The sequence below is a fragment of the Amphiprion ocellaris genome, chromosome 24, assembly GCF_022539595.1.
Source record: "Amphiprion ocellaris isolate individual 3 ecotype Okinawa chromosome 24, ASM2253959v1, whole genome shotgun sequence".
NCBI lineage: Eukaryota > Metazoa > Chordata > Actinopteri > Pomacentridae > Amphiprion > Amphiprion ocellaris.
The window spans coordinates 505,210-761,162 of NC_072789.1; the positions used below are offsets into that span (position 1 = coordinate 505,210).

The 255,953-nt window shown below is 39.0% G+C and overlaps 13 protein-coding genes, 1 long non-coding RNA gene and 10 other non-coding genes across 34 annotated transcripts; 14 read left to right on the forward strand and 10 right to left on the reverse strand.

Moving 5' to 3' along the window:
• The first annotated feature begins 14,813 nt into the window (after window positions 1-14,813).
• Window positions 14,814-20,029, forward strand: LOC111568148 (DDRGK domain-containing protein 1). Its single transcript, XM_035947871.2, has 8 exons — window positions 14,814-15,033; window positions 16,938-17,087; window positions 17,895-18,013; window positions 18,105-18,206; window positions 18,282-18,404; window positions 18,493-18,531; window positions 18,607-18,712; window positions 19,669-20,029. The coding sequence occupies exons 1-8, from the start codon at window positions 14,946-14,948 to the stop codon at window positions 19,827-19,829; spliced, it is 888 nt and encodes a 295-aa protein (XP_035803764.1). The 5' UTR covers window positions 14,814-14,945; the 3' UTR covers window positions 19,830-20,029.
• Window positions 20,030-22,184: 2,155 nt separating this feature from the next.
• slc19a2 (solute carrier family 19 member 2) lies at window positions 22,185-31,054 on the reverse strand. The gene is made up of 6 exons (XM_023269659.3): window positions 30,881-31,054; window positions 28,501-29,061; window positions 28,176-28,422; window positions 27,675-27,867; window positions 26,914-27,055; window positions 22,185-26,027 (listed from the first exon to the last, which is right to left on the reverse strand). The coding sequence occupies exons 1-6, from the start codon at window positions 31,001-31,003 to the stop codon at window positions 25,860-25,862; spliced, it is 1,434 nt and encodes a 477-aa protein (XP_023125427.2). The 5' UTR covers window positions 31,004-31,054; the 3' UTR covers window positions 22,185-25,859.
• A 1,277-nt stretch (window positions 31,055-32,331) lies between these two features.
• Window positions 32,332-40,056, reverse strand: atg3 (autophagy related 3). The gene is made up of 12 exons (XM_023269663.3): window positions 39,922-40,056; window positions 39,444-39,485; window positions 38,723-38,772; window positions 36,877-36,947; window positions 36,668-36,775; window positions 35,607-35,659; window positions 35,414-35,498; window positions 35,301-35,335; window positions 35,063-35,215; window positions 34,745-34,872; window positions 33,754-33,822; window positions 32,332-33,614 (listed from the first exon to the last, which is right to left on the reverse strand). Exons 1-12 carry the CDS (start codon window positions 39,991-39,993, stop codon window positions 33,533-33,535), a joined length of 948 nt encoding a protein of 315 aa, XP_023125431.1. The 5' UTR covers window positions 39,994-40,056; the 3' UTR covers window positions 32,332-33,532.
• A 58-nt stretch (window positions 40,057-40,114) lies between these two features.
• On the forward strand, window positions 40,115-49,968 carry cars2 (cysteinyl-tRNA synthetase 2, mitochondrial). Of its 3 annotated transcripts, none has more exons than XM_023269651.3 (15): window positions 40,115-42,308; window positions 42,637-42,687; window positions 42,761-42,878; window positions 42,975-43,046; window positions 43,584-43,689; window positions 43,778-43,858; window positions 44,562-44,691; window positions 46,032-46,165; window positions 46,735-46,802; window positions 46,910-46,976; window positions 47,469-47,607; window positions 48,564-48,687; window positions 48,937-49,035; window positions 49,491-49,706; window positions 49,799-49,968. In XM_023269651.3, exons 1-15 carry the CDS (start codon window positions 42,115-42,117, stop codon window positions 49,874-49,876), a joined length of 1,677 nt encoding a protein of 558 aa, XP_023125419.1. In that variant the 5' UTR covers window positions 40,115-42,114; the 3' UTR covers window positions 49,877-49,968. The 3 variants fall into 3 exon arrangements, with proteins under 3 accessions (XP_023125419.1, XP_023125423.1, XP_054864484.1); XM_023269655.3 differs by having other exon boundaries at window positions 40,115-41,954; XM_055008509.1 differs by lacking the exon at window positions 42,637-42,687.
• A 246-nt stretch (window positions 49,969-50,214) lies between these two features.
• Window positions 50,215-53,106, reverse strand: arl6ip6 (ADP-ribosylation factor-like 6 interacting protein 6). The gene is made up of 5 exons (XM_023269662.3): window positions 52,975-53,106; window positions 52,662-52,889; window positions 51,931-51,984; window positions 51,400-51,532; window positions 50,215-51,323 (listed from the first exon to the last, which is right to left on the reverse strand). The coding sequence occupies exons 2-5, from the start codon at window positions 52,807-52,809 to the stop codon at window positions 51,230-51,232; spliced, it is 429 nt and encodes a 142-aa protein (XP_023125430.1). The 5' UTR covers window positions 52,810-52,889; window positions 52,975-53,106; the 3' UTR covers window positions 50,215-51,229.
• Window positions 53,107-53,390: 284 nt separating this feature from the next.
• Window positions 53,391-78,230, forward strand: arhgap1 (Rho GTPase activating protein 1). The gene is made up of 13 exons (XM_023269646.3): window positions 53,391-53,545; window positions 62,674-62,856; window positions 63,955-64,053; window positions 64,809-64,896; window positions 65,322-65,453; window positions 66,168-66,254; window positions 68,723-68,821; window positions 69,046-69,153; window positions 69,926-70,002; window positions 70,178-70,255; window positions 70,823-70,951; window positions 72,621-72,724; window positions 73,159-78,230. The coding sequence occupies exons 2-13, from the start codon at window positions 62,733-62,735 to the stop codon at window positions 73,324-73,326; spliced, it is 1,293 nt and encodes a 430-aa protein (XP_023125414.1). The 5' UTR covers window positions 53,391-53,545; window positions 62,674-62,732; the 3' UTR covers window positions 73,327-78,230.
• Window positions 78,231-80,402: 2,172 nt separating this feature from the next.
• pjvk (pejvakin) lies at window positions 80,403-86,679 on the forward strand. Its single transcript, XM_023269664.3, has 6 exons — window positions 80,403-80,731; window positions 81,764-81,959; window positions 82,349-82,490; window positions 82,558-82,675; window positions 84,676-84,819; window positions 86,032-86,679. The coding sequence occupies exons 1-6, from the start codon at window positions 80,521-80,523 to the stop codon at window positions 86,331-86,333; spliced, it is 1,113 nt and encodes a 370-aa protein (XP_023125432.1). The 5' UTR covers window positions 80,403-80,520; the 3' UTR covers window positions 86,334-86,679.
• Window positions 82,946-83,018, forward strand: trnar-ucg (transfer RNA arginine (anticodon UCG)). Its single transcript has one exon. It is a non-coding gene; the product is annotated as a tRNA-Arg (tRNA).
• trnai-aau (transfer RNA isoleucine (anticodon AAU)) lies at window positions 83,254-83,327 on the forward strand. The gene has a single exon. It is a non-coding gene; the product is annotated as a tRNA-Ile (tRNA).
• On the forward strand, window positions 84,321-84,394 carry trnai-aau (transfer RNA isoleucine (anticodon AAU)). Its single transcript has one exon. It is a non-coding gene; the product is annotated as a tRNA-Ile (tRNA).
• Window positions 86,680-87,870: 1,191 nt separating the features above from the next.
• pwp2h (PWP2 small subunit processome component) lies at window positions 87,871-101,418 on the forward strand. Its single transcript, XM_023269648.2, has 21 exons — window positions 87,871-88,029; window positions 88,348-88,460; window positions 89,071-89,165; window positions 89,255-89,354; window positions 90,120-90,263; window positions 90,342-90,477; window positions 90,821-91,041; window positions 92,133-92,276; window positions 92,360-92,430; window positions 92,578-92,714; window positions 93,784-93,932; window positions 94,465-94,612; window positions 96,331-96,481; window positions 97,411-97,591; window positions 97,670-97,817; window positions 98,374-98,482; window positions 98,625-98,690; window positions 99,450-99,668; window positions 99,742-99,892; window positions 100,598-100,672; window positions 101,172-101,418. Exons 1-21 carry the CDS (start codon window positions 88,012-88,014, stop codon window positions 101,323-101,325), a joined length of 2,730 nt encoding a protein of 909 aa, XP_023125416.2. The 5' UTR covers window positions 87,871-88,011; the 3' UTR covers window positions 101,326-101,418.
• A 1,366-nt stretch (window positions 101,419-102,784) lies between these two features.
• On the forward strand, window positions 102,785-113,040 carry eed (embryonic ectoderm development). Of its 2 annotated transcripts, XM_023269649.3 has the most exons (12): window positions 102,785-102,926; window positions 104,525-104,677; window positions 105,440-105,532; window positions 106,378-106,443; window positions 107,602-107,727; window positions 109,272-109,353; window positions 109,750-109,841; window positions 110,234-110,367; window positions 110,449-110,554; window positions 110,948-111,106; window positions 111,207-111,280; window positions 112,201-113,040. In XM_023269649.3, exons 1-12 carry the CDS (start codon window positions 102,807-102,809, stop codon window positions 112,325-112,327), a joined length of 1,332 nt encoding a protein of 443 aa, XP_023125417.1. In that variant the 5' UTR covers window positions 102,785-102,806; the 3' UTR covers window positions 112,328-113,040. The 2 variants fall into 2 exon arrangements, with proteins under 2 accessions (XP_023125417.1, XP_035803760.1); XM_035947867.2 differs by lacking the exon at window positions 105,440-105,532.
• A 934-nt stretch (window positions 113,041-113,974) lies between these two features.
• atp7b (ATPase copper transporting beta) lies at window positions 113,975-144,977 on the forward strand. Of its 3 annotated transcripts, none has more exons than XM_023269640.3 (21): window positions 113,975-114,255; window positions 123,601-124,348; window positions 126,946-127,182; window positions 128,393-128,556; window positions 128,630-128,791; window positions 128,860-128,933; window positions 130,457-130,640; window positions 131,318-131,551; window positions 132,697-132,788; window positions 132,863-132,990; window positions 133,655-133,809; window positions 134,055-134,189; window positions 135,464-135,658; window positions 136,889-137,071; window positions 137,147-137,330; window positions 139,618-139,758; window positions 140,227-140,369; window positions 140,447-140,650; window positions 142,060-142,177; window positions 143,096-143,198; window positions 144,451-144,977. In XM_023269640.3, exons 1-21 carry the CDS (start codon window positions 114,100-114,102, stop codon window positions 144,692-144,694), a joined length of 3,984 nt encoding a protein of 1,327 aa, XP_023125408.2. In that variant the 5' UTR covers window positions 113,975-114,099; the 3' UTR covers window positions 144,695-144,977. The 3 variants fall into 3 exon arrangements, with proteins under 3 accessions (XP_023125408.2, XP_023125409.2, XP_054864621.1); XM_023269641.3 differs by lacking the exon at window positions 113,975-114,255 and adding an exon at window positions 116,893-116,970; XM_055008646.1 differs by lacking the exon at window positions 113,975-114,255 and adding an exon at window positions 120,498-120,517.
• Window positions 130,201-130,273, reverse strand: trnar-ccu (transfer RNA arginine (anticodon CCU)). The gene has a single exon. It is a non-coding gene; the product is annotated as a tRNA-Arg (tRNA).
• On the reverse strand, window positions 137,951-138,024 carry trnai-aau (transfer RNA isoleucine (anticodon AAU)). The gene has a single exon. It is a non-coding gene; the product is annotated as a tRNA-Ile (tRNA).
• trnai-aau (transfer RNA isoleucine (anticodon AAU)) lies at window positions 138,205-138,278 on the forward strand. Its single transcript has one exon. It is a non-coding gene; the product is annotated as a tRNA-Ile (tRNA).
• On the reverse strand, window positions 138,935-139,008 carry trnai-aau (transfer RNA isoleucine (anticodon AAU)). The gene has a single exon. It is a non-coding gene; the product is annotated as a tRNA-Ile (tRNA).
• Window positions 139,967-140,040, reverse strand: trnai-aau (transfer RNA isoleucine (anticodon AAU)). Its single transcript has one exon. It is a non-coding gene; the product is annotated as a tRNA-Ile (tRNA).
• Window positions 142,884-142,957, reverse strand: trnai-aau (transfer RNA isoleucine (anticodon AAU)). Its single transcript has one exon. It is a non-coding gene; the product is annotated as a tRNA-Ile (tRNA).
• Window positions 144,978-154,138: 9,161 nt separating the features above from the next.
• On the forward strand, window positions 154,139-162,351 carry LOC118470787 (uncharacterized). The gene is made up of 3 exons (XR_004847935.2): window positions 154,139-154,364; window positions 156,689-156,765; window positions 160,170-162,351. It is a non-coding gene; the product is annotated as an uncharacterized LOC118470787 (long non-coding RNA).
• trnai-aau (transfer RNA isoleucine (anticodon AAU)) lies at window positions 157,175-157,248 on the forward strand. The gene has a single exon. It is a non-coding gene; the product is annotated as a tRNA-Ile (tRNA).
• Window positions 162,352-167,137: 4,786 nt separating the features above from the next.
• LOC111573194 (leucine-rich repeat-containing protein 3-like) lies at window positions 167,138-172,260 on the reverse strand. Its single transcript, XM_055008168.1, has 2 exons — window positions 171,994-172,260; window positions 167,138-170,461 (listed from the first exon to the last, which is right to left on the reverse strand). The coding sequence occupies exon 2, from the start codon at window positions 169,201-169,203 to the stop codon at window positions 168,421-168,423; it is 783 nt and encodes a 260-aa protein (XP_054864143.1). The 5' UTR covers window positions 169,204-170,461; window positions 171,994-172,260; the 3' UTR covers window positions 167,138-168,420.
• A 7,170-nt stretch (window positions 172,261-179,430) lies between these two features.
• Window positions 179,431-196,789, reverse strand: LOC111573244 (poly(rC)-binding protein 3-like). Of its 6 annotated transcripts, none has more exons than XM_035951422.2 (12): window positions 196,655-196,789; window positions 196,546-196,569; window positions 196,400-196,432; window positions 196,164-196,280; window positions 195,620-195,751; window positions 193,248-193,376; window positions 190,399-190,542; window positions 188,603-188,644; window positions 187,293-187,368; window positions 185,968-186,023; window positions 183,609-183,778; window positions 179,431-183,227 (listed from the first exon to the last, which is right to left on the reverse strand). In XM_035951422.2, exons 1-12 carry the CDS (start codon window positions 196,727-196,729, stop codon window positions 183,173-183,175), a joined length of 1,053 nt encoding a protein of 350 aa, XP_035807315.1. In that variant the 5' UTR covers window positions 196,730-196,789; the 3' UTR covers window positions 179,431-183,172. The 6 variants fall into 6 exon arrangements, with proteins under 6 accessions (XP_035807315.1, XP_035807307.1, XP_035807311.1 ...); XM_035951414.2 differs by having other exon boundaries at window positions 185,968-186,026; XM_035951418.2 differs by having other exon boundaries at window positions 187,293-187,371.
• Window positions 196,790-223,640: 26,851 nt separating this feature from the next.
• LOC111573292 (fibronectin type III domain-containing protein 4-like) lies at window positions 223,641-255,128 on the forward strand. Its single transcript, XM_023277389.3, has 7 exons — window positions 223,641-223,780; window positions 239,803-239,918; window positions 247,777-247,878; window positions 250,044-250,146; window positions 252,223-252,312; window positions 253,243-253,409; window positions 254,567-255,128. Exons 1-7 carry the CDS (start codon window positions 223,702-223,704, stop codon window positions 254,606-254,608), a joined length of 699 nt encoding a protein of 232 aa, XP_023133157.1. The 5' UTR covers window positions 223,641-223,701; the 3' UTR covers window positions 254,609-255,128.
• The last annotated feature ends 825 nt before the right edge of the window (window positions 255,129-255,953 follow it).

The following is a 255,953-nucleotide window of genomic DNA, read 5'->3' on the forward strand; positions in this document are numbered from 1 at the left end:
TTTCTAGCAATTCCCAAAATATTACTTCTTTATTTGTTTATTTGTTTTAAACTCTTCTTTCTGCATTTCGCCCCGAGTTCTCATCCTCATCTGACATGACGTCCTCTCTTGTAAAACAATCCTTTCTGTCTGGAGCAGATCTTCCAGAATCTGCTGGTCATGAACCCCAACAGGACAAGACCGCCACTGTGGAGCTGAGGGAGAAAACCGACTCCATCTTGTAAACAACTCTGAGACTGGCGAGATGATGAAATATCACATTGTCCTTTATGACTACAAGACATTCTTTCTCAGCTGCCGTCTTTCCTTCACCAGACGGTCGCAGCAGGAAGTCAGATTCGTCAGTCTAATTTGGAGTCTCGTGTGAAATATGTAGATTGAATGAGAAGAGCTGAAGTTTCAACAAAAGCAGAGTTATTCTGGTGTTAGAAAAGTGTTCATGGAGTATAATCAAGGCTTTCTAGAGATGATGTACACTCACTGGCCACTTTATTAGGTACACCTCGCTACTAAAAGGTTGGACTCATTGTGGTGTCATACTTTCAACAAGGTATTAGAAATGTTCCTCAGAGGTTTTGGTCCATATTGACGTGATAGCATCCAGCAACTGCTGCAGATTTGTCGGCTGAACATCTATGATCCAATCTCCCGTTCCACCACATCTAAAGGTTCTACTGGATGGAGATCTGGTGACTGTGGAGGCCGTTGGAGGACAGAGAACTCATTGTCATGTTCTAGGAACCAGTTTGAGATGATCTGAGCTTTGAGACATGGAGCATTATGGGATGGAGATGGTTGGTAACAATACTCAGGTAGGCTGTGGAGTTTAAACCATGATCAGTTGGTACTAAGAAGATATCTCCCACATCATCACACCATTACACCATTAAACCACCAGCAGCCCGATCCATTGATCCAAGGCAGGATGGATCCATGCTTTATGTTTATGTCTAATTTGTTTGGTCATTTTCAATCTTCCTGTTGTCTTTCGATCATCTCCAACCAGTCTGTTCATTCTCCTCTGACCTTCACATCAACAAGCTGCTCTCTGGATGTTTCCTCTTTTTCTCTGTAAACCCTGGAGACGGTTGTTGGTGGAAATCCCAGTAGATCAGCAACTTCTGAAATACTCAGACCAACAACTGTGCCACGTTCAAAGTCACTTAAATCCTCTTTCTTCCTCATTCTGATGGTCAGTTTGAACTTCAGCAGGTTGTCTGGACCACATCTACGTCTGATTAGCTATTTGTGTGAACAAGTAAGTGAAAAGGTGTACCTAATAAAGTAGCCGGTGAGTGTAGATCAGCATGTGTGAGTGTTCATTGAAGGATATTGTCTTAGAACCAAAAAGTCTAATTCTGCCACATTGGTTCGTGTGTGGGTTCACTGAGGGTAAAGGAGCTAACAGTAAAACAGTAGGAAAACGTCCTGCAGCTGGTTGAAGATAAACACACTAACCTGTCGATAGTAAAGCTGCTTTTCTTTAACTTCACTGTATAGAATGTCTGAAATCCTTCTGTGAGTCACGAGCCAAGGCCACACCATAACACTGCAGAGGTCAATAATTGACAGAGGATCATAATGGAAAGTTTAAATGTCCTCTGTGGAGGCTGGTGGTTAATGTGTAGAGCTGTGAAAAGAACACGTGGCTACGTTGGACTGACTGTTGGAGCCTCAAGAAAAGAACAAATGTGAATTATAAAATACAATAGAGAATCACCTTGCAAACATCCACACAATAGAGTTCATTGCTGTTGTGGATTCACTGCTTTGTTTTCTCTGTAGCTGAAGCTGAGCAGTGTTTAATGTGTGGAGGAGCAGCTGGAGGAGGTTTAGAATAACAGGAGATAAAGATGAGGATAACACTGAGAGGTGCTGAAATGAGACTTCAGGTGTCTGAACTTAGAAAGAAGAAAGTGATGAACTGATCCAGCACCAGTCAATGGTGACAGATGTTATTGACCTGTTATTTTACAGCCTGGATCTGTTAGCGGTTATGACTCACTAGAATGACGAAGTTTTAACATCTGACATTAGCCGCCTCATCAACCAAACCTGACAAACACAATCAGCACTAAAGACGACAACATGAAGTCTACTGTCGATTATCTTGGACAGATTTGAGTGTCCTGTCAGAATGGTTGGATGAAGGAAAACACTGATTGATCTGATAACGATGAAAGGTCACCAAAATCATTAGAAATCCTGATACAGAGGAAGTCCATCTGAAAGGTTTGTTAGATGTGAGCAACATGACAAAAAATATCAACACATCTCAGGAAAGTGCAATGATCTGATAATTATGTATCCTGAACTGTATTATTCGTATTCCACATTCATCAGGATCCAATGGAGCCCTCCATGGATGTCCAGATGCACTCCAAAAGGAATGTTTGTGGACAGTTGGTGCACGAACTACACTACAAGGACAGTAGTTTGAGAAATGATAGAATCACCACTGTGTGTCTAATACTTCCACATCTGCTGATATCCAAGAGTCAAGAACAATCCAGTCTGGACTGTACAAGGAGCCAACAGTCATTACTCACTGGCCATTTTATTAGGTACACCTGTTCAAATATCTAATCAGCCAATCACACGGCAGCAAGTCAGTGCATTTATTCATGTAGATGTGGTCCAGACAACCTGCTGAAGTTCAAACTGAGCATCAGAATGAGGAAGAAAGAGGATTTAAGTGACTTTGAACGTGGCACAGTTGTTGGTCTGAGTATTTCAGAAGCTGCTGATCTACTGAGATTTCCACCAACAACCGTCTCCAGGGTTACAGAGAAAAAGAGGAAACATCCAGAGAGCAGCTTGTTGATGTGAAGGTCAGAGGAGAATGAACAGACTGGTTGGAGATGATCGAAAGACAACAGGAAGTCAAATAACCACTGGTTCCAACCAAGGAATGCAGAATACCATCTCTGAAGGACAACAACCTTGAAGAAGATGTTCTCCAGCAGCAGAAGACCACAGCGGGTTCCTGTCAGCAAAGAACAGGACTTTTAAATCACTTCTTAACACCCACTTTTATAGACTCGCCTTCCTGTAAAGTTCTCTTTTATTTCTCTTTTATCACTGTGTTCTACCTGTCAGAACACTTTGTGAATGTTCTTCTTAAAGGTGCTACACAACTAAAGTTATTGCTATTATTATATGAGCTGATAGGCACCAACAGAGCAGGGCTATCGAGTTGAGCCCAAACGTACTGGTTTTGGTCTCTTGAATATGTAATGTAATATAAATAATATGGAATGAATCACCAGCTTTGTTTTTCATTAATATCATGAATGAATTCCACTCTAATAGTATAATAAAACAGACAGAAGTGGATCTGCTGTGAGCTTCCATTAAAACTCTGCGTTCTAATGACTGTCCTGCATTTGTGTCACTCTGTTGCTGATACATTCGGTGACGTTAATGTTTGACTCCGTGGGACTCTGACATCCAATCTGCTGCCTCCAGGACATGATGTCATGACAGGGGGACGGTGGGAACCAGATATGGCTGCTTGTGTTTCATCACTTCACTGTAATTACATGGAAACAGAACAGCTGCACAGTAGGAATGGAGTCTGTATGATTACTCCTACATTAATCCAGGATTCAGAGAGCCTGACTGTAGTTTTAGACTCTTGCTGTATGAGTCCCTGTAGAGCTGACCGATGGAGGATGTGACGGCTGGAGTCCACTGTGTAATAAACACCCTCCCTATTAAACTTTCAGTGTTTTGTCACCAAACTCCGGCCTGCTGTGGTGAAACGGACGCTCTTGCGAAACTTTTGGTTACAAATTAATCCACACCTCTCTCACATTTAGCCGTCGCTCAGCCCAGTACAAAGTTTAGAGCTCCTTCCTTCCAATAATTCATGTGATGGTTAATATTTGAACCGCACAGATAACCCCATCTCCACAATTAGAGTCCGGCTCTTTGAACCGGCGACAGCTTAGCGTTAGCGGTCAAACACGGAGGTTATGAAACCGTTCAATCTCAGCTCAGGACGATTCAAAGGGAACTCTGAGTTATTTATCAGGTGATTGTGGTTCCAGCAGATACCTTCTCTGTGGGTTCAGCAGCATCTACCTGCTCGTTCTTCTGCAGTTTTTTTTATCAGGTTTTAGCTCTGGTTCTGACCCTTTCTGTGCTGTTCTGCCTCTTTGAGCTGACATATCTCGTTAAAAACTAACTGTGTTTAACTGGAGTTGCTTGAACCAATAGAGAGGACCAAACTTCTCAGGAAACACTGCAGGAACACTGGAATGTGGAATATTCAAGCTTTTCTTTCATTCATTTTCCCCATTGCTTTAAATAAATACATTTAATTTTATAAAGTTCACTTCATTTTATTTATTTTTTGCCCCAAATTTCTTGCATATTTTATTAAGTGTTTTTAGTGAATTTTATTCAACTTGTCTGTTCTGTGTTTGTTTAATTAAATAAATTAATTTATGTTTTTTATTTTTTTCTATTACCTTTGCTAATAAATAACTGTGAATAACTCTGATAAACATGCTACATAAATATTTTTTTAAAAAGTGTTGATTTTAGACAACTAAATGAACAGAGTGCATCCTATAAAAGCAATTTTCGAAAATCGTATAAAAGATGGTATTAAATACTTTAATTTTGATTAAATATCACTGTGGACTATCAAGTGACATGACAAATCTGTAGTTATTTCATTGTATTATTGATGTTTATATTTTTTTTACTGAACGTTTTTTTCTGTTGCTTTAAATAAATCAATTTTATTTTATAAATTCTAAATTGATTCTAAACACGGTAAAGAAGGTATTAAATACCTTTATTTTGATAAAATATCACTGTGAATGACTTGGATGAACGTGCTCTATAAATAAAACTTTTTAAAAATGTATTATTTCTAGACAATTAAATGAACGGAATGCATCCTGTAAAAGGGATTTTCTAAAAACACGGTAAAGAAGGTATTAAATACCTTTATTTTGATAAAATATCACTGTGGAATATCATGCGACACGACAAATCTTTTGTTATTTCATGGTATTATTGTGTTTTAATTATTATTTCATTGCATTATTGTGTTTTAATTATTATTTCATTGCATTATTGTGTTTTTGTATTCATCGATCATCAGCTACCAGGTAAACAGTGATAATGATGAGACTCTCTGGAGTGTGATAAGACTCGTGGACGTTGACCAGCTCACTGAGGGTGTGAGCAAACTGAAGGGTAAAGGAAGAATTCATGAGCAAAAACTGTCTCACTGTGACTCAGATGAGAGAATCAGTTTTAGAAAACCTGCCCGCTACATTTTCAGACTTCTTCATGTCATTTTATTTCAGTTTTACTGAGAAAGTGTTTCATGACCTTTCTCTGTGCCGTGTGGACGGGAACACGTGTGTCCTAACCTTGACTCTGTGACTTTGCTGGGACTTTTCTGATCAGGTGAAGCTGAGCAGATCTGGGACCTTCAGGCCTGCAGAGGAGCAGTGTGACTTCAAATGAACACCTGTTGAAAGGTAGAACGGACTCTTTGGCCCAACTTACGACACAAAGGAAACACTGTGAAGCCATGATGCCCTTGAAGATCAGGCAGAAAGCAACACAACACGCCCTGAAACTGCTCGGCCTGCAGCCATAAAAACACAACCATTAACAGACTCTCTGCAGAACGATAAGAGATATTAGGCTGTAAATCCAGAGCAGACAACCTGATTCCTGCCTGTCCATTCATCTCCACAGCGCTGTTATTTATTACTATGATTGAAGTGGTCATGTTGACACTCTCAAGCAGCTTCTGTGTCAAATTTCACTTCATGAAATAAAGTGCAGCATGTGAGGGTTTAACCAGTGGCTGTAGGAGAACCTGAGGGTTAAACTGGTCGTCATCAGCTTCTATTGTGACGACAACAAACTTGGCGTCACGGATCAGCGGTCAGTCGCACACACCGTCAACAAAGTCTGTCTTTAAAGGACAATCTGCCTCCAACATGCCCTTCACCTGTCTGCTCTCACCTGTTCAAGATGGCAGCTCTTAAAGGAGCAGTCCACCAGTTTGGTGTTTTACTTCCACAGAGTCACTCACAGGAAGAAGAGTGGATCCTACGTTTCCCAGAATGCAACTGTTTATTTTTGTCTCCAGAAATCCCTCATCACATGCAGAGAATCCCTTCCTGTCGTTTCCTCTAGAATAAACAGATCTGTGATCCGCTCCTTGCTCCACCCAGACCTCCACCACTCAGTGCAACTCCAGCACACCAGCTCACCGTCGACTGCACTCAAACACTGTAAAAGTCATCTGAATTGAGTCTAATGTGTTCATCAGCAAATGAGGCTGGTTCAGTCCAGCCACATACTAACAACATGTGATGATACACAGGTTATTTTACTACCTTACTGGTCGTTGATACCGTTGTCATGTTGTGTAGCTTCACCCTACTGAGCATGTGTGTTATTACAGTTGTAGTGTAGCTGGACGACACATGGACTGATGACCAAATTTACATCATGCAGACATCTGCAGGAAGAATAACTCTGGTCTGAACAGAGATCCAAGCACTCAATGAACAGACCTTTAAGTCTTGAATCTGAATATGATATAATGCTACACAGATGTAAGGAAAGAGAACACTGGCACCAGATCAACACTAAGAGTCTGTGAACATGATTAGCAGGTGCACGGTGGAGTTTCTTTCATGCTGAATTCAGTACATGAATGTGGTGATACTTGTTCACAGAAAAGCCCTCAGAGAGCGCAGTACTCAGGAAGTACAGGAAGTGTTGTGGGTTTTGTTTGAAGACTGTTCAGTGCTACAGATGTGGTCCTCTGCTGGCCTGCTCGCTGTGGTGGACTTTGGCCACCTGTAGCTACTTCCAGATCGTCAACTACGCTCAGACTCTGTGGGAGAACATCCGACCTTCCAAGGAATATAAGATCTACAACGGCTTTGTAGAGACGCATTGGCTGCTGTTGGTTCCTGCCGTTGCATTTAAACGAGAAAAGCACTCAGAGAATGCAGTCCTCCTCCAAGGCAGCTCAGTCCTCTTCCAAGGCTGCTCGGTCGTTGCATTATTTCCAACGGATGAAATCTTGAAAAAATCTGTGTGAGAGATCACGTCACCATGGACTGTGTCCATCTAATATATATGTACTCACAAACAGAATGACCTGCTCTGAGCACAGGCGTGTGTTATTCATGTGTACGTTATGTACAGATACTGGATCACATGACCTAAATATGTAGTGGGTGGCGGGAATTGATGGGACTCAGAAACACCCCCACAATTTAATCAGTTGTTCCTTGGATCATTTCTGACGGATAAGTCCTGATAAGTCCTTAGCGGTGGATTTGTAGCAGGATCACAATCAGCTGACGTAGTGTTCACTTGTTGTCATGGTTACAGTGACGCTGTGCCGCTATCTGGCAATGATACAGAAATCTTTAACCAATCTGTGGATCCAGACTAGAAGCTGCATCACTGCCAGAATCTAATCACTTGGTCCTTGTGTAATTTCTGACCTTCCCTGGAAATTTCATCCAAATCCATTAATCTGTTTTTGGGTAATGTTGCTAACAGACAGACATATACCGATCGTCAAATAACTCCACCGTGTTCCTTGGAGGAGTAATAACCTGAGCTGAGGTATCATAACAGACAGAGTTTGAGCCTATGCTGCAGTGGTTGACCAATGGCTTTTGCAGAAAACTGAACATGGGAATGTAAAGTAAGTTCACTGATGATGATCTGGACATAAACCACGGAGCTGATTTAGCAGGATATCTGGCTGATTCTGATTCAGCAGGATATCTGACTGCTTCCTACTACTCTAGCTTGTAACATGTGACCCAACCCTAACACATACCTGACTAATGCCTTCACTAACCTCCCTCCTCAGGATCACTCGGTGAGAGGACAGAAATGTTCCCAGCCTGCTCTGACTAATCTGCTGTGACCGAATGTTTGTGGTGAGTCTTTTGAAACCATACTCATAATATTTCTCCATCGGACTGCAGTAAGCCCTCAGCTTTCATCTGCATGTCAGCCAGAGGAACACACAGTGGTACAGTTTGTGTTTATCTCATAATGTAATCTCTGAAAACATGGAATCTTGGCATGAAAAGTGGAGATGGATGTTTGACAGCTGCTGGACATCTTTGGGTTTCTGCATGGAGAGTATTTAGATCAATGCTGTGCTTTTAATGGTAAAGTGGATTTGAGGTATTTTCTTGTCGGATGGAATGTCCAAAGAAAATAGCACAAACGATGAGAAGAGTTTAAATTTTTCACACTGTTCTGATATCTTTACCATTTTTTATCTCCATTTTTGTCTTTAAATTCTTGCAAATTTCTGTTTTTTTGATTTAAACTTCAGTTTTGTATTTACACAGTGTTTAGTGTTTTTAATGCATCGAGTTAAGTTTGTTAAACTGCATAGATAAATACACTCAGCTAGACTCTGCATTGAAACACTCCCCATCTATAATCTCTCAGTCAAATAAACACAAAATGCTCAAAACAATCTTCAGAATAACTCCTTTTGAAAAAAACTCCCTAAATTCCCTGAAGTGATAGAATTATTTGTTTCTGTTGGCTTCGTCATGATCTCCCTCCCTGAAACCACAAAGATTGTTGTCACGTGTTTATTGTTATTAAAAATGTCATGTCTCCTAATCATTTTTAAACAACTAAACTACATCCTCAGTGACGTTTTCAGGGACTGAACGCATTTTCTGCTGGTTTCGTTCCACTGGGTCACAAATGCTTTTGGAGTCAACATATCTTTAAGTGGATGCTGAAAGTTTGGCCTGAGACCGCGAGTATGAAGAGTCTGCTAGGGTCCACAAAACCTACATTTGGTCACAGATGAAGGAAGTTAGAAAGGAGGACTTGGTGGCGTCATGCTAACCTGAGGCCAGGGTTGGACTTCCCATGACTTTAAGGGGCGACTTAAATTTCGTCCATGACTTAAATCTCATCTAGACCCTACATGGACTTCCACGTGCAGGCTAACTTTGTGTCCATGTGTTGGCTTCACTACAGGGGTTGGATACGCAGAAAATGCAGATCCGACTTACACCGCATCTATAAAAGGAAGGAGGCTCCGTGAGCATGTCTGCAAAGGCGTAAAATCCAGATTTTATACCTCCACCCTCCCCTCCTACCTGCTTACATGCACTTTCTGGACACATTATATCAAAGTTTTACCTTTCAGAGAGACTTTTAGAAGGTAATGAGAATGCCTTTTGGTTGTGACAAACGTCAAATCTGTTTCTCCCTGCGTCTTAAGTTAGGCTAACTATACCCTCACATCGAAGCATAAGACAGATAATATTCCAACACTTTCTGTCTCTCCTGCCCTGTTTTTGCCTCTCAGCTCTGAATCCACTGGTTCTAACAGTACAGATGTAGTTTTTATACTCAGTCTGAACACGTTGGAGACTATTTTCAGTCGTCCAGGTTTGGTGTTGGAGTGTGTATTTCCAGCAGCAGGATGGTGGATGTGGGACTTTAACTAATTAAACTACAATCAGAGTGTTTATGGTAATGAAGGAACATGTCACCAGTACAACAGTGTGGATGTTTGATGTGTTTCTGGACAATAATGGAGCTCTAGAGGAATGAGATTTATCAGGTTTTGACACATATACAATACTGGGATCGGATACAGTCAGGGCTGCAACGTGAAAGTGGGATTTACTGATAATATAACGCAGACAGAAGATCAGGAGACTTATCTTTGAAGGTTAGAGGTTTGGAATGATGTCTTATGGTATAGTTATGGCTATACTATTCTGTATTATAATGATTATATCGTAGTTTAGTTGGAATATTTGAACATCTTGTGCTGGTAGGAGATGGTTAAATAATGCGGTAACGTGTGACACTAACTCTGCATGTGAGCGTGTGGTTTCGTTCTGAGGAGTCACCTTGTCCCTGCAGAACATTGCAGCTCTTCCTCTTCCTGACTTGGCGTCCGGCCCCCTTCTTACTACGTTTCCTTCATATCTGCATGGCCTCATCCCTCCACTACACCTGCTGACTGGCTCAACTCTCCGAGGCCACACTGACCTCTGGAGGTTTGACACACTGGAAACAGGAGACATCAGTCATTCTCCTGCTTCTGCTTCCTTCGTTGCATATTGCAGTTTGTCTCTGCCAGGCTTTACGGGGAGTGGAGCTGCAGTAGCCCCGCCCCCTATAGATCACCTGAGCAGTGAACCAGGAAATAAGGACTGCGGCAAGTGAAGTGTCCTTCGAGTGCTCACCTTCAACTTTCGACCGTCTCAGCTGTGCATACGTTCCTGGCATACCATGAGATAGCATCAGACTGCTGGATTAGAATGAGAATCAACTATCATCCACCAGACACCAGTGGAGATCTGATGCTCGCTTAGTAAAATAAAACTACACTGAAATTCTCATCTGTTCATGCATGAAGTCTGAGAACACACTGAGGTGAAGATCCTGCAGCCACACACACACACACACACACACACACACACACACACACACACACGCACACAGGCTGCCAGCATGAGTATTGTTATTAGTAGCAACAACAGATTTCCACATACAGACAGAGCAAACACAGCTAAGGGAAGAGGAGGCAGTGTCAGATTGCAGTGGGAGCTCCAGGAGGAGGATGTGTCCTCCAGATGTCACCGGTGACGGAAAACTACCGTCACACCCAGCGGAGCCTCACATCCTTCTGTGGGAGCAGGGATTAAGCGATTAGCCCCACTTTCATTTGCTCTCCTCTCTCCTGTTCTTACTGCTGCTGTTCTCCGAGTGAAAAACTGCTGACTGGGACATTCTTTCAGCTGCTGAGAGGAGAACGAGTTCACTGCACTATGTTTAGATCTGATGTTTCATGATGCACTCGTTCACGCCAGCAGATCTTCTCTCATCACAAACACCAGCAGCGTTTAGTAGAGCTCTGTCCTGAAGCGTTTTGGTGATTCAGTTCTCTCATAATGCACGGATGAAAGAGGAAACATAAAACTGCTGCAGTGATCACGATATCGTGACTCTCCACTCAGCACCAGTGATGTAATCCAACACTTCCCATCATGCAACTCTATAGCACCGTCTTATTAGATTGTTTGAGTCTTTCCAAAGCTCCAGAGTTTAACACAGACTTCAGGTTAGTGAGTGTAGATATGGAGGATATGTTCTATATTATACTGTAATACTACATACTAGTTTATATACAATTACTATATAATATTACATGAACAAAAATGTTGATAAAATATATATACTATTTTATGTATACTATATTGATGTCATATGCCATGTGTTTTATATAGTATACTACTATATACTGTATCATAGTATGTATTACAGTATATTTAGTATCATTAGTATTGTTAACATATTATATGTACTATATATATATATATATATATATATATATATATATATATATATATATATATATATATATATATATATATATATATATATATATATATATATATATAGAATAGACTATCCTTTATTAGTCCCGAAGGGGAAATTTGCAATGTCACAACAGTAAAATGACGGAAGAAAAAATCAAGAGAACACATCTATAAATTAAAGACATAAGAAAAAAATGAGAAAAAATATATAGATATACACTTATCAACTCTGCCTCTCTATATATGTGTGTATATATATATATATATATATATATATATATATATATATATATATATATATATATATATACATATGAAATTATGCTTTAGTCCATACTATATGTAAATATAAATACTAAAAAATGCAAATTATGTAAATGCAATATAATATATCCATATATAAAAATATATTGCACTTTATTGTATACTAATAAAGTATAGCAGGCTCTGTATTAAATCTATCATACATGTAATAATATTTGGTGATTACTTGGAGATATTCTTAAACTGGTTAAACACGTTGAGGACTCCTTAATAATTTCATCTGTAAAATTTAACTCCAGTACAGTGATTGAAGTGTAGTTTCAGTCACTGACGTCCACACTGCCAGAGAAGAGGAACCGTGTGATTATTGTTCATCTGCTGAAGGCTGCTACAGGAGAACTTCTTGCTGAGTCATGAAGTCTCCCTGCACCACAGACTACTGAGGAGGAGCTCCGGTGGCTCCTTATATAAAACCTGAGAGTAGTTGGGGCTACTTGTCATGTTTAAATACCTGCGAGTCACATGCAGTATTTCACTTAAAAGAAAGAGAAAAAGAAAACAGGCTGGTGGAATTCATAGGGGCCCAGCGGGAGGTTAATCTGGTTAATCTGAGCCTTCACTGAGCATTTATGCTGCCGGTCTGAAGCCAGGATCTGGATTCAGGATCGACCAGGCTTAGAGGCTGGATTCAGGGGGCCCCAGGCTCGCTTTCACTGGAGCCCAAAATCTCTACGTCAGCTCCTCGACATGACTGGAGGACGGGGTGGTGTTTTAGAACTGCAGTGGTTTAATGGAGTATAATTACTGCAAAACAGAGCCCAGTACTGTGAACATGACTGTCCTGGTCTGATAGACTGAACAAGGCCTCTGTGTGTGTGTGTGTGTGTGTGTGTGTGTGTGTGTGTGTGTGTGTGTGTGTGTGTGTGTGTGTGTGTGTGTGTGTGTGTGTGTGTGTGTGTTTGCGTTTGCATGCATGTGCGTCCGTGTGTGTGTTTGTGTGTGTTTATGGAAGAAAAGGACAAGCTGTTCCTTACAGACCATTCACACATACATATTATGAACCAGTGTGTGTGTGTGTGCCTGTGTGTGCGTGTGTGTGTGTGTGTGTGTGTGTGTGTGTGTGTGTGTGTGTGTGTGTGCGTGTGTGTGTGTGTGTGTGTGTGTGTGTGTATGTGTCGTGAGTGCAGCATGTCTCCGCTGCCACCTAGTGAGTAACAAACTGCACTGCATATTCTCTGGAACCTGGACAATCTGCATCACCTGCCAAGAAGTTAGAATCCACAGCAGGAGAGACTACAGCTCTGTTAAATGTCACTTTCATGCCAAATTATTCTGAATTATACCACCTTATAATATTTGTGTTACTTCTAAGTTTGACAGTTGGTATTTGCTCTTACTAAAAACTGACATTTAGATCACTGTATTAAACATAGAAGCCCCACAGAGGAGCTCGATGCAGCAAAAGGCAGTACACTTTCATTACTTGGATAATATTTGTTCTTACATTCATGGAGAGGTGTTCTGTCATTATTCAGAGACAATTATACACAGCTGCTCCTGGCTGGAGGGGTTGTGTTGCTCTGTCTTTCTCTTTAAATGACCATTAAGGTGTTTTATTGAAGTCAGGTCAGCCGGTATTTTAACATGTTCATGGTTCCATCGACAGCATCTCCTTCACCTTCATCCACCTCCGTACCTCACTGCCAGGACTATGCATTCACTGTGGTTGTCACCAGTAGTTCTGGACCCTGTCTGAGACAAAAACACATGATCTTGGTCTCATGTGACCAAATAATGTCCTCCCAACATTCATCAGGCTACTTCTTATCTACTTTAATAAAGTATCATCTTGCAGTTCTGCGCTGAAGAACAAGCATGAATGTCGTCCGAAGAGGTTGATGTTTTGCAGTATCTTTTACACTTTATGTCACTCTGATCTCCCTTTATAACCTTTATGTCCAGGCTGGAACAGTTATACATTTGTGCTTCAGAGCTAGATTGTGCCAGTAATACCCAATCTGTGGTGTTATTTTAGGTAGACGACCCTCCAGCTCTGATTAGTGGTCCTACGGTTCATTCTTACCTCCTGATTACTGCTGCAGCTGTCTCTCCACTGATTTCTTTCTTCCTTCTTCCATTTTTGTGAAGACCTGCAATCAGATGTTTTTAATTTCTCTGGTGATTCTTTTCCATGTGGAGCCATGATGCAGACATGCAGATAGACACAGCTTTTAGGTCTAAAAGTATTAAAGTTGTGGCATTCACAGCTCATTTTATAATCAGGTTCGTGCATTTAGGTTAATAGGATTTTTATTCAGTGATCACAGGTTTTCTAACTGTATTATATAATGTAGATAAACAAAAACAACACAGTTTTGGGTCAAGTAAGCTGTATTTATTCAAAATGTAAATGTATAAGTAATAATATTTACATTTATTTTATATTAACGCTTGCATGGTTGTTGAGCTGAATCTCAGGACATGGGACCTAAAAAACTACACTTCCCAGAATGCACTGGTAGCAGCAAGGAGGTACCTGACACCTGGTGCTTGACACCTGATCAGTGAGCACTGATTTAGAGCACCTGGGAAGGAGTAGGGGAAGCTCAGTCAGTTAGGCAAACAATCTTCAGAAGAGAAACACGAGGAAAGAACAAAGAAGATCCAAGTCCACTCATGGATTCAGTCCAAAGATGCCAATGGTTGGTGAAATGTTTATTTGCTTTCTTGGTGATTTGAAATGTTTCTTGATATGGCCAAGTTTATGTTAACTGCACTGTATGATTGGTTGATTTAAATGGTTAAGTGACTAATATGCCAACTTTTTGGTTCTGTGTTTGATGGTATGAACGTTGTTTCTCTGTCTTTAAAGGTTTACAACCTATTGAAATACTATGACCAACTAACTAGAAGGAAAATAAAATTTTGAGTTGGAAATTTAAATTGAGTTGTCCTCGCAGCCTTTGGAGGGAAAGAGAGGTGGAGTTGACAGGAAATACAGACAAATAAATAAAACAAATGGAGGAGAGGTTTTATGAATGAATCCAGGAATGAAACTAATTAGGTTCAGGATTTGCTGCATTTAATTATTAAAAGAATCCTCCTTTAATTATTTATTGTCATGAATCTATAACTTCCGGTCCAGCAGGTGGCGGTGTGCAGCTCTAATTCCGCTCCGGCACTAAACACAGGGAAGAAGAAGCAGCAGCAAGTGTGGAGGCTAGCGGCCTTCGCTATGAACTCTGGAGGAAAATAGTGATTTAATTCAGTGGAATACATCACAGTACAGCCATGGATATCGCTCTGTATATGATAGCGGCTGCTATCCTCATCCTTCTCATCGTGTTCGCGGTGAAGCTGCGGAGAAAAACTGAGGAAGGTAAGAAGCTAACACGGCTAAGCTAATGCTAGCTGCTAGCACAACAGCTGGAGCTGAAACATTGGGTTTGTACGGTTAGTTTGTGAGGTTTATTAGACATTCTGTGGTGTGAGAGCGAATATTTAGGAGATTTAATGTTACACTGGTGATAAAAGCCGTAGAGTTTTTAGCTGAACTTTACTCAGAACGATTTAAGGCAACGTCAGCTCAGAACTACGGAAGCTGCAGTGGGACATCTCAGCTGGAATTATAGCTTAGTGTGTCCCTTTAAAGTAATAAACCCAAGTCCTGATTATAGATTATGTTACATGGTGTAAAGATGTTCCGTTTATATGACAGCTAAACTAGTTTCTGTAGTTTGTCCAGTCGTGGTAATAATTAAGTGCGTCAATAGAAAACAGCTGGACTTCTTATTTTGAGGATGTGGAACAACCATGTTATCCTGTATTTAGCTTATCTGCTAAGAAAACTATTTTCTCCAAATACAACAATTTCACTGGAAAGCACTTTGGTCACCCTTTGGACTGTTGTAAAGGACTATTCAAATAAACTTTGATTGATTAACAACATCCTGGTGTACCAAAGACCCAGCTACATTCAGAGACTAATCTGTTTTAGGATGAGGATAAAACACACCAGCTGAGCTCTAACTTTCACTACGTCCTTCTGCTGCCTAAAAAACTTTATCCTCTTTCATTTAATATACATGCAAGTAGGACCTACTACACTTTAACCTTTAAACATGTGCATAAATGAGTAAGACTTCATGTGTTTGTGCTATTGTTGCTTGTAAATATGAGCTGAACTTGCAAACATGCGCATGTTAGTGGAATTACAGTATATAGGAGCAGGTGAGGACAAATCAGAACCTCGTAATGAATCAAATAAATCCATAGATATAATCCTCAGCTGCCTTTCAAGCTCATGTATTTAGTTTTAAGAAAGTTGATGTCGTCAGCCTCTAAAACCTGGTTACCGTCCTGCAGCCAGCTCATAGGACAAAATAAATCATCATATGTTGTTTTGCTCTCGGCAGCAGAAGCTCATTTATCCTATTTGAGATGCTGTGATGTTTTACTGAACAGAGGATCATCATGGGTCAGAATGACACTGAAACATGCTGGTCTGCATCATGCGAAATCCAGCCAGATGTAGTAGAACATCCTGGTGTTTTGGCTTCCTGCATTTTACTCAGTCTTCTTCTGGAATTTGTATGGAAGTGTGGATGTTGTACCACTTATGGTTTGAGAGGTATTGAGGAAGCCACCTGTGTTAAACTACAACTCCCATCTCCAAACGGAGGAGAATGCTACTTCATACCCAGAAAATTTCACCACTGTTTCACAAACTGAGTCATCCTGTTTAGGGTGGTTTCATGACCATTTAAAACTTCAACTGTGTGAATCTTAAGCTCTTAATGGGCTGTTAGCTGTTTGGTTTGGAAGTATAAATAAATATCTGGGACTCCCCACAGGTCAGCTGGAACTAAAGAAGCCTCTTGGATGAGAGGTGAAATATCTTCAAGAACCCAAAAGACAAATCTAGGTTCCTTTTACAGAAGCACTTAAGATAACTGAATTTTACTTATTCTGTGACTGCACAGCTGATCAGGAGTCAGAATGAAGAGACTTCAGATGAGGACTGAAGGCACAGATCTTAACTAGAAGCTATTTTAGAAACAGTAAAGTGTTTCTCTCTAAATATTTCTGAAGTTTTTGCAAGTGTTTTGAATAGTATAATATGAAAAGGTAGAAGAAAATGTTGTTTTGAAGACGTAGATGACTGATAATATGAATGTTTTAGGTGATATCACTGCCTTTCTCTCCTTTCAGTGTGAAGTCTTTGCATCCTTGTCGTATATAATGTGTGCTGTGTGGTTATTAGCGTGATTGTTTTCTGCTCAGCTGATGTGGAGCAGCGGAGAGATGTTGTCCGGGCGGCAGGGCCTCCTCAGAGGGCTGCAGAGGACCGAGGAGCCAGGATGCCTCGCAGGAGGAGGAACCTGGCCTCTGCCATGGCCAACAGACAACCACAGAGAGAAGTGGTGGAACACGGTAAACACCAGCGTTTATTAGTCCTCCACTGAGGGGAAGTTATGTTTCCACTGCAGGTTGTTTGTCAGTAAGAATACACAAAAACTACCAGGATGCACTTCAAGAAACTTTGAGTGGTGGATGAAAGGCAGAAGAAGAATCTTTCAAATGTTGGTGCAAATTTGGATTGTTTTAAAACTGAAAATAGGGACTCCCAAGGTGTCCTTCCATTTGGGCTTTTATGCATCAACCTCGTATTAAATGTTTTGTAATTAGCTTCAGCTCATCTTGTGTTTGAGACTGTAGCCACAAGTCAGACTGCTTTCATAAATACATAAAATAAAACATCATCATCATCAGAAATAACTGGCAGTCTGAGGAGTCCAGTCTGCTGGAGTTCAGCAGGAAAACTCAGAGTCAAACCAGAAGCACAACAGAATCACAGGGTTCCTACACGTCCTGCAAACTGGGAAAAACTACAAAAATCTGAGCTGGAAATCAAAACTTAACAATTAATCTAAATGTTAACAAAATCTAAATATGGGCCAGTACAGCATCCACATCGCAGGAGCTGCAGTTCTTTGTTTAAGATCAAATTTGTGGCCAAATACGTTTCCCCTGAAGCCTTGAGGTGTACAGAGATGTCCTACAAATCATTCTCCAGACAGAGAGGAACATCCTGGTTTGTCAGAAAAAAGTCACGTCATTACTATAGTATTTTTCAGAAGAAAACCTGAAACTTGACAGTTGAAATCTCAGTAGATGTATCTTCTGAGTATGTAAAGTCTGGTGTCTAAGAAGGTTTAACTAATGTGCTTCTGGTTTCAGAGGAGGAACCTGTAGAAGAAGAAGAGGTGGAGCAACAGAACTTCCAGCCGACTGCAAAGGTCGGAGCCAAGAAGCAGAAGAAGTTGGAGGAGAAACAGGCAAAGAAAGCTCAAAGAGAGGTGAGACAGACGATAACCCTGAGCTGCTGTTTAACGCTGTGAGTCAGGAAGAAACTGTGTGTTAAGCTGACGTTTCCTGTTTTATTTTCAGGCGGAGATGGAGGAGAGGGAGGAGAGGAAGAGGATGCAGGAGCTCAGAGAACAGGAGCGACGGCAGGAGGAGGAGAAGGAGCGACTGATGGAGCAGAAACAGGTTTGAGCCTCTCAGCAGCTGTTTGTTCTCCGAGTCCGTATGAAGAGAGATGAGACTCTGCTACTGTTTGTTCAGGAGGAGGATGAGCGTCGAGCTAAAGAGGAGCAGGAGAGACGAGAGGAGGAGGAGTACTTAAGACTGAAAGCGTCCTTCGTGGTAGAAGACCAGGGAGAGGAGGAGCAGCTGTCTGAGGACCAGGTCAGACCACTGTCCTGGTATCTTCTCCACCTGCATCTTCTGTCTTCATAGATTCTAGATAATAATCATTTCTGTGTTTTACCTTCAGTCACGTAATCTGCTGCAGGAATTCATCCATTACATCGAGGTGAGACAGACTGAACACACTTCAACATCTACTGAAGTATCTGAACAGAGTATGAACAGTCCCTTTGTCCTGCAGAGCTCCAAGGTGGTTCTTCTGGAGGATCTGGCTTCTCACTTCGGGATGAGGACACAGGATGCTATCGCCCGACTGCAGGACCTGTTAGCTGAAGGTTCCCTCACAGGTTAGTGGATGAAACTGTTCAGATCAGAGACAGAAACATTAGAAACGATCCTCCTGATGAATAAATAGGAGTCCTGTCCCGTCTCTGTGGAGGAAGCAACTTGAATCTCTAAAAGCAAACCGTCTTTTACTCCTGAAGTTTGTGAAGCAGCAGAGAGAATGCCATGGTTCAAACTGGAAATACAGAAACAAGCAGACAGTGTGGTGTGTCCAGTCAGTAGAACTAGCATGTTAGACTTCAGATGGGTTTTTGCTGTGCTTGAAAAACACCAGAAATGTAATCAAGTGCTAAATTCAAATTCTAGCTTCGTATTTGCTGCTTTTCTTTGTTGTATACAACCTCTGAATCACCTGGTGATTCCACACTATTTTTAAGTTGAACACTCGAGTATTTGCTCTTATGAAAAGTCAAAAACAAGTCCAGCAGGTCCTCGGTTTACGACGTCCTCCACCTACGGCATTTCCTGGTTATGTCACCATCTCCCATAAATTCGTCACGCTGTGCTATACAAGGAAGACGATGATTTTACCACCATGTTAACAGAGGTGACTGACATAGGTACTTATGGGAGTTCCGACTTATGTGAAAATTGCCATAGGAATGAGCTGTAAACACTGGAATTTTCTCTGTTTTTGGACCAATGTTTCTGTCTTCATCATGACTCCATGTGGACAATAACTGCCAGAGGAATTCAGGACTCAGATAGTGAGACTGGAAAAGGGCACAGGAAGAGCTGTGACAAACTAAAAACAGCTGCAGCACTAATTGGGAGCCATAGAATGAATCATAGTTTCATTAATCAGAGCTGCAGTGGACGTCCTTCTAGTGCAAAAGCTGCCACAGTGAATAAATAGTCCTGACAGTGAAGCATGGAGGTGGGAGTGTGGTGATATGGGGCTGTATGAGTGTAAATTGAGTGTATTTTCTGTGGTTTAGCGTTCTGTGCTCTGCTGCAGGTGTGATTGATGACCGAGGGAAGTTCATCTCCATCACCCCCGAGGAGCTGGACTCTGTGGCTCGGTTCATCCGACAGAGAGGAAGAGTCTCCATCACAGAGCTGGCTCAGGCCAGTAACTCCCTCATCAACCTGACGCCCGACAGTTGCAGCGCCGCCTGACGGAAGATGGACTGAACTGAAGGTTCCCCTCAGCAGCAGGTGGACCGTTTACTTCATAGGAACATCACGGCTTTAATTCACCTGCAGGGCTTCATATGGATCACCTAGAATATAATTAACCCACTGACTGTCACATTTTAATCCATCAACATGAAAACAGTCGTTCAGCACTTTTGTGAAAATAAAAGTTTGACGTTTAACCATGTCTCACACCTTTCAGTCTTTACTGTGACTTGACTCATGGTAACTGGCTCATATAGGATAGAATATCCAGAATCTAGGCACCTGAATCTTGTTGTTTTTCTGCGTTTTCTGTTAGCGCTGAGCTGTAGGATCACAAACAGAACAAACCAGAAGACAATGATCACTGTAATGAAGCCTGTGGGTGCTGATGTCAGTGTTTGTGAAAACAGGGAGAAGATGCAGACGTTAGTTTCAGCCTCACCCAGACTGGACTCTTCTGACCAGTAGATGGCAGCATCCTCAAGGTAACCACACAGAATACGAGCTTCTCTCAGGATCGTTTGTCTTTGTTAGAGCGACACTCTCACTAAATCTAGTGAAGCTAGCATCATTTTGTCTTACATATCTGACCCATAAAGCTCTACAGATTCTCTCCCCAGAATATATTTAGCTGCCACTATAGGCCTCTTGACTTCTTGTTTTCAGTTTTTGTAGGAACTTGAGTCACATTTTTTTATTTTTTTTAACCAGAGAAGAAGGAAGTGTAAATCTCTAAATCAACACAAACGTTCACAGATGCAGGTGATTTCTGTCAGATTACATCAGTCTCCAGGCCTGTGGGTGTGAACTTATTGCACTGCTGTTGGAGGTGTTGCAACATTCAGTGTTAATCAGGTTTGTTAAAGACTAACGGCAGTAAACAGGGCTGAAGCTTCTTAAATGTCACTAAGTTCTTTGCTCCAGTTACCAGGGGTGTGTTTGGGGAAAAGGAGCAGCATTTAACTAAAAAAGAGAAAGAAAGAACTCCTTGACAACTGTTTAGAGCGAGGAAAGATTCTGCTTTGGGACAGTGATGGCTGGAAACCAGATCAACAAGAAGAGCATCTGGATGATCAGTAGGAGGAAGAGGAGGCCCAGGAGGACATAGAAGAGGAAGGAGAGGACCCAGATAACGAAGAGAACATGGAACACAAAGTAAAACGACAGGAAGGAGAGCACAGAAATGACAGGAGGAATAATGAGGAAGAGAATTACGAGTGTAGGACAGGTGTGAACATTGACCAGTTGAAGTGTCTTTATCTGGATGTCTGTAGATCCAGTCAGGTCTTTCTTTCTCTTGATTCCCAAAGGAATAAAACCAGCATCCATTCAGAATTCCAGTTAGGAGAATCAGGATATCATACCTGGAGGATGGGATGTTATTCTAAACACTGTGGGGTTGGAACGGATCAGATTACACGACTTACAGGGAGCAAAGGGGATATATTCTGTATATTTCCCACTAAATAAGTGTAGATTGTGTACAGCAGGACAAAGATCCCACACTGACCTCTAAATCCACTGAGGGCTTCAAGAACCAAAGCTGGAGCTTCTATAAACTTATAAAAATTCCCAGACTATTAGTGGCTTGGGTTCTATTTAATCCTTTCACCTAAAAATGAACAGAACATGTTTATTTTAACCTGGTCATGTTTCATGAAGAACTTCAGTATCAGAACTCAGAGAAGCTGTTGGAGGCTGAATAATGAGTGAACCAAACCAAACAGAGGCCCATTTATCAATGCTGTTTTTCATCACTTACTCCTTGTAAACCTGCCTGATGTTTCCAGAACAATGGAGGATTCAACAGTCATTTTCTGTGGAGCTACTTGTTTATCCAGTCGAGCCAGATCAGTGTGTTCAGGCAGCACAATGTACTGATAGGTGACGATTTCTGTCAGTAGAATTACTGCAGTCCAGGATGGGTTTAAATGGAGACACTGAAAGATCTCAACATGTACCAGATGGGCTGGAGCGTCTGAAGTTTAAATTTACTGCACAGTAATAATAGACTGATGTGTCAAGAGAAGGGAATGAGTGCTGGTTCCAGACATTTATTAATCATTATTTAGCATCATCACTGCAGTGAAGGATTGTTGGCAGAAAACAGAGTACATGCTGGATGCTATATTTTTAGTTTACACCAGGAAAAGCACAGATTCAGACACAACACAGTTTGGGTCCCACATTCATATTATCACTAGAACTGTAAACTTTAAGGTAATCACTAGATGCTTGATAAGAAGTCAGTATTGTGTCCAACACCTTTAAAACAAGCAACAGTCCAGTCTGAGGTAGAACTGTTAGAATATTAACAGAATGTTTTGTCAAGAAAACAACTGATGAGTAGTGTTACTTTTTAAAAAAGGTTTATTTCAGGATAAACAGAATGATTATAAAACACAAAAACAACAGCTGACTTGACACCAGAAGCAGCATTATTGGGCAAAACAGTTGATTTCTTTATGACACTTATTGCAAAGACATCAACTCAGAAACTTCAAGTGCTTCATGTGTTTTTGTGCGTATGTATGGTGGGGGATTAACACAGATATTTAGGTCAACACACACCTTTCAGTAGGTAAACTCCACACTCAGGAGTTCATGTATGAACACATCTGATAACAGCACAAACAACTTTCACCAAAACCTGGAATGGACACATCCACACTGATCTGAGAGCCACATTTCACTGCATCAGTCTAATGAGATGTCAGAGGGTCTGAAAAGAAGGAAATATAATCTGAGGAACCTTGGAGAGGAGAAAGTAGAGGCACCATTTAGGCCAAATGTCTGGAATACATTCACTTATCCCCTCAGATACTCACAATTAGTGACAAATATGTTTTTCTTTCAGCTTAAATAAAAGTTAATTCATTTTAGAAAAGCATTTTCACTTGTAGGAGTCTGAATTTCATTTGAATTCATTATTCCATGTGCAGTATAAACTATTTCAGACTTGAACAGTTTTTTTCTGTCACATTTTTCCTCACTGTAGGCTCATTTTTATATAAAATCCTGCACCTCTGTAGAAACAGAACAACCATGATTATTCATTTTATAACCTCAAATCAGCTTGTGCAACATGAACCCTAACAAAATAAAATGGTAGCGCTACATTCTGTAATTATATTTTACTGCTTAGATTTGTTTCTTTACTCGTCTTCTCTCTGCTCTGTGGAAATGCTGCCTGCAGTTCAGGCAAATAATCGAAGAATTTCTGTAATGAGACGATCAGTTGCACCTCAATCAGTCCCAGCGTCTTTGTTGCGCAGAAGAGTTCTAAATTTTTTGTTTTTTACAGAAACGGTTTCTAGCAAACTCTTTATTTTATGTTAATATTCAAACGAGACATGCAGAATAAAGTGATTTTAAGTTTATTTTAGTTAATTTTCCAGATGTCCAGTACCGTTCAGAAGTTTCGAGTCTCTTAGAAATGTCCTTATTTTAGAAAGAAAAGCATTTTTTTTTCAATGAAGATCACATGAAATGAATGATAAATCCAGTGTAGACATTGTTAATGTGGTAAATGACTATTGTAGCTGGAAATGTTTCATGGAATATCTCCATAGGGGTACAGAGGAACATTTCCAGCAACCATCACTCCTGTGTTCTAATGCTACATTGTGTTAGCTAATGGTGTTGAAAGGCTCATTGATGATTAGAAAACCCTTGAATTGTCTGGATGACCCCAAACTGTTGAACAGTGGTGTAGATCTGCACATCACACATGGTTAGTTAAACAAAAATGAAGAAATTCCAATTTTTCTGTTTTTACTAGTTTCCTTCTATGATGGATAGAAGAATTTTGGTGATTTTTTTTCCTTTTTTTTAAAGATAAAATCCGTCGGCAGGTGTCGGGGTTCAGAGAGTGAATCTAACATTAGTTTTGAAATGCTCTCATTAGATCTAAACATCTCAGACCAGATGTGAAATGTGTTGCATCTACGTTTGGACATTTGGTCCATTTATTCTTCAGACTTTATCACACAGGACTCAACAGTCACTGCTTATCTCCCAGTAGAAACCTTGACACCGACACAGAAACCAGCTCTTCCTTCTCTGAAAAGGCAAACTCTGTCGTTTTGTGATTGTGCTGCTGAGCAAAAGTACAACTTCTGAAACACTTCAAGGCTGATATCTGTACTTTCTGTAGACATGGAGCGACACTTACTAAAAACTAGACATTGGAATATAACGCCTGGCTGCCTTCACAAGCTGCAGACGGGTGACAAATTCAAGGAAAAGGAATCTGTTGTGCTCTGGGGGCATTTAGCTGGTATCGTTTGAGTCCACTTGCCCACCACCACAATGAAAACACAAAAATGCCTAAATTATTAAATAAATTTCTATCCCATCCCTCTAGTTGAGTTCTATAGACCTGAACAATCAAAGCTGAAGAGCATTGAAGCTGTTCCGGCTTTAAGACGCTAAAGGTTGGTTTTTCCTTTAATTTGTCACCTGTCTATAGCAGGGCTCTAGGTTGGTACAATCACAGCAACATCTAGTTTATATTTGGCCCCTTTTGGCTTTTTATGTCTTCTAAATTGATTGGACTGATGCAAGACAATAGTTTGGTCATCACTTTTACTCTTAAAGTAACGTGGTGATATTCCACATTTTTTTCCGTCAACAAATCCCAAAGTCAAACCAAGGCTAAACTGATCCTAACAACAGGAAATGTTACAGAAAGCTCCACACACATATTAGATATCTACTGCTGAAAGAAGCGTTTGCTTTAAGTCACATTGGACGCAAACTACAGCGTTAATCTGTTTGAAAAACTCAGCAGTTTAGTTTTATTTTTAAAGGTTTTTGTCTTCAGAAGGAACCAGTGAGAACCAGAACAACACTTTTGGTTATTTCACTGGATTTGTTGACAAAAAATAGATTTTCATTGAAAAAACAAAACAAAAACCCCAAAGCAGCCCCACATTTTTTAAAAAAACGTTTCAGGCACTTTCTCCAAATACAGCAACAGTAATCCAGCAGTCATAAACATCTATATAGAAATAAACCGTGAACATTTGTAGCTTCAAGACAGACACAAAAAGGCCTGATAATCAGTAGATATACAACCAGATTTAAGTTTGTGTCAACGATAGAACAACAGACAGTCTTTGTGTGGTTACAGGAGGAACTAATAAATAAAGACACAAACATGTTTTTTGGCTGGTGATAAAAGTAAAGGTGCTCATTTAACTTTGATTATATCGAGTCTAAGGCGTCAGCTTCACTAAGCTGGAAATGACAGAGAAGGATTTCCATACATTTATAAAGTGCAGGATGAAGCCTTTTATCTGTGATGCTTTTAAAGCTGCATTGACCTTTTTTTTTGCAGTTGAAGTCTTTGTTTTGTAGCAGGCAGAGCATCGTCGCTAGTAGCTAGCTAGTAAAAGGGCACGATGATAAAGTCTTCTGAGACGTTTAATGACCTCCACTTTAAATCAAACCAGGATCGATTAGCTCAGTGTTGTTATATCTCAGTGGCAGATGGAACAGCTCAGGATCATCCCCATTAGTTTAGTAATATTCATACCAGGAATGCAGTTTTTAACTATTTTCTGAACCAACAGTCAGCAGCTGATTAACCGTTAGCGTGCGGATGGAGGTATTTCTACCCACAGACATGCAACAGCACTAGAAACATCCATCAATGTGTTGAATATAATTTTTTTGGATGTATTTTTGGTATATTTCAGTCTCAGTGCTCTCGTTTTCTGTTAAAGAAGAGGTCCCAGCAGCCGTTTTATTAAACATACACACTGACGTGTCGAGGCCATTTAGCTCGTTTTGGAGGTCTTTCACCTGCTGGCTAACATGGAGTGATGCAGCTTGTGTTTTAAGCAGAAAGTGTTGGTAAATACATAGTGAGCATCCTACAGTAGTTCTAGAGACATCTACTTTCTACTGGGTCACATTCTCATTGGACAGTAAGTGGCTGACGAGATGATTGGAGCTCACCTGATGACCTGTGCTCACTCACCTTTGGTGCGTTTGTACGTGAGAACTAATCATTATTCAGTGCTATCTGCAGGAGGCTGCCTCGCTGCTGGAAGGAGAGTCTGATTCTGTTTCTGCTCGGCCGTTGGTCAGGACCTCCTGCTCAGAGCGCCTCCTGGAGGCCAGTTTGCAAAGCCCAGCGAGGAGGAAGATCACAGAAATGACGGCAAAGTAGGCGCCATAGATGAGGAACTGAGGAGAGGAAACAAAACAACCAATCAGATCCACACTGATGAGGCAGACAGGACTGTACAGTTACCTCAATGGTGTCCAAGGAGACAGAGTGTGGAGGGATGAGGACATTTATACTGCCTGTCCAAAAAGAAAGTCTCACTCTGATATTTCATTGGACCACCTTTAGCTCTGAGTACGGCTCTCATTCTCTGTGCATCGTTTCAATAAGCTTCTGCAACGTCACAGCATTTATTTCTGTCCAGAGTTGGACTAATTTTCTACCAAGATCTAACACTGATGATGGGAGAGTCAGACCGCTGCACAAAGTCAAGGGAAGAAAAGCTCCACTGATGGAAAGACCTGGTCCTTCAATATCTTCAGGTATCAGCTGACCTCATTCTTTGGGAACATAATGTTGGTGAACCTGACCAAACCCAGATCATAACCCTAAACCCCCACTAGCCATGATGAGGGCATCACTTCATCTTCCTCTCTTCTTACCCTGATGCCCCCATCACTCTGGAACAGGGTAAATCTGGACTCATCAGACCACATTAGTTCCTGAAGATGATGGTTCTCCACTATCCTTCAGGTTTTAATGATGCATTGGACGGTTCTTAACCTGATTTTAGTCATTTCATCTCCTTAGTTGTTGTCTTTGCTTGATGCAGGCCAATAATTTGACCCTTGTGAGACAGATTAACATCCTTTCCATGACCACAGGATGTGTCTTCTGACATGGTTGGTTAGAAATGAGAAGCTCCTCCCTGCATCAGCTAGTGTTAAAGAAGTTTTTGTCATCACTGCAGTAATTATCCAATGGAAGGATCTGACCTGTTTGTTCAGTTAAATCCAGGTGGAGACTTTTTTTTGGACAGGTAGTGTAGATGTTGTAGCTCCTCACCTGAGTGTAAACGTTGAGGCCGAGGCCTGCTGTGTCCACCACCACCACAGTGAGCAGCGTCTGCAGCAGCAGAGCTACGAAGGTGTTGACTCCAAACACCAGGGCGTAGCGCTGCATGCTGAGGCTGGCTGCAATCTGGAACCTGAGCAGTCAGGAAGCAAGAAGAAAGTCCAGAGAATACTTTATTAAAAGCTGATAAAGAAGTCAACCCACCAAACACTGAACTAAAAGAAACAAGAGAAAGCAAACAGTGAGTGATCCACCACTGCTGTTTATCTAAGCTCACATTTATTTATTGGAAGGGTTCAGCAGCGTTCCCACACTTTAAGATCCTGGAGATGAATGTGGAACTCACTTCAAACAGTTTGAACAAACAGCTCTAAAGGTTACAATCACTGGTTTCTGCAATCTGGAGTACAATTACACAAGTTTCCTGTTACTGTCTTTCTTCTTCTCTGTTGACTTATCAGTGAAATGCACTACTAATAACACACGGGAGATTAAGAGATGAAGAAAGTCTGACAGAGTAATAGAATACCTCATCTCTAATATACTGTCCCTCTAACACTGTAAACCATTCTTTCATTTTGGGAATGACAAACATACACACTAGTTTATTACGTATTTATTATAAAAAACACTGCAGGTATTCAATAAATAATGTAAATACAATAAGTTAGTGGCACCATGAACCCACTGCAGTGTTTGAAACAGTCAAGATAAAGTCTTTCATTGGTGTCATTTAGTGTTTCTGTACTCACGTGGCCACCGTGATGAGCAGCATGTACGTGGCTCTGAAGAGGACGTAGGAGCTGTAGCATAGCCAGATGTCCTTCACCGTGTCCATGACAAACACACAGGCAGCCATCAGCAGTGAGAGAAGAAACAAAGCCATCTCCCCCCACACAGCCCAGGACACTGGCAGGCAGCCGACCAGCAGAGCAGCCAGAGCTCCTGTAGGGCAGCAGAACGATGGTCACTAGATAACCTCACAGCAGAACGATGGTCACTAATACTGCTCACTAAATAACCTCACAGAAGAGCCAGCAGAGCAGCCAGACCTCCCGTAGGGCAGCAGAAGTACCATCAAGAAGACTACTCACTAAATAACAAACACTGCTCACTAAATAACCTCAACTCCACTGATTAACAGCATAGAGGAGGCAGACTAGTAGAGCTTCATTTTAAAACTTCTTCCATCCAACAACATGCTGAATCTGGAGCCCAGGATAATTTCTAAATGGAACCAACAGCAGCCTCACCGAGCAGCGTGGACAGCGTCTCCACGTAGCCGTTGTAGATTTCATAATTCTTGGAAGGTCGGACGTTCTCCCACAGAGCCTGAGCGTAGTTGACGACCTGGAAGTAGCCACAGGTGGCCAAAGCCCACCACAGCGACCAGGCCAGCAGAGGACCACATCTGTAGCACTGAACAAAGTCTTCAAACAAAACCCGCAACACTTCCTTCAGACCACTGTGGCGCCTCTCAGCCTCAGAGGACCTGGACATCTGCAAAGAGACATGGCCACATGTTTCAATCCTGTTCCTAGCCTTGGCTGGACCTGGATAAAGCAGCTCTTCACTCACCGTGGTGGACTCCTGGATGTTCAGAGGCATTTTGTTCTCCAGATCCTCGGTCTTCTCCATCTGTGAGCTGCTCCTGCTGCCAGGCCTCTCCTCCGCTGCTCCTGGACTCTTGTGGAAGAACAAACTCCTCTTGGGCATCGGGAGGAACCAGGGGGCGAGGAAGGCCACGCCGGCCGACGCCAGCGTGAAGATGACGAGATGAAGCAGCTGGACTTTGGCCACAGAGAACAGAAGCTGTCCGGCCAGAGACCCGGCGGCCGATCCGAACAGGGTGATGCTGCGACAGTAACCCGTCACTCTCTGGTAGTGCTCCGGCTCCACCACGCTGTAGATGTACGAGTAGTAGGCCACATCCGAAGCTGTGGCCAACCCAAAGAAGAACTCCAGGAGCTGCATGGCCAGCAGACCCTCGGCCTTCCACAGCATCACGTAGGTGACCACCAGGCTGGAGGCCTGCAGCAGCAGAACAGGCTTGTAGCGGAGGTAGTCGGTGACCAGGAAGATGGGGAACAGCAGCACCAAGTAGGAATACGTCCATATGGGATAGATCTCATTCACAACCTGCACAAGACAGAAGATTGGCAGAAATAACATTAAAATGTACTTTATGTCAATCCTCTCAGTAACAACGGAGCTTTCTATGGAGTCCTGGTTTGTTTGCATTGGAAAGCTGTAGATGAGTTTGTCCTGGAGAATCCTCCTGTTACTGACTCCTGGACTCGACACGTTCTCCGTTTGTTTTAAAGGGTTAAAATTAATTGGTGACGTTTTCTTGCAGTATTTTCATTTGGCTTTACTTCAGAGTGTTGCAACACAACTGACAGCTTTGTACCAATTATCTTGTTGTTCCTCATCTCTGATTTACATCAGTTAAACGGCTGGCTGCTTGTTAGGAGGGAGGATGACAAGTCCTTCAGCCAAACCTTAGTGGATGTGAACAAACAAGTAAAAGCAGCATGAAGGGCAGACTGACAGCCCATATGGATGAATTAATTTGATAATTATTTGATTACTTGCCCAGCCTGACCCAGTTGTACTCTATATTTTCTGAAATTGAAAATCAGGTGTTGTTGTTGTTGGAATCTGCTCATTAATCTCCTTTATTTCCAGACTGTGGTCGGACAAATGACGGATAGAGGACAGTTACTGTAACGTCAGTAGAGTCCAGCAGCACTGACGCATTCAGTGGAAAAACATCACAGTTTTCAGCTCAGGACTTGATGGAGGTAATTATTTAAGGATTAACAAGAAATCCAAAAGCATTCAGTCGTTTTTCACAAGGGATTATTCTGTCCAAGGCAGATTGGGCTGAAAACAGGCCTCATATTATGAAGTTGTCCTTCTGCTGGGACACAGCTCTGAAAACATTCACAGTGTTATCATGTCTGGCTGCAGGAACGTGGAGTTTAATATGGGTTTAGGTATGTTGTTTTTGTCCGTAACAACTCTCTGTATAATGCAGTAAAACTCAGCAGTGCCACAAACTCAAACGGCAAGAAACTCAATATGGCAAACTGCTTTATTTTACCTGCTCTCTGTCCCATATTTCAACCAATCCAGCTGTTTCTACCTTCTGAAATAGATTTAAAAGGACCAATTCAACTCATTTGTAGTTTTCCACCTGCTAAAAAAAGATTGCATCATCTACATTTTTGCTGAACTGTGATTAATCCCTTCAAAAATAATTAGATTTCATTCATGAGGGTTATAATTTAGTAATTAGAGCTAATAGGATAATTGTTCATTATTTTATAATGTTAATTGCCGTTTAGTTTCTAATCATTAACATACCACACATATACAGGCTAAACATCAGAAATAACACTATAACCTTGCCTAAAACCATAAATGTCAGGTCTGATAACACTATAAACTACAAGAAATATTAAAATTCATCATCAAGTCGAGTTTATTTGCCTAAAATGCTGATACTATGTGACTGTTTGACCCTATAGATGGATAGAAACTGGACGATAATCAGTTTTTGTCACAATTATCTGAATTTGACTAGCCAACATTAAAGTTCCAGATGTTTTGACCAGTCATACTGACACAGCAGCTAGCCAGGTGTCACAGTTAATACACAGGTAATATAGAGTTAATATACAGGTAAAATACAGGTAATATACAGGTAATATAAAGTTAATATACAGGTAATATCCAGCAGCTTTCTAGAGGAAAGTTTGCTTTACTTCAACATGTTATTATCGTGGAGTTAAAAAAATAAAACAAGCCAAAACTATTCGGCTGCTGAGAAAAAAAAACATACATTTGCACAAAGAAACCAAAACAGTCTTTAAATTAAACGTGTCTGAGGTCCAGGTGACGTAATCTGCCGTCAGATGTTAGTATGTTAGCTTTAGCACCGCAGCTAACTGACCTGAGTTTCCGTTAAGTTCTTGTCCGGTCCCATCAGGTAGGCGGTGAGGAAGGGCTCCGACGGCCGCAGGTTGGAGAAGAAGCCGTAAACGCAGAGCAGCAGAGTGGGTAAAAACACGGACATGATGGACACGGCATGACCTCCGCGCAGCTTCTTCTTCTCTGGCGCTGCCGCTTTTATAGCACGGACACGGTTAGGGACACTTCCGCCCCCCGCTGGTCAGAATATGGAACTGCAGCACCTTCGGCAAACACCATAGAATGTGTAGTCCATCAACACTGCAGCTTCTCTCACATTTTTACTCTGTTTTCTCCTCAATATGAAGTCCTGCACCTCTATGGAAACAGCACAACCGTAGCTAGAAGGAAAGAGAACTAAAAACCGTGCCGTCTGCAGTATTATGATTACAATGCCATAAATACAAAAAAGAAAAAAAAAATTAAAATAAAAAGAAGACTCAACATGTACACCACTTTTACAGGCTTCTCCAGGTGTTACCAAAACTGGAAAAATTATGTCTCCACATAGTACATATATTTAAATATTTGCATTTTAAATTACAGTTGGCAAAAACTGCCATCCACTTTTTTTCCCCAAGTGTTTTCTGTATAGTGTTGGTAATACTGGAAAAAATGGAGGCTTCTTATCATATTTAACTGCTTCCTTTTTACAATCTCTACAAACTTTTCACATGGCTGCTGAATTCTTTATAGAGGATTCTCCATGCTGCATGTATAAAAACTGGCTCGTCTGTATTTTTGACTCATTTCTATTTTTGATCCAGTCGGTTTATTTTCTCTGCTCTGTGTAAACACTGCCTGCAGTTCAGCCGAAAACTGACTTTTTGTTTGATCTGAGTCACTTGTGGCTTCTCAGAATCTGGTGAAAAGGGTTTCATTTTAAAACAATTTTTAAACGAGATGTAGAACAAAGTGATGTAATGAAATATCCCTGTTTAGCATGTTTAATGGAACCACATCAGTGGAACACGGTGCATTCAAGGACTGTTGTAAAGCTGAAAATCTCAAGAATCTTTTATTCCATTTTGCACCTCTGATAGCTGATGTCGTTTTTAAAAATAAAACACGCCTCTCAAACCTTTCTGCAGGATTTGGGGTTGAGAAGGTTAAAAAATAAATCTTTTTTAGTTAATAATGGTTATTTCCCATTAAATGTAAACTAACAAATTCTCAACTATTTTTTAAATCCACACTTTCGTCAGATGTGTCTTCAGTGGACAAAGATGAGATCATAGAACCACCTTAAAATACAAGAGAAAGACAAAAACATGTTGGACCACTTACTCCCCTGTTTAAAATAATGAGAATAATAAATTATTACACATCAGATTCAGATTTTAGTTGAGATATTGTATGTTTTGAAGGTATTTAGAAAGATTTGACTTCACAGAGTTCCCCCTCCATAAATAAATACACAAACAGCATTGGGTCTTTAATATTTTGGAAACTCTTTATTGATAAATGTACTTTACTTTGAAATGGTCGAGTGTTTCCACCGAACAGTTTACACCAGGAGACGGACCAACAGGTACAGAGTGAATATTTAATCCAACCAGCAGACACCAAGGAGAGCAGAGCGCAGATTACTGAAGCTTTATTTGACCGTTTACTGCCAGAAATATGATGTTTGTCTAGAGTTTATAACTCAAACAAGCTGACGACAGAATTCTGTTTGTTTTGGTCACAGCAAACTTTCACATGACAGTAAACGAAGAAAAAGCAAGACTGAAAGAAATTCTCAAAAGGAAAAGTGTCCAAACAAAGAAAAGCTGGCGAGCCGACCAGGAGAACGCCTCGACACATTCAGATTCTGCAGCATTAAGACCAACTGGCATCAAAAGCTGATTAAAGAGGTTCAAAAATGACTGAAAGTGCATCAGAAGGGAAGCAATAAAACCACAGCAGAGAAGCACGTGAACAATATTAATAGCAGGAAGCTTCTATCGATGCTGCGCTCCAGATTCTGAATATTATTTATACAGGAAATAGTTCACTCTCTGTTAGCGCCGTTTAGCTGCAGCAGGCAGTAAAAAAGCTCTTACAGCGCCACCTGCTGACAGACAGGCTGGTGAACACAGATTTAGTTTAAACCAAAGCTAGAAGGGTCGTTTACATTCATGAGGTGACACAAACAAAGTGAAAGCTGCTGCTGTGTGACTTTATAAGAGGGAAACTATCAGTGTTGTGCTTTCAGCTTCTTCTGCTGCTAAATCATTGGAGGCAGTTTGAATTTCTGAACTCAAAGCAGAACATTTTACTGAGCTGACACTGACGAGCCAGATTTCATTCTTTTCTGAAACAAATTTTAGAACACATCAGTAAACATGTAAAGAAACATCAGAGGTTTTTAGGGCCGTAACCTCGTCTGCAGATTTACCCACAGTCAGATGAGAGGATGAATTTCAGCTTCATTTCTGTGAGCAAAGTACAGAGATGTCCAGATGTGTTAGCCTAGCTTAGCATACAGACTGGAACTAGAGGGAAACTGCTAACCTGCTTTATTACAAGTGAAAAAGAACAAAACAAAAGTGAGTCAAACTGCTGCTGAAAGTAAGATTGGTCGGAGTTTGTAGAAGGTCGTGTTGTTAATGAGATGAAGCTGATCCTCTGATCTGATCCGCAGGTGGAGGAGCTACATGGTGAAGTGTCTCGTGTAATCGTATTCTATTGTGGGAATGACGGCCTGCACAAACTTGAGGAAAATCAGAAGATACCTGGAAGTCTGAGTTCAGGAGAACACAGGGGAGCATGGAGGGAAGGTACAGCACCAGAACACATCAATATCTCCTTCCAGATAGAAACGGAACAAACATATTTCAGTACTAACACTTTTTAAGACTTCAGTAAGGATACATGTGCACTCCCAGCTCTCCTCCTCCTTCTGCCACCGTCTCAATGATCTTTTTCATCACTTCAGCATGTCTGAAAGCAGAAATCACATCAGCAACGGGTTGGAAAGAATGAATCGTTTGTTTTCCGAGAAGCAGGATGGCATTCAGGTCTGGCTTTACACTCGTTTTTGTTGCTGCTGATGGAATAACTGTTCTAACTCGGACGGTGTGTGACTGAAAATGACTGAAAACAGTGAACTAAGGTGTTGAAACAAGTGGTTTTATCCACACAGGCTGTTTTTATGTGAACAGGTAAATGTTAATATCATTTTATCTGTTATTTAATTGCAGGAAGTGAAAATCATGATTCATGGCTCAGTAGGTAGAGTGGCTGTCTTGTATCTGGAAGGTTGCTGGTTCGATCCTCACCTGGAGAGCTCATGTCCAGGTGTCCTTGAGCAAGACACCGAACCCCTAACTGCTCCTGATGGGTCGTGGTTAGCGCCTAGCATGGCAGCTTCCGCCATCAGTGTGTGAATGGGTGAATGTGATGTATAATGTAAAGCGCTTTGGGTATCGTTTCCGGTATAGTAAAGCACTATATAAATACAGACCATTTTACCATTTTCCATTAGCTGTGTGGCCTCACAGCTGGAGTTGTGCAGTTTTTTTGCAAACAAATCTTCCTTTTCAGTGTTTTGTTCCTTTTCCTTTTTCATCTTGCTGTGCTCATGTGGAGCCTGAATTCTAACGAAGTCTGTTGTCCTGTGAATAAGAGTCAGTTTGTCTTAATTCACTCTGCAGTTAACGTCACAGTGTTATTGCTGAAACTATTTACACCGATCAGGCATAACATTAAGACCACTTGACTAGTACTGTGTTGGTCCCCCTTATGTCGCTAAAAATACTCTAAACCACTGTGTCTGGACCAGAGGACCTCTCAGGGTGTCCTATAACCTCTGTTTGTGTGTCTAAAGAGAGAATGTTCCGGGTTTTCCAGTTGGTTTTCTCACCTGCAGGGGTGGACAGAGCACATGGCGGGTGGAGGGAGGTGGGGGTGGTTCTCGATGGTGACCGTCTTCTTCACGTGGTCCTGGCTGATGTCCTCGTACATCTGCTCTACAGTCAGCTGATGTTTGTCCTGGGAGACACAGCGACATCTCGGTCAACCCATTTTATTTCTACTTTGGAAACTTTCCCAACCAGAGCTGTCAAAATTTGCGTACTGCAGCTTTAAGTACATAAATATGAAACTCTCAGATGAGCTTTAAAATGTTCCCACCTCAGGATAAAGGGTTCACAGAACAAACAGCAGCATCTTAGGGACTTACTTCATCGTATCCAAACAGCCAGAGTCGAGGGGTCTGGTAGTATTTGTCGTATGTGATGTACAGGTCGTATGTTCTGGTCTGGAGGATGGCGTCTTCACTCCCAGGTTCTGCTTTGGCTTTGGTTTCTACCATTTTACTGGTGTCCAGAGTGGCCTAGAAACAGGAGAAGAGTCAGTAGCTGGTTGGATGAAGATAACTAACATTAGGTCAGACCATCAGTGAAACGCTCTCAGCTCACCTCATCTGTTTCCAACAGTCCACTTTCCTCGTATTCTGAAAAAACATCATAACATCAGAACATGAGCGACACCTCAGGCTGCTAGGAGGAAATAAAATGTCTGCTTCATCTACCTTCCATATCTGCTGCCTCTCCGTCTTCATCCTCATCGTCATCATCATCACAGCACGCTGCAGACGTGGCGTTCATGTTCTTGTCCTGAGAGAGTTCACATCCAGGTATATTAAACTAGAATTAACATCTGGAACATTTGGACTTCAGGTTCATTAAGAATCACCACAAAATGTTTAAAAATCAGAAACATACCTTATTATTGTCCAGTGAAATTTCCCTGACAGCATCTGTGACTCCTAACACACCTGCAGGAACACATTCAGACCATCTATACAAACTGAAACACATTCAGACCGTCTTTCCAAGCTGCATTTTTTGCTCATTTCACATTTTTACTCACTGTGGGTTCATTTTCACTGCAGTATTAAGTCCTGCACCTCCATGGAAGCAGAACAACCATTGAAAGAAAGAACTCAAAAAGAAAAATCTAAAGTTTTGCCATTTACCCACAGGTACCTGGCCCAATAGTGGACAACAAATGGTAATATGTTACTCCTTATATTTATAATTTCCACACTTGTCTTCTATCTGCTCAGCCTGCAGCTTGTTGATTCTTTTTTATCTGAGTCACTGATGGCTTAATGGTTGCAGGAAGGAGCATAAAATTGTAGTTTTTCATTTATCCAGAAATTGGTGACCTCAAATGCTTTATTTATTTCAATGAAACATCACAATCTTAAGCTTATTTTTGGATAATATTGCTGATAGAACTGCGTGTTACAGATGATTAGTTCTGTTGAAAAAGTGAAAAATTCATCCACTCTTTCTTTTTTTAGGATTCTGTTGCTGATAATTGGTGTAATTTTGATAAACTTTTAGAAAACATGCCTTTCAACCCCCTGGTGGGTTTTGGTGTTGAATGATTAATGATATCACCATTATATCTTCCATAAACTATAATATATCTCCTCTTAGTGTTAGAAAATGTTTATGATTTGATTGACTTTTCATCTGAAGCATGATTTAATAAAACATTGTTTTGATTTAAAAAAAAAAAAAAAAAAAAAAAAAAACGTCAGATCCTACTGAAATCAAACCTCTAAACCAAATCAGCTCCTGGAATATTTTCTATTGTATCTTTTGGAAAAACTAGTTTTACTGGATATGTGCCCTAGCTATTTTTTTTTTTTTTTTTTTTTACTGCTGACCTGATTTTTAAGACTTCAGTCAGTCCCAGTATTCCACCAGCCCTCGTGGGTTTGTGACTGAATAAACAGCTCCAGATGCAGTAGATTATTTGTTGTGATTCCAACCTGAGTTGTGGTACGTGTCCACCCAGCCTCCGTCTCCATCGTCCTCCTCTATGATGGCCTCCAGCTCGTCTGAATACTCCATCTGTTTACAGCGCTTGTAACATGGAACTGCACGGCAGAAAGGGGAAGTTAAACACATCAGAAACCACCAACGGGGTAACGATGGATGAGTTAAAGTGATGTCAGATCACTTTAAATCGACCTCTTACCGTTGCGTGTCAGGAGAAACTGTTTATCTTGAGGCAGATACGGCTTCACCTTCACTTCTTCTCCAGTGGCCCTGAAGAGGAGATGGAGTCACAGAGTTTTATTTTCAGATCAGGTCATGCAGTGTGTGTCCTTCAGATGGTCACAGTGCTAAAAGAACCGGCTCACAATGCTGAACCTATTCAGTTTTTGGCTCCATAAAGCACCGTTTTAGGTTTGCTTTAGTGATTTAAGCTGTATTTAAAGGCAACCATCACATACAAAGAAGGATGTAGAACTTCAGAATTTTCCAACAAATATTTCATAAATGTGTGAGTAACATACAGACACCTTTAACGTCTGTCTCATTTTTTTAGTGATGTGCAAACGGATGCAGCCAAACTGTGTGAAGCAACTCTGGATTCTCTCAGTGGGAAGCTGCACTAAACTGTGAAACTCAACAAGAAGAAAAGAGAACTGAGCAGAACAGGTCAGTAATTACTGAGGAATGTATATGTTCAGTAGTGAGAGTAATGATCCAAGACTAACAGCACTGACTACAGGATTAATATCTTTACTAGTGAAGGCCACATTCAATGTTTAGACTCTCAGATTTTATTTACATAGCACTTCTCTTACAACCTTCATCCTGATTTAAGGGTTTCTGGATCCACTGAGTATTTTTAAACTGTATTTAAAACACAGAGTTAGCATGAGTCTTAAATGACTTCTTTGTCCAAGCTGACTAAACAAACCCCAGTCAGAGATGATGTGGATCATTATTGTTCTAACGGAGAACTTTGAAGAATATAAAATATGCATTAAAAGCCTGTTACTAAATGATGCAAGAGAGGACTGCTGGTGGAAAACCCTTAATGGTGGAAGGTAATATATATATATTTTCCCACTCAGTGCACACTCTCTGCAGTCACTAATAACTTACAGGACAGTTGAACATTAGAGATTTAGGTCTGACGCCGTCTCACAATGAAGAAAACCCAGACATCACTTCACTGCACATCAGACAAATTTTGAGTTATTGTGGACCATTTTTAGCTCATTTGGAACGATTTTTAGCTCATATCAGACAAATTTTTGAGTCATTTGAACATGAATCTGGCAAATCACTTTGATTTTCAACCAAATCAACATGAAATTAATGGAACTGATTGAATATTCAAAAGTCTGTGAAGCATAAAACATTCCCTACATCGCTAACTGAATGCATGCTGGTTCCCATGACGACGTGATCCATACAGTTTACCTGCAGTAACTAAACAGTTAGATCAGAGACATAACTAACATCCAGATCAACAGGTACAGATCTGCTGTTTGCTCTCATCTGTTACTCAAAGAGAAAATGATAAAAGGTGACGCTTCTTACAACCGATTTAAACTAAACTCTGACCAGTTACCACGGTGATCAAACAGGTTCTTTAGGCTCAACATAGTCTCTCACTCACTAATCTCACTTTGAAAGGACAACATTACTTTTAAGAGGTAATAATCACATCTTCCATCTGAGCAGGTCCTCAGATATCCAGGTCATGGTTGTCCTGAGAGCTTCTGTTTCATGTATTTATTTATTTGGTTCTTGAAGATGTTTCACCTCTAATCCAGGAGGCTTCTTCAGCTCTAACTGACTGATGAGGAGTCTCAGATGTATTTTATAAGCCTACAGATCACCTGGCTAATAGCAGCTTAAGACTCACAGGCCTTGATGTGAGAACGGCTGTGAAACTGTGACTCACTAATGGTGGTGAAACTTTGTGGGGAGAGATCTCAGAGCTGCATTAGACCTGGTGTTGTGGACTCCCTCCTCTGTTAAAACACAACCTACTGGTGTCCTGAAGACCTACAAACTCTCACCATTTCCATGTGGGGCAGTGATGGACCAGATGATCTCCTGCTGCAACAAACTGAAACAGAAACCACAGCAGTAAGTACGAACCACAGACTAAGAAATCACAGAGGATATAGGAGAAGTCAGTTCTCCAACAATGTAAGGTTTTTTATCATCAGCAAAATCAAACAATTCCAAAGTGTCAAGCCTGAATACGGTAGAAATACATCTGCCAGTCATTTTCACATGTTCTGGGAATCCCTGAGCATTTCTCAGTACTGGACAGATGTAATGACAGAGACTAGATCAATAATACACCTGGAATTAGATTTTAACTTTGATGTATTTTACTTAGTAATAACAAAAAAATGTCCCAGAATGGACAGAAATAATTCAGAAAATACACATTATGGATCGACTGACTTTTGCTCTGAGACATGCGACCCTAAAAGGTAAAAAGTATCTGGGAAAATGGAAATCTTATCTGAATGTCAGGTGATCACAGTTATTATTGAGCTGTTTATTGATCATTTTGAACTGTATGAGAATGCAGGACTACATATCCTGGAATGAACTTTAACCCATAAATCCATGGAAGAAAGATCTGGAGGATCAGCGTTTTGTACTGACGGTCTTGGACTCTTGGCGTTTACTGTGTTAGACTGTGAAGGCTGTTATTCTGTTTAATATGTTGTTCTGTTTGTTTGTCATGAAAAATAATAATAATTTAAAAAAGCCAGTTCTCACCTCTTCTGGTGTGATGACTCCAGTCTCTTTGAATTTGGATTCCTGTGATCAACAACAAAACAGCATCTTAGAGCACTTTCAGTTCCAGCTTTAAACAGAAGAACTAACCCTGAACGTTTAAACAGAAGAACTCAAACCATTTAAACAGAAGAACTAACCCCAACCATTTCACACTAAACACTCAGGAGAATCGATATTCCTTTAAACTCATGTCTTCACTGTTCTATAGCGTTTAGGTGGACACCAGTGAGCACCGTGTTACATGTTCCTGACATGTTCTGTGTTCCTGACATGTTCTCATGTGTTCTCCTACTAACCTCCTAGCATCCAGCTAGCTCTGTCATGATGTTTACCTTCAGGAACATGCTACTAACATGTTCTCCTGTGCTACTAACATGTTCTCCTGTGCTACTAACATGTTCTCCTGGGTTCTCCTACTAGCCTCCTAGCATCCAGCTAGCTGTGTCATGATGTTTACCTTCAGAACCGGCGTCAGGAACTCCGCCACCCCCAGAGCCGTTCCCTTCACCGTGTTTATCACGTTCTGCATCTTCGGTAGGTCCTCCTGGATCCAGCTGGAGCGTCTTCTTCTTCTCAAACCGTCCTGTCCAGATTATTCTAACATTTCTGCTCAGGCTGCCAGCAAGAGCTAATCACATGACACGAAACAACACTTCCGGTATTCGGCTCTCGCGAGAACATGTAAGACGCTGAAGTTAGCTTCCGATTGGGCGAGATTGTCATGTTTGACATCTTAAATAAACCCTTAATGTTTCTGATATAAACCCTTAATGTTTCTGATATAAACCCTTAATGTTTCTGAACTAAACCCTTAATGTTTCTGAAACACTTTTTTAAATGTATGAAGCCTTTATTCCGTTTGTAAAAATACAACAAAGGAAGATTTATCTGCACAATAGGACAAGTCCAGATCTGAAATATAGACTGGTCAAACCAAAATTACTTAAATTCAGAAATATAAACAATACAAAATACATAGAAAAATATGACCTTAAAATACAAATACAAGCAGAAAAATGCATCCTAAAAATGAAAACATAAGCAGAAACAGTATAAATCTAGAATGTGCTTTTCCTAAGAAATAAGGTGACAGAATCAGAAAAATCTTTAATGCCCAGCGAGTTTGCACATACAGGGAATTTGGCGTGGTGTAGAGAGCAGTACTCAGCAACAACAACATACAGTAAAAGAATAAATACACAAATTTAAATTAAGAAATTTGAAATAAAAATGCTATAAATATAAGAAGTACTATGTAAAAGTAAGTGTAAACAAAGTACTGTAAAAAAAACAACATAAATTTGCTTAACCAGGGTAATAAGTTAGAATACTAATTAAATTACAATATTGCACTGAATGTAGTAACTAATGTGTTATTGTAAGAGAGTTAATGATAGATAATAGCATAGTTCATGCTAAAGAGACCAATGAGTCTATAAAACGCAGTGTCTGATTTATAAAGATTATGATAATGATTATGATATGAAAATGATTTGAAAAGAGAAGACTTCACAGATTTTTTTTTGTTTATTTGCTTTTTGCAACTGGGCCACATTAGACCACATCCAGATCTAAAACCACTATATACAGACGGATCAAACTGGACTGGATTATTCCAGAGAAGCAAAAGAATCTGTACAGCACAATGTCTTATTAGTTAAGGTTAATTCTACATGTGAAAATGCAGGAAAATGGAACATTTCTGTGGATTTTTTCTATGTAAATCTGATTAGATCTAAAAACACTGTGTATAGACTGGTCTTTTATAGACAGTAAGGGGGTCTAAAGTGGTCTACATGTGAAAAAAGCAGTGAAACCCTTCTTTTTTGCAGAACAAAGGTCATAAAAATGCAAGATTTTGCAGATTGTACGGGTAAGTATATTGTGTTTCTAGATCTGGACCAGGTTTAATGTGACCCACATACAGAAAAGGCTTTTTAAAAATTTTTTTTTTGCTTTTCTACAAATCATATAGTATATTTTCCAAACTCCTTGCTCTTCCTGGCATCATTTATTCCAGATTTAACCAATTTGTATATGGTGGTTTTAAATTTAATGTAGTTCAGATGCAAATAACAAGCAACAACAAGAAAAAGACACAATAAGCTTAACAAATAAACAACAGATGTCACTTTTTTGCATTTGCAATAGATTTAAGGTTTCACAAATCATTTTATGGATGAGAGATGTTTTATAGACATAATGTCTTTCAAATTTGGCTTAAATATGTGTTGGTCTGTAGCTAATGGTTCACATGTATAAAAAGTAGTCAAATCAGCATATTTAAAAAGATTTTCACTGATTTATTCAGTCATTTAATTTTTACATCTTCACAAATAAAGGATATACACATTGAATAAACAGGAAACAGAATCAGTCGCTGAACGCTGCATGTTGAGTTCCCCTTAACTGTCCCCTTAACCGCCGAGGCGGAAGCAGTGACTCAGAAACCAACTTCAGCGTCGTTGGCAGTGTGGAGGTGACACAAACGTGAGTGGGATCCCAACATTAGGCTAAACAACATGTATTTTAATGATTATCTAATTTGACTGTAGCCTGTCAGCGTGCTAAAGGCGCAGCTAGGCTAGGCTAAGCTAAGCTAGGCTAGGCGAGGCGAGGCTAGGCTAGCTGAGACGCAGCGGGTTGAACTATGTGGAGGTTCCGGGTGGAAACGAAGCTCCTCCGTGGGCTTCTGAACACCTTCAGGACAAATGGGACCTGCTGTCATGTTTCAGGGAAGAAATGGGTGAAACCGAGCGGGTTTGACACGGGTTTGAAGACTTACAACAGCCTGACCAAGCAGAAAGAGCCTCTGGTCCTGGCTAGAGAGGGAGTCGCTACCTGGTAGGGTTAGCTTCATGTTAATTATTGTTATTATTGTTTATTATTATTATTATTATTATTATTATTATTATTATTATTATTATTATTATTATTATTTATTATCCTCTGTTTACATCCATTACAGCTACCTAGTAGGGTTAGCTTCATATTTATTGTTATTATTATTATTATTATTTATTATCCTCTGTTTACATCCTTTACAGCTACCTGGTAGGGTTAGCTTCATGTTTATTATTACCCTCTGTTTACATCCACAGCAGCTCATTAACCTGCTCTGTCCCATAGACTGTCTAATAAAGATGCTCTGTCCTGTCCATGTGGCGTTCAGGTACAGCTGTGGACCCACCGTGTACGACCACGCTCACCTGGGTCATGCATGGTAACTATGGACACTGAATATAAACCCTGTATATCTGAGCTAGGTAAACCTGTGTTTCTGTGTTCTGTCTCAGCTCCTATGTCAGGTTTGACATCCTGCAGAGGATCCTGTCCAGCTTCTTTGGAGTCACCATCGTCCACGCCATGGTGATCACAGACATAGATGATAAGATCATCAGGAGAAGCTGGGAGGTAAACATCTCAACAGACCAGGAAGTCTAATGGCTGCTGTTTTATTATTTTTATTATTATGTAAATCCTTCTGAACTTGTGTTTCCTGTGTGACAGGAGAACGTTTCTCCAGCTGTCATAGCCAGAATGTATGAAGATGAGTTCAAGAAGGACATGCTGTCATTAAAGGTGTGTGGGATTCAGTTTACTTAATATCAAAGCTGATTTAAATATCTCAGATTAAGTGATGTGAGCTGCTCTTAGAACAATGTGCAGTATTAAATGTCAAATGATCAAACACTGCATCACCTCTAGTCATTAAATACTGTAAGTTAAGCAGCAGAGTATTTGGTCTTGTGAACCGTCAAATGTGAATACTTCAGAAGGATTATATTGAAAAACATACATTTAGTATGGAAGACATTCAGAGTATTGAAAATAAGAGATGTTTTATGGAGCTCCTAGTGTGAGGTCTGTATCTGTAATGTAGTAAATATAAGCTGTTTGTTTTTAATTTTGAATAAGAGCAAATATCTTCCTGTTTAAATAGAACTAATGCTGTTAATGTAGTGTGACTGGATCCTGAATCATTTACCACTGATGTGATCCTGCACAGGGGTTAACTCACCTCTCTGATGTACCGTCTGTCCTAACCCATAACTTTAATGTGAATTAAAGCTCACTCCATCTGCTAACATGTCTTTTTCTTCTGTCGTTGTTCTTGAGGTGATTCCTCCTGCAGTTTATTTAAGAGTCACTGAGAATGTGCATCATATTGTTTTGTTTATTGACCGGATCATCAGAAATGGACACGCTTATGCCACTAAAGAAGGTGAATTACTGAGACCTCCTCATTTCTGTTTCTTTTATGACATTCAGGGAGTGTATGAGCTGATGTTAGTGAACCTGTCTGGTTACAGGTGACGTGTATTTTGACATCCAGTCCATTGGTGATCGCTATGGGAGGTTTGCTGGAGCTGTGGAGTCTCAGGGAGAAGCTGGTGAGTTTTCCTGCTATACTACATTTTAAATATTCTCTTTATTTGTCAGTTTCCATCCACATGGCTCATTTGTTAACACACTATATAAATGATTGTAAACGGGAGTAAAGGTGCAGATACACTACTGTCACTTAGAAATGTTGTTATTGTTGAAATAAATTCATTTTTTTCAATGAAGATACCATTTAATGAATGATAAATCCAGTGCAGACATTGTTAATGTGGTAAATGACTATTGTAGCTGGAAATGTTTAATGGAATATCTCCATAGGGGTACAGAGGAACATTTCCAGCAACCATCACTCCTGTGTTTTAATGCTACATTGTGTTAGCTAATGGTGTTGAAAGGCTCATTGATGATTAGAAAACCCTTGTGCAGTTATGTTAGCACATGGATAAAAGTGGGAGTTTTCATGGAAGACATGAAATTATCTGGATGACCCCAAACTTTTGAACCGTCGTCGACATGTTTTGTTCTTTTTAATGAGGATAATGTGGGATTAAGAGTTAGTGAAAGGTTTTTGATATAAATTTTGACACAGAGATTTTACTTTTCGCTCTAACTGTATATCACTTTAAAATATCGGTTCTCATTGATCAGTTTCATCCCTGGCTAAAACATGATTGACTGGTTCCTAATTCTTGGTGCTGTTGTTCTGGATCAGACGGACACTGAAGAATAACAAACTGCTTGTTCCTCCAGGCAGCTCCAGTAAACGAGACCAGAGGGATTTTGCTCTGTGGAAGCAATCTAAACCTCAGGAACCGTTCTGGGAATCTCCGTGGGGCCGAGGACGCCCTGGCTGGCACATCGAATGTTCCACGGTCGCAAGGTTTGGACTCAGAACCACCTGTCTGCTTTATTCAGTCTGTCGCTGTGATTTAGTCTATGACTGGACCTTTCTGAAAACACTAGTTCCACATATTCAGGCTCTGAATATCAGATAGCTTCATTTAGGCTTCATGAGCAGAATTCTTGAGGTTTCAGGGCGTTATTTACTGCTGTCACATTTCTACTCACTGTGGGTTCATTTTTCTCTTCAAAATAAAGTTCTGTACCTCCATGGAAACAGAACAACCATGAAGGAGAGAGAACTCAGAAATGTCTCCTGTGTAATATATTAAAGTTATAATGTTATAAAACATGAAAAAATGTATTTATTTTTGCAAAAATTTAAAAAATGTGTAATTAATATGTACATCATGCCCATATGTTAACAAACTGTAGATATCTTATTACTTACATCTTTAACATGCTTCCTATCTGCTGTTAAACACAGTCTGCAGTTCAACACAAAGTCTCAGAATTTTGTCACAGAGTCATTCGTGGTTTCAAGGTTTAGCTGAAGAGCTTGAATTTTTTTTAGTTTTTTAACCCTTTGATGCATAGCCTGGGTCAACAGTGACCCAAATCCAATGGAAAATGGGTATCTCCTCATGTGGTCTACGCATCAAAGGGTTACAGAATCTGGTTAATGCCAAAGTTGTATTTTGACTAATTTTTGTAGAATAAAGTGGTTTTGATGAAGATTTCTGACGGAACAGTGCATCACACATGATTAGTCCTATTTGGACAGTTTGTGGCTCAGATTTTCAGATTAAGAAGCCTTTATTTGTCACATACATTTTTACAGCACTGTGAAATGTTGGTTTCCCATATCCCAGTTGGGGTCAGAGTGCAGGGTCAGCCATGGCACAGTTAAGGGCTTGACTCAAGGGCCTGACAGCGGCCATATCGGGGTTTGAACCTCTGACCTTCTGATCAGTAGTCCAGAAACTTAACCGCTGCCCCAAGTCTGAGTGATAAGTGCCTTTAAACCCGTCGATAGATTTTGAGGTTCAGAGAGTCAAGACTGAACAAATATAATGATATGAAATGATTTCAGCACATATATAAGCTTTGCATATTTTGTTTATTGCAGAGAGTACCAAGTTTTTTATAATATATAAGTGGAGACAAACTGGCAAACTTCCAGTTTATCATTCGGTCCAGTCAGCTGAAGCTAAAGCAGCAGATGAAGTGATGGAACCCCTTCATCTGAACTGTAGTCTGTGTTCCTTTAGTCACCAGTTAAATGGGATTACAGTTTTCTTCTTCATAGGATTAAAGTGTGCGTCATCAGACTGGATGAATGAATGACAGGTGTAACAGTTCCTCCTGTTGTTGTCTCAGCTGTGTGTTCGGCAGTCAGCTGGACATCCACTCTGGAGGGATTGACCTGGCGTTTCCTCATCATGAGAACGAGGTGGCTCAGAGTGAAGCCTACCATCAGTGTGACCAGTGGGCCAACTACTTCCTCCACTCAGGTGACCCCTGGAGCTCTGCACTGGGCTGTTAGCAGAGCATGTTTCCTGCACGTAAAACTGCTGTTAAATCCTTTATTCTATTCTGTAATTTACGAGTTTCCACTATATATGCCCAGATTTGTTCAATTTTAGGCTTCACTATAACACTGTTCTTTAATCTAGTCTTTTAGTTCCCAGGAATCCAAACAGCTTCTGGACAGTTTTTGCTTTTGTCACATTTTTACTCTGTGTACATTCATTTTTCACTGCAGTATAAAATCCTGTACTTGAACTACTCCTGTACTACTGAAACAGCACAGCTATGGTTAGAACTCGGGAGATATCCTCTAAGGAGTATTATGCAGTTAGAATGCCACAAATCATTAAAAATAGGTACATTTTTTGCTTATTTATTTGACAAAAACAGAGAAGCGTCAAATTTGAGACTTTCTGACAGTTCTTAAACAAATCATGTTTTTGGTGTTGGAGAGAAACAATGACAGTAAATCCCTGTTTTCTACTAACCTCTGTGAGAACTCTGAATGCTGCTGTATAACTCTGTAAATACGGACTAGTTTTATTGTTTTTAGGGCACTTACACCTAAAAGGCAGCGCAGAGAAAATGTCTAAATCTTTAAAGAACTATATCACCATCAAGGTAAAGTCCTCAGAATTATTCATCATTTATTGAGCTTTATTTGAATAAATATCTGTATCTTCTGTGTGGAAGTTTGCTGAAATGTTTGTGTTTCTGTCCTCCATCAGGACTTCCTGGAGTCTTACTCTGCCGATGAATTCAGGATGTTTTGTCTTTTGACCAAATACAGATCAGGTGGGAATCAAAAAAGGAGTTCTTGTGAGTTTGGTTCACATGTAGCTGCAGATTGTTGTGTAATGTGGAATCGGGATATCAGAAAATGGTGCATTGGTGTAAATGGTTTCATCATTCTGGTGATGATGTAGACGAAAAAAACAAGACAAAATGACAAAAACAAGACACAAATCGACAAAAACACAACAAGAAACCACAAAAACAAGACACAAAATGACTAAAACACGACAAGAAATGACAAAAACAAGACACAAAATGACAAAAAACGAGACAAAAAATTACAAAAATGAGACAAAAAGTGACAAAAACGAGACAAAACAACAAAAAACAACAAAAACAAAACACAAAATGACAAAAACAAGACAGAACGACAAAAAGACACAAAACAACAAAAACGAGACCGAAAACGACAAAAACAAGACACAAAACGACCCAAATGACATAAAATGGCACAGTGGTGTAAATTCTTTCATCATTCTGGCATCTCCACAGCGATAGACTACAGCGACAGCAGCATGTCGGAGGCTCGCAGCTCTTTAGGAACCATCTCCACCTTCATCCACGACGCTCAGGCCTACATGAAGGGTCAGCTGCAGTGTTCTGCAGTGCAGGAGGACCTTCTCTGGGAGAGGTACTGGTTTGGAAATCTGCAGTTTACGGGTCATTCCAGAACTGGAGGACATTTGAGGTTCTAAATGTTAAAAATCAACCTTCTGTTTTCCAGTTTTCTGCTCCATATTGATCAATAATAGGAATTGATTGGCTCAGCTTCTTCTTCTGTGTTTTCTGTGTTGTTTGCTAACTCTACTCTAATCCATGCTAATGTGATCTTTTTCTCAGCAGTAGAAGCTAGATATTTAGCTGCTGTTACTGCTGACCAAGAGGACAAACTGACTGATGGAAAACAGTCCAAAGAATTAGTCTGATCCTGATAATATGAGCTGGAAGGAGACATTCAATCAACGCTAACGATGGGATGAAAAGATGGAAAATAGAAGAGAGGACATAGCTTTGCTCTACACATTCTTTAGGAACACTGTTGGATGATGGAAACGACAAAAACAAGACATAAAACGACAAACAAGACAGGAAATGACAAAAACGTCATCTACAGGTTCTGCTAACATGTTGTGGGAAACATTCCATGAATAATAATTATTTAAAATATTATGTTGATTAAAAAATGTTCCCACAATTACAGAGACACGAATGAAAAAAATAAAACCAAAAAAAGGAGATTGAATTAGATTCCAACTGTTTTATTAGAGGTTCAGTTTGGTCATCAGGGGGGTGGACAAGAGAAAAATGTCATTTTAGGGGAACTCCAAACTTATCTGGTATTTTTAAATATCTTCAAACATTCTTTTCTCCTAGTTTCTTCAGATTTGGTCTCAGGACAAGAACATTTACACACTACTGCATGTTTTAGGGTTTAATAGGTGGATTATTGGATGGTAAACATCCTCCAGTTCTGGAATGAGCCAGGAAGTCTTGCATCTCTATGGAAACAGCAGCACCATGACTAGAAGTAGAGAGAACTCCAACATGTCTTGAGTTTACTGGATTAAAAGTCTTCCCTCTCTCCAGGTTTGCTGAGACTAAATCTGCTGTGCTGAAAGCTCTATCAGATGACTTTGACACCCCAAGAGCCGTCAGCGCTCTGATGAACCTGGTTTATCATGGAAACTGCCAGCTGCACCCTGTTTCTATGGTAACTGTGTCAGCTGACTGACGTTCTTTAAAGGTCACAATGATTCTGACCTGTAAATCAGTGTTTGTCACCAGAAGTGGAGCTAAAATGCTAGAGTTGTCCGATGTGTTTAGTTAAATATGAGATTTAGATACAGACTGAAACCTGTCAGTGAAACACCAGATGTTAGAATCTAAAGTTAACCTGGTTTGTTTTGGATGAAAATGGTTAGAATCTAAAGTTAACCTGGTTTGTTGTGTTCCTGTTCAGCCTGATGGAGGGGTCCGGAGCCCTGCAGTGTTTGGAGCCATCATCACCTACATCAGAGAGGTTCTGGAGGTGTTTGGGATCGATCCGCTGTACAGGAAGGTCAGGACGGATGGAGATGTTCAGATGTGTGTCATTTAAACAGGCAGCAGGACGGTGTATGGCAGACCGTGTGGAAACAGCCTCACTGATGTGTTTTAATGGTGTTTGGACAACAGAGGAGCTGTGTAGCTGCAGGGAAGGAAGATCAGTCCAGCTTTGATAAACAGCCGAGAGTTCTGGATTCATTTTAGAAGTGGGAGATCCACAATGTGTGCATGTGTGTTCTTCTAACGTACAACTTAAAGAGAAAGTCGGACAGGGACATGAAATGGTATGCTGGGTACCTGAACATTCAGTAGCTGTTGGTAGAACATTTAGTGTTCTGACCCAAGACAGAAAACAACAAAAACAAGACAGAAAACAGCAAAAAGAAGACCGGAAATGACAAAACGAGACAGAAAGGACAAAAAGTGTGAACATTCAGAGTTGTGACTCCTTCCATGTTTCCTCTGCAGGAGGCTGATGTTCTGAGCGGCTCTGGATCTCTGCAGGCCGTGGTGGAACAGCTGACACATTTCAGAAGTGAAGTTCGAGCGTTCGCTCTGACTCGTCAGGATGATTCAACCACAGGATCCTCCAAGAAACCTGGACTCTACCCAGACAGGATCCCCCTCCTCAAAGCCTGCGACAGCCTCAGAAACGACCTGGCACCCCTAGGAGTGCTGATAAAGGTATGCTGGGCTGGTTCACAGTGAAATCAAAGTGTGGATGCAGCTTTTAGTCTCTGGGGAAGCTGACTGATGCATTTCTAATGTGTTTGCAGGACAGAGGAGCCACGTCCACCTGGGAGATAAAAGCTGGTCAGAGAGGACAGGATAAAGGCCAGGAGACGTCCAGCTGAGATCCCTCCTACCTCTGGACCGATGCTTTATTTTAGGCTTCTGGACTGAAAGACTTGAAAATAAAAGCAGTCCTGATGTCAGAACAACAGGAGCTAACTCTCAGGTTCTTTCATTCAAAGGTTCAAACTAGTCGTGTAGTTTTTGGTATATTTTGCAGATTTTTGTAAACTTAATCACTGAGCCTTTTGCTTTGGATTCTTTAAACTCAACTGCAGGTCAACAGAATATTTTAATTCTGCATTAATTACATTATTTTATTTTTGGCCACTCTGAGGGCAACAAAAACAAGCTGAAATATTTCATTGATATATTATTACCATAGAAATGACAGAAGTGGTCAGAAAAAGTTGTTTATTCACACATCAAAGTTCAGTGTTTATTTTTGCTCCATTTTGGTCTCCTGCAGCCTCTGGCTTTCTACCTTCTAGATGCTCCTCATGTTTGCAGATAGTTCATATCTTCGTCTGTCTGCTGTTTTGTGCAGAAAGAAGCTTCCTGCTGAGACTAGAATCAGGTTTGATGAGAGCAGAGTTGGTGGGCTAGAAGACCAAAACTGCAAAAATTCTAAAAAAGAGACGGTGGATGATGGTTCCTGAAGCTTCACAGCTTCTTCAGACCGACTCATTCATCCATCGCTAGCTTAAAGATGCAGCTTTGCTCAGGAAGATGTCTTTAATTTCTAGAAATGGGTTCGTAGTGCACTAGTTCTCAGAGTCTTGCTCTGTAGCTTTAAACCTGCGATAATTATTTTTATCTCTGAATTTTCCTCAACCAACGGTGAATTGCTTATCTTTTTATATAGATTTTAATAGTAAGCGAATTGGAAGTTCAGCTTGGTATGAGCTGCACAAACAACCCAGATGCATTAGATGCACCTCCTGGTCTGTATTTCAGAGCTAGACTGTGGAAGCGGTGCACCTTTCCTGATGACGCTGTAGGATTACTGCAGCTCTGGTTAGTGGTACTAAGACTTACCTGTAGGTGGTATGGCTCCTTCTGTACCTCCTGATTAATGCGGTGACTTTGCTTTGACTGTTAGCGTGTGTGTCAGAGATCACAGGTGGGTTAAGTTTCTACTTTGGGGTCTCTACTTTCACTGCGGTCTTTCTAAAGTATTTATTGTTAATGGTTGATCAGAGGAGATACTGTACTTATTAACTAGCACAGGGGTGTACTCCTTTACTGTAAACACAGTCTGGTATTTGAATTGTTAGCTAGACTGTTGGTAAAACATAGATCCAAAGTACATAATGACGATTCTTCCATTCCAAACTTTCTGTTTAATCTATCACTGGAGGAAGTCTTGGATGTCTGAGCGTTGTCGTCATCCACCTGGTGAGGTTGTTCTTGTTTCAGGAGAGGCTCCAGATGACGGTGAGCATCGCCATGACGCCGTTCAGAACAGCAACCCCATAACTCATGAGAAAGCCACGGCCGGATCCATCTCTAGGAGAAAATCCTCATTGATTCCTGTTTTTAATCATCAAATGTTGCAGTTCCACCTGAAGTTCTGGTGAGTTACCTGAAGTGTGCCAGAGTCTGCGGCATTGAAAACACCATGCCAGGCTGGTACGAGTCCAGGTAGGAGAACGTCCAGGAGAAGACACAGCAGATGCATCCTACTAAGACTGACAGCACCAGGATGCTCCAGAAACCTGCACAAACACACCTTTTATTCAAACTCATCCTAGTTCAGGAGCACATACAGAACAGATCTCCAGTGGGCCGGACCAGTAAACTAACAGAATAATAACCTAGAAATAACCACAAATCCAAATGTTTCTCCTTATTTCAGTGCTAAAAGGTCCATTCTGAACTTTTTCCACAATTAATGAACTAACAACCTAAAACTTTTTAACAAAAATAAGTGCAATTTCTATTAACTATTCATTTTCACTCAGTCAGTTTAACACTAAGTCATCCGTATGTTTGACCCCCTGATCTAAGCACATCTCAGATATCATTATAGACTGATAAAACCAGTACGTGTAGCTCAATATGAAGCCAGAAGAAGATTAAAACTATCCTGATGGAACGGTGGATGGATACTCACCCAGCATCCTCTGCTCTGTCCCGTCCTCTCCTCTCACTCTCTCTGCTCTCAGCTCTGAAACAGTCACCAATCAATAGCACAAATCCACTGCAAGTATATTAACCAGCAATGATGGCTTCAGTAAATCAGCTAAGTCTCACAATGTGTAGTGCAAAAGAAACATAATCCTATTTATAAAGGGGAGAGGGGCAATGTCACTGGTGGGATTTTAAAAATTTATTTATGGCATCAACTTTATATATGTGTGTGTGTGTGTGTGTGTGTGTGTGTGTGTGTGTGTGTGTGTGTGTGTGTGTGTGTGTGTGTGTGTGTGTGTGTGTGTGTGTGTGTGTGTAAATGTAAATGTCATTGTGTTCTGACTGTAATATTAATGTGGGTTAATCACAGAAATAAAGTGGGATGACATTAGTTAGTTTAGAGGACAGCGTCTCACACTTTATATTCATTTAGTTACTTTAAAGTTGTGCAGCTTTAAGGGTCAAATAATAGGAATTAGAGAAGAAATATTACCTAGCCTCCAGGCATTTATTAGAAAACATAATGGAGACCTAGTACAGCCCAGAGACCGTATAATAAAGATTATTATACAGATTATTATACAGTCTATGTACAGTCCAGTGGGAGTACTGTCTGTCTCCACTGGTTTTTACTAAACTTTAACTTCCTTTCATTCAGACCTGATGTTTCAGTAACACACCTCTTTATGGAGTGAGTCACGTGCACGCGCTCACCTTTGATAATGGGGTACACGAGCGCACAGAAACAACCGACGGCGGCCACGGTGGCGGCGGAGGCAAGCACCGACAACAGGACGGCGGCCCGGGGTCTGGGTCCGCTCCGGTGGGAAACCGGCCTCCCAGCGGCTCCGTCTCCGGTCATTCCTCCCTCTGGGTCCGGACGATTAGGATCCAAAGACGAGCCTCCGACTGTCTGTCTGTCTGTCTGTCCCGCTGCTCACACTGTTATTTACACCACATGGAAGAACTTATACATTAACCGACTTTCTTTTTATTGTTCTTCTAACTGTGCAGAGTTTAAACTGACTTGTCTAGAACCAGGAACTGTCAGACTTCCATTTCTGCCTCCGCCTTCCCACTTCCGCACACAAACTTGTCCCTCGGGCGGTTCCGTCTGTGTAGTTTTTAAACGTTTCCTCTTTGAAGTTGCCTCAAGTCTTGACTGATTCCAGTTTAACCAGTAGGAGGTCTATAATTTAAATATTTTAGGTGTCAACCTGTGTTTTTTTATGTAGTTATTTTCAAGTGACTTAAACAAAGTAAGTAACTAAGAAAAGTGAAATTATTATTTATTGATTAATTAAAAATCTGTGTTCACATGTAAACTGTCTATCTGGATAAATATTCACACAATAATACTGAGGGGAAACAGTGTACATTCTTCAGTTATAAAGACCCTAAATAACCACCAGGAGGCGACACGTTATCGAGCTGACATCAGCGCTTTTATTTTGACAGGTTCGCGTCGACGTAGACGGAAGTGCGTCCGTTTAATTTGAAAACCGTGTAGAGGAAGAGGTGTAGCAGATTGGTTGCTGTCAACAGATCTTCAGACGCCACAAAGCTCCTCGGCTGGTCGCTGCATCTCCACACTGACGGTAAATAATTGCCTGACCGTGCTGCGACTTTAATCATGTTTATATGAAAGTCAACGTTTCCGGTGTTAATGGTCCGTTAGCTCGTCCTGGTCGGGTTTTGTCAGCCGTTTATCTGGAGGCTAATGTGTTGTTTTTGTTTCACTGCGGTGAAATTCTGGAGCTAAGCTAACTCCAACCGTCACTTCGGAGATAAATTCGTTTTAAACAGAGCAACCACTGGTAAAAATAAAATGCGTGTTGCTAAATGATCCGTCCCAGCTCGCTAGCAAACTGATGCTAATGAAACGTCCGTCAGCTAGGTGGCTAACCTAGCATGTTAGCTTGTGTACAAAAACAGCAAAGATGGTGTGAAATATTTTCTTCAGCTGACTAGTGAAGTCAAAGTGAAGGAAGTCTTTTACCTGAATGCTCACCTGTTGCTTTTATCAGTGGACTATCTACGCTGCTAGCTTCAGTACTGCCTCCTGTCTGGATGTGGAGAAATACTCAGATTTCTGACCGTTTAACGTCTCATTCCCAGACTGTCCTTGGCATCTTCCTGTAATGCATTGTTTACAACATTTTACTAATCATACAGCTCCCTCTGATAATTCTGCAGACATTAAAACCCCTCTAATTTCCTCCTGATATAAATGTACAGTGTTCATTATGAAGGTCAGACCAGCTGCCAGTGATGCTCAGTTTTACTTGGTCAGCTGGTATCATGTTGGTGTGTGTGTGTGTGTGGTCGTTTTGTGTCTCTGATGTTTTGTGTCGTTTTGTGTCTCTTTGTTGTCGTTTTGTGTCTCTTTATTGTCGTTTTGTGTCTCTTTGTTGTCGTTTTGTGTCTCATTGTGGTTGTTTTGTGTCTCTGTGGTCACCTTGCATGTCTTTATGGTCATTTTGTTTCTCTTTGTTTTGCGTCACTTTGTGGTCATTTTGTGTCTCTGTTGTCATTTTGTGTCTCATTGTGGTGTATTTGTGTCTTTGTGGTGTTTTTACATCTTTCTGTGGTCGTTTTGTGTCCCATTTGTGTTGATGTAAATGTAAAGTGTCCATTCTGGAGGTCAGATCAGTGATGTGCAGTTTTACTTTGTCAGCTGGTATCATGTTGGCATTGTGTTTAGCGGCTCAGTCCACAATGAATAATCAATTATATATCAGCTGTTAAATTAATCATCAACTATTTTGGTAATCGAATAATCTGTTTTGATATTTTTTAAAGGAATACAGTCTTGAGTCTTCTCATTCCAGCTATTAAATGTGTTTATTTTGCTTTCTTTCTTCCTCCATGAAATTAAACTGGATATCTTTGTGTTGTGGACAGAAGACATTTCTTGCCATTTTTTTCACTGCTTTTGTACATTATTTTAAACCACTCAACTAACTGATTAATCAATAAACTAATTGATAGATTAATCAGCAGTAAAAATACTCGTTAGTTGCAGTTCTGTTTCCCCTAGTGCCATTAAAGCCAAAACACAAAAAAAACATCCACAATCTAAAGTGGTGACATCAGGGTTAGCTCAGCAGGTTTGTTCCTGGATGGTGGCCTCCAGCAAGGTCCTCATCCTGGAACAACTAACTGCCCCGATGGAGACAAACAGACCAGACTGCTGATGTAGGGGGCAGCATGGAAGGAGAACAATGCTTTTCAAACTACCCTGGTTTAAAAAAAGATTCCATATTTGTACTTTTCTTTATGACTCATTGAGTTAATTATCAGATGTAATAACAACCTGATGGAGTGATCCTGAAGCCTATACTACCAGCAGGTACTACCAGCAGGTACTACACACCCAGGATGTAGTACTACCAGCAGGTACTACACACCCAGGATGTAGTACTACCAGCAGGTACTACATACCTAGGATGTAGTACTTCCAGCAGGTACTACATACCTAGGATGTAGTACTTCCAGCAGGTACTACACACCCAGGATGTAGTACTACCAGCAGGTACTACATACCTAGGATGTAGTACTTCCAGCAGGTACTACATACCTAGGATGTAGTACTTCCAGCAGGTACTACATACCTAGGATGTAGTACTTCCAGCAGGTACTACATACCTAGGATGTAGTACTTCCAGCAGGTACTACCAGCAGGTACTACACACCCAGGATGTAGTACTACCAGCAGGTACTACATACCTAGGATGTAGTACTACCAGCAGGTACTACACACCCAGGATGTCTGGCTGAGCCAGTTATCAGCCTGTTACATCAACTCAGGGTTTCTAAATCTATGATCACATAAAGGGGTGGTACTGGATGACTAATCATAAACATGGACAGTATGTCTCACAATCCAAATACCATGTAAACTGGTATGAGGAACTAAAAATATATTACAGGCTAAAAGCAAACCAGTTACTGCAGCCAAAGCACAAAGAAAAGCTGAGGAAACAGCCTCAGTTAATAGGGTTATTGATAATCACTGCTTCATCACTACAGTATGAGTAGATCTGATTATGATTGCAGTTTATTAAATGAATGTATTACCTAGATGGATTGAGTGTCAGACAGTTTTATTGCAATTCTTTTAGCTGCAGCCCTCTCGTGGCTGCAGAAAGGAGATTAGAAATATTAAAGTGGCCTCTTTCCTGAACAAAAACAACCAAATTATCACATTAAATTAATAAAATTGAAAGACCGTAAGTGTAAATAATAGTAAAATCATCCACTAAACATCTACCAGATGTTAATGTGTGAACATAGAACGTGACTGATGAGAAATGATGCAACTGATGAATCATTTTCTGCTGAAATGGGAACTTTGGTTTCTAAGAGCAGTAACTGATTGTTTTTCATGAAGACTGAGGACATGTGATCATTTTAGAGCTCTTCTGAAGGTCTGCTTAGACCGACCTGGACGTCTATCTTACAAACACCGATTGGTTCCAGTTTACTGAGGAATTAGCAGGAGAGAGATGGAGAGGAACATGCATGAAGCCTGGGCTGAAGGAGAATGTTGTGGTTTCAGTGTCAGCCAGCATGTAGTTAGCAGCTATGCATGGCTGTGATTCTAGGAACAAAACAAGCTAAAACCCCACATTAACAGAATAATTACGTAACGTCTCTGTCCTTAATGGCAGCAGCTCCTCGTCCCTCTCTGTGAAGGATTGTATGTTACACTCTGGAGTGTATTCTCCTAAAACACAATGATGCTGCTGCAGTTATATCTGTGTGTGTCTGTGAGCTAAAGCAGCTGCATGTGTGCATCTGCATAGTATTATGGTATGTCCGCAGCGATCTGTTAATGCACTCTGCAGTTCAGGCCGAACCCTTTAACATGGGATGGCATCCGGCCTGTTAGACATTCTGTGGTTGATATTGTAGTAGAAATGGTCGGTGATAAGAGCAGTGTGTTTCTCTGTTTGTCTGCAGTGGAGTTTTCCTGGGAACTGATTCAAACCCCCTGGAGCACATTTGGACTAAGCTGCTTTTCTCAGCACTGAGAGAAATGAGGAATGAAGGGGGCTTGGCGCTGTTGGATGCTTCTATAAACTGCTCATATGGACATAAAGTGCGTGTGCGTGTGCGTGTGCGTGGTGCGTGCGTGCGTGCGTGCGTGCGTGCGTGCGTGCGTGCGTGCGTGCGTGCGTGCGTGCGTGCGTGTGCGTGCGTGCGTGCCCACAGAGGGCTGCATTATACAGGATCCTCCACCTGACACCTGCAGACAGGTGAAATAGCTGGGTGGGGCTGAGCAGAGCACCGGATGCTGCTGTAAACCCCAGATGAACCAAACCAAGAGTACAGCTAGTGGTTATTTTTTTATTGTCAATTAGCCTTTGAATGATTTTCTTGGTAAACAGGCTGATAAATCGATTATTAAAGAAATGAGCAGAAATGCCATCACAGTGTCCTGCACCTGACCACACAGTGACACCTGACAATTTCAGGAGTCCAAATTATTCATGGTGTAATTATATAAAACAATACTCCTACTTTGGAGGATTTTAGGAATGATTTATTGATTATGAAAATAGCTGTGGTTGTAACTTATCAGACTGGTTTACCTGTCAGGTGAGCTGGTTCTCTACGTTATCGTCTAGAGAGATGTGACCGCAGGAAATACGAGAATAGAAAGATAACAGCTGATAGTTATGCTGACAGCTGACTGTAGTCTTTTTCATCTTCATGCCAAATAACCAGAACAGATGACTTGGTTAGATGGTTTTAAATTTGCATTTAAAAGGTTGATTTTGAAACGGGACGGATCTCAGATATGTTTTGGTGGAGCTGTCTAGTAAAACAGTAACAGATCTAGCTCCAGCACACAGTCGTCTCTTTTATTTCCCCCACAGGTGATGCACAGTAAACAGAATCTATTAGTCCTTTACCCGAGGAAGGTCAAGAAAAGCTAGTCGACAATAAGCATCAAAATAATGCTTGACTTTGACAGTAGTAGTTTTCTAAAACATTCCCACTAAAGATCAGCTTATTATTAGCTCTTTGTGGGTCTTTGATATTCATCATCAGCTGAAATTTACTCAGATGTCACTTTATCTGTTGACATGTGACTGCTGAGCATCCCAAAGAGAAAGAGAGATTTATCTGCTAAATAATTTGATGAATTATTCACATTTTTGCAGATAAATCTTTTGCTTCAACATTAAGGTTTCCAGGTGACCTTGGAACTAAAATGAGGCATAAAAAAGAACTTTGGGTCTATTAATGAGCTTTGTGACCAGAGCTTTGAGCCGTATCTCAGCCTTCATCAGCTGTTTTCTTGGTTGTTATGGAGATCTCGTCACATTTGGCTGGAAATTTAAAAGTGCATCATCTTCATCTCTTACTCAGTCCTGAGTTCACGCTGATATGGTGCTTTTCTGATGGCAGAATATCACGTTTATTTGTTAACCGAGCCAGTGATGGAGAAAAACTCCAACATTTAATCACAAAGCCGAACATAATCTAATGGCTATAGAATTAAACAGATGCTGATCACAGTAGAGGTTTCCTGCAGTTAAATGAACACGATCAACTGCAGAACTGATGCTTAGAAGTTCTTCGCTCACAGGAAACGGCTCATGTAGCTAAAACCACATAGTTCACACTTTAGAAAATCATCTTGGGTCACACTTCCGTTAGTGACTTGAGTGGAAGACCAGAAGCTTCTCTGATCATCTTGCTGCAGCCACTGAGCTGGCAGATGTTCAGCAGGTGAGGGTTTTATTCTGAGTCCAGTTTATAGTAGTGATATCAGACAATCTCAAGGAAAAACTAGTGGCAAAGTGAGGTTTTATTGCTTCATATCGTTGTTGTTGTTGTTGTATTGCCCAGTTGAGTTTCTTTTTTAAAGGTGTCCAGTAGGCTGATCTTCTTTATTTTGGAGTAAAAAAAAACAACAAACCCTGATCTAAACATCTGGAGAGTAATATAATTCTAAAACAGAGCCCAATAAAGTACTATAGTGTTGCACTTTTTGACCTTATCAGATTAGCAGTCAGCTGACTTACTGGTGGAAGTGGCATTTTTATATTTGTTCCTCCAGATTCCGTTTTAAACAGACAGGACTGAAGCTGAAAGAATTCTGATTAACAAACTATAAGAAGGTGAGATTACTGAATCCATCCTCCACATCAGCGTGGAAATAGTTTTAGTTTTATTGGACTGCTTAATGATTTATTCTTTAAAGAATTAATCTTTTTTGTGAGCAGCCAAAAGGGACTACACGTGTAGTTTTATTATACCATCTCGTGTTGCATGATGATAATAAAACAGAATCTTGAATGTGTTTTTTTCATCGTTTAGCATCTCTTTGTGGTTGTTTTGCGTCTCTTTGTGGTGTATGTGTCTTTCTTTGGTCATTTTGTGTCTCCTTGTGGTGTTTTTGTATCTTTCTGTGGTCATTTTGTGTCTCCTTGTGGTGTTTTTGTATCTTTCTGTGGTCATTTTGTGTCTCATTGTTGTGTTTTTGTATCTTTGGTCATTTTGTGTGTCTTTATAGTCATCATCTCAGGTCACTGTTCAGTCTGTCATCGTGTAAACAGAAACTTGAATCAAAGCAGTTTATATATAATTAGAACATTAATCAGATCCTGCTTTATATGATGCAATGATATTGATAAGCTTAATAACTGGGTTGATTCTTAGAAATGCTGTTTAGCATGTTAGTGGTTTCAGTTTTGCTCATTTACTGTAGATTGATGTCTATAAATGAGCTCAGGGTCAGGTGGTTTGTTTTTGGATCTCTGCTGTGACCACAATGTTCAGGAAAATACAGAGAAAGAAAAGAAAAGAGGAACCTGTTACTGTCTAAACCCTCCCTGATGTGCTCCCTGACTAGCAGCCGGCTGTGATAGCGGTGGTTTTTCTGTGTTTGGTCAGCTGCAGTAGGCTGACTGTGTGCTGGTTATTTAAAGCTACATGCTGTCAGCCGGCATAACATCACAGAGAGAACAGAGGCTCAGTGTGAGAAAGAGAGAGCGGGGGAATACGTGGGGGCAGGGAGATAAAAGAGGAAGTATGGAGGAAATGGAGAGAGTTAATATGTGAGAAGAGGAAGAGACGAGCAGTCATTAGTCGTTCCATTTTTCTGCTGCCGGCTCGATGAGTTTTACAGTTTGCTGCTGGAGCTGCTGGAGGCTCGATGTGGATGCAAACTGTAGCTGTGGTTTGCATTCAGTAGTCATCAGAGGAAGTTCATCCTTCACTCATTCGTAGTTTTCTCTCTGCCGTGCTCAGAAAGCATCTGTGCACCGTTCTAACATCAACTGTTAATTCAGTATTAGCAGCACTTGAAAAGAACAAATGGTCTCACAGTTATTTTGTTCCTCTGCATGTCTCAGGTCACCTTTCAGTCTCTTTGTGGTGTATTTGTGTCTTTCTGTGGTTGTTTTGTGTCTCTGCTGCTGTTCTGTGTCTCTTTGTGATGTTTTTGTATCTTTCTTTGGTCATTCTGTGTGTCTTTATAGCCATGATCTCAGGTCACTGTTCAGTCTGTCATTGTGTTTTCTTGTCGGTGGACTCTGTAAATCACTAACTTATCTTTGTCTACCCAGTAGTTTAGTGCGTATAGTAAATTGTGATCTAATGAAGTTCAAATCATCAGCATAGTTTATGATGGTGTCACTGATTCTATACGTTTTCCTTGTTCCAGCTGTTTAATAAATGAAATCTGGCTTCTAGCTGAACGGTTTGAGGGAAATAGACAGTTGCTATCCTTCTAACAGATCTTACGGTTGTGATTTGATTTGCAGTGTCAGTGTGAGCTGAGCTGAAGTATTCAGTGTGTAATAGATTCAAAATGTGTGATGAAGCATTAGCATGAGACGCGGTCCAAGGCGTGACGGCTACACGAGGAGTACGACATGTATCTGTAAAACTGTGGACGTAACCGTTTAAAGCCAACGCTGCAGCCTGACTTGGAGCAGACCACCGTGAACCTTTCATTAAATTTATCAGACGCTTTTATCCAAAGCGACGTCCATCTGAGAGCAGGTCCAGCACATCAAGGATCTGGACAACCTGGAGAAGAACCATAGAATAAGTTCTAGTGAGAAAATAGGACCGTGGCGTCTACAGGCAGAGCAGACGGAATAGGATTTTTCAGTTTTTTTGTAGTCTGTTAAGTGCAAAGGTGTTCAATAAAGAGCTGTTTTTTAGTCTTTTCTTAAAGACTGAGAGAGACTCTGCAGAGTTTAGTAACTCTTTCTACCACTGGAGAACCACAGAGGAGAAGAGTCCAGCTATGGACTGGTCCTGTTCATATGATGTCTGCAAATAGAACTCCGTGAACCGGCGATTGCAACACAGCAACGTTTGAGGAACATCAAGTTAGCCGACTTTTTTTATATTTGCCCTGTTGGCTTTTTAGGTGTAATCCACAGACTGCTGTTTGCAAAATTAACTCTTGACTTTCTAGCTGTTCTTTGGAACCAAATCCAGCGGCACTGATAACTGTTAATCTGGAATCATCTCCAAGTAAACACTCAGCAATCGGTAGATAGATTAGACTGAGCTGGGTGGATTCAAAGCCCAAAAATAATGGATGGAAGGCTGCTGATGACTGCTTTTCTTCCTGTGAAAGTAACACCAGGTATTGTGAATTTGTCCAGATGAAAGTAGATCAACCAATTGACTTGGAGACTGCAGCCCTGCTGTAACCGTCACCAATTATAGTCCTGTTCTACGTCTTGTTTATCATTTTATAGATATTTCCCAGCCGTACCTCTGCAGTTTATTCTGACATTATTCTGTTGAGCTACACTTGTCCACTGGCATCACTTTGAGTTGATGCACAAACTGCGCTGGCTGTCGCTAGGAGAGTTTTTCACGTCAGTCAAAATGCCAGTTATTTATATAAATCCATCTGCGTCTTCAGCCATGCCTGGCAGCGTTTCTATCAGTGTTGGTGAACAGTTTGGATCCAGGTTCATCCACAGCATTATACCTAAAATGGAGACGTATTTCGTGGTGTATCACCTCCCAGACAGGACTGCTTGGAATGAACTCACCCTCTAAATGCATTAAATTAGTTTATCATGAGAGTCCAGGCCTCAGAGATCAGCTTGGTGTTCTGAGCTGATCTTTATAACCACCGCTGCTGTTCATCCTCTCTATGCCGCGTAGTTTCACCTGCTTACATTTTATGCATGTCATATTCTTATTTTAGCATTACATTTGGGTATTATTTGCTCCTGTAGCATTTTTACTGACTTTGGGCTAATTTTTCTCTTTAAATCATAAAAAAGTCAATTTTTTTTCCCTTTATTTATTGCACAAATAATGAAAAAAACTGGAATCAACATGTGCAGACAGGTATTAGAAATGCTGGTTAGAAAAAATAAAAAACAACATACTGTAGATATTATACTGTTGATGTTTTTAATTGTTTTCCAAGGTTGTCTCCTCTCTGATCATACAAATTGACTTACAGTTTCTGGTTCTGCCGTTTTTGTCTTCTTGTCTTTCTTATTAAAGATATGATGCTTTCAAACCAACTGACTGCTTCTGGAGTTCAGATGAAGCCAAAAGATGCAGTCAGGATGTTTGTCCACCTAAATTTAATGCTAGTGCTGAAGCTGCCACCAGCTGTTTTTATTTTTGACTAATCTCTTGGTTCTTCTGAAACCTCAGGATGTTTAGTTTGTGGTTAAACGTGTTCAAACCCAGCTGACCTGACGTGTCTTATCGTTTACAGGCTCCTGCTCTGTGTGCAGTGTGTGTGCAGTGTGTGTGAGTGTTTCTGAGGTGTGTGTGATGTCTTCAGAGCTGCTGGTAGATCTGGGTGATGAACCTGCCACTGCACAGTTAGGACAGCTGAAGCTGGCCACCATCGAGGACCAGCAGTGGCCTCCTGATGAGTCCACGCTCAGCAAGTCAGGTGAGGAGGATTTAAATAAACGCACATCTGCATCGTGTTTGGACATGTGGAGTGGTCGACACTGGGTCTCAAATATAAGAGAAGAAAACTAAATAGTTATTTTTTTTTTTTTTTTGTTTAAATGTCCTCACTGCAAACTCTGGACGTACAGAAAACCAACACAACTTACTGACTGGATTCTGAATATTTTGGACAAAAAGAAAAGAAAACATACACCGTTGCTCAGACTAGCAGCTTCTTAAACCAACATTCAGATGTTCCTCTCTGAAACATTTCTGTGTCCAATTTAACCACAAAACTAAAACCTCGTGGTCAGTGCCATTTTAGTTACATACACCACTGTTGAACAGTCTGGGGTCTCTTAGAAATGTCCTTATTGTTGAAAGAAAAGCAGTTTATTTTCCAATGAAGACAGTATTAAATGAATGATAAATCCAGTGTAGGCATAGTTAATGTGGTAAATGACTATTGTAGCTGGAAATGTTTAATGGAATATCTCCATAGTGGTACAGAGGAACATTTCCAGCAACCATCACTCCTGTGTTCTAATGCTACATTGTGTTAGCTAATGGTGTTGAAAGGCTCATTGATGATTAGAAAACCCTTGTACAGTTATGTTAGCACATGGATAAAAGTGGGAGTTTTACTGGAAAACATGGAATTATCTGGATGAGCCCAAACTTTTGAACAGTAGTGTATATTTACATGAAGGTCACTTTTGCTATCTGGGAATAAATGGCAGAATCTTATGTAAATCAAAATATTCAGATGATAAATATGCAACTTTCAGGCTGTGTTTTCATCCAGATTCATCATCATATTCGCATTTTTCATTTCCGATCAAGAATAAATTGTTTCAAACTCTACCTCTGATTCTAGTCCATTCTAGTATCTACATTTCTGCATTTTTTCCACTAATCTGTCATTCTGTCCTGATGTCAGGCACTAAGAACACTGAACACTAACCGTGTTGGACATTTTTAATTACAATATCAAGCATAAACGTGATCAGTGAGCTCAGGACTCCCCAGTACCTGTGTTTCTAGGATGCTGTGTTTTTCTGTTTTCTGAGTTCCTCTCTTGGTGTGTGTGTTTCAGAAACAGACATTTCCCAGCGGTTCGATGCAGGTTCCCCCCACCTGCCCTGGGACCATCCTTTCTATGACATCGCTCGGCATCAGATCATTGAAGTGGCAGGTCAGTTGTCCAATCACAATCCTCTGACTGTTTCTTCTACCTCCGCCTTGAAGTTCACCCTCTGAGCAGCTTCTGAGCATTTGGTTCCACGCGTTGAATGTTTCAGCCCGTTTTTCAGTCTGGAAACAGCACAACCATTGCTAGATGTAGATCAGAAATGTCTTCTGTGCAATATAACAAAGTAAGAATGATGTAAATAAAAGTTACGTTTCTTTAATTACTATTATTTTTCTTCCAAAAGTGAAAAAAAATCCTAGAATCAAGTGCCCTCAAGTGTGACAAATACTAGGAAAAAATGCTCCTCATGTAGTAGATATGTAAATATTTACCAGCCTCTGTAACTCAGCTCTGAGGGAGAGGAAGAGCTCTGAACATCTGCCCTACAGAGATGTTTGACCAGCTGAATGTATCTCCAACAACCTGCGCTTCTGTATGACTTTTCTGAACCAAACTGTATTTGTTTTATTGACCCAGTATGTTTTCTTTCCCTCTGCTTGTGTTTCACGCATGATTACTCCCAGGACTGTTGAAAATCTGACATTTCTTTCTGTTTTTATAATTTCTGTCTCTGATAAACTGTGTAATTTTTATGATTTTCTAAAGATGTCATGTGTTTCAAGCCTGCTAGAGGGTTTTAGAGTCCAAGAAGTTAAAAACTGAATTAATCTTTTGCATTTACCCTTTATTTTCTGATTATTCTGTGAGAGTCCTGTATGTTAACATAGATAACGGTGATTCCTTGTCTGTGTCTGCAGGAGATGATAACTATGGCAGGAAGGTGATCGTGTTTAATGCCTGCAGGATGCCTCCACAGCACCAGCTGGACCATCACAAGCTGCTGATGTGAGAAACCTCATCACATGACAGTGTTTTCATTTAAGGAGAAGCAGGATCTACTGAGACGGCAGCTTTTAGTTTTCAGCGGTTTTGTTGTGCATCCGTTGCATCTCTGTAGAATCTGCTAACAGCTTCAGACCAATTGTTGATGTGTGGATAACTCACTCTGTGGATCCACTGTGGGCTGATCCAACTCTGTAGGTGGTAGCCAGTGATCTGGTGGGAAATTAAGCAGGATTGTGGCTACCTAGTCAACATTTTAACTGCTGGCTGATGACTCTGGACAAAGAAGTTCTGGAAGGAAGCAGTTTTTATTTTTGCACATTTTTTTTCTTCATCACATCCGTGTGAAACTGTTTTCCCTTCGCTAACCTGGACAAGATGAAGTACAGTGGATATACATACTTTAATGATCTGTTTGTTTCCTTCAGGTACCTGAAAGGAACACTGGATCAGTATGTGGAAAGCGACTACACTCTCATCTATTTCCATCACGGGCTGACCAGTGAAAACAAACCTTCTCTGGGATGGCTACGAGACGCCTACAGAGAGTTTGACAGAAAGTAGGTTTAATAACATCACAGCACACGTGCACAAGCATTTACTGACTTAGAATCAGATCTTATAGTACTTTAGTCTGGCCTCAGTTCTTCTCTAACATCTCCTTAACAAACACTGTGGGCTCTGTTTTATAGAGGAACATCTGTCAGCAGGTCTTCTTCTGACCAGTGAACGGAACACATGGAGTAAATGTGCTCTACATTTTTTAACCCCTTGAGCTCCAAGCAGTTGTTGTATGATTTCCTGTCACATTTTTTCCCTCATTGTGAGCTCAATTTCACTAAAATATAAAGTCGTACACCTCTATAGAAGCGGCACAACCACAAGGAAGCAGAGAGAATTCAGAAATGTCTTCTATCTCAAAATTGTAATTATAAAAACAAAAAACCCTTTCATTTCCTGGATTATTCATTCTGTTAAAATTTGAAAAGATCTGGAATCAGCAGTTGCCGATGTGTAACTACTTACATTTAAATTTCTGTCTGTTCTCGTCTCATCTCCTCCATAAACGGCCTCCAGTTGAACCAAACATCTCCTAACTGGTAGAGATCAGTCTAGTGGCTCCGTGGTTGTTTTAGGTTTTACAGAGTGTAGGTAATGTCAATGGTTTGTTTTTGGTTTAGTAGAAGTGAAAACACTGTATGAGATCAGTGAAATCTAAGATGAGAGCACACTGTGCTGTTCTTCATGTCAGAATATCTGCTCTGTGCTTTCAGGTACAAAAAGAACATCAAGGCTCTGTATATCGTCCATCCCACCATGTTCATCAAGACTCTGCTGATCCTCTTCAAACCCATTATCAGGTGTGTTTTTTAGAGAAATATCCACATGGGTTGGCTTATAAATTATAAAAGACTGTTGCTCCTAGAGTGTGCAGGATTTAAATACAGCTCAATAGGTTGTACCTCGGTTCGTCAAGACGGGGCCAAAGTGCAGAATATTTTCTTCATTTGTGGGTGTGTCTTTCAGGTTTTTATTCACCTAATCTGGTGTGTTAGCAGCTAGAGTTGTGAAAATTCCTAAGATTGATGTTTAGAACGTCACCACACACAAGCTGCTCATAACATATGATCAATATTTGGTCAAAGGATATTTATATTCAAACATAAAATATCCTATTATGTGATCTACTCTTAAAAATAAAAAATAAATCCAGATATTTGTTATTCTGGACCTGGTATGACTTGGATAGCAGCCATGTTCCTGTTGTCTCCCAGCTTTTCTTTATATCCTTTAGCTCTCAGTATAAAATGTTTATTGCCAGATGTGGACAGATGTTGTCATGTTAACTATTTGGAGGCTACCAGACGTTTATTTTGTCTACGTCACTTTGTCAGAGGCTCTGACCTACAGCGTAGTACTACTACAGTACAGTATACAGCTGAGTAGAGATACTTCATGTGCTCCCACTGTGGGATAATCCTGCTGTTCAACAATCTGTGGCACGCTTCCACAGTCAGCTCCGTTATCGCTCCACTGATAAGAAAACTCAGCCAACGAAGTATGAAAGTAGCACAGTAGAGCTGAGTTCAGTCGGTCAGGTTTTCCTGCAGGGGTTTTATTTGCTCCTGTCATATTTTTATTCACTGTGGCCTCATTTTCCACTGAGATATAAAGTCCTACACCTCTATAGAAACAACACAATAACAACTAGAAGCAGAAATATGTCTTTTGTTTTTTTCAAATCATATGAAAATGAAAAATGAAAGTTCAATTTCTTTGATTATTTATTTGATGTGCAACATTTTTCTGAGTGCCCATGGGTGATACCAATACTGGAAAACATTTAGTTTTTAAATCCTGCAGATATTTTACCAGATACATTTTTAAAACCTCTACTAATGACCTCTTTATCACAATATTCTGCACATTATCTTTTCTTCTTCTGCATACTGAATGTATCTCCAACAATGTGCTCCTCTCTGTGACCTGTTTGAGCCATACTGGATTTATTTTATTTATAGAGTAGGTTTTATTTTGTTCTAAGTAAACATAACCTGCAGTTCCGCTAAAAACCTCTGAATTTTAGTCACATGACTGCCGCTTGCAGCCACAAATTGTTTATTTTTGGCAAATTTTTATGTAGAATAAAATGATTTTGTTTACATGTCAAGATTTTAAGCATAGATTTTGTTATTTTTGATGATGAATGAGTGGTAAAGGACTGTCAGAAAGTTGAGAATCCAATGATCCTTTCTGTTTTTACCATTTCTGACCAATAAAAGATGTAATAAATAACGTGTCCTACACACCCTCTACAGACATGGCTCTAGTAACACCTAGTGGCAGCTGGAGAAAAATAAAACACTGAAAGTAGCATATTCTCACTAATCTCCTGCAGCTCTTGTGGGATCTGTAACCTCATGAGTCAACCCAGCAGCATTAGATTTACCAGTAAAAGTGAGCTGCTCTCCCTCTGCTCCAGATAGAAATTCCTCACATTTCATCTGCTGCAAGGCTTTCATTCCAGTAAAACCTGACAGACAGCTAGTAGATGGAGCTTACTGACAGCACTGAGGTGTTGTTCTCTAATGTGTACATGCTTCCCCACCCAACATACATGACCTCCTGTCTGTCATTAATCATATATTATAGAGCTGTCAGCTTTCTGCTCTCATTTATTTATTAGGGTCCAGGTCTTACATGGGAGGCCTGTGATGTTTTCACAGAGGTGCAGGACTTTCTACAGTCACCGAAGCAAAAAAAAAAAAATGCACAGATGAGTTTACTATCATGAAAGAAGGAAAAGGAACAAATTATCGAATTTATTAAGAAGGTACTTTTTGTATTTGTTTGTTGATCTATGAGGGATTGTGGATAATTCCCACCGAATGCACAGAATATAAACTAAAGCTCCACAGATGGTGGATGTTTTTAAAACAGACCGAAAGACCTTCATGTTTCACAAAACTTTTATTAAACGTGTCCCTGAAATTTTTATTTTTATTGTACCTGTTTGTTTTGGTTTATCCTTTTATATCTTTAATGTAGCACTTTGAGATTTTACTGAAATGAAAAGTACAAATAAAATGTATTATTATTATTATTATTGTTATTATTATTATAGTTCTGATGTGAGAAATACTGTCACATATGTCATGTCATTCTACTTTCCATTTCTTTTATCTCTTTTTTTCTTTAATTGTAATGATATCAGAAAAAAAGGGAGATTTCAAGCCAGTCTTTGGATCAGTTGTTCACAGACTTTGAATGGAGATAATTCTGAGATAATCCAGGTGGACTCATTAGAAACTGCTTTTGTGTCTTTCAGCTTTAAGTTTGGCAGGAAGATCAACTATGTGAGCTACCTGAGTGAGCTGGAGGACGTGGTGAAGTGCGAGCAGCTGGTGATTCCTGCCCTTGTTAAAGAGTAAGTCCAGATTAGATCTTCATTTAATGTCACCCTGCATGCATTTTAATAAGTTCTGGTGGTTGATTAGTTTCTGGGTTCACTGCTGCTAGATCCGTTTCTACTGGAAATCCTCCAAAACTAAATATATTTACTTTCCTACAGGCAAACTTAGTGTCTCTGCCAGCTTCGTTCTGTAAGCTCCCTTTTAAATTCACAGCAGCTGATGATGTTATCTCTGTCAGGTATGACAACAAACTGAGGGCATCTCTGAAACCCACGGCCCAGCCTCCCATGTCTCCTCCTCGCAGCCCTCCTCTCCCCGACCAGGTGTTCGGGGTGCCGCTCGACCTGTAAGTCACCTAACCCTAACCCTGGATCTCTGCTTTTCTGTTCAATTCTGCTTTTACACAACAGTGTTGATCTAAAACCAGCTGCTGGGAGCCTCTGGTCTCATGATGCCCGAACCCAGGAGAGTCAAACTCATCTTCAGGTTCCACATTCATCCAGTCTGATCTCCAGTGGACCGGACCAGTAAAACCACAACATAATAACCTAGAAGTAACCACAACTCCTAATGGTTCCTTTGTTTTAGTGCAAAAATGTTCACTTTTAAGGAATTATCTTTTTACTAAATGTGATCAACAACCTGAAATTCTTAAGAAAAATAAATAAAATTCAAAAACGTTATCCCTCAGTTTATCTTTTACACATTACAACTTCCAGATCAGAGTCTTGACAAAGGAACACAACATTTAGTCACTTGGAACTGAACCATAGAGGATTTACTTTATGATCAAAATGACAAAAGTCAGACAAACAGAGATTAAAAAAAAAAAAACAACAAAAACAGACAAAATATTACAAAAATGAGACACAAAAGAACAACAAACAATCTAGTATTTAACTTTATGATCCGAACAACTTGTCATGGTCTAGAAATTATTTTAAATTTATAGTTTAACTAATTTACAATCTGCAGTTAATGTCTTCTCTGGAACTTTTACACTTTGAGGACTGAAATGGACCCTCTGGGGGGCCGCTTTTGGACCTTCTGGGGGGCAGGTGTTGGCCCGTGGGCCGCATGTTGGACACCCTGCTCTAACCTCTGTGTTTGTGTGTCAGGCTCAGACAGAGGAGTCCAGATGGTGATCCAGTTCCCGTGGTGATGAGAGACACCATCAGCTTCCTGTCAGAGCAAGGTAACTCAAACACAACGCTCACCTGGACTCTGACTGGAGCTCATCTTGGTTCTGTCTCCAGAGGAACGTCCTTCAGCTGCTGCTTCCATCATCCAGCCCAACACATTCTGTTTACTTCTACTCCTTCTTTGTGGACGTGCTGTCAGTCAGAGCTGTGTTGTTCTGCTTCCTACAGGTTTGGAGATCGAGGGGATCTTCAGACGGTCTGCTAATGTGACTCTGGTGAAGGAAGTCCAGCTCAGGTACAACTCAGGTAAGATCAGCACCTCTCTGACCAGACTGTGAGTCCAGTAAAGATAAGGTTCTGTTTAGAAGAAGGTGTGGAGCCCCGTGTTTCAGAGCAGAAATATATTCTAGTGCTTTTTTTCTGGACCTCCATAAGTTGTTTAGATCATGAAGTAAAGTAGTAGATTGTTCTTTGTTCTTTTGTCGTTTTGTGTCTCATTTTTGTAATATTTTGTCTTGTTTTTGTGTTTTTTTTTGTCTGACTTTTGTGGTTCTGATCCTCCAGTAAATCCTCTCTGGTTCAGTTCCAGGTGACTAAATGTTGTGTTCCTTTGTCAACACTCTCTGATCTGGAAGTTGTAATGTGGAAATGATAAACTGAGGCTGAATGTTGCTGAAATAGAATTTATTTTTCTTCAGAAATTTCAGGTTGTTCATGATTTTTTGTAAAAAGATAATTCCTTAAATGTGAACTTTTTCAGAACATAGTTACTTGCACTAAAACAAAGGAAAAAGTTGTGGTTATTTATTTGACTCTCCTGGATTAAGGGGTAATAAATCTGCTTTTGAATGACATTTCTCTCCTTCCTTCCAGGTGGAACGGTGGATTTCAGAGAGATAGAAGACGTCCACCTGGCTGCTGTGATTCTGAAGACGTTCCTCAGGGAGCTGCCTGAACCACTGCTGACCTACCAGCTCTACAACGACATCGTCAACTTTGCCTGTACGTTCAACAGTTCATACCATTTTTATTTAGGATTAGTGTCCTATGGGTCGCAGTCACACTGATATGTTCTGGTCAAGTCTTGAGGAAGTTGGTCTGGGATCAGTTCTAGTTAAGAAATGTCACTTTGGATTTTTATTTCTGCTGCTAGAAAGTTTTTCACCTTTCCAAAAAGTTAGATAAAAGTTAAGCTTGTAATGTATTTATCCCACCAGGACCAGATATAACATACATCTGTATCCGTGTTCGTGTGTAAAGAGGACGTCTGTCTTCTCTACTTAGTGTTTTTAAATGTTAGAACAGGCTTCTGGCTTTTAAAAAAGACATTTAAGAAACCAGAAACCCAGTTTTTGCTGTTGGGGTAGAACGACCAGACTGCTGTCAGAACTTCCTGTCTGAATAAAGGATTCCTCCAAACCTTTCCAACACCAGATCTTAGGAGTTCAAACATGACAAACAAACCTGTAATGCTGTCTGATTAGACTTTAAAGGACTCATCTGATGGTGCAGCCAGGTACTACAGCTAGTCTACAGTACATCTTCTGACTGTTAACCATCTCCGTCAGCTTCTGCATTATTGGTTCACATGTTTTCAGTCGATTACACTGTTAACAGCAATGAATGGATTAATAATGAGAAGGAAGACGTACAGACGGCTCAGCATGTTAGACAACTCCTCACATCCTCTGCTTGTCCTGCTGAGCAGACAGTAAAGTGTTCTCAGTTGGAGGCTTCTTCAGCTCCTCTGTAGCAGGAACCACATTAATGCTGTGCACTGACTTCTTTCTCTGCACGGTGAGGAGACGGCTTCATTTTCCAATAATCTTATTCTAAAGCCTGCTTAATTTTACCTGATTGTTTTCATCTAGTCTATATTTTTGAATAATGTTTTTATGTGTTTCTGCTGCTTCAACACTGCAGCTTCCATCAGTGGATCGATAAAGTACTCTGTCTGTCCTAAGAATTCATCTTTAACGTCCCTCTGCAGACAGGAATGACAGCTGTCTCTGAAATGAATGTTTGGGAGGAGTGGAAGTCTGAATACACCAGCAGAGAACAGCTGTAAAATTCAGATACATTAGTTCAGACCAGGGCTGCACAGTGGATCAGTGGTTAACACTGTCGCCTCACAGCTAGAAGATCCCCGGTTCAAATCCTGGTATGGAGTCTCCATGTTCTCCTGTACATGTGTGGGTTTTTTCCAGCTTCCTCCCACAGTCCAGAAACATGCTGAGGTTAATCAGTGATTCTAAACTGTCTGTATGTGTAGCTCTGTGATAGACTGTTACCTGTCCAGGTGAACCTTCAGCCTCAGTCAGCTGGGATAGACTCCAGCCCCTAATGAGGATTAATTAGTGTATAAATGATGGATGGATGGATAGTTCACACCATCTAAAGACAACCTGTGGTCTGTTTCTCTTCTATTGCAACACCTGGCCTATCCACATGGATGTTTCCATCTATACTATGACTACTGCTTATTACTACTACCACTATTAACAAGAATAATGTTAACTGCTCTGGAATCTGAATAATTTCCTGGACAGATATGTAGATCTGCTTTAGCCAGGTCACCACGCTGCAGCTGAATGACTGATTGACTGCTCCACCTCCAGCATGTGGATCTTAAATGATCCTAAATGATCTGATTGTCTCTGGTGGTTTTCAGCTGTATCCAGTGACAGCCAGGTGATGATCATGAAGACACTGGTGGAGTCACTGCCAGAAGAAAACTACACATCACTACGATATCTCATTACCTTCCTGGCACAGGTACTACTGACAGAACACACTGTCCTCTCTTTATCATGTCACATACACTACTGGGCTCATCCAGATAATTCCATGTTCTCCATGAAAACTCCCACTTTTATCCATGTGCTAACATAACTGCACAAGGGTTTTCTAATCATCAATGAGCCTTTCAACAGCATTAGCTAACACAATGTAGCATTAGAACACAGGAGTGATGGTTGCTGGAAATGTTCCTCTGTACCTCTATGGAGATATTCCATTAAACATTTCCAGCTACAATAGTCATTTACCACATTAACAATGTCTACACTGGATTTATCATTCATGTAATGTTATCTTCATTGATAAAAAAAAATGATTTTCTTTCAACAATAAGGACATTTCTAGAGACCCCAGACTGTTGAATGATAGTGAACGCTGTCTGCTTCCAACTGGACCCTTTCTGTGTTCAGGTATCAGCCAACAGTGAGGTGAACAAGATGACCAACAGTAACCTGGCTGTGGTCTTTGGTCCAAACCTGCTCTGGGGGCGGGACAACGCCATGTCACTCAGTGCCATTGGGCCAATCAACAACTTCACCAGAACCCTGCTGGACCAGCAGCACCTTGTCTTTACCTAGTCAGCACCCCGCCGCGCTGCCCTGAAACACCCTGAGGTCCTCCTTCCCTGCAGCATTTAGTCTCCAGCTCCTCCTCAGCTCTTCTAGCTCTTCCTCTAGCTCCTTCTCAGGATCTCCATCAGGTCCTTCTGTCCCAGCAGCACTCAGACCGTCCAGGTTTGTCTGCTTCCCTTCAGACTCATTAAAAGATCCTGTGGACCGACTGCATGTGGTTTTGTCTCCGTTAGCAGCGTCTTGTTCAGCGGTCTCAGCTGCTGCCAGCTCCTGGTCCTCGTTTCCATTTCCTCGTGATTTCAGGCGGTAATGGATGGAGAAGACACGCTTTAGTCTGCAAGCAAAACCCTCCAAACACCTGATAGCACAAAATGAACAGCTCATCTTGTGGTCCTTTTCTTTGTTTATCTGGAAGTTTATCTCCAGTTCAGCCTCTGCTGTGGAAAAGTCTGACTGGAAGCTTCTGTTTGTTTCTTTTTTCCATTTAATTCAGCAGCATTCCTGCAGCTTCCACCTTTTAGCTCCACCCCTCCTTGAGGTCCATCACTAGCTGCATGTTGATGAATCCAGATATGTCTCAGACCTCAGATCAGTGGCGGCTATCATTGATCCTCTGCTGGAGACTTTGACGTCCCTTTCTGTCTCTGTTTAAGTGTGATGTGCTGTTTTTCTGTCGTGCCAAAAAAATGTGGCCTCCAGCTTTCACATGTAGGATTCTGAGCTCCAGAGATGAAGAGAGGAGGTTTGTCTCCATGAAAGACTCAGGTTAACTTGTGAATGGTGAACTTGGTACCAAACGTTGAGGACAATCTGTAGTTAAAGTCAGCAGTAGAGTACGAGAGCTGGACCTGCTGTAGGTTCAGACTGAGGCTCATCAGGCTGGAATATACTGTCTTATGTCCTCATACTTCTAGATGACTCTGGCTTTAATATATTATTAATAATAATACCCCCATCTGTGTATCATAATAGATTAAATTCTATGTCCATTAGGCGTCTGTCTGTAGCTCCTGGTGGTTCCAGATAAACAGCTGATAGAACATGGATATTCTGTCATAGAAAAGCAGGAATATTATCACCCTCAGCTCCTACATTGTGCCCAGGACTTTATTTACCTCAGTGGCAGAAAGAACCAAGTCTTTGTTTTGAATTTTTCTTATAACTAAACTCCTCCTCCTCGTGTTTTCATCTTGATGAGTTTAAATGTTTTTCCAAAGCACTACTTCCATCAGTCCACCACTCAGATATTCAGTTTTTAATCACTACCTACTTCCAGGTCTTGTTCTTTGTTCTCTACCGGTTAATTATTCTTTGGTTCTGGAAAGTTCCTCCAACCCGACCCCCTCAGAACCAGATGGTAGTTTTACAGTAACTTTAGTGTATTTAATAAAGCAAACTTTTCCCTCCCTTTGATGAATAATTCCCTCATCTCAGAACCTTAAAGTACAGAGCTGTGGCTTTTTAAATGTGTTTTTGAATCCTTGTATCTTCATAAGTAAAAGAAATAACCAGATGTGTGTCAGAATATTCCACTATTAGAAACTTCATGGACAGAAGAAGAGCCTGGTGTTAAAATGGAGGTGAAAGTTAAACTTAACAACCGCCTCTCTCAGCTGATGATACAACCCATAAAAGTTTACCCACAATGCACTTTTTTTTAGTTTTCTTCAGTGAATTATCAGAAAACAGATCCAGTGCAGGGTTGCTATAGAAAGTGTTCTATCCCATAGTTTTGATGATCACAGCTGGTAACAGAAACTCTGCTAAACAAAATCCAGACTGAGGCTTTAGACTCGTGGAGTTGAAGTGAAGTTCCAGTTCATGTTCTGTCTTCTGACGGCTCAAAGATGCTGGAAAAGTTAAAGCAAGTTAAAAAAAAACCTACCAAATTCCCACCCAAAACTCCGTACTTAAAGAACCTGTAGCTGAAAATAATCATTCTGTGTTGTTAGGATTCCACATGGCTTTAATAAATATACTGAAGTTACAAGAATCAGCTGATTCTGAGGAGGTCAGGAACCTTTTCACTTTGATTTGGTTTTATATGAGAACTTTATCCTCCATTCTTTTATTGGTGGACCTCCAACTCTGCAGACTGGAAGCCTTCCTTCTGTTGTGTAGTTCTGAGTTGTTGTCGTTGACTCCACCTCTGTGTGAACATTCAGCCTCTTATTTATTCTGATTCCCTCCTGATATAACACAGAACATCCATTTAATAAGTATCTGAAAGTGTTGTATTTCTGTCTTGGGTTGCCTTATATTTCCGTTGATGCTGTGTCTCTGATGGAGTTTGTCCAAGTTGTGTGATGGTTTGTGCGTCCGTCGTGGTGCTGGATCGTCCGTTCTGTTAGCAGAAGATATAATATAGTTCTAAAGAATCACACAGGAGCTCATACTGCTGTTTTATAACCAGACATGCCTGAGTGGGTTATCCATGAGAGCATCCTTTAAATGCTCCTCATTCATCTAGTCATTGAGTTCACTGCTTCAGAGCGCCCCCTCTTGGCCGGTCAGGATCACACTGTATAATAAGTAATAATAATAGTAATAGTTATGATCTGAATCCAGTCTTCTCTGGCTACATGTTAGTGAGATATTTGTCTGAATCTCTGCAGGCGTGGAGCAGCAGGACTGAGGAGAACGTAGCAGGAGATGAATAATCCGTACGGTCGTAACAATCTGCTGCTTTTTCCCTAATTCAGGTCCAGGAATCGCTGGTAGAGAAAACTCAGCCTCTGAACCTCTCCAGACTCGACCCGACAACAGAAAACATGACTTTAACCTGTGACATGAACTCTGCGATCTGAAGTTATTTAAAGGGGCTTTACTACATTAAATTAAATCTTTCATTGTTTTTGAGTGTCATCACGCGTCCCCAGTGTGGTTAGACCTCCTAAATCTACCATTCTGACATTCTAATCTTTTTCTGTGGTTTAGAAAATGTTTGGTGAGGAATTCAGCTTTACAGCGACACATACTGAGTGAAAGTTGCTCTGAGCAGAGGTTGCAGCTTCCTCTGGCTCAAGTAAAGTGGACCAAACATGATCACTATCCAGTTTAGGCGCCTCATCTCGACCCAGACGGCTGGAACAGCTGGATTCAGGTCCAGAGGTTAAACTTTGTGGCAGCTAGGAGGCCGGTGATGGTGGAAGGGTTCTCTGTTGTTGTTGTTGTTGTTGTTGTTGTTGAAGTCTTGTTTAGACCTGAAGGAGCTCCACAGTTTCCTAATACTAACGTTCTGGATGAAGGTCTGAATGTCAATAGAAGATCTGTCCAAACTGAACAGATGCTAAAAGCTTCCTGCTACATTTTTCCAACATGTCGCTCTGTTCCTCTCCTTTATCGTCCATTGGTTCGTTCTAAGTCCCGGGACAGACTGTGTTTCAGTGGAGTTTTATTTCTGCTACTTCTTCTGATTTCCTGCTGTCTGTGTCTAACTTCAGCTCATCCAAAGCGTTGCATTCTACGTCAGATGAAAACAGTCCTCCTGGGTCGAGCAGCTTGGAGTATTTTGGCTTTTCTTTGTGACCAGATGTGAGGTGTAACGTCAGACTCTGGCTGGAGGTTTGGAACCGTCGTGTCTCCTTCCTGTAGTCATTTTATCTCCCGGCCAAACTGTGCTGTTAAACTAGTCGTCCTTTCATTCGTCAATTGGTGAAACACAAGCCGTGGGTAAATATTAGTGTCGTACTGTTGCTAGAATTCTGAATATGATGTGACTGAAAAAAAAACACCAAAAGAAGAGAAATTTAGTTTGACTGAACCTGAAAGCAAAAACAAAAAAAGACCTTCTCAAGTGTTTACATGTTGTATCTCCGGTCATGTTAACACTGCTGTGGTTAACATGCTAATAGTGTGAATATTAACATGTTGACATGCTAATAGTGTGAATATTAACATGTTGACATGCTAATAGTGTAAATTTGGGTGTTTGTGTGTAACTAACTCAGCTCCACTCAACGTATTTTAACAAACAAATATGTTGAACTGTTGTGTTTTAAATACATATAAAATAAAGAAGCAAAAATAAACAACTAGGGCCCTGTTAGTTGAGGTGTGTGTGAGTGCCTGAGTGTGTGTGTGTGTGTGTGTGTGTGAGTGCCTGTGTGTGTGTGTGCGTGCGTGTGTGTGCGTGCGTGCGTGCGTGCGTGCGTGCGTGCGTGCGTGCGTGCGTGCGTGCGTGCGTGCTCGTGCCTTATCTGTTCCCCCAGTGATCATGTGATTCTCCATCTCAGTGCCCGTTCTGCCATAGATTAACTCCTAGAGTTGCGTTCTGCAGCGTCCAGGTGTTCTCCTCCATCTGCTGAGCTCATCTCTCCTGTAATTAATGATCGCAGGCTTGAAAATTTAATAAAATAAACAATAATAAAGTTAATAAATACTGAGGAGGACTAAAGCTTCATTCATGTAATTAAATGTAATAATGTGAGATGAAACCCTGAAACTAAGCTGTTGAAGTCTGATTTTCTTCTCAGAAAACTCGTCTTTGTGTTTTTAGTATAATTCACTACAACCAGAATCAACAGAGATAAAAATATAAAAATGTTGCACATCTGAATCTTCATTTTATTATTTCCTGTCTGTAATTTTTACAGTAATTTCAACCATTTCAGTGTATTTAACTCCTCTAAGGGTGTTTCTCCTCAACTCTGCTGATCGATTACAGCCCTCTAATCTATGGATCTTTGTACTGTAACTGTTGTCATGGTGACAGTGAACTATATTTCTCCGTGGGAGAAATGATTTGGTTTTCAGGCTGGTGTATTGATACCTGGTGATCTTATTTTCTTAACTCTTTTTTCATCCTTTACTTTTGATATGTTGTGGATCTTAGTCTTATCATGTATGATATAAAAGTAATAAACTGTAATATCAATGTGTGCAAACAATAAACAAATGGTGAATGAAAACTGGGGTTGTGGTGCTGTACGAACAACTTTAATGTGAATACTGCCTTCATATGTGAGACATACCAAGAGGAAAGGAAGATTCTTAAATTGATCCCATCGCTGCCCTAAATTAACAGTACTGATTATTAACAGAATATGTTTTTATGTTTCTGTAATGATTATTCCACCAGTATGCGCAGCTCTTTAATCAAAATTGTATCTTTGATGCTAAAATATAATTATTATTGTTATCCAGGAATTTTCAAATTTACTGTTTTACAAAAAAGCAGAAAAAAATCATGAAGCATGTGATTGTTTTTTGATTGAGATGCTAAACAACGGTCATTTGCTTCCATTCCTGAACAGAAAAAATAATTGTTTTAGTGGTTTTATGTTATTCTTGATTCATGTCTGACTTCTCAAAGAATTCCAGTGTTTTAGATCAAATTTGGGTCTAAAATGAGTTTGAAATTCCTCATTCCTGTTCAGCTTGGTGAAGCGGCAGGAACAAACTGAGAAAGACACACCGATTAAAAAAGGAAATTCTCAGCCAGTAAGTTTCCTGAATAGTTCTTAAATAATTTCTAATTTAAAAATAGCTGCAATTCCTTCATATATTAATGATTTCTCAGTTCAAAGTTCTTTCACTGTAAGTATATTTTAATATGTGTCATTTTAAATACAGAGAATTCAAATGAAAGAAAATGGGCTCTGGAATTAAATGAAACATCATCTAGTGTTTTATCTTGGTCAGAATGCACAATAATATAAAATATAACTCAATATAGTGGAAAAAAGTTCACAGCTGTATTTAAAAAATCCAGAGCTTTAAAATGGAAATAAACACGAAAAAGACTGTAAAACTTTAATTAATTAAACCTTTGTTTAATGTATTCAACTAAGAAAATCATCTACTAATCTCTTCCCTTAAAATTTCCTAAATTTAAAAAATAAAAAATGAGGTGCAGAAATAAAGTTTTCACACTAAAGATTAATTACTGGTAGATTTTTTAAAATATTTAATCCCATAAATTACTATAAGGAAACAGAATTCATAGCTAATATTTTGTCAGCTGTGTTTATGTATAGAAAATATATTTGACATTAAAAAACTGCTGCATAGTGAAATATATAAAGAGCATTTGTATATAATCATCATATTTATGTTTAAATGTGTTTAAGGACCTTCTTCTGTAGAGTCTAAAACTAACTATATCTATCAGTTAGAACAGAGTCAGTGCCCTCTTGTGGCCACAGCGGGTAACTGCAGCGTAAAGTTAGCGAAACTACGGCTAAGCAACGTTTCCAGTTAGTTCCGGCAAAATAAAAGCCTTAATTTTTTTGACGAAACAATTCCGTGATTTTGAAAGAACAGCTGATGTACCGAACTGTAGCAAATGTAGCTCGTCTTTCCACTTACTCTGAATAGTTTTGCTCTCGTCTTTGTAAAGACTAAAATAAAAATGTAATTCTAGCTAATTATTATGAACCTCCAACCGGATCCCTGCAGTGACAGCAGAGTTAGCTGAGCTAGCAGTAGAGCTAACCAGCATCTCCTCTGGCACACATCGTTTTATTACCGTAACTTTAGTGGCTTTTAAAATAAATCCTCTCCAGGAGACAGAGCTGTAGTTTCATTGTAGTCTGAGGTTTAATGTTTCACTGTGATTGTCTAACTTCCTCTAATAAAATCCTCCTGTTCATGTGGAGCTGCAGCTACAAGCTCATATAGCCTCATATAGTGATGATCAGTCAGAACATGAGGCGGTGCTGCCCTCTGGTGGACACAGACCGGAACTACATGGACGTAAAATTAGATTACAGAACAGCTGCACTACCTGGTACAATCCTCTAAATATAAAAACATTATAAATGTTGTTCAGAACATAAATTAAAAATTCATTTAGTTTCAATGCGACCTTCTGCAAAACGATGCTGATCAATCTAATGCTAGAAGCCGCTTAATGTGATATTTTGCTGAAAACAGTAGATTAATCTAGGTTTGGTAAATAATTATAAGACAAAGAAGGACTGCTGGAGTGAACTGAGCTGTAAGAGAACAGTTAATGTGATCTCATAATTAGTTCTTCCACCTCATTAGTCAGGTGACAGGAAGCAGCAGGGCTCCAGCGACCTATCAGGTGAACACACACACCTTGTCCCCTATTCTCTTACGCGTCACCTGCATTATTTAACATTTCACTAGTCTGAAAGAACTCTCCTGAATTAGCCTCCCCACTGAGAGGAGCACAGCAGGAGCAGCACATGTAGTGTTCTGTTTTTTAGCCTTCACATCCATGTACGGATCACAATGTTTGCAGCAGCCACTAAGAACTTTGTGAAGCAGGTGGGAGACACGGGGAGGCTGGTCCCGGTGCCGAGCCTGAGCGAGGCCGACCGCTACCAGCCGCTCAGCCTGGTCACCAGGAAAAGAAGGAGGCATTTCTGGAAGAAGTACAAGTACGCATCCACCCCGTTTTCTCTCAAAGACATCCTGGTGGGGGAAAAAGAGATCACAGCAGGTACAATAATGTCAGGAATACATCAATTTACTTCATAATTTAGTTCAAATATGAATATTTGTTCAGAGATGTATTATGTATGGTTGAATTTTCCCTTTTAAATAACCTTTAAACATTTAATTCCACCATTTAAACAGTTTCAGTGCTGAAAATAAGCTTCTTATTCCACTTTCTGATAGTATTTTACAGTATAATATATGATATTCTACAGTATATTAATATGTGGTTGCTCATTTCATCAAATAGAAACACATAATCCTTACACATTTCCCCAAAGGCAGCTCATCATGGTATCTTTGGAAACTTTATGGGATCGACACTAAAAATTTAAATACAGTGTTTAGCTTCACAGTAAGTTTGAGGAGCAACAAACTGTGTTAAATGTTCTGTAGTTATCTTTAAAATCTAAACAAACATGGAGTTAAAATAGATTACGTAAAAAAACAACTCTAATTTTGATTTACCATTTATACTTTTTTTAAAAAAAGTGGCCAATATTCACTCATTGTGTACAAACAACATGTTTATAGTACATGTTTATGTGCATGATTTAGTTCAGTGTTTGACACTCACTGAAATTAATTAGCTTATCTTTCTGAATATAAAGATGAATATTGCTCTTATTTCTGTAAAGCAGCAGCCAGTTAGCCTAGCGTGCAGCTAGCTAGCAGAGAAACAGCTAACCTGTTTAGACTTTACAGGACAACTGTTTCCCTCTGCTTCCAGTCTAAATGCTAATCTTAGCTAACGACTGTTCATGGTTTATAATTGCCAACAAAAACATCAGAACCGTATATGTGAAGCTTATTAAGTAAGGACACAAAATATTTAGAAGCTTGTAAATATATATGTATACATTCATATTTTGTAAATAAAAAGAGGAAATACTACAGCTGTCAAATAGGATGGTCTGTAATATAGTTAAAAAGTTCATGATTTTCCTCTATATTGTTGTGGAGTATTAATAATTTCCATATTTACAGTTATAAGTGCAGAATAATACAGCTCATCAAGCTAATGTTTCTCCTCCAGGAGTGTCTTCTTATCAGCTGCTCAACTATGAGGACAAATCCGACGTGGCGCTCAGTGGTCGCCTAGGGAACCACATTATCAACGACGTCGGCTTCAACATCAGCGGGTCGGACTCGGTGGCCGTCAAAGCCTCGTTCGGCATCGTGACCAAACACGAGCTGGAGGTTCCCACTTTACTGCGAGAACTCAACTCCAGGTATCCCATCATGCATCTGCTCTTATCTCCACCTGCTGGGTGTCAAAGCATCGCCACAACAGCACAGGGCTGATTAGATGAAGGGCCATTTAGGTGATGCTTTATTCATAACCAAGTTATCTTTGGATGAATTATTGATCCACAGGTTGAAGTTTGTTGTGGCGTCTCTAGATTCAGGTAATAAGTCGACGGCTGACTTCTGACCAGAGGAAATGTGAGAGGAGGGTTTCCCTGCAGGGATGAATAAATTATCCTGTTATTCTACACTGGAACACAAACAGGGGCGACATGTACGAGGACAATGTAGGACAGAAAATAGGCCGGAGATGTTTATCTTGTTCAGCAGGTGTTAAAGGTAGAGCCGGTGTTTAAATGTTCTGGTTCTGCAGAAAGGTGGACCTGGATCACTGCCTGATCCGTCAGTCCAAGTACAGCCGTCGCAGCGTCCTCTGCGTCGTGGTGGAGAGTATTCGTACCACCCGTCAGTGCTCCCTGACTGTCCACGCCGGCATGAGGGGGACAACCATGAGGGTAAATGTCTTCTCCACGCGTCTTTCTAACTGAGTGGTGAGTCTCTCATCTTTCTGCTCTGCTGCAGTTTCAGATCGACGACGGCAGAAACCCCAAAGGTCGAGACAAGGCCATCGTCATCCCGGCTCACACCACCATTGCCTTCAGCATCTGTGAGCTGTTTGTTCGGCTGGATGGACGTCTCGGTAGGAACAACAATTATGTGTGTCATCTGTTGTGACACATGAAGTTGAAATGCACCTTTAAATGTCGCAGACTCCAACTTTAATACATGACTTTACATAAATTCAGTAGTTATGGCGTGGTGCTAGGAATTCTGCAATGTTGAGAGACTAGTTCAATGAATTCAAATCTGAATGAGCTCATGGCCAGATGAATAGGTCTCTGGACTTTAGATCAGATTGAATAAACAGAAGATAAGATAGCTAGTGCCACTAATCAGAGCACGCTGCTAGGACCATGTAGCCTAATGGATAAGGCGTCTGACTTCGGATCAGAAGATTGAGGGTTCGAGTCCCTTCATGGTTAATTTATTTGATAGTAGGCAATGAGGACCACATAAAGAGGACTTCCTGCTGTACTGTCAAACCTTCAAGGTAAAAGAGTTAGCTCAGCCAAGGCCATGACTTCCTCATTAGCCAAGTTTAGTTAAAAGGATGCAGTTCCACTTCTGTTGGTTCTATACCTCACAAATGTGGCTGTTTTCACTACCAGATTATGACTGCTTTTTGAGTAAATTTGGTCAAAAAATACTTTAGCATCAGGCTGGTTAGCTCAGCTGGTCGGAGCATGGTGCTAATAACGCCAAGATCATGGGTTCAATCCCCATACTGGCCAGGATTCAGCAAGAGCTTCGAACAGAACCAGACATCAATGCTATTTTTATTCAAATAAACCGTCATTGAAAGCAATAAATATTCCTCCATTACAGAAACTACAGTCCAGCTCGAAATATGTGAACCTCAAAGACACGTGAACCCTCAGAAGAGAAGATAATTCAAAGGAGTGTAAGTGTATGTGAGGAACACTGTGGAATTCTCAAGCCTACACAAATTACTAACTGCTTAAGTGTTTCAGTCAAGTCTCAATTAAACCTCCAGTTGAGGAAGTAAACTACCCTGTTACCTTAAACAGCGCAGAAGCAGCAAGTATTCTGTACATCATGATTGCTGCTAACCACTGAATACATCAACCACAGAAGGACCTAAACCCTTGATCAGTTTCTTTCATGAAGAGTTTGGTTGGTTTGGTGATGTGTCTCTGTAAAGTTTGCCATCTGACACTCTTGTTGAGGTCTGGTCAGTATGGGGATTGAACCCATGACCTTGGTATTATTAGCAACACATGCTAACCAGCCAGTTTTTACAGAATTTTTGACCAAATTTATGCAGAAATTGAACATGATTTGCTGGTGAGATTTTTTTAGCTTTGTGAGGTATTGAACAAACCAACTTAGACATCTATTCTTTTTACAGCAGCTGCCCAGTCTGGTGTTTTCACACCACACTCCAGCTATCTGACTTTTTTTGACCAATTTTGCTCCAGATTTAACTTTCTGTGACTCAACATAGACTTACATACTTTTAATGTTTCATGATGTAGTAGGAAATGTTCTTTCCATGGTCCTGATTACAGAGAAACAACCAAAGAAATAAACAATGAAGGGATTCAAACCCTCAACCTTCTGATCCAAAGTCAGACGCCTTATCCATTAGACCACACGGTCTCATGTTTTAGTCATGTTGGTATGATTAGCACCACTAACTAATCATTAAACCTCTTCTGGACAAATATCTGGCACAAATGTGGTCTGAAAACTCTAAGAGATCAAGCCGGTTAGCTCAGCTGGTCAGAGTGTGGTGCTAATCATGCCAAAGTCATGGGTTCAATCCCCATACTGGCCGCTGACCAACACATGGTGAACTTCCTTGGGATGCTTAAAAGAATGTAGTGAATGCTGGGGTCATTTAACAGTCTTTTACACTTTACCTACTCTGAATATTTTAAAATAAAAGTCAACAATTCAATGCCTGTACAGCTTCTGCACTTAAAGATCTTTGACTTTATCTACACTTTTAGACTGAAGTCAGTCCTGTCTATGAATCTTTTTCCTGAAATCTGTCCAGATTCTGACTTGATCTGGATCCTCAGAATCGGTTTTCTGCTCTGATATTTTCTTCCTCAGATATCTGCGTAGCTCCGGAGTCTCAGGGTGGATTTGAGCGTGAGCAGATCAGTGAGCAGCTCGGAGGTTTCATCGGTCGCTTCTCGATGGGTCGACTGCGCCGCTTCCTGTCTGGGATCATCTACGGAAACCCATTCAGAGCTGGTATGAAAACAAAACTTTAAATTAAAGGCTTCAAACTACTCTGAACATCAACTCTACAAATGACAGTATTAATGAATCTTCCATCAACTCGCTCCTCTGTTGAACTGTGTTGCTTCTATCTCACTGATCCAGTAGGTTCCTTTTTTTGAAAATCCAGTCACTTTTACTGCATTGTTTTTTAGTAAAGAGGAGGTTGAACTCTTCATGTACTTTATTAAAAAGTTTTATTTTTGATGTGAAGTGAAAATAAACTAAAAGCTGCCTGATCACAATAGTCACAACTAAGGCACACTTTGGTATGAAACCGTTGAAAAGGCAAAAGTTGAAATTCTTTGACTGTTTCACACAAAAAATTTAATAAAAATGGAATCAACACATGCAGCATTACTCTAAGTTCCAACAGGTGAAGCTTCACATACTGTAGATATTTAACTGTTTATATTTTTAACTTGTTTCCTCTCTGCTCTGTGGAAACACTGCCTGCAGTTAAACTGAAAACTCTCTGAATTTCTGTACATCCCTGAAAGGCGTCATGGTTCGGCCAAAATGCACATATTTTTTATTTTTTTTTGTTTTTTACAGGATCTAATTTGTGTAACCAGTTTATTTTTGTTGAAATTTTGAATGAGAATGATGTAATTCTGATGGAATTTCATGAGTTTGAACTCAGCAGAACGACATGTCACAGATGAGTAGTTCAAGGACCGTCTGAAAGTTAAAAATCTGAGAGTATTGTCTGTTTTTACGGTTTTTGACTCTGGTTAATGCTGTCATTGTGTGGATATGTTTAAAAATCACTAATCAGAATCAGAATCAGAATCAGAATCAGAATGAGTTTTATTGCCATTGTTCATGAGGTTCACAAACGAGGAATTTGACTCGGTGCAATGCTGCTACATTAAACATTTAACAAACAGTAGAGATAAAAATAAAGATAAAAATAAAGATAAAGATAAAGTAAATACTATAATAAAAGCTAACATCTACTATAATAAAAACTAACATCTAAGTACACTGTACAACAAAAAAGTGACTAAGTGAATAAAGTGACCAGTAGCAGCAGGTGGTGGGGGCCACCACGTAGTGCAAATATTGTAGTGCAAAAACAGTGGTAATTGTTGACGAGTCGGTGCTGAGCTGCTGAACATAGGCACATGTGTGTGTGAGGTTAGGGTCCTTTTGCCTCCTTGCTGTAATCGGTCTCCGGTGCAGACGACCGGACCTTCGAGGAGCTCACCCACTCTGACACCTACATGGACGACATGGTGACTGACTACTACGAGAAGGCGGCCAGCATGACGGACGTGTCCACCGCCTACCTGAGGGAAAGCTCCCACACCCGGGTCAACCTCCTCAAACACAACATCCCCAAAGGGCCCTGCGCCCTCTGCGGGATGGGAAACCAGCGGCGGGAAACCGTCTACGGCTGCCTCGAGTGCTCCACCGGCGGCCACAAGTACGTCCGGCTGCACGTGGTGCCCTGCTTCGACCTCTGGCACAAAACCCTGAGGTAAAAAAAAACAACGAGGCGTCAACAGTAACGGCCAGAAAACAAACAGAGACTGGATGTTTTCTCTCTGGGACGTTTCCACACGTGTGCTGTTTGTTCTGCAGCTGATGAATTATTCAGTCGGGGGATTAAAGGTGGACATGAGGGGATCGTGTGAAGGCCGGAAAACAGTCGGCCTGCTTTAGTTCAGCTCCAAATGTGTCATTGATTTAGAGTTTCACTGTTTACCTCTGACATGATCAATGTAAATACAGACCAGCCAAGAAATAAAAAGATTGACTTTAATATCAGCAGCTGATGACCAGAACACACAAACCTGCAGTTCTTCTCTGACACAACAATAAAACATGTTCTTGGAAGAACAGCTGTCTTGGGTTGTTTTTTTTTGTTATTTTGTAAATTATTTCTGGGTGAGCTATTTACATTTGGAGAAACACAAACTGAGACAAAAGAACACAGAGACACAAAACAACCACAAAGAATCACAAAACACTGACAACGAAGCACAAAGCAGTTGTAAATCACCAGAAAGCGGCCATAGTATCAAAAAATCCCAACTAGAGAGACAAAAATGGCCACAAATAAACAGAAAACTGCTGCAAAAACAAACAAAAAGCAGCTATGGAGACAGAAAATTACCCTTTATTTAATACTGGCTTGTTGAATATCTCTCTAATATATGAGAAACACAAATACAGTATTTATTTATTTATTTGTTTATTTATTTATTTATTTGGTTGACTGCAGTCATTGTAAATGTTATTTGCTGCTGAAAAAAGAGGCACAAAACATCATAAACTGACACAACACAACCAGTAACAGACACAAAACAACCACAAAGAGTCACAAGATACCTAAAAAGAAGCACAAAACAATTGTCAATAGACAGAAGACCAGCACAATATCAAAAAATTACAACTAGAGAGACAAAAAGCAACCTCAAATAAATAGAAAGCTTTCATAAAAAGAATAGAACAGAACAACAATGGAGACACAAAATACTCACAAAGAAGCACAAAATGCGTACAGAGACACAAAGAGGCAAAAAATAGTCACAAGTAACAGAAAATGATCACAAAGAGACACAAAACAATTGTAAATAGAAGACCAATGCAAAATCACAAAATCTCAACTAGAGACAGAAAATGCCCACAAATAAACAGACAATTATTTAAAAAAAAAAAAAATAGAACAAGACAATCATAGAGGCACAAAAGGACAATAACAAACAGACACTAAAGACTCATAAAGAGACACAAAACTGTCACATAAAACAACTACAGAGACACAAAAACTATAAAAAAAACTAAATAATTTGTTCATTTTTCTGCCGCTGATGAAAAATAAAATGAGCAGACACATTAAAACCCACATTATAACAGTAAAATTACAGGAAATTTGCAGACAGACTGATTTTTTTAGTGCACAATAACAACAGAAACAGTGATTAAAGCTCATTCAATGGCTTCAGACTGACAAATGTTTAACCAGCAGCTGCGTGTTTCCTCCAGACCGAAAGGGGGCGCTCTGCTGCTCTGAACCCGCTACTGACCGGCTGGAGAGTGTCAACAAACACGTGTGGAGGAAGAAGCAGCATGTGGAGTCATTTTCACTCTTCTACGGAGGTTTTTAATGAACTAAAAGGAAGATAAATGCTCTGAAGCTGAGGAATATTGAGTAAAATGAAGTTCGCTTACAGGGTGAGTTAGCTGCTGCTAGCTAGCGAGCTAATGTAGCTCTGTTTAGTAACAAGGAGCGAATCAGACCGAGCTCCGTTCAAATAACATTCAATTTAAGACATTATTGCGCATTATCAAGTTTGTAAACTTCACATCACATTTATTACTCTATTATTGAAAAGTGTAACTATTCACAATTACTTCGGCTCACTTGTGTTAAACTAGACTGGATTTAAATGTGTGTTTTTAAACAACTTAATTGATTTACATACGTTTTTAAGCTCTTGTTTTAATTTGACTCTGGTCCTGTCCTGTGATTAACATGGTCTGTTTTTCTAGTTTTCCAACTTGCTGGGAGCTGTGTATCGTCAGGGAAATCTAAACTTCTCCAAAGATGGGAACGCTGTGATCAGCCCAGTAGGAAACAGAATCTCTGTGTTCGACCTGAAAAAGTAAGTTAAGGTGGAATAAATGATCAGGTTTGGAAATGCAGTCAAGAGCATCATTCATGGAGTTTTTATGCTGATTTTAAAGTTTTAACTGTCATGCACTAAAATAGACTGAGAAACTAACAGCTGATTCTGATGTGAAACAGTTTTAAAACCACATTAGTTCCCAGAAAACAGCCACAATAAATTACGCCTCTCTTTTCTTTAATGTACAATATTTTCAAAGACTAAAAAACAGACTGGAATATTTTCTTTTCCGCCCTGCAGTGACTCATGCATGGGGTTATTTCTTGCCTTTTTGGGGTCACTTTGAGTTCATTTTATGCCTGTGTGGGTTAATTTTGTGTCCTTTTGATACCCTAAAAGTGTTGGTTGGTTGTCTCTGTTAAGTCTATCTGAAGCTCTTGTTGAAGTTTGTTTTAATCGACCGTCAGTCTTCTATCCATTCGGTCACATGGTCACACATTTCTGTTCACGTTGGTGTGATTACCACCCCTAACTAATCATTAAACCTCTTCCAACCATCTCTGGGCAAATATCTGGCACAAATGTGATCCAGAAACAGCTCTAAAATCTACAACCAGAGTGAGATATTTCCTTTTCTGTCCTGCAGTAACTCCTCTGAGACGTTACCCGTCTCCACCACCAAGAACATCTCCTGTGTGGGCGTTTCTCCTGATGGGAACCTGGCGGTGGTGGTGGATGAAGGTAGGAGGTTGGACAGGAGGCCTGTAACGCCTGTTTCAGGAGGCTCAAACAGGCGTTACACCACAGAAACTTGTGTTTTTGTTCCCCAGATGGAGCGGCGCTGCTCATCAGCCTCATCACTAGAGCCGTCCTGCATCATTTCCACTTCCACAAGCCGGTGAGCAGCATCCGCTTCTCACCTGACGGCAGGTAAAACATTTCTCTACATGAAACAACAGCTTCATAATGTGATATGTAATGAATAAAATAACACCACTACGATGTGAACTATCACTAACAGCATTAATATGACGTTAGTTTGGATTATTATTGATGTTTCTGTTGCTTTAATTTTAGATAAAAACATGATGATGTGGCAAAAGTCAACCGTTTATTCACACTATTTATATTAAATATGTGTATTTTTATGTCAGTAAACATGACAACAATATCCAAAAATCCCTAGAGAAACAAGAAATGATCACAAATAAATAGAAAACTGCTGCAAATTTAAAACAAACAAAAAGCAGCTAAAGAGACACGAAACAACCACAAAGAGACACAAAACAACCACAAAGAGACACAAAACAACCACAAAGAGACACAAAACAACTGCAATTGGACAGAAGACCGACACAATATCAAAAAAGCTGGATGCATTGAATGCATATTAACATCACAATGAAACTTTTAAATATATCAATGAATAGAAATGTATGTTTTGAGTCATGATAGAAGCAAAAACATTCAAGAATTTATCACTTTGGTGTCAGAAAGCTGAAGAAAGAACAACAATTCTTTCTGTTTTGGGGTAATTTGGTAAAGAAATTTTCAGATAATTTTCCTTTCAAACCTGCTGGCTGGTTTTGGTCTTCAGAGATTTCATTGAAAGTTGGAACAGCTAATTCTTCCAGTATTTATTTATCTAACATGCCGTTGAAGTCTCCTGCTGCTGCTGTGTTTTCGCCTGTCCAGGAGGTTTGTGGTGACGAAGGAGAACGTGGCTCTGATGTACCACGCTCCTGGGAAGCGCCGTGAGTTCAACGCCTTTGTCTTGGACAAGAGCTACTACGGTCCCTACGATGAGACCACCTGCATCGACTGGACAGACGACTCCAAGTGAGTTAATGAGACACGAGAGCCAATCAGAAGCCAGCAATCTGCGTTAATAAACCGAGACTGTGGCATTCCCTGCAGGTGTTTCGTGGTGGGAAGCAAAGACATGTCAACGTGGGTGTTTGGAGCCGAGCGCTGGGCCAACCTGATCTACTACTCTCTGGGGGGACACAAGGACGTCATTGTGGGCTGTTTCTTTGAGAAGGACAGCCTGGACGTATGTAGCTAGACTGAAAGTGTACAGGATTATAGAGACACAAAACAACAAAAAAAGAGAGACAAAATAGACCAAAAAACCGCAAAGAGATACATAACGATCACAAACCGACACAAAACAACCACAAATAGACACAACACAAGTTAAAAAAGACATAAACTGATCACAAATTGACTTTTTTTAGACGTCAGTGTGTCCTCAGCAGTTCAGATCCATGTAAACACCAGACTACATAAAATTCGGTTCATGTTGTGTCTTCAGCACCTTAGATCCATGAATAAACCAGACTACATAAAATAAGATTGAGTTTTTGTGCATTGACGGCTGCTGTTGTGTTTTCCAGCTGTACACGGTGAGTCAGGACGGGACGTTGTGTGTCTGGGAGAGCGACACCGAGCTGGACGGACTGGTGCTGAGGAAGACCCGGGACAGACCGGAGGACGAAGAGGACGAAGAGGAGGGAACCAGGACAGAGGGAGATCAGGGAGAGGTGATCAGAGGGAAAGTAGAAACTCCCAGAGAGAGAGAGAGAACCAAGAACGTCCGCTACAAGCAGATCAGCAAGTAAGACCACTTTATTAATCAATCTGACCTCATTAAACGGTTTAATTAGCTGGACTGATTGGAGCTGATCATTGTTAATCCATTACGGAGTCTGTTTGTTGATTTGTTGTTAAAAAACAATTGCAAAGAGACACAAATCAACCTGAAATGAGCGCAAATCGACCAAAAAATGATGCAAAACAATCACACAGAGACACAACATTTACAAAGAGACACAAACTGACCACAAAGAGATGCAAAACAGTTACAGAGACACAAAACCATCAGATATAGACACAAAACCATCAGATATAGACACAAAACGACCACAAATGGACACAAAACCACCAGAAATAGACACAAAACGACCAAAAAGTCACGAAATGACCCAAAAGAACCTGGGGTGCAGCATTAAAGCTCGCAAAATGTGTTCTGTTCAATCAAAAGCAATTATTTAAAAATAAAGTACTTCCACAAATCAGCTGATATTATATTAAACTTACCAGCATGTAATTAGTTCTATTTATGTAAATGTTCCACTGATCATTAAAGCGTCTCGTTGTTAGAATTAAAAGTCACAAAAAGTTTCAGAAGTTTATTTTTAAATTACATTAGACACTTCAGAAATCATATTAAATTGATTTTTAGTGGAATAAATAACTCAGGAGCCAGTCTATGACTGAACTGCTGTGCTGCAATGCATCATGGGAGTTCAGGGTGTTGGGGGTTTAACTGTCATTGTTGTGGTTTGTGTTAGTGTTCCAGTGTTAGTAGTGTTTGTGTTTTATTGTGTTTTTTGTGTTTAATCAGCCTGGTTAGTTTGGTTCAGAGTTCTGTTGAGTGTTTGATCACTTCCTGTCATATTTTTATTATTGTCAATGTGTCTGTGTCAAAATAAAAGCATCTACCGGTTGCATAGTGCATGAACGGCAAATGTTCCTTTTTCAATGCAGCTCACCACAATAATAAATAAAAAAAAATATCTATACCGTAGAAATCTGCGATACTAAATGCAGTTTAAACATCCGTGATACAGTGAGACCGCGATATGGCGAGGGACCACTGTATATGTTGAATTACATCTGAAAATCTGTTTTTTTTTTCTCCTGTAGGCATTTCTTCAACAAGGAGGGCGACTTCAACAACCTGACGGCTGCTGCCTTCCACAAGCCGACCCACATCCTGGTGACCGGCTTCTCCTCGGGGATCTTCCACCTCCATGAACTTCCAGAGTTTAACCTCATCCACTCTCTGAGGTGAGAGGAACGTCTGGCTCATAGATGAGTGGTTTTAGAAAACAACGAGAATATTTTCAGTTTTTTTACGTTTCCTCCTGCAGCATTTCAGACCAGAGAATCACTTCTGTGGCTATAAACTGCTCTGGAGACTGGATCGGCTTTGGATGCTCCAGTAAGACTTTCTGACTTCTTTATGGTGTAGCTGAGTTAGAATGTGTGCTGATTGGTGGGTTTGTTTCAGGGACGGTTAGGGTGGTTCTGATTGGTGGGTTTGTTCCAGGGACGGTTAGGGTGGTTCTGATTGGTGGGTTTGTTCCAGGGATGGGTCAGCTGCTGGTGTGGGAGTGGCAGAGCGAGTCGTACGTCTTCAAACAGCAGGGACACTTCAACAACATGGCGTCTCTGACTTATTCCCCAGATGGACAGTACATCGTAACAGGAGGGGACGACGGGAAGGTCAGTGTTTGTTTCTACCTTTTATGTTCAGGTTTTATGGTTTATCAAGTTTTGAAACCTATAAATTTTAATAAAATTGCACCAGGTGTAAATTTGGCCTCCATTCCCGTCTAACTCGTCTCCTTGTGCAGTGATGCTCTGCTCCCAGTGCTCCTGCAGCATTCACTGGAACAAACATTTCAGAAACCACCTCCTGAATTCTGTCAAAACAGAGACCCCTCAACTTGAGTTTCATTTTGGGGTCAATTTGTGTCTCTTTGTGGTTATTTTGTGTCTCTGCACTCAAGTCGTGTCTCGTTGTGATCAATTTACGTCTCTTTGGAATCAATTTGTGTCTCTTTGTGGTTGTTTTGTGTCTCTCTGTGGTTGTTTTTTGTCTTTTTGTTGTTGTTTTGTGTGTTTTTGTGGTTGTTTTATGTCTCTTTGTGGTTGTTTTGTGTCTGTAGTATTTTTGTGTATTTTTGTGGTTGTTTTGTGTCTCTGCAATCAAGTCGTGTCTCCTTGTGATCAATTTACGTCTCTTTGGAATCAATTTGTGTCTCCTTGTGCGGTCATTTTGTGTCCCTTTGTAGTTGTTTTTTGTCTCCTTGTGGCTGGTTTGTGTCTCTTTGTGGTCGTTTTGTATCTGTTCATGGTCGATTTCTGTCTTTTTACAGTCAGTTGTGTGCGTTTGTGTTCATTTTGTGTGTTTTTGCAGCCAATTTCTGTCCAGTTGTGTTCATTTTGCATCTCCAGGCAGTCAGTTTGGGATTCTTTATAGTCAGTTTCTGTCTCTTTGTGGCTGTTTTGAGTCTCTTTGTAGTCTTGTCGCATGTCTCTGTGATTGTTCTGTGTTTGCAGGAGACTGCAACTCTTCCACTGTTAACTGTAGTTATTCATCATCAGAAACATGGTGAAAGTTGACGTTTCTTGAAGTTGTGTGCAGATTTAACTGGTTTGAGATGTTAGTTTGTGTGTTTTCTGTTGTATTTGCCGTGTAGAAACACCAAAACCCACCAGAGTCTCATGTCTTCATGGTGTTTTTACATTCTTGGATTGACCAGTAATGGAGGATAAATGACTCCTGCAGGTTAAAGTGTGGAACACCAACAGCGGTCTTTGTTTCGTCACCTTCACCGAGCACACCAGCAGCGTCACCAGCGTCACCTTCACCTCCAGCGGCTTCGTCATCGTCAGCGCCTCTCTGGACGGGACGGTCCGAGCGTTCGACCTGCACAGGTGAGCTCACGGTCCAGAATAACGACTGTACTAACCTGTAGAGTACGATCAATCAGTGAACTATTCTCCCAATGATGATAACTCTATAAGTCTGTCTAGAAGTCATTAACAACCACATGAGTCTTTGTCATGGTGCCCATTGCTAGCTTAAACTTCCACAATGCTCTCTGCTTTAACATGGACTTCTGTAGTCTGAGTGACGCCTCCTCTGGTCTCTACAGGATTAAACAGTGAGGCTCCACCTGGTGGAACAACCAGACATGACTTGTGTGTTTTTGTGGTTATTTTGTGTCTGCACTCAAGTCGTGTATTCTTGTGATCAATTTGTGTCTCTTTGTGGTTGTTTTGTGTCTCCTTGTGGTTGTTTTGTGTGTTTTTGTGGTTCCTCCTGGTGGAACAACCAGGTGCTGCAGCTGATCTTTGATGCATCTACCATCACGCGTGTCCTTCTTCTTCTGCCTTATTGGTTCTTATCTTTAATCAGAATCAGATCCTCACTGAGCTCACATGAATCTGATGTTTGAACCTGCAGGTATCGGAACTTCAGGACGTTCACGTCTCCTCGGCCTGCTCAGTTCTCCTCCCTGGCAGTAGATGTCAGTGGAGAGCTGGTGAGCGCTGGAGCTCAGGACTCCTTCGAGATCTTCCTGTGGTCCATGCAGACCGGCAGACTGCTGGAGGTGGGCAAATATTCACAGTTATACAAGCTTTCATTCTGCTTTCAGGAGATAATTACTCAAACTGACACCTGACTTGATGCCATCAGATGAACTTTTACCTTCCATGAGGGCCAGTCGGTGTCATTTCAGAAGTTTCTCTGGGGTCTAAGAGTTTACCTGTTTCTTATTTTATACCCAAAACTAAGTTCTAGTAAAATATTTTGGCTAAATTTAGACATTTCCATGTTTTCCAACCTGTGAATTTTTGTAATTTCTCCTTCAAAAAAACCTGGGAAGTCATTTCAGAGGTTCAGTCTCTCCAGAACATTCAGTCAGTCAGAATTAGCCTCATATGTTGGTAAATTTTAGCATAAGGAGGACATGGAAGCAGCTGGTAACTTTGCACATATAATAACAACATATAGACCCCAATACCCACCAGCGTTTTTCCCCACATCAGATTTTACCTCTTCCCCTCTACCTCTAACCCTCTATCTCTACCTCTTCTGTCCCTCTCAGCCCTCCTTCCAGCAGCAGATGGTTCCCCCCACATTAGAGCCGGGTTCTGCTCAAGGTTTTTTTCCTGTTAAAAGGGTGTTTTCCTGCCACTGTCTCCTTAGGGCTGCTCTGGGTGTTCAGGCATATGGGTTCTGTAAAGCGTCTCGAGACAATTTGACTGTAATTGGCACTATATAAATAAAATTGAATTGAATTGAATTCTACTGATGTTAGAGACTCAGAAGTTGGTGAAATATCGACCAAAGTCTGTATTTTTGTGGGAAATATGAACACAACAATAAGTTTGGGGCTTTTTTCTATTTTCGAAGTACAGTAACTAAAATTTGGCCTCTGCTGGAGCCAAAAAAAAAATGAAACTTCTTAGCTGGGAAGCCGTTTAAATGGTTTAATATCTCCAGAAATGAAACTTCCACAGCTGTGAAATCTGGTGAGGCCTCAGACGGAACTGTTTCCACCAGATCCAGTCGATTAAATGGCTCCAGTTGAGGCTAAACTATTTATTATTGGTCCTTGAAAATGGGAAAAAGGGGTATTATGGCTCCAGAAAGTTCCTCTAAGTGTATGGTGTCGTGGATATGACTACACTTGCTACAACATTTCACCAACTTTTAAAGTTCTAACATCAGTAGAATCTGATGTGTGGCAAGTCTGACTAGGAGAATTCCATTTCTTTGACTATTTTGAGTTGAAACCTGTTGAAAACGATTTAAAAGGTTGTCAAAAAAGACATGAAACTTGGATAAAATGACCCTAAATGTAACCAAAATGACTTTAGTTGTCCACAATGACTTGAAACTTGTCTAAAATGAACTGATGTTTGCCAGGCACTGCTCCAGTTTTTTGTTATTTTGACACAATGGTAACGTAGTAGGAGCATAAAAACTGGTGTTCATACTAGTCTAGATGCTGTAAGATTGTGCAGTCTTCACTAATTAGACAAACTGGTTTATCGCTGTGGCCAAACATAAACTGATTAGAGGGACTAACAGTGCACAAACCCTAAAATTGGGAGCAAAGCAGGGTTCGTTGAAGGTGAAAATACTAAAATTTGTAGGTGTGAGAACATCTAAAATTCTCATAATATCGTCAAAGTATGACACAGAACTTATTTTTTGGTCCCAAATAACAAATATAGTCTGAACAGATTGTGAGACGTTGTAGGAACATGGTTTCTGTCTCTGTGGAGCCGGTTTGATCCCGGTTCCTCCTCTGATCTGCAGGTTCTCGGGGGTCATGAAGGTCCCGTCAGCAGCTTGTGTTTCAGTCCGGTCCAGTCCATCCTAGCCAGCGCCTCGTGGGACAGAACTGTCCGGCTGTGGGACATGTTGGACAGCTGGCAGGTCAAAGAGACTCTTCCCCTCACGTCTGATGGTAAAAACTGACTTCATCTGTCACTGGGAGTGTTTAGATGCTGCCAGCAGGGGGCAGCAGAGTCGTACATTCAGTTTATTTAACATCTAAAGTTTCTGCACATTTTTACTCCCTGGGGGTTCATTTTTTACTGTAATATGAAGTCCTGCATCTCTATGGAACCAGAACAACCAGGACTAGAAGGAGAGAGAACTAAAGCATGTCTTCAGTGCAGTTTGATATAGTGAAAATGACAAAAATCATTTAAAATAAGATGAAAATTCTTTGATTATTTATTTTACAAAAAAATTTTTAAAAAACAACTGGAATGGAATAGTGGAAAACCCCAGTGGCTCCACAGATATTTTCCAATTTAGATTATATTTTTGGTTTGTTTTTACCTGTCTTCTCTGCTCTGCGTATATACATCCTGCAGTTCAACCAAAACCCACTGAATTTTCATCACATGACTGTTGGTCACAGTTAAATGAACTCTCGCTTCATGTTTGTGAAGAGAAACACAGAATTTTTTATTTTTTACAGAATCTGATTAGAACAAACTGTTTATTTTTGGCAAATTTTTAAATGAGACGTTTAGAATAAAGAGATTTTGATGAAATTTCACAATTTCAAGCTTAGATTTGGTTCATTTTTTCCAACAGAACGACACAACATCCATCTGAAGGTTCAAAATCAAATGATTCTTTCTGTTTTTACAGGTTCAAGCTCAGATAAATGATGTAATTTTGATGATTTATTTTAAGATAACATTCCTTTCAAACCTGCTGCTGGGTGTCCAGGTTCAGAGGGTTTAACTTTGTGTTTTCCTTTGGTTGTTTTTCTGTTTTTGTGTCTTCTAAAAGTGTGATCAGTTCAAGTGTTAGTTCAGAACCCATCAGAGAATCTAAATCCTTCCTATCTCAGCGTGTCCGTGTCTTCCTGCTCCTCAGGCCTGTCGGTGTCGTATCGTCCTGACGGTCAGGAGTTAGCCGTGGCCACGCTGAACGGGGAGATCTCTTTCTGGAACCCTCAGACGGCGACACAAACCGGCTCCGTTTCCGGACGCCACGACCTTCAGACAGGTCGCAAGGAGACGGATAAAGTCACGGCCAAGCAGACGGCCAAGGGGAAGTGAGTGGTCAGAACCTCGTCTTCATCCATCAGCAGGTTTGGTTTGGTTCCTCATGGCTGAGGCTGTTCTTCTTCCAGGTCCTTCACGTCTCTCTGCTACTCTGCTGATGGAGAGTCCATCCTGGCAGGAGGTCAGTCCAAGTTCGTCTGCATCTACAACGTGAAGGAACAGTTGCTGATGAAGAAGTTTGAGATCTCCTGCAACCTTTCGTTCGATGCCATGGAGGTACTCTGAAGCTCTGTAGGTCTGAAGCTCTGTAGCCCTGAAGCTCTGTAGCGAAATTTGCTGGATTTTGGTTGATTTTTATGTGAATGTTCTTACAGAAAATATTAGAAGTTTTACTGATATATAGGGGATCACTTTAGATATTTTTAGGATTTTTTTGCAAGATTTTTACTCATTTTTTGAAAATATTTCCAAGAATTTTCTTGTCAAATTTGACGGATTTTTTAAAAAATAAATCTTTTAAGCGAAACTTTTAAGGAATTATTGGAACTTTCTTCTTGAAGGTTTTGCAAATTTTCAGAAATTTGGGGAATTTTTTTTCTGAGTTTTCGGATTTTTTCAGAAAAACAAACAATATTTTTTGTGCCTGTAAATGAGGACAACAGCAGGGTTAATAAACTGCATCAAACTGTTTTAGATTTTACAGATTTTTCTTGTAAAATGTACAAACATTTTTACAGTGTAGTAGAAGATATTTATCAGAGAGTTTCAGTTCAATCAGAAATGTTTTCCTCTGAGTCAAACACAGATTGATTTAATTCTTCTTCTCCTTCAGGAGTTCCTGGACAGACGGAAGATGACGGAGTTCGGCAGCTTGGCTCTGGTGGACGACGGAACTGGAGACGGAGACGGAGTGAACATCAGCCTCCCTGGAGTCAGGAGAGGTAGGACCAGCACCAGACACCAAACCTGAAAGACACGTTACATCAACCCTCCTGTTGTTGTTTAGTGTCTCTGTGTCATTTTTTCTGACTCTTTGATGTTTTTTCTTGACTTAACTGCAGTTTTTTCTTTCTTTTTTTAAAGGGGACATGAGTTCTCGTCACTTCAAGCCAGAGATCAGAGTCAGCTCGCTGCGATTCTCTCCTACTGGTGAGCGACGAATTCCAGCTGAGAAAGAAGGCGTTTTAGAAGGATAAAAGAAAGCAAATTAATCAGCAATTTTCCAGAGAATTTTGAAATGATGACAAATAATATAGAAAATCACTCAGAGAGCAGTCCTCCTCCAAGGCTGCTCAGTCGTATCATGTCCAACCAGGAAATCTTTAATAAAAGATGACCTTGCGCTGAACACAGGCGTGTGTTCTGCATGTGTACGTTATGTCCGGATACCGAATCATGTGACCTAAATATGTAGCGGGCGGCGTGAATTGATGGGACTCAGAAACACCCCCACAATTTAATCAGTTGTTCCTTGGATCATTTCTGATGGATAAGTCCTGATAAGTCCTCAGTGGTGGATTTGTACTAGGATCACAATCATGTGATGTAGTGTTCACTTGTTGTCATGGTTACAATGACGCCGTGATACGGAAATCCTTAACAAATCCGTGGATCCAGACTATAAGCCACATCACTGCCAAAATATAATCACTTGGTCCTTGTGTCATTTCTGACCTTCCCTGGAACTTTCATCCAAATCCGTTGGTCTGTTTTTGAGTACTATTGCTGACAGACAGACAGACAGGCTGCATTAATGTGAAAAAGGAGATAAAATGTTGGCATTTCCTCCAGTTCTAGAAATATTAGTTTAGTGTTTTTCTTGCTGCCCTCATTGTCTCTAAATATCAGATCTGTGTTTCTAAACATGTCTAAACTGTGACCATCAGACCGTGTCCTTCCGTCCATCAGGTCGCAGCTGGGCGGCCACCACCACCGAAGGTCTGCTGGTCTACTCCCTGGACGGCTCCCTGGTCTTCGACCCCTACGACCTGGACCTGGACGTGACGCCGGCCAGCATCAGGAAGCAGCTTCGCCTCCAGGACTGGGCGTCGGCCGTCGTCCTCGCCTTCCGGCTCAACGAGAACGCCCTGAAGCAGGAGGTTCTGGAGACGGTGCCGCATGAGCAGAGTGAGTGGATTTAAAGAGTTTATCAGCTTTAAATAAACCTGGAACCAGCTGAGATGTTTGTTCTTCTGTCCAGTCCCGCTGGTCTGCAGCTCTCTACCAGACGTCTACGTGGAGAAGCTGCTGGGCTTTGTGGCCTCCTGTTTGGAGAAGTCTGGTCACCTGCAGTTCTACCTGACCTGGACTCAGAACCTGCTCATGCTGCACGGACAGAAGCTGAAGAACAGGTCAGGATCACTATTTAATGAGCTTCTTTTCTATTAAAACACAGTTCTGTCTCCTCTTGTCACATTGTCCTGCACCTGGATGGAGACAGAACGACCCTGAAGAACACTGAGAAATTCATTCTGAGCCGTTTGACACACTTAAAATAACAAAAATCATAATAGAGAGAAGACTAAATTTAAGCTTCTTTGATTATTTATTTCACAAAAGCATCTTGAATCAACCTGTACAGCATTTCCCTACGGGTGTGACCAGCATTAGAATAACTGTGTCTCTGCTTCTTATACAATAAAGATGATTTCCAACTCACATTTAAATTATTTTTCATCCTGTCTCCTCTCTCTGGGTAAACACTGCCTGCAGTTCAGCTGAAAACTCTGAATTTTCCTTCCCTGTCTGTTGGTTGCAGCTGAGTCAGTCGTTTCTTCATGGCTGCTCAGAGGATCACAGAATTATTAGTTCTTTACAGAATCCAGTTCGAGCAAATGTTTTTTTTCCTGGCTAATTTTTAAATAAGACGAGTAGATTAAAGTTTCTGGCTAGTGTTCTGTGATGTTTTAACGAGTCTGTCATACTCATCGATGGTTTTAGAGTTCAGGAGCTTTTCTTTGCTGTTCACTGGATGTAAAACCAACATTTTAATACATGTACTCATAGTTGATATAATGATAATCATTATATTAATTATATTTCCTTCTATTGTGCAGGTCAGGATCCATCCTGCCGACGCTGCAGGCGCTGCAGAAGAGCATCCAGAGACACTTTGACAATCTGTCCAAACTGTAAGTCTTTAACAGTTAGCACACATTAGATCTAAAATATTACAAAAATAAACTAAAATCATCTAGTTTCTGTTCCTTGAATGTCTTCTTAGGCCTGAAACCCAAACTTATAGAGAAAAATATCTAATTAGAGCTTTTCTTAATAGTTAACGTGACTTTTTTTATGCTTCAGTTCAATATTCACTGTTCTAGATTTAAAACGTGATGGAGCTGCTCTGGATTCTGATGCAAGGATAAGAAGTTAAAGATATAAATTGCTTCCCAAGTGCATTTCTTACATTAATAAAATGACTCCAATAATAAATAAATGTGCTTCTCTGAACAGCCTCCAGCAGATCATTCATTCAGGAGCAGCAGCTAAATATCGAACATTTTGTAATAAAGTTTGAATCATTTTGTGTAACTTCCAGAATAAACTGCAGTCTTCTTCATCTGATCATCACTTTAAATGGTGATTTGAAACTGATTATTTGTCTCTAATTGTGTTTTCTCTGCTCAGCTGTGACTTCAACATGTACAACATCCGTTATGCGACGGCTCTCTCCAAGCAGAGAGGACTGAAGAGATCCGCTGAGGAGGAGGAGGAGGAGGATGAAGATCAGTCTGAGGAGATGAGTGAAGCTTCTCTGGAGAATGCAGAAATGATGCTGTAGTCCTGAACATCGATGCAAATACTAGACTGTAAACAGATTAGTGTACTTTATGATTGTAAGCTGTTTTTTTTATTAAATTCATATGTAAATGTTCTCAGTTTTCTGTTTTCAGTTTATTAAATGTCCTCCTGTAACCTCATGGAGTTTCCAGCATGTAGAACCTCATTCAGCCAGCAGAGGGAGGAACAAGCTGATGAATGAAGGTCACATGGGACACTTTCTCTTAACATTTACACCTTTTTCCTAATAAAAATATTTTACACAAAGCCAAAAGTCCACTTATCAGATGTGGAATATTCAACAGCAGGATACTGAAATGTCAAGTGACTCAAAATTGAATCATCTCCCAAAAATCTGATTATTTCTAAGATGCCAGTTAAGTATATTTTCTCACCAACAGTTGAAAACAAATTCTTTCGATGGCGCTGAAACTAAATTTGGATGTGGTTCTCAAGTAGCTGAATAGCAGAACTTTCTGTTGGTCTCATGGACTTTGTATAACTTCCAGATAAAACTTTGTTAGAGAACATAAAAACAATATTAATGAATGTTTGTTGTGAACCTGACCAGGACTACAGTGAATACATGGTCCTGACAGTGAAGAACGGAGGTAGTAGTGATGATATGAGGCCAAAATACTGGCTGACAAGACGACTCCCAGTCTGTAGACGCTTGAATAAGATGAATATTCCATCATGAGAACCATCCAGAGCCGTAAAGAGTTTCTAAAGTAGTGAAAACTGCAGACCTGGAGAAGAACGTGTTCTTACTGAATCCAATAGAGCTCCTCTGAGGGGTTGTGAAGAGAAAAGGTAGAGCAGCACAAGCCTCCAGCTAAATGATTTAATCTGTGAATGTCAGAACATCTCCAGACATTTGGTATCATCCATGTTGAAGAGGATTGAGTCTGTGATCAGAAATAAAGGTGGTTATTGGAAGTTTTGGAAAATGTCAGTCTGAGGTGACGTGAATTTGGTTGGACTGAGTTCCTACTGTGGGGCTTGAATTTTGAAGATAGATAGATAGATAGAGAGATAGAGAGATAGATAGATACTTTATTAATCCTGAGGGAAATTCGAAGTTTTCAATAGCTGACATACAACAACAAAAATAACAAAAGACAAAACAGGCAGGTTAGTAACACTGACATTAAAGGTTAGTATATACTCCAAAAACTTGCTGCATAATACTATAAACAAAACACTTCTAATTTTAAAATCTGTAGAAAAGTTTAATAATTCAGTCAAACAGTATTTACACCTTTCAAGGACTGTGTTTTAAAGTGATTTAAAGTGGTTTAAAGTGATCTAGAAGTAATCTGATTACTGTAAGGTGATATGATTCAGAATTATTTGACATTAAATGATTTTGCACATAGAACATTTGGGGGATTTTACCATTTTGAGGCCAAAGTTCGTAGAAACTCAAATTCCCAACGGCCCTTCCGGCGGCGGACCGGAAGAGGCGGAGTCTGGTCCAAAATGAGGGAAAATAAGAACATGTCCGAGTCCCCGTCCCAAGCGGGAAAAGAAATACCGGCGAAAAAACAGAAACTGAGCAGTGACGAGAACAGTAACCCCGATTTATCAGGAGACGAGAATGTAAGCAGCCGAACCGAGGTGTTTGTTCCGCGATGAATGCTTTATTCCGGGCTCCCGGAGAGTTAGCTCCGAGCTAAAGTAGCCGAGCGGCTAAAGGGTTAGCTAGCAGCTTTGTCCGTCCGCACCGGCTGGACTGGAATTATGATAATACCAGATAAAAACCTGTTATTACCTCTGAAATATTAAACACACAGGCTGCACACTTTACCTTTTATTACCACACACTAATACTGCTGATTTTACTCCCAAACTGCAGACAGTCACATGGAAACTGAAGCTAGCTTTAGCAGTAGCAGCTAATAATTAGGGCTAATATTATTACAAATGTAAATTATAGTTAAATAAACTGGTGAATTAAGGTTTCAGTCAGAAGCTGGAGAGACATGTGAGCTGTAAGTAATGAATCAAGTCCTCTTCTTATTAGCAAAGAAGCCAAATCAAAACCGTCTTTAGCTTTTTCTGTTTATTGAATTTCAGTAGATCTAAAATACAAAATGAACATGTTCAACATCTTCTGCTGGAATAGAATAATTTAAAGTTTAACAGATAAGTGTCAGTGAAAATCTTACAATTTTATTAATCCTGCAGGAAATTCTTGTGCCAGATGTTGCTCAGACGAAATGACAATAACATGAGTAAGAAATGCAGAAGAACTAAGATGTAAACTAACTAGCTAAAACAAAATAAGAAAAGAATACTAGCAATTACAGTGCAGTAGTAAAGTGATATTACATGAAAATTTTATCATGCTGTTGAATATAAATCGGTCGTAAACATATTAATATAACAGTTAATAAATTCCAGACTGACATACTTTATTTTCCAGTTAAACTACTAATCATGTGTACAGCTGATGTAACCCCTGATCTAATTAAAGGGGATTTCATTGTTTATTAACTACCTTCTGTCACGTTTTATATCACATCAGTTTGAACTTTAATGTCCCTGCTTCAAAACTGAATAATCTCTATCAGAAAAACTTAATATGACAATAAAATAATCAGACATTTGCAGTAAAATAATAGTAATATTCAGCTGTGATGGAGCTCAGATTCAATAAATGATTTACTTATGATTTTGTGGGAAGGAAGGTTTGCAGGTTAATTTAATGCTAGATTCTGACTGATTCTGTCTTCATGTTGGGGATAATTAACTATAATATATAAAATAATAAAGTTACAGCTGTGTTTATCTGTTCGGAGTCACTCATTTGAATTCTGATGTTGCCGGTATTTAATAAATCTTTAACAGCTGGAAGAAACAAACTAAAGTTCTAGCTGTTGGTGTGTTTTGCTCTCTGATGTTTGAGGACGAACTACACTTCGGGCCAACAGTCATCTAATGCTGCATTCACTGACATTGGGACACTGTAGTTGCATTCACTGAAGTGTGTGGTTGAATAAATTGTGACTAAACTCAGTAATAATGTTGGTAAAAGGAGCAGAAACAGCTTATTGTCAGAACAGAATGTGCTTATAGAAGTAAACCAGCAGCTCCAGACGGATGCTGGAAAGAAGCGATGGTTGTTCTGGTCTCAATGATACGTCTTTGGGGATGATTTTTCAGAGAATAACTCCTGGTTCTCGTTGTGTTTGCAGGACGATGCCGTCAGCGTTGAGAGCGGGACCAACGCAGAGCGGCCAGACACTCCCACCAACACCGCCAACGCCCCGGGCCGGAAGAGCTGGGGCAAGGGCAAGTGGAAGTCCAAGAAGTGCAGATATTCCTTCAAGTGTGTCAACAGCCTGAGGGTGAGTCAATCCACGGCCCTGATCGAGTCCAGGTTTAATTATTAGTACCAATAAAACTAAACAAACAGTTTAAGAACTTTATTACCTTTAAATGTTTGTTTGTTATTAACCCTCGTATTGTCTTCATTTATAGGCACCAAAAAATATTGTTTCCTTGTCTGGAAAAAATCCAAAAATTCAGCAAAAAAATTCCCCAAATTTCTGAAAATTTGCAAAACCTTCTGGAAGAAAATTCCAATAATTCCTTAAAAGTTTTATTTAAAAAAAAAAATAAAAAATCCCCCACATTTGGCGAGAAAATTCTTGTAAATATTTTCAAAAAATGAGTAAAAATCTTCCAAATAATCCTAAAAATATCTAAAGTGATTCCATATATATCAGTAAATCTTCTAATATTTTCTTGAAGAACATTCACAAAAAAATCTGATTTGATTTTTTTTTAACGTTCTTAAGAAACATTTTTAACATTTCTTTTTTTCACCAAAAATGCTCAAAGATTTCCAAAAAATGTTGAAAATGTGGACATCAGAAGTTTCACTGTGAAAATATATTTTTTTCACATTTTCAAACTTTAAAACGGATCAATTTAACCCACAGGACGACACGAGGATTAAGTTTTTATTGCTTTTCCTTCTTGGTGTTTTGTGTTTTCTTGTCTTATTTGTTTTTTTGCATCCTGAGTGTCCTGGTTTCTCTTTGTCTGTCAAAGCCCTTCATAAACTTTAATTTTAATAACTATATCATAGTATCTATATCTATTAGGAGGACCACAGCCAGCCGCTGTTTGGGGTCCAGTTTAATTGGCACAGCAAGGAGGGAGACCCGCTGGTGTTTGCTACAGTCGGCAGTAACAGGGTAAATAAATATTATTACTACATTAGGATTTTCAAAGCCTTGTTTTTGCGTATTTATTGTTAGAGATGTCCGATATTGGCTTTTTTGCCGATATTGTCCAGCTCTTAATATCTGATTCCAGTATCAACGGATACCAATATATGTGGGCTTGGAAATGATTCCAAACCACAGACTTATTGTCAGTCAGGCACAGCAAGTTTGTTACTGCAGCCAGACTTCAGCTTCACAGCGCAGTTTGATGATGTCATCATTTGCGTGCCAGGAAATGCCGACGAAATCAGGGCATTATTTCATCGTTTTCATGATAGGCAAAAAAAACGAAAACAATATTGACCAATATTACACTTTTATGCCAATATCGGGCTGATAATATCAGACATCCCAACTCGTCACACAAACAGGAGGTTTAATGATCATTCGACTCATTTTCTGCACTAAATTACTAAAATAATCGACAGCTGCAGCCCCGATGTTAACGTCAGAAATGACTCTTACTCAAGCTGCAGCTCTTACTTTACCTTTGCTGTTAATCTTTATTTAAACTACACAGTATGAGAGACTAAAATTCTGTTATATGCTTAAAAACAGGAGCACATTCTCAAATTGAAGAAGACAGAACTATCAAACCACTTTATAACAAATATCAATGATTTCATGCACTTGATGAACAGCTTTATTTTCATTTGTTTCTTTCTTATTTTGAACCGTTTAAACATATTTTAAAAGGTCTAAAAACATTTTTAAATCCCTGCTCAAGCCCTGGTTTAGCAGCGACACATCTCCCTGTTTGTTTCTGTAACTTCTGTTTGTCCTTTATTGATCTAACACCTGTGTTTCCTCTCCAGGTAACTCTGTATGAATGTCACTCTCAGGGGGAAATCAGACTCCTACAGTCCTACGTTGATGCTGACGTATCCTTTCACCTGCTGCCTATTGCTGCTTAAACCTGCTACTTCCTCGGTGTCATTTTTCACTTTTCATTCCTGCTGCTCTCGTTCTGAATCTCATTACTGAGACGACAGCAGAGACGAGTTTAAATCCTCCTCACCTGAGCTGAACCCGACCAGGGAGGATTAAGATCAGGTCAGACTTGTCTGGTTTTCTGGGAATCATTTGAGTGTTGAAGTACAGCAGAGAGCAGCCGAGTCTTTAGGATCGCTGCTATAAAAACATGAAATCTTTCCTTTATCAGCTCTGAGGAGCTCCAACAGTCTTAGCTGGTTTAGAGAAGCTGCTCAGTGGTAAACAGAATGCTGCTGTGAAACATAAAGCAGAAATATTAGTTTGAACTTCCAAACCCCACAATCTACCCTGGGGTTTGAGAGAACAGAAGAAACACCTTGATTATAAACTGTTAAAACAGATAGAATTAGTGGATTTTAACTTTCAATGTGTCATCCAAATGAAGAATAAGGTAAAAGTCGGAATATTTGACCAAAATTGCTTTTTTTTTTCTGCACGTGTCATTTAAAAATTTGCCAAAAATAAACCATTTTCTGTGAAAAGATTCTGCAAAATGCCAACAGTTCTGTACCCTTTGGTGCAACTGTGAAGCTGACTATGTTTAGTGGCACTATTGTGGGAACAAATATCAAAATTTCAGCTTAAAATCGTAATATTTGTTTAAAATTCCTTTCTGTATTGGTTGCACAAAACAGATTCTGTAAAAACCTATAAATTCTGTGCATGTTGACAGTCAAGCGACTAATATTCAGCAGCTTTTTGGCTCAACTGCAAACTGTAAAAGTCAAACGAATGTAAAATGTACACAGCTAAATATCAGCAGGATGTGGACTCGGCATTATTTCTAGAGTTAGGAACACTTGTGGACACTTGGAGAACTATTTTACATGTTTTTAATCCTTTTTTTTTTTCAAATATGTAAAATAATTTTCAAAGAAATTAACATTCTGCACAGAAAACATGTCTGAGTTCTCTTTCCTTTTGTTTCCATGGAGCTGCAGGACTTTAGATTGTAGTGAAAATGAACCCACGGTGATTATAAATGTGACAGGAGCCACTAAAAAGAGACTTTTCAGTTTGATTTCTTTGACTAAATGTGTCAAAAGGCCGATGAGAACTTCTACACGTGCGCCTGGACCTACGACACCAACACCAGCCATCCTCTGCTGGCCGTGGCCGGGTCCAGAGGAATCATCCGAGTCATCAACCACATCACCATGCAGTGCATCAAGGTACCCTCTGTCCTCACTGAGACTCAAACTCGGCCTTATTATTGTTCATTCATCTGGGGATCCTCTAGAACTCATCTTAGTCCAGACTGATCAGCCATACAACATTTAAAAGTTCGATAAAACAGATACACGAAACACAAATAAACAATAACACACAATAAAACAGATGGACAGCTGTTCAAGGACAGTGACCTCTGAAGGAAAAAAAAAAAAAAAATTCCTCCTTCACTGTATTCTTTATGATGTTCTTAAAGTCATTAATGGATGCAAATTTTCCTAGTTTAAGAAACATTTGGGGTTTCCTGAAGTGAACAATATAGGATTTTACTCTATGATCAAAACCACAAAAGTCAGATTAAAAAAAGGACAAAAAATGACAAAATATTACAAAAACGAGACATAAAATGACAAAAACATGAGACACGACATGAAACAAAACAAAAAATTAGACAAAAAAGCTACAAAGTGACAAAAAAATGTACAAACGAGACAAAACCGAAAAACAAAACCAAAAAATAGACAACACAAGCGAGACAAAAAACACAAAACCACAAAAATGCTACACAAAACAATAAAGCAAAACACAAGTGACACAAAATGAAAAAACAGACAAACAACACCAAACAAAACGAGACCAAAAATCACAAAAAAATTACAGTGACAAAAAATGAGACAAACGACAAAATAGATACCAAAACAATAAAAAGTAGACATAAATATAGTTTGATTGACAAGCACAAGCGAGACAAAAAAAACCTGACAAAAACGACACACAAAACAACGTATAAAGCAAAACAGAAAACGACAAAAATGAGACAGAATGACAAAAGAACAAGGAACAATCTAGTATTTTACTTTATGATCCAAACAACTTTTCATGGTCTAGAAATTATGTTAAATTTCTAGTTTTACTAATTTACAATCTGCAGTTAATGTCTTCTCTGGAATTTTTACACTTTGAGGACCGGATTGGACCCTCTGCGGGGCCAGTTTTGGCCCGCGGGCCGCATGTTGAACACTTCTGGTTTAAAATGTCAGGCGATAAAGTGTTGATCTTAAAGTCTAAGATGACAAATGTCTTGTTGTGCCAGAAGATCTTCAGTTTACTGTCACAGAGGAGAAAAGAAACCAGAAAATATTCACTTTTAACAAGCTGAAATCTCATAATTTAGACTTTTTTTTATTTAAAAAATTCCGAAAAAATTGTTAATTTATTGACAGCACAGCTGGCAATACATTTAATAGTTGAGAACTAGTCACTGAATCATTGTAGTTTTAGTTTTCACTTAAAATCTGCTGCACTTTATTGTCTTTATACATTTTAAAAACCATATATGTTATAAAAAGGTTCAGTAAAGGAGTAAATACTTTCATTAATGATGTGTTTAATGAACTGAGCCCCAGTAAATCATCAGTAAATGCATTTTGACAACTATCTAATATAAAACTAGCCTCTATAACTGACTCCCTGCTGAGTTAACTCCTGCTGATTGCTCCTTTATTGCTCAGAAATAATAAATCTTCCATGTTTACCACCTGTCCAGCACTACGTCGGTCACGGGAACGCCATCAATGAGCTCAAGTTCCACCCCAGAGATCCCAACCTCCTGCTGTCTGTCAGCAAAGGTAAAACCAAACCCACAAACGCCTCCAGATCGTTCTACAGCTGACTCCTGACCCAGAGGAGGAGGAAGAGGAGGGATCACTTCCTTATTGTCCTCCTGGTGTGGACTCTGTAGGTCAGCAGAGGGACAGTCTAGGTTTCCCACCATGTGTCTGTCAGGAGGTTCTTTAATCTGAGACAAAGCAGATGTGGGTCATGTGAAAGTTTAATCTTTTATTTCATCAGAGGGATTGTTTTCCTGCTCATTTTGGACATTGACATCTTTTTATTAGACTGGAACGTGCAGCAGAAACCTTCAACAACAGTTCAGTAAATGTTCAGTAGGTGTGGGATCATTTATCTGGCAGTGAGGGATGTTTCTCTTTACTGCTCATATAAAATGGTTGTTGTTTCCTCAGATCACGCCCTGCGGCTCTGGAACATCCAGACAGACACTCTAGTGGCCATATTTGGAGGAGTGGAAGGTCACCGAGACGAAGTCCTGAGCGCCGTGAGTTTAGTTCAATTACATCCCGTTAAAAAGAATAAAAAAATTTATAAAGATTTTTTTTCTGAATGTTAAGAAACATTTTTAACATTTCTTTTTTCCACCAAATAATTTTCAAAAATTTCCCAAAAAATGTTGAAAATGTGGACATCAGAAGTTTCACTGTGAAAATATTTTTTTTTCCCACATTTTCAAACTTTAAACAAGGTTAATTTAACCCGCAGGACGACACGAGGGTTAAATAAAAGCCTTTATTTCAGCCCCTACATCAGGGAGGAAACTGTTCTAAAGAGACAAAGATACTGAGATCACATTAGCAACTAAAACCAGCTCCTAAACAGATAAAACCAGCTCCTAAATAGATGAAACCAGCAGGTGTTTTTATTCTCCTGCAGGATTTCGACCTCCTGGGTGAGAAGATCATGTCGTGTGGGATGGACCACTCGCTGAAGCTCTGGAGAATCAACTCAGAGAGAATGCAGAAAGCCATCAGAGGGTCGTATGAGTACAACCCTTCCAAGACCAACAGGTAAAGATCTTGTTCCTCCTGAGCTCATTTTAGTCACAGAGTTTTGGCATTTTACTATAAAGGCTTCTTTTCTATCTTCAGGCCGTTTGTCTCCCAGAAGATTCACTTCCCCGACTTCTCAACGCGAGACATCCACAGGAACTATGTGGACTGTGTTCGGTGGCTCGGAGACCTGATTCTGTCCAAGGTAAGGGACAGGAAGTCCTTCAGAGAGAATTTCAACTCAATGTGCAGTTTATTCTACACACAGAAACTCAAAATGACACAATGAAAATATCTACACGACCGTTAAACAGTTTGGGTTCATCCAGACAACTCCATGTTCTCCATGAAAACTCCCACTTTTATCCATGTGCTAACAGATCGTTATCATTCATTTAAAGTTATTTTTATTGAAAAAAACTGCTTTTCTTTCAACAATAAGGACATTTCTAAATGACCCCAGACTTTTGAACGGTAGTGTATATTTCTTCATCTGTAGTTGCTTTTAAATGTAGTTTTGCTCATTAAAATGTTTTAAAAGTGACCCCGCAGGCAGAACAAACCTCCATTAAGAGCTGTTTTTTTTCTGCTGCTGCAGTCGTGTGAAAACGCCATCGTCTGCTGGAAACCAGGGAAGATGGAGGACGACATCGACCACATCAAACCCAACGAGTCCAACGTGACGATTCTGGGCCGCTTTGACTACAGCCAGTGTGACATCTGGTACATGCGCTTCTCCATGGACTTCTGGCAGAAGGTCAGTGATGTTATTTCACTTTTTCTATTTAACGCCTTTATTTTGGCGGGGTAGTAGAACACAGATGTTCTGTTGGTGATGGAGTTCTGCTGCTCCACAGATGCTGGCTCTGGGGAACCAGGTGGGGAAACTTTACGTCTGGGACCTGGAGGTAGAAGATCCTCATAAAGCCAAGTAAGTGGAGAGCAGCAGAAACAGAACATTCCTGCTGCCACTGAGGGGAAGACAGACATGAATGTTGGGAAACAGGTTGGTAGAGATGTTCCAGTGACATCAAAAGCAGTCTGCTATTTACATTAACAATAGTTTAACATATTTTTTAGGATGTAGAAGCTGCAAGAAGGTGAAAACTCTACTTATTGTCTGCCGTATAACATCAGAAACTACCCAATAACTAAAGAAATATTCACAGATAATCTGAACTTCTAGCAGTTTATCTGAAGAATAATTCTGCCATTATCTATCTATCTATCTATCTATCTATATATCTATATATATATCTATATATCTATATCTATCTATCTATATATCTATATATCTATATCTATATCTATATATATATATATATATATATATATATATATATATATATATATATATATATATATATATATATATATATATATATATATATATATATATATGGTTAGGGCTAGCACACACAAATCTAACAATCTAAAAAAAAAGAAATGAACAATAAAAAAAATAAAAATTCTATATACATATATAGAAACCATACAAGTGAAATTTAAAAAAGGGCTGGATCCGAATATTCGGTCATGACGGTGGTATCCAAATATTTATTTTGAGATCCAAATATTTGGATTCCAAACGACAAAAACAAGACAAAATATTACAAAAATGAGACACAAACCGGCAAAAGAACAATGAACAATCTAGTATTTTACTTTCTGATCCAAACAACTTGTCATGGTCTAGAAATGATTTTAAATTTATAGTTTTACTAATTTACAATCCGCAGTTAATGTCTTCTCTGGAATTTTTACACTTTGAGGACCACTTTTGGCCCGCGGGCTGTATGTTGGACATCCCTGGTATAAATATTCCTGTTTTTTTGCTTCTTTTGTCCTCAGGTGCACCACTCTGACCCTCCCTAAATGTACGTCTGCGATTCGACAGACCAGTTTTAGTCGTGATAGCAGCATTTTGATCGCGGTGTGCGACGACGCCTCCATCTGGCGCTGGGATCGACAGCGCTGAACGACTCCACACTGAAGGTTTCTGTCGCTTCCTTTTACCCCGTAGAGCTTTTTGTTGTCCAGAAACACTCTGAAAAACACTTTCAGTCTCACATGTGGTCCAGCAGTTAAAATTTTCTCCCCCCAAAAAAGATGAATTCCCACATTTTTATCCAACAACAAAACTGGAATTTTAGATGAAATTTTGAGCCACAACAGGTACTAAAACTGATGCGTTTTTCTCCAAAACGTTTAAATAATGTTCCTCTGTGTGCCTTCTAGTTTCTATGCATTTACTGAAATATCAACACCACAGAGATGAGAGGAAGTTACAGCATCTTTTTCGCTTGTTTTAAGAAAAATCAGTCGAGATTCATCGACTGACCGACACGTTTTTTATGGAAGTAAACAATAATTGTGTTTCCTACATCGATGCTTCTTCTTCTTTTGTTTGCTTTCTGTCTCCACACAAACACTCTCACTGTTGTCGCATCGTTTATTGAGTTCCTTCAATAAAAGGTTTTTGTAAATATTTGCTCAAGAGTCGGTTTGTGTGATAAAATCTGACACTGGTTTGGTATTTAGCGTGAGTTTTATTTTATTTTTGTTGCTGTCCGACTTTTATTTCAACTTTTTGGACTGAAATCTCTTGTTAATAAAGAGGACTGGGGAGGCTGTTTGTCGTTATGTACTTGGATTTATTTGGATTGAATAAAAGTTATTTTTCTAAAGACATCATGTTTTTTTTTTCTCTGAATCTCAGCTGCAGTTTCATTGACAGTTGACAGTCGACTGGTTTGATAAAGTTCCATTTCAGACTTACTTCGTGTCCTGACAGCAGCGTGGGGATCAGAAATGTAACGTGAGTATTTGTTCAAGATAAAAAAAAAGTCTTCCACAGGGTGCAGTTTTCATATCATCTCTCCTGTATCTGGATGGAACATAAACCTCCACTGATGACACCATGTTGTTCTGTACAATTCAACAGTCACTGTAAAGACGTTTAACTGTTGGTAACTCATTGTTTTGGGACAATTTGCTGTAATTTTTCTCTATTATGCAAAAAAAAGATAACCAGTACAAGCACAGAAAAGAAAGATTAATTTACATGTTAAATGTAAGGAAACAGTCCAAAAGTGTAAATGATGCCGTAAAACTTCTAATATTTTCTTTAAGTACATTCACATAAAAATCCAGTGAATTTCACTGGATTTTGGTTGATTTTTATGTGAATGTTCTTAAGAAACATTTTTAACATTTTTTTCCCACCAAAAAAACACAAGGGTTAAGGGTGTGTAACTAGGGACTGATGTACATTTAGATATTTTGAGGATTTTTTGGAAGATTTTTCCTCAACTTTTGAAAATACAAGAGTTTTCTTGCCAAATTTTGGGGATTTTTTTTAAAATAAACTTTTAAGGGAAACTTTTAAGGAATTATAAATATTTTTGGTTCCAGTAAATGAAGACAACAGGAGGGTTAAATAGAGCTTGACTTGAGTCTGATCTCAGAGTCCTGAAGGAGGTTTTGGGCACTTTTACGCAGCGTCTTTGCGCCTCTTTGTGCCCTCCATGCAGGGGTCATGTGGTGGGAGGTCTCCCCCTGCCTCCCCCCTGCCTCCCTCCTGCCTCCCCCCGGACCTGGAGCCCTCCAGCCCTCCAGCTCAGAGCTCCACCATGACGTCTGGCTCCGCTGCTCCTCTTATCTCCGGAACGAGCGGCTGCCCGCTGCGGACTTTTGCCCTCGGAGCTCTCCGTGTCCAGATAAAACTGAATCTGCCGCGGAAGCTCAGACATGTTCTCTCCCATGGCGCCCATAAGCCCGTCCAGGACCGGGACCAGGGGCCGGTCCGGGACCGAGGAGCAGATCCGCATGGTGGAGTGTAAACCGGGCTGTGGCTGCGGGGTCCAACCGGGAGGAACCGGGAGGATCTGTGCGCCACCGTGGACGGTAGGTCCGCAAACATCTGCGGAACATCTGCAGCTGCTCCTAAGTCTGACTGCTTTAGTGTAGAAGTCTTAATGTGAAAGTTTGGTCTGAAGTCAGCAGGAGAAAGTAACGAAGTACTTTTACTCAAGTAACTTTCAGAACCTTTTATTCCATTAAACTGATCAGAATCCAAATTACAGCTCAAATATCAGACTTTAATGTAAATTAAACTGTTAGAAATGGATAAAATTAGTTTCAGATCTCCTCAGAATAAAGAGATGTTCATATAAATGGCTCAATAATGAATGGAATTACAATATTGTTGTATCTTTAAGTTTCTAACAGTGGCAGTGGCAGCGCTCTGTAGGGCAGTAACGTGGAGAGTTTTCTGGTCTGGAGGTTTCAGGAAATGTTCTACATCATTATTTGGGCTTTTTTGTCAGCCGAGCAGCATTTGAAGTAACTAGTACTCAAGTACAGTTGTGAGGAGACGTTTCAGACATCGATACTGAAACTTTTATTCCATCACACCGATCTGACAACACATTGAAACCTTACAAGTATTTAAATATTTCATATAAAACAAATTACTGAAAAAAAAAATCAGTCTCTGAGAAGAAGAATGAATATATTTCAATACATTCATTTTGTTTTTTGGGGGTTTTTTTTGTATTTTTTATTTTCTAAAATACACATTTCTCTTCCCTAACTAGAACTTCAAACCATTTTTTTCCATTTCTGGAGGGCAGTAATGTGGAGAGTTTTCTGTCTTGGAGGTTTCAAAAATTGCTCTACATCATTATTTTATCCTTTTTTGTCAGCTAAAGTAAATTTACACAATAACTGTTGTGAAGTATACAACTTGTTCCCCACTATCTTCATGTTTCACCCCACTACATTTATCTGACAGCTTCAGTTATCTCACAAAATGTAAATTTCAGCCCAGAAACACATAAAACTTCATTAAAAAAATGACACTTTAATTTACAACTCCAGTCGATTAGTGGATGCATTGATCAGTCAGAGGACAGAAAAAAGTGATTAAATTAGTTCAGAAATTGTTGAATAATGAATATGTAAAATAATAATGTAAAATATGTAAATACATTCACATTTTTTGCATTTTTCTAAAGATGTGAAACCAGATGACAACTTTAGATTCTTCTTCTAACTATTAAACTACACTAAACTAGTAGTTGATATATTGAGTCATCAAATGACTGAAAATGGACAAAATTAGTTCTAAACTGTGTTTGATCTCCTCAGAGTAAAGAATTTCAATATGAATAAAATACGTCAATATATATTTATATATATTTTACTTTTTTTCTATTCTGTCACTTCTAAGCAGTGTAAAGTATAAAAGAAAACTTCATCGGTTCTTTATAATCAAGTATAAAGTAACTGTGAACAACTATTTTAGCTGTTTATCAAGATATATTTCAACAGCTGGAGCTTTTTCTGTGACATTAAATGATTCGTTGTAATAAGACAAAATGTAATTCAACCGATAAATCAGCTAATATCATCTGATCACTAGTATATTATCAGTATATGTGTTGTCCAGATGTACCAATATGAAAACTTTTCATTCCAGAATGCAGAAAAATACTCAGAATAGTGTCCTTTGTTTCAAAAAACATTCTCTGCAGTACACGTAGCAGAGAACAGATCACAGCTGAGCAGATGGTGGTGCGGAGTCCAGCGGTGTCTTCACAGTATTTTATAGAGTAGAACTCTGCAGAATATTGGCTATGTTCATTTCACTGCAATTTTAACTCCCTAAAATCACAATCTGCCCCACAAATCTGGCTGAAAGTAATTTTTTGCAGATTAAACAAGTAACTGTTTGAATTTTTCAGACTTTTCTTGAATATTCGTGAAATATTTGGTAGTTGCACCTCTTAAATCCTTCTTGAAAATCACTATGTTGGGAGCTTAAAGGTTGATAAAGATTAATTTTTTGTGTTTAAAGTGTTAGAAGCTCATGTTTCTGTTAGATCTGTTAAATTTTTGTTGCCCTGGACAAAAGAGGAATTGTTTGAAAGTGAAATCCTTCAACAGACGTGTTCATTTATCATGTGTAACATCTATCCTCTGGTTGCTAACGCAGGCTGAATGTGCTTATTGTTTGAGTTTTGGACTAAAGCCAGAGGGATGTAACGCAATCATGCCAGTCGTTCAGTGTAATTAAACACACGCAGGTTGATCAACGGCAGCAGCTTCCTGTAGGTTTAATTCAATGCTATCCAGCTTGTTGTACATAATTAAAGGTAAAAGGCTAAAACTGGCCCATTTTAACTCCAGATCTGAGGCTTTTTCAGTGACTTTGTGCTTCGCTGTGAATATTTCAACCATCAATTTAAGTCAAATAATACATTTTCTTCTCATTAGAACAATAAAACATTTATTAAAATGTTTGGATTTGAATAAAACCTCTTAATAAAATCCGATGCTGTGTTCAAATTCCTGCAATAAATCTGGACATTTTCAAACATTCACCTTCCTCACTCAGGTCAGAGTCATTTATTTCCCTTCATCGAGGCCAATCAGTGATGCTGACATAGACGTTAACAGGTAGATTATTTCAGAGCAGAGATGTGACTGGTGCAGCAGACACCCAACCAACATTACCTGTTTTTTCATCTTCTATATAAACACAACACATCCTCCAACATATTCCTATGCAGCAGCCAAAAGGAAAGCCAAGAAGACGAGTAGACAGTCATAATGCAGGTAGGCAGCACACCTGTTTATTACCAATTATTCTTATTTAAATAGTTTAAAACAAGCTGAAGTTATGTAGGGACATTAATTAGGTAAAATAAATGTGAGAAGCTTTGGGGACCTGCACCATCTGTCTAAAAGACTATTCAATTTAGGGATTAGTTCCACATGTTTCCTTGCAAAATCTGCATTTTACAGTTATAATAATACTTTTAAACACATTATAGAAGCCCCAATATAACTCTTAATTTGAAAAAACCCCAGAAAGAGCCAAAAGTGAAGCATTTAATTTATACTGTAGACAGGATTAACAGAAAAAAAGCTAGCTGGTTAAAAGCTAACTAGCCTACTTTAAGCAGACTAGCTTCTGATTCGTGTCGATTTATTCTAATGTTATGTGGTTAAGCTGCATTTAAATTACTGCTTTCTGTGTGTGACTGTGTTAGTTTCAACACATAAACAGTGAAAAGCCAAATTATTAATTTATACCACAGAAACACGACTAACAAACGTAGCACTTCCCCAGCAAGCTAAAAAACCGTTGCGCTAAACGCTAACTAGCCGACCATAGCAGACTAGCTTCTGAGTCTTGTGGATTTATTCTAATTTTATGTGGTTAAGCTACATTTAAATTACTGTTTTGATGCTTCTGTGTTTGTCTGAGTGTTTTACTGCATATATAAACAGGAAAAAAGCCAAATTATTAACTTATGCCACAGAAACATGAGAAACAAACGTAGCACTCCCTTAGCTAGCTAAAAACTAGTAACCTAAACGCTAACTAGCCTATCTTTAGCAGACTAGCTTCTGATTCGTGTCGATTTATTCTAATTTTATGTGGTTAAGCTGTGTTTAAATTATTGTTTTCCTGCTTTCTGTGTCTGACTTTGTTAGTTTTACGACATAAATAAACAGTGAAAAGCCAAATTATTAACTTAAACCACAGAAACACGACTAACAAAAGTAGCACTTCCCTAGCTAGCTAAAAACTAATTAGCTAACCGCTAATTAGCCTACTTTAAACAGACTAGCTTCTAATTCTTGTGGATTTATTCTAATCTTATTTAGTTAAGGTGTGTTTAAATTACTCTTTTGATTTTTCTGTGTTTGAGTGTTTTACCACACAAATAAACAGTTAAAAGCCAAATTTTTAACTTATGCCACAGAATCATGAGTAACAAAAAACAAAAATAGCACTTCCTTAGCTAGCTAAAAACTGGTATACTAAACACTAATTAGCCTGCCTTAGCATACTAGCTTCTAAGTCTTGAGGATTCATTGGGATTTTATGTGTAGTGTTTTATCACATAAATTAACAGGAAAAATGCCAAATGATTTAATTATAGAAAAAAGAATAACAAAAGTCGTGCTTTTACAGCTAAGAGTTAACTATCCTAGCTTAGCAGATTAGCTTCTGACTCTCCTGTGTTTTTTTATTTTTAACCTGATGTCTAATTACAATTTGGATGGTAAATTGTCTTTAAATTACAGCTCATATATTTCAATAACTGAGTTTGTAGTTGTACACGAGTAGTTAAAAAGCTAAATGAAGCTAAACGCTGAATTGCTAAAAGCTAACTAGTTTAGCTGAGCAGTGCAGCGTCTAACTCTTGTGCGTTGTGTTTTTAGTCTCATTTAAATAACATTTTTGATGGTCTGATACCTGAATAACTGAACTTGTTGTGCTAGATTAATGCTAAATCTGAAATCATACTACCTATTGGAGCCAAAATATGATCTCTTTGTTTTATTATTATGAATGTTGGTATGACTGTGTGGGTGTGGCATTAGGAGCCACGGGGTTGCCCACTGCATATATAATGGCTAATGAATGAATGAATGCAGCTGTGCAGTTTGGAGAATGAAGCCGAACAGTTTTCGACCGTGCTCAAACGCCGTGTCAAGCAGGTGAATGTTGTCAGGTTGTATAATATTGGTTTATTGGAGATTTAATGTTGACTGAATGATGACTTGCCTGCAATGCCGTCAATAAATGAAACATCGGTAAAAATGAGCAGAGACACTGTTTCAATTTGAAGCCGCACGCGTCAGACTAAAGGACACCAACTGCCACCTCAGTGACTACAGGTAAAGTCACTACACTACCCAAAGCACACTAACAACACCAGACCTTCTAAAAGCTAAGTTCTGTACGGACATAATTAGCTTTAATAAATATGAAACGTTTTGCTGACGTACACCGTCTTTCCAAAAATTTATTTCATTTAGCGAGTAAGTGCATGTTTATCTCTGCAAAATCTGTATTTTACAGTAATTTTGAGACAAATAAATAAATAATACATTGAATCTTCTTTTAGCTGCCTCTATTTAACACTAAAAATCTCAGAATTGTGCTGAAATTTTAAAGGAAATGTTCAATGTTTAGTTTTTAATGCTTTTAAATGGTTTAAAGATGATGCGACGGACAACAGCAACTCTTAGATGCTTTTTATGACGATTAATTTTGCATTTGTGTGATACAGTTTGTGTTGTTGGTCAATGAGCAGCTTGTTTTGCATGTAAACTACTAGTAATTGTACATGTAAGTATCCACATGCTACAGAAAGAAGTAAATCCTTAAATTCTCTTTACTGTTTTTAGATATAAGATTAGATTAAACTTTGTTATCATTGTATACAGGAAGTATCAGTGCATTAAAATGTAGTTTGGCATCTAAAACATCTGGAACATTCCTGCTTAATAGGAAAGAGCTTCAAAGAACTCATGTATGATCATAGAAACAGACCAACAGAGTGAGAATCTGTCCTAAAAACACCCAGCAGACTGTAGGTGGACTTTCCTGGCTGAAGGAGATTTATTAGAGCGCTGCTGCACTTTGAACAGCAGTCAATAATTCAGTGTTTGCTTTACTCTGCTTCTACTGTAACTCACAGCTGTAGTTCTGGTCTCTGCAGTTCAAGACAAATATTGAACATGAAGGGGATTTTTAAAATGTGTATAATGAGGTGAACTATAGCCCCAGTGGTCTAATGGATCTGGCCTTTCAGACAGGGTTGTGGTTTCATTCCCATCTTGGGGTTCTGGTGCAGTAACTTTAGTGAGAACATTACAGTTCAGATATCTGAATAGTTTAGTCACTAAATCTTCAATTACAAACCAAACCAACAACGCCAGACCTTCTGACAGCTACACTACTAAATGTTTGTTTTTTTTTTTAAGTTATTTTTATGGCCTTTTGTTGGCTTTATTTGATAGGTGTAGTGAGAGACAGACAGGAAATGGGGAGAAAAGTCAGGAAAAGACATGCAGCAAAGGGCCACGAGCGGGAATCAAACCGGGGCCGCTGCGTCGGGGACCAGCCCTTGTACATGGGTCGCCTGCTCAACCTGTTGAGCTATACAGGTGCCCCTACACTACTAAATGTTGACTAGTTAACAGCTAATTAGCTTAGTTTAGCTTTTTAGTGAAGCTTCTGACTGGTTTTCTTTTTTGTTTTGTCTGTTTCTTTAGGTGTACTGAAGCAAAACACCAAGATGGTGTAAATATAGAGCTTTCACAGAACTGATATTTGCAGTGGTGGTGGTGAAAAAAAGAGGTAAAGGTTCCAGAAATGTGTCAGATTATGGAAAGAAGACACCATCTGTGACATTTTCTGTTCTTTGTTTTCTAAGTGTTCAAGCAAAGCATTGACAGCAGTTGTAGTTTCGAGGACATGTTGGTTTTATTTCCACAAACAGAATATTCACCATCTCTGTGCAGCCCCAGTGGCCTAATGGCCAGGGATTGTGGGTTCGAGTCCCATCTGGGGTGATGTTTAGCACCATGCTGCAGCAGAGCCTTTATTACAGAGTTTACTGGCTCTGAAACCGTCCTCTGCTCAGATTTTTTTTTTTACTAATTTCAGTTCAGATTTTCCTGCAACAGAAATGAGAAAGTGGTTCCAGAGCAGCTCTTCTCATTGGTCCAGTCCAGCGAGGTGTCTGTAAGCGGAGTCACGCTGGGAGGCTTATGAGGGCTGGTCATGGGTTTGTGGGCCCCAAACTGACTCTGCAGTTCACTTTATTTCAGATGACAACCTTACAAGGGATAAAGTCACCTAGTGGGAGTTTAACTTTGTTTACTGAACCTCATCTGCTGACTTTTTCGGTTTCCTACAGGCTCAGGTAGCGACCGAGAACAGAAACTCAGATTTAAAGTTCTGCTGATCAGGAACCAGGAACCGGTCCAGCCGGCATGGATTAAAGATTCTCTGCTCTGCTGATTCACAGGAGATTAAAATCAGTCCAGATATTTACCTTTATGATGGAGTTAAACTGTTAAACTTCTAGACTGATTATGCAAACACTCTGCAGACAATGCAGTAAAAAGCCAGAGGTTAGAAAACTTACATGTGAGAGCATATTTTCATGGTCCTGAAGATCCTAAAGAGGAAATAGTGTTTAATTTTTGGGTAAAAGTTGCTAAAAATGCACGCATTAATGTGAAAAAAGACGTTTTTATTTAACAAGATCTAATTGAAGCAGTTGAGACTGAAAGTGGTTTTAATTGTCACTAAAATACTGAAATAACAAATAGAACAGGTTTACAAATCAAGCAAAATTTTAGCCCTCGTGTTGTCCTCAAAAAATATTGTGCTTTCATCTGAAAAAATCCCAAAAATCAGCAATCCTAAAAGTATCTAAAGTGATTACATATATATATGTAAAACTTCGAATATTTTCCTAAAGAACATTCAGAAAAAAAATCAACCAAAATCCAGCAAAATTCGCTGGATTTTGGTTGATTTTTTTCTGAATATTCTTAAAGAAACTTTTTTTTAACATTTCTTTTTTGCACCAAAAAATGTTCAAAAATTTCCCAAAAATGCTGAAGATGTGGAAGTTTTCACTGTGAAAATATATGTATGTTTTAACTCATTTTAAAAATTTAAAACGGCTCGATTTGACCTGCAGGACGACACGAGGGTTAAAGACTCGACGTGAAGAACCCAAGCTGAGGAACTTCTACAAGCTTTTATTTAAAGTTGCACCAGTCAGAAATGAAACTTTGCATTTTGGAGCCTGTTTTCATATTCTGAGTCAAAACGTTTCTAAAATTTAACCTTCAATCAACCAGAAAAAGTCTCCCTGGCGTTAAGATTCTGGTTTAAAAGAGTCTGCTGGGACCCGATCTTCACCTACAAAAGTTAAAATGTTTGAGGTTTATGACCAGAGCAGGTGAAGATGAACTTGTTGAGGCTTTAAATGAAAGTTAACTTGAGAAGTGAAGTGAAAACGGAGGTGTTCTGTTGACGGTTTCCTCAGTTTGTGTTTGATGGATTCAGGATGGAAACCTTCAGAGTAAACAGGGTCGACACGCTAACAGGAAATTAAAAATAGGTCCGGGTTGTTTTTGTTCTCCAGCCAAAAATGCAGCGATAAACTCAGAAACATAGACGACATAAAACCACGAGATCTCCAACATGGATGCAGTCGACACCAAAGAAATGATTCAGTTAAGTTTATAAAAACACGCTAAGAACATGAAGGTTGTTTTAAACTGTGGCACCATTTATTTGCAACTAAATTCACTTCTAATGGGAGTTCTACAAGCTATTATGAGGATTATATCTATTTATGAGATTTTTAATTTGTGATTATGAGATCCTCTCATAAAATGTGACAGAGACTTACTATCTCATAATAGTGACAAAACTGACATAATTTGGGTAAAACAGCCTCATGATAGCTAGAAAACTTTCTCATTATTGCGAGATCAACAACTTCTGCTTGAACATACTGGATTTGCCTGAAAACTGAGATCGAAATTATTCAAAACATGTCAGAGATTACTTAAAATGGATCTAAAGTGACAGAAATCAGACTCAAATGACAGAATAATACGACTGAAATGACAAAAATATGACCAAATGATTTCAGAAATGATTTGAGTTGACCACAGAAATGATCAAAATAACAAATATGTGACTCAAATGACTTAAAATACAACAGAAATGACTTAAAATGGGTCTAAATTGACAGAAATTTGACTCAAATTGACAAAAAAATCAATTGGAAATGTGTCCAAAAGGAGAGAAATGTGACTGAAATGACTCAAAATATGACAGAAATGAGAAAAATAGTGATCAAACAACTCAAATTGACAAAAACACTATGAAATATGGATATTTATAAAGGTACCGGTGAAACTTTAGACTGATTCATCAAATACTTTCTGAGATTTACATTTATAAAAATTGCCTGTTGACCCACTTTCTGCAGGTTTCAGCTGTTTGACAAAATCTGAAGAATTATTAAAGATAAAAACTCTTTATTTCTCATCATGTCACTGACTAAGAATCTGCAGTATTGGACAAGAAGATCAATTAATCTCTTGAATATCTCATGAGAAATCCCATCTTTGAGCCACATTTACAAAACACATTCACAGAGCAGAAATCAGGTTGTGATATTTTCTGAACCATGTGTACCTGAACGATACAAAACAAAATACTTTTTAATGTGAAATATTGAGATATTATCCTTTAAACAGGCTCTAATTTTAACGTGTGATAAAAAACGGGCTGAAAGTGTGTCAGATGGAGTAACCCAGTAATGACCTCCAGTGTTTTCCTCTCCACTTAGTAGAATCCCAGAAGAGTAAAAAGCTGAACTGATGGTTTTTCCTTGGTCCCTCCAGGAAGATGGTCTGGATTCTGACAAACGAGGCTTTGACAACTTGGCCTACGACTCTGGGAGCCAGACTGAGCTCTACCCTCCACCTAAACCTGTCTCCAGAGCCATGTTCAGACTCCCAGGACTCACCTCAGAGCTCCAGATCCAGGGAATCCACACGAGGATCTGCAGCCTGGATGGAGTCTTGTCCGTGTCCTGGTCTGTTCCCGACAGCCTGGCCCAGGTGGACTATGACTCCTCGGCCATTACGACCAAACAGATGGTCCTGGAGCTGCAGACGTTGGACTACAGCGTGGAGTCGGCGGTGCAGATCCGGGTGGAGGGGATGCACTGCCAGTCCTGCGTGAAGACCATCGAAGAGCAGATGATGGAGCTGCCAGGAGTTTCATACGTTCAGGTGTCTCTTAAAGGAAACTCAGCTGTGGTCATGTTTCAGCCTCTCCTGGTTTCTCAGGAGGAGCTGAGAGAGAAGATCGAGGACTTGGGGTTTGAAGCTGCTTTACTACCAGAGGATCCTGCAGGAGGTTTCAGGAACCTGTTCACCCAGACCTCCACCGTCTGGATCAGAGGGATGACCTGTGGCTCGTGTGTTCGGTCGATAGAAGGGAGGATCTCCGACCTGAGCGGAGTTCAGTCCATCGTGGTGTCGCTGGAGGAGGAAAAGGGAACGATCGCCTTCGACCCGAGTCTGACGGATCCGGAGCAGCTCAGGGCAGCGATCGAGGAGATGGGCTTCGACGCATCGCTCAGCGGTACCGTGGTTTTAATCAGTACTGGGGGTTTATCTAGAACAGTAAGGATCAGTCTGTCTGAGGTTTCCACCATCCAAGCTGTTTTAACCAGTTTGGATGGAAAAATGCATCTAAATTAGTCAACAAGTCGTTTAATATTTAGTACCTGAAAAACTCAACCATTTTTCTAGGCCAGGAGAGTCAAACTCATCTTAGTCCAGGTTCCACATTCATCCCAGTCTGATCTCCAGTGACCAGTAAAACCACAGCTAATAACCTAGAAATAACCACAACTCCTAATGGTTCCTTTTAGTGCAGAAATGTTCACATTTAAGGAATTATCTTTTTACTAAACATCATGAACAACCTGAAATTTATTAAGAAAATCAAGTTCAGTTTCAGCAACATTCAGCCTCAGTTTATCATTTCCACATTACAACTTCCAGATCACAGAGTGTCGACAAAGGAACACAACATTTAGTCACAGCTATCTGGAACTGAACCAGAGAGGATTTACTTTAGAAAAGACAAAAAACAACAAAAACAAGACAAAACATTACACAAAATGACAAAATGAGACGAAACAAGCAAAAAAGAGACAAAAAATTGGATAAACGTTACAAAGCAACAAAACAGTGGATAAACAACAAAAACGAGACAAAAACCCACAAATGATACACAAAACAACAAATAAAGCAAAACACAAAACGACAAAAACACGAGACACGATAAAAATCAGACAAAAAAAAGACAAAAAACAAAAACAAGACAAAATGTTACAAAAATGGGACACAAAATGTCAAAAGAACAATGAGTATTTAGTATTTGGACCCTCTGGAGGGCCAGTTTTTTTTTCGTTTTGTTTCTCGCTTTTGTCATTTTTTGTCTTGTTTTTGTCATTTATCCATTTTTTTGTCGCTTTGTAATTTTTTTGTCTAATTTTTTCTCTCTTTTGTTTCGTGTCATTTGTCTAATTTTTTGTCCTTTTTTGTTTCTCGCTTTTGTGGTTATGCGTCTCATTTTTGGCATATTTTGTTGTTTTTTTTTGTCTATTTTAAAGTAAATCCTCTCTGGTTCAATTCCAGGTGACTAAATGTTGTGTTCCTTTGTAGACACTGTGATCTGGAAGTTGTAACGTGGAAATGATAAACTGAGGCTGAATGTAACTCTAATTTATTAAAATCATATTTTGAATACACAGACAGACAGAGGTGAGGTTAGTTGACAGGATGAACAGTAGAACAGTGATTATCTCCATTCCTCAGCTCTGCCTCAGTTATTTCTACTTGGTATTTGCCAGCAGAGATGCTGACTTTGGAACAAACTGGAGCTGAACTGGTTTTTCAGCTCGGCTGGTTGGAGGTAGAAAAGCACCCACTATTAGACGCCGTCGAGAGGTTTTAGGTTCATTGAGTGTTTGACGTCCCACCCAGGAAGTTCAGTAGATCAGAGGCGAAGATGCTCTCTGGGGAACTTCTGTCTTCATGTTTCTACACCAGAACCATTTATAAGACAGAAAATAATCAAAGAATATCTGATTTATGTGTAAAAACACTTCAGTTAAAGTCCTGCGTGTAGCTTCAGACCAACACGATATTCCCTCCACATTCACCTCCACTCAGTTTCCACCGGTTACCGTGGAAACCAGACAAGTGTGCTCTGCAGGGCGACTCAGAGGGCTCTTAGCCGGCTTGGGCTTTAATGACAAAAACAGCTGCCAAGACGTGGAATTAACCGATTATCAGCAGATTCTCCTGTCAGGGTGGAGTTTTATACAACTGAGGCTTAAAGTAGAAATTATAGATCTGGACTAAAGTGTTTAAAAATAAAAATCCATCCAGGTGAGCAAACTATAGTCATGCTTGGTTGTTTTTTTTCGGCTTGTAGTAAATAAAAAGTGCAGGAAGAGTTTGGACGTGGCTTTGTTGCATCCGTCTGTCATTCTGACTGGATATCTGGGCTAAAAAATCAGACAAGACATCATTTAATTAGTTAAAATTATATGTATATCTGTGATTTTGTTTCCAGATTGTCAAATAGTTCAGCTAATAAGTGTTAAAACAGCTCAGTTAAAATAAGGACCAAACAATCTGAAGCTAACATGCCAGAAATGCTAATACTCTGACTGAAGGAGCAGAAACTGAGTAAGAATGTGTGTTTTTAAGGTCAGACAGTTTATGTGAAATACTGTATTTATGATATATTTTGCTATATTTTTTCTGTAATTTTAATATATTTTTACTGTATTTTTTCTATATTTTTTAGTGTATTTTTACTGTTTAACTATTTTTTTCTATATTTTAACATATTTTTACTGTTTTTTTCTATATTTTTGCTATATTTTAACTGTATTTTTAACTATATTTTTTCTATATTTTAATATATGTTTTACTGTATTTTACTGTATTTTTTCTGTATTTTTACTGTATTTTTTTTCTATATTTTTACTGTATTTTTACTATATTCTTATGGAAACTGACATCTATTGTAGTTTTAGAGACATTTCGCCTCAACTTTAAGGTCGTTTTTTGTCAGCATTTTAACATAATCTGCCCTCATTATTGCTGTAGTTCCTATCTGGTTCGGGTCCATCCTCACGGTGTTCCTCCTCCTTTCAGAACCTCCAAAGAGCATCCAGACTCCTAAGAGATCCAGACCTGACAGCTCTGGACCTCCTGACCTCTCTGACCTGCAGCCTCTGAGTAAATCAGGAGTAAACGGATCTCAGGGAATGTCTGCAAACGACCTTCAGAGTTCTCCTGAGATCAAAGTGCAGAAATGCTTTGTGTGCGTGTCGGGGATGACCTGCGCCTCCTGCGTGGCCAACATCGAACGGCACCTCTGCAAACACAAGGGTGAGGAGCTTTTACCTGCAGCGTTGGAGCCTTCAGGGTGAACAGAATGAGGGTTACTGATGGAGAAAGTTCTGTTTGACTTGCAGGAATCATCTCCGTTCTGGTGTCTCTGATGGAGTAATACACTGGAAAAAATGCCCCGCTCAAAACAAGAAAAAAAAAAAAGCTTATTTCAAGGAACTTTTACCTTGAAATAAGTGAAAAAATCTGCCAATAGAACAAGTGAAAAATGGCTTGGTAAGATTTCTTGAAATAAGATAGGATATTTAGAATATTGAGATCTCAAAATTAGCTGGGAAAACTTATTTTAAGCTCTATTTTACCAGGATTGTCAAGCTTAGATGTCTTAAAATAAGCCAGACATGCTAAAAAAAGCAGGTTTTCAGTCAAAAATAGATTTTTGCTTTCATGTAACCTCCTAATTTGACATGTTTTAACCCTCCTGCTGTCTTCATTTACCAAAAAAATATTGTTTCTTTGTCTGAAAAAAATCCAAAAATTCAGCAAAAAAAAATTCCCCAAATTTCTGTAAATTTGCAAAAACCTTCAAGAAGAAAATTCCAATAATTCCTTAAAAATTTCCCTTAAAAGTTTTATTCAAAAAATCTCCAAAATTTGGCAAGAAAATTCTTGTAAATATTTTCAAAAAATGAGTAAAAATCTTCCAAAAAGATCCTAAAAATATCTAAAGTGATTCCATATATATCAGTAAAACTTGTAGTAATATTTCCTTTAAGAACATTCACATAAAAATCAACCAAAATCCAGCAAAATTCGCTGGATTTTGGTTTATTTTTATGTGAATGTTCTTAAGAAACATTTTTAACATTTCTTTTTTCCACCAAAAAATGTTCAAAGATTTCCCAAAAATGTTGAAAATGTGGACATCAGAAGTTTCACTGTGAAAATATTTTTTTTTCCACATTTTCAAACTTTAAAACGGGTCAATTTGACTCGCAGGACGACACAAGGGTTAAACTTATTTTGAGTTTTCTTGTAAAATACAACTCAAAACAAGATCATTTCAAGATTGTTTGACTTAAGATATTTAAGATGCATTGTCATGAAACAAGTCCCTCCATCTGCTGAAATGTCTCTTGTTAAGTGAATTTATCTTAAATCAAGTGGGATGAGACATTTTGACTAAAAATAAGACAAGTAGACGTGGTAAGATTTTGAGTTTTTGCAGTGAGTTGTGTCTGATTTGCAGGAATCATCTCTGTTCTGGTGTCTCTGATGGCTGGAAAGGCGGAGGTGAAGTATGATCCAGACGTCCTGGATGCTGCTGCTGTTGCTCGGCTTATCCAGGACCTGGGTTTCGGAGCCAAACTGATAGAAGACGAAGAAGCAACTCGAGGAAAACTGGACCTGGCTGTAAGTCCGTCCTCTCATTCTGCAGGAATTTATATGAATTCCCGTCTGTGTTTAGACCGTTTTCCACCCTCAGATAACCGGCATGACGTGTGCGTCCTGCGTCCACAACATCGAGTCCAAACTCTTCACGACCAAAGGGGTCCTCAGGGCCTCGGTCGCCCTGGCAACCAAAAGAGCTCACATCCAGTTCAACCCAGATTTACTGGGAGCTCGAGACATCATCAAGATCATCCAGGTATTTAAATTATTCACATTTATCTCAGAGTTCCTACAGTTCTTTATGATTGATGTTTCTGCTTCCAGAGTCTCGGATTCGGGGCGAGTCTAGTGAAGGAAGGATTCAGAAACAACCTCGACCACTCCGAAGAAATACGACAGCAAGTACCTCTTTATAAATGGTTTTATTTAAAGCAGCTAACCTTTAAAAAGCACACACTGGTGAATAAAGCAGAGAAACAGTAAGTCATGGAATTAATGATTCCTGTTGGAGATTAGAACCCGACCAGGAGATGGTTTGGATCAAACTAAACACACTTTAGCTGCACCATTCTGCTGAAAATATTTTTTAACTGTAATATAATCCATCCATAATGAAGGAGAGAGAACTCTGAAATGTCCCTTGTACAGGATGACAAACTTAGAATGACAGAAAACATAAAAGGAAAAACCAAAGTGATATTTATTTGATAATTAGTTTTATAAAAATTGAAAATAACTGGAATCAAATCAACACATTGAACAGTTTTCAAAGTGCCCACAACTGGAAACGGTGGCTCTACAGAATATAAGGGGTCCTCGACTTCCATCAGAGTTCTGTTCCTACGGATCGATAGAAGTCGATTTTCTCAAGAAGTCAGAACTCTAGTGAAAATGTAAACAAAGCCGTTACTGCATCACGATATAGATCAGTTTACATGTTAGTACAACTACAGTAACAACAAACAGTCATTAGCTCACACTGAAACACAACTCAGTAGGAAAATACCGGCAAAAATGTAAACGGCAAGTCTGACTGACACTGGGAGCCATGATGAAGTTAGTGAATGTAGCATAGTCCAATGTGGTGGCAAATGTAAACAAGGCTGTCTGATAGCGCCGTGTGGCAACGTATTTGTCCACCCGGCTCGCCAACTAGTTCCACTGAACCAGTTCTGACGTAACAACCAAACGCCGTAAATCAAATACCTCCTGTATACCTATTTAACTATTTGCATTTTAAATGTGTTTCCAGACTCGTCTCCTCTCTGCTCTGTAAAAACTGTCTCTGAATTTTTCAAGACTGCAGCAAGGAATGTAGATTTTTTTTTTTTTTTAAAGAACCTGGTTAGAGCTAGTTATTTATTTTTGAAGAATTTTAAAATGAGACACATAGAATGAAGTGATTTTGGTGAAATATCACGATTTTGTGCTTTTTAAGATCGAACTGTGTCACAGATCAGATCAGAACGTCAAAAACCTGGCAGTTTTTTCTGTTTTTACTGTTTCTCGCTCTGAAAAATGCTAACATTTTTGGAAATTTAAAAAAAACATGACTCTCATTGACTTTAGAAAAGTCAGAAAGAGACAGTGATGTTGCTCTCCTATTAATACATGATGTTCAGAAAGTTCTGAAAACATTTAGACCCAACATACACTGCAGAAAATCACCCCAGATGGGACTCGAACCCACAATCCCTGGCTTAGGGGGCCAGTGCCTTTTCCATTAGGCCACTGGGGCTGCACAGGAGCACTGACTGTTATATTTACAATGTGTCACTAATCCATGTTTTTTTGTGTGCGTGAATACCTGCCTGATCATTAAAACGAGACATAAACACCTGCAGTCAATAGATCAGCAGATCATGTGAGACACAAGAGGAGGATTTGTCTCCGTAAACCAACCTGTCTGCTACCTGTCCAGGTGGAGGAACTCCTTCCTGCTCAGCCTGGTGTTCGGTCTGCCGGTCATGGGTCTGATGATCTACATGATGGTGATGGACAGTCAGCACCAGGAACATGGAGGCTCCATGCCTGAGGACCAGAACCTGCTGCCAGGGCTCTCGCTCCTCAACCTGGCCTTCTTCCTGCTCTGTACACCTGTGCAGGTAAGAGGAGCCTTTAGCTATTCATGGCTCTACTTTACATTAGCCCTCGTGTCGTCCTGTGGGTCAAATTGACCCGTTTTAAAGTTTGAAAATGTGGAAAAAAAAAAAAAATTTTCACAGTGAAACTTCTGATGTCCACATTTTCAACATTTTTGGGAAATCTTTGAACATTTTTTGGTGGGAAAAAAAGAAATGGTCAAAAAAAATGTTTCTTAAGAAAATTGACAAAAAAAAATCAACCAAAATCCAGCAAATTTCACTGGATTTTGGTTGATTTTTTTCTGAATGTTCTTAAAGAAAATTTTAGAAGTTTTACTGATATATATGGAATCACTTTAGATATTTTTAGGATTTTTTTGGAAGATTTTTTGTCATTTTTTGAAAATATTTACAAGAATTTTCTTGCCAAATTTGGGGGATTTTTTAAAAATGAAACTTTTAAGGAAAATGTTAAAGAATTATTGGAATTTTCTTCCTGAAGGTTTTGGAAATTTTCAGAAATTTGGGGATTTTTTTTGCAGAATTTTTGGATTTCTTTCAGACAATGAAACTATATTTTTTGGTGCCTGTAAATGAAGACAACAGGAGGGTTAAACTGTGTGTTTGGTAGGAAGAACTTTAATCATTCACGGCTCTACTTCACATTAATCTCCATGTCTTGGTGTTTGTTTCTGCAGTTCTTCGGTGGAAGGTACTTCTACATCCAGGCCTACCGCTCTCTGAAGCACCGCACCGCCAACATGGACGTCCTGATTGTTCTGGCCACCTCCATCTCCTACATCTACTCCTGCGTGGTCCTGACGGTGGCCATGGCTGAGCAGGCCGCCCAGAGCCCCGTCACCTTCTTCGACACGCCGCCCATGCTGTTCGTCTTCATCGCTTTGGGACGGTGGCTGGAGAACGTCGCAAAGGTAGAACAAATGACGTCTCCTCTGAGGGTTTTACTGCCGTGTTTTTATTTCCTGTTAATGACCTCAGAGGTTTTTATAGGTCAGGAGATGTCAGTGATTTACTGATCATCAAATGGGAACACGATCATAAAAACACAGTGAATATTATCCTGAAAACAGAGAAACAAAAATGAATTTACTTACACATATACTCTGAAAAGGCCTAGTCAGAAATGTCCTCTGTGCAGAATGACAGAAATCACAAATAACGATCAACCATAAGATGAATTCCTTTGATTATTTATTTAAAATACAAAAACTTAAAATCAGCAGAAGATTTTTCCTAAAATATTTCACTACTTCCATTTCAGCAAAAAAATGTCCCAAATTTCTAAAAATTTGCAAAATCTTCAGGAAGAAAATTCTAAAAAGTCCTTAAAAATTGTCCTTAACATTTTTTTTTTAAATCCCCAAATTTGGCAAGAAAAAAACTGTAAATATTTTTAAAAATGAATAAAAATCTTCCAGATAAAATCCTAAAAATATCTAAAGTGATATTACCTAAAGTGATACATATTTTTCAGTAAAAGTTGCAATATTTTCTTTAAGAACATTCTGAAAAAAATCAACCAAAATCCAGCGAACTTTTGAACGGTAGTGTATATTTTTAGACAATTTCTGCTATATTTTGCTATGTTTTTACTTTATTTTTATTGTATTTTTACTATATTTTTACTGTATTTTTCTTATATTTTTATTGTATTTTATTATATTTTTATTGTATTTGCCTATATTTTTACTGTATTTTTATTATATTTTTATTGTATTTTTATGATATATTTACTGTGTTTTTACTATATTTTTACCCTATTTTTACTGTATTTTAAAATACATTTTTACTGTATTTTTACTATATTTTTACCCTAATTTTACTGTATTTTTAAGATTTTTTATTGCATTTTTACTGTGTTTTTACTCTATTTTTACTATGTCTTTATTTTTACTGTATTTTTTACAATGTTTTTACTATAGGCCATTGTATTATCCATTAGGGCTCCAACCTGCTGTTGAAACAGTCAAAAAATAAAGTTATTACTACAGATCCTTCAGCAAACACACGTGAAATCAGCAGAAATCAGTGTACTGAGCTGTTTCTCTGTTTTCAGGGTAAAACCTCTGAAGCTTTGGCTAAGCTGATGTCTCTGCAGGCGACCGATGCCACCGTGGTCACTCTGGGACCCGACCACTCCGTCATCAGGTCAGACTCACCAGATAAACACCAGTGTTATAAAAAGCTCTGCAGCTCCACGTGAAGCTCTGCTGTGTTTCTAGTGAGGAGCAGGTGGAGGTGGAACTGGTCCAGAGGGGCGACATCGTGAAGGTCGCACCCGGAGGGAAGTTCCCCGTAGACGGGAAGGTGGTGGAAGGAAGTTCCATGGCAGATGAGTCTCTGATCACAGGTAGAGCTGCTATCAGCTGCATCCAGATGTTTTAAAGGTTTAATCTGGATCAGTATGAGCTGCTTTTGTTTTACTTTCCAGGATCCAACTTATTTTTATCGTCCAACACCGGATTAGATCAGCCTGGTCTCGTACAGACTTTATTCTATCTTCTGTTCTCAAAAATTGGCCAAAAATAAATCTTTTTTTAAAACCACATTCTGTAAATCACAAATATTTGTCCTCCTTCACAAAATTGAGAAGCCATGACTGACTTATTTGTCAGAAAAGTTAAAGAAAGATGATTTTTTGTTTACCAAAGGTACAAAATAAGCTACAAACATAAAAAACAAGCAAACCAGGGATATTATCATCTGGATTTTAATAGAAAGTTGAGTTTAATTGAATAAAACAGGCTGGTGGTACATTTTTATTGTTGTTGTGGCCTGAAGAGGTTCATTTTCATTTCAGCTTGTCTTTATTTTATGTATTTATTTTATGTAAATGATAACTGAACACGAGCTCACATAAAAACTTGACTTTTATTCACACAAATCTGAACAGAAAAGTCAATAGAAAATCAGATTTTTTCATTCAGAGTTTCATCTCAAACCTGCTGCTTCTTCCTCTGTGAAAAGCAGAATCTTTTTCAGGTTTGTAATTTCTCCTCCTTCCTGTCGGTCAGGTGAGCCGATGCCGGTCAGTAAGAAGGCCGGTAGTTTGGTGATCGCCGGATCCATCAATGCTCACGGATCTCTGCTGGTGGAGGCCACGCATGTTGGAGCTGAAACTACCCTGTCTCAGATCGTCAAACTGGTGGAAGAGGCTCAGACCTCAAAGGTAGGAGGCAGTTTAGAGGTTATTTTCTTTCACATCTTCACTCACTTGTACTCTGAGCTGTAAATATTCAATGTGAGAAGACGTGAAAACAAATGAAAACATCACGAAAACAGTCGTACTTGTGTTTTAATATTGAATATATTCAACATTCAAACATCTCAATAAGTTTGAGACCAAAATGACACCATAAATGAATAAAAGCAAGTTATTTCTTTGGTATAAATCGAGGGTTTTTGTCCTCTCAGGCTCCCATCCAGCAGTTTGCAGACAGACTCAGCGGATTCTTCGTTCCCTTCATCGTCTTCATCTCTCTGCTGACGCTGGTCGCCTGGATGCTCATCGGCTTCGTCAACTTCGACATTGTGAAGGAGAACTTCCCAGTACGTTGGATCACACTAAATATACAGAGACTGTTTAGGGATGGAGAATATCAATGAAGAGGAAAATACAACTTAGAAATGAACAAAATCCATACGAATAGAAAAATATTCTGTATTTCATTCTGTGGGGTAAAACTCTGGAACAGTTTGGGTCAGGAGATAAAACAAAACATAAAGATGATGTTTTCACAGGATACAGGATTAAGTAGGATGTGATAATCTCTGTTAATAATTATTTGTATCTTTAATGATTTGTTTTCTCCATTCATTTATGTGTATTATTAGTTGGGTCTCTTCTTTCTGTTGTGTTTTGCTGCTGTTAGGTACTTTTGTATGAATGTGATTGGACAAATTGGTTTATATTTATTAGAAATTATGTTCACTATTAGTATTATTTTTAGGGTCTGAGCACCAAAAGTGTGTCGGACCGTCTTGAAACCCACGGCTTTCTTCCTTTTGTTTTTTCCTCCCTTTTTTGAATCACACTTGAAAACTTGTGAAAACTTCCACACAAATCAGGACCGGTGAAAAATGTAATATTTTATGGAAATGGCATAGATGTAAGCTGAAATGGCTCCATAGAGTCACCTGGAACATTTCAAACAGGCTCTATGACCAGGACGTGTCACCTACATCTATGAGATTTGGTACGCATATGGGACTCATGAAGACGAACAAAAATGTAATTGAGACCCATGCCTAAAACACAACAGGAAGTCGGCCATTTTGAATTATGTGACCAATTTTTGACGATTTTGGAGCAATTTTTGCACATTTTCAAAAGCTATAAACTCAAACAGGGTAACCCTGACAGAGCTGAAATTTGTCCAGGACGTACAGCATCAAAAATTACAAAAATGCTCTGGAAAAGTCTGAGGGCGTGGAAATGGCGGCTGGTGGAATTTCGTCAAAGCATTCGACCACCTGGTGGACATGCTTGGACTCACTGACCAGAGGGGATGCGAGGACCCAATCAATGCTGCTTGCAGCTTTAATTTTTATGATTATAATTCTTTATAAATGTTAGTATTCTGAAGAAGAAGGAAGAACAGATTTACAATCATCTGTGTGAGGAGAAGGTTTGGGATTAGATCAGCTTCCACTTCTTCAAACTCCTTTTTGAGAAACGTATTCATCATCTTTTCTTGTTATTTTCCTTTTTTTTATGTTGAAATGTTCAAAATAAACTTTCAAAAATCAAATCAAGAATCACCCAGATGTTTTCATACGTGAACAGAAGCAGCTTGAATGAAGTTCTGACGTTCTCCTGGCAGGGCTACAACCCCAACATCTCCAAGGCCGAGGTCATCGTCCGCTTCGCCTTCCAGGCCTCCATCACCGTCCTGTCCATCGCCTGCCCCTGTTCTCTGGGCCTGGCCACCCCCACGGCCGTCATGGTGGGAACCGGGGTCGGAGCTCAGAACGGGATCCTGATCAAAGGAGGACCACCGCTGGAGATGGCTCATCAGGTATGTCTGAGCAGCTTATAAACGTCCTAAACTTTAGATCATCAGATTCCTCCTGATCCACCACCTCCAGAAGGTTGTTTTACACACTGAAATCTGAGGCTATTTGAACAACAATAACTGAGGAACTATTACAGATTAAAGCTTGAAATTTTCACAGTCATTGATTCAGAATCTGCAATACTGGACAAATAATCAGATAATCTCTGAGTGTGGGTGAGTTGAAATAAAAAACAAAAATAGACACTGTCGTATGAAGTTCCATCTTTGAGCACAAATTAACAAAGAAAATATACAGTGAAATTACAGTAAAAATACTGTAAAAATATAGTAAAAATACAGTAAAAATATATGAAAAATAAAATATAGTAGAAATACAGTAAAAATACAGCGATATTTGAACCACATGTAGCCTCATGTCACAATAATACAAAGCTAAACATAGAATAGTTTTTAACACTAAACAACTAACAAAAATGAAAAAATTGGTCAACTTTCATAACTGATTCAGCATGTATAATGAATCGTAGCTCTAAAACAAAAATATTGGTAGAAAGTCGAGCAGAGTTCTGGTGTTTAAAATGGTTCTTTTTGATTTTTTAGAGAAAATTATGGGCTTATTTTTTATTTTCAGACCCTACTTTGAAAGCTAGATAAACAGAGTGGAGTGATGGGCAGCTTTTTAAAAAACACATCAAGCTAAATTTACACAAATATTTTTACAAATAACTATTTTTGTCTCAACGCAGAATGGAGAGAAAAATAAACTATACTGAATCTATAAATTAACTGCAACACGGCTCAAATGCAGTTGGAAGATACATTCTTCATGGTGAAACATCTTTCTACAGTTGCAGAAGCTTGTAAATGATGTAAAAATGATCTATTTTGTGCAGTATTTTGATAACATCTGTGTTCAGTGAAGCTTCTCCTCCAGTCAAAACAACAAAGTGAAAGAAAAACAGTTCCTCTGACTGTTTTAATGATGACCTAAACAGTTCCTGTAATGAGCAGGTATGTGGGACAACAACATACCTGCTTCAGGATGCAAACTGATCCTCGCTAATCTTCTCACTGATGCCCCATCAAAGACACAGTAGTCTGATAGAAACTGCTGCTTTATTCTAATCCTTCCAGTTGGACTTTAACGTCCACTCTGTCTGTTCTAACTAACTAGTGACACCTAGTGGTAGCAGGTGGTACTGCCTGAATCAGTCTAAAAACTGTCCTCAGATCCGTGTGGTGATGTTTGATAAGACCGGTACCATTACAAACGGCGTTCCTCGGGTCACTCGGGTCCTGGTTCTGTGGGAGATGGCCCGGATGCCACTGAGGAAGATCCTGGCGGTGGTCGGCACGGCGGAGGCCAGCAGTGAACACCCGCTGGGCCTGGCGGTAGCCAAACACTGCAAAGAGGTGAGAGGCTTGTTTCTGTCCTGTTTCCTGCTCTGTAGAGCTTCAGCAGTGAATAAAGCAGTGTATGTCCAACAGGAGCTGGGCTCTGAGGTGCTGGGATACTGCCAGGACTTCCAGGCCGTTCCCGGCTGTGGGATCAGCTGCCGGGTTTCCAGCGTTGAACATCTGCTGCTGCAACAAAGCCAGGAACAGTTCCTGCTGCCCGGAGCCACCACCGATGAAAGCTGCCTGCTGCCTGATGGGGAGGTCGCCTCTGCAGGTCGGAGCCAACACTAAAATAACATTTCTGCTGCTGATGTGTACATGGATTATATCAGTCAGTCCTCCCACCTCCCACCAAAATGACGTACAACAACCACAATGTGATGCCAAATGAACTCATAAAGACATAAAGTGACCAAAGTATCGCACAAAACAACCACAAAATGATGAAAAACAGCCAAACTGGGACGTAAAAGACATACAATGACCAAAATGTCGGACAAAGACCACAAAATGACATAAAACAACCAAAATAAGACGCCAAATGAACTCACAAAGACATAAAGTGACCAAAGTACGACCCAAAACAACCAGAAAATGAGGAAAAACAACCAAACTGGAACGTGAAAAGATTTTACATCAGGGATGGCAGCTGAATTTAAATCAGTTACAGTCTGATTTAATTTTAAACACAATTTTAGAACTTTCTCCTTAACTGTCGTAAACAAATTTGTGATCTTAACCTCCCTGGTGTTCTATTTTCACCAAATGAGCCCAGACTCTGCGCGAGATTCAGTTTAATAAAGAAAATCTGAGCTCCAAGCACCTTAACTGACTTTATTATGCTCTTTTAACTCATTTGGAGTGGACCAATACAATCCATTTCACATCAAATCCTGGCCAGTATGGGGAATGAACCCATGACCTCGGCATTATTAGCACCACACTCTGACCAGCTGAGCTAACTGGCCTGGTTAGGAAGTGATTTTTGACCAGATTTGTTCAACACTTAAACTGAATCTGGTTTTAAAAAAGACACACCATCAGCTAAACCATGGCTTGTGGGTCAGAGCCTCAGGCATGTATCCACTGTTATCACCAGATTCAGTTTAATTTTTGAACAAATTTGGTCAGAAGTAGCTTCCAAATCAGGCCGGTTAGCTCAGCTGGTCAGAGTGTGGTGCTAATAATGCCAAGGTCATGGGTTCAATCCCCATACCGGCCACAGTTTGACAAGATGATTCTTTGACAACACGGTCTGGGTGTTGAACTCATAACTGTGGCATTATTAACACCATGCTCTGACCTACTGAGCTCACTGGTCTGTTGTTTCTTTGACCAGATTTGCTCAAAAATGACACTGAATCTCCAACGGAAAATGTCCAAATTGTTGTTGGATTGAAAAAACAACCACTATTCTGTTAGCATCACTCTCTGAGCTGCCTGTTCTAAGAGTGATTGAGGCTTGACATTTCTTCCTGAATTCATCCAGGCACCATTATCAGAGTTACTGTACTTAAGTTTTACATAAATTAACTCTGGTCAGTGGTCGGGATTCAACCCTGTACCTTAGAGTTATTAGTTTTAGAGTTCTTAGACCAAATATTTTGTAAGATAAACTGAATCTGGTTGAAAAAAAGTGGCCTCATTAGTGAGAAAATGAATAAACATCCATGATCTTTTTAGACTGTCAGACTGAAACCTGGCCAGTATGGGGTCTGAACCCAAGACTGTAAACAAATCTTCCAAAATGAAACTAAATCTGGTTACAATCCAAGAAAAAAAACAGTAATTAATAGAAAGGAAACATTTGTCTAATTAGACCAGCACTCCCATATGTCTGTTATTTAATGATGGTTAAAGTCATTTTTTGGTGGTTTATGGCCAGTATGGGGATTGAACCCACGACCTTGGCGTTATTAGCACCATGCTCTGACCTGCTGAGCTAACCGGCCTGATTTTTGGGAGTTTTTTGACCAAATTTGTTCATAAATGTCACTGAATCTATAAAAATAAAATGAGCAGATTGATGAGGGATTGAACAACTCTGATCTGACTGTATGCAGGGTGAACTCATGACTTTACTACTCTGTGCTAATGGAGTTTTTAGATCAAATCTTTCTAGAATTCACTTTATCTGTTACAAAGAAAGGCTCAGGTGACTATTTAGTTGACTGTTTTCTCATATTACTACATAATATAATAGTATAGGAGCTTTAAATTGATTATTTAAGAATGCCAAAGGAGTTTTCATCACTGAAAAAGCTTAAACTAGTTAGTCATCTTTTATCCTTTTCTGAGTTCTATTTAAACACCTTATAATTGAAACTCCTGGACGTGACGACAATGATTAAAGTCTGCTGAATGAGGTGTTTTTATCATATTTGTAGAGACAAGAATTTAGCTTATCTCGTACAGAAACACTGGATGGCATCTCTTCATCTCAGATTAAATATTTTTCACGTCTATGAATCTAAAATGTCATGTTTCTGCATGCAGATGAAGGTGTTTTGCTTCAAAGTTCGCTCAGTTACAGCTGATCTAATTATTTTTATGACTTCCAGCTGAGGCAGCGCCATACTCGGTCCTGATCGGGAACAGGGAGTGGATGAGGAGGAACGGCCACCACATCGGAGCAGACGTGGACGCTGCCATGTCGAGTCATGAAACCAAAGGACAGACGGCCATTCTGGTGGCGATAGACGGTGAGGACAAAACAACCTTCAACGGTCTTTGATGCTGCTATTAACACCACACTCTATCTGAACTAACTGCACCATCTTTACGGAGTTTTTAGATCAAACCTTTCCAGAATTAAACTGAATCTGGTACAAAAAACAGGCTGATAAGTGAGAAATGGACCAACATATAGTATGTCATTGAGACAGTATGTTGTCATTTCTTGCTGATGCTTGGCCAGTATGGGGGTTGAACCCACGACCTTGGCGTTATTAGCACCACGCTCTGACCAGCTGAGCTAACCGGCCTGATTTTTGATGTGTTTTTGGACCAGATTTGTTCAAAAACTCAACCAGGTCATAAAAATGGGCACATTGGTAAGCGATTGAACAAACTACCTTATTATCAATATAAAAGTCAGTTCTTCTAGTCACCCAGCCTCTTTGTGATCATCCTAAAACATCCAGTAAACCTGTGTTCTGTGTTTTCTGCAGGTGTTTTGTGCGCCATGTTTGCCATCGCTGACACGGTGAAAGCAGAGTCGGCGTTAGCGGTGCACACGCTCAATAGCATGGGCATCGAGGTGGTGATGATCACAGGAGACAACAGGCGCACGGCCAAAGCCATCGCAGCTCAGGTAGAACTCACACATTTATACCTGAAGACACCTGAGGACATCTGTACAATGAACTGAGGGCTTTTGTTTGGCTGCAGGTGGGCATCAGGAAGGTGTTCGCTGAGGTTCTGCCATCACACAAAGTGGCCAAAGTCCAGGAGCTGCAGGAGCGAGGCCTTCGAGTGGCCATGGTGGGGGACGGCGTCAACGACTCGCCCGCCCTCGCACGGGCCGACGTCGGCATCGCCATCGGCACAGGAACCGACGTGGCCACCGAGGCGGCACACATCGTCCTGATCCGGGTCGGTGGCTGAGAGAGAGTAGGGCAGGGGATTCAAAGTCATCTTAGTTCAGGTTCCACATTCAGCCCAGTTTGATCTCAAGTAGGTCGGAGCAGCAAAATCACAGCATAATAACCTTTAAATAACCACAACCCCTATTTTAATCACAGCTGTCTGGAACTGAATGATGTAGTATTTTACTTCATGATCAAAATGACAAAAGTCAGACAAAAAAAAAAACAAAAACAAGACAAATTATTCTAAAAACGAGGCAAAAAAACGACAAAAGTGAGGAAAAATTATAACATATGAGGCAAACGACACGAAACAAAACAAAAAAGAGACAAAAAATTCAACAATAAAGTTACAGAGCAACAAAGAAATGGACAAACAACACAAGCGAGACAAAAAAACACAAAACAACAAAAACGACACAAAATACAAAAGCAAGAAAAAATGACAAAAAAGGAAACAAAAAAAACATGACACAAGCGACATAAAAAAGACAATTACAGATAAAAAACAACAAAAGCATCAAAATGAAAAAAAATGAGACAAATGACACGAAACAAAACAAAAAAGAGCCAATAATTGACAAAAAAGTTACAAAGCAACAAAAAATTGGCAAAAGACAAAAATGCAACAAAAGAATTACATAAATGACACAAATGAGACAAAAAATGACAAAAGCAAGAAACAAAACAACAAAAAAGTAGACAAACAACAGAAGCAAGACAAACACAAAATGACAAAAATGATGCACAAAACAGCAAATAAAGCAAAACACAAAATGACAAAAATAAGACAAGAAACACAAGCAAGACAAAAAGGAAACAAAGTGCCAAAAGCATGAGACAAACGACATAAAAAAGACAAAAACAGACAAAAAAACAACAAAAGCAAGACAAAAAAAGTGACAAAGCGACAAAAAAATGGACAAATGACACAAACGAGATAAAAAATGGCAAAAATGTGAAACAAAATGACAAGCGACACACAAAACAACGAATAAAACAAAACACAAAATGACAAAAATGAGACAAAAAAGCGAGACAAAAAGGAAACAAAATGACAAAAACATGAGACAAACGACGTCAGGCAAAAAAACAACAAAAACAAGACAAAATATCACAAAAACGAGACACAAAACGACAAAAGAACAATGAAAATTCTAGTATTTTACTTTATGATCTAAACAATTTGTCATGGTCTAGAAATTATTTTAAATTTATAGTTTTACTAATTTACAATCTGCAGTTAATGTCTTCTCTGTAATTTTTACACTTTGAGGACCGGATTGGACCCTCTGGAGGACCGCTTTTGGACCCTCTGGGGGCCGGTTTTGGCCCGCGGGCCACACGTTGGACACCCCTGATGTAGAGTCTCGGTGGCGTCTTTAAACTCTCTGACCTGAAGGTTTCTCTCTCCAGAACGACCTGCTGGACGTGGTGGCCAGCATCGAGCTGTCCAAGAAGACGGTGCACCGGATCCGGATCAACTTCGTCTTCGCCCTCATCTACAACCTGGTGGGAATCCCAGTGGCTGCAGGTGAGACCTGACAGGACTCCAAACCACCTGGAGTCTGGAATCTGAAAAGTCCCACATGGTGAAAACACATTTTAATGGGTTTTATGTCTCTAAATAAGTTTAGGTGTAAATTAAAGCTGAGAGAATGAAGTCATTTTTCCAGCTGGAGAAGTTTTATTGACTTTTAAGTTCCAGCTGAGGAACCAATAGTCCTTCAGCTCTGAAACGCTCCGCCCCCTCACTGCTTCCAGGTGAACCAATCAGAACGAGCACCTGCTTCATTTACTCTCTGGAGCTGCTTCTGCTAAACTCTCAAGTGTCTGAGCCACATTCTGCCAGACTGAACACCAGAGGTTTCATTGTCCACCAGCATCTGAGGACCTGAACACTGAGTTACTGTTGGTATTATTGATGCTAATGTCCCCATAGCAGCAGGAAAGTCCTCAGTGTTAGCGCACTGTGAGGCTAATGTGGCTGACATTAGCTTTGATGGTTGGAGGCGCAATAGTAGGAGTAGTAAAAATTAGAAAGTTCAACCATGTTGGCAGGTTGATGATTGGTTTTTTTGTTAAAATGTAAATACAGCTGTAAGAAGGACAGCCAAGGTAAACGCTTCATAATTCACTTCAGATGTTTTTAGCAAACATAGTTCATAGAAATTACTAGCAGACACTGCAAGTACTAACATTCTTTTTAAAACATCATGATGAAGGCTTTAGCAGAGTCCTGGCCAGTATGGGGAATGAACCCATGACCTTGGCGTTATTAGTACCACGCTCTGACCAGCTGAGCTAACCAGCCTGAGTTTTTAACCAAACCTGTAGAAAACAGGACAGCTCAGCACATGTCTGATAAAACATGAGCACCATCAGACTATGACTGCTGCTGATCTGATCCTCTGTTGTTTTGAATGAATGAATTAAACTCTGCTGGTTTCAGGAGTGTTCATGCCGGTGGGTCTGGTTCTGCAGCCCTGGATGGCTTCAGCTGCGATGGCTGCTTCCTCTGTTTCAGTGGTTCTGTCCTCTTTACTGCTCAGAATGTGAGTCTGTATACATTTAAATTATTATCATCATGGTGTTTACAGTTATACTATTATTCACTCGGTATTATCATCATGGTCTGAGTCCTTCATCTGGCTAGTAGTTCACCTGGTTCACATTTTCAATTTTCCAAAACAGACTAATCTAAAATGGCACAAGGAGAAATACATTTAATGTGTTAGAAGATTATTAGATTAACTACTAGAGCTGTGTGACGTTACATTCTGGAGTTTACTTCTACAGAAAAAACAACTGTTATCAACAGAAAATAGACTTTTTTAATAGTCAACAAGTAAATACTTTCTATGTGTGTGATTTTATGAATTATCTGTAATTTAATAAAACAGGAAAATCTGTAAAAATTATTTGTTTAAAATTTTTTAACCATTTTTTAATCTGTATTATACATGATTTTCTTTTTAAATAACTGCAAATATCTGTAAAATAACACATTTTTGCTCATTTAAATGCAGCAAAACATGGTCTAATTTTATACCCAAACATTTATTATGAGGACATTATTTACAGTTTTGTTCTGATTTTTTATATATATTTATAACATTTTTTTCTGTCATTTTATAAAATGTTATAATTTAGTTTTATTAAAACTGAAACAAATCTGTAAAATAATTTTTTGGTGCCATTTTCAATCATTAAAATTGATAATTTTTCTCTAAAGTAACAGCAAATATCTGTGAAATAATACTTTAGCTGATTTAAATAGAGTGAAAATAGAGTAACTTTACAGTCAAAAACTGGGAAAAAAAAAACTATTTACAAAAATCAGATTTTTGATGCTGACATTATCAACAGTTGGGCCTGTTTTTAACATGTAAACTAATATATTTTATATGATTTTAGAGATTTTGTCTTTACTATGAGGAAAAAAAAGGAAAATCTGTAAAATAACAGCAACAAAATAAAAAAATATATAGTTAAACAAGATTTTATTTCAAAGTGTAGTTTACGTGGGGAAAACCCATTTGTACATTTTTTAAAGAATACACATTAAAGTCGAATAATCTAATAATCTGATCCAGATGTGAACTCCAGATGTGAAATAATCCAGATGTGAAATAATCCCGATGTGGACTGAATCCAGATGTGAAATAAATCCAGATGTAAAATGAATCCAGATGTGGACTGAATCCAGATGTGAAATAAATCCAGATGTAAAATGAATCCAGATGTGGACTGAATCCAGATGTGAAGTAAATCTAGATGTGAGTTAAATCCAGATGTGTCCTCCAGGTACAGGAAAACCTCGGTGGAGCTCTACGAGCTTCGAGCTCGAGGCCAGATGAGGAGCCTCCGGTCATCTCAGATCAGCACACATCTGGGTCGGGACGGTCGGCGCCGCAGCCCGGCTCTGCCCGGATCCTCCAGGGACCAGCATCCGGGCCCCGGGGCCCCTCAGGGCCCGTCCAGTCTGGGGACCGGAGACCAGGACCAGGACCGCTACTCTCTGCTGGAGGCCGGAGAGGAGCTCCAGTAAAGGGAAGAGACGATCAGCTGTTCTCATGTTTAGATGTGTTTTATGTAAATAGACTCGTTTTACTCAGACTTTAACCTTCTGGACCTTTTATGTACTCCTCTCTGTGGACTCAGACTCTGGACTCAGAAAAGCTGTGAAGACGGACAGAGAACTCAGAAATGTCTTTTTTAAAGTTTATTTTAGCTGAACAAAATGACTCAGTTTTACCAAGTAAAACTTAAACCATGCTCCAAAATTACCGAACAAAAATGACTCAAACTAGTAAAACTAAACCTAAAACTGTTCCAAGATTCCTTTTTATTAGTCCAGAATTCCTGTTTGTCCCAAATGACTAAAAAACATTCCAAAGAGACTCAATATTTGTCCAAAATGACAAAACTTAGCCTAAAATGACTCACATTTTTTCCAAAAAAACTTGAAACTTACTCCAAAATTACTGAACAAAAATGACTCAAACCTGTCAAACAAACCTAAAACTTTTCCAGGATTACTTTAGAATTAGTCCAGAATTCCTGTTTGTCCCAAATGACTAAAAAAGAACTGTCTAAAAAGATTCAATATTTGTCCAAAATAACTTTGATTTAGGCCAAAATGATTTAAAAATTTCCAAAGCGACAGAAAACTTGCCTAAAATGACAAAAATGAGTCTAAAATGTTTCCAGAATGACTTGAATATATCCAGATGACTAATATTTGTCCAAAGTGACTCAAAACCTGATCATAATGACTAAATTGTTTTCCAAAAAGACTTGAAATTCATCTAAAATGACTAAATCAGGTCTAAGAAACCTCAGAAATGTTCCTGAGTGTGACGCATTTAAAACGCCACAACTCATTGAAAGTGTTGATTTGATCTTTTATTTACTAAAGTGTGAACCACCATGGAGCCTCTACAGACTGCAGATGTTTAAATATTTACATCTTTACAGCCTCTAATCTGCAGATGTTTCTCCATGCTGGACGGATCAACTACCTGCTCCTCTGTTTCTGCTGCTTTTATTTTCCTCTCAGTCACTTTTACAGAGTTTATTCAGAGCAAACGTTTTATTTTTAGGAGACTTTTTTAATGGAGACATTTAGAATAAAACCAGAATAGAACACATGATTAGTTTAAGGACCGTCAGCAGTACTGCGGGCTGGTGGCGTGTGGTGGCTCTGTCCTGGTGGGTTGTCAGGGCGCATTGCTGGGAGTGGGGGCCCTGGGTGTACTGCGCTCACCTGGGGCCTGGTGTGGGGGGTATGCGGGGTGCCTCCCTGTTGGCGTCGCCGGGCCCCACCACACTATCCATTTTTACCCTCTGGACTCACATCGGGTCCCGGCTCCGATTTCCTCTGGCCGGCTCCCGGTGGTGGCCTGCCTTGTGATGGGCTGGTTGCCATCCCTTCGGTGGGCCGCTCGGCCCCTGTGTCTGGCTTCCTGGCTGTGTGGGGCCGTTGGCCCCCTCGGGGGGGGGGTGAGAGGGGGTGGGGGTGGGCGGGTCGGGTGGTGGGGTGGGGGGTTTGGTGAGGACTGGGGTGGGCGGGGTTAGGGTTTGGGTGGCGGGTGGGTCCTCGTGCCCCGGGCCACCTGGGTCGGTCTGGGCGCGCTGGGGGTGTCGGTAGCTGCTCCCTCTTGTTCTCCGGGTCCGCGTCGTTCACGGTGGCCCCGGTGGCTCTCTGGGGGCGCCGCCCTGTGGCTCCTACGGCCCGGGGGGAGGGGTGCCCTGTTGACTTGGCCCTGCCTTGCCGTGACTGCTGTTCTGGGCTTCGGGGTTCTTCACACTTGCATGTTTGATCAGGTCTTGCCAGCTACTGCCGAGTCCCATTTCAGCGATTGATGGGTCCCGCCAGAATGTGCTGAGAATCTCTCCAGAGTCTCCACCCTAAACTCATTCTCTCTTGCACTAGTATCCTTTTCTGGCCTATTCTATTCTATTCTATACTATCAAGACACCCACAATTATGGTGCTCAGTACCATTTGTTCATTTATTAGTGAATCTCTTTTTCTTTTGTGTTGGTTTGGTTTTCTTTTCTTTTTTCAAATTTTTATTTATTTATTTTTTTATTGATGGGCAGTTAGTAGTTGGGCATAACACACCACCTTACAATCTTTAATTGCAATAGCAACGCCTGTTATTTTCTATCCCTGTTCATCCTGTTCGTCCTGTTCGTCCTGTCCAGTCTTTGTTTCCCCCACACATCACTGAGGTGTAGCGCTGCCCTCCCTGGCTCATAATAGGGAATTCTAATAAAGAATATCTGCTTAGCTTTCAGGGAGGGCCGGTGATGGTCACACACATGCACTAAATATTAAAATATTTGGCTGCAAGACTAAAATATGCATCAATCTCATATAATGTTGACTCCCCTTTTGTGGAGTTAAACAATGAGAACAAATGCAGACAAAAAAAAAAAAAAAAAAAAAAAAAAAAAAAAAGGACCGTCAGCAGGTTGGAAATCTCACCGTTCTTTTGCTTTTTGTTGTTTGTGTCTCAGAAAAATGGTGATTTTTGTAAAGATGTCGAAAATCCAACAATTCTCTCAGATTTGATTCAGTTTTTAACCAGTTCTGGCTGATTAACGTTGTCATTATTGTCTTTTTTTTTTTCAAACCTGCTGGTGGGTTTTAGGGTTTAGAGGATTAAAAGCTCTTTTATTTTAGTTTATCATTTATACAGATCATTTTTTCTTGGAGAATTGTGCGGTTTTTCTTCACCAGGTGACATAAATGACAGTTTCTCTCCAAAATGAAAGCCTTAAAAAAGCACTTTTAGTAGATACACATTCGTTTAGTGTTTTCTTGGTCTAAACAGTCCTGAGGTCAGATTAATGTCTCCTCCAGAGCTCCACAGATGTTAAATATAGACGTGAGGAAGAACCGGTTCCAGATGATGAATGGAGAACATTAATTGATGACCTTCTATAGTTATCACCCAGAGAGAGCAGATAAGCTGGAGGTTCTAGAAGGTTTCTCTGTTCAGCTGTAATGTTCATCCTATTATTAATATTATTATTAATTAGTCCTGTTCGCACAAGTCAAAGGTTCTGTCATGAAACTTCCGATGTCCACGTTTTCAACATTTTTGAGAAATGTTTCAACATGTTTTGGTGGGGAAAAAAAAGTTTAAGAACATTCACATAAAAATCAACCAAAATCCAGCGAATTTCGCTGGATTTTGGTTGATTTTTATGTGAATGTTCTTCAAGAAAATATTAGACGTTTTATTGATATATATGGAATCACTTTAGATATTTTTAGGATTTTTTTGGAAGATTTTTACTCATTTTTAAAAAAATATTTACAAGAATGTTCTTGCCAAATTTGGGGGAGTTTTAAAAAAATAAAACTTTTAAGGGAAACTTTTAAGGAATTATTGGAATTTTTGGAAGGTTTTGCAAATTTTCAGAATTTTTTTTTATTTTTTCAGACAAGGAAACAATATTTTTTGGTGCCTGCAAATGAGGACAACAGGAGGGTTAAAGCAGCTTTAAAAAGTCCTGAATGTTTAAACTGGTTTATATGAATCATCCGTTGGTTTGTTTTATTGAAGGTTTGCAGCTGAATCTGTCATGTTTGATGCTGGAGGTTTGGAAATAAAACAGAAAACATCTTCTAGTTATTGGTTTCAGATGTTTTTTACTACAGAAAAATCACTTCCTTCACCCGTGTTTGAACTAATTTAGCTGAAGATGAGTTTTAACTTCAGGTTAACCACCTTATTTTGTAAAAACTACCAGATGTTTTCTCTCAGACCAACCCTCACACATCCATTTTGTCTGTTCAGTTCTTCTGTTTTGAGATTTTCCATTTGGGACAACAGGTGAAAATGTCTTAGAATCGGGTTCTCTTTTATACTTCTATTTTTAAAGACCTTCATGTCTTGTTTCTGTTGATTTATCTCTCGTTTTTGTCATTTTATGTGTTTCTATCATTTTATCTCTCATTTTTGTCTTGTTTTATCTTTTGTTTTTGTGGTTTTGTGTCTTGTTTTTGTCATTTTTGTCTTGTTTTTGTCGTTTTGTGTCTTGTGTGCTTTCTGAGTGGATTCATTTGTTTTTTCTTGCATCGTCAGATGTTCCTCTTTCAGCTTCATGATCCTTCATCTCTCAGCTCATGAATTTAAACTTAACAGTAGAAAGTGTTTTCACAGTGATTCTACTGATGCTTGTTCATCTGTGTCAAGTTTAAAGCTCTGGAGCCAAAGACAGTCTGCTGCCCTCGGACAGACAGTTGATTTATTTAGGATGGTAGAAGCCTTTAGAGAACCTTTAGAGAACCTGAGGTCCATGTCTCTGACATCAGCTTCAACATGCAGATCCATGGAATAAATCCAGCTGAGTAGACGGAACGTTTTCATTGATTGTTCTTTGGTTCTTCCTGATGTTCTGTCTTCATGGATCCACCCAGAGGAGAACGGCTCGTTTTACAGATTTCATTTAAATGCACCGTCGGAGCCTGGAGACCTCCAGCGAGGACTTACAGGAAACATGAAACTCCTCTCAGAAATAAATGAACTGTTTCCTGTGAGCTGGTAAATGACCTCCTCAGCCTCTGGTTCCTCTGGTTGCATTGGTTCTACTGGTTCCACTGGTTCCTCTGGTTCCATTGGTTCTACTTGTTCCACTGGTTCCTCTGGTTTCACAACAACTTCAAGCAAACACCTTCAGAAGGCAAGCAGAGATGTTTTATCTGTGATCCAGGAGGAAAAATTATTTATTATTATTCAGTGATTTCAGGTTCTGATGACAGAAATATTTTAATGTGATAAAAGTCCAGGTATTCTTAATGTTTCAGAAAAATATCACAGAATGCTTCAATGGAACACATTTAATTAATATTGTGTTGTTAATACTTTTATATTAATTCATTAAATTAATTTTGTCACGACCTGTCTAGGGTGTCCCCTGCCTTCGCCCGAGTCAGCTGGGATAGACTCCAGCCCCCCCCCGCGACCCTAGTGAGGATTAAGTGGTGTATAGATAATGGATGGATGGATGAATGGATGGAATTTTGTCACGTTCGCCTTATCTAAACTTAAGTATCTCCTGTATTGCTGCTTATTTTTATTTATTTATTTATTTATGCAATCATTTATTTTTTATGTTCATTTTTAGAATCCATTTACCATGCATTTTAAAATTATTTTTATTACATTAATGGATGCATTTAGTGTTAATTCAGTGATGCATGTATTTATTTATTGCATTTAATTTTTATTTGTGTATTTGACTGTTTAATTGTGTTAAATATTTGTGTTTATCTGTTAATACTCATTTAATTTTTCTTTTACTTTAATGTCAATTTCAATGTATTTATCATATATTTTTTAATTAATATTTATGTATTTCCTCCTGTTTTAAATAATATTGTGTTTTTGTAGATATTTTTTCTGTTTTGTTTTTAGAATGTGAACATCAGCTTTGGTACATCCTGTTGAATAACATCACATGAACTATATATACACACACACACACACACACACACACACACACACACACACACACACACACACACACACACACACACACACACACACACACACATTGTATTATCCTTTGATTTATTTCTGCAGAGTGATGTGTGTTTAACACTGGAAAACTGTTTTTAAATTCATCTAAAATGTCTGATTTAGAAGATTTCAGGTTTGGTGATAACTTTAATAATCGTTTAGGTGATTCCATTTTCTTTGAACATGTGTGGAATAATATTTAAATTAAGTTTTTCTTTTCACCCCAGATAGGACTAAAACCCTCCACCCCTGTCTCAGGAGGCCAGTTCTTCTCCATCAGACCACAGAATCTGCATGAAAACATCTGTAAACATGAGAACGATCATCTCAGCAGGAACATTTTCAGAAACTGTGGCTTCAGGCTGTGGAAATAAAGAACAGGACTGCATATAAAATAATACATGAATCCACATGCTGTGCAGAAGACTTCAGTGCAACACTACGGTGAATTATTCTGGAAACACAAACACTGAATGTTCACTTTATTACTTCAGACTAGAATGAGCTCTGAGCAGAAACACGCGTGTTCAGGAGAGCAAACGTGTTGCTGAGGAGATCTGGTCTCACTATCATGATCTTCCAGTTCAGTTTCACTCCACAATCAGCCTCACAACAGGGATCTGTTTTCCTTCCTTTATGTCTCCATGCATGTGTCCCTGTGTTCCTCAGAGGTTTCAGTTAGATTAATACCAGCAGGAAGCCGAGTGTTTAAAGGTGAGGAATGTCCAGGTGAACCTGTTGCTCCTGTGATCCATTTAGCAGAGACCCTTCTTCATGAGGCCTTAATTGAATCAGGTGTGAGAGCAGAGCTGCAGCAAGGACTCTGAAACACCACATCAGACGTATTACTCCAATAAATTATTCAATCAGCCTTAACCAGCAGGTTTGAACATGCTAACAGCATGAACACACAGGAAAATACAAACTCAATGAAGCTAAACGGTGAGTCTCTTTTTCAAACATTTCTCCAACTACTTGTAAATGTGAAAACATTTGGTAAAATTTACTCCCAAACTGCACTTTTAATGTTGAGCATTAATATTCTTTTATTCATTTATTTATTCATCTTTTTCAACCAACATTCATTTTTCTTCTTTCACTTCGTTATATATATTTTTTCTAGCTAACAAAATTTAGCTAATAATTGGATAATGTTCATTTTGTCGCTTCTTATTATAGGATAACGTTACTTTTAAACCGACAATTCAGTAAGAAAGTATGGTTTTACCTTGGCCACATGTTTCGACAGCATCTGCCGTCTTCGTCAGAGTGTCATCTGACGTGTGATGACGTGTACTATTTATCCAGTGCCACACCCCCCGCCGTCCGGTGGTCTCGAGGATGGAGTCCCAGAGGTTGTGGGCCCACTCGTCCCGGTTCATGGAGCAGCTCCATGGCAAGGTAAAAGCATACTTTCTTACTGAACTGTCGGTTTAAAAGTAACGTTATCCTATAATAGTTTAGCTAAGTCATTCTTACAGCTAACAGTCATTCTTTTATTCAGCATTGTAGCTAAGTCATTCATTTACTATAGTTTTTTTTTAACTAACGTATATTAGTTAAGTCCTTCTTTTAGCTAGCATATTTTAGCCAAGTCATTTTCAGCTTGCAGTCATTCTTGTAGCGTACAGTCTTTTTTTTTTAGCATAGTCCTTCTTTTAGCTTACAGTCATTCTTTTAGCCAACTTTTTTTAGCTAAGTCATTCTTTTAGCGTACAGTCTTTTTTTAGCATAGTCCTTCTTTTAGCTTACAGTCATTCTTTTAGCCAACTTTTTTTAGCATACAGTCATTCTTGTAGCTAACTTTTTTTTTAGCATACAGTCATTCTTTTAGCTAACTTTTTTTAAACAAAGTCATTCTTTTAGCTTACAGTCATTTTTTAAGCTAGCTTATATTAGCTAAGTAATTCTTTTAGCTAAAATATTTTAGCCAAGTCATTCTTTTAGCATACAGTCACTCTTTTAGCTTACAGTAATTTTTTCACTAACGTTTTTTGCTAACACTCATTCTTTTAATTCACTAGCTTTTTTGCTTACTTTTTCTTTAGCTATCCATTTATGTTACAGTTAGCTAAACAGCTAAATTATATAGCTAACATTCTCATTTTTAGCTAACATTATTTTATTTGCTAACACTTTCGAGCTAAGTTGTTTTTTTTTGTTTTTTACTAATACTATTCCCTTGTAGTCATTCTAGCTAACATTCTTATATTAATTAACTTTAATTTAGCAGTGACATTCTTTTTTAGCTAATAGTCATTCTTGTAGGTAACACTCGTTTTAGCAAACATTTGTTTTCTGCAAAAAACTCATTCTTTTAGCTCAGTTTTTTTGCTAACACTTTTTAGCTAAGTCGTTTTTTAGCTAAGTAGCTAAATCATATAGCTAACACTCTTATTATCATTCTTTTATTTGCAAACGTTTTCTAGCTAAGTTGTTCTTTTTTTTACTAACAATCCTTTTTTAGCTAACAGTTATTCTTTTAGTTTACTTTTTTGTGATAAAAGTCATTCTTTAGGCTGACTTTTTTTTTTTAGCTTAAATGTTCTTTTAGATACGGTAATTCTTTCAGCTAGCAGTCATTGTTTTAACTAAGTCTATTTTAGTTAACATATTTTTTATATTAAATAACATTCCTTATGTCTGCAAAAGTTGCAGAGTTTTCCTTTTCTCATTTTAATAAATCTATTTTATAATTTTCCTCTTTAATGGACAGATCTCTAGGACAGATAGTACAGCTAATTAATGGGTAGTGTAGGACTTCAGGTCTACGTTAGCACACTGGGCTAGTCACCATTTCAGCTGTTTACTTATTTTATCTGTCTTTTTTCTCTGCTAGGCTAAAAGCATCATGGCTCCTATTATCCACCTTTACAGGAAAGTGAATGAGGTAGGTGTGTTTTCAAAATGTTCCACTAAAAGTAAGTTCTTGTCCTGTCACTGTCTGAATTTTAAGGGTTACACAAGAAAATACAGAAATACAGAAATGTCATAATCAAGTTTGTGATCCTTTCAAGATAACATAAAAGTGGTTAATTTGAGGATTTTTGTCTGATATTTTACAACACAGAAAAGACATCAGTGTGTTATTGTTCATTTAACAATGGTGACATCCTGCGGGTCAAATTGACCCGTTTTAAAGTTTGAAAATGTGGGAAAAAATATATTTTCACAGTGAAACTTCTGATGTCCACATTTTCAACATTTTCGGGAAATCTTTGAACATTTTTTGGTGGAAAAAAAGAAATGTTAAAAATTTTTCTTAAGAACATTCACAAAAAATCAACCAAAATCCAGCAAATTTCGCTGGATTTTGGTTGATTTTTATGTGAATGTTCTTAAAGAAAATATTAGAAGTTTTATTGATATATATGGAATCACTTTAGATATTTTTAAGATTTTTTTGGAAGATTTTTACTCATTTTTGGAAATATTTACAAGAATTTTCTTGACAAATTTGGGGGATTTTTTGAAATAAAACTTTTAAGGGAAACTTTTAAGGAATTATTGGAATTTTCTTCGTGAAGGTTTTGCAAATTTTCGGAAATTTGGGGAATTTTTTTGCTGAATTTTTGGATTTTTTTCAGACAAGGAAACAATATTTTTTGGTGCCTGTAAATGAGGACAACAGGAGGGTTAAATAGATCTAATAAGGTAATATTAGTATTGATGAATTTCATGTGATAAAGTTGTTTAAAAGGGAAATGGACCTTGAAAATAGCAGTAAGTGTGATTAAATGACCCAATTTAAAAATGTAATAACACACAACAGAGAGGTAGAAGATGAGGGGTGTTCCTTCAGTAAACTAATTTGCTCAGACAGATTTAGCAGAAAATGGCCTTATTGGTCCTGCTGAGAGGACAGTAAATTAAATTCTTCCTTGGAGAGCTCTCAGGGCTGTGCTGACAACGTGCCATCGCCTCTCTGAAAGTAATCACAGTAGCAACAAACATCAGCTCACTTTAGACGTTCAGCAGTTTACTGAAGCTCCAAGCAGCTGAACAATCATTTTACTGCAACACAAACTCACTGAGACAACAACACTGCAACTCCTTCTGTGAAGCCGTAAACATCTTTCTCTCTTCTGCAGACGTTAAACCCTGGACAATGAACCGTGAAGGAGCAGCGTCACACTCCAGCTCTGACCGCTGAAAGTGAAGAGAGAGAACGGTTTAAGAAGTCAGTGTGACACAGATCAGTTTATTTATAAAAGTGAGAACAGAACCAGACAGATTTACCAACACACAGAAATGAATACAGAGATCTGAGGGTTTAATTCCAGTGTCGTGTCCTTGATCCTTGCTTCTCCAAATTAGAAATAATGTTTGAATTCTCCACATTAACATCTGTCCAGTCACTGATAAACAGATGTTTAGGTGTTTAATTAATGTACTTTATCATATACAACACTGTGTTTTTCTAAATCAAATCTAAATGATTCTGGAGGAGAAACTTTTTCCTCTTAGAGGTCAGATTATTTCATTATTTTCAGTTTCAAGGTTTATAGTCCATGGGCCTGGGGTCTGTTTCACGAAGCAGGTTTAGTGAAAACTCTGAGTTTGTTAACCTTGAAATGAGGGAAACTCAGAGTTTTCCGTTTCACAAAGGGAGGTAACTCAAACCAGAGACAGAGGGGTAACTCTAGCCTGTTTCACAAAGAGGGGTAACTGAAGCTCTCGGTCAGTTACCATAGTAACAGACTCTCTGACTCTAACCTGGTCGGGACCAGGTTTTTCTCAGTAAACCTCGAGTTTCTCTCAGTCTATTTCATTTCCTCATTCATTCAGTTAGCTGGCGAGTTTTGGCCAAGATTTTAGCCAAATGACGCCCTTTTATTAACGATCCAGTAGATGAAGGAGCAGCATTACTGCACAGAGAATTAAATATTCGTCAGGAGATTGTTATCAGACCGCGCATAGATGTTCTCGCATTTCTCGACAACTATCTTTTAGAGCGGTACCGTTTCACATCACAGTCCATAATCTACATCCAACCTAATCCGTCCTTACATTTACAACATGACCAACCTCAGTCATGCTCTCACATCCCAGCAGATATTGTGTGTTGTGCTGCGGTTCTTTGCAAATGGAAGTTTTTTTATATAATGTAGGAGATGCAGAACACTTCAGTAAGACAACTGTATGCAGGACAGTCAGAAAAGTGTGTCTGGATCTGAAACGACTTTTACCATCTTTGTGGTTTTCCCTGGACATAAACCTGTCAGAGCCATCAAGGCTCTCTCTCTCTCTGTGTGTGTGTATATATGTGTGTATATATGTGTGTGTATATATATATATATATATATATATATATATATATATATATATATATATATATATATATATATATATATATATATATAGTTGGCTGAGTAGAAGTCTGTGTTAGTTTAAATAGGCTTAATTATTTAACAGAACATGATATGGATACAGACATTTAGGCTATGTGTGGGATAAAACCACTGCACAGTCAAACAGCCACTTAATATTTAGGCTACTTTACAATGTAAAACATGATCAAAATGAGGTAGCTCCATGAGATTATGCCGACTTCTTACCTGTTTTAAAAATGTTTTTATATTTCATCTTAAGCTCCTGCCACATGCGCTTCTCCCCTGCAGGATTGCACCTAAATGAAATAACTTAATAGTCTACTATTCAAACAGTTTTCCTGTAATATTATTGTGATTTAAACTTACACATTGACCCGGGCAGCAATGTTCTCCCACACCGTCTCCCTCTCTTTTGCAGCTGCAGGTGTTGCACTTCTTTCTAAAAACGTGTTCAAACTCGCTATATAAGCGCATTAAGATTTCCAATTCAAACGGTGTAGTCCTCCGCTTCCCCGTTGCCATGGTGACTCGTCGAATCGGCGCTCCATTGATACTGGCTTTTCAGAGTTGTGGTGCACGCGCTGAAGTCCGGGTGAAACTACTCCGAGTTGATTAAACCAACTCAAATGAGCCGTTGTGAAACCGAAAACTCAGAGTTTTCTATCTCAGAGTAGATCAACTCAGAGTTCAGGGTTAAACTCAGAGTTTGTTGAACCTGCTTCGTGAAACGGAGCCCTGAACTCCAGGTGGCCAGTTCTTTTTGGTGTTTTTAACTTATTTCCATCTTGATTTGATCACCGTTGCAGACTCACAACTTAAAAAGTTATCACTTGTTTAACCCTCCTGTTGTCCTCATTTATGGACATCAAAAAATATTGTTTCCTTGTCTGAAAAAAAATCCCAAAATTCAGAAAAAAAATTCCCTAAATTTCTGAAAACTTGCAAAACCTTCAGGAAGAAAATTCCAATAATTCCTTCAGTTTCCCTTAAAACTTTTATTTAAAATAAATAAATAAATAAAAATAAAATCCCCCAAATTTGGCAAGAAAATTCTTGTAAATATTTCCAAAAAATGAGTAAAAATCTTCCAAAAAAAGCAGAAATCCAACCACAGAGGAACTGAAACCCTCAATCATCAGACATCTTATCTCTGATCATTTCTCTGATGCAGGAGTTCTGGGTCACCTGATGATCATCCAGGAGCAGATCAGAGGAACGTCCAGAAGACCAGTGGATTCTCGAAATCAGGTACGTTTTCAGTTTGACACATGGAGACTCTGGAACAATGGTTCCAATCTATAATACATTAAACAATCCATAATATGAGGTTCCTCTCACTGTGGAAAACACCAAACTACAGGCTGAAGCTTCATGGAAACAAGTCTTAAAGCTACAAAGGATGAGGGAAAATATCAGGTCAAGTGGAGATAAAGCCCAGTTTTACATCCCAGGAAATAAATGGTGGAAAATTCAACAAACTGTGATGTGCTGAGTGTTCAAAACACCACTTTAAACATCAAGTCAAACACAAATCCAACCAAGAAGAGACTCAAAACCTCATTCTTACTGAAATGTGTGTTTTAATGTGAATTATCTTGACTGCATCAAGGATGAACTACAGAAATAAAAAATTGGATGAAAAATCTCTCTAAAACCCGGCTGGTTAGCTCAGCTGGTCAGAGCGTGGTGCTAATAACACCAAGGTCATGGGTTCATTCCCCATACTGGCCATGTAGCCTTCACTTTTTGAGAAGGAAAGAAAAGGTTAGTTGTAAAACCATCCCAGAAAAGCCAAAGCCATGTGTGTAAACCTGAAATGATAGTTGAATATGTTGTTCAACCGTTTCAACACCAACAGACTGACTATGAACCTCTGTAAGGTTCTGAGTCAACATCTGTACAAAGACTGTTCTTTGCTTTATTTATTAGAGGATGGATTTTATTTACATAATCCTGTTTACAGTCATTGAAATCAGGCTGGTTATCTTCATAAACACTGTATAAACACCTCCAACTTTATTTCATCCCTTTAGCAGTTAAAAATGCTCCCCATGATGCTCATCTCACAGTCACAACGTCCACAAAGCTTGTTTTAGTGCCATTAAATTCCACAAATGTGGCCTCAAATAGCTCATAAACTGCTGTTTTTGGGTGATGAGCTGCAGTTTAGCTTCATGTTCTAAAGGGTGAGTCAGCGATTCTCATCTAAAACTCTTTGTCAGATGAAATAATGAGACCAACTGGATATGAATCAAACATTCCTTCCCCGTTAAAGGTTGTTGAAGTGGCCAGTGTGGGGATTGAACCCATGACCTCAGTGTCATTAGCACCATGCTCTGACCAGCTGAGGTAACCAGCCTGATTTAATGACAATAAATTAATAAACTGATAGAAAGTTGGCTCAGCATATTAGTTGCTATTTCCTGGTTATTTCCACAAAACACTGCATCAACACCTCTGGCTTTATTTCATCCTTGTTGTCGTGGTTACCAGAATAAACAGCTGATTAATGCCAAAAAGTGATGATTCAAGCCTGATTCTTCACAATTAATATGAGGATTGAACCAAGAACTTTGGTGTTATTGGCAGCCTAACCGGTTTTACTTGTGAGTGCACACATTGAGATGTTTGTAGAAGCAGAATTGCTGTAGAAACACAACATTTAAAGTCAAGTCAAGCACAAGTCTAACCATGAAGGGACTCAAACCCTCAATCTTCTGATCCGAAGTCAGACGCCTTATCCATTAGGCCACATGTAGGTGAGCATCAGTTACTGTTTGCTGTGAAGAGATGCACTCAGAAAAAGATTTTTTGTGGATTTCATTGACAACCTGTCACTATCTAATATGAGACAAGATAAGAAAGAACTTTAGTAATCCCAAAAGAAAAAACGTTATTTTTGGCTGCTTCACCTCAGACAGGTGAGTTCATCAGCTGCAGGTAAATCTTCTCTCGCAGGCAGTTTAGTGAATCTAAGTGTCACCTAAAGGTGGAGTTAGTGATTTGAATCTGAAACACTTTCAGGAAGCTGGCCTTGGCGACAAATCCAGTGTTTATTTAGAAACAAGTCTTAAGTATTAAAACCACTATAAAAGTTCTGCAAAAGAGATTAAAAAGAGGTTAAAAAGAGGTTATAAAGAGGTTAAAAATGTTGAAGTAGATGAACACCCACCAGCCAGAGGAGTTACCTACGATCTATTTGTTCAGTCTGATAGATGATGTGTGTGATTGATTGGTCAGGCCTGCAGAGACCCAAAGGTTCAGCTCTCAGCTATGTAGCTTCATTCTCCACAAAGCTACAGAACAAGAAGTGTTTTCTTGGAGTGTTTTTACCGATGTCTCACCTTTTCAGGTATCAAATGAGTATTTATGCTCCTGAACTTTGAAATATTGCGGCTAAGTTGTTTTGTTTGTGTTTTATGAACATGATTCCTGAAAGTTTGTGGTTTAGGAAGTCTAATGTTGATGTTTAAAGAGTTAACTGGTGGACTCTAAACTACATTTTAGCCACTCAACCTCTTTCCTAGCTGTTTCTACAAGCATGTTGTACTTTATTTCACCCTTGCTGCTGTCTAGATAATTCACATTAAAGCACACATTTCCCTGCCGCAGAGAGTTTTGGGTCATGGTTTGGGTTTTACAGTGTTATATGGAGATGGAACAAATGAAATTGGACCCATTTTGGATGTTCAGTCAGGTGTTTCCACATTTCAGGTTGGTTTCTTTGGAGGGAAGTCAGTAAATCCACAGAAAGTTCAGTCAGCACCAAGAGTTGGTCGCATCCATTCCAACATTTTAATCTCTGCTCTTCAGTCACCATCCTGATGTCTTGTTGGTTGACAAGGAAGAACTTCCGCTCAACCGACGTTCATTCACACTGCAAAATCTGACTGGATGTAGTTGGACATCCTGGTATTCCTGGTGTACTGCATTTAACATACTGTCTACTGGGACATACTAAATGTTTCCCTGGTTTAGTATGTGGTATGACAGTATTCATGGTGGAACAACAGTTGGCTGACTCTAGAAAAGAAGCAACTTCTTGTAGAAATTTAGCGTCAGACTCCAGAAACACCAGACTGGGAACTTACGGAAGCTTTTGTGATTCATGAAGATGTAGAAATCCTCCTTTAAAGTTAAAGGAATCACAAATCCAACCACAAAGAGACTGAAACCCTCAGTCATCTGATCTGAAGTCAGATACCTTATCCTTTAGGTGGTTCAGTTGATGCTTGGACCAGCTGACAGAGATGTAAAAAGTCTTGCTTTAATAATCCAAAACAAGGTTCTTGTGCCAGATACTGAAAACAAAACCACATGGAGAGTAAATGCAGAACCTGATAGAAAAGTTATACCCGCAGTCTGGATGGTGCAGGAAGTCAGGAATGTTTTGTTCTAGATGTCATGTATTCTAATGTGTGAATTTTGTGTTGAACAGTTTCATCCTCAGTGGCCAGTAGGAGGACTGAAGTCATGACCTTGGTGTTATCAGGAACCTAACCATCTAAACAAACACATATATTTTATTTTTGAGCTTTATTGGCCACCAAATCAAACACTAAATCTTCCTGAATCCAACCACAAAGAGACTCAAACCCTCAGTCTTCTGATCTGAAGTCGGACACCTGATCCACCTAATCTTTCTCTTCCAGGAGTGTCCTCTTTTCTCAACTTTGAGGACTTGTCCAACATGGTGCTCGACTGTCGATGAAGGAACCACATCATCGTCATCAGCATCATCATCATCATCATGGGTTCAACATCAGTGGGTCGGATTCCAAACACGAGGTATCACAACACCGTTAGAAGCAAGTTGATATCGATTGATTCCTGACATCCACAAAAAGTTACAACATTCTGATTTGTTTTGAAGCGTCACACTAAAGTCTGTCATTGGTGGAACCTGGAGGATAGAACTCAGCGTTATTAGCACCTCTACAACCACCTGGCAGGTTCCCACAACATTAGATAACATCATCTACAAGTTCTAATGTTTTAAAGAAAATGTCCTCATCCAGGTGAGGTTGGTAGCAATGCAGATTATGTTCCACGATAACAAAAGAAGAAATCTTTTTAAACCAACATTTAAAAAACGCTTTCCAGATTTATTGAGACTCTAAATAAATGAACATTACAGAATGTTCCTATAATCTGATATGTTAAAGGGAGAACGTTTGGTCTTGTTGTGGAGGAAACACATGATACAATGTTCTTCTATTAAACATTCACACAGTGTTCCATCATAACAAAGGATGTTCTCAAACCAACATTTGGAAACCATTTTTAAGATGTTTTAAGGCCTCAGATGACAGAAAGTTCTTCATGAGACGTTCTACTACTGCAATGTATTCACAAAGGTGGAACATTCTGCCTGGTATGTTCTGAGGATGTTCTTGAGAGAACACGTTATAGAATCTATCAAACGATCCCACAGTGTTCCACAATTTTCAATGATAAGAAAGAAAGAGAATAATTGTTAAGGCATTACGGTCTAACGATGTTATGTTAGAACATCTTCACTTCTACTGAGTTTAAGTAGAACATTCTGAGAACTAAAAGAAAACTTCCTGCTGGAAACAATAGTAGAACTTCACAGAACCTTCTCAGATAAACCTAAATAGTTGTCAGCAGCATTCTCCAGATTTAGAGCCAATAATGGATGTTGTTCTGAGTGGTTCTACATGTAAGGTTGGATTCTATGGAGTTAAACTCATAGACGGAGTTGGTGGATTCTGCAAAATGTTGATTTCTGCAGAGCAAGAAGAGCGTCTAATCATCCAACTTCATTTAATCCCTCAAAGAAACCAGAAACAGAGCATGATTTGGATTTAAAGGTGACATTCCATCAGAACCATAACAGGATTCAATCCTTCCATCCTGTTGATGTTAAACGCATGAGGTTTAACCAGGTGGTCATAGGTGATTTAAAGTTGGTGTTTCTGGTTCAGTCCATCCTGGGCTCGGGTTCATTTCAGGACAAAACTAAACCTTCTTTTTGGGAGTCAGCGATCTTCCAAAACCAGTCAAAGTACGAGTATTACTTTAATAGTTTCTAATAAACACTCAGCTGGTTAACGTCCAGGTGAAGTCCAGATGTTGGACCTTTTACAAACTATTATAATTTTTACCTGAATTCATTAAAACCTTCTGAATTAATTCACCTTGAAAGTCGTAGATGATAATCAGAGAGGAAGTAAATCCACTTTACATGAACATCAGTCTCTGGAGATCTTCTGTTTTTCTTCAGCTGCTCTGTAAACTCTCCTCTAGATGTTCTAAAGTAGTAAATCTCCAGTAAATCATAAAGGAGTCCTGCTCTCCACTTCATAAATCAAAGGACGCTGCGATTGATTAGAGTACATAAGAAGACTGAATAACAGGAGATTAAATCGACAGAATGTTTACCTGCCCTCTGGTGACAGATTTAACACTGATGGCTTCACAACACCTGGATCTGAGGAGGTGTTTGAACTCATGGTATGAATAACTTTGTTCTCTCCTCTGGGTTCTTCTGTGGAACCAAATCTACACCTTTAAAGACATTTAGCTGCTGATTTAATACAGTTTCAGTCTCTTGGTTTAGTACTTATTAGAGGAAAAGATAAATATGTTTTGATCAGTGAATCTCACTCCATTTATTGATTAATTACCGTCCACAATCAAAAAGACTTGAATTAAAATCCCATCCTGCGCCGTTATCATGTTTTTTTTTAGTTTCAATTTCATTTGTTGTTTACTTTCAGCACATTTTGGGTTAAGTTTAGGCATCAAAACTATTATTATTGAATTTATTAATTTATTTTCAATAATTTACTGTAATTTTCCAGATTCTGCTCTATTGGTTAAATAGTAAAGTCACAGATTTTTTATTGTTTTAAATAAATTTTAATGCCAAAATCTGTATTTTTCCAAACAGTAATTTGTTCTTTTAAGATGGGTGACTACAAAGTTATGTTAATTTTTTAATGCATTTAAATCAACAATCTCATTATTTTACAGATATTTGCATTAGTTTGAAAGAAAAAATATCTATATGAAGCATAGAAAAATGTTTAGCTGATATTTTATAGATTTTCCCTGTTTTGTTAAATTACAGATAATAATAAGTGAAGTCACTTTTTTTTTAAAAATTGAAGAAATTTTATTTATTTCCATTAATCCTTAAAAAAAGATCAAAACTTAAATTAATGTCTATGTCAAAGATGTGAGGCTGTGAAATAACTTTTTTTTGCTGTATTGAAATCAGCAAAAATTGTTAAATTATTATTATTTTACAGATATTTGCATTTATTAAAATAAAAATTATTTATATTGACACCAGGATTGAAAATTAGAAATAATGTTTTAACTGTTATTTTCAAAAAAATCAGTTTTGTTTAATTGTTAAAAAAAAAAAAAAAATAATATTTAGAAAAGTCACAGGTGTATTAATGTACATATTAGACCCTTAAAAACAGGCCAAAAATAAAAAATAAAAAATAAAAACAGGCCAAAAAATAATAGTAATAAAAACAGGCCAAATCTCCACATCCACATGAAAATTCAGTATTTTTATAAATAGTAATTTGTACCTTTACAGAATTTGACTTTAAAAATACACAATACATAAATATTTCACTCCATTTTTAAAAGTACTAATATTTTAATACATTTAAAGTTATTTACTGTATAATTAATCACAGAATTCTACAGTAAAATATGAAGTTTACTATCTAACCTTGTAATGAGACTTTCCAATAATAAACTGTATTTATATCGAGTTTCCACGGTGATCAACAACAACTGTAGCTGCCTGTAAATTACAAACTGTGAATTCCAGACATTTAACACAAAATAATAATGTGTTTTTATTATTTAAGAGAATTTATTGAGAATTGTTCAACATTTAAAAATGCAAATAGCACTAAAACGGCTAAAAAAAATAATAAAGGATAAGGCAAGTTAGATTTGTATGGATCTGGGATGTTTATTCAAAGGCAGCAGGTAGTCAACGGTAGGAAAATAATTAAACGTAAAAATGTCTCGGTGTAAAGTACTTCTCTCAGCTGCTTAAATCAAGTTTCTTTTCTAAACTCGTTAAAAGTTGTTCCAACATTTTCTGTTGGATTTAGCTGTCAGACTTCTTTTTGGGTCCAAAAAAACTTCAGAATTTTCTTCTTTTAACTGTATTTTATAAAAACTGTTCACTGCTGTTGGAATTTATCTGAATTTTTACATAAATACTACTGCGGTGTGAGACGCTGCTCATTAGAAACAGAAACCGTTCATCAGCGAAACATTAACTGGGAAAACAAAATCCACATTTCAGTCCATACAGCTTCTCTCTCAGGTGAACTTTTAGGACTCAGAGAACCATTTAGACGTTCCTGTTGTTGAGGAAAGCGTTGTGTTGTGCAGAAGCTGAGCGTTCCTCCTAATGAAGTCCTCCTCAGACTGACCTCGGCTAATTAAGAACTCCGGCTTCATGAGTTTGTGCCTTGGGACTCATAAGACAAAGTGTAATTAACGGTGCTTGACGGCGGGGACAGGTCGATGTTTAGGGACTCCAAGGTCAGCAGAGCAGAAAATACTAAATATATTAGAGCAGAAACAGAGGAATCCAGTCATTAAAGTGATTAAATAAATGGATAAAGCAGCGAGACGCCCTCCACTACGGCTCAGCAGATTTATGGATGGAACTATTCTGGGGTTGTAGGACATGAATTAATATTCTGCCTCATCCATATCTATGCAGCTGAAGATGCATGGCTTCCATATTTGGCTCCGTGGGTATTTTTCACAGTAATCTGCAGGAATAAATAACTGATCTGGATGTGAGGAATGTGTTGTGGCTGCAGATGAGACTGGAGGCTGCGACAACAATGACCATAAAATAAAAGAAAATATCTCCTCCTTCATCAAACATTCATCACTTCAGCGATACTGTAGTTATCCAGAGGGAGAGGAAGGAGGAGGATAAAGCTTTTATTGTTTAAAACTATGAGAAAATGTGACATAAAGGCAGCAGTTTGTTGTGATTAGAATCATTTGAGCTGAAGAGAGACAAAGCTGCAGCTAAGCAGTGAATTTAAATTTCTGCTCAATGAGGAGACACAAGGGACTGCAGATTTTACAGTAAATAAAGTCATGATGATGGTCAGGGAAAAGATTTAGATTCATCTGCAACTATAAATTAATCATCAACCGTTTTTATAATAAATTCATCTGTTTCAGCAACTTTTTTCAAGAAAAAACTGTCAAAATTCCATGATTTCATCTTGTAAAATGTGCATCTTTTCTAATGTCTTTTCTCCTCTGTGACAATAAACAGAATATATTTGGAGCAAACAGAACATTTATCTTCTTGGACTTTGGGAAACTGACATTTATACCATTTTCTTGCATCTTATAGACCAATCAGCTGATTGATTCTTCAGTTTGAGTCAGTTCTTTGTAAGAAAGTCTAAATTCTCTGCTTGCAGCTTCTTAAAAGTGAATATTTTCTGGTTTCTTTCCTCTTCTGTGACAGTAAACTGTATATATTTGGATCAAGCAAGACATTTGAGGACATCATTTGTACTTTGGAAAACACTTAAAGACATAGTCTGACAATTTTTGTTGAAAACGTAATCAATTAGTTGATTTGAGTCATTTCTTAAGAACAAAAGTCTAAATTCCAGCTTCTAAAATGTGAATATTTTCTGGATTCTTTCCTCCTCTGCGGCAGTAAACTGAATATATTTGGACCAAACAAGACGTTTATCCTCTTGGAATTCAGGAAACTTTGACATTTTTACCATTTTTTTGTATCGTATTGACCAAACTGCTAATTGATTAATTCGGTGAGAACATTCAAGGAACCTTCTTAAAGTCCAGTTGGATTGATTTAAACAACTTTGGATAACCATGACCTGGATGAATGAGAAACTACACGGACAATTGAGGACATCATTTGTACTTTGGAAAACACTTAAAGACATTTTTTGACCATCCAAAGTTGTTTAAATCAATCCAACTGGACTTTAAGAAAGTTCCTTGAAGACGTTTCACCTCTTATCCAAGAGGCTTCTTCAGTTCTGGTGGTGGTTGATGTTGCCTCAGCTTATAACCCCTGTGAGGTGTGGTCAGTGTTATTCACATCCCGATGACCATTGCCAAGGCCCACCTGGCTCCTCAACGATGGTCGTTGGGAGCCAGGGAGTGACACAAAGGGGGTCGTTGAAATGCGAGCTTCACCGAGCCCTCGTAGGCTAATAGTGGTCGTTAGCATGAGCCACCTCACCTGAGTCATTCTGCTGAGTAGTTCTTTTGGGGAGTTTTGAAAGGACCTGATTGTAAAATGGTGAATGATGATGTCGCAGACCACCCCCCCTGTTCAGAGATGGCTTCTCCACTTTGACATGGATGGCTTCTTTCATACCTCTCTCAAACCATCTGTCCTCCCTGTCCAAAATCTGAACATTGGTGTCCTGAAAAGAGTGTCCCTCTTCCTTGAGGTGAAGGAAGACCGCCGAATCCTGTCCTGAGGAACTGGCTCTTCTGTGTTGAGCCATATGCTTGTTAAGTGGCTGTTTGGTTTCCCCTATGTAGAGATCTGAGCATTCCTCGCTGCATTTAACTGCATACACCAGGTTGCTCTTCTGACCACAGTCAGAAGAGCAACCTGTGCGCCTATGCCCAGAGCGAGGCTGCTGCACGTCCCTCATCTGCACACCCAGCGTCCGTATGTTTATATTATCTAATTATACTAGCAGCAGCCCCCCCCTTAAAAATCGTCTTCTACAATCGGCTTTAGATATCGGCCATCGGCTGAAAATTTTTTTAAAAATCGGTATTGGCATCGGCCTTTGAAAATCCCTTATCGGTCGACCTCTAGTGGAAAGCATCCAAGACGCATGGCTGCAGTCATCAGAAACAATGGTTATGAATCAGTACTAACTCCTGTGTGGATCATGGGACTAAAACAGACAGAAAAGAAAACATGGAATCCTAAAAGCTGTTTTTGGCAGAACAATTCTATAGCTACTGATGGAAGAACTGAAGGGATTTTGGTTATTATCTAGAAAACACGGAAAATGCCTGATATCAGCTCTGAAATTAAACTCTTATCAGCTATTTTTGTTGTTATCATTATATTTGTCCAAACAAACGAACCTTTAGTTGTACCAGGCATTAAAATGAACAAGAAACTGAAGAAAACAAGGGTGGTCTGATAATTTTTTCCATGACTATAATCTGATTTCCTGCAAAGTCCGTTTCTTTCTGCTGGTTCTGCAGCTCATCAGACAGGTTAGAGACTGCTGGGAGTTCAGAGGGTTCAGGAACCAATTCCACTTCTTCATGTTTACACCTTCATGCCTGCTGAAAGGTCATGTGTTTTCAGGCGTGTTAGAGATCTAAAACTCAGCCGTAAAATGAAAACGTATTAGCAGCCTCAGATCTAGTGACTTTACATGTTGATGATGGATGTTGTTGCCCCGTCTGTTTGACCTGACTATAATGTGCTGGCTTTAGCTGCTGAGTTAAACTCCCCGCAGAGATCTCACAGAAGTATCTTAAACTTAATAAAACGTTTTGTGAGTGCAATTTATAAAAGCCTATAAGAGCATTTTAGAAAAAAATCAATATCTGAGACATCAAATCCAGTTTTTCTGTGACACGGATTGATTATTTTTCCTCTCAGAAGTGACAAAGTTATTACCTTCTGAAGCAAAATATCAGGTGTGAAATTTAATTCCAGGCTGCAATTCCACCTTAAATGTAAGGTGTGACAGAAGCCAGCAAAGCTCCACTACAAACTTCTATCCTTTATGGATCATTAAATATACAAACTCTTTACATTAAGAGGGAAACATACATCAGTTCTGACAGGGAAAGTACATGAAAACTCACACTTCCTCCTCGTCTGCTTCGCCCTCAGCAGTCCCTATCAGGACTCAGTTTTTCTGGAATACATCATAAAACTTTAAACAGATTTAAACTCAGATATTTTTCTGTGAAGCTGTGGGGATTATTTTTCAGGGAGCCCATTTCACAGAACGTGGACTCTGAGGTTCACCTCACCCGAAGGCTCAACTCCTAAAACCACGGATGCAAAACTGTTCTGGCAAAGTTTACCTCCAAAATAGTTTCATACATTATTCATGGGGTCTGAGTGAAAAATAATCTGCCATCTTTTGCTGAAACAAACCCGACCAGCACTTAATGATGAGATTTCAATCCTTCTCTGAATGTCTTTGTGCCTTGTGCAGCGTTTATCACGTCTCTTATGGGCCACATTCACTTTCATTTGTATTCAGCGCTGCTCTGTGATCCACATCCACTGAAGCAGTTTCATTTTAAAATATGCTGATCGTTGAGTTGTAGTCCTTGCTCACGAGATGATGACTGGAAATGATGCATGGAGAACCAGCAGAACATGGCTGTAAACCCAGGTGTGCGGCTTGGTGAAGGCTGCTGAGAAAAATCTAAGGTCTGCAGGGTGTCCAAGATCTCTTGAAAGATGTTGACCTCAAGGCTTTGTAGGGTGGAGTCAATGGAGGTCCTTAAAGACTTCCATTTGGACGTGCCTGATTCAGTTCAACCCCAACATGAGAACCACCGTGTCCTTGAGCAGATTTAATGCTCTAAAACATGTTGCTCGCTGTGTTGTATTCCTTGCTGATGAGGGAAATGCTAAGCAGGAACTAGAGATACTTCTTCTACGTCCTCCTGGTTCTTTAATGTCATAAGAGATGTATATGGTGGACCATGGAGAACCAGAAGATCCTTTGGGAGGTTGCACGAGTGGCTTCTTGAATTCTCTGCAAGGCACCAACCTCCAGGCTCTTGATGATCTAAGTCCAGCTCCAGAAGCCTTGGAGGTCCATGAAGGCCTCTTTGTAGGATCCGGTTCTACGACAGCAGGAGAACCTCAGTGTCCTGTTAGAAGATGCTACTCGCCGTGTCGTAGTCCTTACTGATGTGCGAGGTGCTGGGCAGCGACTTGAGATACTCCATGTGCCGCCTGGCGTCCTCCTGGTTGTGTTTGATGTAGTAGATGATGTACGCCGTCACCATGGAGAACCAGCAGAACATGGCAACGAACATGGCCACGTCCGTCGTCTTGTGGTGGAAGTTGCAGAAGTTGATCCCTGAGTCCAGGACCTGGATCACCGGCTGCCCCACGTACTCCTCCTGCACCGATGTGAAGCAGCTAACCTCGTTGACGGTCTCAGGGTCGAGCCTCAGCTCCCGAAGAACCTCCTGCAGCGAGCACTCACAGTGCCAGGGGTTGTGGGAGAGGCGGACCCGGGCGTGCAGCTTGGTGAAGGTGTCCTTAGGGAGGCTGCTGAGGTGGTTGTTAGAAAGATCTAAGGTCCGCAGGGTGTCTGAGATTCCCTGGAAGGCACCGACCTCCACCATCTCGATGGCGTTGTGAGATAAGTCCAGCTCCCGGAGGCGGTGGAGGTCCGTGAAGGCCTCCCTGGGGACGTGTCTGATCCGGTTGGACGACAGCAGGAGGACCACGGTGTCTCTGGGCAGGTTGGACGGGATGCTCTCCAGGTTGCGTGAGGTACACTGCACCACCATGCCGTTCCTGTCGGAGCAGTGGCAGATCTTCGGGCAGGCATGCGTCGTCATAATCACCGATAAGAGCAGCACAAACCAAAGAGAAGCACAGCACGGAGGTTTTCTGGAGGACCTGCAGCTTCTAGAGGCCCCCATTAGCGGGCGGTGAGGCTGAAATCAGAGCTCCTGGTGATAGCGTGCTGCTTTAGAGACCAGCCAGACATGAAGAACAATCCAGGAGGTCCACACTCTGAGAACTAATCCATGGGATCTATTCATACCACCTAAAAAAGTCTAGTTTACTCATTCAGATAAAAATTTTACGTTGTAAACATTTCTTTGATGGTTGACAAAATGATAATATTTTGTGTAATTTAAACTCTAATTTCTGTGTTAATTGATGTAAAACTCAATTCAAGTTGAGATAACTTAAAGAAACAGGCGTCATAGCTTAATTTTTCTTCCCCTTGAGTTTAGGATTTCAGCATTTCTACCAATAAAATATATCATGATGCTGGTCGTATTTATCAGTGAAGTTTAAACTGTCCGACTCTTTAGTTCAGCAACTAGTGGTGAAGAATCATAGAGTTTAATTTCACAAATCTGCTCAGTCCGTTTATAATTTGTTGAGAAATTTTAATTTGTGCCGTTTTTAAATGAAAAAAGCTAAAACTTTTTTGTTAGCTTAATTAACTGAAATGGAAATTCAAAGGAAATGTAATTAGAACTAAAGTTAATTTTTCAAATGCTTGTCACCTTAAAGCGTGTGTTCACGATTCATTATTTAAAATTCCTTTTAAATAATGTAGTTAAAAGCTTAATTTTTGTGAGGAATCAACTTAAAAACTTGTAAAGTTCTTTATTAAGTGCACAACACGCTAAAATCATGTTTTAATAATGTGGAAAAACTAGATTTATGCACTAAAAACTTGTGTTTTGCTGCTAATCATTAAATTAACTCTGTGTTGGTTAAACATAATTTCTTAGAAGTTTTTTTTAACTCATAAAGATGAATGGAAACTGTCGTGTTCATTTCTTGCTGTTGGGCTCAAACATTATTTGCAGTTTCAGTAAGAAATCTGTTCATTTGAAGGTTCTGTGGTTTGTAATAGAGAAAAACAGGATTATTTTATCTTTGCTGCAGTGATGTCCAGGTTCCACCTCAGTGAGACATGAAAAACCATCCAGAGGTCCAGTTTAGGTAAAAATCTGCTCATTCAAAGGCTCAGAATCTCCTTCCCAGATGGCTTTTCATTGCGGCAAAAGTTTCAGGATCAAATCCGACCAAACATTCTGGATAAATCCAGCTCAACGGAGGTCCAGAAGTCTGCATTCTCTCTAAACGTGGCGTTGAATGTTTCTTCTGGTCATAAATCCAGAGCGTGGTGGCAAATCCTCTCCAACTGGAAGAAACCTGCAACACAAAAGATGGAGAGACAAAAATTCATGAAAACATGCAGGAGTTTCTTTGTGTTGGACTTCCTGTCCACCGGGACGTCCATGCCCTCTCACAGCCCCGTTTTTCTGCAGAATATCTAAACTCCTGCCTCGTTCCTGACTCCTTTCTCCTTGGAGGGGGGGAGCCGCTAAAGTTCAACATTATCATAATAATGGTGTGTTTCTGGAGCTGCGTTCCTGCGAGGAATCCACACAGTGTTCAACAAGGTGTGGAGCTCATCAACATGCAACAGATGAACTTTGAAAACAGCGATTTGTGATGAAATAAAAGTGTGCGGTCTGTAAGATTAGCGCTGATGTATGGGAGAGCAGCGAAGGTCGAATTAAAACCACGACAGGACACAAAGAACAACCGATAAGCAGCAAAACAGACGATAAATGTCGAGGAATAGATCCGTCTGCTCCACCTACACCACTTATATTAATACTGATACGCTAAAGGTTGAAGATTATAGGAATATTAATGTGATTTTACAGTTGGAAATGGACTTTTTCAGGAGGTAATTTGAAGAAAAAGTTATTGGAGCTCAAGAAAACAGGCATTTAAAGTCAAAGTTAAGTTAATTTAAACAAAAATCAGCTGTTTCTGTCTTGTCTGTTACTATCAGAGCTGCTGATAACTATTAAAGTATTGTCAACTGTTTTAATAATCAATTTAGGAGAAAAGAGTCAAAATTCTCTATTTCCAGCTTCTTCAGTGTGGATGTTTTCTGATTTCTTTCCTCCTCTGTGGCAGGAAACTGAATATATTTGGACACTTGTGATCTTGGGCTTCGACTGATTAGATTTTTCATCATCTTCTGACATTTTGATAATTGATTATTTGAGAAAATAATCAAGTGATTAATCAACAGTGACAATAATCATCAGTTATAGACAACTTACTTAACAAATTGTGTCATATTGGACTTTTGGTTGGACAAAACCAGACATTTGTCATCTCAGGCTTTGGAAAACATAATTTTTTTCACCTTTTTCTGACATTTTCATGCAAAACAATCAATTATTGAAGAAAATAATCAACAGATTAACTGATAATGAAAAATATCGGTTAATGCAGCTGTAGTTAATATTTGCTGAATAAACTCTGTATTATTAGACTAAACCAACCCCTTGAATCAATTAACCAAGAAAACCACTGACAGTGAAAGTAATCATTAATAACAGCCATTTACTTAATTAATCGTCTAATATTAGACTTCTGGTTGGACTAAACACGTTTTAAGATGTGGACTTCAGATCAGAGGAAATAAAAGTGATTGATTGATCTATAAATACTGACCAGATCGATCACAGATGATCGTAAAATGCAGTTTCCATTAATCTAGAAACATCCTCTCACTAACAGGTAATTAATTTTAGTATTAATTAAACCTCCACTCGGTGCCAAACTAATTAAAGACACAAACTGAAGCCAGTCTCTCCGGTTTTCGCTCTTGCGGGATGAAAAATGCGTAAAAGTGAGTTTGTGTCTGAGTCGGTACCGACCTGCCGGCTTCTCCCCGTTCGGTTCCGATCCGTGTTCGGTGCCGGTCCAGGGTTCTTCAGGATTCAGGAGCAGAAATGTCCGCTTCATGCTTGTCGGTCCGGTCCGGTCCGGTCCGGAGGATGGATGGATCCAGCTGTTCAGCTCCGAACGGCGCAGTTTTGCAGCAGCGGTGCGTCTGTGCGCCGCTGTGCGTGTGCATGTGAGCGTGTGCGCGTGTGCGATTAAAAAAAAAAAAATGCTGCACCTGCGAGTCACCGGAAAAGCTGCTGTCATGAACCGTAAAGGCTGAACGGACAGAAAGCAGCTGAGAGTCAAACTTTCTGGATTTAAACAGCGTCAGGGTTTACTGCTGCTGCTCTGAAACTACACAGGAAGTACAGAAACAGCAGTAAAACCAGGGAACCGCAACATTTTACCCAATAATTATAGTAGTTTGTATGTTTTTGTCAGAGGAAAGTCTACTTTTAACTGTGTTTCCTTATAAATACATTGTGAAACACCAGAAATCATGAGTCAAATCAACTCACCTTTTCCATCATTAGAGGCTTTATACCCAGACTTTAAATCATCAGCTGTGATTATTTGAGTTTTTCAAGAAATTTTACACTGATAAATCAGTTACTTTACGAGATATTTATTTGTTGCTCCACCAAGAAACACGGCGTAGTTATGTGACGATCGGCGTACGTTTGTCCGTCTGTCTGTCTGTTAGCAACATTAATCAAAAACGGACCAACGGCTTTGGATGAAATTTTCAGGGAAGGTCAGAAATGACACAAGGACCACTGAAGATGTTTCATCCCTCATCTTGGATGAGCGATGAAACATCTTCAAGAACCAAGTCCAGATGAACAACCCTGTTGTGTATAACAAAAATGATGTCTTCAAATGTCTTGCATCGCCTGACAAACAGGCCAGAACCCAAAAGATGTCTGATTAACTGTCATGTGCAACAAAGAAACATCGTTATTTGTTCAGAAAAAGATCCTGCTTTTGGTCGACACTTTGACAACAATAATTACACGTTAGGAGGTTGGTCAGGTTTCCTAATCTACCAAAACTACACGTTTAAAGCATCTCCTCTGTTATCTTGGTTACCATGACGATGAGTCTCATCCAGTCTGATATCTGATTGGTTGAAAAAACAGTGACGCAGTAAAATAAATAGCAAAGATAAGATTATTTGTGATTCATCACATACAGACATGATGCGGGAGAAAATGCAGCTTAAATGCTGAACTTAATTTCTAGTCGAAGCTGAAAACTGTGACATTATTTCACCTTTAGCTGTTTAATGTGAGAACTGTGACATTATTTCACCTTTAGCTGTTTGTTTAATATGAAAACTGTGACATTATTTCACCTTTAGCTGTTTAGTATGAGAACTGTGACGTTATTTCACCTTTAGCTGTTTAATGTGAGAACTGTGACATTATTTCACCTTTAGCTGTTTGTTTAATATGAAAACTGGGACGTTATTTCACCTTTAGCTGTTTAATATGATAACTGCGACTTCTTTCTTATCCTTAGAAAACTTTGCATTCTCAGCATCTTTGTGGAATCGCCTCCATTCCTGAAGATGAATTTCTGCCGCTGTCCTATTGTGTCTGTATCACCTCCAGTATCTGTTCGCAGCCTGGCACCCACTGATGTGTCAAATTTAAATTTCATGCTCACTTGAGCTTCTGAATGACACCTGAACCTCGTCTTTGTGGTTTGATGACATCTTCTCTTCGTTTTTTTACCTCTGCATTATAATCTATATTTTTATCCCTGCCTGCATTTGTTTGATGCACACAGACAAAAAAGTTACAAAGCAACAAAAAAATGGACACGAGCAAGACAAAAAAAAGGAGAAATGACACAAAAATTGACAAAACACAAGTGAGACAAAAAGGAAACAGAACAACAAAAATGAGAAACAAAAAAAACGAATAAAGCAAAACACAAAATGACAAAAACAAGACAAAAAACACAAGCGAGACAAAAACAACACACAAAATGACGAAAACAAGAAACAACATGGCAAAAACACTAGACAAATGACAAAAGTCAGACAACAAAAGACAACAAAACAGCAAAATCAAGACCAAAATGAGACACAAAACGACAAAAGAACAATGAAGAATCTACTATTTTACTTTATGATCTAAACAACTTGTCATGGTCTAGAAATAATTTTAAATTTATAGTTTTACTAATTTACAATCTGCAGTTAATGTCTTCTCTGGAATTTTTACAATTTGAGGGCTGGATTGGACCCTATGGAGGGCTGCTTTTGGCCTGCGGGCCGCATGTTGGACACCCCTGGTTTAGATGATTTCAAAGAGACATTAGATCTTTTGTTCCTCCTCTACCGCCGTCCTCCCGTCCTCCTGCTCTGCCTGGGACTGATGGTTTGCTCTATGTGTTACTTCCTGTCACTCATCATAAACACTGATTGACCGTCCTGCCCTGATGGAGGACTTCAATCTGGAGTCCGTGACGAACACAACCTTTGGAGGTAGTCCGGCCGTCTCGCTGCAAAGTCCACCTGAATGCAGCCAGCGCTTGGCCAAGCATCTGTGTGATTAAATGGCAGCCAGAGTTCATCCCGTCCATTTTGCTGAGAGGCAGAATCATTGATTATATTGACCGGTGGAGCAGCAGTTTGCTTTGCTGTGGCAGCATCTACAATCACATGTTACAGCAGCTCAACAGCAGCCTTGCTGTTGCTCTGTAGTCTGGCTAATAGATTTACTTCACATTCGCCGCCGTCTGAGGCTTGTGGAACTTGCCAAGGCGTTTGTTGAACATCCTTACTCATCCTGTCGGACTCCTGGCAGAATTCCTGCCCCGTATCCCGTCTTAAATAAAATCAAAACTCCCCTCAAGATCACAGTGACGTGGAACCGAGCCAGCTGAAGCTAGGTTCTGCAGACTAATTCTGTCATGACGGAATTCACAGCTGCCCTGCCAGTGATGAATTTCACCAGATAAGATCAGAACCATCCCATAATCGGTCTTTCTGTGTCTGTTTCAGTATTCAGTAGGATTTTTGCATGGCATAAACCTCTAAAACTATAGGTAATTAGGCAGAAAATAGTATTTTGGGTGGAGTAATTCTCAAAAACCAGAAGTACATGGTCAAAATGTAGTATTTTGAATGGGAGAGGCTAATGGTAATTTTTGGAACCTTTACCGTTAAGAACAGCGTTCTAGGAACTAAAAGAAAGCATTAATGGAACTTTACAGATTGTTTGTGAAATAGTTCAGACTAGAAGCCAGAATTTGAACATCCTTACTCATCTCGTCGGACTCCTGGCAGAATTCCTGCCCAGTATCCCATTTTAAATAAAATCAAAACTCCCCCTCAAGATCACAGTGACGTGGAACCGAGCCAGCTGAAGCTAGATTCTGCAGACTAATTCTGTCATGATGATGAATTTCAACAGATCAGATCGTTTCCTCCGAACAGAAAGACTCAGTTGTGCCACCAGCAGCCTGGTTAGTCTCAGATGACTTTGTGAAGTGAGGCTGTGCTGCCCTACAGTAGATATTGACCTCTGTGGAGCCTCCCTCACTATATCTGATGATGTTTCCCGCTGCAGAGGCCATCTGACATTGAGTTTTGTTCACTCTGCTCTTGATGAGGACGTGTTTTAACCCGTGCTGGAAGCCTCCAGGAGGATCCTCGTGTCTGCAGCGACTTTTAGATTTGCACGTCGTCTCCCTCGTTGCTTTGACAGACAGTCAGTCCTTTGCATTATGGAGAAGGTTGTCTGTAAGCAGCTTACAGCAATACTAAGTGATAGCATGGACCCGCTCCAAGTTTCAGGCCAAACAGGAACGACTTTCTGCCGTGGACGAGCCCAGTCGGACAAACCTTTATCAGCGGTAAATGGATGAGGACAGCAGGCTGATGTTTGTTTTGTTAAAGCTCACATTTAACATCACTCTGGGTCACATTTAGGAACAGACGCAAACATGATTATTTCATTGGATGTCTGGCAAACTGTGACTAGACTTAACCTCACTCAACCCTGAAGTCACAGCGAAGGAAGGACTGAAAGAAATGTTTGTATAGTTGTTAAGTTATGGTCAGAAATAATAAAATTCAGTTCATTTTGTACTCAGGGATGTTGGTAGAAGCTGGAGCACAGCCAAGACCTGGAGGGATGTTAAACTCAGCTTTAGAAGGTAAAACCATCTTTGATAGAATGTCAAAGTGGAACAGAAAGTTAGCTATGACTTCCATTATCTCTCAGTATCTTAAACCTTTTCATGAACTTTCACTAAAATCTTAATCATGTCTTTTAGTTGCCCAACTCTAACCAAAGATTATTTATATTAACCACAGTCTGTCCAAAGGCATCTGTTCCTAATTTTAAGGTCATTTTTCACTGCAGCAACCTGTGACCCAGTTTTTTGGGTGGCCTAAACCCTTGATCACATTCCAACCACAAGAACCCCCCAGTAGAACCTCATTCGGACTCTTCCCCACAGGAACTCATTACAGCAGGTGCATGAATACAGGAACCGCCCCATAATCAGCCTTTCTGTTTCAGTATTCAGTAGTATTTTCCTTGGAGTTAACCTGGAAAACCATTAGCACTTGGTTGTATGTAGGTTGAATTTTGGGTGGAGTAAACCTTGAAAATCATGAGTACTTGGACAAAATATAGCATTTTGGATGGAACAAACCTTAACAATGTAAGTACTTGGACAGAAAATAGTATTTTGGGTGAAAAAAACTTAAAAACCATACGTACATGGAAAAATTATCGTATTTTGGATGGAATAAAACTTTTGAAACTATGAGTACATGGACAGAAAGTAGTATTTTGGGTGTGATAAACCCTAAATATATTGACAGAAAGTTACATTTTGCAGTAAAAAGTAGTATTTTGAGTGGGAGAGTAATCTAACAAACATTTTTAGAACATCTTTTGTCATCTACCGTGAAGAACAACATTCTGGGAACTAAAAGAAAACATTAGTAGAACTTTACAGACTGTTTGTGAAATAGTCCAGACTAGAAGAAATTATATGAAGCTTTTATTGGATAAATTATCCAGGAGATTGAGATATTCTAATGAACATGTGGGCTCGTCTTTAGTTTTTAATCTAAATTCTCCCAGAGTTCTGCTGCTGTTTGTTTGGCAGCATCTTCCTCCTGACTCGGTGAAACTCTGCTTCCACACATTGCAGAGCTCTTCTCTGGATGTGTTCCAGTGATTTTCGCCTCCACACCTATAAACTCCGACGACAGCTTCTTGGCTCTCACCAGGGAATTCTTAATCTACCCTTGAATCTGCCCTCAACCCTCAAACCCTTATTATCTGTTTTACTAAAACTGTGGCCTCCCCGGCATCAAGCTTCCGTTTTATTTCAGGCCGGCAGCGTTTCTCCTCAGATAAACTCTGCTCCACCTTAAAGCAGCACTCTGCCCTCCAGGATCTTCTCAAATCCAGAGTCTGAACAACTTATCGCAGCAAACATCTCCTGAGGTTGAGCTGAGAAAATCCTCCAAGAATCTGACTTTCCTTCAACGTTCACAGCGGCTCGGCTCGTATTAATGGAGCTAAAGGAAGCCAGAGCTGGATTTATCGCTTCTTCAGCCTAATCCAAGCAAAGGTCCTGCTTTGGTGCATCATTTAGGAGCACAGAAGATGGGTTAAAGGCTGCCAGGTCTTATCAAGACGTGGAAATGAGTGGAGGGGAAAACTTCTGGCTCTGGTCTTCTATCTGATGTCCTCTGAATGTTACTTCACTGGAACCACTGGAGACAAGGACCTGCTGATTGGTTATTAGTGGCCTGAAGAAACATAAAAATGGATTCATTCATGGCAGCAGTGGAGTCAGAAAAACACAGTAATGGTCTACAACTGTGAAAATAACAATAATTACATTTTTAGCTGGATAAATTAGTAGTGGGATGTGATTTTAAAAAAAACTGAATTAATTCGAGGCTTTGTAATTAATCGTATTTTTGTCAAATATCAATATTTGACACAATAAGTAAAGTTTTTCAATTCAAATCAGTGTTGGTTGGCGACTGAATCAATGAATAGACAAATACGTGGCTATTATTAAATTAATAACATTATAACACATAAATTAACACATAAATTGGGACATTTAGAAAAAAGTGATTTTGGTGATTTAAAGCCTGGATTTAGTTGGTTTTTCTAACGTAACATCAGCATAAGGAGTTCAAAAAGCTGAAAATTCACAGATTGATTCTGTTTTCATAGTTTCTACATCTGATATATGGTGTCATTTTGATGGTTCGTTTTTAGGAATATACATTTTATTTATTTTAAAAAGTTTATAATTAAGTTGTTTAAAGACAGACAACGACGAGGTCTGTTTCATTTACAGCGATGGAAAAAAGTTATGGGACACCCATAAAACTTTACAAAATCTCAGATATCATGAAATATTTGTGGAAAAATGTTTATTGTGTTTCTAAAAGTGTGGCTGCATCAGACAGACACAAACATATACAAAGGATATTTATATATTTTGTTTATTGTCTACAAGAAAAACTAACAAAACTAAATTCTGCTAAAATGACCCAATACTCAAAATGTCTTATTTTTATGGACCTAATCAATTTTAAGTGTTTAATGGCTTATTTAGGATTTGTTTGGTATTATAGCTGTGACTCTACTAAAAAAAAATACACTTGAAGACCTGAGAGTGATTCTTAATACGATATACATGCACATGTGTCGAAGTGTCCCAAAAGTTTGTTCCACCGCTGTTTAATTATCTACATTTCTCATCTGTCTGCTACATCCATAGATTACTGCCAACTCAAAATGACATTATAGTGATTATATTCAACATTTATAGACTTTTTATAAACTCAAACACTTTGAATGTCTTCTAAAATGGTCTATTATGGGATGGCTACACCGTTGGTACCAGGAAAAAGTGTAAAACATCAGTCCGACAAATGATTGACCATTTTCGTTCCTTAACCCTCCTGTTATCCTCATTTACGGGCACCAAAAAATATTGTTTCCTTGTCTGAAAAAAATCCCAAAATTCAGCAAAAAAAATTCCCCAAATTTCTGATAATTTACAAAACCTTCAGGAAGAAAATTCCAATAGTTCCTTAAAAGTTTCCCTTAGAAGTTTTATTTAAAAAATCCCCCAAATTTGGCAAGAAAATTCTTGTAAATATTTTCAAAAAATGAGTAAATATCTTCCCAAAAAATCCTAAAAATATCTAAAATGATTCCATATATATCAGTAAAACTTCAGATAACTAAAACAAGCCCAGATGAGAGTCCCATTTAAACCCCATCATCTAATTACCATAATTATGTTTCTTTTCAGTAATTAGCTGCATTCAGTCGCTATAAAAACCTCCTCAGGGGGAGTTCTGCTTTTCTTTGGCTTCAATCTTCACAAATGATGGAAAACAAAGCAGACGAAAAAACAAGTCACAGAAAGAAAAAATGAAACTTTATTTGTTTTTATACTTACCAACACTTTGAAATTAAAACCTATGTAATTACTCACAACTAATATAGATCTGCACGTTGCAAATAAATCAATCCAAACAAACTTCTATCACTTCTTTTTCCCCCCCAAACTGCAAAAAACACAAACAAAAGCCAAAAAACAAAAACCAGCTTCTCTTTTTTTCCCGCTGTTGTGAAATTTTCAAAAAAGCCTTTTTTTTCAACACTGCTCTCCTACGAATAAATAACTGAATAAATAATTGCACATTGCACCCTATTATTGCATTAGTTGCAGTTAGTTTCAGTCTACTCAGGCATAAACACAAATAAATACAGTTTCCCAAACACTGAGTAACACATGAATATTGATGTTATTGTAAATCACATCACTTGCAAATCAATATTCCTGCTTGGCAATCAAATCCATTTTACACAACAAGGTTTAATTTGTCAAATGCACGTTCCAGCAAAACGTTTCAATGGTTCACATGCATTGATAGTCGTCGTATAAAAGCCACTAGAGGGCGCCCTTCGCTGTTCCAGTCTGTGGCTAATTCAGAAAGAATGCCCTCTTCGGTATCTTAGCTAAACTGTTCTAAAAAAGAAAGAAAAACTATAATTCAGCTCGTTCATTTGACAAACATTCCCATTGAAAGACAAGCTATGACAACTGAAACTGAACAGAAACACAAACCCATAGTTTCAACGCTAGCACTATGACTTGAGTTCACATCAAAATGTAAGAATTATTGCAGAATCCTCGCTGACGAAGCATCGCTCGCTGTTGGAACAGCATCTGGTCCATTTACAGAATCACATGTACGTCATGAAAAAGACATTTTCTGAAAATATGCTTATTTGTTTTCTTGCAAAGATGTCTAAATATCAAGATACTACCGATAGCTGGCTAACTTAGCTTAGCATAAAGACAAAAGGAGGGGAAACAGCAGCAAAAATAAAAGCGTAGAATTAAAATGAGCATTTATTTACTGGAATATTTCTGCAGGTCTTCACTACCTGCAGACAAATAACGAACAGATTTTTTTTAACATCAAGCGAGCCCTCACAAAACTACAGCTGGGAAACTGTTAGCATAGCTTAGCTTAGCTTAGTTCAGACTGAAAACTGGGAAGTTATTGAACAAACTACACATGACTCATAAATTGGGAATCTTTAGGTGCTGGTTAGCTTAGCAAAGCCAAGCTAGCTGTTCCCCCTGTTTCTGGAGTTTGTGCTAAGCTAGCTGGGTGCTAATGTTAGCATCATATTTAGAAAGTCACATCAGTCCAGGACTAGAGGTGCAACGATTATTTGATTAGTTGCAAAAAATTAAATGAATCTCTAGCTATATTGGCAGTTTTTAAATGAAATAAAGTCAAAACTGTCTGATTGCTGCTTCTTAAATGTGAATATTCAATAAAAGTAAAATAAAACAAGTATTTCACCATTTTCTGACATTTTATAAACAAATTTTCTAAACTGTAGAAATCCTCACTGTGGGATTAATAAAGACCTTTTGTAAACAGCTGAATGATTAATCAAGAAAATAATCTTAAGATTATTAGAAATAAATAGCTGCAGTCCCACTAAGAAAACACATAAGCATTTTTCCCAAAATCTCCAACTTTTCCACTAAAGAGAACCTATTCTGCTTTTCCTTGTGTCCTGTTGCATATATGATGATACACGGTTGGATTTTTATATTAAATAATGAGGTCAAAATACACAGAAGTGAAGTTTGAGGCTCTAAACACTCGCTTGCCAACATTATTTCCTACTTTAACTCCACTATAATCTCCTTCAGGCACAGCGATGCCATAAAGTGTTGCTCACGAGCACTGGGAGGAGGCTTCCAGAAGCTGGCCAATCAGAGCAAAGCGGATTTTGAAAGAGGGGGAGGGGCTTAAAGCAACAGTAGCTAAAATAGCATGTTAGCAGGGTTCCATAAATGCATCAGTTTAGGACGAATAAGGATCTTTATGAGCTGTAAAACATTGAAATGAGCAGAATAGGTTCCCTTTAAGCTCAACGTAGGCGACTGGCAATCAAACAGAAGTGAGTCTGAATGAACTGACTGTAAATGCAGAACGTCTGTGTTGGATCATATAACGTGATTGGACAATAACATTCAACAGCTGTTTGTACGTGTCAACACTGAGCTGTCCGATAGACGTAGAGCATCAAGCAGAAGATGGTGGTTGAGTTACTGAATCACACCGAATATCACCCACACCTCCCTCTCATATTAAACACAACGAAACCAAGGTAGCTTAAGTTAACTGAGCTCCACCGACAAACAGGAAGTCGTAAATAAACCCACGCTGGCTCTACTGGACACCAGCGCCGCCGGAATTGTCATCCAACCTGTCCTTTTTTTGAAATAAAAAGTTGCTGACAATAAAAAGACATTCAAACCTAAAGCGTCAAATCAATCGTGTGACAACGAAAACAACATGACAAGATGAACAATCGTGAAAAAGAGACTGAGTGGTCACGTCCGCCCAGACCCCGTGGGTTCCCCCCAATGAACCCCTGAACATTCCTTGGCCCCAAAAATACCATCCGGCTTCATCCAAACACCGTCAAGTTTCGCCTTCGTTCTCTCGTTGTCCGATCCCCCTTCCCCCAAAAGCTTCTATCCACCGAGACAAGGGAAGGAAGGCGAAAGGTTTGGACGCAACACTTGGCTTTTAGTCCAACTAATCCTCCCCAATAGAGGCAGTCCAGAGTAAAGTGTTGAGTAGTCTATTGCATGAGCGCCGCGTAGTCGACTAATGTGCTAGGTCACAATAGTCCTCGTACAAAACAAATACAGTAGAATAATAAGTTAGTAAACAATCATTTCAATTTCCAGTCAGTGTTTCATCCACTGACGTTTCACTAATTCTCATTCATGCATCTAGAAGCTAATAATCGGTGCTGATAGAAGGAGGCTACGGTGGGAAGTTTGTCGTCGGGGCAGGGTGTAGGACTCGACGTGAACGGCCAAAAATGCTGAGAAAAAGTTTGCGGAAAAGAACAGGAGCACAAAGATATAATAATAACGCTTGAAGGAGCACGTGCACTGAAATACACAACACGACACTGAACACATGCAATATAAGCAATAATGTAAATACAGGAACTTAACATGAGCAGGGAGGCTCTAGGAGTGATACCATTGGCTTAAAAGGGTCATGTGATGCAGCATGGGTAGAGATTAGACAAAGATGCAAATTAGGACAAAAGCAGAACAGTCCAATTTTTTTTTGTTTCAAAATATATTATCAAAGTTTGATAATTTGGCTACATCCCACCACACACTCTGCCGATAGCATCACTGAGCAGCTGTTATATGCAAATAACTAAGTTCTACAAAAGTGTTGAGCTCGTACTAGTATTTATACTTTAAATGATGTTCTATGACGCAGCACTGACAGAGAGAAAGAGAAAGCAAGAGATAGAAAGAAAGATTAACACAAGCTGTTCCTAATAAACATTCAACATGCTTTAACAGTTTGCTAAAAAATCTAATCAACAGAGAAATTCTTTTAGTAATTTTTTTTTAATTTAATGTGGCTCTCTGAAACGCAGTGAGCGCCCGTCCCTCCCCGATGGACCGGGTGGGAAGAGGTTCAGGATGTTTTCGGAGAGCCAGAGCCAGAGTCCGAAGGGCTTCATCAGGTCTGTCTGCGGTGGTCAGTCGTTGGAAAGGGCCAAACGGAGGAGCCAGGCAGGGATTTCAGGATGTGGTCATGGAAGATGGGTCGTTCCACATGGCCGCCACGTCTCTGAACCTGAAGAACGACGACAAGAAATGATGTAAGAGGCATTTAAACTTATTTAACCTTTTACAAACAACCGACAACCTGCTGGGGCCTGGAAATATATGTTATCTTAACCCTGTAAGACCCAAATACAGAAAAAAATAGCAAAAAAATAACAGATAAAACAAACAAAAAAAAATCTATCTTATTTCTAGGAAAACAGTGTGAAAGACGTCAAAGTACAGGGACTTTAAAACAATGATGGTGGAAAGCAGCAAATAAGACAGACTCAGAAATAAACAGCTAAAAAACTGAAAGTAGCTCACTGGGCTGTTAGTCTCAGCTGTGGAATGAAAATGAAAGTTTTAATGACAAACACCCATTAGCATTAACGCCTGTTCACGCTCTGACCTGGCGTTGATGAGGTACTGGGCCAGGCTGATGTTGGCGGGGGTCCCTGTGATGGTGATCTGGCGCTCCGATGACCCTTCCATGGCGTTAGCAATTTTGATCTGCGCCCCAGACATCTGACGGATCTCGTTGATTTTGGTTCCCTGGCGTCCGATTATGCAGCCTATTAGCTGGGAAGAAAAAGGGGGCGGGACTTAGGATGGCCGGAGCGCAGACATTTGATTGGTTGTCAGTGAAGCATGCGAGTTCTGGACAGCGTTTAACTCCATACTCCTTCAACAAGTCTTTTCCATTAAGGACATCCTTGTTACAGAGCGACTGCCTCTGGCTGGAGGAGGAGGCTGCAGTACTTCATGTCACATCGCGTTACTGAAAACTTCTACAATGAGCCAAGTTCACCAACTGAACCCCAAGCTAGGCGTTGATTTGCTCTTGGGGCATTGTCACTCACTGGGGCTTCATTTTTCACTGCCTGTACAGTTCTGGCAAGATGAGCAACATTCCAACTGTAGGCGTCTAAATCATGTCAGTCAGTTAGATTATTGAAATATAAAACCAAAGCAGAAATCAAGATTTAATCATAATCCAAATTTACACTTTTTTACAAAAAGGTTGCAAAATGATTCCACCCCCTGTAAACAATGCTGGTAAATCCAGATACCTGCAGTCCAACTCTAATCCATCCACCTGTATGAAGACATTTAGAGGTGAATCCAACGGTGGCACATGCTAAATATTGAGTAATACTCATGTCTATAAAATGGGGACACTTTCTCCTCTAGCAGCACCATGGTTCAGACCAGAGAGATGTCCTGAAGGTCAGAGAGGAGATAGCTGCTTTGCACCAGAAAGGAAATTGGCCCAAGAAGATCTCCAAGCTCTAGAATGTTCCCAGAGACTCTGTTGGAAGCATCATTGGTAAGTTCAAAGCCACCAGTACTGTGGCTATGCTACATGGTCAAATAAAAGAAGCTGTCTGAGACATCAAGATTCCTGGAGACAGATGGACCAGAATCCTCGCCTTACTGCCAAGGACCTGCAGGAAGACCTGGCTGGAAGATGAACTGATGTTTCTGTGGACACACTCCATGCTGAAGGGCTTAATGCCAGATCTTCTGGACGGACACCACTTCTGAAGACACACCACAAGAACAATGGTCTCCATTCTGCTAAAACCAACCTATCAAAGCCACAGAAGTTCTAGGAGACGGGTCTATGGACTGATGAGACTAAACTAGAGCTCTTTGGTCCTATGGATCAGAAGAACGTCTGGGAGGAAGAGCGAGGAGAAGACACCCTGCCTACTGTGGAGCATGGTGGTGGATCTGGGATGCTGTGGGGGTGTTCTGCTTCTAATGGAACCAGGAATCTCCATGTATTGAAGGAACCATGGATTCAGGAAGTACCAGGATATTGTGGACAAGAACGTCCCTCAGTCCATGAAGAAGTTGAAGCTTGGACTTAATGGGATGTTCCAGCGAGACAACAACCCCAAACACACGTCAGAATCAACCAAGGCTGGTTAGAGAAGCACGCCTGGAAGATTCTAGAGTGGACATCACAATCTCCAGACTGAAACCCAGTGGAGAACCTGTGGTGGATCTGAAGAAAGCTGTTGGAATGTTGCTCATTTTGCCAGAATGTCAGAAAAAAAGTCTAACAACTTGGAACCAACAGTACAACATTTTTACTTTGAACAGTTTTAGCTGCAACTAAAACTGAAGAAAAACTGTTTTATTTTCCTACTGAGTTGTGTTTCAGTGTGAGCTAATGACTGTTTGTTGTTAAATATGTAAACTGATCGATATTGTGATGCTCGTAACGGCTTTGTTTACATTTTCACTGGAGTTCCGACTTACAGCGAAAATCAACTTATGTCAGACCATAAGAACCGAACTCTGATGTAAGTCGAGGACGTCCTGTATGACTTACAAAAAAACGTATAAAACTTATAAATCAAGTTTCGGGATTAAAAGTTAATAAAGCAGAAATTTCGGCTCCATTTAGGAGTTTGAGCTTTGATAGCAGTGTAAACTGGTTTCTAAGAGTTAATCCATAATTTAGGCATTAATTCATGAGTCTAGTCTGTCTAAAACCAGACTCTAACAGTCCTGTAGGAGCTGGTAAATGTCAGTGGATTGTTGGAAGGCTCTACTGTAATGTCTTAATGGACACTCAGGTTTAGGATGTTGGCAGCAGCAGCAAACTACCACAAACTGCTGAATAAGTGTAAAGACTGGGTGTTTGTGTGTATGATGCTGCTGCTGAAGGCCAACAGAAGCCTGATATTGTATTGTATTATCTATAACTGTCTGGTTTTGAGTCAGTCTGGGCTGAATGTGCTGATGGAGGTACTCACATCATTGGGAATGGTGAGTTCATGAGTACTGGCCTGGTTACTGGCATCCAGACCTGCTGCTGAACACAGGAGGGAAGGAGGACACAGAAAACACCGTTTGGCAGGGAAACACTGGTGGACTATAGTTATTTATTCTCTATCTGTTGACCAGTAACAGGTCTGTGATTCTGGAGGGTGAGACTCAGCAGAGCCAGAATGAATCATGTTAAACCCTCACAGTTATTCCGTGAAAAACCAACCAGTCGTCCCTCCTGACCTCCTCACAATCATTTGGTTTATTTATCTACAACAACTTTAGGTTATTTAATGAAGCCATGCAAAGTTCATCTACATAATGTGAATACTTTCAGAGGTACAGACCTTCAAGTACATAGAAATGGGTCAAAATGCATTTTTAATGACTTTGTCCATCATTTCTGAGCCTCATGACTTCATAAATAAAATGATAGATGTGTGAAACTTTCAGGGCTGAAAAATACAGTAGAGTTCTGTTCAAAACTGCAAAAATTTCAACTGGTTTGACACAAATAGAATCATGGCTAAAATATGTAAAAATTATCCTTTCTTTGTCTCTAATAGTTCTGACCAACCAGCTACCAACATTAAAGAATACCCTTTTATAAGTTTTCTCTGGTGAATTATCAGAAACCAGAAACACATTTAAGATCCCAATGATAGTTTCTACAACTCTATGACTTTAAGCTTCTGCAGTTTTATTGTTTAAACTATGATACATCCCATAATACTGATGCTCAAAGTTGGCTATAGAAAGAATGAATAAACCCCAGATTTAGTCTCATGTTGTGACTTCTGGATGGATGTAGAACTGATTTGGTTTCAGTTTTTAACAAAACTCAGATGTGTTTTTCAGCCCTGAAAGTTCCATGTGTTTTTTTTGCTATATTTATGAAGTTCTGAAGCTCAGAAATGATGGAGCTACTCATTAAGAAATGGTAAATCTGGACCCATTTCGATGCACTTCCAGGGCTTTTAACTCCAGGTAAAACTTTGCACGACTTCACTGAATACATTAAAGTTATTCTGATTCTGAGGAGATCAGATTTGGTTGATTTCAGATGGAATTTAAATTCTACTTTTCAAATTAAACAACAAACAATCTGAAGCAGCTGTACTGATAGAAAAAAAAGACATTTTGGGAAAAACAGTGAAAAGAAAAGAAACCTCAACATCAACAAGAGCAGACCACCAGCAGGCCATGTCATTGAGACCAGTAGGAGCAGAGAAGAAGAAGAAAAAGAGAGAATGTGTTTGTCTCTACAGGTGAGAACGAGAGAAGGATCTTTGGTGAAGAGGTGGGTACGTACCGGGGAAGGCAGGGGTGGTCTGTCCGAGGGGGGTAAAGGGGGTTTGCTGCATAGCCAACTGGTGGAGCTTGCTCAACTGCTGAGGGGGGGAGGAGGAGGACAGCAGAGCTATGAGGTCATCGTTAAAAACACACTCCGACGCTCACACACACTCACACACACTCACATCACACACACTCACACACTCAGACACACACTGAGGTCTGTCCCAAATGCTACGAGAGGATCTGAGGAAAGTATCGACACAGACAGGAGAAGGACGAGAGAAGAGGAAGACAGCAGAGAAGAAGCTCATGGAGGACTTGGCCTGAGGTCACAGCAGCCTTCTGCTTCTATAAACCCCGCCCATATTCATCTCTAAGCCCCACCCCATCAACATCTATAACCTCTGCCCCATCTGTTTCTATAAGCCCCACCCATATTCATATCTGAGCCCCGCCCCATCAACATCTGTAACCTCTTCCCTATCTGCATCTATAAGCTCCACCCCATCTACATGTCTAAGCTCCGCCCCATATGCATATCTAAGCTCCACCCCCATTGACATGTCTAAGCCCCGCAACCCTAATGCATGTAGAACGGAACGCTGCAGTTCTAGAATGAAAAGTTGCAGTTCTAGTTCAGAGCGCTGCAGATCTGCAATGGAATGATGCAGTTCTAGGCTATAATGCTGCAGCTCTAGAATTGAACGACGCAGTTCTTGAAGAGAATGTTGTGGTTCTAAAATGGAACGCTGCAGTTTTAGACGAGACTGCTGCAGTTCTACTTGAGAATGCTGCAGCTCTGTAACGGCGTACTGCTGTTCTAGGATGAAAAGTTTTTGGATGCATTACTGCAGTTTTTAGAATGGAATGCTGTAGTTCTGTGAAGGAACGCTGCAGCTACTGAAGGGAACGATGTGGTTCTACATTAAAATGTTCTAGGAGGAATGCTGCAGTTCAAGAAGCTCTGGAACGTCTCTAAACCAAGTTGTTCTTCTAATAATCCACCAATCACAGGCCAGCCGTGTTCATGTTTCTGCTGCTGCATTGTGGGAAATACAAGGTTACAATATCTGCTCCAAAGCTAGAAAATCCGTGTGAATCTGAATTTTAAAGTCCGTCAGGGAGAATATCTGCTGCTAAACCTCCTCCAGGCCAAACCCCATGAGGTGACAGAAGGCAGGAAGGCAAGAATCAGAACAGTTAGAAGATAAAGGAATTACATCTCAGAAAAAAGCTGTATTAATATTAGATGATTAATATTAATAAGGGAAAGACAGAGAAGAGGCTGAGAGAAGGAGAGTTTCTGCTGCTGGGGTTAGAACTCACATCTGGATGAGGGATGGCGTACTGTCCTTGGATGGTGTAGGCCTGAAAACATCAGGAGAACATCTGGTTATGGTTGTTAGACATGAGAGGAACTAAACACGCAAACAGTCATGAGGTTTAAATCTAACAGGAGCTGCTTTACGTCTAGCTGAAACTCAAACATCGTCATATATTCTATCTTCAGAGCTCTATTTATAGTAACGTTACACAGAAGTCATGCACTATGGATTCCCTGCCATGTTCTGACTCCACTCATCAATCAGATCCAGATGAATTAAATCGATAAGGACGAGTCAGACGGTGGGGAGGTGAGGGGAGGTTTGGAGGAAGCCAGAGGAGTCCTGTCCTGTTGGATGTGTGGTTTCTAGAGGCCACGGAGGTCAGAACTGAGATAAACTCATTTTATCTCAGACAAGACGGCGACAAAAGCTGCTCTCTAAGAAGGACATCCAGACTAAACCGTCAGATTTAACTGTTTTAGAGCCTTAACCACTATTGTCCCTGATAAAAATCTGAAAACATCTGTCTATAGTTATTGTTTTTGCAATTTCCCTGTCAACATATTCCCGATTAATGGATACTCCAGGCTTCCTAATGGTCATGGAAATGATAACTCAATCAGCCAATCAGCATTTTTACTATATTTTAATGATATTTTAATATTTTTATTATATTTTAATATATTTCTCCTGTATTTTTACGATATTTTCATTGTATTTTTGCTATACTTTTAATATATTTAATATATTTTTACTGTATTCTACTATATCTTTATAATATTTTTATTGTATTTTTAATATTTTAATATGTTTTTACTGTATTTTAAAATATATTTCAAAATATTTTTACTGTATTTGTACTATATATTACTATATTTTTTCTATATTTGTACTATATTTTTGCTGTATTTTTACCATATTTTTACTATATTTTAATATAGTGTGGCTATATTTTCTTACCATATTTTTTCTATATTTTGACTATATTTTTACTATATTTTACTGTATTTTTACTATTTTTTTAGATATATTTACTGTATTTTTTAAAAATATATTTTTGCTCTATTTTTATATATTTTAGTATATTTTCACGATATTTTTAATTTAGCTAAGAAATGTGAAAAAGTTTAATATTTTATCCATTAAACTATAACTTATTGATTAATAATAAAATCGATGGCTGAGTGAGGGAACTTTTAATATTCATCGATAGAAACCTGAGCTTAATGGATTTAAATTCTGCATGTTTTATGTTTGTTTTTGCTTCATGTCATTCCTCTGGTGTCCCCTAGGTGGCCCCGTCAGTTTTTCCTGTTTTCCCTCCATGTGGACACAGAGTGACTCAAGTGGACACACCTGCTCACATTTACCTGTTCCTGTTTCCACTCTGATGTAAAGACATGTTTTAACAGCGAAATCCAGCTGTTCTGTTTCCTTCCTGGTGAATTTTATTCATTAAAACTATCAGTAATGTTAGTTTAATGTTAATTTAATGTTACTTTTGAGGTTGAGAGCAGGTTTGTTTGTTTTAACCAGAGTTTCTATCATTTTTTTGAATTAAAGTCATGTTTTCTGTCCGTCTGTCCAGGATTTTCACAGAAACGATGCCTCGGCTCTCATCATTTCAAGGTAAGTTGGTCAGAAATCCAACCTGACGGAGCCTGCAGACCTTTTTCTGCCATTTATCTGAGTTTGCTCCGGGCTCCTGGAGGTGACAGTATACGGCAGTGAGGGTTTCATGCTGGTCGGGAGGTGAGGAGGGTGAGGAGGGTGAGTAAAACCTGGTGCGACACTAACAGGCAGTGGCTGGTGCTGCAGTAAGAGGCTGAGGTTGGCCGTGGACGCCCCCAGTGGGTCCGCTCTTACCTGGCCACCTGAAAAGATGACAGGGGTGGAGGCAGGCTTGGGGCGGTAGGGGATGGTGGCACCTTTCGGTGGGGACTGGGGGGGCAGAGGGGGAGAGAGTGGAGGGGTGAGACGTGGAGAGAGTGTTAGAGAAGAGTGGATAGAGAGAGTGTCGTCGTGAAGCCAGAGGGACGGTGCCGGAGGGAAGACCGATGACACAAAGTGCTCTCCACTGTGAGGTCATGCTGACAAAACGTCCAACGAGGTTCAGTCACAGCTTTACCTGGAACACCTTCACCTGAACAATGATGTCACAGCTTTACCTGGATAATGATGTCACACCTAGACTTTACCTAGAACACCTTCACCTGGATAATGTGTCACACCTAGTCTATACCTGGAACACCTTCACCTGGATAATGATGTCACAGCTAGATTATACCTGGAACACCTTCACCTAGACAATGATGTCACAGCTTTACCTGGATAATGATGTCACACCTAGACTATACCTGGAACACCTTCACCTGGACAATGATGTCACAGCTTTACCTGGATAATGATGTCACACCTAGACTTTACCTAGAACACCTTCACCTGGATAATGTGTCACACCTAGTCTATACCTGGAACACCTTCACCTGGATAATGATGTCACAGCTAGATTATACCTGGAACACCTTCACCTAGACAATGATGTCACAGCTTTACCTGGATAATGATGTCACACCTAGACTTTACCTAGAACACCTTCACCTGGATAATGTGTCACACCTAGTCTATACCTGGAACACCTTCACCAAGACAATGATGTCACAGCTTTACCTGGATAATGATGTCACACCTAGACTTTACGTAGAACACCTTCACCTGGATAATGATGTCACAGCTTCACCTGAATAATGATGTCAAACCTAGACTATACCTGGAACACCTTCACCTGGATAATGATGTCACAACTAGACTATACCTGGAACACCTTCACCTGGACAAAGATGTCACAGCTGCACCTTGATAATGATGACAAACCTAGACTATACCTGGAACACCTTCACCTGGACAATGATGTCACAGCTTGACCTGGATAATGATGTCACACCTAGACTATACCTGGAACACCTTCACCTGGATAATGATGTCACAGCTTCACCTGGAAAATGATGTCACACCTAGACTATACCTGGAACACCTTCACTTGGATAATGATGTCACAGCTTCACCTGGATAATGATGTCACACCTAGACTATACCTGGAACACCTTCACCTGGACAATGATGTCACAGCTTTACCTGGATAATGATCTCAAACCTAGACTATACCTGGAACACCTTCACCTGAATAATGATGTCACACCTAGACTATACCTGGAACACCTTCACCTGGATAGTGATGTCACAGCTTCACCTGGATAATGATGTCAAACCTAGACTATACCTGGAACACCTTCACCTGGATAATGATGTCACACCTAGACTATACCTGGAACACCTTCACCTGGACAATGACGTCACAGCTTGACCTGGATAATGATGTCACACCTAGACTATACCTGGAACACCTTCACCTGGACAATGATGTCACACCTAGACTATACCTGGAACACCTTCACCTGGACAATGATGTCACACCTAGTCTATACCTGGAACACCTTCACCTGGACAATGATGTCACACCTAGTCTATACCTGGAACACCTTCACCTGGACAATGATGTCACACCTAGTCTATACCTGGAACACCGTCACCTGAATAATGATGTCACACCTAGACTATACCTGGAACACCTTCACCTGGACAATGATGTCACAGCTTTACCTGGATAATGATGTCACACCTAGACTATACCTGGAACACCGTCACCTGAATAATGATGTCACACCTAGACTATACCTGGAACACCTTCACCTGGACAATGATGTCACAGCTTTACCTGAATAATGATGTCACACCTAGACTATACCTGGAACACCTTCACCTGGACAATGATGTCACAGCTTTACCTGGATAATGATGTCACACCTAGACTATACCTGGAACACCTTCACCTGGATAATGGTGATCTACCTACAGAGTGTCTACAGAGGTTTATCTCTAGAGACTTACAGTCAGGTCACTAATGTCCCAGCCGGTGAAACGTTGGAGACCCGGTGGAGGACTGGCTGAGACAGTTAGAGTTCATAGAGTTAATAGATCCACAGCAGAACTATCACATGATAGAGTTCATAGAGTTAATAGATCCACAGCAGAACTATCACATGATAGAGTTCATAGAGTTAATAGATCCACAGCAGAACTATCACATGATAGAGTTCATAGAGTTAATAGATCCACAGCAGCATTCTAGTTTTGACATGTTTTAGTTACACTTTCTGCTGCTTCAGAGCAACAAAAGGAGAAAAAAAATGCAAATTTAGCACAAATTGCACAAAGATTTTATGGTGTCATAAATTTTTCACTGATTCTCATGATCTCCAGAAGTTAAATCCTAATTAATTTAAACAATTCTAGTTTCTTCAACATCAGATTCATCAGAAACAGTAAATTAATCCCTCCAAGTGTTGTTCTTTTTTAGAGTAATTCTGCAGACATTTTAAGCAGGGTTCTGTATAAGAGCAGAGCTTTCTGCTGCCTGTTTGGTCAGAATTAAAACACAAAACTTTTATTCATGACCCCCAGGAGATAAATCTAATGACTGAATGAAATGATAAAACAGAACTGTTTCCTGGAGATGAGCAGAAGCTTTAACCTAATCATCAGAGACTTCTATCATGTGTTCAGGGTAAATAAGGTTCCTCCTGTACCTCCAGCATCACCACACAGATCTGTTTGACACACTGGATAATGGCCTCTGGAGCTCCTGAGATGGTCACGGCTCGCTCCGTGGAGTTGGGCAGCATGTCTCCGGCTACCTGGACCTGAGCTCCTGTGGACTGGAGGTAAGAAACCGACAGAAAAACACGTCACGGACACAGAAAACCATCTGATATCCACTCTGATTCCTTTTAAAATGGCCTCACACTGATACCAGAGAGCAGAATGAGCTCCGAGCTTTGGGGATTAGGAAAGACTGGACTCTGTGGGGCTGGAAAAAAATGTTTAAAATGTTAAACTTATATTTAACGGCTAAAAAAACACCTAAAAATGTATTAATTTAACTATAAAAAATGTTTTTAGCAGTAAAGCTTATATTTAACAGCTAAAACAACTAAAAAATGTTAATTTAACTGTAAAAAATTTCTTTAGATGTTAAGCTTATATTTAATGGCTAAAAAGAACAAAAAATGTATTAATTTAACTATAACAAATGTTTTTAAATGTTAAACTTATATTTAACGGCTAAAAAAAACCACCTAAAAATGTATTAATTTAACTATAAAAAATGTTTTTAGCAGTAAAACTTATATTTAACAGCTAAAAAAGCAACTAAAAAGTGTTAATTTAACTAAAACAAATGTCTTTAGGTGTTAAACTTGTATTTAATGACTAGAAACACCAAAATAGCATTAATTTAACTGTAAAAAACTATTAAAAAATGCTGTAAATCCTTCTGTTGGGTTTAACCTTCAAATTACACCTTTTTTCTGTAGATAAAATCTGCAATAAAATGTCTGTTTTTATGGTCATGTGCCTGTATTTTCACAGATATTCAGTTTTTGTTTTTTTTACAGATGTTTAACTTTTCAGTTTCAGTTTCTTAACAATTATTTTTTTAAGCTGTTTGCTAAATTACAGATAATGTCGAGTAAAATCACAGAAAAACAGCAATTTACATGTTAACTGTCATTTAAAACATGCCATAACTGTAAATAACAATTTTTCAACAAATAATATTATTTTACAGATATATATGGTCTTGTTTTTACTGATTATTTTACACCCACCATTTTAAAACAGTTAATTACAGATAAAATCAAGTAAAACTGCCAGAAAACGGTATTAATTTCCACATTAATCTGCAAATGATATTTAGTGCTTTTACAACATTTGAACATAAAATTACATTAATTAATGTATATTAATCACCAAAATATTCTCATTTTATGCTTATATGCCATTATTTTCAACTTTTTTCAACTTCTTAGTTGTTAAATTATAAATAATACAGATAAAAATCACGAAAAACCATAAATTTCCATATTAACTGTTGAAATACAGTCAAAACTGTGATTAAGGTTCAGATTAAAACTCTGTATTTCTATAAATATTAGTTCGTTCTTGAGAATGAAGGATCGAATAACAGTAAATAATTATTTAAACTTATATTTTACAGATTTTCTCTGTTGTGTTTTAATGCAAATGAAAAAAACACTGAAAAAACTTATTTTCAACAAAAAAAATTATATTTCAATCTTGTTTTTACAGATTATTTTACAGGAACCATTTCTTTAACAGTTAAAAACAGATAATATCAAGTACAACTTGCTGCAAAACAGTATTCATTTCCATGTCAATCTACAAATGATATTTTGTTCTTTTACATTTGACCATAATATTACACATTTGTTTTGCAAAAATATTATTTTACGCTTATATGCCATTATTTTCACCTTTTTTGTTGTTAAATTACAAATAATACAGAGAAAAATCACTAATAAACATAAATTTAAATGTTTACTGTTAAAATACAGTCAAAACTGCGATTAAGGTTCACATCAAAACTCTGTATTTCTATAAATATTATTTTGTTGTTGTTGAGATTGAAGATGAATGAAGGATATTTGAATAATGAATAACGGTAAATAATTATTTTGAAGATTTTCCCTGTTGTGTTTAATTGCAGATAACATTGAAAAAAGTAGTAATTTACAAGTTCATTTTATAAAAAGACAGCCCTAAATATTACACATTTTTTAATGTATATAAATGAACAAAAATATTCTTACTTTTTGCATATATGCCATTATTTTTAGCTTTTTTTACAAGCTAATTTAAAAAGACAGCCCAAACCTGTAAATAATTTCACACATGCTGCTATTTTCTCTGTTGTTTACAGTATATTTTTTTGGATATTGAAAAAAATATTCAAAAAATGAACAAATATAATCCATAGGAACCATAAATATGGGACTTAGGAAGCTTCCACATGACATCTGTAGCATCTCGTGCCATAAATTAGATTATCCTGGTGATTAATTCTATCTCTAGAATAGTAAATTCAGTTTTCCATCCTCACCTCTCTCATCTCCTTGATTTTGGAGCCTCCTTTCCCGATGAGGGATCCACACTGGCTGGCTGGAACCACCAGCCTCAGGGTGACCGGAGGTTTGCTGGTAGCCGGACTGTTGCTCATGGAGTTGATGATGTCCTGGAGGAGACAGAGAGCAGCTCCATCAGAGAAATAATAGTGAAATAAAGAAATAGTGTTTTGACGTGGACATTATTTACTGTTTTGGACTTTTAATTTTCATTTTTTTACAGTCAACATCTAAATTTCTGTGATTTTACTGGTTATATCTGTAAAATAACAGTTGCTTTTGTCTGATATAATTACAGAGCAAAAAGTGGAGTTTTGTTATCTTACGATTTGTAAAAATACAAACATTTTTTGCCTTTTTTTCCTGTGATTAATAAAATTATTCAAGAATAATTACAGATGTAAAAAAACTAATTTAAAGTTTAAACTCCACAAAAATGTATTAATTTGACCGTTCTGCTTTATGCTGATGATTCTCTACTATTTAAATTGATTATAAAGTGTTGAAGTCTGAATGTTTTACCTCCTCAAACTTGTAGGCGATCATGGCGAAGGCCTTAAAGATGGCGTCTGTTGGTCCGGTGATGGTGACGATCCGCTCAGGACAGTTCCCTTCTGAGATGTTGATCCGAGCGCCGCTCTGTAGGACGACAAAACAAAAAAAATACACATCAGGTCAGAAACAACAAAAATACACAACTTGAGGTCAGAAACAAGCATCAGAAGTGTTGATATCATCTGGAGAAAAGCTTTTCTTACATCTTCACGCATTTTCTTCACCGTTTCTCCTTTCTGGAAGCAAAGAAGAGAAGCAACAGTGAGATGTTTTGTGTGTTTGCTGCAGCTGTTGTGATGCTTTATGTGTGCTGTGTTATGTCGAGTCGTGTTGTGTTTCTGATAACTACCTTCCCTATGATGCTCCCCACCTCCTGCAGAAACACAACAACTGAAATTAGTTTTCTCTTGACAGATCATTGGACGGTTCAGGAAACAGGAAGTCTTTTATTTTGGTACCTTGCCGTGCATCAGCAGCCGGATGGTCAGCGTCACATTCAGTCCGCCTTCTGATTGGACCTTGATGGGCTCCATGTCGGGATTGGACAAGAAGGAAGGGGCGTGGTCAGAGAGGAGTCGAGGGCCAACGCGAGTGTGATGGTGGAGTCAGCCAACCGGTTGCCTGCCAGGTACGAAGAAACACCAAAGTTACAGCATTTATCACACCTGATGAGTTCACCGTCACCTAAGTTACAGCATTTGTCATCAACAGTTTTGTGACAAAAATTCTGTGAATTTTCAGCTGAACTGCAGGATGGAAAATTAAAAATACTGGATGAATAAAAATAAATGCAGCAGAAACAATGAACAGAGCAGCAACTAGTTAGAGATACATCCAGCATGGGGAAACATCTTTCTACTGATGATGTTTTTCTGTGGACATTTAAGAAATGTTATGCATGACAACCTTCTTTATTTTTTAAATAATAAGTAAATAAATAAAATAAACCATATATATATATATATATATATATATATATGTATATATATATATATATATATATATATATATATATATATATATATATATATATATATATATATATATATACATATATACATATATATATATATATATATATATATATATATATATATAATGTTTTGTTTATTTTTTAGGTTTTTTTTTTCTATATTTGGGTCTTAGAGCGTAAAGGATGTTTTAATCGATGTACACTGAAAAAACAGAATAATCAGGGAAAATCTTGTTATATTTACAAGTGATATATTGTAACTTTTTTTTAAAGAGGAAGTTTTTTTGGCCAAACTTATCTCCAGCTGCAGTAAAACCTGGGTTTGTTGGGACTATTTTCAGTGGCGGCTTAATCCACACATGGTGCTGTGGTGAGAGTTTCCAACAGTGAGTCTAAATTAATGAGTTTGAATTGGTAGCAGGATGCATTTATTTAGTGTTTTTTAAGACAGAAACTTAAAAGCTGAGGTTAAAAGCAGGAAAAAGTGCAGAAGAGACTAAACAGCTGCTTTGTTGCCCTCCGGCTGCAGGAGACGTTTAACTGTAGATCTGATGGTGCTAAAAGTGTGGAAGGTGGAGAAAGGAGCTGCAGCAGTGAAATGTAGGAATGTAGGTCAGCATATGTCTGTTCACAAGATGAGCCGTCCAACGACCAGCGCCATATTTATTTATATCGAGCCGCTTTCAGCTGCATCTCCTCTAATTCAGCCTGACAGCTGATGGAGTGAGTCAGGAGGGCTTTACCAGGGAGAGACAGCAGGGGGCGCCTCAGTCCATCAGCTGATCAGCACCAACATGTAACATCTAACAGAATTATCCAGAAACACGTTAACATGTTCCCTAATCAGAAATATCCAGAAACACATCAGAGTCTGACAGGATGAAGGCAGAGCACCATTTTAATGTGTATAATTAAATTAAATCGGTAAATTGTGCTTCACAGATTCAAAAAGAAGAGAAATTGATTCATTTCAAGTGGAAATGTGACGGTTTTTGGGTGAAAATAATTAAAAATTCAGTTTATAATCACAAAATCATAAAATAAAAAACCCTAAAACCATCAAAACTCCATATTGTTGTCTTGATTGAGCAAAGTGTGCATATTTATTGCTGAATATTCTGATTATTACTTTATTTTTGCATCATTTAGACGCCCTGTTTCACATTTACGTTTATAAACAAAATATCTTCATTTTAATGTTCATTTTTAAAAAAATTTTTAGCTTATTTTTTGCAAAAGATTTTTTTTTTTCCAAATCCTACGTATTTATTGGTAAATATACTGAGCATTGCTTTATTTTTGCACTTTTAATTGTTCCATTTGTCTAAAAAAAATGATTTTTTTGTTTAATTAAAAATTTTTAAAGCTTATTTTCAACAAGAGAAAAACACAAAATCTGAAATTAAAATTATTTGAAAATACAGTGCCGTTTACAGCGATAGAAGACCAGGAAAATCACCCAGAATTGATATTTTTGTCTTTTATTTAGACAAATTCTTCATATTTATTGCCAAATATCCTGAGCATTGCTTTATTTTTGCACCATATAGATGTACCGTCTATAAACAATAGATTTTATTTTATTTTTTTAATTTTTGAACAAGCTAGAATAATTTTCTACATGCAAACCGTCTAAATCTGTTTTTACTGCAGCCCAGTAGAAGACAAACAGTCTCCCTGTTTAATTTCCTGATTATTTGATGCAGTTTGTATCTGCAGAGAAGCAGAGAATTTAAAATATGACCAGCTGTGAGTTTATCGGCTGAGTTTGACTGAAAGTGTCTCAGAGAAGGTTCAGTTTTCTGTCTGCTGAGCTGCTAAAAGCACCGCTGCTGCTCTTATAACGTATAAAATAACACAAAAAACACTTTAAATGTGGAGTTTTAACTGTTAAAAAGTGCAAATGTTCCTGTTTTAGTGTCTGCTAATGATTAAATATATTTTTAGCTGTAAAATGTTAAAAAGAAGCTAAAGAATGTCAGTAAGAGCTTAAGATGATGCCTTTAAACGTCATGTTTTATCAGTTTATTGTGGAAAAAGTAGCAAATCTTCAGTCTGACAGCAGATTTTGGTTCACAGATAACTGTGTTAACATCAAAATAGACTAAAATGGAACTTCATCAAATAAACTGATTTCTCTACAAATTCTGTACATTTATCGATGCATTCACTGAATAACTTTATTATTTCAATTATATCCAGGTTTGTTTCAAACTTCAACTTATTTTGAAGCAGAGAGAATCATTTTACATAGAGCTACGCTGGGTTTGAGGTTTATTTTCATTATAAAATGATATTTTTAAAATCCATGTCTGTTTGTTTTTGTTTATTCAACATCTACGTTCCTGTTAAGTCAGAAATCCAAGATAATCTCGTGGATAAAATGTCAGAAAACATGAAAAATCATCCATCCATCCATCCATCCATCCATCCATTTATCTGAGACGTTTCTTAAGACTAAAATCTAAAATGAACCTTCTTAATGTAGAAAAAGGAATTTAACTGTTGTTTTAACATCAAACTAAAATGGAGGATTTTAATGATATGTGAGAATCTGTCAGTGAACTGGTTGTTTTTACCGTTTAACTGCTTCTATCTTTACATTAAACCATGCAGTGAACTGGTTGTTTTTCTGTCCACATTCAGCCTCTAATCTATGGCTGATGCTGGTCGGAGGCCAGAGGAGGTTGACAGATAAGAACAGGATTCTGCTGCCAGCTGTCTCTCCAATCTCCCAGAGGAGACCAGATTACATAAAAGCCTTAATCCGGGTTTAAGACCGAGGCCAGCGGTGCAGGTTCTCTGCCGGGGCAGAAAAAAAAAGAAAAAAGCTTCAAGATTGCAGCAGGATTGAAGCCGATGATGAAAGTTGAGGCAGAAAGAGGAATAAAGGTGTTTAAAGATGAGAATCATTCCAGAATCTGCTCCAGAAACCAGCAGATAGATGTTTAGATGTTTGAAAAGAGCCTCCATCTCTGCAGGGTTTCTCTGTTTGGTAAACTACAGAAAATGAGGAGTAAAACTACAGAATAAATAATTTACTCATTAAACAGTCAAATCTGTAAATTATGTGAAATTAAAATTAAATTATACTGTATTTAAATCAGCGAAAAATATCTGTTTTTAAACAGATATTTGTTATTTGAAAAAACAATTTTTGAAAAAACAACATATTGATAATAAACTTTGCAGATATTTTCTGTCAAAAAATAATGTATATTAAAAACAGTACATAACTTCATTTAAAAATAACTTTAACATTTTCCCTGTTTTATTAAATTATAAAATAAACAACTTTTTTGTATTTTGCACAAAATACATTAAATAAAACCAATCAATAAAAAATATGCACTTAAATCTGTAAAAAGTTTTTAAAAAAGCAAAAATAAAACAACAACAAAATAAACATTATTTTGCAGAAAGTAAGAAGATCTGTTTTAGTAAATTATTTGTTAAAATCCAGATTTTTTTCTTCCTCCTCAAAAACAGGCCCAAAAGAATGGCCACAAATAATAATCAGTATTTTTAAAATAGTAGTTTATTCTCTTAAATGAGTGACTGCAGTATTCCATGTATTCCATTTTTTTTACTGTATTTAAATCAGCAAAAAAATATAGATTTTTAAAGATATTTGTTATTTAAAAAAAATATTAAAATAATACATGGGAATAAAAATAAACTGTTATTTTATAGATGTTTTAGATATAAAAATTATGTGTATTAAAACTGATACATAACTTTGTAAAGCATTTATTGTAACAATTTTCTCTGATTTTATTGAATTAAAGATCATATTTAATCAACATTTAGAACCATTTTTAATGTAAGGTTGTACACGTGTAATTTTTTTTAATTAATAAATTGTTTTTGTATTTTGCATAAAATGCATAAAAATAAACCAATAAATAAATATATGTGCTTAAATCAGGAAAAAAATTAAACAGATATTTTTAATTTAAAAAATGTATTTAAATTTTTTAAAAATAATAATCATACATTTTTCAGATATTTTCCATTAATCAAATCCATCAGTCAAATGCCTTTATTGTCACTGGACATAAGTACAATGAAAGTTTGAGTGCGTCTCCTTCGTGGGATAAAACGATAACAACAGAAAAGATAAAATATATAAATAAATAAAAAGAATATACTATGCAAAATATATGTCATATATGTATGAAAATAAATAGATCAATAACATAGAAATAAATATTGCACAAACCCACCAAAACTGCACTGCCCATGCTAAAACATCATGTATGTTAAAAATAATACATAACTTCTTTGAAACGGTTTAAACCTATTTTCCCTGTTTTATTAAATTACAGATCATGGTTTTACACTTAAATTTACATTTTTTTGCATTTTGCACAAAATATATTAAATTAAGCCCATCAATAAAAAGGATATGCACTTACATCAGTAAAAATAGCATTATTATGTAGATATTTGCTGTTATTTTTTTTAAGTATATTATTTGTTAAATTACATCTAGCATCTAGTAAAATCTAGTTCATAAATCTAGATTTGTTTTTGTGGTAGTCTTCAAAAATCAGGCCAAAACTGTAAATAATGACCAGAAATAATGATCAATATTTTTACAAATATTAATTTGTTCCTTTTACAGTCTGTCACTATAAACGTAGACTCTTTTAGTGTGTTTAAATCAGAAAAAATATTATTTTACAGGCTTATTTGTTTCTTTTTTCACTATTTTTTGAATGTTCCAGTAAAAAGCAGAAACCCTACAGCGGGACTGAAGCTCATGATGAAAACTTCAGACTGGAATGAGGAAAAGATGCTTAAAGACGAGACTTTCATTCCACATTTCTCCCTTTTTAGTGTTTTATATTTTTTCAGTAAATCGAAAAGCCTCATTGTCTTTGTTTCCCAGATGTAGGTCAGTAAATAGATGATGGAGGTCAGTAAACTGAGCTGTAGATGATGGAGGTCACGTTCAGAGCTTCGTTTCTACTTCCTGTAGCACAGTAGAAGTGGGTCAAGGCCTCGTGAATCATCGTCTCCGTCGGCTAAAACCTCCCGGCCAGCGCTCGTCTTTCTGACTCCTGACTCCTCCAGACTGCTCTTAGAACCCTGTAAACGCTGAGGTTCTCCTGCAGATCCTCTGGTTCTCCTTCTGCAGGGATGGAGGGATGCTGGGGATGTTTCCTGACATCTGACGGGGAAAGTGGGTCATCCTCCTCGCTGCTGGCCTCTTCCTCCTCCTCCTCCTCCTCCTCCTCCTCCTCCTCCTCCTCCTCCTCTATGGCGGCTCCTGAATTAATCACGCTTTATGCTCGACTGGTCAACGCACAAAATGGCTCCCCTCCTCCTCCTCTTCCTCCTCCTCTTCCTCCTCCTCTTCCTCCTCTTCCTCCTCTTCCTCCTCCTCACCCCATCCATCCCTCCTCTCTTGAAGAACCTGAACCTCCTTTATGTGTTTCTAACAACGAGGAAAAGATGCACTGACCCAGAAATGATGCAAAAACACTCAGGAAATGATAAAAAGACAAAGTTTGGGGGCATTTTTAAGTTGCTTTTGGTGAGAGGCTGGTTATAGATCACAAACACTGTAAAAATCCAACAGCTTTTATGTGAATTTAGTGGAATTTTTTCCATTTTACTGTTACTTTACAGATTTTTCTGTTTAGTTGATCTACAGATCATAAAAAATAATACATTTACATGTTAACCTTAAAAAAACTGCCTAAAACTGTCAAAAATCAGCATTTTTTCCAAATGTTATTCTGTTCATTTAGAATATTAACCTGTAAAATTACATAATTTTTATTGTATTTATGTCAGCAGAAATATAAATTTACAGATATTTGTCATCATTAATTATGTAAATTTAAAATAATGATAAACCCTTTTTAAAATAAATAAAACTATCTTTTTTGATGTTATTTTAGAGATTTTTCAGATCTAATAAAATCACAGAAAAAGAGGTCATTTACATGTCAACCATAAAAACACAGGACAAAACTATTTTAGAAAATCTACATTTTCTTTAGCAGTTTTTAACTCTATTTTTTTATATCCCTGTTGTGTTAAACTACAAATAATAACTGATAAAAACACAGACAAATATATAAATTTATATTTAATAGTTAAAAATAAATAAAGCATAACTTTTTGCTTCATTTAATACACATAAATATTGCTGTTTCACATGTATTTGCTGTAATATGAAAGAAAAAATATCTGCATTTAAAAGTAAGATAAATATTTTGTATATTTTCTTCAATTACAGATCATAGCTGCTGCTAAAACCTTTTTTAATCCTTTTTTTGGGTCATTTTAAAGATTTTACTTGTTTTTTATAATATATTTAATGAGTAAAATCACAGGAAAAAAATATAAATTTTCATTTAATATTTTAAAATTATTTTTTGCTATTTTACAAATATTTGCTGTCTTATAAAAGAAAAATATCTGTTTAAAAAACTAACTATAAATGTTTTTGTATTAACCCATTTATTTAATTGTAGTTTTTGACCATTATAATTAGTTTTACTGTATTTAATATAATTATTTTACAGTTATTAGCTGCTGCTTTTACAGTTTTTGAACGTATTCCACACATTTTCTGGCTCCTGGCTGCCAGATTAAAGGTCTTTATTTGTCTTTCTGCTCTGTTGGTTTTAACAGAAGTTGATTCCTGAATATAGTTAACTTTCTTCACTCCACAAGGTCAGAAAACTCTTTAAAATCCACCATACTCTCCCTTTCCTCATGGGTTTCTGTAGGTTTTCAGTCTTGGTGTTTTTTCCTCCTGAAACTGTCCTTTAAACCTAAAAAAACCCTTAAAATGCACCCAGAGGACTGCAGCTCTGACTGGAATCACAGAAACGGTGGAATTTTGTAAAGAAAATCATTAAATGGAGGCCGGCGGTCTAATCTGCTCCAAAGCCTCTCTGTCATCTGTTCGTCCTAATCCTGTCTGCAGATATGTCATTATGACGTTTCATATAAAACCATGCAGGACCGAACGCTCTCAGCCTCAATCTGGAGCTTCAGAACAACGGTTTAATATTTACACCAGCAGTCTGAAGGACTGATGAACCCAGTTTACCAGTGGAAATGAAAAATGTGCTTTAAAATGAGATAATTAATCATTTTACTGCCTTTAATATGTTAATACATACCGACTATGAACCCTTTGACCCGTTTATACAGCAGCTTTTCATCAACGTTTCATTTTCTATCTCTGAAATAAATCAACAGAGCTGCAGCAATTAATCGATTAATCAGTTAATCACATTAATCAACAGCTGTTCTGATCATCAATCAATCAGGTTGATTCTCTGACTGGTGCTTTTTAAATGTTAATATTTGATTTGAAGTCATCATCTCGGGCTTTGTCAACATTTGCTGACATTTCATAGACCAAACGAGTAATCGATTAATTGATTTGAGTCAGTTTTTTGAGAAAAAAATAGAAAATTCTCATTTTCCTGCTTCTTAAATGTGAATATTTTCTTTTTTCTTTCCTCCTCTATGATACTAAACTTAGCATATAGAGCTTTTGTAAACACTTACTGACATTTTTCACCATTTGCTGACATTTAATCGACCAAACAACTAATCAATTAATTGGCTTGAGTTCATTTTTGAGAAAAAATTTAGAAGATTCTCAGTTTCCTGCTTCTTAAATGTGAACATCTTCTGTTTTCTTTCTTCCTTTATGAGAATTTGTCATGTTGGGCTTTAAAGAAGCACTAATTGACCTTGTTCACCATTTTTGGACATTTAATAGACCAAACAACTAATTGATTAATCGGTCTGAGTAAAATTTTTTTTGAGAAAACAGTCAAAATCCTCTGATTGCAGTTTGCATATTTTTCTTATTTCTTTCCTTCTCTGTGATGGTAAACTGGATAAACTTGGTCAAAACTAAATATTTGAATCTTTATCAACATTTTCCACCATTTTCTGACACTTTATTGACCAAACAACTAATCGATTAATTGGTTTGAGTCTTTTTTTTTCTTTTTTTGAGAAAAAAATTTTCTGTGTCCTGCTTCTTAAATGTGAATATTTTCTGGTTTCTTTCCTCCTCTATGACAGTAAACTTATCATGTAGGATTTTTGTAAACACTTATTGATGTTTTTCACCATTTCCTGACAGTTTGTTGACCAAGCGACTCATCAATTAACTGATTTGAGTCATTTTGTTTAGAAAAAATTTGCAAAATCTCATTTTCCTGCTTCTTAAGTATGAATATTTTCAGTTTTCTTTCCTCCTCTATGACAGTAAACTTATCACGTTGGGCTTTAAAGAAACACTAATTGACGTTTTTCACCATTTTTGAACATTTAATCGACCAAACCGATTAATTGGTTTTAATCATTTATTTAAGAAAATGTGTTATAGAGATTGTAAGCAAAGTTTCTCTCTTCTTGGGCTGTGGACCAAACAAGACATTTAAAGTTGTATTTTGGGGGCTTTGGATCAACATTTTATGCAGTGTTGTGACATTTTGTTGACCAAACAATTAATCAGTTTCAGACACTGTTTTGTGTAAAAAGTAAAATTCTCTAATTTGAGCTTCTTAAACATGGAGATTTTCTGATTTCTTTTCTCTTCTATGACAATAAATTTGTCATTTTGGGCTTTCGGGACAATTTTCTCATTTTCTGACACTTTGTAGAACAAAAAACTAATCGACTGAGAAAATAATGGAAAAGTGCCAACTCTGAAATGCAACTAGTGAATGTGATGTAGTTCCTCATGCTTTATGTAATTTTTATGCTTTAAACCTGCTAATTTTACTCCCCCATATGAATATTCTGGGGGTTGATCACCATTTTGGCTCTGAAACGTCTTTATTTAATCATGTATTTAATCAAATATCCTTCCTCCATTGTCACTTTCAGGAAAAACTCTCGACAGATATGTTTTACTGGTTCCTACTTGTCCCGATATTGTAGTATTTTTGTCCTTACTTTATGTCAGAACTATATCTTACAAGTCTTAAGTTGCTTCTTTGCACATATTGTCACTGATTTGATAGCAGTTATGGACAGAAATCTACCAAACATTTGCCTGTTTTCTGCGTTTTACTCCATTGTAAACTGAATTTCTGTCCTGCTATTGAAGATTAGTGCGGTATAGAGGGACTGGACAGATGTGTGCAGCTGCTCGTCAGGCATCGCTTTAAAGGTTTCTCTGTAATGAAGCCAATATGTTCTCTGCTTGACGTGTTTGTGCTCCAATTAGGGCTGAACAAAGGGGAAATTAGTGAACATGTGGGCAGCGGAGGGGGAGCTCAGAGGGTGACCTGGAAACAAACGATTCGGAAACGAAACGGAGGAAAAGTTTGAGCTGAACAGAGCAACAGGAAAGAGGACGAATAATTGCTGTCAGGAGCAGAGAGGAGTCGGCTCTGAGGTTTTCCTGGTATATGAGCAGCTCTCGTCTCGTCTGGCTTTTGTTGTTGGCGGTGAAGTCGGGGAGGGGGGCGTCTACCCGGCCGGCCTTCCTCTACGCCGCTATGACAGCGCTCTCCAGAGCTGTCAGCCCTCATCAGCCGCCCAGCGTCCTGATCGCTCAGCCCCAATCACCATCAAACCCTCCACCGCGACCAGGCGCACCGCACAGCGGCCAAGAACACTCCAAAAGTCGCTCTCCAAGTCCCGTGCGGTCGCCCGAAACGGTCGGAGCGTTTGTCGGTGGTGGCGGGGGGTCACCATGTTGTGAACGCTAACAGCCCAGCGTTAAGTCGGCCATTTTAGATTTGCCACAATTTGTAATGTGAGATCAGCGCTTGTCACAAAGTCATGGCTTCCACACCAGAAGCTCTTTCCCCGCTCTCCCGCAGAATTCTTCCCCCATCACTCACTGCAAATTCATACGAGTTTAACCACAAATCCCGGCGAGTTTCCACCCAAACAAAGACATTATTTAGAGAACAACAATGATCTCCTGAGGTAATGAGTGAAATTTTTGGTGGAGAATCAGGCCATGAGCAGCGCTAAACTCAAGCTCTTGCCCCCGCTCTGTCGCAGAGTTCTTCCCCCGCCGCTCCGCTTTTCTCACCGCGAATTCGGACTAGTTTAATCACAAATCCCAGCCAGCTTTCCACCCAAACAAAGAAATTATTTCAAGAACAGCGAGGAGCTCCTGAGGTAATGACGAGTGACATTTTTTGGTGGAGAATCGGGCCATCAGCGGCGCTAATATCAGCGTGACGATAATTGGAATAATGATCTGGACTGAGGTATCAATTCGTCTGACTGTCAGAGGAAAAGGTCAGAGCGGCTTCACAGTTCTTCCTCTGAACAATAAAAACCAAAATGCAAAAGGAGAGAAGAAAATCAACTGAGCGTAAAATTAGCTGCGGGAAACATTGGCACCCCGAGGTTAACTTCCCAAAAACTTCCTGTCAGACAGCGAGTCGATAACTTGTGTCACAGCTGATTATCACGTTAACGATTATTCTGGGATGTCTGTAAAGTTATCAAGTTAATTAATTATTGATGCCGACCTCATGTTCAAGTTTTTGATGCTTCTGCAAGTCCAATATTTCTGCGTTTACGTATAAATTGTGCGTTTGAGGGAATCGTTCTTTGCAGAAAAGTGAAAATGAGAGTTTACCTTTGTGTGGAGCTGGACGCCGCCGCTGACGACCTCTTTCGCCGTTGCAAGATTAAAAATCGCAAAGGGAACTGGATTTTTTTTCTTCCTTTTGCTCTGCCTAGGACGAATCCCGTCGCCTGATTGGTCGGCGGCGCCGGGTCACGTGACCGACACGTGACAAAATGATATGATGAAATGACTCCCCCGGTAACGGGAGCTCGGTTTGCAGTCGGACTGTAAATAGGCCGTAAGACGAGGCGTAATCTGGGTGACCGTCGCCCAAACCTCCCCCTTTGCTCGGCTGCAACAAAAGGGGGCATAACCAGCGAGGCACGCCGCCATAGAGTGCCACGTCTGGGCATGGGGCGGTGCGAATCGGGGCCGGAGCCTCCAGGGCGAGCAGCAAACCGTCCTCATCGCCATCACAGATACAGAAACGAAGAGACTCGGGACGGTTGAGGAACTTTCCGGTGCAAACAAACACCTCAACCAGCATCAAACACACGTCCTCTGCAGCTCTTTAATCTGATGAATTACGGAGCTTTGGAGGCGACCCGTCCAGATTTTCCAATCCAGCACAAATCCAGTGTCAGATGGACAGTTGTGCAGAGCTTAATCTGACATTATTAGGGTTGGAGGCAGCGGTTTAAGGGACAGTAGGGCTGGATTAGGGGCAGGGACACAATGAACAACAAGCATCTCCTCATTATCAATTGTTTTCATCTGACAGATGCTCTCAAACCAAACAGCCAGGCTTTGTGATGAGGCTGCCAATATGTTCTAAATGTTTGCACCTATACAACCCGACCCACCCGACTGTAAAATGGCCCATGGGATGAACTACAAATAGAGCATTAAATCTGCTCCACATTGGATCATGAGAGGCAAATAATGAGCGTGGGGTAAAATCTGCTCTATATTCCAACCACAGCGCTGGTTCACCTTCAAAATCCGAAGGAAAAACCCACGATGGTGGAATCCACAAAACCCAACTGGTTTACGTAACGTCCTTGTATAATTGAGTCTTGTGCTGAATGTGCTGCTTCCTCTGAGGGCTGACTCACAATCTGGTTAACGCTGTTTGATGGAGTATGAATGCTTTACATGATAAACGCTGTAGTTTTTGTCACATTTTTACTCACTGTGGGTTCATTTTTTATTTTAATATAAAGTCCTGAACCTCTAAGGAAACAGAACAACCAGGACTAAGTAGAGAACTCAGTACAGCAAAGTTAGAAAAGCCAAAATATGAACCTTTTAAGCTTAAATTGTTTAATTTTTTGAACAAAAACCAAAAGTCACACGCGATAAAATGAAGGACCATCTGAAAGTTGATATTCCTTTTGTCACAGTTCAGATATTTTACTGTTTTTCCATTTTTAGAGCCTCTACAAACGGCTCCTCAGCTGTAGGAAGCTGTTTCACCATGCTGGATGTATCTCCATCAGCTCTGTTCACTGTTTCTGAGCCGTGTTGCTTTTACTTTACTATTTCAATATGTTTTATTTTCCTCTGTCTCTGCAGTTTCTTATGTAGAATGTCTCATTACTGAGTTTTTGTGTTTTTACTAAATCTGTTGCAGAATTTACAAACGAGACGTGTAGAATAAAATGATTTTGATGATTCATCACCCAAAAATTAACAAAATTAGAGTATGTGTTTTACACACTGGGAGGAAAAAGTAACACATGATAGATAATTTACTGTTTGTACAGTTTTACAATCCCAACAAACATTACCAAAGTTGCACTGGAAAAGGCTCCACCTACTATAAATATATTACTATTTACGTTTTTACAACCTCTATACTCTACTGTCTCCTCCGCTCATCATCAGTAGAAAGATGTTTCACCATGCTGAATGTATCTACAACAACTTTGTCCTCTGTTCACTGTTTCTGAGCCATGCTTTGTAAATTTCACAGAATTTTTGTCACATAAATCTTGATCACAACTTAGTCATGACTTTAAATTTGCAGCAGGGATTGTTGAATTTTTAGTTTTTTATAGAATCTGATTCGATCAAATGATTTATTTTGGGGGATTTTTTTTAAACAACACATGTAGATGTGATGAAATATCAGAATTATAAGCTCAGATTTGGTGAATTTCCCAGAAGTTTAATATGAAAATCCGACAATTCTTCCTGTTTTTAGAGTTTCTGCTTTGATAAATGTTGTCTTTTGTCAAACACTGCCTGCAGTCCACCTTAAAACTCTGAATATTTGTCTTATGACTGTTTGCTGCAGCTCAGTCAGTTGTGGATTAGCAGTTGCGCCAAGTAGCAGACTTTTTTTTTTTTTTTTTTTTTTTTTACAGAATCTGGTTTGTGCAGTTATTTTTTTTTAACAAATGTTTTAAGTGAGACATGATGAAATATCAGAATTCTCAGCTCAGATTTGGTGAATTTCCCTGAAGTTAAAGGTGCAAATCCAACAATTCTTCCTGTTTTTAGAGTTTCTGCTTCAATAAATGTTGTCTTTTGTCGTCTCCTCTCTGAATTTAGAATGATCTTTTAAAAAACAAACAAAGAAAACATACATTTTGCAGGTTGAAACCTAAAACCCATCTTATCTGGTGTCCCTGCTTCAGGCCAGAGGTCGGACGTCTTACCGGTGAAGATGCAGGGCGCTCCTGATCAGGACGGAGGAGGTTCAGTCTGGGGCTTTTGGACCCGGATGGCAGGTTGTGGACACACTGAGGGCCGGGGAGGACCAGCCGCCCTATAACCGCCCCACCCATGGCCTCCAGCAAGGTGACGAACCATCATCAGGATCCAGCGTCTGATGGAGGCAGACGGGCGTGAAGGAGAGCGAGGGAAGTCGATCACACCGATTGGTGATGAGAGGTAACAAAACATGAGGTTTGACAACAGAATGAGTTAGATCATCATTCATGTAGAGCTGCTCTGATGGGAGAGAAGTTCAGAAAACATCCTGGATTCACATCCAATCTGCTCCTGGTTTTCATTAATAAAAAGTCAGAAAATAACAAAAAATCCCCAAATTATGAACCAAGCAGAATCACAAAAGTGTTAAAAGGCACAAGGAAGTTCTGGAAGTTTCAGTTTAACTTTTTAACTTTTTCGTGGTCATTGAGTTCTGTCAGGAAAATTAACCAGACCAAGGAAAAACTAAATAAAAAACACCCAGAAACTGCTTGGAGTTTAGAGAGTTAGAAGACAGGGAATCTTTTAAGGATTTAAAGAAGCTTTTACAAATGTAAATTAAACCATAGACTAGTCTTAGTGATGACTCATGTTGGTTTTGATCTGTTTCTGCCATCAGTATTGATTTTCTATCAATAAACACCAGCATGTGATCAATAACTGTCAGAGAACGGAGCTGCAGCCAGGCAGCACTGAGTATCAGTCATAAAATAACACGTATTATTTGCTTTTCAAGCCCATAAAACCCATGAAACTAAAACAGTGAACTTTAAATATCCTTAAATGTTTTTTAAAAATCTGCATCACTTTTTAAATATTGATATTTCCAGATGTTTTACTGACATCATCACATCTGTCTGAACTGAGGTGAATCTGAAACACAAAAAGCTAAAAATGTGACTGAAAATGTGAAGTTTTGTCATCAGAGAAGAAACATGGTAATATTTAGGAGCAGAAATGTGGATATGTAGAGAAGACAGTCCCACTTTTAAGACTCCTGCCAGAAAATTGCAGACAGTTTACTGATGTTCTATCAGCGCCTCATGTATCGTGATATTCACATCAACATGAACTCAGAGATGTTTTCTTCTGCTTTTACTGGACCGTCTCTCTCCATCCTGTAAAGTTTTGACACTTTTTTAAAAATCATATTAGCTGTGTCATAGTTTTCCAGATTGGTGAACATTCATTTTCCTTCCCTTCGTTGTTTCATTTGACTCTCAGATCCGTCGCACTTTCCTCCTGCTGCTGCTCTTCGTCACATTAAACAGATAAATGATTAGAAGCAGCACCAGACAGAACAGGAATCAGACCAGATAACACTCACTACAAGTTTGGCTTTTTGTTGAAAATGTCAGAGAGATGAATGTTTTATCTGGAGTTAACGTCTGCCTGCAACATCTGGGAGCTTCCTCTGACTTTAAATTAGTTTAGTTAGAAATTAACTGAGAATCTTTTCAGAGGAAACTTTAGAACAGAGTTAGAGGTGGAACTTCCAAAATAAATCAACAAAAGAGTTCGTAGCTTCACCTAGAGAAGATGTGGAGATAAATACAAGAAAACAGTGGCGTTAAACAGTGTTTTTATAACTGTAATTAAATTCATTCTCCAGCCCTTTAATGTTTAATGAAAGACATTTATTTAGTTAGATTGTATAATAATATAGATGGATGTAATGATATTTATAATAATAAGACTATACAGGGGGCCCTCAACTTACGATGGAGTTCCGTTCCTACGGCGTGAGGTAAGTCGATTGTCAATTGTCAGTTGTTCAAAAACTTTTCATTTTTTACAGTATACTAAAACTAATGCTATGTTATGTAATTAGACAGGTATTATGTAATTATGATGCATCTGTGATTATTTCATGGTTATTCACAGTTATAGTGAATGATCATATAAATGATCATAAATGTCTGTGTAGTTTCTCATTCATCCAGGTCATGGTTATCCAAAGTTGTTTAAATCAATCCAACTGGACTTTAAGAAGGTTCCTTGAAGACGTTTCACCTCTCATCCAAGAGGCTTCTTCAGTTCTGGTGGTGGTTGATGTTGCCTCAGCTTATAACCCCTGTGAGGTGTGGTCAGTGTTATTCACATCCCAAGGCCCACCTGGCTCCTCAACGATGGTCGTTGGGAGCCAGGGAGTGACAAAGGAGTTCGTTGAAATGCGAGTTTCACCGAGCCCTCGTATGCTAATGGTGGTTGTTAGCATGAGTCACCTCACCTGAGTCATTCTGCTGAGTAGTTCTTTTGGGGAGTTTTGAAAGGACCTGATTGTAAAATGGTGAATGATGATGTCGCAGACCACCCCCCCGTTGTGTTCTTTTTCCTGGAACACAGGGCCCTGACCTCGTTTAACGGAGCAACACCGAGCCACTGGTTCCGGTACGTGGACGACACATAGGTCAAGATCAGAATACATGAGGTGCAAACTTTCACCGAACACATCAACTCTGTGGACAGCAACATCAAGTTCACCAGAGAGGATGTAAAGGACAACAGTTTGCCCTTTTTGGATTGTGAGGTCCACATAGAAGAGGACAGAAGTCTGAGTGTTGGGGTTTACAGGAAACCAACACACACAGACCAGTACCTGCTTTTTGACTCTCACCACCCACTGGAGCACAAGCTAGGGGTCATCAGGACCCTGCAACACAGGGCCGACAAGTTACCCACCAGTACCCAAGGCCAGGAAAAAGAACACAAATACCTGAAAGGGGCACTGAAAACTTGTGGATATCCTGACTGGACCTTTGTGAAGGCTCACACAAGATCCAGAAAGGAGAACAACCCAGTGAGAACTGAAGAGAAGGAGAACAGGCGAAACAACATAGTGATCCCGTATGTGTCTGGACTGTCTGAAAAACTGAGGAGGATCTTCAACAAACACCAGATCCCTGTCTTTTTTAAGCCAAATAACACACTCAGACAAAGACTGGTCCACCCAAAAGACCCCACACCACACAGTCAGAAGAGCAACCTGGTGTATGCAGTTAAATGCAGCGAGGAATGCTCAGATCTCTACATAGGGGAAACCAAACAGCCACTTAACAAGCGTATGGCTCAACACAGAAGAGCCAGTTCCTCAGGACAGGATTCGGCGGTTTTCCTTCACCTCAAGGAAGAGGGACGCTCATTTCAGGACACCAATGTTCAGATTTTGGACAGGGAGGACAGGTGGTTTGAGAGAGGTATGAAAGAAGCCATCCATGTCAAAGTGGAGAAGCCATCTCTGAACAGGGGGTGTGGTCTGCGACATCATCCATCCATCCATTATCTATACACCGCTTAATCCTCACTAGGGTCGCGGGGGGTGCTGGAGCCTATCCCAGCTGACTCAGCGAAGGCAGGGGACACCCTAGACAGGTCGTCAGTCTGTCGCAGGGCTACATATATAGACAAACAATCACTCACACATTCACACCTACGGGCAATTTAGAATAATCAATTAACCTCAGCTTATTTTTGGACTGTGGGAGGAAGCCGGAGTACCCGGAGAGAACCCACGCATGCACAGGGAGAACATGCAAACTCCATGCAGAAAGATCCCGGGAAAGCCGGGACGCGAACCAGGGACCTTCTTGCTGCAAGGCGAAAGTGCTAACCACTACGCCACTGTGCAGCCCTGCGACATCATCATTCACCATTTTACAATCAGGTCCTTTCAAAACTCCCCAAAAGAACTACTCAGCAGAATGACTCAGGTGAGGTGGCTCATGCTAACAGCCACCATTAGCATATAAGGGCTCAGTGAAACTCGCATTTCAACGAACTCCTTTGTGTCACTCCCTGGCTCCCAACGACCATCGTTGAGGAGCCAGGTGGGCCTTGGCAATGGTCATCGGGATGTGAATAACACTGACCACACCTCACAGGGGTTATAAGCTGAGGCAACATCAACCACCACCAGAACTGAAGAAGCCTCTTGGATGAGAGGTGAAACGTCTTCAAGGAACTTTCTTAAAGTCCAGTTGGATTGATTTAAACAACTTTGGATAAATGATCATAGTAACGTAATTCCAAAATAAAGAAAAAACATTTCCAGATGGTTCAGATGTGCAGCCTTATGGAGCATGGAGAGATGAATTTAGTATTAATGTAGAAGATAAAGCCTGAAGAACTGCTGAAGCCCTTTGAACCCTTTTCCCTCCTCTTTTGTGCCGGACTTTGTGTTGGGAACAATAAAGAGTCCGTCCTGCTCTAAAAGCTCTTTGCCTGAAACTCTGAAGCTCCTCTACACAAAGCAGCAGACCTCCTAATGGAAAATATCCCCAAACCTCTGCGCTCATCTGGTCAATGCAGCCATTACGGCTCCATGCCTCCGGCTAGAAGCGCTGATGAATGGAGTCTGTTTGGTTCCTCTGGGCTCATAGTGTTCCTGTTCTGGTAGTGGACAAAATAAAAGATGGAGCCGACGTTTATCTGGGGAGAACTTTAGTTTGCACCTGAGTTCTGTGAAGGAGGCTGGATTTACCATTTTAACCCAGCAAACATGAAAATTAAATCTCGTTTTCTTGTAGAGATTTTTAAACTGACCGCTGGTTTGTACAGGAAATGAGCCTGATAAAAATTTACTTAACAAAACTGTTTTCAATCTAGAGTTTATAGCATTCAAATAACTGCAAATATCTATTAAAAAATGCAGCATGACGGGGGGAAAACTTTGTAGAGGTTGTTATAAAAAAGTAAAAATAGACATAACTGGCAACAAAACCACAAATGAAAGAAAACAACAAAAATGTGAGAGAATATTAATTAAAAATTGAAAAATAGCAATAAAATGTTGGAAAATGTTAACTAAACGTCACAAAATATTATTAAAATGTATGAAAATATCAGTTGAATAGACAAAAATATTAACTAAATATTAAAAACGGGATTTATATGTCTGAAAATATTACTTAAAGCATTTAATATTTTGGGGGGTATTTTATTGATATTTTCTGTATTTCAACACAGCAGTAAATCTGTAAAATAACTGTTAAAATATTTATGAATGCTCAGTATAAATATTTTTTTTGAGCGTTTTCAGATCAGCTAGGCTTCAGTCCTCCAACACCATAGGGAACGAACTTCCTTCATCAACTCAACTGGTTCTGATTCACTGGCAGCTTCAGTTTCAGGTTCAGCTCCAGCTTTAGGTTCAGCTCCAGTTTCAGGTTCAGCTCCAGCCACGAGGCAGCAGCTCCCTGTGACTGGGATTACATGTATGTATTTATATTTATATTTATCATTCAGCTTACGCTGCTCCTACAAACCTGATCTACATCCAAACTGTCTGACTGGTTTCTAGCTGCAGCGCCACGGCGATGACTGCTTAGCAACAAGAACGGAGACGAGACATATCAGCACTTCATCTGTCATCTGGTGGAAAATAAATAAGAAGGAATGATGCAGCCAAAAAGATGAAAACATTCAGGTAGAAAAACTGATTACATCTGAAACCAGCTTCTAACCTGCTGCTTTCACAGGATGCTGTCTTTAAAATGTACAAACTTCAACCATTTATCAGCCAGAAACCGTAAAAATGAACACATCAGGGAATTTTCTGCTTCCTGGTGATCCTGACTGATCTGTGACGAGTCGCTCAAACAACTAAAATGACCAAATCTCAGCTTAAAATCTGAATATTTACTCAAGTTCACTAAAAATGAGCCCAAAATAAAACATTTGTCAATACAGATTCTGTAGAAATAACAAAAAATGCAGAAAAATTCCTATTTTTAGGTTGAACTGCAGGCTGTGTGCCACCAGAAGATGGAAAACGTCTCTAAAAGGTGGAATGAGATGCTGAAGTTCTGGACGGACTGATCTGGTTTTACTGGATCACATTTCTGTTTTTCATCCTGTTAAAGTCATACAGGAGGGTTGTTGAGTGGCTGAAGCTGACAGCAGCAGATGTGGAGCTGCTCTCAGCTCATGCATGGCTGCTCTCCATCGTTAGTAAAAAATAACGTAAATAAATGAGGATTTCCTCTCGGCCTTCAGGAAACATCCAGCGGTTTTCATGCAGCTGAAACATTATAAACCCGACCTGTCTGGGGAGTCGGTTTGGTGATTGTTTGCATTAAAACACTAAATTAAGGAGCCTGGTTTTACTGAGAGCTTTAATCTCTCATCTCTGAGGAAGCAGGAACCACTGAGCTGAGAAGAAGAACCTGAAGAACGTTTAAGGAACTCATGTTCATCTGTCAGCCAACAACTAAACTTTCTCTGTTGCGTTTTTTCTCATTTTTACTGCGATATAGAATCCTGCTCCTTTATGAAAACTAACAACAAATAAATTTGTTCTTTGACAACATTTAGCAGTAAAGTTACGTCAGTTTTTTTCTTTCTGTATTAAAAATAATATTGTTTCAGAAGGATTTACTGGTATTTGACAGAAAAATTATTATTAAAATATTTTAACTGTTATTTTACAGATTTACTGTAGTGTGAAACTGAAATGCTTTGAACAAAATGACCTGCAGAGATGACATTCTGGTCGTTGTTTTGATGTTTTTTATCCATATATTCAGATCTTTTCCTGACATAATGCTGATAAATCCTCTGTGTTCGCTGACATGTATGTCGTCCTGTTTCTCTGCATGTTCCGTCTGGAGGAGGAAGGTTTCTGACTCATCATCATCATCATCATCTCGTTGCCAAAGGACAGGAGAAGATCTTCAAGCAGACAGCGCCCCCCTGTGGTCAGACTCAAAGAGAGATTCATCACCTCAAAGAGAGATTTATCACCTCTGTAATCCTTTAATCAGCTGCAGACAGGATTAAAGCTGCATTCAGAACCAAAAGTCATTGAGAAGTCTCATCATTAAGTTCTAGAGGCCTTTATTTTTGAGATAAATTCAGATATTGATAGAAAATGTAAAATCAGAGGCAATCTTTCAACTGTGCATCTTTCTTCTTTTTCTTTTATTTCCCTGAGAATTCTCCAGGAGAAAAACATTTAGAACACATTTACATCCTCAACAAACCAGAAGGTGAAGAAGGTTCTGAGAGCAGAGACAGACTTTAACAACTAAACAGAGACAGAAGGTGAGATTCGGAGCTGATGGTGAGAGAGGATGTCCTCAGATAAAAACCATTAGTCCTTTAGTCCGTAATCAAAAGAATACTTTTATCTTTCTGCTGTCAGTAATCACCTTCACAGATTCATTTTCTGTGGTTCTGCTTTTAGTCACATATTTCCAATTATTCAAACTTTCTTCTCCGTATTAACAGCATAATTTGTTGTTTTCATTAATCTGTGAGCGTGAGGTGCAGCGGTGCTGTTTTTAGGGTTAATAATGATCTAAATGAAGACTGTGCAGTTTATTTTCAGCCTCTCTGCTCTGCTGAACATCAGAATCTCTTCTGGCAGCAGATTCTGCTTGAACAGGATCCAGAGATGTTCCTGGATCAGATGGGATGTTTAAACCCTGCAGCGTGTTCTGGATCTTCCTCCCGGCTGCTCTGAATAATCGCCACAGGGAGGCATCCTGGAGGCAGAGAGCAGATGTCTGAACAGAACCTCCGACTGTGGAGACCAGAAAACTCTCCGGATGGTCAAAGAGCTCAGAAACACCTGAAAACACACCTCCATCAGGTATTAAAGCTGGAAGCACAAAAGAGCAAAGAATTTCATTCAAACTGCAGAATTTAAGCTTCTAGTTTGCAGGAAACTTCTTCCAACTGTAGACAGTTTGTCTGAAAACTCCATGAATTTTTGTAAAACAATCGTTGGTCACAGCTAAGTTCACTCATGGCTTCACATTTGCACAGAGAATCACAAAATTTTGTAGTTTCTACAGCATCTATCTAATGCAAATGGTTTATTTTGGGGATTGTTTTGAGATGAGACATTTACAATAGTGTGATTTGGATTTATCTGGCAGCACGAACGACCTAAAGATGAAGAAATTCACACAATCTGAATGGATCTCCCAACTGTAGACTGTTTCAGCCTGCAGTTTACCTGAAAACTCCCTGAATTTTTGTAAAATGATCGTTGGTCTCAGCTGAGTCACTCATGACTTCACATTTGCACCGACAATCACAGAATTTCTTAGTTTTTTGCAACATCTAGATCCTGCAAATGGTTTATTTTTGGCATTTTTTTTAAATAACGTGATTTTTGAACGGCTTATAGAGGAAGAAATTCACACAAACTGCAGATTTTAGGAATTTTCTAGAATTCTGTTAAATCCTCCAAACATTCTAATTGTATGAGTTTTCTGATGTTTGGTGTTTGGTTTTGAGAGACTCCGACCGACACCAAACCGTCCTCTTTCATTTTGTCTCCTGGAACTTTCATTTTCATTAAAGCTCCAGTTCGTCTGATGCCAGGTGTTCACATGTTTGCATCATTTTCTGGCGAAATAAGTTGGATTTCTTGTGTCCAACTTCAGGAACATCACACTTTGGTGACACCAAGAGGCAGCAGAAGTTTGCTGCAGTTTAGCAGCAAAACAAAACAACAAACAGAAAGTAGAAAACACAAACAAATCACCTCCATCAACCTCTGAACAATCAGTTATTCTTTCTTATAATCCCATTGCTGAAACTCCTGTGATCGCTGGCGCACAAGTTATAAACTCTCTAAAATAACAGTTTATACGAGATATTATTAGTAAATTTATCAAATTTATCAAAACAACTAAAATCTGCAAAGCAACAGTAAATTTTTCATACAATACAATTAAAAATAATTGCAATGACTCTTTCTTCATTGATTTTTACTGGTATTATCTGTAATTTATCAATATTTGAATAAAAGTAAAATAAGCATAGCATGTTAAAAAAATTATAGTTGAAAAATAGAATTAATTAAATGTATTTAATGATTAATTTCAAACAGGGATAGTGCAGAATAATAACACATTTCTGTAATATAGTTATCAGCTGTTATCTGCGATTCAATAACACTTTTTTTGCAAATTAACAGTAAGTTGTGTGATAAAACTAAGTAAAATCTGTAAAATAACTGAACTGTTTTGATGAAATGACATTACAGTGAGAATTTCTTCTCTGTAATTTAACAAAACAAGAATAAAATCTCTAAAATAATTTTAAAAATCAGTTAAAAACATTATTTTTGCAGTAAATATTCCTTTTTTTGCAGCTTGACAATTAAAATTATCAGAATGTCTCCTTATTTAAAAAAAAACACAAAAAATAATTTGGACACTAATAGAATTCTGTGTGTCTCATTGGTATTTTATTTTTCTTTGTCTTTTATTCTCAGTATGACCTTGTATTTTATGACTCCCATAATAAGAGATAATAATAAAAAATACAACTCAAATGTTTCTGTCACTATGAATTCTTACATTAGTATCGTACTAATATCATTAAATTAATACAACTATAAAATAATTAAATAAAAATAAAATACAGCTAATATATTGTACTAATATATTTTATATGTTTTTAATATATATATATATTAATATTTATATTTTTTAATATATTTTCTATGCGTTACTAATATATTTCCAACACTGCAAAATCCCTACATTAGTATTATACTAATACCATTAAATTAATACAATTATAAAATAAAATAAAAATACCAATATATTTTATATTTTTAATATATTTTTTCTATATTACTAATATATCTCTGACACTATAAATTCTTAAGTTAATATTCTACTAATGTTAAATTATTGCAATTATGCAAAAAATAAAAATTCAACAAATATATTTTATTAACATATTTTATATATTTTTTAAATATATATTTTAATATATATTACTAACATATTTCTGACACTATAAATCCTTCAATTAGGATTGTACTCAGTAAATCTCTCCATAAAGCAGAGACAGAATCTTTGAATAGATTTATGAGTTTCTTGTCATGATATTAATCTGAACATTTCCTTCTGGCAGCTCAGACTCTGACCTTGTAGTCCATCCATCCGACCTTTTTTTACATCATGTTAACTGGCGTCTGTCCCAGATGGTGTCAAAATAAAAGACCTGTTTAATAAAGTCCTTGTTTGGACCCGTGGGGCAGTTTTCACCCGTCATTAATCTTCAGGTCGAAGCTTTCGATTTCTTTCAACGTTTTTAGCAGCGAGCCTCTTTTTCCTCTGAAAGTCAGACGGAGGTTTGTGAGTTTACTGGGATCAGAACATTTCAAAGGCCTCTAAAGGTGAAAGAGACGTAGAGAAACGTGTTTCGAAACTGTTTCTGACTCCCAGTCCACTCAGCTTCATCACTGAGACTCACGACTTTGATTCTTTTGATTTCTTCAGATGTTCACCGTTTCTGAAAAGATGCTCTATCGTTCTTCAGACTACCTTTTTCTTTTTTTCAGTGGTTTTTGCTGGAGAGGTTGTGTTGCTTTAAAATACCCCAAAGGTGTTCTTCTGGTTTCCAGTCAGGACACACACCTGGTCAGGTCACTTTGCTCTTCTGGAGAAAGTCTGGTTGTTCTTTGGATGGTTCTCATGTTAGAATATGTCATCTTATCAGCCAGTATCTGGTTTATTCACAGACATTCACCCATAAATATCATCTCCAACACCCTTTGACCTCATTGCTGCCTTATATCATCTCTACCACCTCCATTCTTCACTGTCAGGACCATGCATCCTCTGTAGTAGTTCTGATCAGGTCCTCACCAAACATCTGGACTCCATCAGAGTCTAACAGATTTATCTTCATCTAACCAAACAACATTCATCAGGCTTGTTTTCATGGATCTTAGCAGAGTTTAAGCTTGCAGTTTTCTACCGAACAGCAACAAGGATGTAGTTCTGGTCCTTCGTCCATAGAGGCTGATGTTCTGAAATGTCCTGAGCTTCACAGAAACTCTGGTTTCTATTAATAACCCCTGAAGCAGCTGTAGTCTGTTTATTTACAGCTATTATTAAAGTAGTTCACTGTCTGTGGAGTCATTGTGACTCCTTCTAGACCTCCTGATGAGTGGTACTATGACTCCTTCTAGACCTCTTGATGAGTGGTACTATGACTCCTTCTAGACCTCCTGATGAGTGGTACTATGACTCCTTCTAGACCTCCTGATTAGTGGTACTATGACTCCTTCTAGACCTCTTGATGAGTGGTACTATGACTCCTTCTAGACCTCCAGATTAGTGGTACTATGACTCCTTCTAGACCTTCTGATGAGTGGTACTATGACTCCTTCTAGACCTCTTGATGAGTGGTACTATGACTCCTTCTAGACCTCCTGATGAGTGGTACTATGACTCCTTCTAGACCTCCTGATTAGTGGTACTATGACTCCTTCTATACCTCCTGATGAGTGGTACTATGACTCCTTCTAGACCTCCTGATTAGTGGTACTATGACTCCTTCTATACCTCCTGATTAGTGGTACTATGACTCCTTCTAGACCTCCTGATTAGTGGTACTATGACTCCTTCTAGACCTCTTGATGAGTGGTACTATGACTTCGTCTATACCTCCTGATTAGTGGTACTATGACTCCTTCTAGACCTCCAGATTAGTGGTACTATGACTCCTTCTAGACCTTCTGATGAGTGGTACTATGACTCCTTCTAGACCTCTTGATGAGTGGTACTATGACTCCTTCTAGACCTCCTGATGAGTGGTACTATGACTCCTTCTAGACCTCCTGATTAGTGGTACTATGACTCCTTCTAGACCTCCTGATGAGTGGTACTATGACTCCTTCTAGACCTCCTGATTAGTGGTACTATGACTCCTTCTATACCTCCTGATTAGTGGTACTATGACTCCTTCTAGACCTCCTGATTAGTGGTACTATGACTCCTTCTAGACCTCTTGATGAGTGGTACTATGACTTCGTCTATACCTCCTGATTAGTGGTACTATGACTCCTCCTAGACCTCCTGATTAGTGGTACTATGACTCCTTCTATACCTCCTGATTAGAGGTACTATGACTCCTCCTCGACCTCCTGATTAGTGGTACTATGACTCCTCCTAGACCTCCTGATTAGTGGTACTATGACTCCTTCTATACCTCCTGATTAGTGGTACTATGACTCCTTCTAGACCTCCTGATTAGTGGTACTATGACTCCTCCTAGACCTCCTGATTAGTGGTACTATGACTCCTTCTATACCTCCTGATTAGTGGTACTATGACTCCTTCTAGACCTGCCACTTATTTTTAGTGGACCATTTATTCTCCTGGATCCTTTTTCATCTTTGTAAAGTCTCACAATCAGATTTTTCAGTTCTTTTCCATGTGGAGCCATGATGTATGGATAGATACAGTCCATCAGTCTAAAACTGAGAAAGTTCTGCTGTTCTCAGCTCATTTTAGAACCATATTCATCAGTTTTTTGTTTTTCTGTTTTTTTTTTTTTTTGGAAATTGTGGTCAAAAGCTAATCCATCTGTGATCAGTGATTTTTACTGGATTTTAATCAGTAAAATATCATTATTTTAGATGTTTGCTGGTATCTTCACAGTTTTTTAAAAACAGTTTCTGAACGTTAAACAGTTCCACTGTTTTAAACACATTTTTTCACCAGCCTTGCTACCATATTTAAATTTTTTTGGGGTTTTGTTTTTATAATAATAATAATAATAATAATAATAATAATAATAATAATAATAATAATAATAATAATAATAATAATAATATTTTATTGCCACTCCTTGAACTGTTTTTGAACGTTACACAATTCTACAGTTTTTTTTAAATGTTTTTTTTAGTGATTGTTATTATTTGTTTATTTTTTTTACATTGAGGTCTAAGCTACTCCACCAGTGATCAGTGCTATTTATTTTAATGGAAATAAACCAGTAATAATGTTCTTTTCCAGCTCTTTGATGCAGCTTTAATCCGTTCACTGATGAACACATGACTCCTTCTCAGCTCATTATATAATCAACAGTTGCTCCCGCCCTCCTCTTCATCCTCCTCGGTGACCGGAGGACTTCCACCGGAGCTCTCAGACATTTTCCTTCAGCTCCACCGGATTACCGGAGCGTCTCTTCCTGCCGTCCGTCCGTCTCCGACCTCCTGCGGCCGCTTTGTGCGGAATGACCGAGCGCCACGTCGGTCTCCGTTTGACGCAAAATTGAAGGAGGAGGTGCGGCAGAACTACCTGTTAGCGGAGGCATGCGCCGCCGCTGCGCACCTGCTGACCCACTTAGTGCAAGTTGGGAGTAAAAACGGCGCAGAAATCGTGCGGATGAAGCGTGATGCGGACGCAGCGGTGACCCTGCGGGGAAAGCTCCAGTAAGACGCCGCGGAGAGCAGCGGGGAGGCGGCCGGGAGAGGAGCGGGAGGCGGGGAAGAGCCGGAGCGGAGAGCGGACACCGAGGAGGTTATGACCGCGTCTCCTCACCTGGAGCCCGGGCTGCTGCTGCTGCTGCTGGCCTGCTGCCTCTCACCGAGGACCGGAGCGAGTGAGTCACTGCTTTCTGTTCCTCACCTTAGAGTCAGTGTCGTGATGTGGCTGAAAACTCAACTAAAAGACAGGAAACAGATGCAAAATGACCACAGACATGCAAAATTACCTAAGATAGATGCGAAATGACCAAAAACAGATGCAGATTGACTGCAAAAAGGCATGAAATGATTGCAAACGGACACAAAATGACAACAAAGGGATGCAAAATGGTTAAAATATATATACAAAATCCCAAAAAGGGGTGCAAGATGGCCATAAAGACACACATAATGACCAAAAATGGATGCAAAATGACCACACAACTGTAGAATCACTGGAAATTGACACAAAAAAACACAAAATGACCAAGAAGAGTCACAAACTGACCACAATAAGACACAAAATGAGTGTAAAAACCTGCAAAATTGTAGCGAAGACATGCAAAAGTACAGCAAAAAGACACAAAACGACCACATAAAGATTTAAAATCAGCACAAAGAAGCACAAAATGAGTCAGACGTGTCAGTATTCACCCTGCAGAAGTGGACAGAAGTGTTGTTTTCCAGCTGTGATGATGGGTGTTTGTGTCGTTATAATAATCAGTGATTGTAAAGCGACTGTGGTGCCAACAGCTGCCATCGTTTCATAACGAGGATGTTTCATAAACATGATCCAGATGTGTGAACATGATCCAGGTGTGTGAACATGATCCAGGTGTGTGAACATGATCCAAGTGTGTGAACATGATCCAAGTGTGTGAACATGATCCAAGTGTGTGAACATGATCCAGGTGTGTGAACATGAGTCCAGGTGTGTGAACATGAGTCCAGGTGTGTGAACATGAGTCCAGGTGTGTGAACATGAGTCCAGGTGTGTGAACATGATCCAGGTGTGTGAACATGATCCAGGTGTGTGAACATGATCCAAGTGTGTGAACATGATCCAGGTGTGTGAACATGATCCAAGTGTGTGAACATGATCCAGGTGTGTGAACATGATCCAAGTGTGTGAACATGATCCAGGTGTGTGAACATGATCCAAGTGTGTGAACATGATCCAGGTGTGTGAACGTGTGTCCAGGTGTGTGAACATGAGTCCAGGTGTGTGAACGTGTGTCCAGGTGTGTGAACATGTGTCCAGGTGTGTGAACATGATCCAGGTGTGTGAACATGAGTCCAGGTGTGTGAACATGAGTCCAGGTGTGTGAACATGTGTCCAGGTGTGTGAACATGAGTCCAGGTGTGTGAACATGAGTCCAGGTGTGTGAACATGTGTCCAGGTGTGTGAACATGAGTCCAGGTGTGTGAACATGAGTCCAGGTGTGTGAACGTGTGTCCAGGTGTATGAACGTGTGTCCAGGTGTGTGAACGTGTGTCCAGGTGTATGAACGTGTGTCCAGGTGTATGAACGTGTGTCCAGGTGTATGAACATGATCCAGGTGTGTGAACATGAGTCCAGGTGTGTGAACGTGTGTCCAGGTGTGTGAACATGTGTCCAGGTGTGTGAACGTGTGTGTGGGTTTGTTGTTCTGAGCTCAGCACAAAACCCTGCATTCAGAACTCCAGTAGAAAAACCTGAAACTCTCCAGAACTCCGTCTTGTGTGTGACGGTTGGCCGTTTCTATGGTGATGAGAAGCTGACGTTTATTGAACTTGAAGCTCTGTTTCTGCAGATATGATGCAGTTTTTCTCAGGGTTTATTCTCCCTTTAAAAGCACTGATGTGAAAAAAGGACACTGCATTTAGAAGAAAACCACAGAATCTTGTATGAAAGTTGAGCTGTGAAGCGGAGATTGGAGGAACTGTTGGTGCAAACAGCTGCCGTCATTTCATACTGACTGGAACACAACAGGATCCAGGTGTCTGAACACTGGTCTCCTCTGTTTTTGTCGCTCTTTTTAAGATTTTGCCTCAATATAAACATGAAAATGTGACAATGTTCATGCTGCAGTTAAGACAAAAAGGAAGATTTTTTAACAAATGTGCTGAATAAATATAAAATGCAAATTTTATTACTATTTTTTTAATCAAAAAAGGTTTGAACTTGTCTCATTTTCCATCTTTTTGTTGCTGTTGTGAAGGTTTTGCAGGATTTTCTCTCAATTTAAAGGACAGACAGGAAAACAGAGCAGTGTTTATGCTGTTATTTTGAACATAAAAGGACAAAAGTCTTTATTTTTGTCTCATTTTCTCTGCTCTGATGCAGATCCGGTCAGAGACTCCTGCTGTGCAGCCAAACATGGCTCAAACCCTCAGAGCTGCATCTGAGATTCTAGCAGAGATCCAATAGTTTGCAGCGAGAACAGATATGTGAGGATGAATTTATGAAAAGCAGAGCTGTGACCTTGACTTTAAATAATTCACTGTAATCATCATAAATGTTCAGTGATGAGTTAGAATAAAGGCAGACGCCTGATTTTGTCTGAAACAAACTGTACATCTAAAGTGCAAACAGAAAAAAACTGTTAAACAGAATAAATATGTTCAATATTCAGACACAAAAAAACTACAAGACAGAATTAGATTTGTCAGTATTTACTCTTCGTAGTTGATCTCAAAAAGATAAAATCATTGTAAAGGGATAGAAAATGTCAAATAACTAGGAAAAAACACCAAAATAACTTTAAAGAGACACCCCATGTCTGGAAAAATTTGTAAAATTACCTCCAAGAGACACAAAATGTCCAAAGAGAAAAACTAAATGTCCACATATAGGCACAAAATGATTAGGGAGACACACAAAACACCAGAAAGACGCACAAAATTACCTCTACAAGTCACAAAATGACCATAAGGAAACAAAATATTCACAGAGACGCAAAAAAAGAGAAACAAAACCCACCGCAGAGACCCAAAATAGACACAAAATGTCTACAGAGACGCACAAAACACAGCAAAGAGACACAAACAACCATTAAGAGTCACAAAATGTCCACAAGTAAACACAAAATGTCCACAGAGACGCACAAAATATCCACAGAGATGCACAAAACACAGGAAAAAGACACAAAACTACCATGAAGAGACACTACATGTCCACAAATAGACACAAAATGTTCACAACTATGCACAAAATGTCCGCCAAGACACACAAAACACAGCAAAGAGACATAAAATGATTTGGGAGATATGCAAAATACTAAAGAGATGGAAAATGACCGGAAGAAACGCAAGAGACACAAAAGGGTTGGAAACATACACAAAACAACTACAAAAAGACACAAAATGTCCAAAAAGAAAAACTAAATGTCCACAAATAGACACAAAATGATTAGGGAGACACACAAAAAACTAGAAAGCCAAACACAATGACCACTACACAAAATGTTCACAAAGACGCCCAAAACACAAGAAAGAGAGACTAAATGTCCACAAATCAATACCAAGTGTCCACAAAGAGACATAAAAGGATTTTGGAGACATGCGAAACACTAAAGAGACGGAAAATGACCATAAAGAGACACAAAGTGGTTGGGAAGATACACAAAACAACTACAAAAAGACACAAAATGTCCAAAAAGAAAAACTAAATATCCACAAATAGACACAAAACAACCACAAAGAGACACAAAACAACCAAAAAGAGATGCAAAACAACCACAAAGAGACACAAAACAACCACAAAGAGATGCAAAACAACCACAAAGACACACAAAACAGCCACAAAGAGACAAAAACAACCAAAAAGAACAAAAAATTCCTGGAAAGAGACGAAAAATGTCCACAAAAAGGATAAATGACCGTAAAGAGACAGAAAATCCTTGAGTAAGAAGCTGTTTGTGTAGCAGAATGAGTGTGTGTCTTTGTGTGTCCATGTGTGATGATGATGTGACTGTAAACCTGTCAGATCTTTAATTCAGCGTCTATCAGAGGATTAGAATTCCAATCTGAGCTCATAAATCTCTAACATGTTGGTTTCAGTGCTTCTCCTGCTGCTGCTTCAGATTTCATTCACAAACTGAAGCATTAAGATGTGGCAGCGTTTATTTAATCTATTTTATCTGTTATGAGTTTGGAAATTGATGTTTTTACAACAAGAGCTCTGGGTTTTAGCAGCATTCAACCTAAAACTCAATTTCTCCAAATTCTTAATATTTTATCAGCTGCTCTCTGAGGACAAACTGCTTTTATTTGGAATGCTGGACTTTAATGAGTCTAAAGATGTTTCTGATTTGGAATCAGATGGTGTTTGCTTTGCAGCACATGAATATATATTTGATGTTTTACCAATTTATTTATATTTTTACTCATTTATCAATACACAAAAAGACTAAACTCCCACAAAGACATCCAAACTGTCCTCGGAGAAAAATACAAAACAGCAAGGAAGAGACCCAAAATGTCCACAAAGAGACATAAAATGACTGTGGAGACACACAAAAGACAAGAAAAAGACACAAAACAACTAGAAAAATACATAAATTGTTCATCAAAAGAAAAAAAAATGACCCAAAAAAGCCACCAAATTGAGAAGACGGAGACACAAAATCACCACAAAATGTACAAAAAGGTCCACAAAACAACCACAAAAAGGCACAAAATGACCTCAAAAGACACAAAGTGATTGGTACAAAACACTAGAATGAGACACATAATCACCTCAAAGAGACACAAAACAACTGGAAATAGACACAAAACGGCTGCAAGAAGATGCAAAATATCCACAAAGGGACACTTTAAACAACTAAAAAGACACACAACGAGACAACATGACGACAAAGGAACACAAAACACACAAGACCGACAAAATGTCCACAAATAATTACAAAGCAACTAGAAAATGACAAATTAATAACAAAGGGAAACAAACCTGTTGCTAAAAGATGCAACATTTCTCCAAAAACATTAAATAAACAACAAAATGTATACAAAGAATCACGAAAGGTTCAAATCGATTCACAATTACAAATGAATACGCACTACTAAAAGTCACTAAATGACCACAAAGAAACACAAAATGGCAACAAAGACACACAAAGTGGCAACAAAAGGTCACAAAAAAAGTCACAAAATGTCCACAAAGAAATGCAAAATGGCAACAAAAAGTCACAAAATGACCACAAAAAAAACACAAAGTGACAACAAAAAGTCACAAAATGGCCACAAAAAGTCCCAAAATGACCACAGAGACACAAAATAATGACAAAAAGTCCAGAAACTTACACAAAACAACCACAGAGAGTTCTTTTTGTGGGTCTGTCTGGGGGCCACGTGATCATCCTGTATATTTAATTGGCATGCTCCGGTCGGTGGACACACAGACACACACAGACACACACATCCATCCATCACACAGAGTGGTGGATCCATTATCCAGATGAGTGTGTCTGAGTGTATCAGTGTTACTGTGATTTACTGCAGCTGCAGGACGTCACCGTCTTCATCCAGCACCCTGGAACTGGAAACTCTGCAGAGAAACAGACGCTGAGATGATCGCCTGGTGGAGGGAAGCAGAAAATCTGAGTGTGTGTTCCTTCTGAACTTCTCAGGGTCAAGCAAAGACAGAAAGGTCATTCTTCATTCATTTTACAGTCGCAGAACACACAAAACAACCACAAAGAGACTAAAAATGATCACCAAAAGACACAAAATAACAACAAAGACACAAAATGACGACTAAGAGACACAAAAAAAGAGGCCCAAAAATGACAAATAATGGAAACAAAATGACCAGAAAGAGACACAAAATAATGAATAATGGACACAAAATGACCAAAAATGAACACAAAATGTCAAGAAAGAGATACAAAATGACCATAAAGAGACACAAAAAGACTGGAAAGCGACAAAAATGAGGCTTTAGGTCTGATTTAGTGTCTGTAAAGCAGATTTCCATCAAAGTCTCTGAGCGTTAAAATGCAGATTTTATTCATCGGTGACATTTCTGATGTCATTTCTAACCCCAGCAACTCAAACCCGATTTCTAACTCAGATTTAACAATAATACAGACATTTTTCACTGTGATATAACGTCCTGCACCTCTGTGGAAACACGACGACCATGAAGGAGAGAATTCAGTTAAATCGTGAAAAAGAAAAAAACCAACAACCTGCTGACAACTTGCTCCTCTGTTCACCATTTCTGAGCCATGCCACACTTATTTTATTGATCCAGTGTGGATGGTTTTGTGTCTCTTTTTGACAGTTTATCTTTATATAGTTATAGATATTTAGCTATTTCTATTTTTAGAACCTCTACAAACTGTTTTACATCAACTCCAGAAAGATGTTTCACCGTGCTGAGTGTATCTCCAACAACTTACTCCTCTATAAGCTGCATTTATTTCATTGATTTAATCAGGAGACGCAGCCCGCAGTTCAGCCGACAGATGAGTCTGTCGTTGCTTTGTGGTTGATTTTGATGAAATATATCAATTATAAGCTGAAATTTACTTAATTTTCCTGATACACAACACATCAACAGCACCTTTTTTGTTTTTTTCTTTTTTTGTCTGACTTTTGTCGTTTATCTCATGTTTTTGTCATTTTGTTTCTAGTTTTGTCGTTTTGTTCACTTCATCTCGCTTGTGTTTTTTGTCTTATTTTTGTCATTCTGTGTTTTGCTTTATTCGTTGTTTTGAGCATAATTTGTGTCCTTTTGTGTTTTTTTTGGTCTCGTTTGTGTTGTCTATTTTTTGTCATTTTGTTTCTTGCTTTTGTCATTTTGTGTCTTATTGTCATATTTTGTCTTCTTTTTCTGTCTGCTTTGTTGTTTCATGTTTTTGTTGTTTTGTGTTTCCTTTTTGTCTCGCTTGTGTCTATTTTTTGTCATGGTGTTTTTCGCTTTTGTCATTTTTTTGTCTTGTTTGTGTCATTTTTGTAATTTCTTGTCATATTTTAGTCATTTGTCCATTTTTTTGTCTTTTTTGTCGTTTGTGTCATTTGTCTATTTTTTTGTTGTTTTGTGTCTCATTTTTGTAATATTTTGTCTTATTTTTGTTGCTTTTTGTCTTTTGTGTCTTACTTTTGTCGTTTTGATTCAGAATTTAAACGCTTACTGTGGGTAATACTGTGCTAGTTTATTTTTGTGTTCATTAATCAGTAGTAATAACTGATAATAAGGTGATTAAATTATTTACCCACAGTGTTCTTCTCATTAAGAGAAGCTGGTCTTTATCTCTGTGTTTTCATGTCAGGGTCTTATTTGTGCCGTTTCTTTGAATAAAGCGCTAAAATAAAAGCCCTATTTGGGCTTATTTGAGAAAAATTACAGAGCCAAAAGCAGCTAAATGCATCCTAAAATGTAAAATAACTAAACTGTGAAGGACAAACAAGGACGTGTAGGAAGATGGAGCTGTACCATCCACCTGAACTGCTATATTTCATGATTTAATCAATATGTACATTCCTCTCCTCCTCCTTCTCCCTGTTTTCCCTCCGTCTCTCCATCTTTTCACATCGATCTCTTCTCCTCCATCTCACTTTGCCCTTCGTCCGTCTTTTCTCTCAAAGATTGAGAAATTCTCTGTCGCAATCTCCTGATATCTGCCTGAGATAATTGCTGCCTCTTCATCTCTTTTTTATTTTCTGCCTGGCTCTGCCGGGCTCATCATATTCCTGTCGTCTCTTGTCTCTGTCCCTGTGTCCTCCTGACTCCGTCCGTCTCATCCTGGTGTGTAGAATGTAACAGCAGAAGTCTGTTCACTGGGAGCTCCATGGCGGCGCTGCCACATGAAAGCGTTTGGATTTAGCAGCCGGAACGTGATGGGAGTTCAGGGGGATCTTTGCTGTCATCGACAGAGACAAGAAAATATGCTTTGAATGTGTGTGTAGGAGGAGGATGTGCTTTTTATTATGTTCTGTGCGTATGTTTGTTTTCTGAATGCGTGAAAAGCCATCCTGAAAAGTCCCTCAGAGTCCTAAATTCAACCCGAACGACATTCCTGCAGACAGAATGTTAACCCTCTGAACTCCAGAACTAGACGGGGGGTTTGAAAGGCACCCTGTTCCTGAAAAGACTACAAAATATCACCATTTATCAGAGTGAGAAACAGTAGAAACAGAAGGAAGCATGCCGTTCTGTCAGAAAATACGAGCTAAAAAATCACTTTATTCTACATATTCAGTTTTAAAATGTGCTACAAAATAACAGTTTCCTCAAGACTGAGAGAAAAATAACGGACACAAAATCACAAATAATGGAAACAAAATGATGATTAATGAACTCAAAATGACCAGAACGAGATGCAAAAATGACAAATAATGGACACAAAATGACAAATAATGGACACAAAATGACGAATAATGGACACAAAATGACGAATAATGGACACAAAATGACAAATAATGGACACAAAATGACAAATAATGGACACAAAATGACCAGAAAGAGAAACAAAAATGACAAATAATGGACACAAAATGACCAGAAAGAGAAACAAAGTAATGAATAATGGACACAAAATGATGAACAATGGATTTTTACTAAATTATCAGCGCACAGAAAGACTAAACACCCACAAAAACACTCAAACTGACCTCAGAAAAATACAAAATTACACTAAAGAGACCCAAAATGTCCACAAAGGCAATAAATGATTGGGGAGACACGCAAAAGACAAGAAACACACACCAAAAGACTGAAAAAAGACACAAAACAATTACAAAGGTACAGAAAACAACTGAAAAAATACATAAAAAAGAAAAAAATTACCCAAAAAAGCCACAAAAGTGAGATCACAGAGACACAAAATCACCACAAAAGATGCAAATGTATACAAAACAACCACAAAAAGGTACAAAATGACCACAGAATACGCAAAGTGATTGGCACAAAACACTAGAATGACACACAAAATCGCCGATGTGCAGAGACATGCAGAAAAGATTGCTGCTACAAAAAAGTGAATAATATGAACATAGAAGTACGATTCACATGTTTTACTTCTAGCCAAGGTTGTGCTGTTTCCATAGAGGTGCAGGATTTTATGTTAAAATGAGCTGACAGGAGTGAAAAAGGGTTAAAAACAGCAAATGGTCATAGAGCAGTTTATGTACCTCACTAATTGTATTTTACAACTCTGGAAATGACATTTTTAACTGCAGAATCACAGTAAATCCCTGTCAAAGTAGTCTCTCTGTGCATTGATCCTCTGCTCCCAGTGCTCCTGCAGCACTTTTAGTCCTGTTCTGTGAAACTGCAACTCTTCAGTTTGTAACATTTACAGTCCTACGATAAAGTTTTTAAAATTTTACATGTGTGTTTTTGGGCTTTTTAGTATTTAATTCTGTACAAAGGTGTCGTTTTTGCTGTAGTTGGGATTTATTATATATAGTTTTATGTAAAAAAAAATACTGGAAAACTAGTGATTTGGTTTCTCATTGCAAGAATCTGCCGTTTGTTTTACATGATATCATTTTGCAAATTTGGATCTTTACATAAAAATCTTGTATATTTAGATCTTTAATGTTAAAAAATGGAGTTTAATTTCCTCCAGCATCAGAAATGAAAGGAAAATGCTAAGAAATTCTGTCGAACAGCTGCTTGAAATGCTGTCCAAGAAAGACGGCCAGAAAAACCCATATTTGTTTTCTGCTCTCGTTTCATAAAGTCCCTGAATGCATTTCCTTTCAACTGACTTGGATGCACGTTTGCCTCAGTTTGCCTCATCGCCGGCAGTGAATTCCCACTAGCGTCTTTCCACTGACGTCTAAAACTTGTTCTGCATTTCATCTGAAGTAGAGGAGGGAGTGAATCTCTGCAGACTAAACATCGTCACATGGTTGTAACGTAGCGCCGCATAGAGCAGTTTATTCTGCTCCACATACCACATCTGGAGCTTTAATCTGCAGCACAGGCTGCCAGTAATTATACAAGGAGGAATTTGTCAGAAAACAGGCGCAGCGGCCAATTTGTCCGCCCACGGTATCAGGAAATAGCCCAGAATGCTTTGCAGCCGTGGGACAGGTTGGATAGACACACAAATGCTGCTTGTTTCTCAGCTGAAGAACTCCCACCTTCTCGCTGTGCTTTCATTCAGTCCACCTACGCATCAACAGGTTCATAATCCTCCTGGCAGCCTGTCAGAGGGCATTCTGGGAAATGTAGGACATCACCAAGCATTCTGAAGGAACCTGATGCTCTGTATTGCAGATGGAGGAGGGATGCTGCAGAAAGTTTGTGGGTTTTTTTCCCTTAATGAGTCTGAAGCGGTTCTGGCAGGCGAGCCATGAGTCCTGCAGGGAGAGGAGGGAAGACTGGTCATGAATAATGGACACAAAATGACGAATAACAGACATAAAATTACGAATAACGGACGCAAAATGACGAATAACAGATGCAAAATGACCAATAATGGACATAAAATTATGAATAACTGACACAAAATTACGAATAACGGACACAAAATGACGAAAAACAGACGCAAAATGACGAATAACAGATGCAAAATGACCAATAATGGACATAAAATTATGAATAATGGACACAAAATGACGAATAACGGACATAAAATGATGAATAATGGACACGGAGAGGGATTATGAGTCCTGCTGGGGAGGAGGAAGGCCGGCTGCATAATGAGCTGTGGTTAGCTTGTTAGCTGGAGATAGAGCTTGACATTCACGGTCATCCTCTACGGAGCCTGACTGGAGGCTTTCGGTTTGGAATTAGGCTGAACTTTTTTTCTTTTCCAGTCTGTCAGCGAGTGTTTGGAGAGCTGGTGTCAGCGCTGCCTCCTTCACCAGCCCAGAATGAGATCTTCTCTTTGTTTTTACAGCGTGGAGAGGTGATACTGTCATTTCTGCTGTGGTTGTCACGGCTCAAAGTCGGTGGAACTGAGTTAAGGAGCTTCTCACAGGCAGTCACTGCGTTTCATTACATTTATTCGTTCCTCTGACGGGGGCAGCGCTCATTGATCTACAGAAAAACAAACCACAGTTAGCCCTACAGGCTAGTTTTCATCTGTTGTCCCCTTGGCAGTTATTAAAAGCTAAAATTAGAAAAATGTTGTATCACAAACAGCACAGAGATAGCAGATGCAGATCCACAATCAATGGATCATACGGCCAGAAAAACTGCATTAAGAAGCCGTTGATAGAATGTTTTGTGTGGTGAAGCTCAGCTAACTTTAAAAAGTCTGAGCTGTGATTTAAAAACAAAGTAAAAATACATGTATTAAGGGATGATATGGAAATTATTCGTGTTTTTGGGGGGGCTAGAAATAAGCAATACACTGATTATGCATATTATATAGCAAAAATACGTTTGAAATACAGTACAAATATAGTAAAAATACACTAAAAATATAGTAAAAAATACAGTAAAATTACAGTAAAAATAATAGTAAAAATTATAGTAAAAATACAGTGAAAATATAGTAAAAATACAGTAAATACAGTAAAAATATAGTAAAAAGTACAGTGAAATATAATTTAAAAATATAGTTTAAATACGGTACCAAACTTTGTGAAATTTTATGAGTTCATCTAACTATGTGAAGTGCCTTGAGAAAACCTCCACTACCATTCCAATGTTACAGGTCATCCAGGTAATTCCATGTTCTCCATGAAAACTCCAACTTTCATTCATGTGCTAACATAACTGCACAAGGGTTTTCTAATCATCAATGAGCCTTTCAACATCATTAGCTAACACAATGTAGCATTAGAACACAGGAGTGATGGTTGCTGGAAATGTTCCTCTGTACCCCTATGGAGATATTCTATTAAACATTTCCAGCTACAATAGTCATTTACCACATTAACAATGTCTACACTGGATTTATCATTCATTTCATGGTATCTTCACGGGAAAAAATGCTTTTCTTTCAAAAATAAGAACATTTCTAAGTGACGCCAAACTTTTGAACGGCAGTCTATGTTATACTTGGCTAAAATTAATGTATAAACAAGTAAAATAGGTAATAAAGACACATAGAGACCATGGATATCATCGCTGCCTTGAGTTTCCAATGACTCCTATAGCTGTTCTTTGTCTTTCTTCGTTTTTGTGATGATTTGACTAAATCTGCTGGGTCAAAAATATACATACAGAAATGCTAATATTTGGGTAAATGTCCTTTATTTACCACCTTTGATATGTGTTTGGGGTCATTGTCTTGTTGGAACATCCAGTTACATCCAAGATCCAACTGTGTGCCCGACAATTTTAGGTTTTCCATGAAGAATGTGCACCAAAACAGCCCAGAACATGATGCTGCCGCCACCATGCTTGATAAGAGCTTTGGTGTTCCTGGGGTTGAAGGCCTCATCGTCTCTCATCTAAACATATTTCTGGTCATTGTGGCCAAATAGCTTAATTTTTGTCATTTGACCACAGAAGAAGAGGCAGTTTACTAAAAATGTTTGATTAACACAACTTTCTACATCACCAAAACGGTTTCAAATTCAAGTTCCTCTATGTATATCTTTGACCCAGCAGACTTTGTCATATTTACAGAATACGTGACGGAACCAAAATGCATGATTGTTTTATTTAGGAGTCGTTGAAACTCGACACTGGCTGAACAGAAGCAGCGGTCGCTAAGGCTAGCAGCTTGATGGATAAACGATGGAAATTATGAGATGGTACCAGATGAATAGTTGACGCAGCTAAATGTACGGAATAAGCCATTAGATGTATTGACTGGAAGTAAAGGATAAGCAGAAACGGCTAAACGTGTTGGATAAATGGTTCAAATAATGGCCTTAATTAAACACTTCCAGGACTCAGCTAGAATTTATTGATAAATGGATTAAATTTCCGGCTCGTGCCAATACAAGACTGCAGACTTATTAAATCACAACAAAAAAACAGCTGCAGCATCATTTTCTGTTCCGTGCACCAAACGTGAGGAGAACTGTAGTCTGTTTTTAATTCACCGTAATGCAGGAAAACTCAGCTTTTAATGTCCTAATTGGACATTCTAAAGCTGGTCCAGTGGACTCATATTAATGACTGTCTGAAGCTATTCCTGTCCTGCTCTCAAAGAACATGATGTTGGATGAAGTGGATTCATCAATAGAAATCTGCTTATTGATTCCAGTAGATGGAAGATCATGAGGAGAACGTCTTAATGCTCGTCTCTGTCTTCACTTCCCAGGACTTTAGCTTTCTGCTGGTCTGTCTTTGTCTTATTCTTTGTTTTTGCTGCTTTATGCGTCTTTCTCTTTATTTCTCTGTCTTTCTCTGTCCTGTCTCTGATCTAGATATGAATATTTTTGCCTCATTTTGTCCCTTTTCTGTCTTTTGTTTTGTCTTTTCTATTTCTTTGTCTCATTTGGTCTTTTCTGTCTTTTAGTTCTTTGCTGGTCCTCTAGTCTTGTTTTGTATTTTTGTCATTTTGTCTCATTTAGTCATCAGATTTTGTCTTTTAATCCTCCATTTCTGGCTTTTTTGGCCTGTTTTTTTTGCCTCTCTTATTTTAGTCTCATTGTGTCTCTTTTTTTTAATCCACTCTTGTCTTTTTGTTGTTGTTTTTTGCCATTTTGTCTCATATAATTCACTTTTAATGTCTTTATTGATTTTCTTTCAGACTTATTTTCTTTTCTTTCTCATTTTTTCTTATTTTTTGTGTTTTCTGTTTGTTTCTTTCTGTCATTTCGCCCCTAATTAGTGTTTTTCTTTATTTTAATCCTGTTTTTCTGTCATTCTGTTGGTCTTTGCTTAATATGCTTTACATTTTATCTTTAATCTCGTCTTCCTCTTTCTTTCATTTATGTATTTTTTCTCTTCCTTTGCTCCTTTCCTCCCCACTTCTTTACCTTTTTTGTCTAAAAGCTTTGTCCTCCAGTTTGTCTCTTTCTATTACTGTACCTCTTTATTGATTCACATTTTTACTTCCCATTTCGGTTTATTCTGTGAAAAAAAAGCCAAACAACAGTGGAATAGCGTGGTGGTTTGTTTGCCTCCTCTCAGTGGAGGTCACAGTGTTTCCTGATGATTTAGTGCTATAAAAAACCCAACCTGCCCCCAGAGGATCATTACTGAGTCAGTACAGTATGAGTGCTCCATCAGACATTTACATTTCAGCCATTTATCCGGCACTTTAATCTGACGAGAAGTTCTGCTCAAGGACGCTGGTGGAAACGCTCAGACAGAAACACGTGATGGAGAATCTGTTTGTCTTCAGGACGTCCAGCTCCATTCACTGTCTTATTTATGAGGCAGCTGTGGTGGAAAAACCTAAATCAGGAGAATCAAACTCATTCTAGTTCAGGTTCCACATTTAGTCCAGTTTGATCTCCAGTAAAATCACAGCATAAAAAGCTAGAAATAACCAAAACGCCTAATGTTTTCCTTTGTTTTAGTGCAAAATGTTCACATTTAATGAGTTATCGTTTTATAAAACATCACAAACAACTCAGAATTTGTTAAGAAAAATAAATTCAATTTCAACAACATACATCCTCAGTTTATCATTTCCACATTACAACTTCCAGATCACAGAGTATCGACAAAGGAACACAACATTTAGTCATCTGGAACTGAACCATGGAGGATTTTACTTTATGATCAATACAAGTCAGATAAAAAGACAAAAACTGCAAAAACAAGATAAAATATTACAAAAATGAGACACAAATTGACAAAAGAACAATGAGCAATCTAATATTTTACTTTCTGATCAAAACAACTTGTCATGGTCTAGAAAATATTTTAAATTTATAATTTAACTAATTTACAACCTGCAGTTGATGTCTTCTCTGGAATTTTTACACTTTGAGGGCCGGATTGGACCCTGTGGAGGACCACTTTTGGTCCACAGACCTCATGTTGGACAACCCTGGTCTAAATCTTTAGTGTGTGTTTGTCTGATGATTTCTGTTCAGGTCCATAAATCAGAGGAGTGTAGATCTCAGCTGGGCAGGTCCTGGTGATCATCAGAGCTGCTGGAAAAGCAACTGAAGGTGTTTTTTGTGGTTCTAAAGGACATTCTAGAGGACGTTCTGGAGGACGTTCTAGAGGACGTTCTGGAGGACGTTCTAGAGGACGTTCTAGAGGACGTTCTAGAAGACGTTCTAGAAGACATTCTAAAGGACGTTCTAGAGGACATTCTGGTGGACGTTCTAGAGGACGTTCTGGAGGACGTTCCAGAGGACGTTCTAGAGGACGTTCTAGAAGACGTTCTAGAAGACATTCTAAAAGATGTTCTAGAGGACGTTCTGGAGGACGTTCTAGAGGACGTTCTGGAGGACGTTCCAGAGGACGTTCTCGAGGGCGTTCTAGAGGACGTTCTAGAGGACGTTCCAGAAGACATTCTAAAGGACGTTCTGGAGGACGTTCTAGAGGACGTTCTAGAGGACGTTCTAGAGGACATTCTAGAGGAAGTTCTAGAAGACGTTCTGGAGGACGTTCTGGAGGACGTTCTGGAGGACGTTCTAGAGGGCGTTCTAGAAGACGTTCTAGAAGACATTCTAAAGGACGTTCTAGAGGACGTTCTGGAGGACGTTCTAGAGGACATTCTAGAGGACATTCTAGAGGATGTTCTAGAAGACGTTCTAGAGGACGTTCTGGAGGACGTTCTGGAGGACGTTCTAGAGGGCGTTCTAGAAGACGTTCTAGAAGACATTCTAAAGGACGTTCTAGAGGACGTTCTGGAGGACGTTCAAGAGGACGTTCTAGAGGGCGTTCTAGAAGACGTTCTAGAAGACATTCTAAAGGACGTTCTAGAGGACGTTCTGGAGGACGTTCAAGAGGACGTTCTAGAGGGCGTTCTAGAGGACGTTCTGGAAGACGTTGCAGTGTCTGAAAGACGGCGGGGCTGGAGTGCATTATTCATCTAACCATATTCATCTTTCATGGGCTGAGCCCCTGAGACACAGAGTCTTTCGTAACACGTTGATGCAGAGACAAAGATTTGACTCTGAAGCTGAACTTGCCAAAAGTTTCTGATGATGTTTGCGAAGGAGAGTCAGTCTGGGGTTGGTTCGGTTCATCTGCTGCGTCAGTAAACGTTCCATTGTCACTCTGTCCGTCACGTCTGTGTCCTCTCTGATGTTCCTGTGGCAGATTCAACATCTGGTGCAGCTGTTTAGGTTTGCGTGGTGGTGTTCTGGTGTCCTGGCCGTCCCTAACTCTAAATCAAATGTTTTCCAGCGGTGCCAGCAGCCCCGGTCAACGTGTCGGTGACCCAGCTGAGGGCACATTCAGCCATGGTGACCTGGAACGTCCCTCAGGGAGACACCGTCATCGGATACGCCATCTCCCAGCAGGTAGGCTGCAGAAACACACCTGAGAAACCACACAGAACACATCAGAGGCACAGACAGTGAGATTAAGTCATGGTAAACCATCCACTACACGCTGGGAAAACAGAAACAGGAACATTCTTTCAAATAACACTCATTATTATTTCCTGTTTTTTAGTCCTTAATATACAGAACTCCTCTTAGTAATTTGGGCAAATTACCAATATTTTTACAGTAAATACCAGAATAATGTTACAGCTAAAAGTTGAAAGAAAAACAAATAACTCTTTGTACAAATATAAAAATAAAATAAAAATAAACTTTATTTGGAGTTTTGGCCTGTTTTTAATCATTCCGTTCTCAAATAACACTTTAAAATAAATTCTAGTTATTACATGTAATTTAACAAAACAGAAAAAATCTGTAAAATAAAAGTCCTTAATATACAACATTTTTCTTCCAAATTATTTACAGTTTTAGTTTGAATTTTATTTACAGCCGTGTAAATTAATACTCAATATTATTATTTTAATTACTTTTTAAAACTAAAATAATTCACCATTTTTCAGTCCTTAATGTATATAATTTTTATTTGAAATGAGGGCACATATGTTTAAAATAACAATATTTTGTGGCTGATTTAAACAGAATAAATATCAGTGTAGTTTTACAGTCAAATATTGTAAAAAACTAATTACTCTTTGGAAAAACATAAAAATAATAATAAAATAAAAATCAACATTATTTGGAGTTTTGGCCTTTTTTTGTTTTTTTATGATTACGTTTTCAATTTGCACTTTAAATAATTTCTAGTTATTACATGTAATTTAATAAAACAGGAAAAATATGTAAAATAACATCATTATTATTATTATTTACAATTTGTTAGTCGTTAATATACAGAATTTGTCTTTTTACAGCCAAATTGCCAAATTATTTACAGTTCTAGTCAGAATTTTATTTACAGCTAACATATAAATTAATACTCATTATTATTAGTTTAATTCAATTTTTTTTTTTTTTTTTTAAAATCTAAAATAATTCACTATTGTTTTAGTCCTTAATATATATAATTTTTATTTTAAATGAGGGCAAATGTCTGTCTTTCAATAGAATAAATACCAGAGTAATTTTACAGTCAAATGTTGTAAAAAAAAAAAAAAAAAATTACTCTTTGTAAAACATGAAAATAAAAATAGTAATAATACAATATTGTTTACAGCAACTTTAAATGAATTTACAGTTGTTATCTGTAATTAAACTAAACAGGTACAGTCTGTTTGTGTGTAAATATTTAGCTTATTTACAGTGAGCATGTTGGAGTTTAGTTTTATCCAAACTTTTTGTCCCTCAACACAAATACATTTTGCATAGAAACAAATTATGGATGTAAAGCCCAGAAAGCTCAGCTAGCAGCTTGACTCTGGGCTGGAAAACATCAGAGATAAATTATCTATCTATAATATATAATATATCTTTGTGATCATCTCTGTCTCTGGAGGAACAGATTGTTTTTGCTGCTGGTGTCTGCAGGCTTTTCAAAGCGCTGCGTCATTCTGAGGCCAGTCAGCGTTTTGGAGGATGAAAAGTTTGGAAACGTCTCCGGGGAAGTCGCTCATAAACATTTAACTTGTAGAGAGGCTTGTTAAAGTCCCGCTGGTCCACTTCTGGAAGTAATCATAAAAAACAAATCTCCTAATTACTAAAGGTGCAGCCAAGAGAAGAGCCCAGAACTTTCTAAGCTTCCAGTTAACAAGAAAAATGACAAATATTACAACTGAAATGGAGGAATTTAAATGCAGCTCTTAGAAAGTGGGAACTACTAGATGAACTCAGACACATTTTTCTACATCTAATAATCGGATTGGTCTGGTTTGGAGCTGTACTATGATCTCTGTGATCCACACAGCTGGAAATATACAGGTGTATAACTATTTCAACTATTTATCAAATATATTCAGTCATTTCTCTTATTTGCTGCTTTTATATAAATATTTACATAATTAATTCCACCAAAACAGATTTGAAAGGCATGTTTCTTTTTAAAAAATCACCAAAATGACTCCGTTTATCATCCAGAAACTGTAAAAACAGAAAAAATCAGAGAACTTGATGGAGATCACTCACATGTTTTTTGGAAATGTCAGAAAATAACTGTGTAGAGCTACAACCAATCATGAGTTATAAGATCCCTTTGAGCTGCAGTGTGCTTTATCTTGGTGATTTCTCTGAAGAGAATGTGATGAAAATGACAGATATTTAGTCAGAATACTGCTGGAGGCATGGAAACAAGCCACAGCGAGAAACTTGGGGAAAACAGAACCCCCAACAAAAGGAACAGTGGTGGAAAATTACTGAGGAAATCTACATAATGGAAAAACTAACTCACAAACTGAGACTACAGGAAGCAGAAATGGACAAAAATGGCCTAAATGGACAGATACAGGATTGGAAATGACAGCCTTGGAGGGAACATGATGATTACCAGGACTGGAGGATGATGGAGATGCTCTGTTTCTACCCAGGAATCGCTCAGTTGTTTTGTTTGTTTTTCTTTCTTGGTTTGTGTATTTGCATAAAAATAAATCAAAACTTTGAGTGGAAAAAAAGCACAAAAAATCATCAGACTTCCCAACAATCTTTGAACATATCAAGTAGAATTATGATATTTCATCAAGATCAGCTCATTCTAATGTCTCATTTAAAAATTCAACAAAAATAAACTGTTTGCTCTCATTAGATTCTGTAAGAAACTAAAAATTCTGCATTCCGTTGTGTAATCATGAAGTTATTTGTAACTTAGCTGTGACCAAGTCAGGTGACAAAAATTAGACAGTTTTCAGGTGAACAGCATGCTGTGTTTAAACAGAATAGAGAAAAGACAACAAAAAATAAAGCATACTGGATAAATAAAATAAATGCAGCATGGCTCAAAAACAATAAATACAGGAGCAACTTGGAGAGCCGTTCAGCATGGAGGAACATCTTCCTGCAGCTGATGAGCAGAGTAGAGTCTGGAGAGGCTATAAAAATGGAAAAAAACGAAAAGATTCCTCTAGTGTGTGGAATTTTGCATCTGTAGACACTTGGAGGAATGTTGAACATGCTGATTCCTTCTTTTAAATTATTATATTTTGAATATTTGTAAAATCAGTAATCAGAGAATGTCTTCAGGTCACGGTTGTTCTGTTCTTTTGTAGAAGTGACTCATCAGAGATAGAAACTGTAAAAACGTAGAGAGATTTCTGTGAAAAATGTGAGCAAAAAAACACCCAGAAACTGCTTTGAGCTCAGAGTTAATCCATTTATCCTTGATTTTAACCATTTCTTCACTGCTATACCAGCCACTCCCCCGTTATTTAACTCTTCTTTTCCCATACATCTGTGTTTGAACCTTTCCTCAGCTCTCTGAACCTGTGTTGCAGCTGTTATAATTAGTTTGAGTGAAGTGATCTGCAGTAAAACAACGAGCTACATTCATCCTGCTGTTATGTCACCACATTTTGTTCGTCTCACGTCTCCTGAAGCGCCGGCTGCTAACTCAGCTCGGCTCATTTTAATCAGTTCTTCGCCACCCACGGTTCTGGCAGCAGCAGAATCAGACATTAGCCCGGCTCTGAGTGGGAGTCGTCTCCATTAGTGGAAATGATTTGGCTGGGACTCGTCTCACAGGAGGAACATCCACAGAATGCCGATGCCAAACTGCTCCTGTCTTCTTTCAAAAGTGGCCTCTAGTCTGACTCAGAATCCATCAACCTTGTGGCATTTTCTAGAAAACACAGGATGGGGATGTAAAACATCTCCTGCCATAACCTCTAAAAGCACTTATAGAAAAACCCTCCTCAAATATTAATAAAGGAGGTGATGGAGCAGGTAGATGCAGCTGCTTCTCTTTTTTCTGCTCTGGATGATGAGAATGTACAAACACGGTTACATAAAAGGCTGCTCTGTCAGTCAGGCTAATCTTCTAAGAGTTGTTTGTCTTAGCGCTGGTTCTGCTGTTAACAAGCAGCAGCACATCCAGGCTGCTCCGTCACATTATTCCACTCGCTGTGACAAGCAGAGTTTGACAAAGAGTTGCTTCACTCATCTCAACTTGTTCCAAGCCCCAGAGCTCAGATTCACACAACAGGAACTAACCCAGTTTCTGTCTGCGACTCATGGATCCACAAACAACAGCTTGATGCATGATGGATGTGATGTTTATCAGATGGAGCTCCGTTCGTCTGCTCCGTCCACCTGTCAGGGTCATGCTTCTGCTCTATTTTTAAAAAAAAAACAAGGCCGAAACGCAACAAATCAAACCGAAGATAAAACCTTTCCCGCCTCCTATAACAAAATAATTAGTCTCAATACGACTCACCTTCCCAGCACCCGATTTATATCTGAGACCTGATGGAAGTGGTGGCATTTCCACTGGGGATAAACAGTAAAATCCTGATTCTGCTTCCCTGTCTGATGCTTTCAGCTCATTATAATCACCACAAGATGCTTCCTCTAACTGTAGAACACATAAAGGGAGAGTTTAGAACAAGATGTCATGTATTAACCCTCCGAACTCCTATTAGCGTCACATTTTCTCTCACTGGCAGTTCATTTTTCACAGCATTATAAAGTCCTGCACCTCTGTGGAAACAGAACAGCAACACCTGTGCTGTTTATATTGGTTTTATTAATCTAGCTGGTTTTGTTTTCCTCTTAGTCTCGTCATCTAGAAACACAGTCTGCAGTGGTTTTTTGCACAACATAGTTCGAGAAAATGGCTTACGATAAATTTATAAATGAGACACAAGAAAAGCACTCGCAGTCCTCCTCCACGGCTGCTCAGTCCTCCTCCACGGCTGCTCAGTCCTCCTCCACGGCTGCTCAGTCCTCCTCCAAGGCTGCTCAGTCCTCCTCCACGGCTGCTCAGTCCTCCTCCACGGCTGCTCAGTCCTCCTCCACGGCTGCTCAGTCCTCCTCCACGGCTGCTCAGTCCTCCTCCAAGGCTGCTCAGTCCTCCTCCACGGCTGCTCAGTCCTCCTCCAAGGCTGCTCAGTTCTCCTCCACGGCTACTCAGTCCTCCTCCTATGCTGCTCAGTCCTCCTCCACGGCTGCTCAGTCCTCCTCCACGGCTGCTCAGTCCTCCTCCACGGCTGCTCAGTCCTCCTCCTATGCTGCTCAGTCCTCCTCCAAGGCTGCTCAGTCCTCCTCCAAGGCTGCTCAGTCCTCCTCCACGGCTGCTCAGTCCTCCTCCTATGCTGCTCAGTCCTCCTCCAAGGCTGCTCAGTCCTCCTCCAAGGCTGCTCAGTCCTCCTCCTATGCTGCTCAGTCCTCCTCCATGGCTGCTCAGTCCTCCTCCTGTGCTGCTCAGTCCTCCTCCAAGGCTGCTCAGTCCTCCTCCAAGGCTGCTCAGTCCTCCTCCATGGCTGCTCAGTCCTCCTCCATGGCTGCTCAGTCCTCCTCCTGTGCTGCTCAGTCCTCCTCCTGTGCTGCTCAGTCCTCCTCCAAGGCTGCTCAGTCCTCCTCCACGGCTGCTCAGTCCTCCTCCTATGCTGCTCAGTCCTCCTCCACGGCTGCTCAGTCCTCCTCCTATGCTGCTCAGTCCTCCTCCACGGCTGCACAGTCCTCCTCCTATGCTGCTCAGTCCTCTTCCACGGCTGCTCAGTCGTATAGTCGTATCATTTCTTATGGAAGTCCTGATAAGTGCTCAGCGGTGGATTTGTAGTAGGATCACAATCATGTGATCATGTAGTTTTCACTTGTTGTCATGGTTACAGTGACACCGTGCCGCTATCTGGCAATGATACAGAAATCTTGAACAAATCTCCACATTTGTCCAAAATTATAAGAATTTTGTCCACAGATTGCTCAAAAGTCCTCTTTTCCTGTTCGCAATCTGTCCAAAATGAGTGAAACATCTAGGATGGCTTAGAAGGGTTCCAAAAATGACTAAAAACAATAAAAACACATCTAAAATGACTCAAATCTGACCTCATAAAATAAGTATGTTCTCTAAATGTTGTCAAAATTTGTCAAAATAACCGGAAATATGTGCAAAATGACTACAAATGACTCAAATTAGTCCAGAACTTGCTCAAAAAATCCTCCTTAACTGTTCAAACCCTGTCCAACATGAGTTAATGGTCTAGGCTGGCTGAGGAGGGTTAAAAAATTACTAAAAATGGGTCCAAAATGACTTTAAAAGGTCTTGAAACTGTTAAAATTTTCTTTAAAAAACAGGAATTATTCACAGTTACAGTTTTATGAACATTCCTAGTCCTCAGCTGTGGATTTTTAACAGAGAGCATTCAAAGTAAATGGTTTGTTTTTGACATTTAAAAAAAAAAACAATGGCACGTGTATGTTAAAACAAAGGTTATAGATGATATAAAGTGCTTCTTAATAATAAAAAAGTAGTTTTCACAGCAGTCAGTCTTTGTGTTTTCCATGAACGTTATTGTTGTTATGTCATATTATTTTTTAATGCAAAAATCTACATTTTAAAAGCATCTGTAAAAAAACTGACTACACGAGACAAAATACAAAAGGGTTTCCAAATAATTATGGTGTAGTACAGTAAATACGAATATATTTTCACATTCTTTTATGATTATATGAAAGGTTAAGGAAACAAAGGCTGCTACTCTCAGTGGATTCACTTATCATAAAACGTTTCTCTCAGTTGATTAAAAATGCACCACTGAGGGGTCGTATTGTTGGTAAAATTTGCTGGATTTTGAGTTTCTGTTCCAAAATCTGAGTTTCCTGTAAAATCCCAGCTGAGTCACTTTCCCTGATAAAGAATCCGTTCCCTCTGTAGATACAGAGTGAATATGAGGATGTCTGCTGCAGTAAAACCTTCCTCTCTGACCGTCCGGCTGCTCTCAGGGCTGCCAGAGGACCAGAGGACTCCTCTCTACCTCTGATTCTGACATGGACAGCCTGGAGCGTCCTGCCAGCTCTCTAGTTACTGACCTCTGCTCAGCTTTTAGTGCTTCAGACACATTTATGAGCTGGAAACTGGACTCAGATAGCAGCTTTTTCTGCAGCGCAACAAGCTGCTTATGAAGACCGACGGTTACCGAGCTGTCAGCAACATTTAAAGCGTTCAAATGGAACCATTTTAAAGCGTTAGCATTACAGAAACAAGATGATGAATCCTGTGAGAGCAACATGAAGCAGGAGGACATTTTGAGCTTTGACTGCTTTATTTCTTGCCTTCTGGCGGATGTTTATGCATCTATTTGTTCTTTTTTATATTTTTATTTAAAGAAAATTTTTTGACAAATTGGGCACCAGGTGAAAATTCAAGTTATACATCATGATGCCGCCACCACCATGTACAAAATGCGTCTTTTGCTGACATGTCAACTAACAGTCAGTGTTGAGTTCACAGTCGTCTGTGCTGCTACAGAAAACCTTGAACACCATCAGTACAGTGACTTTAAACCAACAATCTCTGTCCACCAGGTCACCATCTGTTTCCCTCCTCACTCAGACGGTAACATTTGCTTGTTAATTTTGCTGCTTTTTGCGCTAACATCGCTGCCTGTACATGTGCTCTTCTGTTTCTTCCAAATGATGATTGCTGGTGTTACCTTGCCTGCAGACCTAATTTGCCCCAGTGGGACTGGCAGGGGTTGAGTTGAATCCATATGAGGGGAAGTTGCTTGTTTGCATTTAAAACATGTCTTGATTTAGCAGCATAACAATGAATTTAAATCAGGCAGCTTCAGTGAAGTTTTGCTGATAATAGAAGTCGCTCCTGGCTCTTTTTGGCTCATATAAATCAAGTTTTCAACCGAACACGTGGATGAATTCCCCAGATTCATGTGTTTCTGTGTGTTGGTGTAAAAATGTCCACCAGATGTGTCCTTGATGTGTGTGTTTGTGTCTCCAGAGGCAGGACGGCCTGATGCAGCGCTCCATCCGGGAGGTGAACACGTCCAGCCGCTGGTGTGTGCTGTGGGACCTGGACGAGGACACACACTACAGCGTCCAGGTAAAACACACCTGCATTAAAACACACCTCTGCTCAAAGAACAGAGCACTGAGCTCCACTGATGTCAGGTTTATTAGTAAATTACAGACTGATGCATTGATTTGTTTGCAGTAAATATCAGATTAGAGGACATATCTAATCAATAAGCCATAAAACTGTTTGTACTAAGTTATGTGCAGTTCACGTAAATTAACCTTTAATAAACATTTGATACAGTAACTCATCTGTTTATTTTATCCCCTTGTTTAAAATTTAATGGCAGCTCTTAAATAAAGGTTTAAAGCACACTATAATATAGTTCTAAGCCGAAATAAGGACTTCTTTTGCATTTCTGAATCCTGAAACTTGCCGGTGGGATTAAAATCCACGTTATTTCTTTCAGAAAACACCAAAAATTAGTCAGAAACTGTAAAACCGTTAGGTATTATGTCATTTTCAACTTTCTTGCAGTCCTTAAACAAACTGTGTGCCGGCCTGATATACAGAGGCTTTTCCAGTTTAATAACAAAGATAATTTAATTTATTTGCATTTAATTATATAGGGCATAGAAGATGTAATTTATTGTGAAAAAAAATTAAAATCCATTCTGTTCTTAGTGTATTTGGTTACAGTAACAGCACTTGAAGATACTTTTCATAAATACTGAACAGTAGCAGCATTTATGAACTTCTAATTTCACTCATTTGCAGCTGAATTTGTCCAAACTTTGAGAGCTGCTTGTCACATTAAGTACCAGCTTTCCTCATTAAGCTTACATAACCAGCATATCATTGTGTGAAGTGTAAAAACTGTGGGGGAGGTGGTCAATCAAACAGAGCGTTAATGTATAAATGCTTCTTAGAATGAATAACAGCTAGATTTTATACCATTACTAACACATTAAACTACCTTAAAATCTCCTTAAATCTGCCTACAGCTGGATTATATCATGTTACAAGCATTTATTTATTGTCCATCTTGCAGATAAATGCTGTAAATGTGAACAAATAAGCACACATTTGATAATTTACTACACAATATAATGAATGAATGTTGAGCATTCCCCTGTGAACACAAACATTATGGGATATTTTGCCCTCAGAGGCTCAATAAATAAAATTAATGAAGGATGACAGAGATTTTTCGCAACATTGCAACCATCTAACGTGTATAAATGGCTTCTGTCTGATCCGTTAATGAATTACTAACCTTTAATTTCAGAATCCGTCGTGTTCTTCTGCGTCTTTTAGATGTAAACTTTTAATTAAAGAGATAACTGGAGGTCCATTTAAGTGTGCCTTTCTGTTGAGACAATTTGAGAAACTTTCCTAGACAGTGAATTACTTGATATTTATGGAAATGAGCTGGTATTAAGTCTGAGTGTAGAATAAGGCTGAACTGTGACACTTCTCTCCCAGTTATTACTGCAGAAAGTTTAAATCAAGCTGCAGCTGCACTCTGAAGGGGGGAGTCTCTAATGTGAGTCCATTATCACGACGCTATTAAACTTTTTATAATCCATTACAGCTTAATAGGCTGCTGCGCTGCGTCCTTCAGCTTCAATGCCAGCAGGCTCACGTCCTGCACAAGAGTCATTGAAGCTTCGCCAGGATTCCACCTCCAACCTCCCAGCAGGAGGCGGGAGGTTGGAGACAGAGGACAATGTCCCACTGGAGTGTGGTTGTTATCCCGGATGAATGGACAGATTAGTCCTGCTGGAGGACACTCTGCAGGGTTCAGACTTTCTCATTAGACAACAGAGACTTTAAGTTTAATTCAGGGATGTATTTTGCAAAGTCATTTTCCACTGAAAACTTCCTGAGTTTGACCTTTGTATGAGGAGACCTCTGTGGGTTTAATTGTGTCTGGTGGATTTTCTCTCCCTGTATTTATATTTACTGCCAAAAAAAACTCCATTCGAATGAGAAATAAGCCAAAAACCGTGTCACCTTGGTGCACGTTGCTCAGATTTATAGTTACCTTTCACTCTGTGTCCTCCAATAATCGTTCAGGATCGCAGCCAAAACCCGAAGCAGCACTCGCTAAATATACCCTCACCAGCCAGTTTCTTACCGCCGTTACGTAACTCTGTCCTCCTTAATGTCGGCGTGGGAATCCACCCGGAGTGGCTCCATCTGAGCGTCATCGTTTGCATTTTGAACATGTTCTTCTGTTCTGCATTCAGGTGCAGTCTGTCGGTCCACACGGAGACAGCCAACCCAGCCGAGCCGTCCACTTCAGGACGCTGGAGAGGAGCGACCACTACCCTGCTGGAGTCCTGGACCACCGTAAATACACCAACACAGCAGAGACACACACACACACAGCAGAGACACACACACACACAGCAGAGACACACACACACACAGCAGAGACACACACCAACACAGCAGAGACACACACACACACAGCAGAGACACACACACACACAGCAGAGACACACACACACACAGCAGAGACACACACCAACACAGCAGAGACACACACCAACACAGCAGAGACACACACACACACAGCAGAGACACACACACACACAGCAGAGACACACACACACACAGCAGAGACACACACCAACACAGCAGAGACACACACCGACACAGCAGAGACACACACCGACACAGCAGAGACACACACACACACAGCAGAGACACACACACACACAGCAGAGACACACACACACACAGCAGAGACACACACCGACACAGCAGAGACACACACCGACACAGCAGAGACACACACCGACACAGCAGAGACACACACACACACAGCAGAGACACACACACACACAGCAGAGACACACACACACACAGCAGAGACACACACACACACAGCAGAGACACACACACACACAGCAGAGACACACACCGACACAGCAGAGACACACACCGACACAGCAGAGACACACACACACACAGCAGAGACACACACACACACAGCAGAGACACACACACACACAGCAGAGACACACACACACACAGCAGAGACACACACACACACAGCAGAGACACACAGACACACTCACAAATACATGCAACACAGCAAACAGAGACACACAGATACACGCAACACAACAGAGACACACAGATACACGCAACACAACAGAGACACACAGACACACCAACACAACAAACAGAGACACACACCGGCTGCAGTTTCTTCCAGACTCACGTTCTTTTACTCTTTCTGACTCCACTGATGTGAAATCTGATGATCAAGCGTTGGTGAATCATCCTATCTGTGCTGACGAGAGCGTTTCATCTGGACATGCTGATTAAACCAGTTATCGTCTGATCTGAAGCTAAAAACCAAAGTTTAGGTTGAAACTCAAAGATTCTTTAACTCTCTGAACCTTAAAACCCTTAATGTGGCCTCACAAAACTGAGCTTAAAATTGTGATAATTCCTCGAAATAATTTTATCTTGTTTAAAAATTGTCCAGAAATAGAATGTTTGCAATAACCACATTTGGTAAAAAGCAAAAAAATCCTGCTCTCCGTAACACAGCTGTTAGACCATGACTGACTGACATGAGACAAAAATTCGGATTTCTGAGAGGAGACAAATAGGAAACAAATTAAAAATGTAAATAATGAAATGTCTGCCCTCTGTAACATCTGCTGTTAGCACAACTCTCCAGTCGATTTATAATCCTGAGATAAATGTCATAATTTACCTCATATTGATCATGTTATGTTGCACCTTCCTCAACATTCCCACAATGTTAAAAACATTTGACTGTATTTTTTTTAACACTTTACTATTGTTGTATAGATTCTCCCTGTTTTGTTGAGTTAAACATAATAACTAGGAAAAAAATCTCACAAGAAATCATAATAATTTACACATTAACTGATGAATGAAGGGCATACAGGCCAAAACTGTCCATAATGTTGATTAAAAAATGTTTTTTTTACTCTTATTTTACAGGAACATAGAGCAGATCAGAGACATATAGGGAAACAAACTGAAAATGCAATTAGTAAAATATCTATTTTATGTGAATACTTACAGACATGTAAAACAATCTAGCATCATGTCTGTGCTGTACTGCATTAAAACATTTTTTCTCTTCTATCCATGCTTGTTCTGTTTCCATGGAGGTTCAGGACTTTATATTGCAGTAAAAAATTATCCCACAGTGAGGAAAAATGTGACAGGAGCAAAGAAAACCACCCAGAATCTGCTGCCTGGAGTCCACAGGGTTAAATCTGCCTCCTACAACAACAACGTACACAACCTCTGCAGACTATTTCTGTACACGTCAGCAAAAAGCACCAAATGCTCCGTTTACCGCGTTTGTTGATGATGAGGAAAGCAGCACCAGCCTTACAATAACGAACAGATAGAACATGTGTTTGTCCTCAGATGAACCAGCGATGGAGGGTCTGGGAATGAGTCCTCACCTGCAGACCGGAGAGCTGCTCATCATCACCACCGTGCTGCTGCTGTGGGCAGGTCAGTCCTGCTGCCGGGTTTGTGTTCACGTTTAGGGGCGTGTTAAAGGGATGGACCCATTATTGTAGCCATTTGTCTGATAATCATCATCAGTGTTTTTATTGATAAATAAAATGCTCTACTTCAGGTGTGATGTCTGTCATCACTCTGTGGTCTCAGAAACGTCTCTCAAGCAGAGACAAAAAATACAAAAAAAGAACAAGAAACACAAATCAGGAAATTAGCTTCTCACACATTGGCTAAGGCTACGCTAACGGCTAGCGGCTAAGTTAGAAAGCAGCCACAAATTAACTTGAAACAGAGTCTGAAAAACTATAATTACTCCACAGCGGAGTCATGTGACGATCTGCGTCTGTCTGTCCGTCCGTCTGTCTGTAACATTCCTCTAAATCAGACTAACGGATTTGGATGTAATTTCCAGGGAAGGTCAGAAATGACTCAAGGACCAATTGATTAGATTTTGGCAGTGATGCGGCTTCTAGTCTGGATCCACGGATTGGTTAAAGATTTCTGTATCATTGCCAGATAGCGGTACGGCGTAACTGTAACCATGACAACAAGTGAACACTACATGATCACATGATTGCGATCCTACTACAAATCCACCGCTGAGGACTTATCAGGACTTATCCATCAGAAATGATTGAAGGTCATTTCTGACCTTCCCTGAAAATTTCATCCAAATCCGTTAGTCTGTTTTTGAGGAATGTTGACAACAGACAGACAGACAGACAGACAGACGGATAAATGTACACTGATCATCACATAACTCTGCTGTTCCTTGGCGGAGTTATAAAGAAGTCCAGTGATGAATGACAGGTTCTCTGCTATCCCACGCCGTTAAAACATTACATTTACTGTATCAGCTCAGCTGAAATATACCGGTTGGCGTGTTTCTTCTCGTGTTTGACCCGTGTTTATCTCCTGCAGCCGTCATCGCACTCTTCTGCCGGCAGTATGACATCATCAAAGACAACGACTCCAACGGCACCAAGGAGAAAGCCAAGAGGCCGCTGGTGCGAGCCTCGTCGTCCTACTACAACGCCTCAGCCGGCAGCTCGCCCATCTACCACAACGGAGCCGTTCGCAGCAGCAGGGTGACTCATTCACAGAAAACTTCCTCCTCTGAGTTGTTGCAGCACTTTTCTCTGTGATGCAGGATTATTCCTGGAATATTTAGTTTCCTCTGAAGGCCCTTTGTAGCTGCATCGAGTATCTCCTAGCAACCAGAGCTGCTGCCTTCAGGCTAAATATAAAACCACAGGCTGCAAGCAGAGCTAGCTGGGTTGTTCCACCTCAGATCACATCTCACATTAGCCTGAAACTTTCTTTTATCATAAACTATGCTTATTTAAAATGGTATCTTTGACATACCTAATAGTTTCCAAATAAAAGTTGGTCAGAAGTCGACCCACACATGGACATGGACACAAAAACTGAAATTTTCACGATTATCTCTCATCATGTCATTGATTCAGAATCTGCAATATATTAAAAAGCAAACTTTAACAAAAAATATTGATCATACATCAGTCAGCTAGTGATGTTTTCTTAATCATGTAGCTGCATGTCACAATAGTACAAAATAAAATAGAATAGTTAAATATGAAATACTCTGTCACTTAAATTGAAGTTATTTTTGTTTACCTTTAGTAACTTAGCAGATACGACAAGTTGTACCAATAAAAAACAAGATAATGGTGCTAATACCATAGCTAATGGTGTTAAAAGGCTCATTGATGATTAGAAAACCCTTGTGCAGTTATGTTAGCACATGGATAAAAGTGTGAGAACATGGAATTGTCTGGATGACCCCAAACTTTTGGGCGGTAGTGTAGATTTCTTGACAGTACCTTGCTTAATTTGTGCAGGAAAAAGTTCTCAGACAAACTGCTTTTCTTCTCCTTGTGGTCAATTAAGCCCTTTTGAATGCTTGATTTTTAGCAAACATTTGACAAAAATACTAATTTAGGTCTCTGAAATGTAGCAAACCGTGACTGTACATGACTACAAACTGAGGTTAACTTTGGGATCAGTGCCAGAGCTGAGAACGTGTTGCTCTGTGGAGACTCTGCATGTTAATTAAATGAAATGAATCCTGAGCTGGAGGATCGGTCCGCTGGGAGCAGTCAGTCCTGTGCTCTAGATGTCCTGCCATCAGCTTATTGATTAGCCAGTAAATCTCTAGCAGACATCATGGACCAGGACACGTGGCAGCTCATGTGGATGTTCATGTTTTCTTCTTCTCTTGCAGCTGCACAGGGCCTCCTCCTCCATCAGCATCATCAGGGTCTGAGTCTGGATGTTGGTTCGGAGACTTTGGACGGGGAAGAGCATCGCTGGGATTTCCAGAGTCTAATTTATTGTAAAATATGGACAAAGGAAGCAGCACTGGATGCAGATCAGATTCAAAGGCAGCGCTGCGGAGTCAGTGGTGGACTGCTGCCCTCTAGTGGCCGGAGATCTCCTGCTTCCTCCCAGGTCACAGACAGATTGTGAATATTTGCCAGCATGATTGCAGAGTCCTGTCTGAAGCTCTTTTGAGGTGTTCCACTGATTTTCATTGTCTAGAATCACATGTTTGAATTCCTTTTTGATGACTAGTCTGTGATTAGTTCAGCTCAGTAGTTCGATGTACAGCACTAACATCAGAGAAGTGTTCCACGTAGCTTCAGCATTAACTCAGAGCGTCATTCATGAACTTTAAGTGCAACTCAGACCAATATCTGAATGTATGAGATGACGAAGGTGGGGGTTTACATTGTAAGAATTTCATAAATTGGTTTAATTAAATCAACTCATAGTTTTACCATTAATACCTCACTTTATCTTTCATGTTTCATTCAGAACTCAGGTTCATTGCTAAAAGTAGAGGAACTTAATATGTCTTCTTTGCATCATAAAACATGAAAGTAGAATTTCTTTTGTTTTGTAAAATAAATGAAAAAAAAACAGCTGAAAAACATTTTTCCAGGTGTCCACAGGTGACACTAAAGCTGGAAATGAAAAGTGTGGCTCCACATGATTAGAAAGATGTTTCTCCATTCTGAATGTATCTCCAACAACCTGCTCCTCTCTGTACCATTTCTATCCTCATTGTTTTAGTTTTGGTGGATTTTTAAATGAGACATGTAGAATAAAGTCTTAATTGATGAAACATCATAACTTTAAGCTTAGATACGATAAATTCCTCAGCAGAACGACACATCGAACATGTTTTTGGCTTCATAACAAGTGTTGCTTTTTGAGCTGTGGAAGGTTAACTAGAGAGAATCCAGGTTATTCTAATTCGTGGTGGATTGCGACATTGCAAGTGACTAAATTAACAAAAATCCAATTTATAAAATGCAACAAACTGGAACATTCCTTTAAAAAACTTCTCAGAATTACCACTAAGTTTTGGAATTTTAAATTGAGCAACAGAAAATAATTCCACAACTATATTAAAGATCATTTTCTTGCCAAAAACGTCATTTCTGGTTTTGGAAAAGGCCTTGAAAGAGTCTGAAAAGGCAAACATGTCACTTACATCATCAAACATTATAATGTGGAACGTCACAATCGACCCATGATGGAATAAAGGTGAAATACTGCAGCGGTGGACTTCCAGTAAGAGCCGCTCTGTGCATTAAGATGATTAA

Excerpts from the sequence above, each read along its gene's own strand:
- eed (XM_023269649.3), top strand. The coding sequence starts at position 102,807 with ATGAGGGAAAATAAGAACATGTCCGAGTCCCCGTCCCAAGCGGGAAAA. Across the intron at positions 106,444-107,601 it reads AGTCCTACGTTGATGCTGAC|GCCGATGAGAACTTCTACAC; the intron begins GTATCCTTTCAC and ends ATGTGTCAAAAG. Across the intron at positions 110,368-110,448 it reads AACCCTTCCAAGACCAACAG|GCCGTTTGTCTCCCAGAAGA; the intron begins GTAAAGATCTTG and ends TTCTATCTTCAG.
- pwp2h (XM_023269648.2), top strand. Across the intron at positions 97,592-97,669 it reads AAGCAGACGGCCAAGGGGAA|GTCCTTCACGTCTCTCTGCT; the intron begins GTGAGTGGTCAG and ends TTCTTCTTCCAG. Across the intron at positions 99,893-100,597 it reads GGACAGAAGCTGAAGAACAG|GTCAGGATCCATCCTGCCGA; the intron begins GTCAGGATCACT and ends TCTATTGTGCAG.
- cars2 (XM_023269651.3), top strand. The coding sequence starts at position 42,115 with ATGTGGAGGTTCCGGGTGGAAACGAAGCTCCTCCGTGGGCTTCTGAAC. Across the intron at positions 43,859-44,561 it reads GGAGTCTCAGGGAGAAGCTG|GCAGCTCCAGTAAACGAGAC; the intron begins GTGAGTTTTCCT and ends TTGTTCCTCCAG. Across the intron at positions 49,707-49,798 it reads CCCTAGGAGTGCTGATAAAG|GACAGAGGAGCCACGTCCAC; the intron begins GTATGCTGGGCT and ends ATGTGTTTGCAG.
- slc19a2 (XM_023269659.3), bottom strand. The coding sequence starts at position 31,003 with ATGTCCGTGTTTTTACCCACTCTGCTGCTCTGCGTTTACGGCTTCTTC. Across the intron at positions 27,868-28,175 it reads GACGCTGTCCACGCTGCTCG|GAGCTCTGGCTGCTCTGCTG; the intron begins GTGAGGCTGCTG and ends GCTGCCCTACAG. Across the intron at positions 27,056-27,674 it reads CTGCTCATCACGGTGGCCAC|GTTCCAGATTGCAGCCAGCC; the intron begins GTGAGTACAGAA and ends CTGACTGCTCAG.
- atg3 (XM_023269663.3), bottom strand. The coding sequence starts at position 39,993 with ATGCAGAACGTGATAAACACGGTGAAGGGAACGGCTCTGGGGGTGGCG. Across the intron at positions 38,773-39,443 it reads GAGTCATCACACCAGAAGAG|TTTGTTGCAGCAGGAGATCA; the intron begins GTGAGAACTGGC and ends TTTCTGTTTCAG. Across the intron at positions 36,776-36,876 it reads GTTTCTCCTGACACGCAACG|TTCCATGTTACAAGCGCTGT; the intron begins GTAAGAGGTCGA and ends TCTGCCGTGCAG.
- arhgap1 (XM_023269646.3), top strand. The coding sequence starts at position 62,733 with ATGTCTTCAGAGCTGCTGGTAGATCTGGGTGATGAACCTGCCACTGCA. Across the intron at positions 62,857-63,954 it reads GTCCACGCTCAGCAAGTCAG|AAACAGACATTTCCCAGCGG; the intron begins GTGAGGAGGATT and ends TGTGTGTTTCAG. Across the intron at positions 64,054-64,808 it reads TCAGATCATTGAAGTGGCAG|GAGATGATAACTATGGCAGG; the intron begins GTCAGTTGTCCA and ends CTGTGTCTGCAG.
- arl6ip6 (XM_023269662.3), bottom strand. The coding sequence starts at position 52,809 with ATGACCGGAGACGGAGCCGCTGGGAGGCCGGTTTCCCACCGGAGCGGA. Across the intron at positions 51,985-52,661 it reads CGTGTACCCCATTATCAAAG|AGCTGAGAGCAGAGAGAGTG; the intron begins GTGAGCGCGTGC and ends TGACTGTTTCAG. Across the intron at positions 51,533-51,930 it reads GACAGAGCAGAGGATGCTGG|GTTTCTGGAGCATCCTGGTG; the intron begins GTGAGTATCCAT and ends GTGTTTGTGCAG.
- LOC111568148 (XM_035947871.2), top strand. The coding sequence starts at position 14,946 with ATGGATATCGCTCTGTATATGATAGCGGCTGCTATCCTCATCCTTCTC. Across the intron at positions 18,405-18,492 it reads AGCAGCTGTCTGAGGACCAG|TCACGTAATCTGCTGCAGGA; the intron begins GTCAGACCACTG and ends TTTTACCTTCAG. Across the intron at positions 18,532-18,606 it reads AATTCATCCATTACATCGAG|AGCTCCAAGGTGGTTCTTCT; the intron begins GTGAGACAGACT and ends TTTGTCCTGCAG.
- atp7b (XM_023269640.3), top strand. The coding sequence starts at position 114,100 with ATGTTCTCTCCCATGGCGCCCATAAGCCCGTCCAGGACCGGGACCAGG. Across the intron at positions 137,072-137,146 it reads TAGCCAAACACTGCAAAGAG|GAGCTGGGCTCTGAGGTGCT; the intron begins GTGAGAGGCTTG and ends TATGTCCAACAG. Across the intron at positions 143,199-144,450 it reads TCCTCTTTACTGCTCAGAAT|GTACAGGAAAACCTCGGTGG; the intron begins GTGAGTCTGTAT and ends TGTGTCCTCCAG.
- pjvk (XM_023269664.3), top strand. The coding sequence starts at position 80,521 with ATGTTTGCAGCAGCCACTAAGAACTTTGTGAAGCAGGTGGGAGACACG. Across the intron at positions 82,491-82,557 it reads TGAGGGGGACAACCATGAGG|TTTCAGATCGACGACGGCAG; the intron begins GTAAATGTCTTC and ends GCTCTGCTGCAG. Across the intron at positions 84,820-86,031 it reads CGGAAACCCATTCAGAGCTG|ACGACCGGACCTTCGAGGAG; the intron begins GTATGAAAACAA and ends TCTCCGGTGCAG.
- LOC111573194 (XM_055008168.1), bottom strand. The coding sequence starts at position 169,203 with ATGGGGGCCTCTAGAAGCTGCAGGTCCTCCAGAAAACCTCCGTGCTGT.
- LOC111573292 (XM_023277389.3), top strand. The coding sequence starts at position 223,702 with ATGACCGCGTCTCCTCACCTGGAGCCCGGGCTGCTGCTGCTGCTGCTG. Across the intron at positions 247,879-250,043 it reads ACACACACTACAGCGTCCAG|GTGCAGTCTGTCGGTCCACA; the intron begins GTAAAACACACC and ends TTCTGCATTCAG. Across the intron at positions 250,147-252,222 it reads TGCTGGAGTCCTGGACCACC|ATGAACCAGCGATGGAGGGT; the intron begins GTAAATACACCA and ends GTTTGTCCTCAG.
- LOC111573244 (XM_023277316.3), bottom strand. The coding sequence starts at position 196,729 with ATGGAGCCCATCAAGGTCCAATCAGAAGGCGGACTGAATGTGACGCTG. Across the intron at positions 196,281-196,399 it reads TGAAGAAAATGCGTGAAGAT|AGCGGCGCTCGGATCAACAT; the intron begins GTAAGAAAAGCT and ends GTCGTCCTACAG. Across the intron at positions 183,779-185,967 it reads AACTCACCATTCCCAATGAT|CTAATAGGCTGCATAATCGG; the intron begins GTGAGTACCTCC and ends TTTTCTTCCCAG.